The sequence below is a fragment of the Schistocerca piceifrons genome, chromosome 1, assembly GCF_021461385.2.
Source record: "Schistocerca piceifrons isolate TAMUIC-IGC-003096 chromosome 1, iqSchPice1.1, whole genome shotgun sequence".
Classification (NCBI taxonomy): Eukaryota; Metazoa; Arthropoda; class Insecta; order Orthoptera; family Acrididae; genus Schistocerca; species Schistocerca piceifrons.
The window spans coordinates 477,634,673-477,923,030 of NC_060138.1; the positions used below are offsets into that span (position 1 = coordinate 477,634,673).

The 288,358-nt window shown below is 43.7% G+C and overlaps 1 protein-coding gene across 1 annotated transcript; it reads left to right on the plus strand.

Annotated features, from left to right (window-relative positions):
* Positions 1-9,433: 9,433 nt before the first annotated feature.
* Positions 9,434-239,184, plus strand: LOC124800691 (transcription factor Sp8-like). Its single transcript, XM_047263015.1, has 6 exons — positions 9,434-9,526; positions 124,636-124,713; positions 214,515-215,021; positions 220,157-220,474; positions 224,091-224,366; positions 238,117-239,184. The coding sequence occupies exons 1-6, from the start codon at positions 9,467-9,469 to the stop codon at positions 238,483-238,485; spliced, it is 1,608 nt and encodes a 535-aa protein (XP_047118971.1). The 5' UTR covers positions 9,434-9,466; the 3' UTR covers positions 238,486-239,184.
* The last annotated feature ends 49,174 nt before the right edge of the window (positions 239,185-288,358 follow it).

Genomic DNA, 288,358 nt, shown 5'->3' on the forward strand with positions numbered 1-288,358 from the left:
ACATTTGTTCATTCATCCTCTCACACAGAAGGGAAGGGGGATGACAGTATCTTATCATATACAGTATGTAAAAGAAGGCGGATGTAGGTTCCGTATGAGACTGTGTGACATGAATTACATAAAAACTGTGTTTTAAAGTGTAGTAGTGTGACAGATCGTTCTTGTTTATGTGTAAACGTAACACGTTTCACTGCTCAGTCTCCTCCCAGATAGTCAGAAATACCACAGTAAATTTAGAAGAGGAATTTATGCCGTAAATGACAACAGATTTAAGAAATTAACATGAAAGGAATCCAACAGAGACCTTTCACGTTAACAGTGTTATAGAAGCTCGCAATTTCATATCTCGAGCACTAGCCTTTTTTTTGTAAGTATAATACTTTATCGAGGGAGAAATTGACAACTCTGCACTAAGTGCTTAAACATACAACAGCATTATATGTAAGTCGGTGTGATTCAGCATTAAATGCGTTTATCATCACTGAAAATAATCAGGAGTACTCGCAAACGTTATGGTAGCGTCAACAATTTGAATAAGAGGTTAAATAGTTCTTTTTTATGTTTTAGCTGGTGCGGTGTCCACTGCCAATATGAATTTTCGGATAGACAACAACCTGCGGCAGTGGCTGTTATTACTTGAATTAAAGGCTACTCTTTTATTCTGTATTTTCATTTTTGTATGGTTCCAGCTACGTAGCCATTTTCAAGTGTATGGCTTAACTAGAGTTGTTAAACTACTGTAGACTATCTATCATAATTATTAAGTGTAGCCTACGGTGGTTTTTCTAGTCAGTTAAGATCGTAACTGCGTTACCTGTACGTTAGTTGTGTTGCATATCTAGCGGGCGTTACCTCATTTGGATTCTTTTGTTTGTGTTTGCAATCAGCTTCTTACTAGATAACCCTAAAAACCGGAAGAAGTAAACTGTCTAGAAATTAAGAGATGGTATATAAGGAGCTGCGCAATCTACGGAGAGTTCTTGTACTACATAGTTATTCTCCTGTCTGTTACTTAAAAATGAACAGTATTTACTACAGTATTGAAATTTTCAATCTTTAATTCACGTTTTATTCGAAAATTGTTGATTTCTAACGTAAAATAGAGATGTGCTGCATAAAAATTAAAAAAAAATCAATACAGATTTATAAAAAAAGGGAACATAATAAAGACGCAAAACAAAAACACGTCAATCATCGCTTCAGTACTTCGTCGAACTTATGTAAAACAAGTTTCTGTTATTCATAAACAACTTTCGCTCTTATCAATAATAACAGGGAACTTTTAACTTTGATCATTATGAACAACGTTCTATTGCGTACAAAATAACAACAATAATTACATAGATATTGTTATGTTTCTGCATGTAAACTGTACTTGCATCAAAAATGGTTTCTTTGGTTACGTAAAAGCAGAAGTTACGCGAACAATTAATTTTTATTAGTTATAAAATGAAATTTATATTTTGTAAGGATAATGTGCGATTCTAATTATATGCAAAACAAACAAATTAACAAAATCAAATAAAAGTCGTCAGCTCCCAGTTTTTCTCTCACACGTTCATTTATGTTTCATTCCTTACATATGCTACCAGTAGTACCGGTAATCCAACCATTTATGTACTGCACCAAAACTACCGAACCGTAGTTTGAGTTAGCGCATAATGTTCATTGTTGGAAAATATTCTTGTTGTATCTTTTTACAACATAGCTATGACCCGTGCAAAGAGGCTGAAGACAAGGTGGGTTCCGCAGTTAGCAGGCACAACCTGGACAGGTATGTCCGCCGGAGAGTGGAACGAGGACCATCGCTTTTGGGGGGCCTTCCCGGTACGGCTAAGAAATGTGGCCACATCCTGTCCACTGCTCGGAAGTCGTTGCGCGCTGAAAGAAACCGCCGCCGCAATATCTGTGAAAGCTTTCTTCTTCGTCCGAGCAAAAACTTCTTGACCGACTCACTCTGATTTTTCCCAAAGCCAGGCGCTTTACTGACGCGCGCGTTCTGAGAAGCGTCAGTGGATTCGTGATCCTCGACACGACTGACGTGGTGTTAACAGCAAGTAGCGATCTCACTTTCGAAATTCCAGCCCAGCGAAATTCCTCTTAACAACTTTCATGTACTGTAATGTCTGACGTGAGATGAGAGGTGCGCAAGTAAGGGTGTCATAAAAGGTATTTGATACCTTTCTGTTCCAATAGAAATGTCTTAAAATTTTGGTGGGCTCGGAGATGCAGGTGCTGGAATTTAATACGTGCGGTTCCGATGGGTGCTCTAGTCTGTAATATATGACTATCGCTTGCGACTTTTGAAGGCTGTATCAAAGGGGAGTGCAGTGTCGTTGTCAGTGGTAACACGGCTTTTAGGAATAACGCCGCGTACACGTGAATATGACGAATATGCCGACATGGCATTAGTTTACGCATTTTTCGACGGAACAGATTTTGCTGCTTGTTCGTAACACCACAGGCATTTTTTGACAAGGTCTCTAGACTGATAGAATTCTCAGTACAAAATATTCTGAATAGCTAGGTGAAATGGCTAAGGCTCTGAATATGCTCTTGGGAGATTTAGAATTCAAGTCACCTCGCTTCAATCCTTACTTTTTGCCTGATTTCCCTAAACCTATTAAGGCAACTGCCGATATAGTTTCTTTGAAAAAGAAACAGACATTTCCTCTGTAGTTCTTGACCCAGCAGCGAGTGAGTTCTGCCTCTGCTGACCTCCTAGTCGACTGCACGTAAAACTGTAATCTTCCCTCTCTTCTAAACAAACAACTGAACGGTATGGGAATGTAGTAGACTTCTTTCTTTTATCGGCTCATTATACTTTACGATAAGCGTTAAAAGAAATTCGGAATGTACCAACGTTCAAAAATAATAAACACTGTGAAATTTATACATTTCAACACAAAACATGTGTAGACTGCATTTGAGTGACAACACTGACCGACACATGGTTCAAATTCCACGTTAACGCTTGCAGTACGATTGGGGAGGGGGGGGGGCTGTACTTTGGAAAATATTGTAATCTAGCCAGTTAGTTTATATTTTAAAATACTCAAAAAATGTTTGTTTAGTTAATCTACGAGATGCCACAGTTTTTTAAATTATTCACTTAAAGCTAACCCAAAAATTTAAGGCCTAGGAGTAGATGTCACTTCACCGACGAATTTCATATTGAGTATTTTCAGGTTCATAACCTAAATTACACATCAATGTTTCCTTAAGTAGTATCTTGTGAGTAAAGGCAAGCAATAGTTAACGAAATCTTCATTTTTTTCGGTGGGCATAAAATAGCACCCCCCCCCCCCCCTCCCTGCCGTTGGTAGTACCCGTTACTGAAAGTATACTGATAGTGTTAAGAGTGTGCTAAAAATATTTTCAGGTTCTGGACGCATCAGTATGCCTTTAAAAAGTATATTGTTGATATAAGTCAACAACAAATAACGAATTATGTTTTTCTTTACTTTTTGTTTAGACCCTGTAAAAGGTACCGCCCCTCCCCCTTTGGCAATGCGAGTTGTAGAAAATGCGCTGGTATTGCTAGCGTTAAACTGAATGTCGCGGATAGGTCTGCTGGGATAGATTCGGGACACGCAAGTCGCCACAGTGGCGTCCAATTGAACGTTTACCAGCAGGCCGCTGAGTCACACTGGCCTGAAACCTCAAGTAATCGACTTAGTGAGCTTACGTGAGTTCGTTTTCCGCATAAAGATTTACCACAATTATTGGAAGAGTTGCTTTTGACGGCAAAACGATTTTCTTTAATGAGGCAGAGCCTCAGCACATTTTTACCAGTAGGTAACATAACATCTAACTTCCCTGGGCGACAGCTCGGCCACTTCGCTCGCGTTCATTATCCATTGGCGTTTTTTCGATTAGATTTTTGTCTACGGGGAAAGGTGAAGACGGAGCAAACAGACAGAAGGTAAACTCTAGAGATGGATTACCTGTATAATAACCATCAGAAACATCAAACCCAGACAGACACACTACCGCGAAGACCGATAGAGGTGTACTGAAGTTCGTGGTAGGGTTTTCGAAAATTTAATCGAAATGATTATAAATGACTCGTGCGCTTCTACTGTAATAAACTGCTTCGGTATGTTATTGTGTGTTTGTGATATCTTTTGTGTGGTTCATTCTACTCATAACTCTAGAGCTGCTTACAGTTGACGTATCTTTATGTGACCTGTTCAATCAGGAATAGCACATACTAACGTCTCCGAGAATATTTACCAAACCCTCAGATACATCTGCTACTTGAATATAGATCTGCTAAAGGAGAATTCAGATGACTTTAAAATAGAAAGTTATATCTGTTCTACCACAAATCAAGGCCATTCATCTGTAAAACTCTGCGTGTACGCACAACCGATGAAAGGTTAGAATACGTCGAAGTGGATCAGTAATGGCAAAGGCTGGATAATGTGATCACTGTGGCATTTTATACTATACTATCGTAATTCCGATACAAATGATATAACAAGTCTTCATGTTGGTCTTTCTCAAACGACCATATTGTATAATTCTGCTGAGTTTTAATCTCTACATTTGGACTTCGATGACGGACTGAGGGACGAATGTAGGCCTACGAACTACGCAACAAGTTCTGTTTTAGAAAATAAGACTCTGTGAGTACAACGTGAGGTAACCTATGTTTTTTCAACCAAATGCTTGGCTTTTTGCCAAGTAATGCATCATTAATGACTCTTGTGAATTTGCTCGTCATAATTGTCTGTCACGCGCTACTGTTTCCTCGACGGCTTGTGCTTTGCTAGTCCTTAACTTCGTTAACCTCCAGATAGCGATTGTACATAAATGCAGGGTTTGACGACTACCCTTTTGGGTGCTACATTAGACATACCTTCCTACATTAAAATTATTTTTATTCGCTTTTATCCGTTCAACCACGCATACCTCTCTTGTAAGATCGTTAGGAATGAAATCGAAAATCGTAGTAGACTATACTGCAGTAGCACGAAATATTGGAAATGTCGTGTACATGTATGTTCTCCGTCGAATGTACGCTATTTGAAACTCATCGTTTGTTCGGAATGAAGATAAATTAGTTACGCTGTAAGTAATCTTGATATGACAGTACAATATACTCAGCACTGTCACGTAAGAGAATCTCTTACTTGTACCGTGGGAGTAGTACCACCGTACCTCCTCCAGTTGTGCTGGGATGAATGTAACAGTTGTTCTGTAGTGGCGAGAAGGACTGTGTCATAATACTATCTGGTAAGTGACCACCAGCAGAAATGTCTCGACAATCTTCCCATTCCTGTTACGAAGAAAGTTTCCAGTGTGCATTTCTGTATGCCTTTTTAACGTGTTTCTGCTAAAATTTTTGGTGTGTGTGTTTGGTTTGTAGCTGTCAGCATCGGATATAACGCTTAATATTTTTTCGCTTTTCGGCAACATGAAACGATCATTCTACGCATAGACCATATTTGCGATCCACTATGTATCGGCAAGAGTAGGCCTATCTTCTGACGGTATGTTTTGAGCTAAACTTAAGTTGTAAAAAAATGGTTCAAATTGTTCTGAGCACTATGGGTCTTAACATCTGAGGCCATCAGTCCCCTAGAACTTAGACGTACTTAAACCCAACTAACCTAAGGACATCAAACACATCCATGCCCGAGGCAGGATTCGAACCTGCGGCCGTAGCGGTCGCGCGGTTCCAGACTGAAGCGCCTAGAATCACTCGGCCACAACGGCCGGCACTTCAGTTGTAGCTCTACCCTTAAAAACAGGTAAACCTGGTGTAAAGCAATCTTTATTAATTTACTTATCATACATCAGATAGCGCGAAAAATACCAATACCAAGTCACTTTAACAGAATATTAATTTTACTTTATTGCGTCACAAGTACTTAAGACTTACGATACAATTTCAATTCATTGCCATTTGTAGCTTTGTTTCGTCCATTACTGTTTTACCATGTCAAGACATCTCTGCTTCCTGTCATACTTCAATTTTGTAGTGTCCTTACCAAAATCGGTAGAAACGGAATCCTTATAGGGCCGATTTGTTGTCCTTCCGTCCGTCTGTCTATATGTTCGACTGTTAAGATTCCTTTGTCTCAGAAACGAGTAGACGTCGCATATTAAGGCCTTGATGTTGTAAAAATTTTAAGCTTCTAAGTCAGTTCAATCAAAAGATACGTAATGGGTACTTCCATTTGACCTAGAATCACGGTATTTGGCAAGAAGCAAGGTTTCACACTAAAAATAAAGGGAAAATTACTAAATTATTAATTTGTAATTACAAAAAACTAAAAAAATATCTTTTGTCATTTGTCATTTGTTATTTGATTTCAAACTTGAAATTAAAACATTCCCGAAAATCTTTGAACCCCTGAGACCGATATTTTGGCTGTATGAACGGAAAAATCGTTAATAATTTCGATTCCCGGAATGTGTTTTTTCATCTCTTCACCTTCTCGGATCGTCATTGTATTCGAGTCTATAAAATTAAAAAAAAAAGTATTTGATTTACTTTTTTGTCATTTTTCAGTGTTCTAACAAATGTCAGAGTTGCTTTTTAATATGTACATTATCGAGATCAATATTTTAACTTCTCTAAGTTGTTTTTCAATGGTTGGTTCAAATGGTTCAAATGGCTCTGAGCACTATGGGACTTAACATCTGAGGTCATCAGTCCCCTAGAACTTAGAACTACTTAAACCTAACTAACCTAAGGACATCACACACATCCATGCCCGAGGCAGGATTCGAACCTGCGACCGTAGCGGTCACGCGGTTCCAGACTGAAGCGCCTAGAACCGCACGGCCACACCGGCCGGCCTTTCAATGGTTGGATCGAAGTATTATATAGCCTCTTGTTTCTGCTAATGTAGTACACATGTGATAATCACTTCCAACATTAAAGCCAACTGCATAAGGAGAACATCATGACACTGTTATACAGTGAACCTGCTCACTACGCGGGACCGCGGAAGGCTACAGGAAGATACACATGTTAGACATACTGACTTAGAGAAGTACGATGAGAGCCTGAAAATATTTAATTAATAATAAAAATGAAAAAGATAATTTCAGAATATTTTGAAGGGTGTATTGTAAAAATTTTTCTGGCAGCTTTCCAGGATATATTCGTTTCTCGTTGAGAAAGCTGTGTTTTCCGTAATTTTGGAGGAAACGTACGTAAAAAAAGTTATACTTGATTTTTAAGTACTACACAGCATGGAAATGAAGATCGAGCGAAAAGCTTCTGCCAGTAACCAATAAGTGACGACAAGTTGAAATATAGTAGGTGATATGCAAGTGTTGAAATGATGAAAAAAAAGAACTTCTGTTGTCAAAATGGTTTTCCTTTTGTATCTTATTGCTGCTTGTTGTTATGTATGTTGACCCATCATTTAGTTTCGTATAGTGGGGTGCAGTATGCCATATTTGCATCCAACACTAACTTGCAATGAATTGTTAGTAAAGAAGACAATGTTTTGAATGAAACACGTTCCTTAAAAGAATTAATGAACTAATTACAGCTAGAGTAACAACAGCTCGACATTTCGTGGCTACCGTTCTGTTAAGTAAAAGCAACTGCTACTTAATAATTCAAACGGAAAAACACATTAAAACACGTAAATCATATAACAAAAAAATAGGAAAGAAAATAGAGAATGGTCTCACACAGTACATAGTGTCCTAATTATAGAAATTATCGAAACAAGAAAAATATTCTAAATTAAAAGAAAGGTGGACACATTTGTGCAAACAGAGAGGTCGATTAATGGCCAAGTAAGAAGAATGAATTGACGCAACTCATTTTCAGCAGCTTTGGCTCAAAATCGAAAACAATAATGCCGTTGTACGTGAACGTTAAGACAGACTCAGATCGGCGTTGTCCTCCCCGTGAGCTGCATGCCACTCAAGGCAAGTATCAGTGTTGCCAATGAAGTGAGCATCTATCACAAAATCGGCAAAATAACCGTAAATTATAATAATAATAAGAAGAAGAAGAATAGTAACAATGTATTTCATAAAATTTGGTTGATGTAAAGTAATGAAAGTAATGAAATCTTATATATAAAATGTAAAATTAATTCCATCTTACTTTTTTAGGATAAATGATCACAAATTAATAAATGCAAAATTGCTTAAATGTGTTAACTATATACCTCCGATCGTACCGTTTCTTTCTGCTGATATTGTTGGTGTTAAGTGTATTATGAGTTATCCAAAAATACTCGTCTTCTTGCAGTGTGGACCATGTAACCTAAAAGGCTGGACCTCTCTAAACTAGAGGATATGGATGTTTTCACCCGCTTGATGCGCAAAATATTCAAATGCGTGTAAATTCCTAAGGAACCGAAGTGCTGAGATCATCGGTCCCTAGTCTTACACAGTACTGAAACTAACTTATGCTAAGAACAACACACACATCAATGGTCAAGGAGGACTCGAACCTCCAGCGGCAGCAGCCGCGCAATCCGTGACATGGCGCCTTAAACCGCGCGGCCACTCGGCGCAAAACCGTGACTCGTTCAGAACAGCTGTACAGACGTTTGGGACTTACCGAGGTGAACAACAGATGCAAAAAGGTCAGCTCAACACCGAGTGTATTGATAAAAGAAACTTGTACCTTAAAGGAAAATGAGTAAACTGAGAAAAATGGCCATTGCATGGCCGAGTAACGAAGTAAATAAAGAAATAAAAAAACTAAACATCTAAGAGCAATTATTCTGAAGTTTTTATTCTGGGTTATTGTAGTTCCACTAATAGTTGCGAGTGGCATCTGTTTGCTTGAACTGAGACCGTGGGTCGAGAATTTAGCAGCAAAGGAGCGATAACAGACCCTCTGCTCTTTCCGCTTGCAAGAGACCTGCAGTAATAAAATGTAGGTTACCGAGGCGCAGAGAAAACCAACGTGTTCCGTTTCAGTATCCGCGTATTCCAAACGCCCGACTTCTGCCCCCTCCTAACGTTTCCCAGTCCTGCCGCAAGATGCCTCTTCCACCCGCTGACTTTTGATTACACCTCCGTGGAGGAGGAGGTGGAGAAGAAGGAACAAGGAAAAAACGACGACGAAGAAGACGAAGAAGGCGCACAAAAAAGTGCCGGCTCGGCCCCCCCACCAGCGCGGACAGATGATGCCACCGCGACTGGGGGGCGTGGCCGACGATTAGCCAGGGCCACGCCGATTGGCGGCAGCCCGCCCCTACTACCGCTCGCGCGACCGGCTCTCCTCGCCGCCGGTTAGGGTAGGCGGGTGGGGGCCGGGCCCGTGGGTGGGGAGGGGCGGGGAGGGGCGGTGTCGCCCACAACGGCGGACAGTGTAGTTTGTGCCGGCTAGCGAGAGGGACGTGTTTCGCCCGTCTGGTCGCGCGCTCACTTTGCGACCTGCGCCGTCCTCGACTGTGGAGACCCAGCCGGCCGCGCTTGCTACCCACCGGCACCAGGAGCGAGGGGCGCGCCGCGACGGAGCCGCGCCGCAATGCTCACAGACGTGACGCCGTCCGTGGGCCGGCCGCCCGGCCAGCTATACGCACAGACCGTAAGTACCGGCAACTCTTAGGCCACTTTAGTTGCTCTCGTGAAGTTGGCAGGAATGTCGTCATTTCCGTAACGCGTGTTCCTTATCACTACTTCCGAAGACGGTATTTCGCACTAGTGTAGCTTAAACAAGTGTCTACTCCTCATTCTGCCCAATTCCAACATGAATCATCACTTGTTCCAGACATTTACAAATCCTGCTGATACCTTCAAATTTGCTGATACGATTCTTCTCGGTTTACCACATCGGCTTAGCAATTTCGACTAATTACTTGCAGGACCCTTGACATCTGCAAGTGAAGATCATTATTTGTTCTTACAACCAGTTCTAGAAGTCTAACGTTTTCCTTGAATAACAGCAATTTTTTTCTTCCATGTATACATACGTGAGCACTGTAAAGCCGACGGAACCACAAATATTCTGTGTAAGCATAGGCTTCCGCGGCCATTGAAACATTCAACAAAATTCTTCAGAATCTGTGACCGCAATGTGAATGTGAAAAACACCCGACGTTTCGGCCACTACTGCAAGTGGCTTCCTCAGGCTTCTTTCTTTTTCCTCCTAAAACCAGTTTTATGGAACACATATTCTTGGGAAGGCCGTAGTGCAGTACAGTAAAAGTCTCTGAAAGTTCGTAGAAACGTCGTCATTTCCCTACGCCTCTTTCTTCCCACAACTTTCAAAGAAGGTATTTGGCGCCAGGGCATTTTACGTATACTTGTCACTCTGCGCGATCCAAACATAACGGGATCAGTCGTCGGCAATTCAAGGCCATCTAGCTGTGTATACATATGATGCGAATAGTTTCAAATTTCTTGATATAGGCCTATTCTTTTTGGGTTAGCAGCTGAATAACAACCACCACTTGAACTGGCATTTCCACAAGATGACGATTTTCATTTGAACTTAACAATTAGCGGTAGAAATCTAACTTGCTCCTACAGTCAATTTGTTCGCCTCTGTTTTCACACGCGGTCGCTAAAATCGACGGAACAACAATCATTCAGGTCTATCCCTAGACTGTGAGTACGGCCAAATTGTAAAGCGCCTACTCCAATTAAGTAACGTCGCTTACCAAGTTCATGGATCCGTGGTCAGTACCCCACCCCTGTTTCTTTCCATTACTTTCGCAGTGTTTGGCAGTAGGATATTTTACGTAAATGCCTACTCATTATGTTCAGTTCCGATACGATGGAACGAATCGTCGCCAGTTCAAACCCATCAAGCTACATAGGCTATACAAATGTTGTGGATAGCTTTTACTTTTCCCAGGTTAATAGAGGAATAAAAATGTCGGATCTGAACTGACACCTAGGTACGTTTTTTATTCGTCATCTTCGGGCAAACACGTTTATTTCTCCTTTCAACAAACAGTGTTCCAGAGGTAAAAACTAATTTTTCCGCCCGTTTATTGACACGTGGGGACTGTAAGAATGAAGGAAAGATCGAATATTCAGGTCTTAAACAGGAAATCATACACCTGGATGAGAACAACCATGGAACTTTTAATATGAGTGGAAAAATACATGTGGGTTCTGTAGGGACGCTTTCGTCCCGATTTATGCCGCTTACTTTCGCGGACGAGTGCACTTCACAAATGACGAGCACACCAGCGGTGACGGCTCAATCTAAACTTAATGTTCCCAAATGAGGATGGTCTGGGAACTATTGGTTTTCGCAGATGAGGTCCAGTCAGTTTTGGTAACAATTTGTTGGCGATATCTGGGGCCAGAATATTCACACACGTATCGTTAATAACGACGCAAGCGCCTTATGTGAAAACCGCGTCCTCGGAAACAATGTACCATTCACGACATTTGCGACTTGCACCGTAATTATAAAAAAGAACAGTTCGTATTTTCGTCAATAATATATCACCGTGTGCACGAAAACATGACGCAGTTGTCGAGTCTTCCGATCTGAAACTGGAAGTCTTGTAAGTGGTCGGCAGAGTGTCTGTTTTGCCTCTGACATCTGTTTAACTTGTCCCAAATACCTAAGTAAATATATACATGTGTTGACTGCACTTAAAACAATAAAAGCAGTGTTAACCAGCCACCGTGTTGAGAGGTTTAGGGTCGCAGTGACAAAGTTTATTTTCATACTTTTTCGAAAGCATTCGATGTTATCTGTCTGCCATTTGAGGAAAAGTTTCTATGTCACCCAAATTGACACCTTCTTCTTTTGCGTTGCAGTTTTTGTTTTCAAGTCGTTTCTTCATGATTGGCTTAAGGTTTACTAATCACGTGTTGAGAGGTTTAGGGTCGCAGTGAGAAAGTTTATTTTCATACTTTTTCGAAAACATTCGATGTTATCTGTCTACCATTTGAGGAGAAGTTTCTATGTCACCCAAATTGACACCTTCTTCTTTTGCGTTGCAGTTTTTGTTTTCAAGTCGTTTCTTCATGATTGGCTTAAGGTTTACTAACTACGTGTCTCCGACATGGTTGCGCTGTCACACTAAAGTCGCTACTATTTCGTATCTGCTTTTCACTGCCCAATACTGGTTTTTAACTGTTGGTCCGTGGACGTGTTCATTTGTTGCGTAGTCCTTTTTTCTTTCTGAACAAAGTGATGCAATTTGGTTATTTTTACATCTTTATCCTCGTATGAATTCACAGTGCATGTGCAGCGGTCCGGTTTCGATGCTGGAGATCGATTTCCAGTTTATTACTCTCATTCACCTACTCATAGCCTCTATATTACACGCAGTATTAAATCATAACTAAGAAGTAGAGCCTTTGACAGAATATAGTGCGCAGTTTTGATTTATATGCACCTGTAAGTCAGGTCTCCTTCATTTTAATTCACAGCATGTAAAGTGAAGAATATAATGTGGATAAGATGTTGAGGAACAGTCGTTGACAACTGTTTGATTTTGCCCCGACTTACCCACAGAAAAGCAACACCTTTGAAATTGGATTTCCGAGTACGTACTTATTTCTGTTTGTCCACGTTTTCTGTTATCATCACTTGCTCAACAGTCGACAATGAAATGCGGTTACGCCTAATGTTTTTCGATGTTTGTGAAACGAAGTTATCATCATGAGCTGTGTGAAATTGCATTAGACTTCCAAAACTCTTTTCTATTACAAAGGCTACATAAACAATTGCATATATTAGTAGAGTTTCGGGATTTGTACTTACAATTTTTCGGCAACGTGTTGTTGCTCCATTATCACACCTTGTCACAGTTCGCCTGCAACAATGATTTACTGTATAACCACTCAGATATACTGTTTACATCTAATGCGCCACAAAATTTTCAAGAACTTTTGTTCTGCTCTACATAGTTCCCCTAATCAACTAAAAAAAAAAAAATATATCGCGAAAAGAAACTCGTTTCAGAAGTTGGTACTGGATGTTATAGAGTAATGTCATAGCAAATACACATGAGCGAGTATTAGCACTTTTACAGCTAAGTATTTAGAGAAACCTTTTAATTCAGCTTCGTCAAAATCTGTGTCGATAGTATGTGTGTGCTCGTTCCGTTGTATCAACGATACCGCTTGATGGTCCTGTGTTACTGCAGGAGCAATATCTTATTGTGCCCAGTACCTTCACCGACAGATCGGTGCAATGTGGCTCTCCTGTACGTATCTAGTCTGCGAATCAGTATAAGGTGTGTGGTAGAGGGTGCTTGTTAGTGAAGTGTATTTTAAGTAGCCTTTGTAGTCTGGTAGTGTCTGCAAACAATGATTGCTGCTGTACCTCTGTGCACTGACTGCTATTTTTAGTCTTGTGTTGTCTTCACGATCTCTGAGGGTCTGAATGTAAAAGATTGTCACAGGAATTTTTAAGCTAATTTTCGCTAGATGTAGTGCGTCTTTCGAGGAAGGTTTTTCGGTTAAGATTGACCCCGTCCATGTCATCTTTTCAGGTCGCTCTACATGGTATAAAAATTACAGATGACAGATTACTGCAACCTTATTCAGCATAATATGTCATTCGTATTTTGTTCGCGCGTAACAGTTGTGACGTTCATTTTAACAGATAGGCTGTAATGATAACTGCTATATGCCCGAGAGGCGTCAATAAATATTTTATATTCGGTGAATTCCGGTTATTTAGCGATGTAAGGCAGAATGTGTCCAGTCAATGCCGACCTTGTATCGCAAGGGAACGTTAAGATGTATCATTATTTTTGTTAGGTATGTTTTTTCGCAGATAAAAAAGCCTATGACTATTGACTGCTCCGCTTTTTATATACGCTCATTGTTTTTCGTCGACACACTGGGAACCGACACACCTGAGCAGAGTACTGAGAGAATGGGCCACTGACGTGTTTTGTTAGCCATGTCATACTTTGACGTTCTGCAGCTTGCCCATGTCCTACTAATAATTCGAGGTCTGTCAAAGCCTGCCACATACTTTACCCAGAGGTGAGTTTCGTGATCATTCCATTTAATACATTTACACGTTGATGCTGCAATGTATGTGTATATTGGTTTGACGTGACTTACTGTATTCTCGGCAACGTCTCTTACAAAATCTTTCTGGGTGTACTGACGCGTCATCTTCTAACAGCAAAAATGAAACCCCACTATAAGGCCCAGAGGATCGCGCTAAGCAGACCGGCCGCAGTGCTTTTCTCTGCCATGTGGTGTCATTCGTATGCGGTCTGGACGGGTATGGGGTTAGCACACCGCTTTCGCAATCATTATCGGCTTTCCAGGCCTTGAGCCTATATTTCTCGTTCAAATAGCTCTTCTACTGGATCACCAATCTGGGGTGGAGTCCACTCTAGTAATAGTCTTCGCACCAAGGAGACACCTCTGGCTGTACTGGTGATTGAACGCTGGACTTCAATGTGGCAGTGAGACGCACTGACAACTCAGCTGTGGAGGTGGACAAACACTTTAAACAGAAAAGAACAAAAAAAAAAAAAAAAAAACACGTTTCGGCCATTTTGCAGGGCGTAGATTAATATTTCATTATTCTATACGAGGGTTTCCCAAATTGTGTTTCACGGAACACTGGTGATCCAAGGGGAAGTTTGCAACTGCTCAGGAAAAACCGTTCGTAACACGGTTTTTGTCTGGACGTTTCTTATTTGTTTAAAAAGTTGTTATTTTTTCTGCGCTCTTAGTTACAGTGTAAAACTGAAGTAATCACTCAATAAAAAAGGTTTCTTGTCGGTTTTATAAATTTTATGTATTCTATTGACTCTCAAAATAAAGATTGTGATCCATGGAAATGCAGAATTTTCAGTGTGTTCCATCAGAGGGAAATTTTGAGAACCCCTGGCCTGTACCTTAGGCAGCCGTTGCTGTGAGGACTATGGGACTTACCTTATAAGGTCATCAGTCGCCTAGAACTTAGAAGTACTTAACCCTAACTAACCTAAGGACACCACACACATCCATGCCCGAGGCAGGATTCGAACCTGCGACCGTAGCAGCAGCGTGGTTCCAGACTGTAGTGCCTAGAACCGCTCGGCCACCGCGGTCGGTTATTTCAACATATCAGATGTTTCACAAGATGACGCGGAAGTTTAATGAGAAGAATTTTAACGTTACAATTTTTATTCGGATGCCGTCGCGACTGTGTAAGACTTACCGCTACTGGCTGATCCCCTCGGACGCAGCGACGCATTAATTGGCGGCCGACTGACCAAACACCCGCCCTACATACTTCTTTTTTTTTTTTTTTTTTTTGCGGCCCAGCCGCGTTGCGTGCAAACCGCTGGCTGGCTGCCGGGGGCCCACATCCTGGCGCGGCATATGGCGGCTATTGAGAAATTAAGTCCCTTCCCCATTGTGCGCCCCGTAAGTGTATATCGCACGTCAGGTGCCACAGTCGCTAATGGACCCGACGGGCCCTTCCGAAGACTGCCTCCTCTATTTGTTTAGTCTCGGCGCTCTTCTATCGGTCTTTTATTTTCGCTCCGCGCGGCTGGCGCCAGCTTTTAGTTTGCTGGAGAGCCGCGAGTGGCGGCGGCGGCGAGGGCCCTTTTGTCGGGCGTCCCGCTGCGCACCCGTGTCCGGCGGGCGAAAACGCCGCACCAGTCGGACAGACATCCCTCTGCCCTATGCTCTTTTCTGCGCACCGCAATCCTATTTTTTCCCCTCTTCAGCCGTGTGTTCCTTTTTTTTTTTAAGTGTCTGTCTGCGCGGAGCCGCTTAACCTCTTAGGACTGCCCGAGGCGCGGAGCACAAAAGCTACTTACACGGGCGCGGCTAATCCGGCGGAAAGTTTGCAGAGGTGCCTGAATGGCCCGCGGGCGCCCGCTGCGTCGCTTTGTGGAAGACTGGCGGGGGTCGCACGGCCGCACACGTCTGCCCCGAGCCCAGCTCGTGCCACATCGAGCGCCCCCATGAAAACACTCCTTGCAAATATTATGTACAACAGGGTGTCGGGGAAAAAGAAACCTGAAAATAAGGCCAGAACATTGTAGATAGCATATAGAGACAGCAGGAAAATGCTGTACCGTATATTGAACCAACAAGTTTGCTGTTACCAGTAGCTGTTTATTCACATCCACGCCGCGTTTCGAAGGTTTAAACCTACATCATCAGGTGGATTTACTGGTGTTAGTATGACATACGTGTGTCAGACCATCTTCATTTAAAAAATATGACAGTTTACATGTGATGTGTTATGACACAGAAAGGAGCCTGTGACCACTGGAGACAGTGCCACACGTTACCCCAAAATCGTAACACAACACACACACACACACACACACACATACACATGTCGTACTAACACATGTAAATCCACCTGATGATGGAGGTTTAAACCTTCGAAACGCGTCATGGATGTAAATGAACGGTCACTGGTGACCATAAACTTGTTGTTTCAGTCGACTATGAATAACAGAAGCATTACACGCCTTAATACTTTACAAATGAGTTAATTTCTTAAGTATTTGACGTTATGCATGTGCATTATTATTATTATTGTTATTATTATAACTCTGAACGAAAAAACACATGACGCAAGTGTAACATTTTACAGTATGCATTATTTTGGAAATCGGTTTTTGGCTGTTACACCATCATCAATTACAAATATGAGTAACTGCGAAATTTTTGTGGGATCAAAGATTTCAAATAAAGCGCATTTGCAGTGTATGTCAGTTGGTTTTATAAACAATGTCAGCAAGCCGCGTCTTGCAACTCCCAAATATTGAAGAAAAGAAATTTCTAAGACGTTTACGCGGAAGCTGCTAAATACTTATTGGCCGACTGTTTACGGCTTTGCCTTTTATCACAAGCCACGTATTTGGGATACCTTTGATGTAAACAGTATACCATCACACTTACAAGTATCGCCGATCTTCATTATCCAGAATATAGTGATCCAGTCTGTGGAAGTCCATCTTCATAAAGGGCGTTTGCGGCACATCCGCTTTTCAATATAAAATGTCAAATCAAAAATCCCTCCAGCCTTTTATGATTCCAGTTGCATTTTATTTTTGGTACCAGTTTCGGCGTTACATTATGCCATTTTCAGGCCCCCTGACCGACGTGTAGGAAGAAACCCACCTCTCGTGAAATCGAAATAGTGGGCAGCATAGAATCAATGGTATTCATAGACTTCTTTTTAACAACGCGATCCCTTCGTTCATTAATTTCAGACCAATGACTGTATGCTGGACACTATTTCGATTGTGCAAGAGGTGCGATTCTTCCTACACATCGGTTAGGGAGCCTGAAAACGACAGAGTGTAAAGCGGAAACTGGTAGGAAAAATAAAATCAAATTGGAAATATAGACGGATTAAGGTGTTCCTGATTCGACATTTTGTTGTGATCTATGTAACAACCATATTTTATATACAATGATTAATTTGTTCTTATTGGATTACATTGTTTATCAAGCTGACTTATTTATCATAGATGTTATAGTTATTTTGAAAGATGTCCATATAAAGTTAACATAATTTTGACAGGTTTTGTTGCGAAGTTGTCTAATTCTGACAGATACTGATGCAAAGCTACGATAAATTTGTCAGCGTCACACACAGTGTAATCCACTGAGCATAAATTCCCCATTGCATATAAAATATCGTTGCCAAGTGAATCAGATAATGCTGAATAATGAAGATCTGAGATACATTTCATTGTAATAACATAAATAGAACTGTCCACGCCAAACATATCCTAAATACAGTACACGTGGCTTGTGAAATTGGGCAAAGACAGAAACTAGTCAGACGATAAATAATTAGCAGCTTTGGTGTAAACTTGTAAAAAAATGCCCTTTCTTCAGCCATTTGGCATTGAAAGATGACAGCTGTTAATGTATGATTTAGGACTAAAGCGAGAGGGAATTATTTCAGTTGAATACGAAGTAAAACGACTTACCTGAAATAAAATATGTGACAGATTAAATAAGGAACTACATGACAAATCACAACAACTGTTTTGGGAAAAAAATAATCTGAACATTATATCTACAGTAGATTTTGGTGGTATGTTCAGTAGGAGGCGGCGGGGGGGGGGGGGGGGCGGGCAGCGAAGAGTGACAGAATAACACAGTCTTGTCTTTAACAAGTCGAGTATTAGAAGCTGGAAAATATTACAGCTGAGACTAAATAGGCAAGTGAAAGAACTATAATTGCACGAAATAATTTTTCTTAATAGTGCAAGCGAAACTACAGCAGCTGAAACAACTAAAATGGGGCGTATTAGTGGGAGGCGTAACTTCCAAAATTGTTTGGGTGAGATTATTAGCAACATCTGTAGTTAGAAGTGGTGAGTAAGGTAACTGTGTTTGATCATTCAGTGCAAGTGACTTTTCTTTTTACAATCGTATTAACCAACTAGGATCACATTAAAAACTTCAGCTCTTCTTCTTCCTTTGTTGTTATTCCCTATTTTTCCAGTATTCCATCCTTTTCTCTCCATGAAGTCTCTTCCTTTCTTCTGTCCATGTTGTTCCCGATTTTTTATTTCTTCTGCTTTGAAAACCTTCCAAATTTAGTATTTTATTTTTAAAACGGTTTCTTTCCGCTATTTCTTATTCTTTGATGTTATTTCTTTCTAGTGACATTTATTAATTTCCATTATTTCAAGGTAGTTCATCTTCCTCCCTTCCTGAATGTTATGTAAGAGCTCGTGCTGCACCATGTAACTGCGGCCTTGTTGAAGCAGGTGATCTGCAAAAGCAGAGTCTCCTTCTCTAAGTCTCCGTCTTAGTTTTATTAGTTGCGGATTATTCTCTTGATGAGTACAATCTGGATAATTTGCGCTCCGTTTCAGGAAAAGCTTTTTTTTCGCGTATCACAATGTTTATTACGTCATATCTCCTGAACTATGTGTCATGTAATGACATAATCTTGCAGGTACATTCATTCGTATCTGTTAATACTGTCTGCAAAATGTGTTGCGAGTAGAGCTGATAGTACAGAAGTAATAAAATAGAATGTCATGACTGATAGCGAAGTTTTACAGCATGAAGATCAAAAACGCAGTAAGTAATAAACATTTTTACTTTAACTATTTTATGCGGGAAAAATTTGCGAAAGAGTTTGAAGTATGCGTAAAGCTTGTTGGAAACTGCTAAGTTCTCTTATTTTCGAATAATCGATGACTGGAGTCTGGGTAATTTGCGCGCCGTAGGTTATGCTGCCTGGATACGTACTCACAGTTCTAACTGGAATACTTGGCTTATTGTGTTAAATCTTTAAGATAAGATTATATCTGTTAGTGAGTAGACTAGGACAGCATTTTAAATTTTTGAATCCGGTCGATAAGTGTACGAAATATTGAAAGTCAAATTTTTGTTGCCCCTGGAAGCATTCAGATAGGCAACCTGCTATTGACAATGTGCATCGTTTGAGCCTTAGAGTAACATAGATGCAGCAGCGCTCAACTAAAGGTGACATATGAGGTAGATAAAGTAAAGGAAGTCGCCTATTCTGATACACAAAAGTGACGCGCGTGAACTGACACGGAATAAATGACTGGCGTTAATTAGTTTTCCGATAATAACTGTAAATCAACTCGCTTTTTGCAAGGATAATATAAGATAAAAACTAAGGTTTCATGTCTATTACTCTACCGCAAGAATACTAATTGGAACACTAAATAAAGAATACAAATTATGTCAGGGATTTCTAGATAACAGTGTAATGCGTTAGAACAGTTTCGTAAACGAGAAAAAGCCTGGAGTATAATTTCGTAAAAGAAGTGATGGGGTAGGAGATTTTTTTCCTGCTGTGCTTATGATTGGAGCGCCTTTTGGAAAATTCCGATTCTGTTAGTCAAATTGACCTCGAGCCAATCACACATTTGCAGTGGTACTCCGTATGTATCTTGGTTAATACGATTTGGTACAATGACGAGTTGATTTAGTTGAAGACATGTATTGAAGTCGCATCTCTGCCATTGACACATTGTCGTATGCTTCTCACAAAATACCACAGATGATAATGAGTTAGCATCAGTTAGTAGCTTGTCATCTGAGTAGTAAGTTAATAAGTTTACATATACTTAGCATGACAGTATTCTGGTTTTGTATTAAGAAATTCTTGAATAAGCAGAGATGGTTATAACTCGAATGCCTGTTTGTAAGCCACGGTACTTTTCGCCGAAAGTGTCAGTTGGGGGCGGCATTCTGTTGCATCTCTCAGACCTTTGAGAGAGGTCACCAGCCAGAAACATGCACATCGACAAACTATGGTGCAACAGAAACTGTGGTACCATTTCTCACTTATGTGATTCTGTTACGTAAATAAAAATGTCCTCCCTGGAAATGATCTTCCCGAAAAATCTACGACTTATGATCCAAACTAACACTATTTCGAACAGCAGAACCACCCTTTGGCACCTTCACTACTTTTACGAAACTATGCAGGAGCCTTTAACCCGTTTACCGACACTTTTCTAACCTATTACAAAGGTGCCTAGTCTTCTTTGGCGTAATTTACATGCTTTATTTCGTGCCTCAGTATTTCAGCGAAGTGCTATAAGTATGGAAGTTCTGTTTTTATACTTTTTTGCTAGAAGTATGTTGTTACACACTGTTGTCGGAAAACAAGTTAACGCCATTCGTATACTATTTTGTTACTCATTTACGGTCGTCAGATTCGTGCAGAATGGGCGATGTCATGTACTTTAGCTACCTCATATATTCTTGTCAATACTTCACCACTACAGTAGCATTTTACTCAATATCAGTGTTACTAAACCCGTACTGTTAACAAACTCAACACACAATTGCATTACCACTTTGGAGAATTTATTATTCAGCAGTTCTATAGCAGCTGCTTATAATAACAGAAATATCAGAATATTTCAAGTTGTTTAACATAAATATCCGGATTTTTTAATTTGACGAATGAGCTACTTCTTTATGTGCACTTGGCAACCATTGACAATGGTGGACACTGGCGGAATGTCGATCGAATACATATGCGTCGGCCTAAATGACTGAAAAATTGGTTTCTTGGCTAAGAGTCTGCTTGAGAGTAACAGAATACTAAATAATTGGATAATTTTAAATCTGTTAAGCTATAAGTATAGTTTATTGCTAACGTATGGAATTCCATTCTCCAGTATCAGTATCGAAATAGTGCATCTACAATCATTTGGTTGTTGTTGTTGTTTGTTATTGTTGCCTTCAGTCCTGAGATTGGTTTGATGCAGCTCTCCATGCTACTCTATCCTGTGCAAGCTTCTTCGTCTCCCAGTACCTACTGCTGCCTACATCCGTCTGAATCTGCTTAGTGTATTCATCTCTTGGTCTCCCTCTTCAATTTTTACCCTCCACGCTGCCCTCGAATACTAAATTGGGGATCCCTCGATGTCTCAGAACATGTCCTACCAACCGATCCCTTCTTATAGTCAAGTTGTGCCACAAGCTACTCTTCTCCCCAATTCTATTCAATACCCCCTCATTAGTTATGTGATCTACCCAACGAATCTTCAGCATTCTTCTGTAACACCACATTTCGAAAGCTTCTATTCTCTTCTTGTCTAAACTATTTATCGTCCATGTTTCACTTCCATACATGGCTACACTCCATACAAATACATACATTCAGAAACGACTTCCTCACATTTAAATCTATACTCGACGTTAACAATTTTTTCTTCTTCAGAAACGCTTTCGTTGCCATTGCCAGTCTACATTTTATATCCTCTCTACTTCGACCATGATCAGTTAGTTTGCTCCCCAAATAGCAAAACTCCTTTACTACTTTAAGTGTCTCATTTCCTAATCTAATTCCCTCAGCATCACCCGACTTAATTCGACCACATTCCATTATCTTCGTTTTGCCTTTGTTGATGTTCATCTTATATCCTCCTTTCAAGACACTGTCCATCCCTTTCAACTGCTCTTCCAAGTCCTTTGCTGTCTCTGACAGAATTACAATGTCATCGGCGAACCCCAAAGTTTTTATTTCTTCTCCATGGATTTTAATACCTACTGCGAATTTTTCTTTTGTTTCCTTTACTGCTTGCTCAATATACAGATTGAATAACATCGGGGATAGGCTACAACCCTGTCTCACTCCCTTCCCAACCACTGCTTCCCTTTCATGCCCCTCGACTCTTATAACTGCCATCTGCTTTCTGTACAAATTGTAAATAGCCTGTCGCTCCCTGTATTTTACCCCTGCCACCATCAGAATTTGAAAGAGAGTATTCCAATCAACATTGTCAAAAACTTTTTATAAGTCTACAAACGTTAGAAACGTAGGTTTGCCTTTCCTTAATCTAGCTTCTAAGATAAGTCGTAGGGTCAGTATTGCCTCACGAGTTCCGACATTTCTACGGAATCCAAACTGATCTTCCCCGTGGTCGGCTTCTATTAGTTTTTCTATTCGTCTGCAAAGAATTCGTGTTAATATTTTGCAGCTGTGAGTTATTAAACTGATAGTTCGGTAATTTTCACATCTGTCAACACCTGCTTCCTTTGGGATTGGAATTATTATATTTGGTTATTAATAACTTTAAGATATCAGGTAACCACAGCTGATACAAACCTCTGTTATTATATCGTTATGATATATTCGACCATGATGGTGATACTTTTCATGAAGATAGCGGGAGTGCTGTTCTAAATCTGATGTGGAGTTTAGTTAAGCTGCGGTTGAAGCATTTACCGGTATTCACCAAGAGCGGAGTTCTTCGTCCAGCAATCAGAATTAAAGTCTCCCATTGATTTCCTAAAATTATCCGGAGGTAATTGCACCTAAATCCTCTCTTCCTTTCTACATCTACGTCTATAGTTTGCAAAACTCTCCAAGGATAGAGGCAGAGAGATTTCGTACTGTGTTATAATTTAGTATTTCTTTCCATTCCATTCACGAATGAGCTATGAGAAGAGTGACTATTAGCAATGACTTTCTGCAGCTACTTTTCTTTCTATTGCTATTCTAGGAGCAACCTGGAGAGTTTTACAGGTCACGTGCATGTGGAGATCGGAGTTTTCTAAGTAGGACTTGACAAGGTGTAAGTTCCTTTGTTTTCGTCCACAAGTATAAATTTTGCAGTTGTTTCATCATACCCTACCGCTGAAAGAACGAGCCTGCCATCATTAATCCTGCCCATCTTTGTGATAGGGGGGTTGCGCAGACACTGAATTACATTCCGGGTAAAGGGTTAAGGTGACTGTCGAGATGGTGTACTTGGCAAAAGAACAAGGCCGATTTCCTCCCACCAGATCGAAACACCTTCTCTCATGAACTCGTCGTCGATGGGGCGCTGTTTGTGTGACACAGTTTTCCCCGGTTTATGAGCCCCCAATCCTGCAGCCGAAGAATACCTCGTTTTAACGTTATTTAGCAATAACTCTTCTTCTACATGAAGAGATAGTTGTCAGTTTCCCTTGTCTACTTGTTACATTGTAAACGTGTACTGTTTTGTGTATTTACCATGGCAGCTATACTGATAAACGCACCGATGGCGGTGACGCAGTGGTTAAAACATTGGACTCTCATTGAGGAGGAAGGGGCTCAGGTCCTGATCTATGTTCGCACAAGTGATATGCCGCGAAGTTCGCTGTGAAAATTTTCACTGCTGTGAATGTGATTTTGCAGGAAGAGAGGTAATTCGAATATTGAGAAAAACAAATAATAATTATATGTTTACACTGTAACGAGCTACCGGAGACAACGGGTCTCTTATACCAAAATCGAACATTTCTTGCAGGTTACCTTCAACAGCAGTAATGTAATTTTTGATACACATGACACGGAACTATATTAATAATCTTTTATTGCACAAGCATTCGGTAATATACCATACTAGCTTCTCGGTATACGTATGCAAGAAAACAAATCAAAAACAAACTGCAGAAAAATACGAAAATACATCATTAGCGTGTAGGCAGTGTATGAAATGATACTTACACACTATCACCTCCTTTACAGACATGGAAAACCATATAATACATACGAATATACGCAGTTAACGCACATGCAGGAACGCAACAAGTTAGTTAAACGGGAGAGGTGTGACCCATTAGAACCGCAGCTGTCAACTGCAGTAAACGCATGTTACAGAGTGACAACAGAAGAAATCAATGAAGTGTAGATGTAACTCCTGTTACTTCATTCGTGCAATTTCACAATATTATTTGACATGTTGCATTGTTATGAAACTGCATGTATGAATTAACATGAGTTATATCTCTGCTTCGTTGATTTCTTGTAGCAACCATCTTAGGTTCTCACCCCATGGCGTGTACATACTATATGACGATCAGATGTTATCTGCTGTTCTAACGGGCCAAATCTTCTTCCGCATTAAGACACTTGTTTCCTTGCTGAATATGCCTGACTGCGAAAATTTTATATTTATAATATGGTTTCCCATGTCTGTAAGTGACGCGACATATGAGTAATACTGATCATGTAGTAAGCATCATTTCACGTACCAGTTATAAGCAAATGCTGTATTTTCGTATTTTCCTGAAGTTGTTTATTCTTTGTTTGGACTGACGTAGATACGAGAAGATAGTGTATTGCCGAAACCGGCTGTAGTAAAAGTATATATATATATATATATATATATATATATATATATATATATATATATATATATGTGTGTGTGTGTGTGTGTGTGTGTGTGTGTGTGTGTATACCGGGTGATCAAACAGTCAGTATAAATTTGAAAACTTAATAAACAGACTGAGGTCTGGGGACCTGGGAGGCCAAGCATGACGAAAGTGGCGACTGAGCACACGATCATCACCAAACGACGCGCGCAAGAGATCTTTCACGCGCCATCTTTCGGACATTTTGTGAACTTTGTTTGTTTTGGTTCTAATAAAACCCCATGTCATTCCAAGCACGTGTGTCAATTTTTACCTCTGTATCTACATTATTCCGTGGTTTATTAAGTTTTCAAATTTATACTAACTTTTTAATCACCCTGTATACAGGGTGTTACAAAAAGGTACGGCCAAACTTTCAGGAAACACTCCTGCCACACAAAGAAAGAAAATATGTTATGTGGACATGTGTCCGGAAACGCTTACTTTCCTTGTTAGAGCTCATTTTATTACTTCTCTTCAAATCACATTAATCATGGAATGGAAACACACAGCAACAGAACGTACCAGCGTCACTTCAAACACTTTGTTACAGGAAATGTTCAAAATGTCCTCCGTTAGCGAGGATACATGCATCCACCCTCCGTCGCATGGAATCCCTGATGCGCTGATGCAGCCCTGGAGAATGGCGTATTGTATCACAGCCGTCCACAATACGAGCACGAAGAGTCTCTACATTTGGTACCGGGGTTGCGTAGACAAGAGCTTTCAAATGCCCCCATAAATGAAAGTCAAGAGGGTTGGGATCAGGAGAGCGTGGAGGCCATGGAATTGGCCCGCCTCTACCAATCCATCGGTCACCGAATCTGTTGTTGAGAAGCGTACGAACACTTCGACTGAAAAGTGCAGGAGCTCCATCGTGCATGAACCACATGTTGTGTCGTACTTGTAAAGGCACATGTTGTAGCAGCACAGGTAGAGTATCCCTATGAAATCATGGCGGTGAATCGAGGAAGTATAGTACATACTGACGAAACTAAAATGAGCTCTAACATGGAAATTAAGCGTTTCCGGACACATGTCCACATGACATCTTTTCTTTATTTGTGTGTGAGGAATGTTTCCTGAAAGTTTGGCCGTGCCTTTTTGTAACACCCTGTACATCGAACAATACAGCGACAAATGCATGAAATGTTGCATAATTGGATATATGTGCACTGTTTCTGTTCTCGTTATCAGCTGCATCCAAGAAATTACCAGGCCCGCTGACTGTTTATGTGGCACTTATTTGCTTGACGAGACCCCGCGAGGTTCCTCAGCCGTCTTTGCTAGGGATCGAGTCTGGCAGCGATTGCTGACAAGGGTGCGGTAGGGGTGCGAGCAGACGTCACCACCGGTAACGGCGAAGTCAACCGCCGGCAGCCAGCGCGGATGATGGATCTGCAGGGCCGGCGGCTGTTGAAAGCTGCACAGCCGACCCACCCCGTGTATCTGTCAGCCGATGCCGCCGGCTCTTTTATCCAAGTCGGCTACGTCGCCCGACTCGTCCCAGCGACAACTGAGTGGATACGCGAAACAGCAGCGATGTCCTTCTCCCCGATGCCTTTCGCGTTGGAAGTAGATTTGTCGTCACCCGGAGAGCTGACTCGGATGTCAGAATGTTTAGCGAGAGAGAGAGTCCTGTTGGGGCTTCCTGCGAACTGCCCTTTGCATCCGTTAGTTTGCAGTAAGGAAGGGGCCACCGTCATATCTGTTCCAGATGTTAACAGCTCAAAAAGCGACACTTGTCGTAGTGAGTGCATGCCGCAACATAAAAATTACAGCGAGCTCCTGATTATCCGTGCTTAGTTCGGCGATATTTAAAAAAAAATTAAGGGGGTAGGACGTCAAACGGGCCGACTTGGAACAGGAGAGGCACCACAGGACATTTTAATTTCCACTGTCTATACTTTTACAAATAAATTCATAAAACTTTGAAAGCATGATCAGGAAAGATTCAGGATTCATACGCATAGTAGTGGAAGCTCATATACGTAACAAAATACATTTGTTTACATGTGAAATTTCTTCAATGTTTCACTTACTACTGGCTGCATTTGTTGCTGTAGGTACACTTTTCTTCCTAAGTAAGAGAGATTCTTCGATGAATTTTGCACAGCATGCAAACTATAGTTACATGTGTATGAAACTCTAGACTTTATTTAATGTATGAAAAAAATGAATGAACTGTTACATTTTAAACTTCTTGTTTAGAAAAAACTCAAATTTTATAGTTAATTATCTCAATTTTTACCACAGTTTTCAATAGTTTTGGTAAATTCTAGAGTTTCATACACCTGTAAGTACTGCTTGTATGCTGTGCAAAACTCATCATAGAATCTCTCTTACTTAGGAAGAAAAGTGCACCTACATAAACAAATGCAGCCAGTAGTAAGTGAAAAAATGATGAAATTTCACATGTAAAAAAAGGGTATTTTTGAACTTCCACTGCTATGAGTGTGAGTCCTCAATCCTTCCTGGTCATGACGACAAAGTTTAATGAATTTATTTGTAAAAGTATAGACAGTAGAAATTAAAATGTCCTGTGGTGCCTCTCCTGCTCCAAGTCTGCCCGTTTGACGTCCTACCCCCCTTAAGAAAGAAGCCTGAAGTATTCTAATTAAACTACAAAAGGCGATCAAAAAGTTCGTGTTCGAAGGCCGTACAGTCCAGAATCGCTATGCCAATCAGGTAAAGTCGCCGCGAGTATTGATTCGATCATCTCACCGATGCACCAGTTTGAATATACCCATGTGATAAATCACTGTCTACATCTGTGAGAAGACGTCCGTAACTCCCTGCTGCACATCCAAGTTCGACAGGGATCTTCGGCCCTTCAAGTTCTTTTCTAAAAGGACTGAAGGCGTGATAATCGCATGGAGAGAGATCAGAACTGTAGGGCGGGTGCTCGGGTGTTTCGCACTTGAGTTGGCGTAACTTCTGCTTTACGACGTTCGCGATATGGAGACGTGCACTATCATGAACCTGGCGCATCATTCAAAAACGGTGGTTTTTGACAGGCATGCGGCCCTGTATGCATTCTTCATTCTCCGATGGATGTCTACTGGTGCTTGTCCTTCGGCAACCAAGAAAAGAATAACAGCACCTTGGTCCTGTTAGGACGCATTTGGTAATTACGTCACCATAGTTCACGTTTCTACATGTACGGCACTCAGGTCGGAAAGACACTAATGGCACACTAATCCCTCGCCTACATGTCGCTGCTTATCTACCCACACTGGAGTCGTGCTGCGTTGTATATACGCTCGAGCAACAACCTTCCACGGGAACTTCTAGAACGCTCTTTATAGAACGAATATCTTCGTCGTTGTTCTGGTCTTCCTCCCGCAGCCTGGTTTGATGCCGCTCTCCGTGTTAGTCTTTCCTATGCAAACCTCTTCATTTCTGTATAACTGCTGTAAGCCACATAAATTTGAACCTGCTTACCATATTTAAGTCTTGGCCTCCCTCTACAGTTTTTACCCCTCACACTTCGGTCCAGTCCCAAACTGACCATCCCATAACGTCTCATAATGTAGTCTGTCAACAGATCCCTTCTTTTAATCAAGTTGTGCCATAAGTTTCCTTTCTCTCCTACTCGATTCAGTACTTCCTCGTTAGTTACTGCTTATCGTCCGAGTTTCACTGCCGTACAAGACTACGCTTCAAACACCTTCAGAAAAAACTTCCTAACACTTAAATTGTAGTCAGACTTGAACAAACTCCTCTCCTGCAGAAATGCTTTTATTGCTCTTGTTAGTCTGCATTTTCTAACCTCTCTGCTTCGGCCAATTATTTTACTGCCCAAAAAGCAAAACACATCTACTACTTTTAGTTTCTGTTTCCCAACCTCAAAAAAACCCTCAGCTCGCATGATTTAATTCGATTGCTCTCATTAACCCATGGTTTACCTTTGTTGATATTCATCTTATAATCTCTTTCTAGGACGCTGTCGATTGAGTTCAAGTGTTTTTACAAATCCTTTGCAGTCTGTCACACCATTACAATGTCACTGAGAAACCACGAAGTTTGTATTTCTTCTCCCTGAAATTTCCTTTCCTAGTTTCTCCTTAGTTCACTGTACCGTTGCCCAGTGTACAAACTGGATAACACTGTGCATAGGCTACAAACCTGTCTCACGACCTCCACAACTGCGGCTTCTCTTTCACGTCCTTCCACTCTTGTATTTGCTGCTTGGTTTCCGTACATATTTCAAAGTGGGTTCAAGATGAGACCAAGGGAATCCCTTGTCACAGAAACCAAGGTCTCCAAAAACAAATTAAATGAAACAGAAAAAATCACAATTGTTTCCTGAAGAGGAACTAAAAGCAAGTGATATAAAATCATGTGTTTTTTAAATGCAATTTCCTAAAGAGTTGTCAGTTTCCGTTGAGCAACGCGTAAGTAAGATAGCAGGCTGTCAAATGGGATATGTAGCATGTTTTCTAGATACAGTAAATAGCAATTTCCGCTAAAAACACGTGTATTTTCGATTATTCGTGTCTTTCGTGATCCTTTGATTCAAGTCGGCTTTACCGCGGTTAACCGTGAGTTGCTCAGTTTTCATCCGTAGCGAGCGAAACCAGCCATCGTCAGCTACATCACTGATAAACTATTGTTGAAGTAAAAATCTGTTAGAAATTATCATCGCATAAGAATTTTTTAGTGTTATCAACCCACGTAATGAACATGTGTGATACTGAACAAAAGTGCAAGATGTGAAGCCACTTCTGTCATACTGATACATCAGCCTTGGTAAAGATGAGTATGAACTCTAAAGGCCAGTAAATAAAAATAATAAGAAATCTGCAAAAAAGTGACCAAAATTTGCTGCAACCTAGATTGCTTGAGGCTCATGATTCATCTTATCACCAGAGACACATTTTGTAGATGTGGAAAAGTCAGCAGGACGACTGATGGTGTCAGATAACGAAGAATATTGTTTCATTAATGTCTAAAAGAGAAAGCACTTCCTCACATATGTTTATACGAAAGTTTTCTTCATAGTTTTGCCATGAAGACAATACCCCAGCATTTTTCCAAGTGGTAACGAAGCTCTTCAGTTCTCACAGAAGACGCTGTCCGCAGTTCGTGGTCTAGGGGCTAGCGTTGCCTCTGGATCGCGGAGTCCCGGGTTCGATTCTCGGCCGGGTTGGGGATTTTCTCTGCCCGGGGACTGAGTGTTTGTGTTGTCCTCATCATTTCACCATCATCATTTGTGAGAGTGATTAGACTGGATTGTGAAAAGAAAATGGACTGTGTAAAAATTGGGACTTTGTATGGGCGCTGATGACCGCGCAGTTGAGCACCCCACAAACCAAACAGAAGACGCTGTTACAAAGTAGCAATGTCAGAAAAATTTCGGGATATTTAGGAATTGGAGAATATCAGGTCTTGGAAATACTGTTAGCTAACTTCCGGTGGAAACGAATACAGTGTAATCCGGGGAACAGGTGTAAAACTGCTGTGCAGTATGTGTACCTAATATGCGATGTGCTTTGCGTTCAGCCACAATGGTAAAATATTTATACGTTAGTCATAGTTTGAGAGGAATCTGTCATTAAAGCTGGAACCAGATGAAGATTCAAAGGAAGAATTTCAAGAAATGTAACTCATCTACGAAGGAGACTGCTGCTGACGAAATTCACTTGGAACCCAGTCATAGCAAATAATAAAGTCGTCGTATCTGATGAAATGCATTGATCTCAGTATTCCAGTGATCCCTTCTCCGAGAACCGTTACGGAACTTACCTCAGTCACGCCCATATATATCTCTTGAGGACTACGTGGGTAAAATGGGAGAAATCGTACAGAAGCGTCCAAGCTAACTAACCTCACGTGCTTTATTCGCAAGTGGAACAGCCACACACTGTATGGGGGTTTACGGACTACAAATGAACATGTTAACTGCGGCTGTAGTTGCGTTCGTTTTGACATTTATTTCCTCTACTGTTTACGTGGGTCTTTAACCTTTGTGGGGCAGCTCTTGCTTGGAGTGAAACTTCGAAACCCGTCGGTATGGGACGGAAAAATGCAGAATCAACTAAAAATCGAATTAGCGACAGGGTGAAACAGTTAATCCACACGAAGAAAGTGGATCTGAGCTGCAATTTAGCTAACAGTTTTTTATCTAAATGAAAAATTTCTGTCAACTGCACTGCCTGTCTGCCTTCTTTCCTGAGAGTACTGTGCGTTGTTTTGATTGTAACATTTTCAATTTTCTTATTACCAGATATATTCTTAAAATAACTGTAAAGTGTAAGGGTTATCTCTTTGTAGTGTAGCCAGCACCATGTGTCCAACTGGCTAGCCATGTTCACTCAGCAGGACAGAGCAGCAGTAGCAAGGCTATTTCGACACCACGTGATTATTTTGTGGCAGCTGCATCCTCCAGACGTAAAACGACATTGATTGCAAACAAGAGAACAGATGGCCGTAACGGAATTCGACTGTCTGCGGTGGCAATATTCTTCGTTAATCAGTTAGATGAGAAATACATCTTTTTTTTACTTTAAACCCAGATGAGATTAAATATGAGTGTTGTTTCATAACAGTAAGAGTAGTTGGCTAAAAAGTATGAAGAAACAAGAAGGTAATTTTTGCTATGTGAAAAATAAAGTAACTACTTTCTGGCTTTGCAGAATGCAGTCAGGACGTAGAGAATCGTTTGAAATAAATTTGTAAACGTAGACGTATCTCAAAATATTCTACCACCCACCCAAGATTTTGTACTCACTTATTTCTGATATTTCTTTTTTTCACCGAAATGGTTTGATACCCTAAGTAATTAACTCACTTATGCCATTTTTCAGAGTAAAGTACAGATTTTTTTCTGTTTATCGTACCGTAACTGGTTGCGTATTGTGTTACTAAAGTGAATGTGGGGCCTAAGATTTATGAAGATGAATATGGAGAGCCGCATAAATTCACTCTCTGTCTGGTTGCTGCACCGGAATACGTTTCGATAACGTGGTGCGTGTATTCGATCACAGTGGGATTCAGTTCAGTGCATAGCAAACTAACACGCTGTGAACAGGTCAGATCGTGTTTCTGAACAAAATTTAAAATGAAGTAAGAACCATGTGAAATATTTTGCGTTTTGCCAAGCGGCACTAACAGATAGTCGGTTTTTCTGATAAGAAATACATTCGACAGCATTTTTTTTTTTTTTTTTTTTTTTTTTGAGACAGACATTCTTGTGCAGTGTAAGGCAAGTTCATTTATAAGCACTGGTGCAGAACATTGTAATTGCAAGGAATAGTAGCAGTATAATTAGCTTATCAGACAAGCGAATAGAGCTAATCTGTCACGGTATTTGCTACGACTGTGCGCCCCTAACTGGAAAATTGTTTGTGGCTGTTTACTTTGTTTTAAATTCTTAGTCAAGAGTCAGTCGTGCATTTCAGTGATTATAGCTGCGGGTAACCGAGGAAAGGAAACGGCTTCAGCAGTTTCGCGAGCTGCTGCGCCGACGGCCTGCAACTTATCGCCCCATCCTATTCACGGATGACCTATCAGACCGTCACAGATCCGTTTCCGCAACGCTGAACAACCTCCTCATTAGGTGAGAATCGTCTGCACAGAACATTCATTTTGTGTTTTCTGACACCCATCCAAAAAGTACTGGAAGTTTTTATGGATATATTTGTTCACGTCTGTACGCAACACAAGTTTTTTATTGGTGAAACTAATAAAGAAACCAAGAAGTTCAGTAGCATTTAGATGAAATTGGCCTTCCATGCAAAGATCAAAAATATAAAAACTAAATACCTGTGTGTTATATGGAAAGCTACGCTACTGTTTTCGAATCTCGCCCACAATATACACACCCATACAATCACCTCAATATATTTCTAGTGTTCTCACGACTGTTTCTACCTTACTAACGTTTTTCGAGTTTTTACCGCACCTCGATCATTAATATCCTTGTTACTGTCGTTTTGCAGCTTCGACACCTGCCTCAATCGGTGAGAAAATCCACCATCAATCGTTTCTGCTGGAACAGTTTTCTTACCAAATCAGTCTCTTTATTTCAGGCGATGTGCGGTGTCAAAATGATCTACCATCACGTCAACCATAAAATCGGCTTCCAGCTATTCACCTCTTGTGAAAACATGTTTTGAATCATTCTTGAACCGAGAACGCCATGAGACTGGTCTGAAATAATGTAGGTGGGAAATGAAGACTTCACAACCATCGTTAGCCGGCTTGCAAAGAAATGCAGCATTTGGAGCATTATTATCAACACGCCGAAGAAATATTATCCGTAATGGTTAAGATCAGTAAAACCAATTGGAGGTTACTATACATAAAAATTAAAAGCAAAACAGAGCAGATGTCATAGTAATTTGCGTTATTAGAATGCATTATAAACATGACAGAATCCGAGATTCGTGAAATGACACGTGATGTGAGCATAAACATGTAGAGGCAGTGACATATACACAGCTACCCACCAGCGCGAGCCGGCCGCTGTGGACGAGGGGTTCTAGGCGCTTCAGTCCGGAACCGCGCAGCTGCTACGGTCGCAGGTTCGAATCCTGCGCCGGCCGGTGTGGCCGTGAGGTTCTAGGCGCTTCACTCTGGAACAGCGTGACAGCTACGGTCGCAGGTTCGAATCCTGCCTCGGGCATGGATGTGTGTGATGTCCTTAGGTTAGTTAGGTTTAATTAGTTCTAAGTTCTAGGCGACTGATGACCTCAGAAGTTAAGTCGCATAGTGCTCAGAGCCATTTGAACCATTTCGAATCCTGCCTCGGGCATGGATGTATGTGATGTCATTAGGTTAGTTAGGTTTAAGTAGTTCTAAGTCTGGGGGACTGATGAACTCAGATATTAAGTCCCATAGTGCCTAGAGCCGTTTGAACCATTTGAGCCACCAGCGCAATCGATTCTTCCCTATAAGGACGCTACCTGCTTGTCGTTCACACTAGACGCGTCATACGTAGAGAAGATGATAGTAAGCGGAGAACAGACATATCCTTCTTTAATTATTCCTGTCGCCGTAAGGTGGCGGTCCTGCTTAGCCTAGGTGGAAAGCAAGAAACAGGAACGGACGAATGTCTGGGATCACAACGTCGAGATGAACATAGCAACCACTCACAGATCTGAGGACTGAACGATTTGGTTGCTTAGCGCTGTTGCTTCAAAACGTAGTGATATAACTTACTTTATCAGTGATATAGTTGGGTCGATATGTCTGTGAAGTTTTGCACTAATCATCCAGGATGTAAAGTCGGCGTGTTTGCTGCCAGACCTCTCTTCACCAAGGACTGTTCCAAGACCTTATAGACACCTCAACTTCGGCACTACCTAAAGACATCGACTAGGTCATAAGGTACTGCACTTATAATCAGGAGGAGCGGGGTTGATATCTACCTACTTCACCCAGATTTAGGGATTTCGTGGCCTCCCTAATTCGCTTACGCCGAATGTTGGTACAGTTTCTTTGAAATGAACACAGTCTACCTTTTCTTCCCCACGCTTACGCAACTGACAAGTCATTGAAACCCAGTCTTCTATCTTTACTTAAGTTACCTCGCGTCATTCAACTACTTGCAGTAGCATTGTGTTCCACATACTGTTTGTTTGTTTGACTTTTTGCAGCTGTTGTTCCGTACAAATAAACAAAAAAGTTATATGGTTTGTTCGGATGTAATTAGTTTTCGGTCTAAGCCCAGCTTCATTCGGTGAAATACATTTCCTGAACGTATTACGTAGTGTTTCCCGTACATCATCATCATTAGCCAGTTTACTCATCGCTGCATGCCGTAACCCCATTCTTTATCCACTTCTTATGTAAATGAATCTTCGACTAGACGTGTCTATCCACAGCGATCTCCTTCAGATCTTCTTAATACATGGTGTAACGGGTATAAGTGCAGATATCGCTGTTGGTTACTGAGCACGGTGTACTGAACAACATTACATCAATATTTATGTCATTCGTAAACTAATAACTATAGCTATTAAAAAGTCATATGTTTTTGTTTTCTACCTCGAAGTATGTGTGGTAAGAGCAAGCCATTAATGTTTGTTTTCCCTTGCCCAACATGTCAGGTGATGAAGTGCGGACGTGTGAATGCAAAACGGTTAGTCTATACTGACAGGCGCCGTCCATTTAGTGGTGCAGTTACGATCGTACGCAAAGCATCAGGTCATAACATGGTAACGTGTTTGTGAGAAAACTATTCGACGCAGAGAAGAAACAAATAACGCACTGATGTGCTTAGATATGAAGGTATCTGATTAAAAGTATCTTCAGTTATGCTCGTTACACCCTGTATAATGTGAAGAGGTAGCTCAGTAATGTTCGCTTGATCGAACGATCCACTTGCTGCTCTTCCTCTTGGACTTCTGCCTCTGATGTTTATAAGTTACCCCATTCTCTTCTCTCATGTGCTATAGGGATGAGTATCTTCTAAATAATGAATAAACAACTGTCTTTACTGTGCAATTACGTTTGTAAAAGTTAATAATCACCATTATTTGTTCATAAAACAGGAATAATGTCACTTTGTTTATGGAAGAAACGTGGGCTACAGTCTGGATGTTGACTTAGGTCCAAAAATCAGCCATGGCTGTATTAACGTGTCTGTATCAGTGTCCTTCTCAATGCTGTGGTTCTAAACCTGCTAGCAAATTTCTGGCTCGACTGAGATTACAATATATCCAACAAATAATCGAGGACGTTGGATGTACGTGCACAGGAGAGGAAATCTTGGTGGCCCGCATCAAATGGGTCACAAGACATGAAAATACGGGTCACGCCTTTCCTTTTGCAACTATTCTATAGTTGTAACTTCCTGGCAGCACCGAGACTCAAACTCGGTAAAACTATGAGGACGGGTCGTGCGTCATGCTTGGCCAGCTCAGTCGGTAAAGCACCTACCAGTGAAAGGCAAAAGCCCCGAGTTCGAGTCTCAGTCCGCCACAGAGTATTAATTTGCCAAGAAGTTACATATCTGCGCACACTCCCTTGCACAGCGAAAATCAGTGAAAATTTCATTCTGTTCTATGGTTTCTGTGAACAGGTACTCTCATATTATGCAGAATGTCAAAAACTTCTCAGGAACAATTTCCACGCTGCCAGCAGTATCGCCATGCGCGCTCGAGAGCTGCTAACGAGAAAACCAAAGACATCTAACTTACATGCACATGTATGCAAATTTAGATCAGGATATCCCAGCGGTTGGAAACACATTCTGCTGTATCGTCAACCACCATGTGCTGGCTGCGTGCAGCGCCACACTTGGTGCCGCAGCGTCTGCAGCAGACGGTGTGTGCGCATGCGCGGAGCGCGGTGTGGGGCGTGTAGCGCGCCGTGCGTGGTGGCTGGCGGAGGGTAATTAAGCAGACGCGAGATAAGAGAGCGCCGCTCCCGACTGACCCCGGATCTGCCGCAGCTGTCAGAGCGCGGCGCGCCTCTTCCACTTCCCGCCACTCTGCTCTGCTCTTTCTCTTTCCTTTTATTCTAATTCGAGTGGCCGAGACACTCGTTGTTGGCAGCAGCTTCGGTCTGGATGCTCAATAGCGCGCCCACACTACGCTGAGAATCTGTTTCAGCGCAAAAATGAGGTCTGTTGACGAATGTGCGAAAATGATCTTTCTGAATACTATCTCGATGTCTTGACAAAAGGACGGAATGTTATACTTGAATGTTCGTCCTCAATATAATTAAAGATGGAGAGCGATCGGAAATGACATACACGATTTGATCAAATTTATCCGTACAGCCCTAAGCAAATGTTACGGAAGGCGAACCCGCCTGTATAAAAAAGAGGCGTGGAGTATCACGTTGTCAGAAGAGAAACAGTAGCAGCATAATGCGTCAGTCGCGCGAGGTCAATGACTTCGAACGTTGACTAGTTATTGGATATTGTCTGAGAAACAACTCCGTCAACGACATTGCAGTCATTCTAAATCTGAGCAAGTCAACTATTGGTGAAGTGGAAACACGAGTAAAAACCACAGATAAGCCGAAACTAAGAAGATCTCATTTACAGACGGATAGCGACCGTCGAGTATTGTGGAGGTTGGTTGGAAAAATTCACATGAAATCAGCGGAAGGAATGACAGTCCAGATAGAGCAATGACTGTGAGTAGGAAGTTGAAAAGCATGTGATCAGATTCTCATAAGCCTCATATTTCTGTAATAAATACGAAGCGGCGTTTGAGATGTTTTAAAGAGCGACGCCACTGGATACTGAATGAATGGAAACCAAATATTTGTTGCAATTAATTACGCTACCATAAGTGATTCCGATAGAAGGGTTTCAATTTGGCGACCCCAACAATGAATTACTGATAAAGTGTTATTACGGTATGGGTGTATTTTTGGCGGTTGAGGTGTAGTCCCCTAACTGAGCATGAGAAAACTCCAAATGCTGAGTGATATGTGTACATTTTAAAGTATTGTGTACTGCATACAGTAGAGGAACAGTTCGGAGACGACGACTGTTTATATCAGCATGATAATGCACCATCTTATAAAGCGGCGTCCATGCGGCAGCCGTTTGTAGACAATAACATTCCTGTAATGGAGTGGTCTGTGCAGAGTTCTGATTTCAACCAAATGTGACACCTTTGGGATGAGTCAGAAAGCCGACTTCGCTTCAGACCCCAGCCAGAGTCCAGCATCACTGCCTCACTGGTTTCGGCTCTTCACGAACACTGGGCTGCCATCCCTCCGCAGACATTCAGACAGCTCACTAAACGTTTCTCCAGAAGAGTTCAAGCCGTCATGCAGGCAAAATACCCTATGTTAATGTCCACTAACAGATGTCCGGTTACTTTTCATCATATGGTGTGAGGGTTACGGCATTTTGCGAAGGTAATTTTCATCAGATTTAAACGATGTAGGTTAACTTCGAAAGGTTTGGATCACGATATTCCGACGGGAATTTGACTCCTATCCTCTGGAATGATGTCTACAAATGGCATTTAGTTTTTGCAAAACCACGTTCTCAACACAGGTTATGTCACTCTCTTCCACTGTCTTCCAAAAGTAGTACTGTTCTCGAGGAGTATTGTGTGAGTTCTATGTTGCGAGCCAGTTGTGTAATATAACTATGTTGTTATGTCAGGAAATCGTGAAAATGAAGCTTAAATGAAGCTTGTAAGTAAAACCTCTGACATGTAGAGATAGTGTAAAATAGTTCGTGAAACGCACTAACTGATGTCAGAATATTATCATGCGTCCAACATTTCCACAGTCACGAAGTGGCAGCTCAAAATAACAAAAACAACATTGGATGTCACATTCTCCCCCAATTCTCCCTCTCCATCTCCCCCACCCCACCACGATGGAGAAAGTCGGTAGTGGAGCGGCGTCCAAGAGAAAGAGGGAGATAGACCACGATGAACTTCTCCAGACCGATGGGACAAAGACCTCCGGAAACTCACTGGAGTCTCCATTTGGCTGAATATCGCCCAAGAAGAAGTTGCACATATACCTGACCTCAGTAGTTGGAGACGCCATATCTTTTAATACTAGAAATGGCTGATGATAATTATGGTATATAACACAGTGCAAAAAAACTACTTATAAATGACTTAAGTGTCTACAGGACACACTTTTGTATGACAGAAATGTCAAAAGTGGACCTTTTCACCGCTAGGGGCTATGACGGTTTGACGTTGTTCGTGTTTAGGGACAGTGCTCAAACTGCCGTGTGATGAATACTGTTTTAGAGATGTTGTTGAAAATGTCCGTTTACATTAGTGCATAACTGGCATCTGCGAACCAATGATCGTCTTACACGCTCAGTGCAACCAGTTGCTTCACCAATAATGGTTGCAAGTTCAGTCAAACTGGCAACCAGCCTTTCTGCAAAGTCTAACGGTGTCTCGGACACAAAATGTTTCATCTCCCGCCAAAAAAAGAAATCCATAGGAGATCAGAACATCACTAAAAGAATATTGATCAACATGCAGTCTGAACACCGTCTCGTAACGTCAGTAGCGTCAAAATCTTTTTGGATTCGGAGTTGCAAAACTTCGCAAGAAAAATGTTTTTCGTCTCCTCTGAGTTCTAAATACTAACATATAGAGCACGCACTATGGGCATTTACGAGGGTGTACAATAAGTAATGCAACACATTTTCTTCTCGGCCAGTTTTTGTTGTGAAAAATACTGAATTTGCTGTGGGACATCGCGGAGTATTCCTGCTTCAGGCCCTATTGTTTCATGCAGCTCCGATAGGTGGTGGCGCTACATGGCGCATGAAAGGGAAGTGCGTTCCAAGCAGGGAGTTGCCATTTACTTTCCTCTGGCGGAAAACCGTAGCATCTCAGATATTCATAGGCGCTTGCAGAATGTCTATGGAGACCTGGCAGTGAACAAAAGCACGGTGAGCCGTCTGTCAACATCACAACAAACCTGTGCGATCTCCAGCGTGTCGGCCGTCCGCCCGCAGCTGTGACTGCTGCAATGTTGAAACACTTTCATTCGAGGTGATCGAAGAATCACAATCAAACATCTTACCGCACAACTGGACTCCTCTGCTGGTAACACTGACACACGCGTCCATCAGTAGGGATACACAAACGTTTGAGCCCAGATCTCGCACCTTCCGGCTTCCATCTGTTTGGCCCAATGAACGAAGCACTCCACGGGAAGCAGTACGAGGATGGTGGGGTGATTATTGATGCAGCAATGACGTTGGCTCCGATGTCGACCTGTAGAATGGTGCCGCGCGGTCATACAGGCGTACCCAGTAAGATGGCGTTAGTCCGTCGCATTCAACGGAAATTATATTGGAAAATAGTATTTTGTAGTCAAAAGAGTGGGAATAGTATGGTTCATTGAATCCTAAATAAAACCTACCTGTTTTCAGAGAAAAAATGTATTGCGTTACTTATTGATAGCCCCTCGCTTCATACAGGACAACATTCCTGCGTCTACGTACTTTCAGTTGTCGCAGCCTTGTTTCGATGCTGCGAACCATTTATGAAACGGTACGTTGATTAACGTATGCAAACCCCCTATGAGGACTATAGGCGTTATGTTCGCTATACGTGCTCGTAGCCACGCTGCTGTGGCTTCGGATTAGAGTGGTATGCAAGTAATTACGAGAGCAATGATTCCCCAGGTGAGTGACGCAGCCCAGACTAGAGCGCAGATGAGTAGCACATAACGTCTCTTCGTATAGTCAGGGATACGCCGGGCGACTCCCACTCGACAGATGCAGAAGATACGGACAATTAAAGAAATATAGCGTCGGCGTTTTGAAACGCCAGGCCCGAAGCCGCGCAGCAAAAACTGCTCGTCGCTGTGCGCGTAACGCGACGCGGACGCCGAAATCACAGTTATTAGCGCCGGCAACCGCGCTCCGGCTGACACTAATCATACCGTGCGACAATTAAATTAATGCGCTCGGTAATTAAGGCGCATTTACATACATCGATAAGTCTGTCTGCTCTATCGGAGATCCGGACGCCGCATTTTGTGATTGACGGGCTGTGGAATTAACGGCTACCCGTATCAGGCGTCCCTATCGTAATTGATTACTTTGCTCTGATGTGACATTAATGTCTGATAATTTACGGTGGATTCGGACGGACAATGTAGGTGAAGTATTTACTGTGCGTCCTGCCCTGTTTCGACTGTCACCCGCCACTCTTGCCCTTAAGTGTGACTACATAGGACTGGAAATGGAAATGTCGTGTGGCTGGGGCCCCCCGTCGGGTAGACCTGTCGCCTGTTACACATACACCGCCCTATCTAAAGGCTGATTAACCGATCCAAGGAACCAACTGCTCGATTGAGATGGTCCTACAGATTTTCGATTGGGTTTAAATCCCGGAAGTTTGGTGGCCAGGGGAATACGATAAACTGATTTTGGTGCTCTCCGAACCACGCACGTACACTGCGAGCTGCGTGGGACGTTGCAACGTCCTGCTAATAGATTTCGTACCGAGGAAAAACCAGTCTGCATGTAGGAGTGGGCTGGCCGGAGTGGCCGAGCGGTTCTAGGCGCTACAGTCTGGAACCGCGCGACCGCTACGGTCTCAGGTTAGAATCCTGCCTCGGGCATGGATATGTGTAATGTCCTTAGGTTTAAGTAGTTCTAAGTTCTAGGGGACTGATGACCTCAGATGGTTCAAATGGTTCAAATGGCTCTGAGCACTATGGGACTCAACATCTTAGGTCATAAGTCTCCTAGAACTTAGAACTACTTAAACCTAACTAACCTAAGGACATGACACACACCCATGCCCGAGGCAGGATTCGAACCTGCGACCGTAGCAGTCCCGCGGTTCCGGACTGCAGCGCCAGAACCGCTAGACCACCGCGGCCGGCCGCCCTCAGATGTTAAGTCCCATAGTGCTCGGAGCCATTTGATTTTTACTGTTTTCATCCCTTGGCCTCGCTTTACGACTTTAACGCCCTCCTTTTCCCTCTTCCTTCCACTCCTTTATGCCTCAGGATGTAGCCCATCAACCGAGCGCTTCTTTTAGTCAAGTTGAACTTTGAATATCGTCTTCTTCCAATTAGACTTATTACCTCCATTAGTTATTCGATCTACCCATTTAATTCTCAACATCCTTCTGTAGCACCACATTTAAAAAGCTTCTGTTCTCTTCTTGCCAGATCTGCTTATCTATCGCCCACGTTTCACTTCCGTGCACGGCTCCACTCCATACAGTGACCTTCACAAAACCCTTCCGAACACTGTATCCAATGTTGACAAAAGGATACTTTTCAGAAAAGCCAGCCTGCATTTTATATCGTCTCTACTTTTGCTATTGTCAGCTATTTTGCTTCCCAAATAGTGGAACTCAACTTCTAATGTCTCATTTCGTAATCTAATTCTAGCAAAGCCACCTGATTAATTCGGCTGCTTTCCATTACTCAGGTTTTAGCACTATTGATATTCACCTTACAGTCTCCTTTCGAAACGCTACCCACTCCGATCAATTGCTCTTTCAGATTCCTTGCTGGCACTGTATAGGCTACTAAGAAACCGAAATACAGAATGTCGATGAAATTTTATTAATGAAAAATATGTACGTATTATTGTGACTGCTAGCCAAATACAGCCAGAATAGATTCGCAAAAATTATCGAACAATATTTTGTATTTCTACCAAGGATTACCTTGTGATTACTCTAAAAATCCACGTTACAGCTCGGTACAGACTGGACTGGCCTCTTTTAGTCCTAGCAGTGCGTCTCTGATTCCGTTTGATGTCTTTTGTCATTCCTACATGCAAAGGACTTCAGACAACACTGGCGCGGATCAGTCGAATTGGTCGCTCTAGCATAATGTATGAGGCTTCTGTAAAGATACACAACAGTATTGCAGAGACTCTCCAAGAAATCTAAGCTGTCCATTCACCTTCCCTACTAGTGATATAAAGTGCTAGTCCTATATCATACCAATTCAGAGTAGAATTGCGACTTCTCTCATAACAGCATCAGGCGTGAAAGGCTAATGGATCTTCCAACGTTATCCATCAGATCATTCATATAAGTTACATAGTGAAAAAGTGATTGTCCTATAACACTCCCTTGGGATGCGTATGAAGTTACTCTTACATCTTAAAATTTCTCTTCGTTAAAATTGACATGCTGTGTTCCCTTCGTTAGAAACTCTTCAGTCCAGTTACCTAGCTGGTCTGATATTCCGTACGCTCGTGTTTTATTTACAAGGCGGTAGTGTGGGGCTGTATCCAAAGCCCTCTCGAATCCAAGGAACACGACATCAATCTGGGAGCCGCCCAGTGGACCAACTCGTTCCAAAACCCGGAGACAACAGAAAAACTGAAATAAAAACCTGCAAAAGTCTGTTCTTTTTAGATTCTTTGGGTCGCTGATTATAGGAATTCGATGGCGGAATCGCAAAATTCAAAATGGCAACCCAGCGAGGTGGCGTAGTGGTTAGCATTCGGGAGGACGACGGTTCAAACCCGCGTCCCGGCCATCCTCATTTAAGTTTTCCGTGATTTCCCTAAATCGCTTCAGGCAGATGCTGGAATGATTCCTTTGAAAGGGCACGGCCGACTTCCTCCCCTAATCCGATGGGACCGATGACCACGCTGTTTGGTCCCCTCCCCCATATCAACCAACCAAAATGGCGGATACAATTTGGTGCATCAGATATCATAAACATGATGGAATGAAATAAAACTTCGGATATAAAGTATTGTGAGGTCACTGATAAGAAATCAGAAGTTGAAATGGGCGTACTGAAATGTTTTACACGATATTTTGCATTTTTCAATCGAAATCATAGTCGCATTCGCAGGTTGTGTCATTATTGCTTTCAGAAGGCTCGTTGTCGGATGATGATTCGAAAAGCACATCTTTTACCTCAGGTGGCATCTGTTTATTTACATTATTTTTCATTTTCTGGTCTATCGAGAGCGATGGATACGAAGATGACAGAAGGTGATGGAATAGGACATGCATCGTTATCTCTAGGTTATACTTAAGTGCAAAATCATTTTGGTAACGTCGGACGTCCTTATTCCGAGTTTCCTGCGCATCATTAAATGGCCGACCACTCGGCAACGGAGCAACTTCAATTGTGGAATACCCGTGCATCAGTCGTATGGGATTGATGTCGGCATCGGGCATTATAGCAGAATATTGTGAGTCTGGTGAAGTTGGCATTCGACTTTCGAGAAATGTACATTTTTGATAGATGTTTTTTCTCTAGAGTTCTCTGTACAAAATTTGAATAGTTCTGTAGCATTTCGCAGAAAAAGAAAAAAAAATTATTATTCGGGGAAATTACAATTTTGTAAAAAAAGTTATATGCCATTTTGCGAAAAAAATTATGATCTCAATTCCTAATAGTTGCTCAAGACATCTGCAGAAAACCCTAATTACTTTTTTTGTGCAGACAATAGTTTATGAGATAACTGCATTAAAGCGGGACCAATTTTTTGCGCGTGGCACTGAAAGCCGGTAGAAAAATGACCGTCCACTAAAAACGTGCGAATTTGTACAAAAAAATACATTTGATGTCGGTGACTACATTATTAAGGTAGTAGCAGAGCCATTTAGAAAAGTGGGACCAGGCAGCGGAAATTTTGTAGCCAACGATTTCGGATAATATCGGTAGTAGTTTTTGTTTGAAACCGATATACGTCATTACACGCGTTCAAGGTATTATAAATATACCTTCTGGACTGCTAGCACCTTATTTTTCCAAACAACAAGGCAGGACTGCTATCATGTATTAAACAAGCCACACAAACAGTATCTAAAAACTCGTCATTGTCTGATTCACCCTACTGTCAACTGTCACGGCACTTACCATGTCGACTTGAGACTGGAATGACACCACAGTACTGGGCAAGTAGGCACCAATGGATTCTACTCAAGATTTCGCGGGATTTAAGTCGGAATGTGCACCTTTTTTTTCTATTTTGTCCAGGTTTTGAAACGACGTGCCCTGCTGTGCATCGAAACCTATCGCTATCGTCAGACTGTTACGGCGTTCGGCGTCTGAGACGGCCCAGACGGCCCGTGCGACAACGACATACGTAGGTTATGGCCCACGTCATAACCAGTCGCGCCGACCATATGGCGACGCGCCTGATCGTCACCCTCGCGATACCCGCACGCACTCACGCACACGCATGTAAGGGGGGAGGGGCGGGATCCTGGGAGGGGAGGAGTAGGGAGAAGGAAGGGTAGGAGGCACAATGAGGGCGCATGAAATACGACTTGTTCCGGGCACGCCCCCGCAGCTGCGCTCTGCCCTCACAAATGTTTTCATACCGGCCGGGCTGCCATTGTGTCCGACACAGCACAGCGCAAGACACTGCCCCCTCCTTTCTTCTCGCCTCCTTTTTTTAAAAATTTTTATCATTTTACTTTCAGAGTCGCACGCCGGCGCGATAGTTGGTTGTATTCTGCAATGGAAGGGTGCGGAGCGGTTTGCCAGCGTCTGCTCACGCCATCCCCTTCGTATAGCCTGCACAGTACTGGTTTCTTGTGCGCGCGCGCGTAAGTGTGTTGGATGTTGGTGTGTGTGTGGGGGGGGGGGGCGACGCGTATATGTATGTGTGTGTGGGGGGGGGGGCGACGCGTATATGTATGTGTGTGTGTGTGTGTGTGTGTGTGTGTGTGTGTGTTTGTGTGTTTGTGTGTGTCTGTGAGAGCGAGAGAGAGAGAGAGAATTTTAAAAAACGATCCGACATTAGATAGTCGTGCATCACAACTATTTTTTGCTTTCCTGTACCCATATGACTGCTACGAAACCAACTTACCTGCTTCAGTAACGAAACGGACGTTAAAAATTAGATTCGTACGCTGCTTGTAACGAGAGAAAAATATCGATACTGTTTGGTGTTGAGAACTGTTATCTAGGGAATAGGTTTCCACATACGTGTGTGGCTGCTAAACTTCTTACGTAATAGAACCCACTGTGTTTCCCTCGACGGTGAGTGTGGTTCAGATGCTTCAAATGGCTCTAAGCACTATGGGACTTAGCATCTGAGGTCATCAGTCAGTCCCCTAGACTTAGAACTGCTTAAACCTAACTAACCTAAGGACATCACACACATCCATTTCCGAGGCAGGATTCGAACCTGCGACCGTAGTAGCAGCGCGGTTCCGGTCTGAAGCGCCTAGAACTGCTCGACCACGGTGGCCGGCCACGGTGAGTTTGCATCAGAGACAAGAGTATCGTCAGGACTGCCCCAGGGAAGTGTAATAGGATCGCTCTTGTTCTCTGTATAGGCAAGTTATCTGGCGGACAGTGTGGGCAGCAGTCTGTGGTTGTTTACTGACGATGCTGTGGGGTATGGCAAGGTGTCGAAGTAGAATGACTATAGAAGGATACGAGATGACTTAGACAAAAGTTCTAGTTGGTATTATGAATGGCAGATAGCTCTAAATGTAGAAAAATATAAGTTGATGTGGCTGAGTAGGAAAAACAAGTCCGTAATGTTCGAATACAACATTAGTAATCTCCTGCACGACACAGTCACGTCGTTTAAATATCTGGATGTAAAGTTGCAAAGCGACACGAGATGGGACGATCATGTGAGGATACTGGTAGAGAAGGCGAATGGAAAACTTCGGTTTATTGGGAGAATTTTGGGAAAGTGTGGTTCATCTTTAAAGGAGGCCGCATATAGGACGCTAGTGGGACCTATTCTTGGGTCGTGCTCGAGTGTTTTAGATGCGTAACAGGTCGGATTAAAGAAAGATATCGAAGCAATTCAGAGGCGGACTCCTTGATTCGTTACCGTTAGGTTCGAATGATGCGCAGGTGCTACGGAATTGCTTCGGGAACACAAATGGGAATCCCTGCATGGAATGGGACGATCTTTTCCAGTAACACTATTGAGGAAATTTATAGAACCAGCATTTTTAGCATGACGATTCTACTGTCGCCAACATACATTTCGCCTAAGGACAACGAAGATAAGATACGAGAAATTATGGCTCATAGACAGGCATATAGACAGTCTTTCTTTCCTCACTCTGTTTGCGTCCGGAACAGGAAAGTGGGATACCTCCGCTACACGCCGTATGGTGACTTGTGGAGTATCGATGTAGAGGTAGACGCGGATACGCTTTACGCGATACTTTCCCATCGATAAGTTTGCTCATATCAGCATTTTACAGCAGGTATCATATCCAGTCACCCTGATTTATTGCGCTTCTTTTATTTACCTGCATTTCGGGCCACTTGGGTCATCCATCACTTCCAACAGTCGAACGAGCGAACACCAACAGCGGCCAACCAGACAGAGATTGTCCTCTTGAAACTGTGTATGACTTTTGGAGTCATCGTAAGACATTAGCACACAGCAAACAGAAGAAAATAGACGGAGCAGTCGCATATTTCAAACCTGATCTGGCTGATGAAAAAGGTGAAATGGCCTTTCTTTACAAGACTTGAGTCCCCATGGTGGGTTAATCATCTAGAGCAATGATAAGGCACGATAACTTTTTTTGTGAAATCTTATGGGACTTAACTGCTAAGGTCATCAGTCCCTAAGCTTACACACTAGTTAACCTAAATTATAGTAAGGACAAACACACACACCGATGCCCGAGGGAGGACCCGAACCTCCGCCGGGACCAGCCGCACAGTCCACGACTGCAGCGTCTAAGACCGCTCGGCTAATCCCGCGCGGCAGGCACGATAACTGTATTCTCTCAGTTCTAAAATCTAGCCAACGAGTGCCTTCCGACTGTTTATTTCCAAACGAAGGCAGCGCTTTGTGAACGTCATGCAATAGATTAACAGTGGAACAAGTGGATAAAATATTGGTTTTGAGAGACTGTATGGAGGAAGAATAGGAAGTTTAGGTAAAATTAATCTAATTACTCTCGGATACTGTTCAGCTATTTTTCTCTCTACAATTCTGTATAACAAGTCCCAACATATCTTTTAAAAATATTGTAATCGGTAATGAAAATAAAAACATCAGTTGTTTAAAGCTTGTATGATCCTATTTAAACCGGCCTGAGTGGCCGAGCGGTTCTAGGCGCTACAGTCTGGAACCGCGCGACCGCTGCGGTCGCAGGTTCCAATCCTGCCTCGGGAATGGGTGTTTGTGATGTCCTTAGGTTAGTTAGGCTTAAGTAGTTCTAAGTTCTAGGGGGACTGATGACCACAGCAGTTAAGTCCCATAGTGCTCAGAGCCATTTGAATATTTGATTCTATTTAAACCTCTGGAAATCGTCTCTATCTCTCTATCATAGAGTGATTTTAAAAACCGCATGGTTTTATTGGCGCCGGTGGAGCGCGTCTATATTACCAAACGGCTAACTCGGGTCGTGGAACCAGGTGCAAGTTGTCTATCTAATGGTTCCCACAGGCAGAAAAAAATTTGATTTTCAATATTTCATACAGTTATCAGCCGTTATTTAAAAATTTGAAATTCTTTCATAATCTGCTTATTAAGGGCTATAATGTTATGTTAAGTGTTTAAAAACAGTTAAGAAAATATTGCATTTTTAAATTGTGTATTTGTCTTGAAGAAGCGTAACTCACGGCGCGCAAATCATCCGGGCTACATTCGTGCCGTATTTGAGGATGAGAGCACTTAGCGACTTCAACAAACTTTACACATAATTTCAAACCTTTAAGAAAATTCTTATCGCTGATACCTCCCACAGAATAGCTTACTACATTTCCCCTTTTCGTACAGTAAAACTGCGGCATCAGGCATAATGTTTTAAATTAGTACTTCCTTACTACTAACTCTGTTCACTATTCATTTTGCAAACTGTGTCCATACATACCACTAAATCCACGTGCAAAATTCATTGTACGGCATATAGTTCCGGAGATACGACGATTTATACATGGCTGTTCTCTTCTTTAGAGAACTGGGGGTGTGGGTTTACTGATCTACTCTAATATTTTTATCAATGTGTCGGTAGATTAGGTACCGATACTTCTATGAATACTATATTTTTCTCTCGATACTAAGCAAGAATAAAATGTCTATACTTTTCGTTAGCTGTACAAGTTGGAGCAGAAATCCGGGTTCTCTAAACCATCAGAATTATGTTACACGAATTACGTTTCATGCATACGGCGCAGGAAAGACTCTGGAATGTGGAAAGTGGTCAGATGTTTATTATACGTAATACAGTACAAGAGAAGGACTAATTTTTAAACAATACCACACTTAAAGCTTAAAGTTAGTGTGTATTACCAATTTTGTGCTACAGTAATGAAACGTGGACGTTTAAAGCGCAAACTGCGAGCGTTGGAGAGACGCATGATGTGAATTCAAGGGGGAGACACGAAAAGAAATGTATCATGAAACAGGCTGGAGTGGATGGCGTAATTATGACTGTTGTGAAAATAAACAAGCGAAGGACGTTCTTTGCACAAACCATGAGCTAAGAAAAGACCGAGACGGACGACCTAATCCGTCAGCAAAGCGGGTAGTAGAGGGGTGGGGGGAGGGGTTAGAGATCGATTCACTAGTAAATATGCAGGAGCAACATGATTGTGTCTGGTTGTAAATCGTAATCCGTGGAAAAATAGTAGAGCGGTCGTTTATGAAGCAGCGGTTGTGAAATGACTGTTTGTGGTAGTATTACGTAGGTAGTATTATACGTAGTAATAATTTTGTGCTATATCGTAATACGTTAATTTTAAGCATGCTTATGAAGGTATTCGCCAGTGGATTATTGCCGAACTAGGACGTTCTTTAATTTACTATTGAATTCTTCTGCATTAGGTTTTCCGTGATTTCTCTAAATCGCTTCAGGCAAATGCCGGGATGGTTCCTTTGAAAGTCTGAAACAGCACGGCCGACTTCCTTCCCCATCCTTCCCTAACCCTATGGGACCGTCACCTCGTTGTTTGCTCCCCTCTCCCAAACTAACCAACCAACCAACCTCTGCATTACCCACAACACATTTAACGTGCCCTGAGATGCTGTTGGATACATGTTTCTTTATTTTATTTTGAGAGAGAGAGCTCGCCAGAACCAAACATAATTCTTAGAGGAACATTTGTATTCGAAAAATGGTATACCTGTAAGTCGAATAACTCTTACTCGAAATTACGATTCAGATCGAAAAAAGGTATTAACTCCAAACATTGCTATTAATTAACTGATCTTGTAATATCTCGATACCCCGGTAAAGGAACATCCATTTTGTAACGGAAACCATTTGCTGTACATCGAATATATATCTACACAGGACAATACCTTTCATAAGGAGGGGAAAAAAGGGATTGACATCTATAAAATAGCACCTAATTTCTCTTTTCGCTGCCATACACGTAATGATGACATCACAAAAACATCAGATTGTATAAATTCTGCAATAATCCTTATCATGTCTTTATAAGTATTATGAAAGGCCTGTACAGAACTGCCCGCAGGGCGCCTGAAAAACTGCAATAATGGCAGTCAGTGGCAATGAGGAGTTGACGCTGGTTTCAAAATAACTTTCAGTTTATAATATTTTTATCAGGATGTAATGTCTTGCAAGTGTTTCTGAGGCAGGATATCTCCACTAAAAGATAAGCCTGTCTTCTTTTTCTGTGCGCATGTTGTCGCAATTCTTTGGAGCGTTTGAAATGATATGCGGCTCCTAAATGATTTGTCACTGCATTATTCAGAAACAGAACATCTTCATGAATGTCTCGGGCCATTTAGTTCTTTTATTCTTCCTGAATGATACCAGTTACATTTCAAATGCCTATTGTATTCGGAACGAGGGCATGTCTGGGTGGAGCTCGAAACCCGAGCCCGCATGTGACGCTGACTAATGATTTTGTCACGGGCTTCACACGCTTTGACACGCATTGCCCAATCGTGTCCCTGGCAGCCTCGGCGAACAAGTTTGTCGTGCGGGCGTTGGCATATTTCAAACATTTTACTGTCTTACTGGGAAAAGTTCAGCGAGATAAAATGCCCCTTTAATTGTAATTAGTTAGTATACCAACTGTTGTACGAAGCTATACTTTTTGTGTTCTTTTCGTATGCTGTTTCCAAAAGTACTACAGGGGTCAAAAATGTTGCATATTGCTTTGTTGTCAATACTAGACATAATAGGACACAAAATTGATTTTGTTCTGTCAGTTACAGTCATAATAAACAAAAATATAGGAGATAAACGCATTCCACTTGATAAACACAAAAAACTTATAAATGATTCCACTGGAATCATTACACTTTTCTCTCACTGTCATTTTGCATAACACAGTGTTTATGAACCAACTGACCCTCCTCGTAATCGCAGACGTTTTGAAATGTGCTCCAGCGATATGTTTTCCAAATTGTCCGCCTAAGCCTGTGTGAATTTGTCCCAGCTCTCCAAAGCAGCTTCTGTGATGCCCTGAAAGGCCTGTGGTGGGACAGGGCGTTTTAAAAGTGGATCACGTATTCTTAATTCAGTTGAGACCTGGCGATTGTGCGGGAAATTCAATCCGACCGGTTCTGTAGTCCATTAGCAAGCTTTCGCAAGACTGTGACGGTGAGGGTGTGCATTGTCGGCTGTCAGCATGCATTTCACTACTGTAAGTTCACCAAATGGAGCCATGAGGTGCGCAAGGATTTCGTACCGATACTTCATACCATTCATCCTCTCTTGTATTGGCACAATGGGATGACCTGCGGCCGTACGTGATTCCACCCCAAAATATGACTGAACCGCTTTGATAAGGATGGCGGTCTACGACACAGTTAGGGTGCAAGCGTTGTCTTCGTTGTCTCCACGCACGAATATCAGTATTGCCACGGTGTAGATTGACAAGGGTCTCTTCAGAAAATAGCGTTGTGTCCCACTGCTGTCTAGCCCAGAATGAGTGGTTGCGTGTCCATGCGATACGATGCCTTCCCCGAACCTGATTTAGAGGACGAGCTTCGAGAGATCTTCTTGCACATAATCCCTGCTTATGGAGTCTATTTCGTACTGTTCATGTTGCCACTTCCATTCCTGTAGCTGTTGGGAACTCCTGCCATAGACGTGTAGCATTGCGTTGAGGGTTTCTGCTTGCTATTATAAGCAGATACCGGCCCTGCACACCTGTTGTCTTTCTTCCGCGGCTACTTCTGTGACGATCCTCAACTGATCCATTCGCTAGAAACTTGTTCCAGGTTCTAGAGACACACTTGACTGACAGAGACGTTCGCTTCGTCATTCTCTTGCCACATTCCTCGCTCTATTAGAAACACTACGCGGAGCCTCTGGTCGTACCTCATCGTTGTCCGAACCATCCTGAAACAACTCATCTCTCCTAGTAACACACATCACAAAGTACTGCAATGCTTACAGGTGACGTGTTTGCAATAGACTGCACAAACTGTCCCCTCACAGTAGAAACTTGGACTGTTTCAATTAGAATTACGCCACAAACAAACCGATATACTGATATCATAGCGTATTTCTGGATCAAAACGTTCAATATTAAAGTTACGGTAATGTGCAACATTTATTTTGACCACTGTAGTTTAAAACGTCTCTGAGGTACCTCATCGACAATGAGCAAACACAAATTCAGTGACTTTGCCAACTTGCGCTCGTAAAAAACATAGTAGCCATGCACTAATTTATTTTGCTATAAACGTTTGTTTAGGAGGTACTACCATGAGGCGTAAGGCTATTGTTTAATATTATCATATCACACTTGCTGTTTCCTGACGGAGAGAGCATTTTTTGATAATTTAGTTTTGTCCAGTATGGCCAACAGTTTTTCCTCGCCAAACACTCTACCCAGCGAAATCCAAATTGAGATGGGGAATCCATTCCTTACTGTGTCGTAATGCTTGATGAATTTTTTCTTGAGAGATAACTTTTCTTTGCTGTATTAGTTTCGTATAAGATAGATTCCATCAGGTGCTGCAGTCAATGTTACCTTAGTGAATGAATTCTCTTTCTGCAAGAGGGGTTCAGTGGTAAACAATAATCATAATCTACTTTACGTTCAGAGTTTGTCCCGTAGGGACTACTAATAATAGCAAATTCCCCACCCAATTACTTTACATCTCAACTTTTCGATCGTCGGCTTCAGTCCGTTTTTATAAGAGAGGGAGAGGGGGGGGGGGCGACCCATGTGCCATGTGTACCATCTGTCCGTGACTTGCCACTTGCCTACTTTTATTTTTTGTGTACTCTACAAATTTTTTAATTGTCTCCATGTAGTGTTTCATAGGCAAAGATAGGGAACTATCACAACAGTTTATAAAAATGTGGGACGTCGCACTTATGCTGGTCTGTGTAACAAGGGATGAATCGTATTCCATAAGGATCTGACTCACTGCCTGTCTGACAAACTAGGGCATTGCACTTTACGCTTTGCAAACTGGGCAATAGTAATAGTAATAATAACGTAAGACAGGGTAGCAAGAAGGGCTGCAATAAGATGGTACAGGATTAGAGACGGTATTTAAACATATAAGGTTTTGGACAGATAACTGATTCACGACTGTCGAAATCGCATTAGTGTTCCAATCTTTTAGCCTTGAGTAAATCAAAATATTCAGACTTGTTGTGTTGCACTGTACCCAGTCAGGCTACTTATTTCTCTATAATTTTTATTTCTGTATTATGGTGGTGTTTTCCATAGTGAACGACGTGTTTAGAACGCCTCAGCCATTAGAAATTGAATTTTTTTTATTTTTTTATTTTATTTTTTGTTTTTTTTTGTTTTTGGAGAAACGGGGAGAAACAGGACTGAAGCTATTTTATGGACAGATGGCGTGATGGTGGTGTCCCGGCTGTAACTTAAGTCTACTTGTGAAATCGCTACCAACCAGTGAACTGATTAATTATTTAAGTAATTTTATTGTTCCTTACCGATACCGCAATCGAAGAAAACATTCGCCATGGGGTAGTGTAGTACGTTAATGAGAAGACTCACTCGTCTTCAGTTGTTGCAACTTTTTGAGCGCCACGATAGTCTGCAGTAGAAACATTACGAACGGAATTGTAGATAAACTCAAGGCAAAAACAATAGGACAAGTGTACGGGCCGTGCACTTACTGTCCGCAAAATATCGTTTTGATTTAGTTTTCACTGTATGATCTGCTTTCAGCGACATAGTCACGAAATACTTTAACATAAGTTATGGATCGGGAACTATTTGCACTCGCATTTGAACGCCACTACCTCGTAGTATCACAGTGTGTTTGAACGTGAAACTACAGCACAAAGAAACGTTACGGAGCAAAGATTTACAGTGATTGTGTGAGGCTTTAGGAAGAGAGTACAAGAGATAACAATATATATCGTCGATAATGGTGAAAATAATGCAACTAAGCAACAAAAGCTGATATAAATTTATTAAGAGAAGTTATCTAAACTAGTAGTACAATCTGATCTGAATTATTAAGAGTAAATTTTCACACACTCTCTTAGAAGGGGATGGCACTGGACAGGTGAAATTGCAATTAACAGTGGTACATCTTGCTTAAGCTAGAGGAAGATTAATTCTGGAAACAACCGCCTACGCTGTGCTTCAGCCTTTTCTATGCGATGTCCTTTCTTCCAGGAATACTAGTCCAACACGGTATGCGAAGGAGCTTTTACGCAATTTGGAAAGCAGAAGTGTACTGACGAGACTGAAACTATAATAGCGGATCGTGCGCTGAGGCTCGGTAGCTCAGGCGGTAACGGTAGTGGCCACGAATGACAGGATTATGGGTTTCGTGTCGTGTCCGGCACACTGTTTAAGTTCCTGAGGAAGTTTCAATGTTTCAATTCGCCATTCAGATCTAATTATTGTATTAGATTTTGTAAGTACTACATTTGACGTAATATTTTATATAAAACAGAACGTGTGTCACACGTATTTGTCCTGGTTGGTGGTCGTATGTGTTACAGCATAGCACGAGCGAGATCTTTGTGGGATTTTTTTTTCTTTTTTTTTTTGATGCCTTACGTGCCAGTTCTGTTTGTTCGTTGACCGCGTTACACTTATCCATTACTGATGTCGTAGAATAGAAGACGATCCTGAAAAGTCTATAAAACTAGTTTATGGGAATAGAAAAATAATTCATACGTGACTGGTCGCAGTCTTATGAGTATTCAACGATGAGGAAGAGCTGTGTAGATCCTCTTTTATTTTGATTAATGTACAGCCGCTAGCTAATGATGGACGTTATGTTCGAGCCAGTAATCGCAAAGAACAATGAGACGTTCAACTTGTGGTTGAAGCTTATGTTTTCTCGCTGTTCGCTTTCAAATATAGTATTATGGAAATACGGCTCTGCTTTGAGAAAAGGCCGTCCATGGTGGCCGAGCGGTTCTAGGCGCTTCAGTCCGGAATCGCGCGACAGCTACGGTCGCAGGTTCGAATCCTGCCCTGGGCATGGTTGAGTGTGATGTCCTTAGGTGTATTTCTAAGTTCTAGGGGACTGATGACCTCAGATGTTAAGTCCCATAGTGCTCAGAGCCATTTGAACCATTTGAGCCTTGAGATAACACAATTTTTTTTGAACACCCATCCATGTTTCGGTGAAGTTTCACCGTCGTATCTTACTACAGATTCTGATGTTTATGTAGCTCTCTAGCTTGCTGTATAGCTGTTATTTTGTTTCAGTTTGTCATTTGTTTTCTTTTACAGTTCTTCAACATCCTATACAAACTGTGCTTTCTAACACGCACAGTATCACTGTTTACATGTTGCACGGAACAACTGAATATCTCGTAAGACGTTAACAGTGACACTATCCAGTATGCATGGATGCATGAAAAAGTGGGAAAGAACGTCGAAATTAAGAAAAATTATCAGCTGCAATGCAAAAGCGAGGAGCCACATAAACATCAACATGTGATATTAAGACAGTATATAAACCCACTGATCATAACTAAACAACAAAATTATTTAAATGTGTAACAAATTCAGTGTTTTGTAGCTGATACACAACTTATCTGACCTAATTTGAACTCATTACCCCACGGGAGAAGAGCACCCTTTCTTCGGCACTCCGTTTGGTAGATACGTGAACAATAAGCAGACGTGTATGTCGAAAACAAAGGAGTGAGATACGGCTGCGAGCGTGACTTCATTACGACTCTCAGTCAGTGAGACAAGCCTGCAACTACTTCGGACAAATTGCAGCTATACGCACAAGCGGCGTTAACAGAGAAAAACTTGCGGTGGCGCCGGCCGGCGGCGTGAGAAAGCTGCCCGGCATGCATAAGGCGATGGCGAGTGGCGCGCCAGTAATATTTGTTAGCGCCGGCCAGGAGCAGGTAGGAAGGGCCGGCGGCGTCTGATTTACGCGCCGGGCGCTCGCTTAATTATCCCATTGGCCGCCTGGCGCCACCGTCGCTACTCTTCATTTACTGCCCTGCTTAGCTGATGGAGACCGCTGCCTTCTCAGAACCACATCCGAAAGCGAGCTCGTAACATTAATACGACCAAGGTGCAGCAACGCCGGTAGCGCTTTCCGACGATACAGAGCTGGGCTATCGCAAGGGTTAAGGCACTAGGATCACACTCATGGCGAGCTGTGCTTGTAACGCAGCGTGGAAAGTTGCTACTCTTAAAGAGCTAAAGCTGTCACAAGGGTGAGATTAGAATAAGCAGAGTCCGCCTGCTTCGCTGGGTGGTAACGAGCTTGCCTCCCGTGCACTGGGCATGCAGTGCATTCGCTGACGACATACAGGGCCTACCTCAGACTTCATGGTGTTGGAAGCCATCAGTTACAACTCCCGTCCACATTTGATGTTTCTAAAGAGGAAAGTAACCAGTGCCTGCTGCATTGCACCGGCTGTTATCCCCTTGCTACTGCCATTTCTCTGACAGGAAGGCAATGTGCTTTTTCAGCAGGACAATGCACGTTCACATACGGCCGCTGTGACGCAACGTGCTGTTTGTGGTGTAGAGCTGCCCTAGCGAGCAAGATCACCACATATCCCAACAGCTGAACAAGTATGAGACATGATGAACGGGGGATTCACTCGCTCCATTAACAAACATTGTCGCTGTCCGCTTCAGTAGCTGCGCGGTCAGAGTAGCCGATTGGTAACTGAAGGGGTTCCGCTTAGATTCCCGGCCGGGTCAGAGATTTCTCCACTCAGGGACTGAGTGTTGTGTTGTCCTTACGTTCGTGTCGTCATATTTCACAATACACTATTGATATTCTATATGTTCACTACTGAAAGTCAATAAAGAAACAAGAAGAAATTGCCGAATTGCTACAAACGGCCCGAGCTGCCTCGAAAAATCTTTCGCAGGATGCCGTTCGGCGCCTTTATGATCGTTTACATGCGAGAATACACCCCTGCATTGCCGCTAGAGGACTGTGTATTGATGCGAGTGTTTGGGCACCCTTTACCGTGAAGTGTGCGTTTCACTTGGTCTGAATTTATGATGTACTCTCCAACAATAATTAACTACCTGTCACCTCACTTGTCAATAAAATGACCTTGTCTTCAGAGTGATGCATTTTTTCCGCCACGGTAGATACCGACCTCTAGCGGGAGATTCGAAGTGTCAACACCATAGTGCTTCCCTGGGCATAGTTCTACTGGACGTGGATACGCACTTGCCTTACTCCGATCTCTCAACTGAGTTACAAAGCCATTTATAGGAGACACAGGTTCCAGTTTTTGTCAAACTTTCTGGTTTTAACTGTTCGACGATCCCCTAAGGAACTTGGAATTTGCCTGATCATCCATTCAAATTTTGTTAAATTACGCGCAACTCTACATTGATGTGTCAGTTGTTTATTTCAGTGTCTCATCGTTATAAATCTAAGTAATTTTCTGTATATTTAGTATTAGCAGTTAATTTCTTTAATAGTCACAAATTATTTGCTGTTTACATTTCTTCCATTGTCAACAACAAAATCCTTGTCAGTAATGCTAGAGAGGGGGTTAATAACCCAAAACACAAAAATAAACAACTGCTAAACTAAGCGGAAAACAAGTGTTTTTTCCGTTGAGTAGATGTAGTAGAAGTGAATAAATCTGTTCTTGTATAATCGAGAGGTACCGAGAATTTTGACACCTTAAACGTGAAGCATTGTTGACAGATTAATTATGTTGAAAGAAGTAGTCGGACATCCATCGACTGCTGCCATTTGAGTGTAGCAAAATATTTGTCGACTTATTTCTTAGACGTCAAAGAACCAAGCTTTTCAAACGCAACTGAATGTGTTGTAAGGTTTGTGAAAACTCATCATGTGAAAGTGGCAAAACTCCCGCTATTCACCGAGCTGAAACCGTTCGCGCCTTTGCTGTTAATGTATGCGTGGCTTCTGGATCTCGTGCTGTGCTGAGACACACATCCAGCCAACCTTAACGAGTAGAATTAGCGCCTTCTACTTTGACTAAGAAGTTATCAGCTGCAAAGTTATCAGACTTCCGCGAGCCAGTCCTCGTAAGCTGAATTTGCGAGCGTCGCTCGTCGCCACTGCCAGGGAAACCAGACAGCCTCTAATGGCGCAGGTCCCACGAACACATGCCGCCAGCGGACCGTGCCATCTTGATCGCTCAATTCCCCCGGACCTGTGACGTCACGAATGCGCCGCCAACTGGCGCCCGGGTGCGTATATACGGCCACCCACCGACCGTCGACGCCTCGGCGCACGGTGTTCTCGCGTGGCACTCAACTGCGCATGCGCGGCTGCACGCCATCTGTTTTTCTGCACATTTCCTGTGCACAGCTCGGCGGAGGGGCGTTTCCTTCCTAGCAGCACGCGTGTCGGACGGATCTGGAGATAATGTAAACGAGAATATCGCTCCCGATCGTCACAGCTGCTGCCGCGATAGGTTTCCGTGCCGCGCGATACGAGCTACGTAAATAAAATCTGGACGGTAATTACAGGTAGTAAACCACTTCAGTCAAACATGTTGGCTCTTGGAGCGTTTGTTTGCCTTCTGTTTCATACCGGCACTAAAACAGTAAGTTTTGTTTCTTGTCTGCAATAATCGAAATTCTCGCAATATTTTGTGGCTTTTTTGTCATTACTTTCAAAGGTAAAAGTTTTGTTGTCCGAGTGACAGATATGACTGTACTCAGGGTGAAACCGAACTTCAGCGTGACTGGGTGTTGTGTGATGTCTTTAGGTTAGTTAGGTTTAAGTAGTTCTAAGTTCTAGGGGACTGATGACCATAGCTGTTAAGTTCCACAGTGCTCAGAGCCATTTGAACCATTTTTTTTAACTTCAGCGACATAATCTCGAAGTTTCTTCTGCGATATTTTCTGAATACTGGTGCTTTGTGCCCGTGGTCTCTAGTGACTCGTTTCAGGGTAATTATTATCCGATTTAGTACAACAACTGGATTTGTTTATGTTTGAATGCCGTCACATCAGTGAGCCTGTAATATGCAACCGCCAAAATGTACGGGGTAAAACAAAGAGCAATGCAACAACCCTCAGATACAAAAGTACGATGCGATTGTAATCGCTGCGGAAAGTGCTCGGCAAAAGAATTGCTGTGCGGCTCTGCTGTTGCATTTCAGTGAGCCCATTCGGGACATGGATATCGACAAACACCTCACCAGTAAAACTATCCATACTGCGTGTGTCAGTGTAAACGTACAATGAACGCTGACGGAAATGCAAAAGCGACACGGAACCGACAAGTAGTGGATGCAATTTTGAGGACGAAATTACAGTTTTTGGTAGTAAGTGCTGTGAATGACTGGAACAAATTTGATTTCAAGCAAGACACACGTCGCATACCATCGACTTTTCGACTATTGTGTTGAGATTTTCCGTCCAATGCAGGTACAAAAAGAAAGGGGAAAAAAAAAAAACGAAATGCAATTACTGTGTATTTGGTCGCAGGCGACCGTAGGTCCCTTATATAAAAATACTCAGAAAATATCAATAAACAACTTTTGAATGTTTGTCGGTGGAATTCTGATTCTCTCTGTACAGAAAAATATTAGGCACGTAACAGATTGGTTCTGTCTACAACAATACGACGCTTCTTAGATTTTACAACATAAGGTTTCGGAACTATTGTCACGAAATGTAGGTAGTTAGTTCGTAACATGAAATGGAAAACTTTCCCTGTAGCACTTTTTACACCTAAACTTCGTACGCATCGCGTAAGAGGGACGATGTTTTATTGATGACGAAATTTAACTCCTCCTCTGCGATAATTAAGGTGGCTCAATTTCTAAGTGTACTCTCCGTCTACATTACAAAATCAATATGTTACTGCTCATTTGTTATGTTTTTTACGTCATGCTATCGTTTACTGTAAACAGCGCAACGAAGTCCAATAACGGACCAGCTCGTATAGCGTAACGCTCCGCGCGCTAGTTACCAAGCAGGAAGATTACTCTGACCCGAATTGAAACCGCGCGTTGGGTTAATAAACGTGAGCTGGTAGACCGGCCAGATTAAAATGGTTCGAATGGCTCTCAGCATTATGGGATTTAACATCTGAGATCATCAGTCCCCTAGAACTTAGAACTACTTAAACATAACTAACCTAAGGACATCACACACATCCATGCCCGAGGCAGGATTCGAACCTGCGACCGTAGCGGTCGCGCGTTCCAAACTGAATCGCCTAGAACCGCTCGGCCCGGACAGATTAAATGTGGTTTTTAGGTGATTTCCCGCTCTCGTCTGGCAAATATTGGGCTGGTTCCCAACTTCCACCTCGGAGAAAATGATACGCAACCAGATAAGGTTTATGAGTTTGACTAACAGTGGGTGCACAACACTTAGGTTATGTGGAGGACTGTGGCGTCGTAAAGGGCATCCTGGGACAAAGTTTAATAAAAAATAGTGAAAAACCGGACCCTTTAGTAGACTGAACAAAAGTTAGCGAAAGGAAGGGAGAAGAAGAAGCGCAATGTCAATAAGGAATTTCCTACTTAAAGGTACCCACGGGGTGATGGTATTAAATTTCAAAAAATGGTTCAAATGGCTCTGAGCACTATGGGACTCAACTGCTGAGGTCATTAGTCCCCTAGAACTTAGAACCAGTTAAACCTAACCAACCTAAGGCCATCACAAACATCCATGCCCGAGGCAGGATTCGAACCTGCGACCGTAGCGGTCTTGCGGTTCCAGACTGCAGCGCCTTTAACCGCACGGCCACTTCGGCGGGCTATTAAATTTATTTTGTGCTCTAGACAGGAAGGACATTTTAACTAGGAGAATGTTGCGGACAATTTAATCACCCTTCCCCTCCCCCCCCACCACTCCCACCCTTCACCCTCCCTTCTAACCCCCGCCATATCCCCATAGACACACACAGTCAAACTTTTGCCCCGTCGATACCTGTCTGAACAATAGAACAAAATCGGAACTACTGAACTCTGCGTAATTAGTGTTCCATACCTCAGTCAGTAAAAACGGAACCCTCATAAGATTACTTCTTGTCTGAATTTTATCCAAGTGGATACTCTTGAGTTCCGTGACTGTTCCTTTAAAGGGTGTAGAAAAATTTCTGCTACCAGTCACAATAAAAGCTTATTTATTCGTCACATGACCGGTTTCGGGCTTGTGCCCATCCTCAGGTGTTTAAACAATCGTGTACATGATTATATTGCTGGACATCACTGTTTAAATATGCAGCTAAATTAAAAAAAAAAAACTGAAACATGGACGTGAAAGTGATAGCAGATGCGCGACGGAGTGGAAAAACGGTCGATACAGCATAATTATAATAAGGATGCTACATCTTTATGAAAGTACAGATATATTTTCGACAAATGCTGCCTTGCCACTTACAATTGTTTCGACTTGTATCTGTTTAGTCACCAGAAAATAATTTTCTTTGTATTTAAACAGTGATCTCCAGCAATATAAACATGTACATAAATGTATAAACCCCTGAGGATGGGGAGAAGCCCGAAACCGGTCGTGTGACGAATAAATAATCTTTTATTGAGACTTCGTTGTCTGTGTGCGTGTATCTCCGACTATCAACCTTTTTCTCAGGGATAGCTAGACGTACCAAGTTGAAATTTGTGTCTCATACTAATGATTATGGTCCCTTGGCGATGTAAACAATCGAAACTTCTAAGTCAATGCAATCAAAAGATATGGCCAGTATGTCACATATTTTGATACTCGAAAACTCACTCATCAAAACTTACAGAGCCATCCACATTTTATCTAGAGTCGTGAAATATCGCAAGAAGAAAGGCTTCACAGTACAACGAAAGGAAAAAGGGTCCGAAAATTGTTAATTTATAATCACATCACACGATTAGTTTGGTCATTTGTTATCAGACTGTCTGTCTGAGATGCTTTTTTCTCAGTAAAAGTTACGTGTATCAAGTTGAAATTTATGTCACATGCTGAGGTCTACGGTTCGTTGGTGGTGTAAAACATTTAAGCTTCTAAGTCAATGCAATCAAAAGATTGGGCCTTCCATGTCACATATTTTGACACTAACTCACTCACTAAAATCTATAGGATAATTCCCGATGACGTAGGATCATGAAATTTGGCATGAAGGATAGTATCGCAGTACACAAGGATAGTTTCACAGTACGAAAGGATAGTTTCACAGTACAAGTAAAGAAAAAATTCTCAAAACTGTTGTAATTATATCAAAACCAAAATTTTTCTCCTTTGTCATTTGTTATCCGAAGTCGAAAATACCATTTTTGTCAACGTTACGATGATCTGAAAATGGGTCTGCCCCGAAACTAGTCATCGACTGAATAAAAAAAGTTAATTTTGCGGCTTTGGCGTGTTTTCGTTGTACTGATTAACAGAAGTTGCTGACCCACTGCAATTCCAGCATGATAGAAGTTCGCAGTTCTCGGGAAAATCTTGAAATTTCTGGGACCGATATCTTGCCAGTATCAATGTCGACTACAGGCAAAAATTGTCGACATTCTCTATTCCCGGCATGGATACACGGTCTACACCCATAAATAAGTTTGTACGAAACCCTCAGTGTGCAAGTCCTTCTTGCAACTGGCTTTTTTTTTTTTAATTATTATCAAGCAGAAAACATTACGCACGTTGTACGCTGATAGTGGCACTGCATTTACTGGTAGTGACTGAAGACTATTTTTAAAATGTAGTGCTCACTCACTCCTGTTTCTGGCGGCCGATAACGTACTGGCAGCGTTATGCAAATCGTGTTTACCGAGTGCGCGTAAGTTTTATCGCTAGGCGGGTGCTGGTTCTTCCGGTGCTTGCAGCGGTGACGTCACGAAACACTTTGCGTGCGCCTCCGTTCGGCTCGAAAAGTCTCCCGCAAAATGCTCAAATGAGGTAATATCGCCCTCTGTGCTATACGCGCCGTAGTATCGGAACAACTGCTTTACTCCTGCTCACGCGTTCGTAAGTGTGGGCGAGTCCGCGTGCGCTGACACTCACGTGACTCCTTGTGCGTGATCGGTAATCCCGCGGTCTGTTCATATCTTCTCTGTGTGGGGGCTGTCAGGTCGTATATCACCCCAGGTACGTAAAGCAATTTAAGTCGCAATACGCTGTGAGAAAATGCTGCCTCTTAACCGGCCAACATTCCAACAGTAATGTGCGGTGTTCCTGACGCCTCACGTTTCGCAGTTTTATTGCCGAAGGTCCTACAACCAAATCATGTCATACAGCTTGCCGTTAGAAAGTCGCTTAGGCGTGCGGGAAGGCCCGGAATCAGATCGGACCTCCCTTTTCTCCGTTCACTCGGTGTGTGTGTGTGTGTGTGTGTGTGTGTGTGTGTGTGTGTGTGTGTGTCGAAAGCGCGACCGGAGGGCGAAAGGAGGAAAGGAGGGGAGGCATCGAAGACTTCGGCGAAACGCCTAATAACAACGTGTTTACGAGAGTCGGCTCTCCGCTCTGTCTGAAGTTATCGCTCCGCTCCTGACACGTCGCCGTTTGCGGTTTGGAACGGCGCTAACGCCGCCTTTCGCTGAAGTGTCGTTTTGGAGACTAAGTGGTCGCCGACACAAACGATGAAACATTGTACAGAGCAGTCATTTGAAACGGAAAATGTATCTGTGTAATAAAGAGCAATGACTCTACAGTGTCTGATTATAAGTTTAGCGATGCACATTGTTGTGACTTGGCAACACAGCCAAGCCACTATGAGGTAGCCGAAAGGCACGCGTTTAAGCTCACGCAGGCTGGCGTGAGGTCTGGAACACTTAAAGGAGTTGAGTCTAGTAAAAAAAGTACGTAGCTTCTGGAATACTTAACTTTAATCCATAATTGGTGAACATCGGTCTGACGGTACATGCATCACAAGATAAACAGCAAATGATAATGGCGCCTTGCTAGGTCGTAGCAAATGACGTAGCTGAAGGCTATGCTAACTATCGTCTCGGCAAATGAGAGCGTAATTTGTCAGTAAACCATCGCTAGCAAAGTCGGCTGTACAACTGGGGCGAGTGCTAGGAAGTCTCTCTAGACCTGCCGTGTGGCGGCGCTCGGTCTGCAATCACTGATAGTGGCGACACGCGGGTCCGACGTATACTAACAGACCGCGGCCGATTTAAAGGCTACCACCTAGCAAGTGTGGTGTCTGGCGGTGACACCACACACATCTTGAGCACGTCAAAATCATATACGTATCTGGGGATAATACTAAGATATATTTAGAGAAGACGGACATATAAGCTAAAAAATTTTGGACTATAACGAAGTAATGGAAGGAAAAAAAAAGCTATAACTATGTTGCAGCTTAAACACGTGATGTAGAAAATCAAGACGAAAATAAAGGTCCGATCATGAGCGGTTTATTTCCCTCATATGTGAGTGGGCAGTGAAGGAAACAAAAGAAAAATTTGGAGTAGGTATTATAATGCATGGAGAAGAAATAAAAACTTTGCGGTTCGACGATGACATTGTAATTCTGTCAGAGACAGCAAAGGACTTGTAAGAGCAGTTAAACAGAATGGATAGTGTCTTGAAAGGAGGATATAAGATGAACGTCAACAAAAGCAAAACGAGGATAATGGAATGTAGTCTAAGTCGGATGATGCTCAGGGAATTACATTAGGAAATGAGACACTTAAAGTAGTAAAGGAGTTTTGCTATTTGGGGAGCAAAATAACTGATGATGGTCGAAGTAGAGAGGATATAAAATGTAGACTGGCAATGGCAAGGAAGGCGTTTCTGAAGAAGAGAAATTTGTTAACATCGAGTATAGATTTAAGTGTCAGGAAGTCGTTTCTGAAAGTATTTGTATGGAGTGTAGCCATGTATGGAAGTGAAACATGGACAATAAATAGTTTAGACCAGAATAGAAGCATTCGAAATGTGGTGCTACAGAAGAATGCTGAAGGTTAGATGGGTAGATCACATAACTAATGAGGAGGTATTGAACAGAATTGGGGAGAAGAGGAGTTTGTGGCACAACTTGACTAGAAGAACGGATCGGTTGGTAGGACATGTTCTGAGGCATCAAGGGATCACCAATTTAGTATTGGAGGGCAGCGTGGAGGGTGAAAATCGTAGAGGGAGACCAAGAGACGAATACACTAAGCAGATTCAGAAGGATGTAGGTTGCAGTAGTTACTTGGAGATGAAGAAGCTTGCACAGGATAGAGCAGCATCGAGAGCTGTATCAAACCAGTCTCAGGACTGAAAACCACAACAACAACATGTGAGTGGCTCGAATACTTCTTAAGTAATACAAGCCAGTACGTTGTTCTCGACGGCGATTAGCCGGCCGTTGTGGCCGAGCGGTACTAGGAACTTCAGTCCGGAACTGCGAGACTGCTACGGTCGTAGGTTCGAATCCTGCCTCGAGCATGGATATGTGTGATGTCCTTAGGTTAGATATGTTTCGGTAGTTCTGAGTTTTAGGGGACTGATACCCTCAGATATTAAGTCCGATAGAGCTCAGAGCCATTTGAAACATTTCGACGACGATTGTTCATCAGAGGCAGGGAAGTGTGGTAGCACGGCCCTCATTTGGTACATACCTAAATAATCAGACGGACAGGGTGAGCAGCAACCTGCGGCTGTTTGCTGATGACGCTGTAGTGTACGCTAAGGTGTTCAAATGGTTCAAATGGCTCTGAGCACTGTGGGACTTAACATCTGAGGTCATCCGTCCCATAGAACTTAGAACTACTTAAACCTAACTAGCCTAAGGACGTCACACACATCCATGCTCGAGGCAAGATTCGAACCTGCGACCGTAGTATTCGCGCGATTCCGGACTGAAGCGCCTAGAATCTCTCGACCACACCGGCTGGCCGCTAAGGTGTCGTCGTTGAGTGACTGTAGAATGCGAGATGACTTAAATATAATTTCTAGTTGGAATGATGAACAGCAGCTTGCTATGAATCTATAAGTAGCAGCCAAATGGAAACGAGACACTTGGGAAAAAATCAAGTAAACTGTTTATTATTTCGAATTTGCGGTTCCGTAGGCAACTGCAAACATTTTTCCATCAGGGTACTAACAGTATTGTCTCACAGAGGGATAAGGGCATGAACAGTTACGGCGATTACTTATGAAATATTTTTTTTACATCTGTCTCATTTTCATTTGACTCCCTGTCATACGAGGTGTTTCCGTAAGAGCGTGCAAAAATGTTACAGAACATAGAGAATGCTCTACTGAACAATTTGAGGAAGGGAACCTGAGGTTGGAGAGGCCAGCTTCAGCAGATATGGAAGTAAACTTGTATACCGCTTTCTGTAGCATTAATGTTTTCCAGCTTATTTACAACTAAAATGTGTACAAGTTTACACGTAATGTCCTGTTTATTTACATGTACATTCTTTATTTCCTGCAAGAAAACAAGAAGGGCAAGCCTGATTACTAGGAAGTCATGGTGCAGGCTTTGTTTACTTTACTTGTCCACGGTCTCTTGTATCGTCTATATTTCACTTCCATACACGGCTACACTCCATACAAATACCTTCATAAGAGACTTTCAGACACTTGAATCTATATTCAACGTTAACAATTTCCACTTCTTCAGAAATGCTTTTCCTGCCTTGGCCAGTCTACATTTCATAGCCTCTGTACTTCGGCCCTCATCAGTTATTTTGCTGCCCATATAGCAAAACTCATCTACTGCTTTAAGGGTCTCCTTTCCTGATCTAATTCCCTTAGCATCACCTGATTTAATTCGACTATATTCTATTGCATTTGTTTTGCTTTTGTTGATGTTCATCTTTTATCCTCCTTTCAAGAACACTTCCATTCTGTTCAGCTGCTCTTCCAAGTCCTTGGCTGTCTCTGACAGAATTACACTGTCGTCGGGAAATCTCAAAGTTTTTATTTCTTCTCCCTGAATTTTACTTCGTTCTCGAAATTTTTCTCTTGTTTCCTTTACTGCTTCCTCAATACACGGATTGAATATCGTCGAGGATAGACTACAACCCTGTCTCACTCCATTCTCAGCCACTGCTTCCCTTTCTTGCCCCTCGACTCTTATAGCTGCCATCTGATTTTGTGTACAAATTGTAAATAGCCTTTCGCTCCCTGTATTTTACGTCTGCCACCTTTGGAATTTAAAAGAGACTGTTCCGGTCAGCATTATCAAAAGATTTTTCTATGTCTATAAATGCTATAAGTGTAGGTTTACCTCCATCTAAGAAGAGTCGCATGGACAGTATTGCCTCGCGTGTTCTCCGGAATCCAAACTGATCTTTCCCGAGGTCGACTTTATCAGTTTTTCCATTCTTCTGCAAAGAATTAATATTTTGCAACCATAACTTATTGAACAGATAATTCGGTAATTTTTAACTTTCTATATATAAACAAAAAATAAAATTTCGTTATTTCTTATCTTCCTGGTGTTACATTGTTAATGGCCAACTCTGTACAAGTGGAAAATTCAACGGATACGTGGATGGTGACGCTTTCCCTGTTATTCGATGTAAAAATATCACCGCCTCCTTTCTTCACTAGACTCTGGGAGTGCTAGCGAGACAGGACTCATAACGCTGATTAGTCGTCGTGACGCTGCAAATGGAGCGCTACCTGCTACAACTTCAAAGGTCCGCGCGAAGGGCGTGGCCCCGCCGCCGGAACTTGACGTAACCGTGCTTCTGATCCTCCTGACGGCCATTTACAGCTTTCACACCGAGGCGCAACAGTGCGTGCCCCGAGTACCGCTGCTGCGGTGCTGTCCACTAAGTGGTGGCGCGCCGAGTGTATTAGGCGCTACGTTTCACCGTAGGACCGGCGTGGGCGGTGATCCCCGACGTATATTACGGTATGAAGCTGCTCTAAAATGTTGTTGCTTATTACGTCATAACGTCATACTACTGCATGGCTGTGAGTCAAATAGTCATACCGTAGGGGCACAGCTCACCCTAGTCAATACACAGACTTATAATCAGGCAACATGAGGGAGTGAAATGATCGTTATATTTAGAGAATAATAAGAGAATAATCGTTCAGTTTCAATGAGAAAACACGCTTATTGGGTCGCCTAACCGTGGAAAAGCTGTAAGACAGTTTAAAAGGATCGTGTACCTCCTCCTATTATTGGATACAACGGTCAAGTACTTAACAGACAGCAACGTTTTCTACAAATCTAGGATGAATTGACATAAAATGACGTCAAAAATGCGAGGAGGTACCAAATTTTATGGAAGACTGTATGAAACAAACCCAACGGGTTAGCCATATCTGGCCAGGTAATGAATTCAACATTAATGAGACAAAATCACAATTTACAATCAAATCGGCAACTCGAGTTGCATATCAGAACAAGTAAGTAACGAGTGTCTCAGAGTAGAGATCGCGCTACTGCAGATTGCGAAACTTATATCTCCCAAACATCGGCAAATCCTGCACACACTAGCACCAGACAGTGGCCAGGAGACCTTTCGCATAGCGGCCAGAACCTGAGTGCTACTGAAACTTGGTTCACCATTCTCAGCTCTCCACTTTCAAAAAACTACTGAGAGAGGAAGATGGACGACAGTTTGACTTATCTCATGAAGAAACAGGCGAACACAATAGAAACTTCCCACTCTCGGTGTTCTAACTGCAATATTAAAAGAAACCTGAGGTTGGCACTTGCCTAGAGCAGCGTTTCCTTTATTTGTCGGCCTCTTGCGCCAAACACTGTGGCAGGGCGACCCAATTTGATTGGATACTCAAAGTTTGGAGCGAAAGCAACTGTGTTTCTCAAGCTGGCTGGGCGCTCCCACGGCAGCTCAACCTTTGTTGTTAAAACAGAAAAGCAAAGACTGACGCACCATTATTCTCTGGGTATGGCGATGGTGGCAAGGCATTCCCTGTCCTCAGCTAGGCCAGGCACCGGCTATGCCCAGAAACGTACAAAGCAGGCCACAGCCTCACATTTGCGAAAAGCGCCCGTCTCCCTGCGGAGGCACTCCTAAGAGATTCACTCACTGCCTGCTGCCAATAACGTGACCATGCGACCACACCAGGAGTGAACCTACCCAATGTGAAAAATACAAAGCTTTCCTTCCAAGCCCACATATCCAGTACTCTCAATAAACCAACCAGCAAATACTGGAAGAAAATGAAACAATATCTCTTAGCGACGCATAGCGGTAATACCACAAACATAACATTCAACAAACACGGGATATTGCATGAAACACGCTTCAGCATTCACACAAACATATCGGTTGAAGGCATACAGCAGCATCAACTTTCTAACATGCGCTTTGATGTCGTAACTGATAAAAGTTCATCATCCATAATATTTGTCACGTCCTTAAAAGAGTTTACTGGTCAATCTGAAACGCTGCAAATGAAGTAGAAGTGGTACCAGGTGGTTATTTAACCCTCCTCTGCCGATATCATTCACGACAGTGGATTTGTATATATCTGCAGAACGGTTATGTGAAAACAGCCCTGTAAGATAGATCGACTTGTAGAACTCACCGAATGGGAAAGGCGGCTATCACCTTTGGACGTGCTCTCGATCACACCGTGAATAAAGCTGGCAAATTTATCGGTGTATAAGTGCAGATGGTCCAATGTATCTACAATGAGTGGTGTATCACTCGCAACTATGCAACATACCGTAACAACAGTGGTCGCACAACGACCCTAACCGACACGGAGCGGAGAAGAGTGTCGATGATAATCGGTTACAAGTCCAACAGGAACTGCCGCTGTCCGTGAATGTAAGTCGTTCTCAACCAGTTTCCGAGCAAACTTTGCGAAGACTCGAGATTTTGACTCTTTTCAAACGATGCAAGGCGTCGTGTGTACCGGTGGAACCAAAATCCAGAAGAAATTTTTCACTGAGGTGTTCGTCAAACCAAGAACGTCTCCTTGCAGCCCCGTGAACGCGGCTGTGTTCATGATGAAGATCTGGAAGAAAGGGCGGCACTTTGTCTCCCACAATACTGAAATAAACATTCTGGTTCATGAAACTTGCTGGCAGATTAAAACTGGGTAGCCGGACCGAGACTCGAACTGGGGATCTTTGCCGCGTGAAAGGCAAAGATCCTGAGTTCGAGTCTCGGTCAAGCATACAGTTTTAATCCGCCAGAAAGTTTCGTATTAGCGTACACTCCGCCGCACGTTGAAAAATTCTTTCTGGAAACGTTGCCCAGATTGTGGCTAAGCCACGTCTCCGCAGTATCCTTTTTTCCAGGAATGCTTGTCCTGCAAGTTTCGTAGGAGTACTTTTGTGAATTACGGAAGGTAGAGGATGAGGTACTGGCGAAAATAAAGCTGTGAAAACGAGTCGTGAGTCGTGCTTGTGTAGCTCAGTCGGTGGATGCGTGATGATATGAAACTTTTGGCAGATTGAAACTGTATGCCGGACCGAGTCTCGAACTCGTATTCTTTGTCTTTCGCGGGAAAGTGCTCCACCGACTGAGCTACACAAGCACGACTCACGACTCGTTTTCACAGCTTTATTTTCGCCAGTACCTCATCCTCTACCTTCCGTAATTCACAAAAGTACTCCTACGAAACTTGCAGGACAAGCATTCCTGGAAGAAAGGATACTGCGGAGACGTGGCTTAGCCACAATCTGGGCAACGTTTCCAGAAAGAATTTTTCAACGTGCGGCGGAGTGTACGCTAATACGAAACTTTCTGGCGGATTAAAACTGTATGCTTGACCGAGACTCGAACTCAGGATCTTTGCCTTTCACGCGGCAAAGATCCCCAGTTCGAGTCTCGGTCCGGCACACAGTTTTAATCTGCCAGCAAGTTTCATGAACCAGAATGTTTATTTCAGTATTGTGGGAGACAAAGTGCTGCCCTTTCTTCCAGATCTTCATCATGAAAGGCTGTGGACACTCCTCTCTTCCATGATGAACACAGCCGCGTTCACGGGGCTGCAAGGAGACGTTCTTGGTTTGACGAACACCTCAGCATCCCACCCCACTTCCAATGGCCCACTACATTCCCAGATTTTGAGCCCTTAGAATGTGTCTGGAATTATTTGGGAACGACAGACGAAACATAGCAATCAGCATCCATGTAGTTTGGTAGCTTTACGGGATCTACAATAATCACAGGTACTGCTGAATGTTGCATTTCAGTAGCGCGATATCTCCAGGGTGCCACTAGTTTTATGTCCGATGTGCTTGTATCTCCTTGAGAACAGAACATTGGGTTTCGATAGCTAACCGCCTCTGTTGAATGTTGCAACCAAAAATATATTACTGCTTCTTTACTAAAGGTTTCTTGACACTGTGCAGTAAGTGACATCCTTACGGTGTCAGTGTGAGAATCTGTGCAGGTAAACAAGGCAGTTTAATACGCACCTAAAATTTTTCGTCACAAGGGTGGCTTGGTCGCTTTAAGTGTGATTATGTTGGGTGTGTGACCGCGTCGTAATATGTTCTATAGTTTTCGCCTGTGTCTGACGGAACGCTCAGCGTTTAACGTCCCGTCGACAACGAGGTCACTGGAGACGGAGCTCAAGCTCAGATTAGGGAAGGGTGGGGGAGAAAATCGACCGTGCCATGCAAGAATCATCCTGGCATTTGCCTTACGCGATTTAGTGAAATCACGGAAGCCAGAACGGCCGGATGCGGATTTGAATCATCGTCCTCACGAATGTGAGTCAGTGAGCTAAAAAACGTATCTGACTTGGTGTTGCGCGATGATTCTGCTTCAGCAGTTGACGTATAAAGTGCACATAATCTTAGAGTTACAAATTTCTATAGAGACATCTTCTTTCTTTTGATCGGAATTTCGTATTTTTTTTGTTCCTATACTTAGTTTCTGGAAATTTGTTACATCACAGTGGAATATGGCAATATGGAGAGCACAGGTGTAGCTCTGAGGAACTGACCTGGCCTGCCGTTCTCCTTTGTCATACCGCCGTAGCTAACTTACTCTGAGGACATTAATGGCGTCTCAGTATGCACCAAGGATGCGCAAAGCTAATGAACACCATAGCGTTTTGTACACGGGGTAAGGTTGGTCTTCTTTTTACTCTCGGCTGCCCTAATTTTCTCCGTCCAATGACAAAACGTAACGGATAACCCGTTCCCCTGGGTCAGGATAATTATCCACACGCAAGTAGGGCGGAGAAAAAAAATAAAAATAAAACCAGACTGTCCAGTCTAAGCAACGAACAGAGAATTAAACGCAGCGGCGGCTCGGCTGCGCCGATGTAAATTGTGACCTAGAGCGACAAAAAATTCCTAAGACGGGTCAGACGAAGAGTTCCTCTGCCCTATGCATCCTGGCATTTTCGAGGGTTATGGATGTGAGAATCGGCTTATAAACCATCATTTAACGTTGTTTACGCTCTCACTTTACAACTGCCGACACGCTAAACACCACGTAAATAATGGATTGTAACTGATGCTTCATGTCTGGGGGTTTCTTTTCCTTTTTTCCCCAGATTAAGATGTTTTTGATGAACATTTCTAGTGTGCTGCAAGTGGGATATTAGCAGTTTCTGGTTAAAATAGGAGTACCTTCTCGTGACTTAAATGAATCTCTTTTTCTAGAGCCTATGCTGTATAGCTTTTCAAAACTATGTAAAATGGTAGGTGTTCGTCCTATGGTACATTTCCCACTTTCTGACATTGTAAGCTTGCTGTCTCTCTATATTATTCGATGAGAAAAACCACTTTGATCTTGAAAACGAAGTTTTTGTTAACATATACTAACTTTCTAAGCTTATTACTTTTGACTGACAGAGTTTTGTAGACACTAATATCATATCTACTCATATATTTCAGTACAATGATTGAATGGTAGGATACGGACCAGATTTTTTAATAATAGCAATAGTAATATTAATTGTTATTATTGTTATGTAATACAACTCGTCTCTGATGTGTGCTTATAGCTTTATATGCTCTGACTTGATTTGCTTATAAAACTGACGAACTGGTTTATATGACGTATAATGCTGAAAAGAAGTAAATTCCAGGTTAAGAAATCTGTTATTAGAACGGCTCACGTGCTCTTCTGTATAAGGCATATGAAGTTGTGACACGAACGTCGAGAAATATTTCCCCCTCATTTTTTATTGGACATGTATTTTGTGGACAGTAATACTAGCTCTTTACTCACACAAAGTGTTTAGTGATATTGACATGGGATTTCAAATTTATTCCGTATTTCTAGATTTCTAGAAGCCTTTTGACACTGTACCTCACAAGCGGCTTGTAGTAAAATTACGTGCTTATGGAATATCGTGTCAGTTACGTGATTAGATTCGTGATTTCCTCTCAGAGAGGTCACAGTTCGCTGTAATTGACGGAAAGTCATCGAGTAAAATGGAAGTGATTTCTAGCGTTCCCCAATGTTCTGCAGTTCCTTATCTATATAAACGATTTAGGAAACAATATGAGCAACCGTCTTAGGTTATGAGCAGATGATGTCGTCGTTTATCACCTAACAAAATCATCAGAACATCAAAACAAATTTCAAAACTATCTAAAAAAGATATCTGTAAGGTGCAAAATTGGCAACTATAAATAACGCAAAATGTGAGGTCCTTCAGATGAGTGCTTAAAATAATCCATTAAACTTCGTTTACCCAATAAATCAGTCAAATCTAAAGGCCTTACATTCAAATAAGTACATTTACGAACAACTTATATTGGAAATAACACAGAAAATGTTGTAGGGAAGGCGAACCAAACACTGTGTTTATTGGCAGAACTTTTAGAAGATGCAACAGATCTACTAAAGAGACTGCCTACGCCACACTTGTCCTTCCTCTTTTTGGAGTACTGCTGCGCGGTGTGGGATCCTTACAGGACAGCATCAGCCGCACGGTCTTGGGCGTCTTGTCACGGTCCGCGCGTCTCTCCCCCGTCGAAGGTTCGAGTCCTTCCTTGGGCGTGGGTGTGTGTGTCGTCCTTAGCGTAAGTTTAAGTCAGATTAAATAGTGTGTAAGCTGACCTCAAAAAAGGCTCTCAGCACTCTGGGACTTAACATCTTAGGTCATCAGTCCCCTAGAACTTAGAACCACTTAAACATAACTAACTTAAGGACATCACACACATCCATGCCCGAGGCAGGATTCGAACCTGCGACCGTAGCGCCGATGATCTCAGCAGTTTGGTCCCATAAGACTTACCACAAATTTCCAATTTTTTTCCGGACAGGATCAACGTAATACATGGAGAAAGTTCAAAAACGAGCAACACGTTTTATATTATAGAGAAATAAGGGAGAAAATATCACTGGCGTGTTACAGGATTTGGGATGGACGTAATTAAAACAAAGGTGTTTCTCGTTCGGCGGGATTTTCTCACGAAATTTCGATCACCAACTTTCTCCTCCGAATGTTGACGCCTACCTAGATAGGGAGAAACTATCACCATTATAAAATAAGGGAAATCAGAGCTCGTACGGAAAGATGTAGGTGTTCGTTTTTCCCGTGCGCTGTTCGATATTGGAATAATAGAGAATTATTTGAAGGTGGTTCTCTGAATGCTCTGCGAGGCACTTAAGTACGATTTGCAGAGTATTCAGGTAGATGTAACGCAGATTTAACGGCAAGCAATAGAGCTAACCACTCCAACAATAGGGGTTGTTCGGACTGCTAAGTTTATTGACAACTTAGGAATGTACAAAACAAATTTATTACGCTTCCAGTTGGTAAACAGACTCTGTGCTTCTTGTTTCAGCTTACTGACAATCTCATGGTGGCTTAGTACACGTATGTTTGTCAGGAAAGTATGATCCTCTTTACTGTACTCGTGGACTGCATATACCTACAAGTCCCCGAATTCTTGTGAGCACCTGAAGATATAGGAGGCGATCAAAAGGTTCCGATCGAAGACCGTACAGTGCAGAATCGTTATACCAATCGGGAAAAATCGCTGTGAGCATTGAGGCAATCATCTGAACGACTCACCCGGGTGAAGATATCAGTTTGGTAAAACACTGTGTCCTGCTGCGTGAAGAAGTAGTTAACTGCCTGCTACACGTCCTCGTCCGACAGGAGTGGCCGATCCTTCAGTATCATTCTTAAGGAACCGAAGGAATGATAATCACGTGGTCAGAGATCAGCACTATAGGGCTCGAATTTCTTCCAAGTCGGTTGGCGTAACTTCTACGGTACAACGTATGCGATATGGGGATATGCAGTATCATGAAGTAACAGCATCCCACGTCAGTTGGCGTAACTTGTGCGATACGACGTTTGCGATATGGGATGTGCAGTATCCTTTGTAACAGCATCCTTAGTCGCAGTTTTCCCGGACGTTGCTTCCTACTTGCACGCCATAATTTCTCCAGCATTGAGCATTACCGTTCCCCACTGATGGAGACACGACGTTCCTGTTCCTTGAAATGAGGCTAGCCTGCCAGATCGACCGCTGTCTTGTGTCGAATCGCGACCAGCACGGAACTTGGCACACCATTCCGTAACTGTGATTTTCGAGAGAGATGCCGCCCCATTCATTCTCTAATGGATGTCTGCCAGCCTTTAGACAGCCAAGGAAAGAATAACAGCACGTTGGTCCTGTTTGGACGCATTTGGTAATTAGACGCTACAGTTCCAGCATTTACCACACGCACGTCGGCAAGACACGAATGGCACAGTAATCCCGTACCCACATTTCGGTGCTTGTATACCCGCATCGGAGTGGCACTACGTTGTGGCAACGACCTCAAACGGAAACGTTTTGACCATGTCTCATAATTATGTAGTATTTGAAACCTGTCCTGTCACTAGACGACCTATGCAGCTGCAGCTGCTACTACTGTCGGTTACACTGCTACAGTTGCAGAACGACATTAATTTACTTGTCAATGACTGACTGAAAAAAGGTCAATAAAAATTACGCAGCCTGAGTCAACGCCGACGGTATGCTTTTCTAAATAACACTTATTGCCCAAAGATATCTTTGAGCCGTAATAAACAGTCAAAGTCTTAGTAATAACACGAAAAAGTAGCAACAGATGTGTCTACCACTAAAGTTCTTTCTCATCTCAAAAAAGACGATAACTTTCAAATAAATCAGAAAAAGCCAAGCTTTGAATGAAAGTGAACCATTGTCACTTGAACATAGTCGATTAAATACGTTATTGAGAGATCTGGCACCCTTTTACTGCTGGTTCGGAATCCACTGAAGTTGCAGTAAATGATCACCACAATAACACGTATCGCTAGAATGTCATCGCAGTCCTTTGGAGTTACAGACTGTCTGCTTCTGTTATTTGACTCTGGCCATCTATTCACACACGCTGTCTTGTTTCAACAGTTAATATGAGCGCGGTAAGTCACCGAAAAAAGCCGTTCTGGAAAGCGGTCACCAGCAGAAGGTAAGTCGCCCTGTTAGGCGCCAGCTGTAGGAGGCGTTTAACTTAATTGCATACCACATGTGCTGCATCTTATCTCCCACAGGCTAGCAGCAGACGGGAAAAAAACCGGATATCTCCTCGCCTGGAACATTTTGGTAATTTCAGCCACGCGCAGATGAGGTGATAAGCACACTTAGTTTACCGCGCAGAGGCAGCGCGAAGTGCAACCACGCACGTTTTCTGTTCCCTCTCTCTGTACCACCCCCTTCTCCCTTGTGTCTCTAACACACACACACACACACACACACACACACACACACACGCATACACACAGTATCTAACAGATAATGTCAAAAACGTCAATTCACTGATACCAGTATTCCACGAAGTTTCAAAAACAGCCGTATGCCCTCTAACATTTTACACAATAAATGAATAAAAACAACACATAGTGACCTAAAATGTATATAGATCCAGACTGTGAGACCTGTAGCCGGGAAAGGGAAAGAAGATTAGGAGTTAACATCGCATCGATGATGAGGTCATTAGATACGGAGCAAAAGCTCGGACTGAGCAAGAGCTGCCAAGGGTGTCTGCCCTTTCAAAGGAATTAACCCGAAAGGCGAAGAACAGGAAACCTTAGTTTTGGTGATTTGAGAACCATTCCTCAATGATACAATAGTGTGTTAAACACAGCACTGCCTAACTCTTTTCTTGTTCTGACGAGGACTACCGCGCAGTTTAGTATTATTTGAGATGCCGTGTATTAGATTTCTTAGACTGTATTGTTTTCTACTACTTCTCTGTGGAGGACACTGTTAAAGACGATGGTAGCGTACACTTCGTTTCCCATTGTTTCTTTTGATTGGGAGCCCGATTACGTAGTCACATAATTACGACTGCTGTCACCTGAAGTGAAGGACGCAAGTTTCATTTCCGCAAAGTTCCTCAGACTTGTCTGAGGTGGAAATACATGCATATGGATCAGCATACAAAAAAGGAACCGAGGTGGCGTTAAATCTATTACCTTGTGCTAGGACGGGATTCACAGAAGTAAATGTTATTATTTCCCTTGATAACACTCATCCGAATACACACTCCACGAAAAAAAGTGCAGTGTCCCCAATGACTGAGTTCAACGTCACCATATTATAATGCGTGCAAACTGAGGGGTTGCAGTATTAGCGGGCCATTTATCACACAGTCACGGGCAATCAGGTGGCGCTCATGAGGCCTGTCTGTGCGGCCTCTATTTTGACACATCAGGCAGTAACTATGGTGAGTTCAGAGGTGAAGAGTGCATTCATGCTAGGGGAACAACCGTGCCTTACCTACGGAGTACGTACTTGTGCGGAACCGTTTCAGCCGTTTGAACCAGATCGCATTGTGCACCTGCGGGAAGCTGGGTAGACGTATCTACGGACTGCTGCACACATTGGGCACAGTGCTGGACACATGTTGTACCTGTTGTGTCATCAGTAAACATTTCGAACTGTGTTCTTGCAGTAAGTCTAAGAATAGGCATGCTTTCAGTCAGGCTACAACTGAAACCACGTCACCACCAAGCTAAATGCAGTCGTTGTCGTAATGTAAAAACGGAGCGATTTATCTGATGTCCAAATGGTCATGATCATTGGTTTTCGGGCCAAGGGTGGAAGCATTTCGGCGACTTCTAAGTCTGTAAACTGTATACCGTGTGTGTTACAATGGCGCTGTCCAAAACAGACGCCTAGGCAACCGTGATGCTCCACGGGCCATAGATGACAGGGGTGAGCGATGGCTGCGCAGATGTGTACGGGCGAAAACACGTGCAACTCTTGAGCAAAGCAACTGACTGCCCGGATGAACTAAGGTGCCACCAACAGTGTCTCCACAAGGACTGCTCCGGGAACGTTGCTGCACATGGGCCTTCCCAGCAGGCTTCTGGTTCATGCACCCAAGCTGACTGCTGTTTATAGGCGGCGAAGACTGGAATTTGATCTCCAATACCGCAACTACACGTCTACTTAGTGGCGACAGGTGGCCTTTTCAGATGACTCACTTTTTATGCTCCATCAGGCAGGTGGCCATTGGGTTGTACAGCGTGAAACGTCTGAAAACAAACATCCTGTAACAGTCGTCGGAGTGTTATGGTCTGGGTTATGTTTTTGTGCCATTCCCTGGGTGATCCCGACATACTGGAAGGCACAGTGGGTGAAAACAAATACTCATCTATTCTTGGAGACCATGTCCATCTCTACATGTTGTTTGTTCTTCCTCGGTACGATGGCATCTACCAGCAGGACAATGCAACGTGTCACACAGCTCGCAGTGTACGTGCGTTGTTCGAAGAGCGCCAGAGTGAGTTTACTGTATTCCTCTGGCCTCCAAAATTCCCGGATTTAAACCCAACCGACAATCTGTGGGCCAACTCGATTGGGCAGTTTGTGCCAAGGATCCTCAACCGAGGTCACGGCACTCGAGTCGGCATGGCTTCCCACACCGCACTGGAGTCGGCGTGGCTCCACATCGCTGTAAGTAGCTTCCAGAACCTCTTCCTGCATCACTCACAGCGCTCCGCCCTGCAAAACCTAACTATTCAGGCTTTTGACAGTTCTTCATTTTTAACGTGACCGGGCAGTGTGTAACGCTACCACTTAGACAATAGAAAGTTACTAAGTTCATTTTAATAATTACTGGTCCTTTGCCACTTGTTACTTACGCACGGAGATAGTGTGTCTTTCACAGAAACGCCCGTCGGTTATCACAGTCGCTAGTAACGTTAACACTCGGGATACGCCTGATACAACATGTCTGATTGTTAAAAGAACTATACAGTTTCAAAGAAAGTTACATTTCAACAACCAATAGTTTGTGACAATTAATTCTTATTCAAACTTCAACTTGTCTTCAGTTATCTTGTACACCCAGTGAGGAACACATCAGACGTTCAGCATTTAACTGTAAAGGCAACGGTACATGGTGCACATGTTCGTGACAACGTTTATAATACTATCTCACATACTCACTTATTTATATCAGCTAACATGGTAATATTAAAGCTGTGGCGTCCAATCAGAAAAAAGGAAAAATTTAAGGGATACAAAGTTACTGCAAAACAGAAACATTGTACTTCCAAAACTTAAGGTGTCGATTACTTCACATAGAGTAGAATGCATAGATGTAATTTGTCTCTAAGTCACTTCATTACCGTGTCACTGACGTAATTGTAATATACATAGTAGGCTGTTGCATGTGGCTTACAGATCGTAAGTTTTTATGAATGATTTTTACAAATGCACAATGCTCACATACCACTAGACTGTATCTATCTGTGAAGAAAATGGTAAGATATAGTTCCTAGAATCTTTCCATAAATATCGATGAATGGAGACTCTGCATTCTATTATATATATATATATATATATATATATATATATATATATATATATATATATATATATATGTAAAGAAAGAAACTAAACTCCTCCTCCCGTACAGGCCATGAAGGCTTAAAGGGCTCCGACCGGCCGCCGTGTCATCCTCAGCCCACAGGCGTCACTGGATGCGTAGATGGAGGGGCATGTGGTCGGCACACCGCTCTCCCGGCCATATGTCAGTTTACGAGACCGGAGCCGCTACTTCTCAATCAAGTAGTTCCTCTGTTTGCCTCATAAGGGCTGACTGCACTCTGCTTGCCAACAGCGCCCGGCAGACCGTATGATCATCCACCAAGTGCTAGCACAGCCCGACAGCGCTTAACTGACGGGAACCGGTGTTACCACTGCGGCAACGCCGTTGGCCTCAGCTTTGCATATACTTGTGAACAAAAATCCGCTGTGTATTCGGCAGCGTGTAGAGTGCCTCCGCAGTAAAAGTTTGATCCCGAACTGTTATGTGTAGACGAAGATTAACAGAGATAGCGCGTTTTATACGTGACTGTAACTTATAGTGTGTATTGCTATTGACGGTAGGTAACACTGTACAGATCCTTACTATTTAAGTTTTTCATTGTATGTTTGGACACTGTCTATCCCATTACTGATGCACCTCTATACTCCTAATTTCAGTGATGTTGGATGGTTTTTTCTCGCACCACACTTTGAATATTGCCTTGTAATCTGATGAAAACAGATTTAAGTGAGTATGTAACATTGTATTATGAGAGATTTCTTGAGAATGTGCAAATACACAACTGCATTGACAGTTAAATTTTAAATCTGTCTCATGTATTCTTTCACTTACTACGTGTTTAGAATAACGCGTCGCATAGCCTTGAATTTCGGTTATGTCGTCAGTGCGTTGACCTTTCATGCGAATTTCTGCAATTCGTCGTTTTGTGGAAATTTCGAAATGATAACACGAAGTCTCGTCACCCGTGATGAGATTTTACAGAACAGAGTTGTGTGCATTTAGGATTTCAGTCGAGTCGTGGCAGGTATCCACGCCAAGCGTTGTTGTTTTTGGCTCGTGAGTCAAGGGGTACGCGGCACAACTTGCAAACACTTTGCTCTTCTTCTGAACATTCTGCGGGATTTCGTGAACACTTGGTATAGAGATAATGTTCGAATGCGATTTGAGACAAAACAAATTGGACACACTACGGCCTACTATCTAACAAGTAGCCGGCCGGTGTGGCCGAGCGGTTCTAGGCGCTTCAGTCTGGAACCTCGTGACCGCTACGGTCGCAGGTTCGAATCCTGCCTCGGGCATGGATGTGTGTGATGTCCTTAGGTTAGTTAGGTTTAAGTAGTTCTAAGTTCTAGGGGACTGATGACCTCAGATGTTAAGTCCCATAGTGCTCAGAGCCATTTGTACCATCTAATAAGTGCGTATTGCCAACTGACTGGTCGAGTGCACATCTGTTGTTTATAGTTGTTAGTTCAAGCTACCTCCGTCATTTCTTTGACGGATGGTACGTCTAATTTACTTAACCGCTCCATCCAATACTTTTGCTGCCCTTATGTTTCAATAGGTGCAGTCTTGCTGTAAATAAAAAGGAATTCAAGACTAAGCCTTCTGCAGCTGATCAGTAGTGTTATGGGAATTGATAGTCATTGTGCGTGCAGATAACAATTCTCAGTTTGTCAAACAGTTGAAACCTCGTGGAAACAAACGTTTGCTCTGCCGTTGATCATCGTGGTCGTAATATCACTGGAAACAGGTCTTACATATGTATTAGGTACTTTTTGTTATTCCAGCGTGAATGAAACTCTGACATTTGCTAATGCATCGGAAGTCTTTAAGTATCACTTCTAATCGTTTAACTCATATATTTCTTGTGTCAAATTTCACTGAACAGCCTTTTTTTTTATCTGGTCCTGCCACTTGTGCCCATATGGATGTGTCGTTCGTACGCGCGTATCCGAGCGTAGAAAAAGTTGCAGGATGGCAGAGGAGGAGGAAGTGGTGGGAGGGGAGCAGATTTGGCAGCTCTGCCGGAGGTCCGGGATGACATCCGTACGCTTCTGCGCAGAGTAAGATGCGTGCGAATGTAAAAACTGATACGCGCTTATTTCGATCGCTGGTTGGCAACGGCAGTTTCTGGCCATTGGCGTGAAGTGGGCAGAGTGCGCTGAAACGGCGCAGAACAAGTGGAGTGGCAGGTGCGGGCAGCTACCTGCTGGGATTGCCAGGATGACGAGCGAGGGAGGAGGACCTCTGAGCCCTCGGCTTTTGTCAGCCTGCCAACGCGCTGTTCCGCGACTGATACCTGACCCAGCTGGGCGTACTTCAGGCTGCCGTCAAACCTCTGTTACAGGTCGCTTTCTTTCACGTTGAATGGGGTTCGGTAAAGTGATCGGTGTTGCCCTCGGCTAAAGGGAATGCATTTGCGAGTCTCGTTTGGGTGTGCTCACTGCAGGCAGCAACGTGCAGGCCGATCACCAGACGAGCCACCCAGAGATAACAGTTTACATGCAGTGTGACTGAGGACGTCACACAACCGTGACACCACAGCTATTACGTTATTTGTGAAGAATGGTGCATATAAAACTAGAAAATACATAACAAACAGCTGAAACACAACTCTGACGGCTATTTCGAAGCAAACTGGAACGTAAGCTTCAGCGAAACCGGCATTTCCTGTTACGTCGGTGTAAATACGTTTCGCACAAGGACTTGTTTGTGATATGCCAGCCTTTATCTCACATTCAGACCATAAAACTAGATTTGCATAAATTTTTATGACAGAGTACTCCTTCGGTTCTAATCTCATTGTTAGGAGAGGCGCAGCTAAGTAGTTTCGGTCGTTAACGTGCAGTGTTAGATGTCATGTGTACGCTGAGTCTGAAATGTGACTGTTTCTTTGACTCAGCTCACGCATCACTCAAACTGGCGTACAGCAGATAGTGAGTGGGACTTACTGTTCTTCTTGAGGCTGATGGCAAAACCCACCGGCTATAACGCCACTCAGGTGATGCTTCTATGATGTCCGCCAGCACCACAATATACGACGAGACCGGAGAACTTTCCTGCAAAAGCACAGTAAAACGCGAAGACGTTTTTCACATATTGGAGACTATTATTGGCTGGCTCTTTAAATAACAATAATTCAGAAAATGTATGTATATGATATGTAAGCTGCGTACGATTAGGTGCCGAAGGCATTTTCACTAAAGTTTAACAGTAACGAAACCAATACTAGAAATGTTAAAGGACCACTAATGCTTGCAGTATATACAGCCAGTCTGTCAGCGTCAGTGGCACTTTGATTTTGATAGCTGACAGGACTCCGAAACACTATTCAAGTTGACAATTTTCAGGTACACGTATCGTCGTCGGAGGCGACATGATTGATAGAGGAGAGTTAATATGATAGAAATGACAAAGGCTCGGACTCGTAACGGACGTAAATGTCCACACTGAACTACTGAGCTCCACTTTACAAAGAGAAACCAGCGATGTCTCTATTATCGCGAAATCCAACTCATGTGCTTAATTGGGCGCACGTGAAATATGAAATAAAATGTAGAAATGGTGACATCGTGGGCGGATACGCGTCATTGCTCACAAACATAACTTAATATATGCTCCACTGAGAGATGACAGTTCATCATACTCTGTGTATCTGCATATTCAAAACAAAATATTTGCCTTGCCAGATTTTACAGAAACAACGCGGACAGGCAAACTGTATTTTTTTTAAAAAAGCTTTTTTTATTATCCAGCCTGTCTTGAAAAAGATTTGTATTGTAGTAACTGACGTTAACTGAATATTAAGCACTAAAATGTCTTCATTACGCAGAAAAATGTTACGGCCTTTGACAGCACTATAACAAGTCACAAACACGGATATAAGTTCGAGTGCTTAGTAGTAAAGCGACCTTGAGAAGGGATATGGAGCATGACCTAGGTTCCATCGTGTTTTCTGCAAGTGCCAACCTCTGGCTAATTGGAAGATTGTAGTTCATAAAGAACAAGTTAACGAATGTACTTCGTATGACTTAATTTGAGATAGGGAAAGAAAGACCGTGTAAGGCCATTTATTGAGACATTCCGAGTGGTTGTTAGGTCATATAATCAACACCAATTTCTTCCTTTCACACGTTGGTATCTTTCCCTCTTAAAAAATCAATGTCTTGTATGGTATGTATCTGTTCAGACTACAGAGCAATCAGATTCTAGTGTGCGTGTTTTACTGGGAAAGAGAAATGGTGGAACTTGGTTTCATCATATAAACTGCTCTCTTCAGATACGACAGGACGTGAGAGGAAATCGGCCTAGTCTTTTACAAAAGAACTGTCCCAGCATCGCCTTCAACGATGTACTGAAACCACTGGAAACCTTAGTCTAGCTAAGTAGACTACATCTCCATGCTTGATTATCGGGCCTCCGATTTTAACACTCCCATCGGAGAAACGAATCTCCAGCCACAGTGTCACATACCAAAACTCTATATGACACTGCACAGAGATTTGGAAATTAATCCCAGGAAACAAACAGAATCCGGTCTTGCTGGGCAAATTCCAGTTGAACAAAGTTACCACACCACACTGACTCGAAATGACCGTACTTGCTACCGATGTAGTTGCCAGCTTCGTGCCATGTAAGACCATGACGGAACATCGCACATATACAGAACCAAGGTTTGATGATATTACGCGAGAGAGTTAGGGCCACTTTGAATAACTTAAATTGACGAGTTCGTGACGAAATACTTCAGGACTTTAGCAATGTGAAGTCATTTTGCTGTAAGGGATTTAGGAATGTCTTACAATCACACAGGTACTCGGAACCATGCTACAGCCGTGGAGCCCACATTTTGCACTAAACAGCAAATTTGACATAATGATGATCTCCCTCTCTCTCTCTCTCTCTCTCTCTCTGTCTATCTATCTATCTTTGACACAGAATGTTTGAGGTATCTCTCCCACATCAACCGCTCTCCTCTCTCTCCCACACACACAACAATGACCTAGACCATGAAACTGCTTTATCCTGCCCCCCCCCCCCTCCCCCACACAAAACACTAACTACAGTAATGTAGTCCTCTCCTCCACTCTTTCGCCCTCTCCTTCTCTTACCCACACTTACACACATACTCTCACTCACTTACACTTATCTATGTTAGTCCTTTCCCCAACTGCCCCCATTCACTCACCCCGAAATTACTGACTACACCCCTCTGCATCACAAGTACACATGCACTCTACAGAGACCTAAGTGCCCACACACAATGACCTAACTGCTGCAGACACACACACACACACACACACACACACACACACACACACACACATTACATAATGTAGGTATGTAAAAAAGCTTATTAAAGTATAAAGTAATGCATGTAAAAGTTCCACATAAGATTGCTTCATTGAAAGATGTCCTCTTTGTTATATGAATAGTGACCCTATATTTCGATATATGAAATAATTTACTGCCGTGTAATGCGCAATTTTCTCATCACCGAAACTAACATTTGATTCAATGAACGTTTTCTAGATTACGTCAACTAAGCAAAACATGTACTCGACTATAACTCCAACATCTCGCTTTAAGAACTGATAAAAACAGCATTTCCATAGAACATTATGTGAATACATGGCATAACAACTGCTGTTCTGAAGTTCTCGGCAAACTTTCCTGAAAACAATCTATTTGAATAACCCCAATGGTTTTGTTTTTTAGAAACTGTTCATAAAACGTAAAGAAATGGCTCTCAACGAAGCAACTATCGTGGTGAAGGCGCAAGGCTATGATCCTTTATCATCGCTGTACGAGGCATCAGTTCATGTGTATTAATTTAATTTGATGAGGGAATGAACAAAAAAATTTAGATTTGATATTAATCTCTGCTAGTTAAAGTCCAGAGAATACAGTTGCTTTACGTAGAACATCAGAATTAGTAATACATTAATCACGCGGTGGTTACGCCACAGTCAAAGATCTAGCTCACAAACTCTTCTTGAAGTCAGAAAAATCAGGGAAATGACGAGTGAACGAGAACTTGTCTATTCATTTCAGTTACGAAACAATACACCGTATAGCAAACAAGAGACTGGCTCACGTGACTCGAAAAAATGCAGTTCACATACTGTGAGCTGACATGGTTCGATTCTAACAAGAACAGTATATTTCAAATTTGGCTCGCCAAAGTTCTGTAATATGATCTGTCTGGTTTACGCTGCTCGTCTGTAGAGAAAATGCAGTTCGCAATTCTCTTATTATTATTACGGATACAAACCCTGGCTCCAGTTATACATCTCTCCGTTTACTTCTCAATATGTTACATGGCAGCCTCCTTCCTTAACGCTCCACAGAACAGAACCATCAAGAACGAACGAGGAAAGCATTGTGTGTTTCAAACTTGCAGGCTATGCGCTCGCTGTATCCACCTTGGAGTTTCATTCGCTGAACCCCACTTGCCTCAAACACCTTAGTGAATGTAAACCAATGAAAGCACAACCTCACAGATAATCAGCTGGTGGACGCAGATATTACAGCAGAAAGACTGTTCACGAGTAACAGACAAGTGAAACGTAATTCATGGAATTTTTCAATGTAACAGACACACACAAAAAACACAAACTGATCCGACTGCTGCAGTTATTTGAGGCTACACACATCACTCCGATACTGACCTGGACGTTGAAGCTGTTCCATACTCACATCCCATTTGGCCCTTCCCGTCTCTTTTTAAACAGAGACGTGACCTAGGCACCGCAGGTGTTTGGGACCAGAGGACACTGAAGCGGGGAGCGACATTTGAATTGAATGCGTCACAGGTGGGACAAGCCGGAGGATAGCACACTGATGCAGCACGAATTTGAAATTCTAGCGCGCCGCGTTTACATAAACTGCTTACCATGAGACAGACAGTACGTCCTGCAGGAGCAACAACAACAACAGCAGCAGCAGCAGAGGCCGCGGTGTTCGCCGCGCTTGAATCCCTTTGTATGAAAAGTACGTAATTGGCCGCATTGTGTGTTGTACACGCGGCGGACCCATTCGTATTCTCTTTTGTGCGCCCTCGGGCACGTAGTATGAATAATCCGGAGGCGGCCGCCACAACACCATTTTTTCGTGCTTCGTGCCGCTGCGATTGCAAATCTCGTTTTTCCTCCACGCCGCCCAGCTCCGGCATGCCCACGTTGTCAGATACGTTCGCTGATTCCGCATTTACCGCGGTGTACCTAACAATTTCCATATCGGATTAGCCGCCCTCGCTTTGTTACTTTTCTCAGTTTAGCCGTTTATTTTAACATTTCAGAACTCTGCCAGGACGGAAGCCACGTTTTTGTTTGCTTGTGCCTCGGATCAGACATTATTCAGCAATCATTTGCTTGACAAGATCTGTTCCCAGCGTTTTATTTAAATGTCAGAACCGGACGAGCGGCTCATATATTCAGTAAATCTTTTCGGGACAATGCGAATTTGTTTGTGTTCCGAAACATTTTTTTTCTTGTTTCGGCGTTCGTTCTGAGACCGGAATGACTGGCAACAGAAGTGTCTCTCCAGCAAAGGAGAATACTTTGCCTTGACAATTATAACAAACTCTAAACATATAGATACAGAACTTTTTTTCCTGTTGTTGTTGTGGTCTTCAGTCCTGAGACTGGTTTGATGCAGCTCTCCATGCTACTCTACCCTGTGCAAGCTTCTTCATCTCCCAGTACCTACCAACCTACATCCTTCTCAATCTGCTTACTGTATTTATCTCTTGGTCTCCCTCTACAATTTTTACCCTCTACGCTGCCCTCCAATATTAAATTGGTGATCCCTTGATGCCTCAGAACATTTCCTACCAACCGATCCCTTCTTCTAGTCAAGTTGTGCCACAAACTCCTCTTCTCCCAAATTCTGTTCAATACCTCCACATTAGTTATGTGTGCCACAAACTCCTCTTCTCCCAAATTCTATTCAGTACCTCCTCATTAGTTATGTGATCTACCCATCTAAACTTCAGCATTCTTCTATAGCACCACATTTCGAAAACTTCTATTCTCTTCTTGTCCAAACTATTTATCGTCTATGTTTCACTTCCATACATGGCTACACTCCATACAAATACTTTCAGAAACGACTTCCTGACATTTAAATCTATACTCGATGTTAACAAATTTTTCTTTTTCAGAAACGCTCTCCTTGCCATTGCCAGTCTACATTTTATATCCTCTCTACTTCGACCATCGTCAGTTATTTTGCTCCCCAAATAGTAAAACTTCTTTACTACTTTAAGTGTCTCATTTCGTAATGTAATTCCCTCAGCACCACCCGACTTAATTCGACTACATTCCATTATCCTCGCTTTGCTTTTGTTGATGTTCATCTTATACCTTCCTTTCAAGACACTGTCCATTCCGTTCAACTGCTCTTCCAAGTCCTTTGCTGACAGAATTACAATGTCATCGGCGAACCTCAAAGTTTTTATTTCTTCTCCATGGATTTTAATTCCTACAACGAACTTTTCTTTTGTTTCTTTTACTGCTTGCTCAATATACAGATTGAATAACATCGGGGAGAGGCTACAACCCCGTCCAACACCCTTCCCAACTACTGCTTCCCTTTCATGTCCCTCGACTACAAATTGTAAATAGCCTTTCGCTCCCTCTATTTTGTTTCTTTTACTGCTTGCTCAATATACAGATTGAATAACATCGGGGAGAGGCTACAACCCCGTCCAACACCCTTCCCAACTACTGCTTCCCTTTCATGTCCCTCGACTACAAATTGTAAATAGCCTTTCGCTCCCTCTATTTTACCCCTGCCACCTTTAGAATTTGAATGAGAGTGTTCCAGTCAATATTGTCAAAAACTTTCTCTAAGTCTACAAATGCTAGAAACGTAGGTTTGCCTTTCCTTAATATTTCTTCTAAGATAAGTCATAGGGTCAGTATTGCCTCACGTTTTCCAATATTTCCTACTAAATCATATTCTTCGTCGTAGCGATTCTTGATGTCTACGTAGAGCCGTTTTCCCACATTGTGGCCTCTTGATTGTTTCTTCCATATTTTTCCCCTTTATTACCAAATTGTTAGGCTTAGCTTGGTAGGCTTTGTAGTGATACTGGGTTTTTATGTACCGTCTGTTTCAAACACTACTACAGAAGTCACTTCTGTTTAATATCTGGTAGTGGACATACGGAGCGGGTTGAACGGCTACATAAAACAAATCAGAAAGGAATCAGATGTCAGACTGAGATTCGCTACAAGCGTCTTCAGGAGCTACAGTTCACTATGCTAAGGACGTAGCCTATAAAACGCTTATTTGAGAGATACTTTTGTATTGCTCCTCAGTAATGACCCTTACCAGGTTGTGTTAATAGAGTAAGTAAGGCTAAAAGTCGTCAGGAGTTAGCTTAGATCGGTAAAAAGATAGAGATTACCGGATAAGATAGAGAACAATGTAATCAGATAAGGCTGTAAAGCTTTTAGTATCACTGACCAAATGAAATATGGAAGGAAAAACTGTAAAGAGAATTTAAATAGTATGGGAAATACCAGAATGTCCCAAACAGTTTACAACTACAGGCCAGTAGAACGAAGAAGTATTGGAAGACCTTGAAAAAAAAATGAGAATGATGCGAGCTGGAACTGGTCGTGTCATTTAAAATACCTTGAAAAGTGAGAAAAAGAAGTATAAATTCTTACCATTATAAATTCTTTGTTTTAGGCAGTTAGTGAGGAGCCTGTTAGTCATTTTAACCAGGTAAAAATCGACTTTTCAGTGATACTATAATGGTGGTCCCCAACCTTCTGTGACCTCTGAGTGAAATCAGATATTAGCCAGTATCTCCTGTTCAAGCCATCATAAGGGTGATGGGTGTCCACAAATAGGCGTTCGGATACTTTTATCATAAAGTGTATGAAAGTATTGAATGGACTATGTGAAGAAGATTTTATTCATACGATGATTTCATAAGCTGAGTGTAACATCCACTAGGTTATGTCACACGTTAATGCTAGTATTTTTTAAAAAAGTAATTTTTAGTAACTTTTACAGAATTCCCAGAATGGCGGGACAAACGTCTAGGAGATTTAGAGGGTGTCTTGAGGAACAAAACGAGGTCAGTAACCAGTGCCAGGAAACATTATCCAATGACGCTACAGGGCACCGCATTCATAGGAGACAAGGCTTGTCTATGCATCAGCTAGCTCCGTTTCTCCACTGACGATCGTGGCAACGAGTCACTATCACTGAGTAACGACAACACTGCGAGACGTTCCGCCTACGTTCCGTCAGCATTCAGAGTCACGTTTGCTGCTTGAGGGTTGGCCTAGTGGCAGGCGCCGGCGCCTACAATTTCGACCTCCACAGAGTCGTTGGATGACGTTTCCGGGCAACGGTTCCTATCATCTATTTGTTCCTCCTCTACAACTGGGACATTTCTGGGACACTCTGTATAACCAGTTTCAGAGTCTTACGAAATGGCCGGCCGGTGTGGCCGTGCGGTTCTAGGCGTTTCAGTTTGGAACCGCGTGACCGCTACGGTCGCAGGTTCGAATCCTGCCTCGGGCATGGATGTGTGTGATGTCCTTAGGTTACTTAGGTTTAAGTAGTTCTAAGTTCTAGGGGACTGATGACCACAGATGTTAAGTCCCATAGTGCTCAGAGCCATTTCTTACGAAATGGTAATAACAGTAACGATCTTCTAAAATAATTAGTTTTGTGACCAAAATCGTAATGGAACCCTTTTGTTTTCATCCCTAGGAAAATTATACTTTACCTCCAACTGGGAACGCCTGTACTAGAGAGTGCTGTAAACGTGACCCTCATTTTGTTACCTTTCTCTTGATGATGAACAACGCGAGACTTCTGAAAACAGATCACAGATAAAAACAACGAGAAAGTATGGCATTAGAAGACCGGCTGATGCCATAGGTATAACATAGGAGGAATATGATACAATTTAAAGTAAAATTGGAGAGATTCTGTGATACGTTTGTTCCTGAACCAAAGTAGACGAGAAATCAGCTTCTCGGCAACTCCGGCAACCACCCGGCTGAATATGTGTGTCGATTTGTTACTGTGGATCTGAACCCTCCTCCATATCCGTGGTCGCCGACACATGCCTGTGCGATGGCGCTCGACCCGGAGGTAAGCCAGTTCGAATCCTGGTGATGGATGAAACTTTCACTGCTAGTATTCGGTCAGCAAGAGAAGAAGAGGTGGTGTTGCTAAGTTACTGATTAGCAGTCTTTGTGTTAATGTCCTGGATTACATTCACAATCTCTCTGCTGTGTGTCTTGAAATGAAGGCATGTGGCTCTGTTGATACTGATCCAGTCGTCGGATGGAGACATTAAGCTCGGCGGCCCCGCTGGTGCTATTGGAGAGGCCCAGACTATGTGCCGGCACCGGGTTTTACCGTCTCTCTTTGCTCACATTATCAGCATCATCATCACTACTACCACCACCACCATAATCACGTAACGTCAACATAAGACTACACTACACACACATACATTTCACTCACTCCCTCTCCAAAAACACATATACGACACAACTCTCACATATACGCAAGGGAAGGGACCTGTGTATGCGGAGGAAGAACACCCTTCCGCTAGGCGGCTGAACACACATCGTGGGATGCTCCACCCAATAATGCCATACGAAATTTACATGTTTTTACTGTGGTGTGAAGCGGACCCAACACTTGGCAACAGAATCGAAACAGTAGTCAGAGTGTCAGATGAAAGTATCTGGTTATTCACCGGAAAAGACGAAGTTGAAGCTGTCTGCCGGCAGCGGCTAGTCTCTGTCAGGAAATATTAACTGACAAACACCACTCTAGCGTTTGGACAAAGTAAATGAAAAAATATTTGATTAGAGGCTCGTATTTCAGTCTTTCATCGGTACACCTACAGAGTTGCATTGGTAGTGGGAAACTGACGTACCTTAAGCACTAGTTTTCGGAACATCCACAGTACTCACCAGTCTTGGTATTGTCATAGTTTCATATATGGCCGTATCTAAGGAAATTTATGGCAGGAAAGCTTTTCGTGTCCAATTATGAATCTAAGGCAGCCGTAGAAGTATACTTTTTTTCCCTGTCTAGAATCGCACTGCCGTGCGGGATTAGCCGAGCGATCTAAGGCGCTGCTGTCATGGACTGTGCGGCTGGTCCCGGCGGAGGTTCGAGTCCTCCCTCGGGCATGGGTGTGTGTGTCTCCTTAGGATAATTTAGGTTAAGTAGTTTGTAAGCTTAGGGGCTGATGACCTTAGCAGTTAAGTCCCATAAGATTTCACACACATTTGAACATTTCTTTTTAGAATCGCATTGCAGGGATACAACTTGTTCACTTAAAAAGCTTTACCGAGCGAGGTGGCGCAGTGGTTAGCACACTGGACTCGCATTCGGGAGGATAACGGTTCAATCCCGTCTCCAGCCATCCTGATTTAGGTTTTCCGTGATTTCCCTAAATCGTTTCAGGCAAATGCCGGGATGGTTCCTTTGAAAGGGCACGGCCGATTTCCTTCCCAATCCTTCCCTAACCCGAGCTTGCGCTCCGTCTCTAATGACCTCGTTGTCGACGGGACGTTAAACACTAACCACCACCACCACCACCACTTAAAAAGCTTTTGTCAAAATCAAATTCCCTAAAGGGTGCTACGTCAGCAAATAAGTGCACTCCGAAGTAACCGTCAATCATTGTAGAAATATTCTTCCCGCCCTCATACGCAAAAACCACAGCGAACTCCAACTACCCGGTCGTTTTGCGTTTTGTCCGCCTTGGTCGCCTTGCCAGGCTGCCGCCATTCCAGCGCAGGCAGAGCGTGTGCGGGTGAAGCCCACGCCCACCGCACGTGGCCAGCATCGATCCCTCCAGGAAGCTGAGCCTGCAGCCGGAGCGCCCGGTCCACGGCGCTCGTCTTTTCGCAGTCGGGCCACTGCTTGCTTCGCATCGCCTGGCACTTCGTACCTCTTCCTCAAAGACGGATATGTCATAACAGGTCGCGAATACGCTACAACTGCAGTGATCGTTTCCTTGTGAGAGTAACCTGGCAGCTTGGTCGACGTTTAGTGGCTTTCCATCCACTTGCTGAAGGTGTACAGACAAAAAAGACAATAAGTGGCGTTCTTACTTCCTGATCCAAACGTTTTTTTCCAGGCGCAGTAAAGCTGGATTATATAATTTGGAACTTTTCCACATCGTTGAATTGATAACATCTCACTATTGAAATGTTTTTTATTGCTTCCAGACATAATCACAGTTATTTTTACAGATGACCATTTTCAAACGTTTTAGATGACTTCCTTCAAATTTAAATGTTGTTTTGTTTTTATTTATAGCTCGGAAGATGCCCGTTTGAGATGGACGAAACCGATAGTCAATAAAGATAACTGTGATTGTATATAAAAATGATAGTAAAAACATTTTAATTGCTTTAACAATCACAGTCCTCTCAATTCTGCACACAGTAAGGAATTTTACAGGTTCCTACGATTATACTACTACTCATGTGAATTGAAGAGTTCATGAAGTCTCGGACAAGAACAGCCGCTCTGGTGGGTTGTACTTACGCACAGGTTTGACAACGGCTTCAGAGCTGAATCTGTACAGTAATGGAAAGAAAATAAAGGGGCGTTTTACTTCAGCGAATGACACCCTCTGTGGTGTAAGGTTTTGTTCAGAAAATTTGTGGTGGCTGTGGAAACCTATTTTACAGCCAATATTTGTGGTTTTTCTGGATTACTCGAGTTTTATTGTCAAAAGCTTATCTAGTTCGGAAGGAATCGTCGAATGAATCTTCTTTAAACCCTCGGCATAACGCGTTCTCGTTGACAGGAGCGAGTAACTGAGTAAGATGGGTGCTCAGGTAGTAAGCAGGTATACATTATGCTTACTACCTGAGCCCCCATCTTACTCCGTTACTCGCTCCTGTGAACGGGAACGCGTTGTGCACATCTTGGTGCCTCTCGCGTCTATCTAGAAAAGGAAATGATTTTACTATTTTATATTTCTAGTTTTTACTGAGTTTAACGAAGGCGATTTAGGTCTGATTATTCTACGATGCCCTTTCACTTTACTGACAAAAGGCTTCTTCTAAGAAATACCAAATTAAGGTATTTGGTCTTTCAATATTTGATCTGTTTATACATGCTTATAGGTTATCCAAGTCTGCACAACGCGATTGCGATCCTTAAATATGTATCTGTTCTCTATTTTCTATGTAGATAACCTGAAGATGCCTAAATAAGGCGAAACGCGTCGTTGAAAAATAAAAAACTAAAATTGCAACCAAGACTGTTTTTAACCAATACTGTTAAGCACTGGTTTGCTGTATGCCACATATGGATTGGAAGAATTTCTAAACTTACCGCTTCATTAGCAGTAAGGGTAGTACTGTGGGCCCATTCTAGTAATTTGGACCCTCTCAGTAACTGATTAACAAAATAGCGCATTCTTGTGGGGAATATATCTATTATGAGTGGTAGGTGTCACGCCTATAGAGCGCCCTGGCGCTGAAGCTGATTTTACCACGGAGTAGAATAGTTATCTTGTTTTCACTGTCGACAGAAACCTTTAGATATAGCGGTTTGTGCTAAAATTACTGCAGCTTAACCCCTATAAATTCTCGTATTTTCTTATTATTACATACGTATCAAGGATTACACTGCAGTTTCAACATCCTTTTTCATACTTAACGTTAGACGATCATAAATTTTTGTTTATGGTTTAAATGGCCCTCAGCACTAGGGGACTTAACTTCTGAGGTCATCAGTCCCCTAGAACTTAGAACTACTAACTAACCTAAGGACATCGCACACATCCATGCCCGAGGCAGGATTCGAACCTGCGACCGTAGCTGTCGCGTGGTTCGAGACTGCAGCGCCTAGAACCGCACGGACACTAGGGCTGGCTTTTGTTTAAGAAGATGGTAGTGTTGGTATGCCGAGCCCCTTTGGTGCTGGCAATATGAACAATCAATATAAAAGGGCACAAATTACAATCACTGCAGAACTTCTGTTCAATTTCGTGATGCAGAAGCCTCATAAAGAGTTAACACCTACGCGAAAACAAAATAAAAAGACTTGTGATAAACAAGTTCAAAAATCGCTCAGAGCACTATGGGACTTAACATCTATGGTCATCAGTCCCCTAGAACTACGTAAACCTAACTAACCTAAGGACGTCACACATATCCATGCCCGAGGCAGGATTCGAACCTGCGACCGTAGCTGTCACGTGGTTCGAGATTGTAGCGCCTAGAACCGCTCGGCCACAAGGGCTGGCTTTTGTTTAAGAAGATGGTAGTGTTGGTATGCCGAGCTCCTTTGGTGCTGGCAATATGAACAATCAATATAAAAGGGCACAAATTACAATCACTGCAGAACTTCTGTTCAATTTTGTGATGCAGAAGCCTCATAAAGAGTTAACACCTAGGAGAAAACAAAATAAAAAGACTTGTGATAAACAAGTTCAAAAATCGCTCAGAGCACTATGGGACTTAACATCTATGGTCATCAGTCCCCTAGAACTACGTAAACCTAACTAACCTAAGGACATCACACATATCCATGCCCGAGGCAGGATTCGAACCTGCGACCGTAGCTGTCGCGTGGTTCGAGACTGAAGCGCCTAGAACCGCTCGGCCACTAGGGGTGGCTTTTGTTTAAGAAGATGGTAGTGTTGGTATGCCGAACCCCTTTGGTGCTGGCAATATGAACAATCAATATCAAAGGGCACAAATTACAATCACTGCAGAACTTCTGTTCAATATCGTGATGCAGAAGCCTCATAAAGAGTTAACACCTAGGAGAAAACAAAATAAAAAGACTTGTGATAAACAAGTTCAAAAATCGCTCAGAGCACTATGGGACTTAACATCTATGGTCATCAATCCCCTAGAACTACGTAAACCTAACTAACCTAAGGACGTCACACATATCCATGCCCGAGGCAGGATTCGAACCTGCGACCGTAGCTGTCACGTGGTTCGAGACTGTAGCGCCTAGAACCGCACGGACACTAGGGCTGGCTTTTGTTTAAGAAGATGGTAGTGTTGGTATGCCGAGCTCCTTTGGTGCTGGCAATATGAACAATCAATATAAAAGGGCACAAATTACAATCACTGCAGAACTTCTGTTCAATTTTGTGATGCAAAAGCCTCATAAAGAGTTAACACCTAGGAGAAAACAAAATAGAAAGACTTGTGATAAACAAGTTCAGAAATGGCTCAGAGCACTATGGGACTTAACATCATGGTCATCAGTCCCCTAGAACTTAGAACTACGTAAACCTAACTAACCTAAGGACATCACACACATCCATGTCCGAGGCAGGATTCGAACCTGCGACCGTAGCGGTCACACGGTTCCAGACTGAAGCGCCCAGGAACCGCACGGCCGATAAACAAATCGTGAGAAGTCCTTTAATGGCAGTATCGAGCAAAGCATAGGCTAAAAGAAGGCAGAAAAACATGGGGCGGCCTTCAAGATAATTTCTAAATTGTACAGCCTTATAACAGTATATGATTCAATGAAACTGTCTTCCTCGTAATTTTTTGTCTAATTCCTTTTTTTTCGTTTTTTCCTCATGGCGCTCATAATTCAACAATAATTTGTTCGCAGAATGTGTGAGGTCCCATTAAACAAATTACTTTTTGTGTCATGCATAAAACGCCCAAAGTTATGAGACAAATAAGTGAAAGACATGTCATTCAGAAAGTCTGAAGTAGATAGGAAAGAAATTGTGACAGTATAGACAAAAAAAAAAAAAAAGCAGGAGGGCCCATATATCACTCGTGGGACAGGCCCCGCATGGCCACTTGGTGGCTGCGCGGAGGACAGAGTACCTGGCGGTGCCTGGCTGCCTGTCGTCGCTTCCGGCGCCGCTAATGCACGACAACAGCCCCAGGCGATAGGCCCGCGCCGCTGACGCTCGTACGCCGCTTCTCGGAAAGTGCATTGCGCCATTTCCGGCCCTGGCGGCGCTACCAACACACAGGTGACGCACGCGGATTTACGAAGTTGTCGTTGATCTCTTCTTCCACACCACTTCGATGGTTTTTAGCACTGCAACCTGTTCCCAGTTTGATCTCACGTGGCTGATTGGACATTGTTCTAGAATCTAGGGCAGTTGACACCATGAAACTCAGTGAACCGACAGCAGCACATTTGTGTTATCAATTTCAGTGCTTTCCTGTCCTTTCCCTTTTCCTTCTTCTCCTCTGACACCCCCCCACCCCCCAACCACCCACTCCCTGGTTTTCTCTCTCTCTCTCTCCTCATTTCCATTTCTACTTTTTCGCTTTCTCCCCTGCCACAAATCTGCGTCTCCATGGAAACACGCCAACTGCAATATACTAGTTACGTCTATGGTCCTGTAAAGGCCCCCGCACACGATCAAACAGTTTGTAAAACTATACTATCTTTGCTAAATACGAAGGTCACTCCAAAAGAATTGCACACTATTTTTGTTAAATCCATCTTTTATTCTACGTGCCTGAAAGTTTTACAGTGTGTAGATACATCCTTTACGAACAATATTTTCATTTCTCCACATGATTTCCATCCCTCTCAACTGCCTTCGCCATCTTGGAACCAGTGCCTGTATACCCGCACGGTCAAATTCTGGACCAACCTGTTGGAGCCACTGTTTGGCAGCGTGCACAAGGGGGTCACCATCTTCAAGCCTTGTTCCACCAACAGAGTCTTTCAGTTTCCCAAGGAGATGATAGTCACATGTAGCCAGATCAGGACTGTAAGGCGGGTGTTTCAGTGTTGTCCATCCGAGTTTTGTGATCGCTTCCATGGTGGTTTGACTGACATGTGGTCGTGCATTGTCCTGCAACAGCAAAACGTCCTGCTTTTGCCGATGTCGTCGAACACGACTCAGTCGAGCTTGAAGTTTCTTCAGTGTCGTCACATATGCGTCAGAATTTATGGTGGTTCTACTTGGCATGATGTCCACAAGCAAGAGTCCTTCGGAATCGAAAAACACCGTAGCCATACTTTTCCAGCGGAAGGTGTGGTTTTGAATTTTTTGTCTTGGGTGAATTTGCAAGATGCCACTCCATCGATTGCCTCTTTCTCTCTGGTGAAAAATGATGGATACATTTTTCATCACCTGTCACAATTCTTCCAAGAAATTCGTCTCCACTATTCTCGTACTGTTCCAAAAGTTCGCTGCATACCGTTTTTTTGTTTCTTTGGAAGCCGCTGTCAACATCCAGGGAACCCACCTAGCACAAACCTTTTTTAAAGCCAACACTTTCAGTATTCTGCAATCACTTCCTTCCCATATCCCAACGTAGTTTCACAATTCGTTCACTGTGATGCGTCTGTCAGCAGTCACCAATTCGTTAACTCTCTGGACATTGTCTGCAGTGTGTGCAGTACGAGGCCTGCCGCTGCGAGGACAATCCTAAATATTCCCCTTCCCGCTTTCATCACGTAACCTGCTTGCCCACCGACTAACTGTACTGCGATCGACAGCAGCATCTCCATACACCTTTTTCAACCTCTTGTGGATATTTCCCACTGTCTCGTCTCCACAGCACAGGAATTATATGACAGCACGTTGCTAGTGACGAACGTCAAGTGTGGAAGCCATCTTGAAGACATGCTGTGACGGCGCCACTCACGGGAACAGGTTGAACTAAGTTTGAAAACAAGTGGGAAGGATGTATCTACACACTGTAAATCTTTCACACATGCAGAATGAAAACTGTATTTTTTTAAAAAATAGTATGTATTTCTTTTGGAGTGACCCTCGTATTTGATCCTTTTACAATTCTGTTTCACTCGCTTGTCAAACAGAGTGTTTTGACTTGCTTGAGAGAAATTTCGACTCACAAAAAATTTGGCAAGAAGGCGGACTTTGTTGTGTTGATGTTTCGCCACATACACTCGTATTAAAGAGTTTTATTACAGTTTATTTGACTGTATAGTGAGTTTTACAACTATGGAAACAACGATCAGGGCTGAAAATTACCGAAATGTTAGGATGTTGCTTCTTTCGCAGGCACATACACTAAAGCTCCAAGAAAACTGGTATACGTCCGCAGCTCGTGGTCGTGCGGTAGCGTTCTCGCTTCCCACGCCCGGGTTCCCGGGTTCGATTTCCAGCGGGGTCAGGGATTTTCTCTGCCTCGTGATGACTGGGTGTTGTGTGATATCCTTAGGTTAGTTAGGTTTAAGTAGTTCTAAGTTCTAGGGGACTGATGACGATAGATGTTAAGTCCCATAGTGCTCAGAGCCATTTGAACCATTTGAAAACTGGTATACGTATGCGCATTCAAATACAGAGGTATGCAAACAGGCAGAATACGGCAAGTGTCTGGCGCATTTGTTAGATCGGTTACTGCTGCAAAAATGTAAGGTTATTAAGATTTAAGTGAGTTTCAACGTGGTGTTGTTGTCGGCCCACGAGCGATGGGCACAGAATCTACGAGGTAGCGATGAAGTGGGGATTTTCCCGTACGACCATTTCACGAATGTACCGTGAATATCAGGAATCCGGTAAAACATCAAATCTCCGACATCGCTGCGGCCGGAAAAAGCTCCTCCAAGAATGAACCAACGACGCCTGAAGGGAATCGTTCGACGTGACAGAAGTGCAACCCTTCTGCAAATTGCTGCAGATTTCAGTGCTGGGCCGTTAACAAATGTCAGCGTGCGCACCATTCAACGAACAGCATCGATATGGGCTTTCGGGGCCGAAGGCCCACTCGGGTACCCTTGATGACTGCGCGACTCAAAGCTTTATGACTCTCTTGGTCCCGCCGATACCGACATTGGACTGTTTATGACTCGAAAGATGTTGCCTTGTCGGACGAGTCTTGTTTCAAATTGTATCAAGCGGATGGACTTGTACGGGTACGGAGGGAACCTCATGAGTCCATGGACCTGCATGTCAGCAGGGGACTGTTGAAGCTGGTGGAGGCTCTGTAATGATGTGGGGCTTGTACATTTGGAGTGGTATGGGACCCTTGATAACTCTAGATGCGACTCTGACGTGTGACACGTACGTAACCATCCTGTCTGATCGCCTACATCCATTCATGACCATTGTGCATTCCGACGGACTTGAGCAAGTCCAGCAGGACAATGCGACATCCCACACGTCCAGAATTGCTACAGAGTGACTCCAGGAACACTCTTCGTAGTTTAAACACTTCCACTGGCTACCAAACTCCCCAGACATGAACATTATTGAGCATATATGGGATGCCTTGCAACATGCTGTTCAGAAGAGATGTCTGCCCCCTCATACTCTTGCGGATTTATGGAGAGCCCTGCAGGATTTATGGTGTCAATTTCCTCTAGCACTACTTCAGAGTGGCCGTGCGGTTAAAGGCGCTGCAGTCTGGAACCGCAAGACCGCTACGGTCGCAGGTTCGAATCCTGCCTCGGGCATGGATGTTTGTGATAACCTTAGGTTAGTTAGGTTTAACTAGTTCTAAGTTCTAGGGGACTAATGACCTCAGAAGTTGAGTCCCATAGTGCTCAGAGCCATTTGAACCATTTGAACTACTTCAGAGATTAGTCGAGTCCATGCCACGTAGTGTTGCCGCACTTCTGCGTGCTCGCGGGGCCCTACCAGAATTAGGCAGGTGTACCAGTTTCTTTGGCTCTTCAGTGTATTACGCAGGAAAGGGTTAAGAAGGAAATCATATTCTGTGTTCAACCAACATGTAGTAGAGAGTGCAATAAAGAAAATATCGAGGTTCTTCAGTTCTTCAACGGACATGTGGGCTATGTGTTCTCAGGCTGTGATGTCTTAAATAATAGTAATCAAAGGATCAAGTATAAGAGAATAAATTTTTGCATACTTCTGTGTTCTTTTTCATTGCGAGAGCTAAGTAACTGTAAAAAGATTATTAAAAACTTCACTGTCCATTCGGAGAAAGATGATCTAGTAAGAAAAAAATGGTTCAAAGGCTCTAAGCACTATGGGATTTAACATCTGAGGCCATAAATCCCCTAGACTTAGAACAACTTAAACCTAACTAACCTAAGGATATCACAGACATCCATGCCCGAGGCAGGATTCGAACCTGCAACCGTAGTGGTCACGCGGTTCCAGACTGAAGCGCCTAGAACCACTCGGCTACTCGGCCACAGCGACCGGCTTGATCTAATCATGAGGTTCCTGTTGTAACATTTCTTCTAACAGGTTTCAATGCGTTTATTTCTATCGTTTTAAAACATTCCCTGGACTAACGTCTTATCTCCTCCTTCTTCGACCTCTTCTTTAAACACTCTGCCGAAATTAAAGTTTGAAATGATTTATCTGCATCCCTAGCCATTCCCTCTAGTGTCAAAATACAGCATGAACGAATAGCGTCTGTTTCAAAAGAGAGGTAAAATTGACAAAGTCGTGAATAGATAAGAGCGACTTTGACAAATGAGCTAGATCGTGCATGTGGGCCTTAACAGTGGCGTTGGTGAAGTGCAACCAGCCGCACTGCGTTGAGGCAGGTAGCACACCCAGCGGTGTTTGCAAGTAGGCCACGCGGCACGCAGCAGAGGGTGCGCGCTATCTCGTTCTTTTCTGTCCTGTGCTGTTCTGTTCTGGGAAGGCGCCTTATCTCAGTGGCCTACAAGCAGCCGCCGGCTCGCCTCAACCTGTTTCCTGGAACGCCGATTGTCTGCATTTGTTTCCACTAGCCTCTTTCCCTCCCCCCGAGTGTAAATGTCTCGCTGTGAATTATGTAGCTGAATATGATAATATTTTATGTCAAGCGGAGGTATTTACGAGTATGGATGGAACAACTCTGCTAGTTTTAGAACGAACTGTGGCGTCATGCTGCGGAAACGTACAAAAATAAGACATATATTTGCCTAATTGTAATGTAAATGTAGGTTCCGCTTGTAAGTGAAAGTCGTTGCTGGCCTATTCTACTACTGTATGTTTCTCCCCCTCTGATGTACAGGATGTATCACACGCGGCTCAAGGGCTGTCTGCAACGTGTCACGCAGGCATGGGACCGATGCCCGGAGGGTGTGTAAATGACCTATCGTTTTGAGCCGAGAGTTAACTAGACGAGTTACGAGCAGTGTTGGAAAGAAGTCCGAGAAAATCTTTGCTATAATTAGCGCTTCAGATTGGTGCCAGAAGCATCTGCTCACACGGCATTGCACAAATTCAAACTGAAACCTTACAAAGTAACGTTAGTGCACTGACTGATTAATTCAGATAGTGTTCTTCAGCGTGAGTACTGCGACTGCCTGTTGCAGTATGAACGTTATGGAGAGTTTGATCGTGTAACGCTCTCTTTTTACTGATGAGATGTAGCAGCATTTATGGTGACAGGCATGGTGGGTGGGGAAGGGGGTGGGAGAGATTGAAGGCAGCGGGGAGCGGGTCGCCGGGGGGAGGGGGAGGGGGAGATGATACGTCAATTCGAAGAACAATCGACGACTTTGGGTTTCTGAAAATCCCCATCAGTTACCTGGAGGGACTTATCATGATGTGAAAACAAGATTGTGGTGGTGTAGCGTGGAATACGAATGACTGGATCGATCTTTTTCCATTAAAACCGAATTTACGAAACGTCTACTGTCAGCAGTTCAGTCAAGAAGAGATTCAAATGGTTCAAATGGCTCTGAGCACTATAGGACGACATGTGAGGTCATCAGACCCCTAGAACTCAAAAATGGCTCTGAGCACTATGGGACTTAACATCTATGGTCATCAGTCCCCTAGAACTCAGAACTACTTAAACCTAGCTAACCTAAGGACAGCACATACATCCATGCCTGAGGCAGGATTCGAACCTGCGACCGTAGCAGCAGCGCGGTTCTGGACTGAAGCCTCTAGAACCGCTCGGCTACAGCGGCCGGCCAAGAAGAGAAGTGAAGGTTCTGAAATATGGTGCTACAGAAGAATGATGAAGATTAGATGGGAAATTCGCGTAACTAATGAGGAGATCCTGAATAGAATTGAAAGAAAATAAATCTGTAGTATAACTTGAGTAAAAGAAGGGATCGGTTGATAGGACACATTCTGGAAAACCAAGGAGTCGTAAATTTAGTACTGGAGGAAAATGCAGGTGGTAAAAATTGCAGAGGAAGACCAAGAGACGAGTACTGTAAACAGGTTGAAATGGATTCAAGTTGCAGCAGTTATTCGGAGGTGAAGGGGGCTTGCACAGGATGGAGAAACACGGGGAGCTACAACAAACCAGTGTTCGGAGTGAGGACCAAAATAACGACAATGACATTTGAATAACATACTGCAACGTTTCTGTCAGAGACCTAACACCTATCACCGTTTTACGAAGTGTTTTTGACGATAGAGTCGTTCCTACGAGTTTCATGGGCTTGCGATAGTGTCCTGTCGGATCTCGATAAAGCAGCTGCTTGTTGGAAGTATCAACAACAACCTCAAAGTAAAGAAATGTAATCTTGCGAAAGTATAGAAGTATAAAACGGTTACAAAATTTGGCGACTCAGTAAGTTACAATTGTAGTTAGTGTTGTCATATACCTTTGGGTATGTATGAGTGGAGATATTAAGTAGAACAGACTCGCAACCTCAGCTATAGGAAAGTAAAACGCAAATTTTGAGTGACTGTTGAGATGCTGGGAAACTGTTGCTTGACTACGATAGGGATTGCTTATCTGACGCTCTTACAGAAATCACATACAGTCGAAGAGAGAAGCTATGTATCTCGCGGAAATCTGATTATGAAATTCCAAGAATCATTCTGAAGGACGGAATCTACAATTACTTTTCATGCCATCTACCACTCCCTCATAGATCGTGAATATAAAACGTTGGTCTAATTTTATATTCACGATCTATGAGGGAGTGGTAGATGGGGAAAAGTAATTGTAGATTCCATCCTTGAGAATGATTCTTGGAATTTCATAATCAGATTTCCGCGAGATACATAGCTTCTTTCTTCGACTGTATGCGACTTCTGTAAGAGGGTCAGATAAGTGACCTCTGTCGCAGTCAATATACTTAAATACTTTAAATAAGTTTTTGTCCAAAAGTAAAATGAAAACTGTATAAAGCATCTGTTGTTTAGCTACCAGAGTAGCGGACGTTACTAATATGGCTGCCTTCCACGTAACTTTGTTCGTTACGAGGATATGAACAGCCGTACTCTTTTGTAAGCAGAGGCCTGTGTTTTTTATTGAGTAATCCACTTCCTATCCTCACGCCTCGTCGAAAAACGTATGGCATTTTACCATTCACGTAAACATTAAGTTGTGAAAAACGTAACATAAAATCTACTTTGACTCTTCTGTACAAGCACAAAGTGTATGCATATATGGTAATTGTTGCTGGAGTTTGCACTAAACAAATGGAAACGCAAGAGAAATGCACATTTGTCACGCAGTGAACTGTCTTCACTTGAATGCAGTGTACACCAACGAAGAAAAGTAGAAATGCTACTCGTTAATGGAAAATGCAAATTATGACCAGTTGGATCTGTCCTTTCCTTTCCATTTGTTTACTGTCAACTCCAAAAATTGATTTACTGAATGAAAAAAGTAGGGTGACATTTTAAGAAAAGATGAACTGCTGTTCATGTCTTCGTAATGAACGAAGATACAAGAATGCCAATCATTCAGTTTAGTAACCGTCTGCTGGCTAAACAATATTTTTTTGGACTGAAAGATATTTGTGTGACCAGGATAAATAGGACACACTCAATAACATATGGTGCTTCCAGGCTACACTTTGCAGTTGTGCACACTTGTAGGTAGCTAGCTGACATCGTTGTGTGATCTGCATCTCAGTCATTTGTTGCAGAACGATTTGGGTTCTGGTTTCAGTTTCACGCTGCTTTAAAGAGCCACTACATCTACATCTACATTTATACTCCGCAAGCCACCCAGCGGTGTGTGGCGGAGGGCACTTTACGTGCCACTGTCATTACCTCCCTTTCCTGTTCCAGTCGCGTATGGTTCGCGGGAAGAACGACTGCCGGAAAGCCTCCGTGCACGCTCTAATCTCTCAAATTTTACACTCGTGATCTCCTCTGGAGGTGTAAGTAGGGGGAAGCAATATATTCGATACCTCATCCAGAAACGCACCCTCTCGAAACCTGGACAGCAAGCTACACCACGATGCAGAGCGCCTCTCTTGCAGAGTCTGCCAATTGAGTTTGCTAAACATCTCCGTAACGCTATCACGCGTACCAAATAACGCTGTGACGAAACGCGCCTCTCTTCTTTGAATCTTCTCTATCTCCTCTGTCAACCCGAACTGGTACGGATCCCACACTGATGAGCAATACTCAAGTATAGGTCGAACGAGTGTTTTGTAAGCCACCACCTTTGTTGATGGACTACGTTTTCTAAGGACTCTCCCAATGAATCTCAACCTGGCACTCGCCTTACCAACAATTAATTTTATATGATCATTCCACTTCAAATCGTTCCGTACGCATACTCGCAGATATCTTACAGAAGTAGCTGCTACCACTGTTTGTTCCGCTATCATATAATCATACGATAAAGGATCCTTCTTTCTATGTATTCGCAATACTTTACGTTTGTCTATGTTAAGGGTCAGTTGCCACTCCCTGCAGCAAGAGCCTATCCGCTGCAGATCTTCCTGCATTTAGCTGCAATTTTCTAATGCTGCAACTTCTCTGTATACTACAGCATCATCCGCGAAAAGCAGCATGGAACTTCCGACACTATCTATTAGGTCATTTATATATATTGTGAAAAGCAATGGTCCCATAACACTCCCCTGTGGCACGCCAGAGGTTACTTTAACGTCTGTAGACGTCTCTCCATTGAGAACAACATGCCGTGTTCTGTTTGCTAAAAACTCTTCAATCCATCCACACAGCTGGTCTGATATTCCGTAGGCTCTTACTTTCTTTATCCGGCGACGGTATCGAACGCCTTCCGGAAGTCAAGGAAAATGGCATCTACCTGGGAGCCTGTATCTAATATTTTCTGGGTCTCACTGTGTGCAGATCTGTTATTTCTCTGAAGGTAAGCGGAGCTCTAGGAGTACGCTGTTTCGAAGTTCTCACAGTACTGAAAGTTGAGTCACCGACAGCGACTCAAAGTTATTTTCCGTGACGCACACTAAGTGTTGGCACGCAGACCTCGAAATGGCAGACACACCCGCACCACCGTTGAAGGAGGCGTTATTTCTCCATCGGGAAGCCGAATACTGAACGGCGAACCTCATCACCGACGCGCCATTAAAATTCATACGTATGTACAATTAGTTTTTAATTGGGCGGAGAGCGTGCACGTTACTAGAAAAAATAAATTACAGCCGTCATTATCCGGATGATGAAATTGTTACCAAAAAACGTTTATCGGCCCGTTAGGTGGGTCGGGGCGTCTCTTAAACGGTTCCGGGAAATGCGGCGTGCGTGGAGAAGACGTGGGCCGCGGCGTGCGGGAGGGAAACCCGGCGACTCGCGGGGCAGCTGCTCGCTCGCATATGCGCGCCACGATCGCCTCGCCCGGCTCGGCCACGCCGACGTAATTGCGCCCGTCGTAAACGCATTTTTTTGTGCCTCCCGTGTTAACCTCGAGTAATTTTTTTTACAGTCATTATTCTCATCTACCTGTCATCCTAAGCTCAAACAGTGGACCATCCGCAGTCTGAACGCGATAATATAGGAAAAGACTGGTCTTAACCAGTAACCAGTTCGTAATTGAATTCCACGGCATTCCTATGGTACGAACGTCATAAGTTAACATCTCACTTATTTCTGTGCTGCTTACTACTTCTTCGTCTAGAGAGCCTGAATAGAACAATGTGTTTCACAAGTTGTATAAAGGTTAATACTGTCTCTTACGACTGTCAGTGTTATGAAGTCCGAAAGCATTTCGCATTATTTTCAATCATCCTCAATGGCCAGTTTCTTTTTTTTACGTCATTCTTAACAATCTTTTACATATACGTGTTAGATTTTTTCACACAGCACGTTCACTGACTCGATAAAATATTTACGATTTTACGTTTTTTACGCTCACAGCCATGTACAGGCAGTTGCAAGAGGGAGAGGTGGCCATCTTGCCATTTCGTGAACATGACAGTGGAATTATAAAACGTAAATCGTAAATATATTTCGTTTCATTGACGGTGCAGTGTGAAAAAAAGTCTAAGATATATGTGTAGGAGAACGTGAAGAATGACGTAAAGAGTAAAGGAAACCTGACCGCAGAAGATGCTTCAAAAGAAAACAAATCGCGTTTGGTCTTAATAATACTTTTATTATAGTAAAAAAAGACGGTATTAAGCTGTATATAACTTGAATAACCGCAAGCTACGGAAAATGAGGGTATAAAACAAATAAGACAATATTAATTAATTTAAATAATTTTGAAGCGTACGAGTACAGAGCACCGCTTCTCCATTGACCTAACATTTCTTCAGTATTAGCATATGCGTGAACTCTGTCCACAGGGCCCTTTGGTACCGACTGACCGCCGTGTCATCCTCTGCCAATGGCGTCATTGGATGCAGTACGGAGTGGCGTTATCAGCGCACATGTCTTCCGGCCGTTGTCAGTTTTCGTGGTCTGAAGCCGCTACCAGTCGGTCAAACAGCTGTCCAGTTGGCATCACGAGACTGAGTGCATCCTATTACAGTCCCCTCGGCAACTAAAAATCCCTGGCAGTACCGGGAGTCGAACCAAGGTCCTCTGCATGGCAATCAGCTGCGCTGACCATTTTTTTTTTTTGCAAAAACAAAAAAAAAATCATTGTAAAACAAATCACAAATGTAAAGGAACAGGGATACGGGATGTTATTTTTGTGTCTTTATTTATTTATTTTTCATAAAGATCACTCTGTTAAAAGGAACATGTAGATCATTTCATGGTATAGTTTGTGCATTATATATGGAGCGGTGAGAGAAACGTGAGGTTCATTATCAGCTGTCAAATGTGCACACCGACTGCACCCGGCACATCCCAACTGCGTGGGGGGTCGAGGAAGACTGCCTGAAGATAATTGGCAAAGGTTTTCCGATAGTGAGACCAGCTATGAACCTCATTGTGGGCTTGTTGCAAGAAATACCAAAAGTCGAGTCGCGACTTGGCAACATCCCCATAGAGGTACGCGATCGTCCAACCTTTGACCCAGATGATCGAGTGTGATTTAGTCGCCGGAAAGTAGTCACTCTCCGGATGTAAGAAGGAAGCAGGTGTAATATGTTGCGGGGTCACACGGAGGTAGCAAGCCACCATCTGTCTTCCTAGGAGCCATACCTCCTCCACCGCGATACAAGTTAAGCGGTGATGGTCGTCATCCACTTGGCGACATTTCAGGCATAGTGGAGTGTCCACTAGTCCAATTGCATGGAGTCGTTGGTTGGTGTTGAACTTGCCACAGGTGACAGAGAACCACAGTGCCCGAACGAAGGTAGGAAGGAATTTTTGGTGCACATGTCTCCAAATCTTCGACCAATGCAACTTGGGGTGTTTGAGTTCAATGACATTACGACTTATCCGTCGTAGCAGCCAAACATAAAAATCCTTCGCGCATGGTGGTCTCGTGCGCGGAAGCTCGTCTCTGATATAACTAAGTTCCACGATAAATGTTGATACATGCGCAAAATGTGACGTAATGTTGCCCACCGCCACCGGAGGTGTGAGGGACGCTGGAACTAGGAGATCCAGTAGGCGGGATGTAAGGGAATAACGCCCGCTACGCCATTGCTTGTACATCGTGGCTAGAAGGAGCGCCGTCGCTCGGCAGTGAACATTTGTAAGTCCGAGTCCCCCCTTGTCCGTAGGGAGCGTGAGCGTTGCGTATCGCACCTTGAGGGGCGATCCAATCATCACAAAATAGCCTAGTGCTGATTGAAGTCGACGTCCGAGCGTGAGTGGTAGGGGCAGGATTGCGAAATATGCACCATTCGAGAAACCACATAAGTGTTCAGATATTCGACTCGCTGCAAAGGATCAAGGCGCCGTAGGAGATGTTGACGGACCATGGTACGTGTTGTCTGTAAAATACGTCGGTAGTTAACTGCCGCAGTATGTTTTACAGATGAGGTAAAGTCGATGCCGAGATAGCGGAATCGTTGCACATAAGGAAACGGACTGATTTCTTCCGGCGTAAGGCCCCTTCCAACCGGCATAGCTGCCGATTTGTTCATGTTCACTGCACTACCCGCCGTCACACTGTGGTCCAACAACAGTTCAAGGACCGTCTTCACCTCTTCCTCAGAACGAACGAGCAGCAGGAGGTCGTCCGCATAGGCACGACATTTGAAGGTGTAGCCCCGCAGTTCCATCCCAGAAAGAGAATTTGTTAGCCTCCCAATTAATGGTTCCAACGCTATCGCGAACAGCAGCATCGAAAGAGGGCAGCCCTGGCGAATGGATCGTCGAATTTGAATGGGCCCTGCTATACGCCCATTAACCTGTACCAAGAATTGTGCGCCCCCATAAATCCTTCTAATGAGACCAGTAAAACGGTCTGGAAATCCCATTTGTTCCAGTACAGCGTACAGATAGTTGTGGCGCACCTTATCAAAAGCACTGTCAAAATCAACCGCCACCATCGCCGCTTTAAGCCGGCACTCCTCCGCTAGCGCTATCACATCACGGCATTCGGCAGTAGCTGTTTGCACATTCACCGATCCACCCGGTGTCGTCTGTTCTGGAGAGAGAACGCTACGAATTAACATACGACATCGGGACGCTAGCAACCGTGCAAAGATCTTATAATCGGCATTAAGCAGGGTGATGGGGCGATAATGTGTGACCGTAATTCCTGGCTTCGGTTTATGTACTGGCACCAAGAGGCCGTCCATAAAAGCCGGTGGAATAGGCGCATCGGAATTTAACATCTCGTTGTACATTTCCGTCCATCGCGGTGCCATTTCTTTGCGAAATTCTCGATAAAATTCAGCAGGAAGTCCATCAATGCCTGGGGACCGATTCAACGCACCGTTTGCGATCGCATCATGTACTTCCTCACAGCTAATGGCTTCCAGTAAGGTTCCCGCGGCTTCCACCGTCAGTGTACGGGAGACGTACGTGGCTATACGTTCGAGGTCATCGACAGGAGCTGCTTCTTCCCGATAGATGTGTTGGTAATGGTCGACGAATGCAGAGACAATGTCCGCTTGACGCGTCACTCTTCGGTCTTCGCGGGTAATTAATTCCCGTACCAAAACGCGTCGTCGGTGTTTTCGTTCATTCACGACGTGGTGCATGGAAGGAATCTCGTGCATTATCGTATCGTGACATCTGGCGCGCACCATAGTTCCCTGAAGATGTTTCAGAGCTAAAGCCACTAGTTTAGCTTTTATCCTTTTGCGTTCGATCCAGACGTCCTGTCCCGGCGGACCATCGTCCAGGTCGCGCAGTGCTGCAAAATAAAAGTCGGTCGTACGGCGGCACCATTCTGCCATCTCCCTGCTATATGAGATGAACGTACGGCGAAGAGCCGGTTTAGCACAAGTCAGCCACCAATCAAGCATCGTCGCATACCTTCCAACCCTTCGCTCGCACATCGTCCATGTCTCAAGGATCCGGTGACGGCATTCAGGATCATGTAGATGTTGAATGTTTAATTTCCACGGGGCCTTACTGTTCCACACCTCTCTACGGGGAAGAAGCACCGTACAGATGTAAGCGCTGTGATCTGAAAATGCCAATGGCCAGCGTTTCGCGTCCTGGACATCATTTGCATGAGCCCGCGAGATATATATGCGACCTAACCTGCTCGCCGAATGACTTGTCACATAGGTGTATCCCGGAGCATCTCCATGTCGTAATTCCCACGTGTCACTAAGTACAAGGTCGTTGACAACGATTCGCAACTCCTGGCTGATGTTTGCTTGCGGCCATTGGTCTTTCTGGCTGAGAACACAGTTGAAATCTCCACCAATTATTACACATTCATAACGTCCATGGAAAAGTGGGGCAATGTCTTCCGCATAAAATCGTGCCCTTTCCCGCCGCCGATTGTTTCCCGATGGTGCATAAAGATTGATGATGCGTGTCCCAAACGTCGTGAAAGCCATTCCCCTGGCCGACGGAAGGTAACACACGTTTTCCACTGGGAAGCCATCTCGCACGTAAACTGCCACCCCACTCCCATTGTGATCTTCATGTGACGAGTAGGAGTGGTAGCCTGCGATGTATGGGAGTGCAGCTATGTGGACTTCCTGCAGCAAAGCAATATCCACATCAGATGCCCAAATCATTTCCTTCAGTAGGTGTATTTTGGCCGGTGAACGCACGTCATTTATATTTAATGTCGCAATACGGTTCGCATGGCGTTGAATCCCACTCTGTCGACGCGCAACAACATCTCCCTGCATCGGCGCTGGGGGCTGAGTTAGAAGACGTTCTCTCGCCCCTCCCTTCACCTTCAGCAATTATTAGACTGTCTTCGTGAGTGCCGGCTGCCTCTGTATGACGTCCGGCGCCTCCTCAATATCGTCATACCACATCTTTTCAGGTTGTGATATATTCGTGTCCATAGCCACATCATCTGCGTCTGGAGCGCCAACTGGTTGTGCTTCCTCTTCAGCATCACCACGTCCCGGTATCGTCAATGTGACAGACCGCTGCGGGTCTGATCGAACAGTTTCCATTGCCTCATTCTGTTTCGTAGAGGCTGTTGTGTCGTCTTGGTCCACAGGCACATCGTCGTCGGGGCAAGGGGAGTCATCCCTAGGAGATGTCGTGCGACGACGCCGTTTCCTCCTTTTCGGGGAACGTTGTTTGCGTGATCTTCCTTCCGTGTCCTCAGATTGTAAAGAATCACGGCTGCCCGACAGAAAAGCATCCGTAGGAACAGGAAGTGTTTCGAGTCCCATCGTTCTACTCGGCTAGAGTTCGGTCGAAACTGGTGTTGTCGTCACAGAGTGCGTTCCAGACGGAACAGCATCCGTAGTGGCTGGAACTGCTTCGTTTACTATCAGTGTGCTTGGTGGGAGTTCGGTCTCATCTGATGTTGTCGCCGTAGATTGTATGCTCGATGGAGCAGCATCCTCTGTCATCCCGACGTCTGCTACAAGGTTTCGGAGAGTGCCATCTTGATCTTCCACCGGGGCAGTGTCCTTCCGGTCATCAGCGGACGCAGTGAGGGCCTTGGCATAGGTGATCGGTAGTACTGTCATCGCTGGCGACGGCTCCCGCACATCTGAAGGCAGTTGCGTAATCCGCCGTTGCATACAGTTCGACCTGAGGTGTCCCTCCTGGTCACAGCCAGAACATGTACGTGGTTGACCATCGTAAATCACCACCGCCCGACAACCACCAATTGTCAGATAGGACGGTACATGCTTCTGAAGATCAATAGTGATCTGTCGTACTCCGTTAAGAACGGGGTACGAGGCGAATTGTGTCCAGCGTTCTGCTGTGTGACCATGTACCGTGCCGTATGGCTTAAAAGCCTCGATAACTTCGTCAGCCGGGAGCTCAAATGGCAGCTCAAACACACGTATTGTCCGTACACCCAGACCAGCATGTTCTACAGTTACCGTGCCGACATTCCCGTCACTATGGCAAAATCGGAGACCTGCTTTTGTCGCCTTTAGAATTCTCTCACACGCCGCGTCATTTACCATCTTAACATACACCGTGGGACTAACGATGGACAGGTGAATTCCGACAATATCGTTTGGCGGTATCTTGACGTCCTCTCGAATGAATCGTTCCACTGCTAAAGCCTTTGGTCGTTCGTAGTCTTTGCAGAAACTGAATCGTAATGTAGTTTTCCTGTACTTGTTCGCCATGATCGTTGTTACTAGCCCGCGCGCAGACTAAGTCCACAAGTAAACAAACACTCGCACGCGCCGCACAGGCGGAAGTATCGGACCTCCGCTTCGCACGGCCGCTAGCGCCGAACTGACACCATTCAGATACGGAGGCGGACACCATCACTACATACACGGCGAAATCGGTTCGCGAGTGAACGAATTTGATTGATAGAGATTTCATCGTTTTTCATGTATTCAGAATGAAATAATGAAAATTTTAAATATCATTTTATCCATGCTGGATCTCGTTGGACTTCATCACAGCAAATTCAGTTCAGGATTTTTGACGTAGAACAAAACAAACCTTAGGTACTCTTCTTTTGTTGTCATTGCGGGGTTTGGACTACCATGCCCACCTTCAGATGACTACACTTCCTGTATTACAGTATTATGTTTGTCAGCACCGTGCAGTCCGCTCCTGCAATGCAAAAGAATGCTTGAGTGGCGACAAGTGGGCTTTTCAGATGAATCGCATTTTATGGTCCATCGGACAGATGGCCACTGGCGTGTACGGCGTGAAACGTCTGCACGCAAACAGCCTGCAACAATGGGCGGAACGGTCCGGGTCGGCGGATATTCCCTAGGTGGCCTCGTCATTTTGGAAGGCGCAGGTTACCAACGCAACTACGCTTCAATGCTTGGGGACCATGTTAGTCCCTACACGTAGACTGTTTTTTCTCGGCAGGAGGGCGTCCACCAGCCGCATAGAGCAACGTGTCACACAGCTCGCAGTGTTACGTGCGTGGTTCGAAGAGCACCAGGATGAATTTACCGCACTCCCCTGGCCACCAAACTTCCCGGATTTAAACCCAATCGAGAATCTATGGGACCACCTCGATCCAGCTGTTCGCGCCATGGATGCTCTACTATGACACCCAGGCCTTGTGTCCACGGCACTGTATTCGACGTGGCCCACATCCCTGTCGGTGGCTTCCATGTTGGGACTTGCTCACTCGTCGCTTATAGGGTGCCTAAGAGATTCTGCGTTCTAGGAATGCTATACAACAATTCAAACAAATAAGGTCAATAGTTATACTTCTATAAGGCAGAATTGACAATACTTAACTTTCATTACAGCAAATGTAGCTAGCGAGAGGCGACGTGCAAACAGTAAATGATCTTCGCTATAGACAAAGTCCATGTAAGATTAACACACAGTTGTGTATAACTGATCTGCGAGTGCTGTTCACTAACGTGTGTATACGGAGCCGATCTGAGCGGCCGTAGCTCGCAGCAGCGGCACTTATATTCGCTCCTGGCGCGGCGCGGTCAAATTCCGCGCACCATTGGCCGACATTTCAAAGATAGATGGTTCGAATGGCTCTGAGCACTATGGGACTTAACATCTGGCGTCAGCAGTCCCCTAGAACTTAGAACTACTTAAAACTAACTAACCTAAGGAAATCACACAAATCCATGCCCGAGAACTACTTAAAACTAACTAACCTAAGCAAATCACACAAATCCATGCCCGAGGCAGGATTCGAACCTGCGACCGTAGCAGCATCGCGATTCCCGACTGAAGCGCCGATGTTTCCTCGCCGCCTCCTCTGGTCTTGCGTTCCGCATCTTCGTTCCAGCGCTTGTGGTTACGCCAGAATACTCCAGGACTTCGTTGACACGCTCCCTACACATCTCTCAGCGGCCCGCGCTGCAAAAGGTGACTATTGAGGCCTTTGACAGGTGGTGACATTAATGTGACTATACAGTGTATTTGCAACTGGTTGCGTTCTACACCAACAGTCCTTAGAAAAACATTGAAGTTTGCTGATGACATTTTAATTCGGCCAGAGATGGCAAAGATCTTGAAAGATCCGCTGAACGGAAAGGACTCTCTCTGGAAAGAGGTTATAAAAAGAACGCCAATAGGCATAGAACGAGAAAGATGGAGTGTACGTTAATTAAATCGGACGTTACCTGGGGGAGGTTGTTAGGAAATGAGACACCAAAAGTAGTAAAAGAGTCTTTGGAAAAAATAACTAACTAACTGAAGGACCCCACACACATCCATGCACCGAGGCACGACTCGAACTTGCGACCGCAGCGGTCGCGCGGCTCCAGACTGAAGCGTCCAGAACCACTCGGCCACACCAGCCGGCGTGGCCGAAGTATAAAGGACACAAATTCAGACTGGCGATAGCGTGAATAGCGTTTCTCAAAAAGAGAAACACTTGAAGTATAAATTTATGAGTTAAGAAGTCTTCTCTGAAAGTATTTGTCTGACATGTAGCCTTCTACGTCAGTGAAATGGCGACGATAACCCGTTCAGACGCGAGGACAGAGAAGATTTTGAAATGTGGCGCTACAGTAGAATGTTAAAAATTAGATAGGTAACTGTTGAAGAGGTACTAATTAAACCGGGAAGAAAAGAAATTAATGGCACAAACTGATTAAAAGAAGGGTTCGGTTGACAGGATCAATGGTTGTTAAATTTGGTAATAGAGAGAAGTGTGTTGGGGCGGGGCTGGGGAAAGGGTCATAAAAATTGCAGTGGGGGGCCAACGCTAGACTGCTATCAGACTCACGTGGAGAGCCGTGTTGTCCAGTCTTTGAACTGAAGGCCATGGGAACACTAAGTTATTTAATATTAATAAACTGGTCTCAGTCATAACATACTTGTCGTTTTGACTACGCTCGAAAGAAAGGAGTATTAGAATTTACGATCCCGTCGACGGCGGGATCATTAACGAGTAATTCCAAACTCAGATTGGACGAGAATGAAGAGCGAAACCAAAACAGGGCCTTTTCAAAGGAATTATCCCGTCATTCGCTGATATCGATTTGTGGAAAACAGTAAAGTCTAAGTCTAAACGTCTCGACCGTGATTATATCTCCGTTCTTCCCGAATGCGAATCCATTGCTTTAAACATTGTGCGATTTCCATCGGTGAATGTCCTCGAAGCGTTCACATCTGCACGAATGTTAAATGAAACGAGGTACCCTCATTGCATGACTGAAAAATTGCCTACTGAATGAGGAAAATGGTGATAAAATTACAGAGATTTCAACCTACAATGAGGCTTCCCGGCATTCGTTTCTCTCGCGGACCATTCGCGCTTGGAAACAGAAGGACAGGAAGTGACAGTGATCCACAAACGCCCTCCGCCACACACCGAAAGGGGGCTCGCGGACTATAAATGTTGATGTAGAAAAAAAAAAAAGCTTTTCCGTAGTGGCCGTCACAATCAACGAAAGTTGAAATTTATGTGGAGGCAACGTCAATTCTCGTTGAGTTGAAGTCCGGAAGCGAAGGCTCTCGACGAATGCTCATGGTATCTTAACCAATACCGATTCCATTTTATTGAACACTTTCCCTTGCAAAATACTCTGGCATTATCAAGTCTTCTCTTATTACTACAATTCATGATAAATAGTCGTCCTAAACGATCCCTTTCAAATTTGGCATTCCTAGTTTTTCATCCAGAGTACCGTCTCATCGCTTCTTTTCAGTTCGTTTTATTTATGTTTCAACATAAATAATTTCATAATAAGTAACGACAAAGTTTTTACGACATGTGAGTTTTCGTACCGGGGATAATGAGGATAACAGCATTTTCTTGAGGCAGTTTGGGCTAGTTAGTTCCGAATATCATCTGCAGTTGCTGAAACTGCGCTGCAAGTAAAATGAAAGATGTTTTTAAAAAAATAAAGAACAAATTAGGCCGCCGACGAGACGAAATTCACTCGTTCCTCGTTGTGTCTGAGAGCACGACAGTACGGAACACATCCACTATCGTTTGCGTTACGTTTCGGTCGCCGACGTAACCAGCCTAGCCAGTTTGCAGGAAAATTTCCCGTCCTCCTCGTTCCGGCGCGCCGCTATGAGATATTACGTGTTATAATTTCTGCGCGCGACTGTACGCTCCGTCGATAAAGCTTGTCTAATTACTCCGTGTAAGATTACGTCAAATTATGGGAAACGACTACCAGTAATGACGGCGATTTATCGTGGATAATTTACTTGCCTCAAAATTAGTGCCTTTTCTTTGCTAAATTTCAGGCTTGTTAAAATTAAAACTTTACTCTATAAGGTTATTTAGACGTTGTTTGCCTTATCTATAATTGTTCTTTATGTTCGTCGGCACGTCATACACTACACCCACTTTACTGTTATGTTTGGCGGGATAGGTGCTTCATGTCAGTCTAGAACTTCTAATTTTAACACTTTACGTAGACACAGCAAAGACAGTGACGAGCTTAAAGCAACCACATTTCGCCTCGTTCGATGCTGTCCTTCGTCTGTTTTTATCTCGAGATAATCTCTTCTCCTTTGCGGTGTTTTTTACTCTCAGAATTATTTGTTTACTGTTTCTTAATAATTGTCTGTCTTATCAATTTTCTCCTTCTTCTGCAGCTTGCAGGGCCATGTTTGTTACTGTGGATATCTTACCAGATTTTCCGCCGACCTCTCCCAGTTTCCACAAGCATCTCAGTAGATATCTGTACTCGCCTATCTACTTTCCAGTTCTTCATGATTTTTCGTTTTTACCTTTCCAATTAATTAATAACGTCCTTATTTGACTATTATTTGACTAGTATTGTAGAGTTCCAAAGACCATGGGTGTTGTCCTCCGTCTGCCGTATTTTATTTTCTCTAGCATTTATTAATCCTTTCAACTCTATCATTTATATAAGAGAAAAATACCAGCTTTCGCCGTATTTCACGCTAAAATAACGTTGGGAAACTCGCTTCGAAGGTCAGAGGAAGTTGAGGGTTATACCTCCTCCAGCAAGACCATGCCCAGCAAAGCAATGCGGTATTCACAACAGCTCTCCGGTTGATGATATCTTCACATTCTGCAGCACTCAACTGTAATTGTTTCTGGTTTGTTATTCTACAACTTTGCATCCAGTGTATATCCAGTCCATCCAGCACAATTTGCCTCGAGTTCACTATCTGATAAAATGTGAAGTTCACTACTAGGTTCTAGGCGCTATAGTCTGGAACCACGCGACCGCTACGGTCGCATGTTCGAATCCTGCCTCGGGCATGGATGTGTGTGATGTCCTTAGGTTAGTTAGGTTTAAGTAGTTCTAAGTTCTAGGGGACTGATGACCACAGCAGTTAAGTCCCATAGCGCTCAGAGCCATTTGAGCCATTTTCACTACTAGACGCCACTAGAGATGGACCAACCAGCATGAAAGGCGGCGGGGAGTTTTGTGTTGTCAGTGGGGAAACAGTAACGGCAGAATGGGTCAGTCAAGGCAGCTCAGTGAGAGCAGACGTAGAACTATGCATTGGATGTCACATGAGTAACAAATCGATCAGGTAAATTTCAACCTGGCAGGCTTTATGTTCAAAGGACGGGAACCATCGAGCACTGTGGGATTTGGTTGTGAAAGGCTGCATGAAATCAGTGGAAGGAATCACTCGCGAGTTTCAAAGTGCTGCCACTAGCCAAGTTAGCACAGCGACTGTGCGTAGAGAGTTAAAAGGAATGGGATAGACTAGTCGAGCTGCTCCTTATAAACCACTTGTCTATATAGCCAGTGGTAAGCGATGCTTGAGGTAGTGTAAAGACTCTGTACAGTGGATGACTGGAAATGAATGATTTGGAGCGATTAGTGACGCTATACTCTGAGGCAATCCGTTGGAACCGTTTGGGTTTGGAGGAACACTTCGGAGACGATGATTGTATCAGAATGACAATGCACTATGTCACAAGGCAGCATCTGTGTTGACGATGATGATGATGATGTCTGGTTTGTGGGGCGCTCAACTGCGCAGTCATCAGCACCCGTACAAAGTCCCAATTTTTACACAGTCCAATCTAGCCCGTCCGCAGCTCGTGGTCGTGCGGTAGCGTTCTCGCTTCCCGCGCCCGGGTTCCCGGGTTCGATTCCCGGCGGGGTCAGGGATTTTCTCTGCCTCGTGATGACTGGGTGTTGTGTGATGTCCTTAGGTTAGTTAGGTTTAAGTAGTTCTAAGTTCTAGGGGACTGATGACCATAGATGTTAAGTCCCATAGTGCTCAGAGCCATTTGAACCATTTTTGCCAATCTAGCCACTGTCACGAGCGATGATGATGAAATGATTAGGGCAACAAAAACACCCAGCCACCGAGGAGGGAAAATCCCAACCCGGCAGGGAATCGAACCCGGGACGCCGTGATACAGGGACGAAGCATCTGTGAGGCAGACAATTACGTCACTGAAAATGGTCTAGTCTGATTAGACACCCAACCCGAACCCAATTGAACTTCTTTGGGATGATGCAGAATGTTGACTTTGCTCTAGACCCCAGCGTCGAACATCACTACCTTCTCGGGATTTGGATCGTTAGAAAAAACGGGCTGCTATTCTTCCACAGACATTAAGTCACGTTATTAAAAGTGTCATATTGATGTCCACCAACTGATGTCCAACTACTAATGATCAGATAGTGTAGTAACAACAATCTGTTCTTGAGACGTCCATTTTCACTTCCAAATAACTCTACGTTTCAGACCCTTTCAGGAATTTTTTACTCAGTCCAAATCCATTTCTGATAACATCATCATTGTTTTGGCTTTCTGTCCGAGTCATTAGTTTCTGCTTAATGCATCTATTGTGTATTTGTCAAATGTGATATTTACAAACTTGCAATGCTCCTTATTACTACTATTCAGCATATTTGTTATTGCTCTGTTTATCCTTAACCGAAATTCAGTGGCTCAAGAATATGGCCACTGAATTCGCCAACTCTTCTAAGTCTTGTATGCTTCTGTTTGCAGATCTTATCATTGGACTATGCTCGCTCTGCACTTTTGTTCTTCTTCTGAAATGTTCCTCCTCTTCTTTCGTTGATTTTTCGACTTACAAGCTATGCTATAACAAAGCATTACATCCTTTTAAATACCAGCACTGATCTCATTTTCCATCTTTACTACTTTCATTAAGTCTTCGTAGAATATTGATCTGTTTCCATATAACTCTATTCTCGTTTTCTTTTCTCAGGAATTCGAACATCTTATTCCAATTTACATTAAATTACAAGGAAAAGGAAGAAAAACAGTTTGAGCTGTCAACAGTTTCAGCGGTGATGTCGTGAAGGAATGAAGTAAGTGTATTCACATTTCAGGGTGTTGAGAAGTCAATTATTCTGTCATCTACAAGTGCTAGAGACTATAAAACAATCTATGATTTCCATCCTCTATACTCGCTTAGAGGCGGCGCTTCCACCTCAAAAGCCGTAATTATAAGGTGCGCTGAGACGACGGAAGTTATGTCTGCATGCATAATAAATAAATCACTCCAGAACTGTGGAGGCCGTGCTGTGCCTCCGTACTTACGTGTAACCCAGGCCAAGAGGACAGGGACGTTTAAAACTGTCGCTGTTACAGAATAACAGTATAAACGCCTCCTGTTTTGTTTTACCGAGTCACGTACAAAATGTTTATGAAACTGAATGTAATCTGTATTTACCTCTGCGTTTAGCAAACGCTCAGTTTTAAAGAGGCCGATTTTTTCCGTCTTGCTCCCAGTTTTCGCTGTTACTCTGTGATCGATCACTGATGTGCGTCTCAAAATGTTGCTATGGAAACGCTGGCAAACAGAAAGAGAAAAGAAAAGAAAAAGCTGCTTTGTTGTCCTGAGCTGTAATTCAAAATCCAGACTGCGTATCTAAGGTGATTGTGTAAACAAACGCCTTACATCAAATCTTAACAGCTGAAGTACTCTCACAGATACAAAGCTAATCTTAAATTTTTTTTGCAGGGACTCGTGTGAAGTAAGATATATTATCGATGGCGCTATTAACGAAGCCAATAAGTAGAATTTATTCTCAGATTTGAGTATACGAGTGGTAAGAGTGAAATAAAACCGTGATGATGAAATTATCACAGTATTCAATGACCAGGTTTTAACCTTAGGGAAATTCTTCATCAGTTGTGCTTAACATCGTAAATTTTAATGCCATTAACTCAATGTGTTTGGGTGCCATATAGATATGCTAATTTGTTCTCGATGTTTCCTCCTACTTTAATTACTTTTTATGTCTACATTGCTCCTCATTATTAATATCTCAAACTTTATACTGCTCATACTGCACAATCCTAGTAGCAGAGTCCCGGCAACGCGGCGATGTCTACGTTCTCAAGAACTCTGAGGACGACAGATTTCATTCTGACCCTCTTTTATATTCTTTGCACATCCATAGTAAGGTAGGAGACACTGGACTAAAATACGCTGGAAAGAATCATCTACATTTTGCTTTATATTCTACAATCCGCTGACACTGTATGGCGAAGGGTACGTCGTAGCAGCATTAGCCACAAATACGCTCTCGAAATTTTAGCAATTATCCTGAATGAACGCCGGTATGATTATTTGGAAAGTCATGACCAATTTCCATTTTCATCCCCCCCCCCCCCCCCCCTTCAATCCGAGCTCGTACTCTGTAATGACAGGGTCTTCGACGGGACGTAGAATTACAAACTTCCTCCTTTCTATTCTACTCGAAAGCAAAACCACAAAACCCAGTCAGTAAGTGGCAAAATTACTATTTAACGCGAAATTCAAAACGCGGCGCTATTTGGCGTTTTTCACGTACGTGCGGCGTTGACTGAGTTGTAATACGTATCAACTTCCAGAAAAAAAAATCATAGCCTTCACTCCCCTTAAATAGACCCAATAACGTTTCATTACCATGACAAATAACTAACTTGCATCAGCCGAAGACAAAATCATTTTATTGTTGGTGAAGTATAAGCTATATTAATCATAAATAGTACACGCAGGTGGATCCTTGCCTTTCGAGGGCAGGTTCCCACATTGGGCATAGTCACACACCACGTAGACTGACTGAGAGGTTCATCGCGACACTGGATTGTCTCCATCGCTTCACATATGCTCTTGTGTCAACATTCAGCATCAGTGTTGATTACGCGAAGACTGTAACCAAGGCAAATTCTGAATGTTGTATCTGATATGAAACCTTGTGGTAAGTTGACACTCAAGTCGATATCCGCATTACCCGGAGGCTCAATGGTTTTGTTACGTGTCTGTATCCTTCTTAATCACGATTCGACTGTGGTTTCGATAAAATTAAAAGAAGAATATCTGGTTTCTGAGTAGAACTCATACAGCTATCTTCATAGTGTAAGGTTAATACATTGTAGAGAAACGTACACATAGAACTTAATTTTAATAGAACCGTATTATTTGTAAACGTTGACCTGCTCTCCCAACAAAAAAGGCATGTAAAGACGATGTATTCTCAAGTCCTTTAAGCATGGCAATACACTTACACACGTCGGCAAACAGCGATTGCCATGCTTGTAGTAGGTGACTGTAGCCTTCTGTCTGACCGGACCGCCAAAAAGACGTTGACACCCTCTTCCTTACTCCAGTCGCAAAATGGCACTGCGACCGGACCAATACGACGTAGATATATCCTGTTATAGCCGTGGTTGAAGGTGAAGCGCCTTAATAGTGTTTTTAGGTCTCCTGGAAAAGGCTTGTAATTGGTATTTCAAGTGCTCTCTCTTTGTCACAGACGGCAGCATTGGCTAATTTTTCTCGTGTTCCATTATCAGGAATGCCACAGTATGCTTTTACTCAGCAAATGATAACATCCTGATTCCTAGTTATGACCTTTAATACAAGATTAATGATGTCATATCCTGTTGGAAAGCGGATAGTCCACTATGGTGATGTCTAGTAGTTCTAGAGCTGATCTAGAATCAGGACGGTCTTTAGTACCTTACGCATCTTGAATTTCATTCCAGTAATATTTGCATATTTATTTATTTATTGCTTGTTTAGCCTCACCAGGTAACGGATTTAAAGCTGTCTCTTACATCTGACTAGGATCAACACAGACCCAAGATATTACAAAACATTTCCAATAACAGTGATAATAATAATTGTCATTAATAATAATAAAATGCATTTAGAATGATACAGATTGGCTTAGCACTCTTGAAGCCATGTTTATTATTATCAGAAGCGGAGTGGATAAAGGCAGAGGAGATGATTGACAAGACAGTGGCAGCGGCTGTTGGGAAAGAACAGGATAGAAACATAGAACTCTGACGACAAGGGGAAGGGAAGAGTTGTGGGGGTGGGAGACTGATGTGAGCGAGCGGCATGGAATGGGAGGGAGATGGTTATTGTGATAAAAGGTGGACCATTTGCTGTCTTTTGTAGTTTGAAAGCTATTTAATTTCTGTAATATTTTGATAGACATTTTTCCAAAATCTCGTTCCTGGTTCAAAACATGATTTAGAAAACACAGCAGTGTTATGCGATGATACAGAGAGAATTTTACTTTGTTGACAACGATATTTCTGCTGTGCTGTCCAGATTGTAGTGTAAGAGTTGAAGACAAGGAAAAGGTACTGCATTGATGGAGAAGACGATAGAGCAAACATAGAGTATCATAGTCTCTACACTTATCGGCACGTAGCCATGGAATTCTTCGTAAACTGGTGCGATATGATTGAAAAAGCGTACGTCACATATGTATCGTAGCCAAGCATTCATCGCCAGTTCGAGCCTGCGTGAGCTTTATTACGAAAGTGCATGGAGAATGGCATCACCATAGCCAAGTATGAGGAGTATTAGCATCGATACGAGCTTCCTTTTGACTCCGAAAGCAAATATTTTTTATATTTCTTTACTGAGCGAATTAACGCTTACGCCTTCTCACAGACTGCAGATGTGTGTCAGTAGTCTAAGTGATGGTTGGCAATAATCCCCAAGCTCTTTGAAGAAGAAGAAAACGTTATTTCTGTACCGTTTTGGATTAATGGTGGAAGAGATACACTGAACTCAGTGGTAATTAATCTTTTTTTAGCGACTAAGTTTGCTTGCGCTTTCGATGGGTTAAGTTTCAGATCCATGTCCTGCACCCTCTCTAATAGGGCAACTAAATAGACATTTACGTAATGGATGGCTGTGCACAGGTTTTTTGGATTTAATTTAAATATAACTCAAGGTCTTAAGCGTATATGTGATATTTGCAGTGGAAGAGAATTGTTGACACATCAGTAACATATAATGAGAGGAGTAATGGACCAAGTACTGATCTTTGTGGGAGCTCTGCTACTACACGCTTCTATTGTCATCGCTTTGTTCCACTCATTATACACTGTTGTCGAGATGTGGAACTACTGTAGAGCACTCGACGAGAAATTTTGACTTGTGCGTTTAACAAGTTGAATATCGAAGTTGACAGTGCCGGAAGCCTTGCTGAAATCCGAAAAGCACAAAGTAGTCGTTATTTGTTTGTCCATAGCTTGTTTCATTTCATCAATTACGTTTTGTAAGAAAAGTCCTCGTGCTGCAATTTTGCTGAAAATCAGACTGGAATTCATCTAAAAGGTTATCTGATGTTAAATAATCAATAATCTTATCGTGAGCTATCTATTCTAAAGCCTCGGATAATGCTGGTAAAATGGAAATGCGTTCTTCAGTCGGTATGTTGCTCCGCAGTATCAATCTTGGTAATATTTTTATGAGTTCTCGCTTTCAGGCTGTTGGAAAGATGCTATAGGCCAGAGAGTAATTAAAACTGCCCTTATCTTGGACAGTAGTGGATCGACGACAAAACTGATCATTTGGATTGTTGGATTATCGTGCCCTGCAGCTGCCAAAGGAATTCGCGCAGTTGACTTCCTGACCGTGTTAGGGCTTACCGGCTGCAGAGAAAATTTCCCATTTGTACCAGTTAAGGAAATCGCTGGTTTGCGCCTTTGTGAGTAGGTCAAGTAAAGATATCGGCATGGCAAAACACTCATTTAGATCCTCGACAGGAACTAGAGGTTCAGCTACGGATTTGTATTTGCCTATTCCTAGACTTCGTAGATTTTTCCATCGGACGGTAGGTCTGAGAAAAGCCTCAGTTAACGAGCGGGCGTACCTGAACTTTGCATTTCTCTCAGACTGACTAACTCGGTTGCGCAGTTGCTTGTAGGTAAGATGATTATCAGAGGTCGGGTGAGGTTTGTACGTCCTCAGTGCTGCATCTCTGATACTCATAAGGCGTTTGAGATGGCCCGGAAGTCGTGGTACAGGTTTTTTCCATACTCTTTAAGATAGCCCAGAAGTCGTCGTACAGGTTTTTTCCATATTCTTACTGTCATGACAGCTGCTGTCCCAAGAAGCACAATCACATTCTCCATTCTTCGAAGCGACGGTGTAGATGATACTTGCATTTCTATGTTTGGAGAGGTACTCATTTAAGAATCGATCACCTGAAAAACCACAGTCAAAGCTCAGGTTTAAAACAATTTATGGTTCCAGTACACTGGTACCTTAATCTACTTCAAAGTGAAGCGATCTTTGTGCAGGCAGGCTTGTTTTGATAAATGCACTTGCATCTATGTATGCAGCAACAAGAGGGGGGAAATATTGCTTCGAAAAACATTTCCTTTTTCGAATGGTAACTACTGGAAGTAAACAAAGTACTCGCATCAACTTCGTTTCTACAGGGTGATTGAACCGCGTCTACTTATGAAACTTTTAGTGAAGACCACAACACCTTCAAGGATCACACGAGATTTTTAAATTCTCTCGTCCAGTAAACGCAACCTATTAGTCCCACAGAAAACATGAACAGGACCTTTTTGTAGAAGGTTTAATGTAGTTAAATCTTGTACTGGGATGCGTTTTCGCTGGATGGCAGGATTTTCGAGTTAAAGAAAAAGACGGTTTGAAGGTCACTTTTGTCCGTTTCTCTTGAATAATTCGGAAACTATGGCCTCCAGGAAAACGTATCCCGGTACAAAAGTAAACTACATTAAATTTCCGACGAAACGGTCCTGTTAATTTTTTCTGTAGGACTAATAGTTTGCTTGTAGCGAGCGCGAGAATATAAAAATTGTGTATGTGGTTTCTGAAGGCGTTGCGCATTGCATAATACATATGCGCAGGGGCAGTTGAACCTCCGTGTATAACAGAGTTTTTGAATGTGAATTATCCACCAGATGGCTACAATCTTTTTCCGTTGATTGTGACTGTGTTGCAAAGGAGGCACTAACAAGTAGAGTGGGAAGCTTGCTGTGTTGTTAACTAACCCCCTTGGCTAGCGCCCTGCGACGTGGCCGCACTAACGCGAGCTCTTGTTGTGCATATAGGTCCGAGATGGCTCGGTGGAGGTTGTCGGTCTGGCTAAGGGCAAAGTGTGGCCCAGTGTCAGTGTCGAGGAGATCCTGGTAAGTGCACCCACCACTTTCTCTGCCACTCGCTCTCTCTCTGCCTCTGTCTCTTCTCTACCTCCTGCTGCTCGCTTCTTGTGCCTCGCAGCCTCACAGGTTGCTCAGAGAGTTGTACTCTGCGTCTGCTCTCCTCTTCTCTGCTTCTTAACATTTTAGATTCACTTAACGCTTACTCAAAGCTGAATGGATGTTTCCTATGTAGAGTGAGTCATGTTCTATCAGCAGGATTGAAACTGTGTTGTCGCCAGAGTAGTACACACTGCAACTCGGCAAAGTCACTCATTAGCCAGTTATTCTGAAGAAGAAAGTTCCGAAAGAATGCAACTTTTTGTTGCTCGTTTTGCTCCACTGTCAACAGCCAAAAGTCCGAAAATTTTAAATGATTGTTTAAATTTGGTGTAGTTCTCAAATAACTTTTAATATTAAGCTAGACACGTTATGGATCAGTTATATCTCGTACATGCGAAGCAATGCAACTGTAAATGCGCAAGGAAATGCAAAAAGTTTTAATTTTAATCACTGATTTGACACCACTAGAAAAGTTCTAAATATCTACTTCTATTCCTCACTAATGTTCCTCATACATTCATATTCTGTACAGGGGTTCCCACACTTTCTTTCACTGTGTAACACTTTACATATTTAGAAAGTTAGGTGTACCACAATGGTTGTTCACTTTTTAACGAACCCTTGGTTGGGGAGGGGTCGGGTGGGGTGGGGGTGTGGAAGCTTGAAAGGCGACTGCCGCAGAAGTGAGGAACGATACGGGGGGAATAATTAATTTGGCCACCTTGCTCAGCGCTGGCAACACACATACGGGTTTAGCGTCGTGCTGATCAACTTTCATGTATGGCAGAAATGCGACGCTGACAAGTAACGAGATTTCGTGGCAGCGCTTTTAAAGAGTCGTTCAAGTTCGCGTGCGGCACATTTTTGCAGTAAACAATATGAAATTAAATTTAGCCGGTTCTGATACAAATATTAAATGAGTAAGAGAGGTATGACGTTTAAAATATTTATTTAATTTTAACAGCACAAATAATATAGATCAATTGCGCAAAAGAATAGTAAGGTGAATATGGAGTATAGTGAATTAGAGTCCAAATAGCAAAAAAAAAAAAAAAAAAAGGTCAGATTCAAATCAAACGTTGACGGTAATTCAGACTGCAAAATCAATTCCAGACGCCAGCTACCTTCGTGTAACGATGCCATTTAACGTAACGCCCAATAAAGCGTCAATAACAACAATAAACCGTTCACTGCATAATGCCTAATCCAACGCCACACGTTGGTGCAGCGCGCAAGTTGGCAGCAGTTGCATAGCGGTACGAAAACTTTCGAGTAACCACCGAGAAGGCCTTATCAAAATACCGCCAACGTCGAAACAAGATGAATAATTCCCAGCCAAGACAGCGACGGCATGGGTGGGGAGAGTACAGTCCGCTTTTGATGTCTCCTGCGTACACTCCGAAACAAGCATCCTGTGGAAACTCCATTTTCTTTAAACTTCTAAGAATCATGCTCTTATCAGTCAGTTTTCCCACTGTCATTTTACTTCAAGAACAAAGTACCGTAAGAGAATGATTATATCAGTACACGTTTTGTTTACTGGCACGCGTACCGCCAAAAATGTCCTCCTGTACCACAAGTGGCAGGCGTACCACCGTCTGGGAAACCCTGGTCTATGCGACCTTAGTTTCATCAAAGCCTACTATGCTTCTAATTCAGATAACGGAGTCCGATACCACATTGTCCATTAATTGATAAATAATCGATTGGTCTGAAGTAGCCGGCCGATGTGGCCGAGCAGTTCTAGGCGCTTCAGTCTGGTGCTCGCAGGTTCGAATCCTGCCTCGGGCATGGATTGTGTGATGTTCTTAGGTTAATTAGGTTTAAGTAGTTCTAAGTTCTAGGGGACTAATGACCTCAGATGTTAAGTCCCATAGTGTTCAGAGCCATTTGAACCATTTTTGATCTGAAGTAAAAGGGAAGATGTTAAACCTCAAGTCAAGGTAAAAAAAGAGATGAAAATTCAATAAATATTATGTTCTTAACTAAAGTTGTACGGTACTTGAGTAGTAGACTGCGAGCTGGTTCAGGCTGCCTAATCGCGAAAGTTTTCATAATCTGTAAGGTACGGATCGGACCATTCATACGTTCTTAAAGAGTGAGTCCAATGAATGTCATGGGATGTGTATACTGCAGTCTTGCGTTTGATTTATCGATGATGGAGGGTGAAATCGAGTCACGACTCACAGCACACTGCCGCCGAATAGTGGTGGTGTTGATGATGGTGTTGATGCTGCTGCTGATGATGATTATGTGCCTAATGGGACTAAAGTACAGGGTCGTTAGTCACTCCCACCGAACAATGCAGAGAGGTCAATCGAAATTAAATTCCTTATTGGGACATTGCACACACAAGTGCCTTATGCCTACCTTGTATACGATAATACAGATATGTTGGAAATTAAACTCCTCCCATTTCCGTTATTATTCATATTCCGATCATGAAATTTCATCCACAGGCGGGAGTGAAACTGCAGACCGTTACTTATCACGCACTATCTTTGAATTATGTTGCATTAGCCCAGCAGTCCTCATGTGACGGAAGTAAAATATGGATCAGGTCACTCATCGCTTCAACACATACGATCCTAGAGTTATTAAACCGAATGTATATGAAGACATTGAAACCACGTGGGCAGCAGTGTTACGGAAAAAAGACAACAACAGGAGTAAAATAAAAAAAAGCCTTTGTTTAATGTCAAATAGCGAACTATTGTAATCTGACAGTAGCGATTAACAGCACTCGCCTATGAGACTTTCCATAGCAGACGATCAGGCTAAAATTTAACCATACGGTTTTCTAGTCAAATGCTCGCTGAGGCACATTACATTCCCAATACAATAGACAAGTGTTTGTTGGCACATTATGCGTATTTATTCGATAGACATTGCAAATATAGGAGGTTATTCGGAAAGTAAGATCTGATCGGTCGCGAAATGGAAACCACAGCGAAATTCCGATGAAGCTTGGCACAGATGCGTCGGACAGTTTCTCTAGTATGCCCGTCGATCGCGCCAGGTCGTTCTTTTCAGTTCTGAACGCACAGTGAGCACGTGTAGATAGCTAGAAAATAGTGGCTCCCGCCAAGTATGATTGCCTGTGACAGATTTCGCCTGATTTTATGCAGCCCACAATACGTAACTATTTTGTATCTCATTCTTCATGACAATTCTAGGCCACGCACTGTAGGGGTAATGAGGACGCTCCTGCAGCGTTTTCAGTGGGAAGTGTTTGACCACTCGCCATACAGCCCTCTGATATTCATCTCTGATCACACGAACCTCTGTCTACGAAGACAACAAGCTGCAGGTGGGAGTAGAGAATTGGAAGAAAGCGTATTGTAAAGTTGGTACAATGTCTGTCGGAGCGGCGATTATGTAGAGACATAGTGAGAAGATGTAGCCAACTGTTGCAAATAAAACACCTTTGATTTTCACTATGGTTTCCATTTCACGACCGATCTGACATTACTTTCCGAACAGCCCTCGTAGATTACATCACAAATAGATCCATTCGTGCCAGCTAGCCTCTTAAACACATTTCAGTAGCGAATCAATTACCTTCTCTCCATAACGGCAGAAATCATGCTCTGCAAACCACTAACAACGTGATTTATTATTTGTAAACTACTGCTAATACCTTATTTGCCTGTTCTCTTATAGGAATTGACTTTGTGCCATTGTCTTCTCTTTTTCAGTATGTCACTTACTGTAACTGAGAATTATGCCATCAACACGACATCGACATCCGACTAAGGACGCCAATTCGAACTGCCATTGCTCTGTGGCAGAGCTTTGCTGACTTTGCAGTCACTGCGACGCTGACAGGCAGAAGCAATAAGCTCAAGCGAATCCAACTGACTAGTGGTCTGTTGGACGCAATAAGTATACATCCCGTAAAGTAGTTCCTGGTCGCAGGAACAATTCTGTTACGTCTAAGACCGTATCCCACTCTCGGAACCGGTTCCTCTGTCATTTGTTCTCCCGAGGCAGGATTTTTTGTTCAGTAAACGCCTGAGCATTTATTGCCGTGTAATTTCCCGACCCATAGGCCGAAGAATAAATAAGCACAAAGAACGCCCTCAGTTAATAGAAGTAATATAACAAGCGGATCTATTAAGCCGCTAGAAAAGACCTCACAGATTTGTTAGAGGTGTCTGGATGTAAAATATGTGTAAACGACTGCGACCACGAGGGTCCGAAAAAAAATTACACTATATGCATTTCCCTCGGAATTATTGGTATTCAGACAGGGTAGATTCGCTGTTTTTACTTTTGCACACAATTTGAATTTGGACTTTAGCTTGCATAATTTCTACCTATCACAAGTTAGGAGATTCTGCAAATAGAGTGAAGTTCAAACGGTTCAAATGGCTCTGAGCACTATGTGACTTAACTTCTGAGGTCATCAGTCGCCTAGAACTTAGAACTAATTAAACCTAACTAACCTAAGGACATCACACACATCCATGCCCGAGGCAGGATTCGAACCTGCGACCGTAGCGGTCGCTCGGTTAGAGTGAAGTATTTAGTCTTCATTTTAAGATAGAATTGTGAGCTGAGGGTACATGAACACTGTTACACAGTTATACAAGGTAAATCGGTATATCTGCAGAGATTTCTATTGATGACCGAGGACAGTGTACTGAACATTACATTCGTATTTAGTTCATCTGCAGACTAGTAATTGTAGCTATTACAAGTTTTATGTTTTTTTGGTTCGTTAGGACCTCCAAGTACATGGGGCAAGAGCAAGACATTACCGTTTATTTTCCTCCGGGCTGCAGGTCAAGTGTTGAAACGTGACTATGTAGACGCAAAATGGTTAGGCTATATTGACAGGCGTAATCCAATTTTTTGGTACAGTTACGACCATACTGAAAACATCAGGTCGTAAAGTTTGTGTTGTGTGTGTGTGGGAAGACTGTTCGATGCAGGGAAAAACAACCAACACACTGGTGTGTTTACATTTTAAGGTATCATATGATATAAAATTATCTGCACTTATACCCATTAAACGCTATGTATACTATAGATACAAGATACTCGCCAGTAATACCTACTGTCACACACCATTAGAACTCTTCAATAACTAAAGAAAAAATTTAATAAAATAGAACAGTTGCTTAAGAACACGAATCTCAAATTTGTTATCAGTTTGAAACTATTACAGAAATACAACAATAGTTGTACATAACAACTGTTGGCTAACCAGCTGTTGAGAGGACCCCGTCTGTTGCATTAACTCAACGTATATGTTTCCCTTTCGATTTTTACAGCTTCCTTTGTTATAAAACCGGAAACTGAAAGTTTGAAGTTTTCATGTTTTTTCCCAACCATTTCAAGATGACTGCGTGTGATGTTCTACTAATTAGCCTTTAGTTGTTTATTTAAGATTTGTAAAGTGGAGTTCATTCTAATATGGAGAATTCATAAATATTGTTTTCAGTGTTCATTTCATTCTGAAATTTCCTATTTAATTGATTTGCTCTCTCTTAATAAGTTATGTGAAAGTTCTAACATATTTTGACATTGTGTCATTGAGACTGATATCCTGTTCAATAAAAGTTAAGAAATAAGTAAATAATTTTGCGCCACAGGCCATCTCGGCTGTCTCACTTCACAAGGACTGTAAATCTGTATACAAGGACCCAAATTTAAGAGCTCATTTGAATATACAGTGTGTAAACGATAACTGTGTAGCAGATACCACAGTGGTGCAGGGAAGTTCGGACCAACAACAGGACACTTGCGGTCTATTAAACTGGGAAATAGCCTCAAATCGGTATACAGACGGCACTTATGAGAGATATTCAATATCCTCTCGATCTCTTATGCCAATGGCTCGGTCTGTTATGTCTATAACATTATAATTTTAAACTTCCAACTGAGGGGGATGAAAGTCAAAAAACTTTCGTAAATCTCATGTAAAAATGTGTATATGCATACTGAAGCTACAAATGAAAATTTGTACGAAAGCTGGGATTCGAACCTGGGTCTCCCGTTCACTAGGCAGAGGCGCGAACCGCCAAGCCATCCTGGCGCAGTGGCTGTGTATAGTGGCACAGTACATGGGGCGTGCTCGGGTAGTCTGTCCAGTTGTGCAAAACCACTCTGTTAGGGTGGGGAAATGGTTAGCTCGTCTGCCTAGCGAGCAGGAGACCCGGGTTTGAATCCCAGCCTCCGTACAAATTTTCATTTGCAGCTTCACATATGTCTGAGAGTTGAATAGGTCACTGGAACCATATAGTTTCATTCGATTATGTAAAAAATAATTACGTTTAGAGATCGATCTCTTCATATCACTTACAAGCAAAGTAGTTTCATAGTAAGAAGATCAGACAAACAAAACTGTTTAATTATTAATTCTAAGCTGTGAAAATTCTCAGTATTTTGAGACAAAATTTAGAGAAATGTCAGCTCTACACTTTGTGAATGCAAGAAGAAAGCCATTATCAAATCCAAAACGTGTTTGACGAAATCTCGCACAGCGTGCATGCGCTTTAGCGTAGGTGGTTTGAGTAGGGCAATTTGGGGCCGTTGCCCGGACTCATAGACCGTATGTCTCCTGCATCAATTTGTTCGTCTCGACTTCACCTACACAACTGCCGTACGTTATAAACATATTCACTAACAGGTGACTCTAATTTCTCCCATTCTTGTATTTACAAGTCGTGTCTGTCTTGATATGAAGAAACTGGCGACAATGGACAGTATGCGGTAGGATTGCGGTTCAAATCCCTAACCGGCCAGCCACATTCAGCATTTCCATGATTTTTCTGTATTACGTAAGACAAAGGCCGGAATGGTCCAGAACCGCTGCAAATACGATCTAAACATAGGCTATACGGTTGTTTCACTATTTTATAATAACGCAGCCTAACGCCCAAAATAGTTTTATTCAAATTCACACTGGCCGTGGAAGCATAGGAAACTTACACTGCATGTTTGCATTCTGTCGCTTGTTAAGTTTTATGACATTTTCCGTAACACTTTTCTTTGATACTGACAAGGGCTCTAAGGGGAGTTTCAGGTCTGTACACTTCCGCATTATTTCAGTAGTTGGTCTGTCATTTCACGGCACTTACTGCCTATCCCGCTTGACACAGACAGGATAGGGACGTCGTCACCCCACTGTCCGGCGTGCTGACGTCTCACGGCTGGCGTCCGTCCCTCGTGTGGCGAAACGGAAGTGAGTCGGCGTGCGTCCTTTTACGCGACGTCGTAGCTCGTAAAAGTTGTTTACCGACCAGTTTAAAGCTTTAATAGTGATAAGTTGGAGCTGTGTCCACATACGATTTGCATAATGGCGCACGGGCGGGCATTCGGACAAATTTACAGCCCGTGGCCCCTGGGCTGGCCGCTGCCGCTGCCGCCGCTGCCAGTCGGACGGCCGGTCGCCGGGACCTGCCTGCCCGGTGAGTGACGCCCGCCCACCTGTGGCCGCGCCGCGGAAAAACCTGCGGTGACGTACTGGCTGGCAGACGCACGTGTCACTCACCTACTGGCTCCAGGATCTGTCACTCGAAATTGCTGATTCCGGGAGGACGCAAGGAGTACTCCCAAATGCTGCCCAGATGATAACACAAAATCAAATGAAACTGTATGATTTTACAGATATTTTCAAGTCTCAAACATCTATTATGTATATACACTATTGGCCATTAACATTGCTACACCGAGAAGAAATGCAGATGATAAACGGGTATTCATTGGAAAAATGTATTATACTAGAAGTGGCATGTGATTACATTTTCACGCAATTTGGGTGCATACATCCTGAGAAATCAGTACCCAGAACAACCACCTATGGCCGTAATAACGGCCTTGATACGCCTGGGCATTGAGTCAAACAGAGCTTGGATGGCGTGTACAGGTACAGCTGCCCATGCAGCTTCAACATGATACCACAGTTCACCAAGAGTTGTGACTGGCGTATTGTGACGAGCCAGTTGCTCGGCCACTATTGACCAGACGTTTTCAATTGGTGAGATATCTGAAGAATATGCTCCCCAGGGCAGCAGTCGAACATTTCCTGTATCCAGAAAGGCCCGTACAGAACCTGCAACATGCGGTCGTGCATTATCTTGCTGAAATGTAGGGTTTTGCAGGGATCGAATGAAGGGTAGAGCCACGGGTCGAAACACATCTGAAATGTTACGTCCACTGTTCAAAGTGCCGTCAATGCGAACAAGAGGATACCGAGACGTGTAACCAAGGCACCCCATACCGTCACGCCGGGTGATACGCCAGTATGGCGATGACGAATACACGCTTCCAATGTGCGTTCACCGCAATATCGCCAAACATGGATGCGACCATCATGATGCTGTAAACAGAACCTGGATTCATCCGAAATAATGGCGTTTTGCCATTCGTGCTCCCAGGTTCGTCGTTGAGTACACCATCGCAGGCGCTCCTCTCTGTGATGCACCGTCAAGGGTAACCGCAGCCATGGTCTCCGAGCTGATAGTCCGTGCTGCTGCAAACGTCGTCGAACTGTTCGTGCAGATGGTTGTTGTCTTCCAAACGTCGCCATCTGTTGACTCAGGGATCGAGACGCGGCTGAACGATCCGTTACAGCCATTTCGACTGCTAGTGATACGAGGCCGTTGGGATCCAGCACGGCGTTCCGTATTACCCTCCTGAACCCACCGATTCCACATTCTGCTAACAGTCATTGGATGTCGACCAACGCGAGCAGCAATGTCGATACGACAAACCGCAATCGCGATAGGCTACAATCCGACCTTTATGAAAGTCGGAAACGTGATGATACGTATTTCTCCTCCTTACACGAGGCATTACAACAACGTTTCACCAGGCAACGCCGGTCAACTGCTGTTTGTGTATGAGAAATCGGTTGGAAACTTTCCTCGTGTCAGCACGTTGTAGGTGTCGCCACCGGCGCTAACCTTGTGTGAATGCTCTGAAAAGCTAATCATTTGCATATCACAGCATCTGCTTCCTGTCGGTTAAAATTCGCGTCTGTAGCACGTCATCTACGTGGTGTAGCAATTTTAATGGCCAGTAGTGTAGAATCCATGTTTCGATAAATGTTACGACTTCAATATGTGTTCGAGAAAGGACTAATGGATGGGATTTAGGTATTGGGAGGCGGGTGTGATTTCAGCTGGCCAGCATATTCTCCAGATCTCTCACCAATTGAAAACGTCTGGTCAATGGTGGCCGAGCAACTGGCTCGTCACAATACGCCAGTCACTACTCTTGATGAACTGTGGTATCGTGTTGAAGGTGCATGGACAGCTGTACCTATACACGCCATTCAAGCTCTGTTTGACTCAATGCCCAGCCGTATCAAGGCCGTTATTAGGGCCAGAGGTGTTTGTTCTGGACACTAAATTCTCAGGATGTATGCACCCAAATTGCATGAAAATGTACTCACATGTCAGTTCTAGTATAATATATTTGTCCAATGAATACCCGTTTATCATCTGCATTTCTTCTTGGTGTAGCAATTTTAATGGCTTATTGGCTCTGAGCACTATGGGACTTAACATCTATGGTCATCAGTCCCCTAGAACTTAGAACTACTTAAACGTAACTAACCTAAGGACATCACACACATCCATGCCCGAGGCAGGATGCGAACCTGCGACCGTAGCAGTCGCGCGGCTCCGGACTGAGCGCCTAGAACCGCTAGACCACCGCGGCCGGCTAGCGATTTTAATGGCCAGTAGTGTATAAACAACAGTACATCGGAGTCATATACAGGCAAACGTCTTATTAAAGAAGGGGATTGCCGCGCAAGCCCACCCTCTTGTCATATCATGAACTAATTAGTATTTCATTCCACTATAAAGTATCTACATGTACATAAATTCTCCACAAGACACAGTACGTTGCGTGGCGAAGGGTTTCCTGTACCACTACTAGTCACTTCCTTTCCTGTTCCATTCCCAAATACAGCAAGGAAAAATGACTATCCTATAGATAGGGGGGAGGGTTGATTTGGGAGTGGGGACCAAACAACGAGGTCATCAGTCCCATCTAATTGTGGAAGGATGGGGAAGGAAGTCGGCCGTGCGCTTCCAAACGAATCATCCCGGCATTTGCCTCAAGCGATTTAGCGAAATCACGAAAAACCTAAATCAGGATGGCCGGACGCGGGTTTGATCCGTCGTCCTCCCGAATGCGAGTCCAGTGTGCCAATTACTGCACCACTTCGCTCGGTACTGTCTATAGGCCTCCACATGAGCTTAAATTCCCTTATCTTATTTTCTCGACCCTTTCGCGAAATATATGTTGGCGGCGTAAAATCGTTCTACAGGAAGCTTCATATGCTGGTTCTCTCAACTTTCTCAGTCGTGTTCCTCGTAAGAACGTCGCCTTCTCACCAAAGATTGTCATTTGAGTTCCCGAAACATCTCTGTAATACTTGTGTGTTGTTCGAACCTACCGGTAACAAATCTAACAGCCCATCTCTGAACTGCTTTGAAGTCATCCTTTAATTCGACCAAGTGCGGATCCCAAACACTCGTATGAGTCCCATTAGTGTACTACATGTGGTCTCCTTTACAAATAAACCACACTTTCCTAAAATTCTCCCAGTAAACCGAAGATCACCATTCGCCTTCCCTACTACAATTCTTACATGATCTTTTCAATTCATATCCTTTGCAACGTCACAGCAGATATTTAATGTACGTGATAGTGTCAGGCAGCACACTACTATTGCTGTATTCTAACATTACAGGTTACTATTTGTTTCTCATCTGCATTAGCTCATGTTTATCTACATTTAAAGCTAGCGACCTTTTATCACACCAACTACAAAATTTGTCTAAGTCATCTTGTATCCTCCTACAGCTATTCAACAATGACACCTTCCCGTCCACCACCGCATCATCAGCAGACAGTCGCATACTCCTGTTCATCCCGTCCGCCAGATCATTTGTGTTGGTATGGGTTGTTTTGGGGGAAGAGACAAAACAGCGAGGTCATCGATCTCATCGGATTACGGAAGGACGGGGAAGGAAGTCGGCCGTGCCCTTTCGCCGGAACCATCCCGGCATTGGGCTGGAGTGATTAAGGGAAATCACGGAAAACGTAAATCAGGATGGCCGGACGCGGGATTGAACCGTAGTCCTCCCGAATGCGAGTCCAGTGTGCTAACCACTGCGCCACCTCGCTCTGTAGATCATGTATGTGTACAGATAATAACAGCGGTGCTGTCACACTTCCCTGCTTATATTACTTTCTCTTTTTATAAGCAAAGGCTGAAGGACGGCAACTCGGCCACTGTCAGCCCGATCTCTAACAAAGGGGAATGTAAATTACGGATACTTTTTTTTGCAAACTGACTATTTAACTCATGGGCTATAAGAGTCTGTGCTGTTTTGGTTAAAGGTTGTGTTCCGATCCAGGAGAGAGTAGTTCCGAAGTAGCGAATATTCAGAACTGTTTGCCTCTGTGCACAGTAAGTAGACTGAGGCACCCTTGCAAGTAACCTTCCCGGAAAATGTGGGCCACCGCATGTTACTGATACCCGGCGACGACGGACGTCCTTAAGTCATAGCTCGCTGTCGAAATACGCTCGGGGCATAAAGATTCTCATTTACCACAGCAGATCGTATGGTGCCACAAAGCTGTCATGTACTCAGTATTGTCAAAATATGTTAACTGAATTCGCTCAATATTGTCTAAACTGGACAACTGAACTACTTGCATAACTTGACGGGCAGGGTGCTAGCTTGTGGAGAAGGTAGGTGGTCCAGACCTGGATCGAATCCGCGGTGCAGACTTATGACCTGTGGTCTGGTAAGTTATCCAATCTTACTACGGATTTTAAGTCGTATTCCGCACTCGCTTGGACAAATTTAAATCTTGAGATAGCTGATCACATTTGATACGCACCGCAGATTATGACCACCTCATTAGTCTGTTAACTCTCCACTGAGTGACCATTTGATGTTTGTAACGAATCATCACATAGCTCCATGGTGATGACTCTGTTAATTTGGTCGCTCGTAAACAGCAGAATAGGATGGATAAGCAAAAGGATTTATCGGTATTTGATAAAGGGAAGACAGTGGGGGCGTAAAGGACTGTTGTATCAAATGCTGACGCGCCTGCATTGGTTTAGAATTGCCGTTGCGTATCAGCATCTGGTAACGAGAAACAGTTGACACAGCTGAGACGACTAACGATGCATTATTCGCATTCGATTTGAATACCAAACGTGTAACTATATTTCTTGTCTCACACATGGCTGTAGAATATTTCAAGACGCCAACGCAGCTGGTCATTGATCACGCCCATTAGAGGAATAGTGAATATAGCTAGAAAGCTTAAATACGGGAACTTTAAAACCTCATTTTATGTGCACTAAGCTGTTGGACAGTTTTTGCCCAATGGTAAAGACAGCACTTCAGCTTTGGAAGAGTGTGGAATATACACTCCTGGAAATGGAAAAAAGAACACATTGACTCCGGTGTGTCAGACCCACCATACTTGCTCCGGACACTGCGAGAGGGCTGTACAAGCAATGATCACACGCACGGCACAGCGGACACACCAGGAACCGCGGTGTTGGCCTTCGAATGGCGCTAGCTGCGAAGCATTTGTGCACCGCCGCCGTCAGTGTCAGCCAGTTTGCCGTGGCATACGGAGCTCCATCGCAGTCTTTAACACTGGTAGCATGCCGCGACAGCGTGGACGTGAACCGTATGTGCAGTTGACGGACTTTGAGCGAGGGCGTATAGTGGGCATGCGGGAGGCCGGGTGGACGTACCGCCGAATTGCTCAACACGTGGGGCGTGAGGTCTCCACAGTACATCGATGTTGTCGCCAGTGGTCGGCGGAAGGTGCACGTGCCCGTCGACCTGGGACCGGACCGCAGCGACGCACGGATGCACGCCAAGACCGTAGGATCCTACGCAGTGCCGTAGGGGACCGCACCGCCACTTCCCAGCAAATTAGGGACACTGTTGCTCCTGGGGTATCGGCGAGGACCATTCGCAACCGTCTCCATGAAGCTGGGCTACGGTCCCGCACACCGTTAGGCCGTCTTCCGCTCACGCCCCAACATCGTGCAGCCCGCCTCCAGTGGTGTCGCGACAGGCGTGAATGGAGGGACGAATGGAGACGTGTCGTCTTCAGCGATGAGAGTCGCTTCTGCCTTGGTGCCAATGATGGTCGTATGCGTGTTTGGCGCCGTGCAGGTGAGCGCCACAATCAGGACTGCATACGACCGAGGCACACAGGGCCAACACCCGGCATCATGGTGTGGGGAGCGATCTCCTACACTGGCCGTACACCACTGGTGATTGTCGAGGGGACACTGAATAGTGCACGGTACATCCAAACCGTCATCGAACCCATCGTTCTACCATTCCTAGACCGGCAAGGGAACTTGCTGTTCCAACAGGACAATGCACGTCCGCATGTATCCCGTGCCACCCAACGTGCTCTAGAAGGTGTAAGTCAACTACCCTGGCCAGCAAGATCTCCGGATCTGTCCCCCATTGAGCATGTTTGGGACTGGATGAAGCGTCGTCTCACGCGGTCTGCACGTCCAGCACGAACGCTGGTCCAACTGAGGCGCCAGGTGGAAATGGCATGGCAAGCCGTTCCACAGGACTACATCCAGCATCTCTACGATCGTCTCCATGGGAGAATAGCAGCCTGCATTGCTGCGAAAGGTGGATATACACTGTACTAGTGCCGACATTGTGCATGCTCTGTTGCCTGTGTGTATGTGCCTGTGGTTCTGTCAGTGTGATCATGTGATGTATCTGACCCCAGGAATGTGTCAATAAAGTTTCCCCTTCCTGGGACAATGAATTCACGGTGTTCTTATTTCAGTTTCCAGGAGTGTACAATATCACTTGCAATTGTGGGATTTTCTATATAGGTCAGTCTGGCAGGGTAGTCTGCCCCCACTTAAAAGGACACCATAGAAGTTCGTAACTTGAAAAGGAGACTGTATTTTTGCAGAACACCAGCTTAAAGAAGGACATAGTTACGAGGTGCAACATGAAGTATCACATCACATCCATAAAGGAAGGAAGATGAACTGCCTTGAAATAATGGAAAATTGTAAACTTACTTCCATCTTCCCAAGCTTATTACTGAATGACCAGACACAGTTCACCCACTCACCACGTCTGCTGCAGATACTGCTCATAATTTCATCCAGGCCACATTGTAAATTAGCCCTCTTACTCACATGCACGATTTTTCCCTTAATTTCAGTTACTATACCGTCGCTTGTCCTGTTAAAAAATTTGCTTTGTCTAATCGTAGCTTATTCACGCTTAATCTCACTAGCATACCTTAGCTGTTTGTAACTTAGAACATGTTAAAGACAAGATTATTTTGTTCGGCCTCCACCTTGGAATATGTCACCAAAGTTTGTTCTTCAATTTATTTTCTTCTAATAACAACTGTTGTAATTTTTTATAGAGTTCGTTAGTTAATTATCACATATCTTAGTTAAATAATCTTACATCGTCTTTTCATTGAAATAATTCTTCTCATTTTATTACTAAATCTAACATCAATAATTTTCATCTTTGGAAACGGAGATACTCTATAGACGCACTAGTGTATAATCTTTGATCCTACAAAAGTTTCATTACAGCACATATTTATCTTCGTACCTGATGATGGCGTAACAGCCGAAAACCGAATTGTGAAATAAATAACAAATATTGTAGAATATTACACCAGTGTCATGTGTGCTTTCATTTATAAAGTGGATAAATTACAGCATGGACTTCGATCATCTTAGAATTGCTCTAAACTTAACAGCTCTCCATTATACTGTTCACGTATGGGACCTTATGTAACACTTTGTCAATATTGGACACCTCTAAGTCGACTTATATGTCCATGTGCATGAAAGAAAGTTGGGCATTTTACAAGGCCATGCTTACAACATTCAGTCGGGAAAGATGGTCTGAGTATAGCCTATACGATATTTAGAAGGCATATTTAATACACTGGTTGCTTCGTCATATCTTAAATAGATCACATTTTGAAAAAATGTGAAATTCAAAATATTCAGCTGTATCGAAACTCTGTTAACTTTTCTTCTCCCAAAACTTCAATGGCGATTGGGAGGCGAATAACCTGTGATGCAGTCACAGGTTTTCTCGGGCGAAACTCCATTGATGGAAGAGAGAAAGTCAATTTCTTTGCAATAAATTCCTGCGTCAGTCTGCGTCATCTGTTTAGCGTGGTGGTCTAGTACAGCCCTTATGTATCCGTATGCGATGTTCATAAATACCGATTTACTTTCTCCACATTACAGCTCTCTGGATAACTAGATAAAACTCACGAATGCCGATACGAGGGGAGCAACACACCACAGCATTTGCATAATTGACAGCCGATCTTAAATCATTTCATAACATCTGGAAATGTGCCCTCGCAACGGTACAAACCGGACCTCGTAACGCTTGTATCGGAATTTATACTCAATGAATTGGAGCGCGTTGATACCTCTTTAATCCGCCGTAATTTCAGAAATCGTCTAACTGTGCTTGTGAATTAGCTGAACAGAATATGCCGAATCAGATATTATTTATTGATAACCTGCACAGTTATATATCGTTCCTGCTTCAGACTGACGTTTCAAATGCCGGATACATTACAGGTTCTCCGTGGCTTCATTCCAGGCTTCCTGTTAATAATATTAATGAGATGTATACTTTTACATTTAGCGCTCGCCTTGGAATAATAGGGAACTCTAGCTCAGAAGGGAGATATAATAACGTGCATAAAGATGTGTGTGAACGTAACACTGGCCATAGAACAGTAACTCCCTATCTGATCGTGTCACCCCGAATTAATTCCTTAAACTAGGTGGAGAGCGTTGGTGTCTACAGCAGAGAAATCTTCAATAAGTTAAAACGGCACCAAATCTCACTTAACATAATATCGTCTTTCTGTAATGGTCTAAGAACGCACTACTCGAACCCTTCGAAAAGCAAAACGCGCTCATTTCGATTCCAGGGCACCAGGATAAATTTTCAGCTTCAAAAGTCTTTTCTGCGTGTAGAAAGTTATTGACTTCGCGAATTACTACAGTCTGCACAATCGCCCAAGATTACTGCATCACATTCAGATCCATTAAATATGCAGCGAAAGACGTCAATGATGAATCGTGCACTTCTTCCTGTAGTCACACTTTCTAACAGTAACTTAAATTGCATGTAGTAATCGCTGAATGTTTCTTCGTAGTGACAGTGGACGAGAAAAGCGCCGTTGTCAAAACTTTCTTGGTGACTAACGTGCGCTGCACACACACTATGCACCAGTTTGGTCTTCTGCACAGCACTGGTGGTGGAGTGTCTCACACGTCTGCCTACGTATTCTTTCCGTGAAGGTCCTGGCCTCTTTACCCTGAATGTAGACGAAAATCATGTGATATGTATAAGCACATTCGGTTAGTATGACGTAATACCACTCCCATCGGCATTCTGCAGGCGTTTCTCATTTGTAGAGGTTCTGACTTCTCGCTTTTCATTAACACAGATGTAGCAAAGAGGTCTCTTCCTTGGGAAGGTGTAACAACACGGTCGAAACACGACGAGGACTGAGCGTAGGATTAAGACATATAGTAAAAAGTGATAAAATAATTTCCTAGAAAACTATGATGAGTAATGATACACTTACTTACGGATATCTGTAACGATCTTTTATTTTCCCGTTTTGGTATTATGAGCATGTTTCTCAAGGTCGTATTTGTCTCTGTAATCTCTGATGCTGTGTTGAGAAACAATGAGCTAAGTGCTGCGTGTATCTGTCTAAACCATTGAAAAGCCGGACAACGAGTTGCATTTCCCGGTTTATAAGCAAATGAGCAAACATTCAAAGTGGTGCCCGCCTAAATTCGAAAGTGTATAACAATGGACAGTAAGCCTTATGTACGGCGTGTTAGGGGTATAAGTGTAGATACCGTGATAATTGGTACTTTAATATGTACCGACTTCAATGCGAGACTTGTTTTTTCTCAGCATTTACCAGTCTTCTAGCAAACACATGACATATATTGCTACCTGATTTTTTCTGCACTGTTGTAAATAAACTGTGAAGGGAACTACCTGGTAGCACAGACTATCGTTTTGTGCTCTCACATCCACACTTCAGTATCTGATCTCCTGCCCAGGGGATATTATGCATTAACGGCTTGCTTGTGGCAAGCCGGCTTGGAGATACTAACCAACCTAAAAGCATATGACCCATAACAGCTATAATTGGTGTATTAGTCAGCAAATGAAAAAAATACTGATGTAATGTTTTGAGTACGCTGTCCTCAGTCATAAGTAGAAATATCTACACTTATATCCCTAACACCTACTAAGGTATGTGAAGTGGTGAGAGGGTGGAAAATAGATGCTCTTATAGGTCTATTTATTTATTTCGTTATTAACCTATTCAGATTATGGCCTTCTGCCCTTTCTCATACCATACAAGGAATTTCACAACAAAAAATTCTTACAATACACTGTCAATTTTTATGCTCATTCGTGATCCAGTTATGTCATCCGCGACATTATTTTAATAAAATAGGGTAATTATAATGATCAATACTAACAATAGTAATAGAGAATAATAGTAATCATAATAGTGCGAATTCGTTTACCATATTTGGAGTGGCCCTTAGTATCATCAGAAACAGAATGGAAATGACAGAGGAGAAGATTGTAGAGAACTCTGTAGAGTAAAGCTATCTTCATACAGAACATGTTAGCTAACGTTGACGTGGAGCTGTAAGAGCTGTGTGACGTCACTTCCTGGTACTTCACATTGAGGAGCCATTTCGTCACGTGAAACACAAAATAAGTTCAGCGATGTTTCGGCAATGTGCCACATAAAGTAGAGCCAATAGTAAGGAAGAATACTCTGTGCTTCACAAGCAGCACTTGCGAGACGCCCTATTTCATTTGTCATTTTCACCTGAAGTCCATGTTTTGGTTGGTTTTCTATTATAACATAAACGCTATGAATATATATGCTGTTTCTAATCAACAGCACATTCAAGATCTCTCTAAAACGCCTCGTTATTGGCACGATTTGTTACAGTAAAACGACGGATAACTCACGTGTTACAAAAGTAAGCCATTTTAAGGCAACGGGGCATTGAAGAGTCATAAAAAATTCGTCGTTCTCGGAAGAATTTGTGATAATTAAAGATCATTTAATAAGACGTCGGTGAGCAAAGCCTTCAGAAGATGGTAAGATAAAATACAGTGTCATTCGTCGCACGACATCTGCGTAGCGTAGATGATAGAGGCGCCAAGTTACGGACCAGTGTCTAGAAGGTTCTTATCTCGCTGCATATACATTTTTTTCGTCTTTTCCGTATAAGCTGATGTTTCGTAAATATAGTGCTCTCTCTCTCTCTCTCTCTCTCTCTCTCTCTCTCTCTCTCTCTCTCTCTCTCTCTCTCACACACACACACACACACACACACACACACACACACAGGAGAGAGTTTGTCCAATTTTGTGAAGTTTTATAAGCTGATTCCCTTATTGACGGACACTGAACTCCGATTTTGTGAAATTTTATAAGCTGATTTTCTTATTGACGTGCACTGAACACCGACTTTTGAAGCTTTACAAGCCGATGTAATTTTTATTTATGCACACTACAGACAGAACGGCATGAGTAGCATATGGACAAGGAAGGAACTGTTTGTTTTAACGGAGCTAACTTAGGAATTTTACAGGCGTCCATTTTCGTTAGCAAACAGTGTGCCTTACGAACCAGATACAGCCGCTGCAGGGCGCCACCGTCGCGAATCACGTTAATTCGCACGTCCCATGTGACGTGGGTGCTGTGTCTCGAGAGTTTTTTCGGATTCGGCCACGTCAACGTTAGCTGCATTGTCCGGTGTGAGGACGGCTTGAGAGAAAGCTGAGATAGGTTGCTAGCATAAGTTACAGATAAGTATGTGGAATACAGAACTGTTGTGTTAGAAGGTCTGGACAGAAAATGACACATAAAAGTCTCTATCGTGTCTCTTGCTACAGGGAGCAAAAATGAGAGAAATTTTGATTAATTTTGGTTACAGACCTTTCTGCTATGACCAGTTCTAATTGTATGTTAGTTCTGGTGAGAAGAGCATTTGAGATTAATAGGTCCCACTTTTATTCGTTCCGTTAACTGCGTCCCTCCGGATGAGCCGTATGAGAGATAACTGAACGGCCACGTCGTGTTTGTTGGTTTCTGCGAGTGCTACGGATCGGTAGGTCTGGCTGCCCGCAGTGGAGCAGCACAGCCTTGAGCCTTGAGCCGCTCAATAGAGCCGGCCAGTCCCCGTAATGCCCTCGGAAATGCGACACCCGCCCGCGCAGGCACACAAACTGTCCTTTGTCGCAAGGAACTGTGGCGACAAACACGCTCATGGCGAAACCTCGAGGTGCGCTGCAGATAAGGTCCTGGGAGCGTCTTGTTACAGCGACCGGCGCTGTATGGGACCACTCTGCGGAAGTCCCATTTCAACGACGTTTCCACAGTGGTCGCGGGCACTGTAACACGAGGCCTTTTGTGCGATAACCGCAGCATTCTGCCGGCGACTTCCGCTCGATCGGCGTGGGAAAAGCGGAAAGCAGCGCTCTTGTGCTACGGTCATAAAGTACAGCAAGAAAGCTGATTTCCTTCCAGACTATGCTATGTGGCTCTGATCATTCCCAAGTTAACATAAATGTAACGCTTCGTTATTCTACTAAAAACAAAAAGAAAGACTGAATACAAGTCTACTGCGATACAATTGGTTGTAAACGTAGACGAGGTACACTAGCTTTCTCCGTAAAACCTCAGAGTTCATAGCACTTTGTGACTGTGGATACAGGCCAATGGGAAACCACCGCAGTTCAAACACGAACAGTAAACTGTCACGTTTTCCTCCGACTGCGAAACACTCAACGCATTGAGGAACGTAGTTTGTCAGTGCGCCAGCGATCTCTCTGCCAAAGGTTTAGAGAGTTAGAAATTTATCGAACTCCAAATTGTGCGTTATAAAAAAAATGTGAGTGATGACGATAGGAAGCAAGATGACACAGCCTCCTTTTAGGATTTCTGGATTGCACTGAGAATACCCTCATAAGAGCGCAAACATGTGTAATCTCCCGTTTGTTTCGCGTCTGTTCGCAGCCTCCCCTACGCCCTCAGGCAGCTGTTGTGTGCTGTTGAGTCCTCTCTTGTGTTTTGGAAATGACACCTTCAGCGGAACACAATTTCATCGTCAGTAACTTTGACTCACGTAAGTTCCCTACGGAGCGAGATGGCGCAGTGGTTAGACACTGGACTCGCATTCGGGAGGACGACGGTTCAATCCCGCGTCCGCCCATCCTCATTTATGTTTTCCGTGATTTCCCAAAATCGCTCCAGGCAAATGCAGGGATGGTTCCTTTGAAAGGGCACGGCCGACTTCCTTCCCCATCCTTCCATAATCCGATGAGCCCGATAACCTCGCTCTCTGGTCTCCCTCCCCAAAAAACGACCCAACCCAACAACCATAAGTTCCCGACTTGTTGCATCGTCATCAAAGGGTTTACTTAATTTAATTTACGCAGCTCTGCTTCGGGTTGTCCGCGTCGCTGCTTACGGTGGATATAGCACGCCTTTTCTCTCTGTGTTTTGTCATTTTACAGTTTTCCCCCGAACTCCAGTTAAAATATTATCTAGCCGTTTGCAGACGAGCACTCTTCTCGAAAATTTCGTGACTTTTGTTTTGTTATTGCTCGTGTTTAGTGTGACGGGGAAACATCTGTTTCACTATGTAAAGACATGCACTGTTTTACTGCTTACTAGGCGATCATCCGTGACCCACAATTATGCATATCCCATATGCCATATAAACAACCAAATGTAGCTAAGCAAATGAAACAAATTCACTGTTGATGTCGCACCAGCGTCAAAGCATAACTTAGTAAAGACGAAAGACTGTAGAACTGTGCTCTGCGCAAGGTTATTCCTCATAAGATATAATCAAACATGTTTTCTATTTCAGGTAACAACTGAAAGACGAAATAATACTACCTGAATGGACAGTGTGCAGGAGCGATGAATAAGCATTGTATAACTTTCTAAACGTACTGCGACTGCAGCAGAACAGAGAGAAAGAGTCCTAGAATATCGCGAGGCACTGTTGAACACGTGAGTCCTTCATCGTGGACTGTCGGCTTCCTGGTAGACTGTCGGCTGTTGCCGGTGAAGAGCTCTCCCTCAGGCCCTTATTTCCACTGGCTCACTGGCTCCTCGAGCAGAGCACAAGGGCCCAAGTGAGTGGGACGCGGAAATCGATGCGGCCGGCCAAAGGCGCCCCGAATGCTGAAATGGGTGGCCCGGGCCTAGCGCTCTTCTCCAGGGCGGCGCCACTGGCGAGACCCCCCTGTGTACTGCCGCGTCAAGGGGCAGAGGCAACGAAACAATCCCGAATTGGTGTAGTGGTCAAATTACTGTGAAATAGGACTGTCGGGCAGCTCTCTATACTATCGCCAAGTTCGGTTCTAGAATACATCGTAGCTGAAACGCTTTCAACAATGATATTTTCAGATGATGCGGTAATCAGCACCCTGTTAACATAAATACGGCAGTGGGTTCCTAAATATGGTGCCACCGCAGTAGTATGTCCTCGATAGCTTGAATTTAATAAATGAATTTCCCAGACAGTTATAGAGGGAACTTCAGTTTAAGGTGATTCCGAACCACGACACAACTTGTCAGTTTTCACTCACACAAATCAGGCCGCGGTGGCCGAGAGGTTCTAGACTCTTCAGTCCGGAACCGCGCGACTGCTACGGTCGCAGGTTCGAATCCTGCCTCGGGCATGGATGTGTGTGATGTCCTTAGGTTAGTTAGGTTTAAGTAGCTCTAAGTTCTAGGGGACTGATGACCTCAGATGTTAAGTCCCATAGTACTCAGAGCCATTTTTGAACTCACATAAACCACTGTCAGAGATGAGTTTACTATCAGTCCCCTAAGTCCTTGTCCCCTACCCCACCACTCTCACTCCCTAAGGAATCTTACCAACGATAGGCATTCAACAGCAATTGTTTTGGGACTTGTAATGCAATACTCGTAGTTACTCATCCAGCCACCAACTACGATTCGTATTGAGCATTACAGAAACGACCAACTTAGAGGGAAGACTATTCAAGAGGGCCTTGTGCTCCATAGAAACGTTACTCGAATGTCTAATTTATTCTCGGTCTCTATCGCAACAGAAACTTTTGTAATACCAGTTTCGCTAGACATTTTTCCATTCGTGACACATGTTATGTGTGCAGTAGCGTATACGGTAACTAAAAACAAGTAAGATAGATTATAATGTACTTAACAGAACCGTTGACTGCCGGGTCATTGCGTGGCGATAGGACAGAAAATGGGTTGCAGTAATTTCGAAGAAAGCTGGTACTTTTGATTCAAATCGTAACAACCTTGGAGCAAGGCAGGAGATGTTACCAACTGGAAATATTTGGGAGAAGATGTGTGAAAGAAGGAAGGAACATCATACTTTAACGTCTCGTCGACCACGAAGTCATTAGCGACAGAAAGCTCGTTTCAGGGAAGAAAACCATCCTGACGTTTCATGCATATTCCCAACTGCTACATGTCTTAGAGTAGAGATATTTGGGTGGACGTAGGAACATATCCATTAGAAGTTAGAAGCATGGAGTAATGTCGCCTGAACGGATCACGTACACGTTAATATATACCGATGTCAGAGCATGTGGACGCCCAAAATCACATGAAATGACGCAACCTGCTTGGTAACAGCATATCGTTCAGGAAGGTGATGAGGACTTTCTCATGTACAGAACGATTGTATGAGACCAAATGGGAACTCTGATACGTCTACCAACACCTCTCAGCCGCGGACGATGTCGTAGTCTGCTGTGCGACCATCTGAATTGGTTTGTACGGTTGCAATATGCGGCGCGCGAGGTCTTTCTTTGTCAAGCAATTGCCCCAGTTCATAGCTCCCGAAATATGCCAGAATGGTTCCACGAATGGTCCACAGACATGGAGCGCTTCTCTCTGTGACCCCCCCCCCCCACTACCCCAGTTGTCCGTAGAGTTAGTTGTAAGCACCTGAGGCTGCTAACACTGGCACTAACATCGGTGCATTTCGACGACCGACATCGGCCGAAGACTGCTGATCTTTTCAAATCAGTACTCCAGACTTGCACGGCCGCAATGCAGCCGATCTCATCGCCCGAACATACAGACTTCTGACGACAATCGGTGAAATTCCAATCACTTTGTTTTCTTCGGTCGAATCGGCCGACTTCCTTGCACACGAAGTATGGACTGTGAGTAAATGGTTAAGTTTAATCCGAGAAAGGAATCTGTGGCGTCCTGGGGTTGAAAATTATCATAAAAGTTACGTTTACGTCTAAAGGCCTCTCTGCTGAGAATTACTCGCTGTGTTCCGTTTGTGAGATAATCTTCAATCGAATCACGCAGTTGTTCTGATATTCCGTGCGCTCGTATTTTGTCCATTAGGCGGCAGTGCGGATCTATATGGAAGTCAAGGAACACGCCGTCTACTTGGGTGCCGGCACCTACCGCTGTGTGGGCCTCGTCGTCGCACTACCATTTTGTTTGCGAGTTCCTCTACAGATGAACTGCATAACCATTGCAACACATCTAAGTCTTCGATTTGTCTTCACTAATATCGAATTTATGTGGCTGCCGCTATCCGTCCTGGTGGTCTAGTGGTAAAGCGCGTTGCTGGAAACCGAGAGACCGCGAGATTGGATCACGATCGGACGATGGATTTCTCAATCAGCGTTGTAAACTAGCATCCACCTGTCAACGATGTGAGGATTCGCCATAAACGACACGTTGTTCGGATTCCACGTTAAACCGTAGTCCCCTGCCCCCGGTTGGAAAACCGAAATTGTGTCCAGTTGAAAGACTTGCACCAGGCAATTGAGCTACAAAAAATTTTCATATCGCTTCTTATTATTAGTCCCATCGGAAGTGCTTAAGGTGTTAACCACTAATCTTGTAGCCGTGCAGTCAAAAAAATGGCTCTGAGCATATGGGATTTAACTTCTGAGGTCATCAGTCCCCTAGAACTTAGAACTACTTAAACGTAGCTAACCTAAGGACATCATACACATCCATGCCCTAGACAGGATTCGAACCAGCGATCGTAGCGGTCGCGCGGTTCCAGACTGTAGCGCCTACAACCGGCCGGCCCAGAAAGTCAGATAGGAGCAGGTTCTTTCTCTGCGTTACAGGTGTGGTCTTACACTTATCCACATCTGAACAGAATTTTCTTCTCTTCGAGTAGAAATCTGGGCCAACTCTTTCTGAAATTCTTTACCACCGCCTAAAGGCGGTACGTTTCTGTAAGTAACAGTATCCTCAGCGAACAGTCTCAGTAGAGCTGCTTATCCCATCTGATAAATCTTCTGCTAGAGGTTTAGAAGGCCAACGGCCTTGCCGTAAGGGTAACACCGGTTCCCGTCAGATCGCTGAAGTTAAACGCTGTTGGGTTTGGCTGGCACTCGTATGGATGACCTTCCAGGTCTGCCGAGCGCTGTTGACACGCGGGCTGCAGGAAGCCGGCCCATTGAGAAGTAGCGGCTCCGGTCACGACAACTGACGACCTGAAAATGACACGGTGGTCAGTGCCATAGGGCCTTCAGAGGGCTGTTCGGACGGATTTTTTAAAATTTAATAAAGGTCCTATTATGCTTCATTGGGCCACAATGGACGCTACTGTCATTTCTATGAAATATTCGTAGCGTCAAATATTTCTCTTGACATTCACGCGTTTCCGAAGACACTCCATGTGATCCTAGCTTGGGCAGCAGTTCAGGACACGGCGAGGTCGAACATCTTTCGGAAACACAGGAAGAGAGAAACTTCCTGGCAGCTTAAAACTGCCGGCCAGAGTGGCCGAGCGGTTGTAGGCGCTACAGTCTGGAACCGCGCGACCGCTACGGTCGCAGGTTCGAATCCTGCCTCGGGCATGGGTGTGTGTGACGTTCTTAGGTTAGTAATTTTTAAATAGTTCTACGTTCTAGGGGACTGATGACCTCAGAAGTTAAGTCCCATAGTGCTCAGAGCTATTTGAACCATTTGCAGATTAAAAGTGAGTGCCGGACCGAGACTCGAACTCGGGACCTTTGCCTTTCGCGGGCAAGTGCTCTACCAAATGAGCTACCCAAGCACGACTCACGCCCTGTCCTCACAGCTTTACTTCTGCCAGTACCTCGTCTCCTTCAGGAGTGCTAGTCCTGCAAGGTTCGCAGGAGAGCTTCTGTAAAGTTTGGAAGGTAGGAGACAAGGTACTGGCAGAAGTAAAGCTGTGAGGACAGGGCGTGTCGTGCTTGTGTAGTTCAGTTGGTAGAGCACCTGCCCGCGAAAGCAAAGGTCCCGAGTTCGAGTCTCGGTCCGGCCCACAGTTTTAATCTGCCAGTACGTTTCATATCAGCGCACACTCCGCTGCAGAGTGAAAATCTCATTACAGGAAGGGAGAATTAATGCTCCGTGTTTCTAGGCTGATGTGTCTGATTAAATTGCTCGTAAATGTAGAAGGTAATCGAGGAGGTGAGAAGGCATAGAGAACAATGAACAGTAAAACTCCACAGCAGTATGGACGATCTGTCAGCTCGGGAGCCCGGGCAATTCAGCAGCTGTGAGAACGCAGCGTCGGGGGAACGTGGAACAGCGTAGCCGTCGGTTGGCGAGAACGTGCTGGAGGACGGCTCGGCGGCGGCTGGGCAGTTTTATGGAGGCGGTGGCCGGCCGGACACCCAAATTGCTCGCCGGCCGCTGATGGATCGGCGCACCTCTCATTTCGCAACCGCAGCAGCGGCGGCCAGGAAACGCCGACCGCGACCGCCGCCGCTCTGCTCCGGTCGAGTCGCTTCGTTGTCGATCTATAAATCGGACTGTGAAAAAGGGGCGGCCGGCGGGGCGCGATTATCGTGTGATTAAGGTCGCCCACCGGGCCGGCCCGGTGGTCCGCCGCCCGGCTAACCAGCCCAGCTGCCGGCGGCGCCGCCGAGTACTAAACTGTCGAGTGATGTGCGGCGCCGGCTCTGGAGCGGCCATTCACAGCCGCGTGGCCATTCTCGATGGTTACCTCTTACTGCCAATACAATGGAAGTTAAAGAGTGAGACCGACGTCTGGTCTTGCTCCCAGGACAGAGAGGTCAACAGGCATCTGTCCTCGCTGCTTTACTTCCGCCTGTATTCTAGGCAGAGGCCCCACGTTCGAATCCTCGTCGGGCTCTTAGAGATAAACACAAGTTCACCAGCAGAACTGTACAGTTTTGTACTCAGGATGCCTTAGATGGCGTCCATACTGGCAAATTTAACAGTATTTACATGTCCACACAGTGCCAAACGCTGGTGCAACCTATTAACAGAATGTCATCTTTAATAAATCGTACTTTTTGATGTATAGAATGTATTTATTTTTAACTGTAGACATGCGAGCCTACGCTGCAGCTAAAATATAGCACACTACTGCCAAGAGCGCTAACTACTATTACAACTATTTGGAACCAACTGTGAAGTACTCATGTCGTGCGGATGGACATACCGAATACAGTGCTACTTTCGTAGGCGATAAAAGTCATACACGATCTCAGTTATGAAAATGTATGGTACACATTCATGTATCCCCCCAAAAACTAGCAGACATTGTTTAATTCTTTAATTCATTCTGTTTTCACAAGAGCTCAAATGAACTTCCGCAAGTCGTTTGCAGTCGCTGCTTCTGTTAATTATTTTCCGCGCGTGATTAGCCGAGCGGTCTAGGGCGCTGCAGTCATGGACTGTGCGGCTGGTGCCGGCGGAGGTTCGAGTCCTCCCTCGGGCATGGGTGTGTGTGTTTGTCTTTAGGATAATTTAGGTTAAGTAGTGTGTAAGCTTAAGGGACTGATGACCTTAGCAGTTAAGTCCCATAAGATTTCACACACATTTGAACATTGTTCGTTTGTTAGTTATTTGAAATGGAGGCATCCCTAACGGGTCGACCTCCTCAAGTTCCGTTTACTTGCAGGGGCAGCTTCCCTAAGGTAGCGGAAACAGTTTCTTGCATCTCGCTGCGAATACTTGCAGACCTTACCAGCCGCTGGAAGTTTTTCTCAAACTTTCAGAAGTTTTTATGTGTTCAATGCCGGTACGACAGTATCAGCGTGGAAAAGGAGAATGGCACAAAAACAGATGCAGCGAAACAAGTGTATCAAGTGAACCCACAAACATACGTACTTGGCCAGAGTCAACAAAGTAAGTTCGAAATCGCCTTGCTTTGACCAGAAGGGAAGGTCGATAGAGACGCCTTTAAATTTTAGCTGATTTTCTGATCTTAAACGTAAAATGGATTACGTTTGAAATAAATAATGTTCGCAAAAATCTAAGAGTAATTAAAAGGTGATCTAGCTTGCAACATTTTTGTATCCTCTTCTGGACTGTGTTCTATTTGTAATAAAAGTGATAAATACTGAATGAGGCATTGGCGGAATTGAAGCTGTGAGGACGGGTCGTGAGTCGTGCTTGTGTAGTTCAGATGGTAGAGCACTTGCCCGCGAAAGTCAAAGGTGCCGAGTTCGAGTCTCGGTCCGGCACACAGTTTTAATCTGCCAGGAAGTTTCGTGATAAATACTGTTCACAAAAATTGAGCAATAATTAAAATGTTACCATTTGGTGATACAGTTCAGAGCATTTTTACATCCTGGTTTCAAATATTTCATGGTACCATAGACAAGAGAATTTGAGAATTGCATACGACAGCCTTATATCTGTTTCTTCATCCGAATATTTCTTTCTTTTCTTAACATTTTGCTCTTCTTCAGAATGTTTCTTCAGTAACAATAATGCTACAACAATGGCGGCTGCCCTGGTTTCTAGCCCAACACTGTGAACATTCAGTCACTGATCTCAGTTTCCCAAGCTACCTGCGGAAGTAAACATGCACAAGTTCTCGTTGTAATGTAAACAATCAGTAGGTACTCGCGGAATTACTTGATAGTGGACAAGTACCTTTTGACATTGCCTCGAATCATAAAATCTGTGAGGATTGTGCACTAACAGAACTAATGAGGAAACTGTTCATTGTTAACTGTTTTATTTAAATGACGAGACCGGAGATAAAAGAAAATACAACGTGGAATAAAGATAGTATCCAAGGTGACGCTAGACTTGTTTGAGCGCCGATGAATCCCGTTAACAACTAACGTACTTACAGAACTCTACTTCTCCTCTGTTGCGAAATACTGCCGCATTTGTAGAGCAGTTTCGCACCACCTTAACGATGCTACTACAGTGGTACATGTACCAGGCGCAGTGGACAGACACACCGGGCAATAACACTCCCCAGAGAGGGAAAGCCTCGTGCGTACGTGGCGGCCATTAGCGCGTGACCTGGCCGGGCGTGCAGCTGCGGAGGCACGCCGGCGCGGTCCATCCATCAGGCGCGAGGCTCGTTAATTGCTCTTCGACGCTCTGTTAACGAGCCGGTTCACATAATGTTTTGCTGTTCGCCCCGACCATTGCCGCCGATCGGCCGGAACAACTGCAGCGGCAATGACGACAGCGTCCGCTGCCGTAGCCAGCGATATTGTCCGTTCCGTGCGCTGGAATTGGACGAGCGCCCTCCAGTGAAGCTGGAGGGGGCGAGGGGTGGGGGTGGAAGAAGGGGGGGGGGGGTCTGTCCGGACACGAATAAAAAGCGAATAAATGAAACCGGCCTACGAAAAGCGCTCGTTGCCAACCACTACAGACTGTGCCGAGAGCTAACCCACAGTCAGTTTTACGAGACAATCGCTTGTTGTTTTTAGTCGCAGTTGTGCTACCTACTTCTACGTTAACTTTCCGTAAGCTTCGGTTCAGTGCATGGTGAAGGTTACTTCTTCTACTGTTCCACACGCTGTTGAAGCGCAGAGGAGTTAATTGTCCCTATACCTCAACACACATCACAAGCTATTTTATATTATGAGAAAAAAGGGACTTTTTTGCCCCCGTTTCACTAAGTATTTATTTTTCCGATCTAGATTTCAGATTATGAGCTCATTGGGTAGTATAACTGATAAAGATGTTTTTGCGCATCTTTGTCACTTAAGCTAGACAGTGGACTGACCACCGAAAACCTAGGTCGCAAAAATAAATGATTACCGAAGGTACAAAAAAACCTTTTGTTTAACAATATAATCATGTTTCATCACGTACACGCAGTGAAACCAATATAAAGCCGTTTGTGTTGTCACTTCTTTGTCCTCAAGGCGAAAAAATGTAAATATTTATCTATTTAACCTGATCATATTTAGACCCTCTCGTCCTCTCTTACACGAGATCAGAGATTTACACATACAGTACTTCTTACGTCACAGTTACGTGAAAAATAACTGTACTTTCCATGTGTTACATAGTAACACAATGTAATTTTATCCATTGTGGACGTGGAACAAAGTGACAGTGGTGAGTAAAAGTTTTCAGAAATAACAGTCGCCTTTTGTGAGGGTTCAATTTTTGTATACCTTTTTTTTTCTTTTTGGTCATCAGTCTACTGACTGGTTTGATGCGGCCCGCGACGAATTTCTTTCCTGTGCTAACCTCTTCATCTCAGAGTAGCACTTGCAACCTACGTCCTCAATTATTTGCTTGACGTATTCCAATCTCTGTCTTCCTCTGCACTTTTTGCCCTCTACAGCTCCCTCTAATACCATGGAAGTCATTCCCTCATGTCTTAGCAGATGTCCTATCATCCTGTCCCTTCTCCTTATCAGTGTTTTCCACATATTCCTTTCCTCTCCGATTCTGCGTAGAACCTCCTCATTCCTTACCTTATCAGTCCACCTAATTTTCAACATTCGTCTATAGCACCACATCTCAAATGCTTCGATTGTCTTCTGTTCCGATTTTCCTACAGTCCATGTTTCACTACCATACATTGGTTTTTTACTGCCTAGGTAGCAGAATTCCTTAACTTCATTGACTTCGTGACCATCAATCCTGATGTTAAGTTTATCGCTGTTCTCATTTCTACTACTTCTCATTACCTTCGTCTTTCTCCGATTTACTCTCAAACCATACTGTGTACTCATTAGACTGTTCATTCCGTTCAGCAGATCATTTAATTCTTCTACACTTTCACTCAGGATAGCAATGTCATCAGCGAATCGTATCATTGATATCCTTTCACCTTGTATTTTAATTCCACTCCTGAACCTTTCTTTTATTTCCATCATTGCTTCCTCGATGTACAGATTGAAGAGTGGGGGCGAAAGGCTACAGCCTTGTCTTACACCCTTCTTAATACGAGCACTTCGTTCTTAATCGTCCACTCTTATTATTCCCTCTTGGTTGTTGTACATATTGTATATAACCCGTCTCTCCCTATAGCTTACCCCTACTTTTTTCAGAATCTCGAACAGCTTGCACCATTTTATATTGTCGAACGCTTTTTCCAAGTCGACAAATTCTATGAAAGTGTCTTGACTTTTCTTTAGTCTTGCTTCCATTATTAGCCGTAACGTCAGAATTGCCCCTCTCGTCCCTTTACTTTTCCTAAAGCCAAACTGATCGTCACCTAGCGCATTCTCAATTTTCTTTTCCATTCTTCTGTATATTATTCTTGTAAGCAGCTTCGATGCATGAGCTGTTAAGCTGATTGTGCGATAATTCTCGCACTTGTCAGCTCTTGCCGTCTTCTGAATTGTGTGGATGATGCTTTTCCGAAAGTCAGATGGTATATCGCCAGACTCATATATTCTACACACCAACGTGTATAGTCGTTTTGTTGCCACTTCCTCCAATGATTTTAGAAATTCTGATGGAATGTTATCTATCCCTTCTGCCTTATTTGACCGTAAGTCCTCCAAAGCTCTTTTAATTCCGATTCTAATACTGGATCCCCTATCTCTTCTAAATCGACTCCTGTTTCTTCTTCTATAACATCAGACAAATCTTCACCCTCATAGAGGCTTTCAATGTATTCTTTCCACCTATCTGCTCTCTCCTCTGCATATAACAGTGGAATTCCCGTTGCACTCTTAATGTTACCACCGTTGCTTTTAATGTCACCTTCCGACAATCATATCTTTTTCGATTTCTTCACATTTTTCCTGCAGCCATTTCGTCTTAGCTTCCCTGCACTTCCTATTTATTTCATTCCTCAGCGGCTTGTATTTCTGTATTCCTGATTTTCCCGGAACATGTTTGTACTTCCTCCTTTCATCAATCAACTGAAGTATTTCTTCTGTTACCCATGGTTTCTTCACAGCTACCTTCTTTGTACCTATGTTTTCCTTCCCAACTTCTGTGATGGCCCTTTTTAGAGATGTCCATTCCTCTTCAACTGTACTGCCTACTGCGCTATTCCTTATTGCTGTATCTATAGCGTTAGAGAACTTCAAACGTATCTCGTCATTCCTTAGTACTTCCGCATCCCACTTCTTTGCGTATTGATTCTTCCTGACTAATGTCTTGAACTTCAGCCTACTCTTCATCACTATTATATTGTGATCTGAGTCTATATCTGCTCCTGGGTACGCCTTACAATCCAGTATCTGATTTCGGAATCTCTGTCTGACCATGATGTAATGTAATTGAAATCTTCCCGTATCTCCCGGCCTTTCCCAAGTATACCTCCTCCTCTTGTGATTCTTGAACAGGGTATTCGCTATTACTAGCTGAAACTTGTTACAGAACTCAATTAGTCTTTCTCCTCTTTCATTCCTTGTCCCAAGCCCATATTCTCCTGTAACCTTTTCTTCTACTCCTTCCCCTACAACTGCATTCCAGTCGCCCATGACTATTAGATTTTCGTCCCCCTTTACATACTGCATTACCCTTTCAATATCCTCATACACTTTCTCTATCTGTTCATCTTCAGCTTGCGACGTCGGCATGTATACCTGAACTATCGTTGTCGGTGTTGGTCTGCTGTCGATTCTGATTAGAACAACCCGGTCACTGAACTGTTTACAGTAACACACCCTCTGCCCTACCTTCCTATTCATAACGAATCCTACACCTGTTATACCATTTTCTGCTGCTGTTGATATTACCCGATACTCATCTGACCAGAAATCCTTGTCTTCCTTCCACTTCACTTCATTGACCCCTACTATATCTAGATTGAGCCCTTGCATTTCCCTTTTCAGATTTTCTAGTTTCCCTACCACGTTCAAGCTTCTGACATTCCACGCCCCGACTCGTAGAACGTTATCCTTTCGTTGATTATTCAATCTTTTTCTCATGGTAATCTCCCCCTTGGCAGTCCCGTCCCGGAGATCCGAATGGGGGACTATTCCGGAATCTTTTGCCAATGGAGAGATCATCATGACACTTCTTCAATTACAGACCACATGTCCTGTGGATACACGTTAAGTGTATACCATAACAGGTTTCAAATCGCCTAGCGACTCATCTACAGAGGGTAAACACATTTTAATGATTGTTTGTAGCGTTTTGGGGGTCCTATAGAGTTACTGTCACCCATGGATTTAATCCCGGTGCACACATTGCTCTGGGAAACATAGTTGCTGTTTTCCAATTATGTCACTACTCTACATAAACTTGGCCACAAGTAAAGCACGTTGGCGCGGTTCGTTGTGGTAAGATTTGTTTAGTGGGTGTCGCAGTACCTAAACCCCATTTCAGCGATGGCAGCCGCGGTTTTCCGACTCGTATTGGGAAGTACGTTATCGTATTGCAAAAGCACTTTTCTTGGCGGTGTACTGTCGCCACACAGTGCCACCAATCGCCGGTGAATATCCGCAGTGTTTACACCCTCCTTCCACGGAAACCATGTCGTTCAACGCTGTGCTTATTGTTCACACCTCGTCTTGTCTACCCACGTAATGACTGCAGTTGGAAAAATGGGATGTACTGTGCTGGGATTATAATTGCAGTGATTGTCCTGTCACCTACGTTTGTACCAAAGTACTACATCCCTACAACTGTAATTATGAGTGAAATGGCGCATCGTGACTAATGGGAAAGAAATAAAATGTAAATTAAAGTGTAATATTGTTATATCGAAGTGTGATTTTACGACCTAGCGAGTTCTGAGGGAGAGAAATCGAGGTGGACTGCAAAAGTAATTGACTGTGGATAATGAGGAAGGTCTGGTTGTAACGGGGTAAAGAAAGGCGCTAGTACGAAAACACACATTATTATTGACTTAGTAGATAGATTAAGAACTGTCTTTTGAGGTTAGAGGTGTTATCCCGTTCTCTTATATAATAAGCGAGATCATTCCAGAGTCCGGGCCCTCAGACGAAGCGAGCAAGGTAACTGTATGCCGGCAACCATACGAACTGGAAAACTACGGTAGGCGACGTGCCTACGTAAACTATTAGTTTCGATGGGTAAATTGAAAGTCGCCTCAAGTTTTCGTCTTCATTCCCACAGATGAAATAGTCTTGTGAAATTGGATGAAACTTTTAGAAATTCGCTGTATTGTTCCAGATTAAAATTCATGACAAGGGCATATCTAATACAATATTACCACAGCCAAACATCGTGGTTTTTATAGTAACCTTACGGTCGACTGCTGCTTTACTTTCTTCTCTGCAGAATACGGAGATAGATGGGTAGACTATTCTTAAACAAGATAGCACATTCTTTGGCTTGTGCCTTTTTCCCGTAATGACGCAGGGTCGGCATAGTTAATCGGAATTGGCAAGGTTAATTGAAGGGATGGCTGGATGCCCTTCCTGCCACCACCCCGTACCCCCCCCCCCCCCCCCCCCGGTACGAAATTAGTGTACCCCAACTGTCTGTGTCAAGTGTAATCCATGGAATAGTGCGAATGTGGTCAGATGTCTGCGAGCTGTGTAACTGATGCGGGACGTGGGGACCAGCCCGGTATTTACCTAGTGGGATGTGGAAAACCGCCTAATAACCACATCCAGGCTGGCCGGCACACTGGCCTCCGTCGTTAAGCGCGCCTACCCGAGTCCAGGAAGCAGCGCATTAGCATACAAGACAGCACATCAGTGATGTAAATAACAATCAGCTTGACTGTTCATCCCAAGAATTAAATAAAATATTTTTAAGACCGATGTAGTAATTTCCTGCAGTAGGTTAAGGGTAAACGACGGCCATTGGTTAATTCGCTGATGCAGGCCACAGGAAGTAAACTAGGATGTGTGTAAGATTTTTTATTGAGAATAGAATCTACATCGCAAGGCTACAATCGTTGCTACAGCTGCTGGACCCTCCTCAGGGGGACGCATGCGTGTTTCGTTAGGGGACGGCGGGAGCAACAGACTGCAGCGGCGTGTCGTAGGCGCGGTCCGTATTTCGTGATATCGGCGGGTCCTGGCGGCCGCTTTACATATCTCTGGCGTGGACCCCCGGGCACCGCATGAAAGTCAAATGAGGTAATTACCCCCACTGGACACCCCTGGCCTCGCACTCAATAAAACATCTGCTTGTGCCGCCACGCCGCGTCCTCTTGGCGCTGTCTTGCCTGAACACGCACTGCCGCCCTCGTTTCGGCTATCGCTCTCACTGAAAGTCATCCTCCACGCTATCTTCCTCGCGACTTATTCTCAAGGATCATGTTCTAGGGTTGTCATTACCTTATGCAACGTAATTACCAGACCTGCTTTTGCACGTGGGAAATGCTGATTTAGAGGTCTGCAAAATGCTACCCAAACGACACTACAGGGGTGGACAAAAATACTGAAACACCACGAGAAATGCATGCTTGAACGTAAATGCAGATACTAGCCTGCAGGTTGCGCTTTGGTATTTGAACGCGAACGCCACCTGCGCAGTGTCGTCTGTGCGTTCCAAAGTCGAGGCAGAACAGTTTTCTCTGTAGTTGTGAGAGCATTATATCGCAGCTAAGTGAACTCGAAAGTGGGTAAATTGTTGGTTTAAAACATGCGTGGATAAAAATCCTACGTCAAGATCACAAATTTTCTATACTGATTACCGGTTTTAGCTAACTCATGAGCCATCTTTAGATCAGTTTAAAATGTTGTTCAATGTGTGACATCGTAGTATTTATTCTTAGAGATAAGTCCCCTGAAAATGAAAAGCCGGAGCTGGTGTAAACTGACATCGTTAATCAGTAATTAACAATTATCGTTGTGAGTATACATAGCCAACTACGAGTTTTCATTTTAGGGTGACGTAGCTCTAAGAATACGACGATGTTTTGTGATTGTCACACTCTGAATAACATTTCAGATTGATCTGCAGATGGGTCGTCGCTGAGCCGAAACCGGTAAAGAATAAAGAATATTTGCGATCCTGACTAAGGATGTTTATTCACACGATTTAAATCGACAGACCTAGCATCTCCCCATTGACAATATCAAAGAATAACATACGTTGTTGGTTCTCGTATGGTGGGTGCTTCCACAGAAAAGGCAGCCATAGTCTTTGGTGTTTCAAGAGACACCGTATCGAAGATTTGCGTCGCATACAGGGACAGCGCTAAGTAACAACGCAGATAAAAGTGTGTACTAAGTGGTCATGGCAGTCGTTCATTGAAGAGGATTGCGATGAAAATAAAGAGGGCCGCAGCTGCAAATGCCCCTACAGAACTGAATGTCCCTGTCAGCACCAAAACAATGCGAGGGCTTCATAAGCGAGGAATTCCAAAACCACTCATAAATGATGTAAATGCCCGAACAGGAAAAAATGGTGCCTAATCCATAAAACCTGGACTTTGGAGCAATGGACGAATCTCATTTGGTCGGATGAGTCTTGTTTCACATTCTTTCCAACTTATGTTCGAGGCATGGAGGGGATTCGGGCAGTCAATTGTGGTATTCCATGGGCCCAAAGAGTACTCTGCAAGGTCACATTACAGCCAAGAATTAGGTGACCAGTATGGCCGATAAGGTCTGTCCCGGTGGTACAGTGTTTGTTCCCTGAAGGTGATGCTGTGTCCTAAAGCGACAGGGACCCTGTTTACACAGTTTGCATGGGATATAGATCGGATAATACGAGTATTGGAATAGAACACAGTGTACTTTTTCAGATCTTGGCATTCACCCAAATGGAACCCACAAGAAACCTAAATATGGATGGCCAGTCTGGGGATATGAACCTCGCTTTTCCGGAATGTGAGTGCAGTATGTTAACATCTGCGCCATCTGGGTTCCAAATTAATTGATGAGTAAGAGCACAGTTCAAAATATATTAATACATTACATGGTACCACGTGATACCTCACGACTTTTGGAAACAGCAGCAATCGCCAGTGAAAATGACTGGCGTTTGTTGTGAATGTAGGAAACGTCAGAGTGCAACCATACCCGCAACAGCTTTCGCAGGTTCCAAACTACCGAAGACTATCCGAGGGTTTCAAAACTGAGGATTTTGTAAGCTTGTCACAAGTATTAGTAAAGTGGAAATGGGGTGCAACATTTTATTTTGGCTTCTCCAGTAGCGTGCTGCAGCGTTGGGACAACAGTGTATAGCAGGGCTGCATACATGTATCCGCCTAATATATATATATATATATATATATATATATATATATATATATATATATATATATATATAAAGTCTATTTTTTGGAGGTGATAGTTAAAAGTGTATGACTAACCATTGAAGACCATGTCCGGTCAGATATGTCTGTACGTACAATACGGTTTCTAGATAAAACCCTTATGCATCAAAAGCAACAATAACTGGGCTGCGTCAGCAATTTTCAGGAATACTTTCTCTTGAAATTTCCTCACATTTCGTTTCAGTGAAAAGCTGCCGCCATCATCCAAAGCTCTTCGCTGTCGGCTATTATGTTTGCTGTAGAGCTTTTTGTGGCTGTAGGAGTTCAGTGCTGCGTCATTGATGGGAGAAACTGCGCCAACCTTCCACTGCAAGATTCCCACTAACATCTGGCGGTATGATGGACACTTCTCGTGAACAATATCTAAGCGTAAACGCCACGGAGGGATCATGCCTTAGACCTGTTCTGAGTGGCCAACTGCTGCCACAAAACAGCACGAGGAGCCAGCTATGATCGTGAGAATTTTTATCAGTATGTCGCCAATTCCTCCAGCTGTCAAATGGTTCGAATGGCTCTAAGCACTATGGGACTTACCATCTGAGGTCATCAGTCCCCTAGACTTAGAACTACTTAAACCTAACTAACCTAAGGACATCACACACATCCACGCCCGAGGTAGCATTCGAACCTGCGACCGTAGCAGCAGCGCGTTTCCGGACTGAAGCGTCTAGAACCGCTTGGTCACAGCGGCCGGCTCCAGCTGTCATTGTCAGTAGATAATCCTTATGATGCCGCTGCTTCTTTATCCAAGCAGTGTCTCTGGCTGCACAAAAGCTGGGTACAACCCTCCCCAAGCCCTCCTACCCCAGATAACAGGAGAGATGTCGGGAATAAAACCCGGCTCCTGCCATACCAAATGTAGCGATGATAATTATTTGGCTATGGAGGCATCTATATGACGATCAATAATTGCAATAATTGGATAAATTCTGCTCATAGAAATACTTTCTCTTCGTAAATGTCAGTCTTCGACTTCGCCAGTACGTCCAAAATGCAAACAACTCTGCCCAAACATGTCCTTCAGTTGTGGGGCGACCATTAGGGGACGTAGCTCCGTGCTGGTCTAGAGCTCATCAAAGGTCCAGACACATCAGAGATGTAATCTCACCACCCACATATCTTATTAGTGGGACTGATAGGTTTGAGGTATAGCTGTGTCATGACTGTAAGTATACCTGATGATTGAGGGAGAACACGAGCCTTTCACCATTGGAGCCCCTGGACAGATTTGTTTGGACTTGGAGCTATACTGAAAGCTTTAATCCACTGATATGGCAGTGCAATAATTAGATGGAATGAGCATCTCGTCGGAATACTTTCTTTACAAAAATTCCTGCCTTCTACCCATTCAGTAACGTCAAAAAATAAACCACTCTCACTAACCACATCCCTCCGTGGTCCGGCTGACGATAAGGGACCAGACCAGTTTCATGACCGTGGGAATGCTGTGGAGCTCTGTGTTGGTGTAGACAGTGCGTCAGAGGTCCTCTGTTACCATCTTGCTAACGGGACTAATAGGATTGAGGTAGATAAGTGTCGTGACTATAGGTGTCCCTGATGTTTGAGGGAGCGCACGAGCCTTCCCTCGACGGAGCCTCAGGACACACGTGTTTGGACATGCAGCTATATTGAAAGCTTTGAACCAGGGACGTGGCATTCGCCCCTGGCGCACAATAATTGGATAGAATTAGCATCTCACGGGAATACTTTCTCTACAAAAATCCTTGCCTTTCGCTTCGTCAGCAAGGTAAAAAAAAATAGACCACTTTCGCTGTCCGCTTCCCTCGCTTGTGGGGCTGAGAGGTAGGGGGCAGGGCGATTTCGTGGTGGTCGGGAGGGTGTTGGCAGGCGGGCCAGCAAGTCGCCGGCAGTTGCGTGCAGGCGTCGCGTGAGGTGAGGCTGCCGGCGGCTACCGGGGCGACGCACATGCCACCCGCCACCCGCCCGCCCGGCTGCAATTGGGCCCACTTAGCGGCCGCTTCCGACCGCAAACCGACAGCGGTCGGCACAGGCGCGCCCCACTTCCTAGCGACCCGGCGGCCAGCGCCTCGCTGGCTCGGGGCCACCTCGCACCCAGGGGCTGCCACACTCTGAGGAATCCGGGCTCCTCCTCTGACAAAACAGCTCCGTCGCCGGGCAGCTGATTTACGGACAAATCTTTGTGCTCTACTTGCTGCACTACCGGCTACTAAAACTACACCACCATCATCAGATCGTGATTTTGTGACTGCCGTTGCTGACTCTCGATTCCCTGCGAGGTCTGGGATTTTCTTCGCTCGGGAGTGTGTGTATGTGTTTTTGTGTGAGTGAGTTGTCCTCATCATCGACGGGCAAGACAGTCGAACCTCCCAGTTGGTTCTCTGGCCAGTAATGCGACATAAACTACCACACTATATCAAGCTTCTTGTGAAAGTCCTTGCTGTTCCATGACACAGCGCCCCACGGCAGACTTTTATCGAAGTCCCACCGAGCGAGGTGGCACACTGGTCACTAACTGGACTCGCTTTCAGGAAGACGAGGATTCAAATCCCCTTCCTGCCATCCAGATTTAGGTTTTCCTTGATTTCCGCAAACCACTCGAAGCAAACGTCGGGGTGGCTTCTTTCAAAAGGGACGGATGAGTTCCTTTCCAATCCTTGCAACATTTACAGCTTGTGCTCCGTCTCTAATGACCTCGATGTCGACGGGACGTTAAACGTTAAGCTCCCTTCCTATAAAGGAGACCGCGTATAGAACATTAGCGCGACACATTCTTGAGCACTGTTCGAGTGCTTTCACCCCGATCAAGTCAGATTAAAGGAAGACATCTAACCAATTCAGGGGTGGATTGCTAGATTTGTTACTAGTGGGTTTGATCACAGCGAGAGGATTATGGAGATGTTTCGAGAACTGAAACGAGAATCCCTGCAGGGAAGAGAACGTTCTACCCGCAAAAGACCACTGAGAAAAATTCGAAAAGTTTCGTTTGTGGCTGACTGCAGATTGATTTTGCTACCATCAACGTACATTTAGCGTAAGAACCGCGGAAACAAGGCAAGAGAACTCAAGACTCTTACGGAGGCAAGTAGACGGTCGTTTTCTCAACACTCATTTTGCCAATGGAACAGGAAAGGTAATGGCTAGTACTGGTAAGAGGTATCCTCCGTGACGCAGCATACGGTAGCTCGTGAAGTAGTATGTGGTGCAGATATTTAGTGAGCTGAAATAGTTAGTTCTGCTTTGTGTAACCGAAGATGAAAGAAGTAAAAGAGAGATTTTGGTTTAACGCCAGTGATGTGTGTACAGTGTATAATTGGTATTAGGGCAGATGTTTTTCTGTGTGGTATTTTAATATGTACAGACATAAGCCTCTTGGTTGTTTTTTCTATGCGTCAAACTGTCTTCACACAAACATATTACAAAATTTACGACCGGATGTTTTCTGCCTGGCCGTAAATGCACCACTAAGCGGACTACGGATGATAGTACAGATTCACCATTTTGCGTCCAAGTATCCATACCTCAGCACCTGACCTGCTCCCCAGGGGAAAATAGGCATCAATTGCTTTTTCTTTCTATATGTGCTTGAAGATACTAACCAACTCAAAAACGTACTACTCCTAACAGCTATAATTTTTAGCGTGCGAATGACGTGAATATTGCTGTCATGTTGTTCAGCGCACTGTCCTCACTCACCAATAGAAATATGTGCTCTTACACAGATCACACTCTGTATTTAGCGCTGTAATAGTGACCGGAGTTAACGACTGGTGGACGACGAAGCCAGTCACAGTGACTGTAAAGTAAAACTAATCTAATGAAATAAGTGACAACAAACAGTGCTTCAAAATTCGTCGTCAAGATCGCCAGAGATGGAGTGTTGTCTCTGTTGGACTAGGAGAGGGAACAATAGGGCGTGACGTCCTGAAGGAGACACTGAACCGTTCGCCGCAACTGAAGTAGGGTAATCACATAGAAAACAAAGCAAACTTGTCACACGGAAATTTCAACACCTCTTCTTCAAAACGATACTACAGTTCATTTAGCTCTGCGCAACGGCGCCTGGTCTAAGAAAGTGCTATCATTTATTGCAAACTCCAAGCAACCAGTACTTAAAAATGTGTTCCTTCCACTCCTGCTGTCGGGACTTGCCGAGAATCTTTAACGCACTTCTGACACATAGCGCGTTTACGGTACTGCTTTTATCTACCGTGTACCTACCGCTGTTGACAGCCTGGGACGTAACGGGGGGCACGGGAAAAGTGTTGTCTAGGATGAGGAATTATCTGCAGTGAAAGCCGGACACGGCAGGGATGGGTCAGCAGTGCTGAGCAGATAGCGAAACGAACCGGCGGGCTCCCGCTGTGGCCTAATGAAGCCCACCAACTACCAATTATTGATAACTGCCTGTTGCTACGCCGCAGCGAACCACGGCCGTGCCTCGCACCGGTACTATTTTCTTTTTTTAACAAGTAATGTGAGCACTCGAGGTTACGCGCCAATTGGATGAAAGTCCAGCCAGGATTTCCGGCTTCAAAAAAGGCCGGTGAGCCAAGCTAGCTCTCAGACCAAAGAAACTGCCTCTGACCTTTAATGTGCCGAAAACACAAGAGAAAACATCCGCAAGTAGTTTATAAGGCACAATGAGCTGTGCATTCGTGAAAAGAAGCACACGTCTGAGCACATCACTTCTGGTTTCGATGTACGCGCCTATTCGGCTGGGAAGTTGACGTCCGGCATGGTCCCAAACATGTTGTATGGGGGGCAGATTTGGGTATCTCGGTGGCCGGAATAATACCTCAACAGCAGGGAGACAGTTCAGAGAGACACCTGCCATGCGTGGACGAGGACTGTCCTGCTGAAAAATGGCACGGCTATACTGTCACATGAGATGTAACACATGAGGATGCAGAATGTTTGTGACGTGCCGTTGTGCCGTCAATATTCCGCCCATCAGTACAGACATGACCTGAAGTCATACCCGGTGGCTCCCCACACCATGACGTCAGGAATAACACCGCTGTGCCTCTGTAGACCATTGTAAGAATGTGACCTCTGCCAAGGCCGTCGCCGTACTCGCCTCCTGCTGCCCTCCAGGGTAGTGCAGAACCGCTAATCGTCGCTGAACACAACTGGAAACTCTTCATCATCACTCCATGCTTCCCGGTACGGCACCACTGCAGACATAGCCACTTGTGGTGTTAACGACAGCTTACGCATGAGAAGGCAATTCCCGACTCTGGCTGCTCCTGGTCTTCGACCAATGGTATGGGATGACACGGAATGGTTCAGGGAGTTCATTACTTGTTCTCGAATGGTGGGGGTGAATACGAAGGGGCTATGATGTGCTTGGTGCACAAGACGGCGATTCTCCGTAATTATGGTCGAATGTGGCCGACTCCGAACCTGTTCTCACGTTCCCAAGCAGTCCAAAATATAGCCAATGTCACATACGAATGCCCCACAATTCTGAATACTGCTCGATTCGACCAGCTGGCCAATTGGAGACCTAAAATGAGGCCCCTTCTAAATTATACCACGTGCTGCTGATACAGCGGCATCTCCGTATCGATCACAGTGATCACAACGTCTGACGTCGCTCACGCTCATTATACACATTACCAGGCTTGCTAACTGTACTAACTACGAGCAACTCTGGTGGCTGTTCTACCTCTCTCCGAGAATCGCAATTCTAAAACCATTTACACACCACCAGTCTTATGACAGGTACCCTTCTGGAGGATGTCATTTCCATTGGGGAATTGGGAGAGACACGAAGCAAGAAGGAATACAGATCAAGAATGCGCTCTTAAGCCACAGCTGTCATGATACCTTCGACTATTCCAAGAGGTGCTATGGAGGCCAAGGTGAACGTACGCCACAGCACATTAATGGCCCCACCGGTCTGCATTCGTAGCGAGGACACGTTTCAAGCAACCGTTCACCTGGATGGTTTCATACGTCGTCACGACCATCGACCTGGAGTACATAGAAATGTAATTCACACAACCATACTTTATGATTCTGTTGATCCACGGTACAATTTCGTTGGTCTCGTGCGCACTGCAATCGTAATTGACGATGTTGGGCCACCGTAGATAAACGTCTGCTGTGGAGCTGCACGTTCGACAGTGTGCTCTGAACGGCGTACTCCGATGCACTTCTGCCCGCACCGGCACTGTGGTCTGTCTTCAGATCCGACACAGATGGACTCCGATCTGCACGCTGCGATCAGCTGTGGACGTTGAAAATGTTATCGCCTACTTGTGGCGACCGTCCTAAATTGCGCAGATTCTCACGACAGTAGCACGCGAACAGCCAACCGGCTTCTCCGTTTTCTAGATGCTCCTTCCCGTGTACCGCACAGTAATAGTCCGCCCTTTCTCAACATACCGCCAATGCTGTGTGTGTGTACAAAATTACACTCACATCCGACCATATCTTCTGGTGCTTCACTTTTGTTGTCAGGCACTATACAGGGTGTTACAAAAAAGTACGGCCAAACTTTCAGGAAACATTCCTCACACGCAAATAAAGAAAAGGTGTTATGTGGACATGTGTCCGAAAACTCTTAATTTCCATGTTAGAGCTCATTTTAGTTTCGTCAGTATGCACTGTACTTCCTCGATTCACCGCCAGTTGGCCCAATTGAAGGAAGATAATGTTGACTTCGGTGCCTGTGTTGACATGCGACTCATTGTTCTACAGTATTAGCATCAAGCACATCAGTACGTAGCATCAACAGGTTACTGTTCATCACGAACGTGGTTTTGCAGTCAGTGCAATGTTTACAAATGCGGAGTTGGCAGATGCCCATTTGATGTATGGATTAGCAGGGGGCAATAGCCGTGGCGCGGTACGTTTCTATCGAGACAGATTTCCAGAACGAAGGTGTCTCGACAGGAAGACGTTCGAAGCAATTGATCGGCGTCTTAGGGAGCACCGAACATTCCAGCCTATGACTCGCGACTGGGGAAGACCTAGGACGACGAGGACACCTGCAATGGACGAGGCAATTCTTCGTGCAGTTGACGATAACCCTAATGTCAGCGTCAGAGAAGTTGATGCTGTACAAGGTAACGTTGACCACGTTACTGTATGGAGAGTGCTACGGGAGAACCAGTTGGTTCCGTACCATGTACAGCGTGTGCAGGCACTATCAGCAGCTGATTAGCCTCCACGGGTACACTTCTGCGAATGGTTCATCCAACAATGTGTCAATCCTCATTTCAGTGCAAGTGTTCTCTTTACGGATGAGGCTTCATTCCAACGTGATCAAATTGTAAATTTTCACAATGAACATGTGTGGGCTGACGAGAATCCGCACGCAATTATGCAATCACGTCATCAACACAGATTTTCTGTGAACGTTTGGGCAGGCATGGTTGGTGATGTCTTGATTGGGCCCCATGATTTTCATGATTTTCCACCTACGCTCAATAGAGCACGTTATCATGATTTCATACGGGATACTCTATCTGTGCTGCTAGAACATGCGCCTTTACAAGTACGACACAACATGTGGTTCATGCACGATGGAGCTCCTGCACATTGCAGTCGAAGTGTTCGTACGCTTCTCAACAACAGATTCGGTGACCGATGGATTAGTAGAGGCTGACCAATTCCATGGCCTCCACCTCTCCTGACCTCAACCCTCTTGACTTTCATTTATGGGGGCATTTGAAAGCTCTTGTCTACGCAACCGCGGTACCAAATGTAGAGACTCTTCGTGCTCGTATTGTGGACGGCTGTGATAACAATACGCCATTCTCCAGGGCTGCATCAACGCATCAGGGATTCCATGAGACGGAGGATGGAGGCATGTATCCTCGTTAACGGACAACATTTTGAAAATTTCCTGTAACAAAGTGTTTGAAGCCACTTTGTTACGTTCTGTTGCTGTGTGTTTCCATTCCATGATTAATGTGATTTGAAGAGAAGTAATAAAATGAGTTCTAACATGGAAAGTAAGCGTTTCCGGACACATGTCCACATAACATATTTTCTTTCTTTGTGTGTGATGAATGTTTCCTGAAAGTTTGGCCGTACCTTTTTGTAACACCCTGTATATTTACTACATGATTTTAAAAAATTATGTTCTTTTAAGAAAAGTGTAACTCGATATTGTAACGCTCTGAAAAGCAAATGATCTATGTCAATAACCCCGCAGAAAGACTAAGGTTCCTTACATTTACCTATCTAAATAAGTGTTTCTGTTAGTTGTTATTTTGTAATTTACAAGCAAAACAAAATGTCTTCCCTGAAACATTCTCTGTATATGTAAGATATGAGTCTGGTCTAAGGCGTACATTAACGAAGGTAAGGCACATGTACCAACGCGCTGCTGACGGCTCACCGTTTGAGGAAACTCTCAGCGGAGCATTCCGGCCGGGAAAATTTATGTAAATCGCCGTGACCTGGAAAGCAGAAGTTGAAGCGAGCGGAATGCCGCTGACGCGTGCTTCTCGGAACACACGCCGCAGCGCTCTCTCGTGTCGTTGGAGGGGCTGGCCTCTCGCCTTGGGTGCAGTCCCGGCCGGCTGCGCCTGTGTGCTGGACCGACCCGGTACCCCTCCCACCCCCCCCCCCCCCCCCCTCTCTCGCCATCTCCGTGCCTTCCACTCCCCTCCCCTGCTCCCCCGGCCCGCACACTCCACTGATTTATTTGGGCGTGCGAGAGACAATGACCACGGTGACGGTTTGATTCATCGCGCCCACACTGTCCGTTCCTTTCCCAGCGACGGGTCCGCCGCGTCTTTTGTTTCTTTCGTTTTTCCCACTCGATGTTCGATTCTTTCTCCTCTTATTTCTCTTTTTGTACGTCTCTTTGCCGGTCCCGCAGGTTTTCACAAGGAGACCCAATGAAACGAAGCAAGCCGGACTGAGTGGCCATCTTGCGCATCACATTGGAACGCCTCGAACATTGGGTCACACGCTCTGTGGGGCTTTTCTTCTCTTTTTGTATCATTTTCAGCGATTTTTTTTTTCAATCTTTGCGACCTCCTTAGCTAGGGCTAAGGAACCGACTCAGAAACACCGTTTCTTACCCGCTGCACGGGCTTTGTATGTTTTTTAAATGTATTCATTTATTTCCCATTTTTGTTACATACTTCTTAGCTATCAGAATTTAAGTGCTTCTAGCATACAGTAAAGAAACCAATAATAATTTTAATTCATGTAGTTTGAGGTGCACTAACACAGTGCAGTACATTGAAGCTCCTTTAACCCACAATACTAGTTCTACATCTATACTGTGGTCTGGCCCGTCCGGTTAGCCGAGCGGTCTAACGCACGGCTTTCCGGAGTGAGAAGGAGCGCCTGGTCACCGGCACGAATCCGCCTGGTGGACTTGTGTCGAGGTCCTTTGAGCCGGACAGTCTGTGGATGGTTTTTAGGCGGTTTTCCATCTGCCTCGGCAAATGCGGGCTGGTTCCCCTTATTCCGTCTCAGCTACACTATGTCGGCGATTGCTGCGCACACAAGTTCTCCACGTACGCGTACACCACCATTACTCTATCACGCAAACAGAGGGGTTACACTCGTCTGGTTTGAGACGTTCGCGGGGGGGTGGGGGGGGGGGGGGGGGGGGAGGTGAGGTCCACCGGTGGCCGAACTCTGGGTTCGGTGTGGGGCGGAGGAAGGGTGAAGTGGACTGCGGTAGTCGTCGTGGGGTTGGCTGCTGCGGCTGCGGCTGCGGCGGCGCGGACGGAACCTCTCCGTCATTTCTAGGTCCCCGGTTAACATACAATACAATACTGTGGTCTGACATTACGTCTGCTGTCAAGCTGAAACAATTACAGAAGTACGATTCCGCTACTAGCTGCAGAATGACAACGTACCGAGTGGAACTGTAACACTGAAGTTTACTAATTCGATCATTGCCTCAAACTCGAAGTCCATCTTTCCATTTAGATTTTGTGGCTTCCTTTTCTACGTACCGTATCTGGTTATCGTATCATATGCAGTTCTGCATAGATCTGTAACACATATACTAGTGCGATGCGACAGGAAGTGACTAAGACTGAGGAGTTCCATTAAAAAGTTAGCGCTGGTTCTCTTGTTAAAATTTGCATGGAAGAAGTCTGTGATTTGCATCACCGATTGTTAGGTCATCGGACAGGCTGTGAGATATGTCCAACGTGCCGTTTTGTGAAAGGTGTGTGTTGTGTGTGTGTGGGGGGGGGGAATGATAAATTTAAACATAAAACCTAACTGTTGGTGATTTAAATTATAAACAATTGCACCAGTTACGTTTTTTTTTGTGGATACCACGACGCATTTCAAGAATTTGGTAGCATTTTCAAATGCTATTGTTTACATTAGTATTGTACGTGATATCTGTACGTGTGTGTTATTCTGCTTCTCTTATCTTGTAGACATTTTTAACATGGTACCATGTTATGATTTTACGCGAAGAAGTGTGTGTGTGACGTTTTGCTTATGTTAGAATTTCTGCGTAGTAAAGGAGGCGCAATACCTTGAAAGCACAAAAAGACAACGGCAGGCCAAGGATAGCAGAATAACACACATGCTAAGACACACATACAGTATTAATGTAAACAATAGCACTTGAAAATGAGAATAAATTCTGAAACATGTCGTACTTCGAATGAATAAACGTAAACTCGTAAAGTGTTTTATTATTTAGATCATTAATAAGAAAGTTTCAGCCTTCCGAAAAACATCGATTATGATTTATGGAACTAAGTGGGTGGTCTGAATATTTAAGGATAGTCAAGCGTTCGCGAACTAATGATGAAGAGGCATTTTCATGTCCTCTTATATGCAAGTGCTGTGATGGGATGTGTGTAATAGTGCTACATGTTCTTGTGACGATTCGATTTTGGAAAAGATTGTCCCCTTCTTTATCAACACTATTAAATGTACTTTCTTGTTGTCATCCTACCCCTTTAAAGGTAAGTTCGGAGTAGCGCCATCTGTCAACACCATAAAGATTCGTTAAGAGCACAACAGTACTAGTAATATCCCTTGGAAGTAAGTCAAAGGAGACAGTTATGGAGCGATCAGTCAGGTTAACATGAGATCCGCATCAAAGAACGGCCTCAAATTTCTCGCATATGCTAAAGCTAATAGAGTTTTTTAGTTCGGGAGGGCGATACAACCATAAATCCTAGCTGGAAGTATATTGGTCCTCTTCCACATCTTTTATCTTGAGAGACACATTGCGCAAAGCTACGCATGACAGAAATTTTACAAGCTTGCATATTACTTGCACTTGTTTCTGTGTAGAGCTATTTACCTATTTACCTATTTACTAATGTAAATAAAGTATGAACCGCAAGGTTGGTTTTAACAACGCAGCTTTTACTTGGGGGCTCTGCACATATTCCTTTCTCCCGTCTGTCAAGTAGATCAGCTAGGGATTTAAGGAAAACCATATAGTTTAGCATGGGATACCAACGTCCATGCAATCTGCCACGTCTTATATACATGAAGGATTCCTACAAACGAAAGTCAATCAGGCATGAGAAAAAAAATTAAGACCCTCTCGCGATCGAATCCAGAGGCTTTGTAACAATTTTCTCGCCTGGATACCATAGGACGCCTAAGGATTATTACACATGCTCCTCCAGCGCCGATATTCGTAGTTGCAGTTACAGTGCTCCGAGATTTTAGAGGCGGAGGAATAGAGTATCCTTCTCGAGCACCAACTGTCGTATGTTGGCGTATTTTATTGAAAAGTATGCGAGTAAGAGACTGACCAAAGCGCGTTGACCGATATTTCCAGTTTGCATACGCAACTGCTCGCTTTGACGAAATCAGTCACCGTGACATTTACAGCACACCGCCGGGCGGCGGCCGCCGAGCCGATATAATCGGGAGCGTATTACAACTCTACGCAACTGCGTTCACTTTTCCCACTCCACACGAGATCTGTATCACATGCTGATCCTGGCGACCGCAGAATTGCTTTTCCATGCGTTTACATTGACCCAGTTACCGAAGCCGCGATACAGAAAAAGTGGGAGCGCGTGGTTTCATCATTAATGCCGAACAGTTGACTTGCAGCACCAAAAACGACGTGGGCCTAGAAAAGGTTTGTTATGTAGACTTCCTTAACCATGTCTGTAAGTGACACTTTAGAATGTTCAAATGTGTGTGAAATCTTATGGGACTTAACTGCTAATGTCATCAGTCCCTAAGCTTACACACTACTTAACCTAAATTATTCTAAGGACAAACACACACACCCATGCCTAAGGGAGGACTCGAACCTCCTCCGGGACCAGCCACACAGTCCATGACTGCAGCGCCTTAGACCGCTCGGCTAATCCCGCGCGACACTTTAGAATGGAATTCGGTATGTGTGCGTAATGAACGAAAAATACAGGAAAGAGGTGTTACATAGTATGGTGAAAGTAAGCAGTCACATTTGGTCAATCGTTATATTGCTGAAGTACAGTGTATTTCGAGTCTCATTTTGAAGGCGATCACCACTAATTAATAAGCGAAATCCGACACGGATGAAAGTATACCACAATACAAACAAAAACATCCGAGCAAACATCGACCCTTAAAAGTACTGTCTGCGAAAAAAAATGCGAATTCGTGATTACCAGCCGCCACTGACTTTGGTCTTAGTACGAATGTAACTGAAATGCAAGTTTCGCTGAAGTCTCCAGTCATAAAGTGTAGAGCAGCTAGTTACCTCATTCCAAAAAGAAAGAGAGAGACAGAGACAGAGTGGAACAGCTCGCCGTAGCGTATTAGTGAGTCTGTGTTCTTAAGAGGTAACAAGTTTCATCAAGATCGGACGATTGCACGAACAAGATTCTAGCGTTATATTGAAAGACAAAAAGGAAAGGTTACTGTACAGTCTCACAGAAAACTACACAAAGAAATAGCCTGTGCAGTCGTAGGAGCGAATAAAGAAGTGTATGAATTCAGATGAGTCTCATTTTGAAGGCGATCACGACTAATTGAACACATTCCTAGGTAAAAACCTTCCGAACAGGTCTCGGAAGGTCCAGTGCGACTGACCGCTGTGTCATCCTCAGACGATAGTGATCACTGAATCACTCAGATATGACCGAGCGAGGTGGCGCAGTGGTTAGCACACTGGACTCGCATTCGGGAGGACGACGGTTCAATCCCGTCTCCGGCCATCCTGATTTAGGTTTTCCGTGATTTCCCTAAATCGTTTCAGGCAAATGCCGGGATGGTTCCCCGAGCTTGCGCTCCGTCCCTAATGACCTCGTTGTCGACGGGACGTTAAACACTAACCACCACCACCACTCAGATATGAACGGACATATGGTCAGCACGCCGCTCTCCCAGTTGTTGTCAACTTTCGTGACCGGTGCCGATACATCACTGTGAAGTACCTCCTCAATTGACTTCAAAAGTGGAGAGTGCACCCCGCTTGCCAACAGTGGTCGGCAGGCCCGAAAAGTTGCCCTTCCATGTGCTAGCCTAGCCTAAAAGCGCTTAACTTTGGTGATTTGACGGGAACCGGTATTACCAATGCACCAAGGCTGTTGGCACAGTTAGAATCATTTATTCAGGATTAAAAAGAATTACTGCGTCAGTCCTGTTTCTTTTTGTGTTAGTGTTCGTCATTTTACGACGAAGTGTAAGACCATTGCATTAGTAAACAATTATATTCTACATTTGGGTATGTAAATAGCATTTTGGTAACTGCAGAACAAATGACAGAAAATTTGACACTTCTTTTCTTGATTACCTTCGGAAAACTGCAGCGTACTCTGTGCAGGATAATAGTGACCTGCTACAGTGGTTTACATGGGATACAATTGTAGTTCGTTACAAGTACTTACGTTCTGGATAAGTCCCCAGCACAAAGATGACCCTTGCCTTTCTCACTTGTGCAAGAAACGTAGTTGGTGCCAACTATTCAGAAAGCTTCATCTACATTTCCTACTACATCACTGATCAGCTGTATAGTTTGAGAACTGTATTACTTATCCAATTACATCATGAGCCACTGCTTCTTCTCTATCCGAGGCATCGACAAGGAAAGCAAATATGTAGTTTTGTAAAAGCTTCTGCAGTAGTGGAGCGTACAAAATCGATCTACATTAACAAAAATATGCATGTATATATACAAGTATTTATATATGTAATATGGATGTTCCACATCTCCTCCTGAATCGCTGGACCGATTTGAACCAAACTTGATACCAATATCAGTTACTGTCTGGAAAGAGTCATTGGGAGGGGGGGGGTTAGAACTATTAACCTCCTCCCCCTCTGTCCGTCCATCTCATCCTCTCCCCTCTCTCTGTCCATTTCCGCTATCCTATCCTTGTCCATCATTTCCTCCTTCTATTTGTGCCTATCTCACCCTTCCCCCTCGCTATCCGACCATCTCCGCGTCCTCCCTTCTGTCTCCACGGCATCTCGTTCATCCCCAATAGTAGGTTAATGGCCTTACCCCACAATGACTCTTTCCAGACAGTAATTGATATGGGCACCAAGTTTGGTTCAAATCGGTGCAGTGATTTAGGAGGAGATGCGGAATGACCATAGTACATATATACGTACGTACCTGTATACATACATTTTTGTAATGTGTATGGATTACTTTGTTATTGTAGATCGATTTTGTATGCGCCAGTACTGCAGAAGGTTTTACAAAACTACTTATTGCTTTCCTTGTCGATACCTCGGATAGAGAAGACGCACTGGCTCATGATGTAATTGGATAAGTAGTACAGTTCTCGTAGTGGACACATCCAGCACATTGCTTGTGAAGCATACAGCCACCTCCCACCCCGTCCAATTGTTGGTAGGTTATCTTGCATTGGGAAAAGCGTGGTCAATGGTCGTACTACTTCCATTGGTGCTGTGCCTTGTGTCAAACCAGCCTTTACCCTAACCATCGCTTTATTTATGAATTCCAAATTATGTTATGATTAGCTAAGTGACGCTCATCTCCTTACACAAGATGATTTCGTGTCCCCAGGGCCACCCAGAAAATCGATGTAAAGTTTTAGCTAGTAGAACCGCGTAATGTGAAACCTATGACGCGAAACTGGCTGGCTGCCCGGCTAAGGAAAGAGCAGACAGCAAGCAGCTCGTGGCCGTAATGAAGGCTCATTAGCAGCGCCTTGTAGGCTCACCAGGGCCGTATCTGCCGGCCTATCTGCCGCCAGTCGTTCAGTAAGGCAGGGCCAGAGTCTGCTCGCTCCTAATCGCCGTAATTATTTTAATGGCAGCCGGGGCTACGCTCCGACGCTGGGCGACGGAAGCGGACGCTTTGCGCCAGAAAATGACGAAAACATATTTCACTTCCCCACGCTGTCTCCACTGCTCAGCCGAAACACTGAAGTTCAGGCCAGCTTTCTTGCACCAACATTCCTGAGCACAATCGTCTTGCTTTCGAAGGAGCATCGATCCAGTAGGAAATCTTGACCTTTAGTGAACTGTTTTTGTTCCTGTATTCAAGAATAAAGATCCTAAAATTTCACAAAAGCGAGCAATTTATTTCACACGTCTGATGCTAGAGTGCATGCAAACACTCACGGAGCAAGGGGCGCATTGGTGGCTCTGAGCACTATGGGACTTAACATCTATGGTCATCAGTCCCCTAGAACTTAGAACTACTTAAACCTAACTAACCTAAGGACAGCACACAACACCCAGTCATCACGAGGCAGGCGCACTGGTCCTCTCATTAGAAATGGCTGAAGTTCACATCTTCATATGTCTATCGGGACTTACAATTTCCTAAATTACGTAAGCGGAATGCGGGAATGGTTCTTTTGAAAAGAAGAGAGCCAACTTCTTTCCTCGTGCTCCTCTAAATCGCGGGAGTGCAGCGTATCTAATGACTTTATCGTCGACGGAACGTGAAATGCTAGTCTTCCCCTCTTCCTCCGATCAACTCTAGTTAATGAGTAGTTTACTATAGATGTGATCTAGTGTTCCAAAGCAAAATCTCAGAACTCTCAGGCACGTCGTTTGCCACTCATCTGCGCAGAACTTGGACATTTTACCTTCCATTGAAGTGCGAGATCATGTCTCCAATACATTGCTCGTCCACTGCAGGCGACCAGTTCGACTTTGATGAAACTTGTCTCAATGAAAGGTGAGAGTTACAGAAACGATAATATCCACGTAGTAATAAGCCTCGATAAAAGCTTTGTACTGTGACAAGTCTCCTTACGTTTGTCTCAAGTTATTTTCTTATGAATAAAATAATACCGTATATACTCGAGAAAAAAAGCTGCAGTCTCTTATACTTTTAGGTGAATATTTTATTTCGTCATGATTAGTTTCGGACTTGAGCCCATCGTCAGAAAGTAGCGAGAATTTCTTGTACAAATTTCATATTATTTAGGCATTTAGGAAAGTTTATTTTTGTGTATTACAGCATAGCGATCTGCATCAATTAGGTGTGACACGCTGAACATGAGCTTCACTAAAGACAAGACTGGGACACATGTGTTTACACCTGGCATGAGTAACTAACGTGTCGTTAGATGAAAGTTCATATGTCCCCGTCTTGTCTTCAGTGAAGGTCATGGTCAGCACGGTACAGATAATTGATGCAGACCTCTATACTGTAGTGTATGAAGAAAAACCTTCCCTCAAGGCCGAAATAATGTGAAATTTGTACAAGAAATCCTCACTGTTTCCTGACAGTGAGCTCAGGCCCGAAACTAATTACGACGAAGTGAAGCATTTATCAAAAAGTGTGGCAGCTAGTAGTTTCTGTTTCCTTCAGTGATATTTACGAATTCAACTGCGGTGATGTCAAACCATTACTGATAGAATAAAAAATAAATAAACACGAGATTAAAAATAGCCGGCAGTACTTTAGATAACCTAAACAGGCTTTTCAGAACCAAGCTTCCGATGATAAGAAAGCTTTGCTATCACTGTCTGTGAACAGTTCTGCCTTACAACAGTCAGACGCGGTCTGTTAACGCGAAAAATATAATAAAAAGTCTAGACTAGAAATTCGGAAATGCATCGCATATTCGAAATTATTAGGAGAGCCAAGGAAACAAAACTTTCTGGGAGATTAGAACTGTGTGTCGGATCGGGGCATAAAACCAGGGCCTTTGCCTTTCATGGGCAAGGGTTCTACCGACTGAACTACCCAAGACAACACTCGATCCGTCCTCACAGCTATACTTCTGCCAGTACTTTATCTCCTGTCTTCCAAATTTCACTTCCTTCTAGAAGTACTAGTCCTGCAATACGTTTCCTTTAATTTACGTCTATGGTCACAAACTTTTTGTTAACAGATTACCGATTTCGGTCTATAAAGATCATCATCAGATCTGTTTTATAAAAAAAAAAACAAAGTCCTAATGTACTGCAGCCATAGTGGCATCGTCAAATGTTAAAGTCAGAATCAGCACCAGCATCGTCAAATATATATAAATAACATCATATGTACGATTCATGTTGTGAGTAGCACTGCAAGTTTCGCAGGAGTGAAGCTTGGAATTTAGGAGATGAGGTAGTAGCGGAAGTAAAGTTGCAAGGACGGATCGTAAGTCTTGTTTGGGTAGCTTTTCGGTAGAGCAGTTGCCTGCGAAAGGCAAAGGTCTCAATTTCGAGCGCCGATCGGCTCACAGTTTCAATCTGCCCGAAAGTTTCGATGATAATGATGCTGATGGTAACTGGTCTTCCGATAGACACTGCCGTACTGCGAACGAGAACAGCTTGTTCGCTGTTGGCCACAATTTAGTTTAACTCGTAGATCTAAGAGATCATTTTATCAGAAGTGTCACACTTTCCACTTACAAGGCACACTGTACCTTACTTCGCCTTCCTTCTTCGGACGAGGAACTGGTCAGTAGGCGGACAATAACTCACGCCGACTTAGCACCATATTTCGCGCTATATCTTTTTAAGAGCACTGGGGGCCGCTGATAATCTGTACCACTTTGGCGGGGAGCCGCCTTGCAGCTGGCCGGCAGACCTGTGTTCCGGCGCCCGAGGCCTTCGGACGCCGCCAGATGTTGCTCCGTCACGACTACAAGCGGCCCGTAGCGATCGGCCCACGGCGTTCCGGCTACAGCCGGCAGCGACTCCCTCATTGTTCTGCCGCCGTAAAACTAATACGGCCCCGCCAGTGCCGCTGCCGGGCCACCGGCTACCGGCCTTTAAGCGCGCATAATAACAGAGCCGGCCCCGTGACGCCTTTTGTTGCGCTGACGGACGTCTTCCTCGGCCAGAGGTGGTGCGCTCTTAATGACTGAGATTACACGGACAGTTTTTTCTTCCCCCTTGCGCCAGAACTTTCTTCTACAGAGCGGCGACAATTGATTCGAAACTGTTAGGCGCGTGTTCGTATCTGTGAACTTACCACGAGGAGAGTTAAGAGTACGACGTCCCTTCGATGTCGAAGCTGTGTGTCAACGGAGGAATATCGCAAATTTAAAAGTATTTGAATCGAGATATAATGTTGTGTCAGATTTACTCTGCCTCACGTCAATAACCAGAAAGTGAGGTCAAATTAAGAAGAAGCATTATCAAAAACTAATTACAACTTATAAACATTCCGAAATAGAAGCAATTCCCAGCTGAAGCAAGTTTCCATTTTCGTGACGGGCCAAGCTGTTCAGACTTAAAAGAAATTTAGTTCATTCGCAAATATCAAGCGTTTCATGGTACAAGACCTTCTTTCGTTTCAAGTTACAAACTGATGCAGGACAGACGGATTGTGGCTTAATTGCCCACACCTTATGTAACTAATTCTACAAACATATAGAATGTCACCACTAAAACACTTTCAAGCTGATGAATTACCAGTATCTCCCATATAGCTTTCATACGAGGGTTGGAAGTTTAATAGTGATAACTATTTATTTACAGCTCGTACAAAATAGATACGTGTTTCAAAGTTTTACTGACCCAAGCAGTCACCAGCATTGTGTATAACCCTTCGCCAGCGATGTGGAAATCGTAGGATACTTTTAGCAGCGCGAGTTGTGTTGACAGTTAGAGCGGCGCGGTCTACCGCCCGACGAATTTGTAGCGGTTCTGAAGCGAATGCCGTGAAATGTTTCCTTCAGTTTAGAAATCGAGTTGAACTCACGAGGGCTTAAGCCAGGGGAGTGCAGTAGGTGGTATAGCACTTAGCAGCCCCATTAGTCAAACAAATCAGTAACAGCTTGCACTGTACGTGCTTAAGCATTGTCCTGCAAAATGATGGTCAGGTCCTGCAGAAAGTGACACTTCTGTCTCTATGCTGTTCATTTTTGGAACACAACGTACGACCTACGACATACACAATGCTGATAACTGCTTTGAAGGTCAGTAAAACTCTGGAAGACGTATCTATTTTGTACGAGCTGTAAATAAGTAGTTGCCACTATTAAACTTCCAACCCTCATATGTTATACAGCACTTTAGCACGTAGAACTCTTTAACATTTACAAGCGGTGCAGAAAACACAATCTCATAGGTCACAACAGGCAAAACAGTTGAAAGTGCTGGAAACTGTTTACGGGGGGTTCTACTGCGCATTCCTTCACGCGATTTTAAAATCATACCCGACCAGGGAACATCGTGTGTTCTTAGGTACGCTATCCTCCAGGTACACCTCTCTCATAACGTTTAGTTGTTTTGGAGAGTGCCTAATACGGTCGCTCCTGTTTGGAAATGTCGGTATAGTTCCTCTTCGGTAATGAGATTTTTTCGTCGAACTGTCTGGATATGGCGTTTATGGAATTGCTGTGCCTTAGCGCTAACTGTGAAGCTTCCCTTAACACTACTTGCAATGGTGAGCGTTCTAGGGCGGTGGGAGAAAGAAAAACGCACGTGACCCGTGGCAGTTCCGCTGTGGGGGAGTCTTTTTACCTACGAACCACGGTTTGGCCAGTAATGAAAAACTATCCAGAATACAATCTCCTTAATATCCTCCTGGACCTACAGCCACGTGAACTTAAAAAAATGCTTAAATGCTAAAATAATAAAAAGCCGATGTTTCGGAGGAGTCACATTGGTCTTCCTAAGAACGCCCTGAGGAAGACCGCTACAACACCGCTGAAACTTATTATAATTTGAAACTTTTTGCGAGATGTCGCGGTAGTGTACCTAGAACAGTTTTAATGAGACACACACCAGCCGTGGAAATTTACGTATTTATAAACCACAGGAGAATTGTTACACCGCTCGAAGGTGGTCCATAGGTGTTATACACCGGAACAGTTTTTCACATTTAGACACACTTTACTTTTCCGCCGTAAATTTTCTAATTTCAGAAAAAGACAGCTTCACGCATGAAGAGAATGCTATCATTTCAAAACTCAATAAAAAAAGTGTTAAATTTGTAGTGTGAAAAATGTTCTGCAGTACAACACTCTATCCTACATTGTAGTTTAGAATATGATAGAATGCATGCTTTTCCTCCATAACCATATCATCAGAAACTACACGATAAGTGGTTAGATTATCCCCATTTTACTACATTCGGAAGCAAATAGTCTGACCATTTACTGGTGCACTTAATCGATAAGAAAAAAAAAATTTAGTAACCAAACAGTGACATTCTTTTACCACCCTAATGTTTTTAGTAACCGGTTTCGGTGGCGTAGAGAAAGATATTGTAGCCGAGGTGAAAGATCTCACCGGAGGCGCGGGATCCGCAAATGTCGACTCCTTCATTCTGACAGTTTTCCTCGACGGTCTTCAGGCCGTTAGAAACGTAAAATATCATGTCCCGGAAATGACTGTGGACCTCTCCATTAGCTGGCACTTCAGAACCTGCTGTTGCTGGTATAAGTTGTATAAACTCTAGTCTTGGAATGCGCATCTAGCTGGGACCGCTGGTAATGTTGAGGCACTCAGGAGTTGAAACTCCTGGCACACCTGAAGTCCCTGGTTCAAGCCTGGGCTACACATATTTGATAAACTATAATTGTTTGCTCTTCCTCTTATCATTCTGGTCTTCAGTAATGCATTACCGTTGGTCGTAACCGAACTTCTTGTTCTCCTTCTCTCCGAAGATTCATTGTTGCTCATTTCTGAAATTTATTCAGGGCATTGGATGCTTCTTCGTCACTAGTTTCGTAGTACAAACTGTGTGCTCTTAAAAAAAAGGGGGGGGGGGCAGACTCAGCATACCTGAAACGAAATTAACGATATTGTTGGGCAAGGAACGGGGACGAAACCCGCTGCAGCGTCGACGTAGGCAGGGCCGGGGCATGGCCCTGTTGGAGGGCAGCGTGCGTGGCCGACAGCGATCTGCTGCAATTACTGTGTCAAGAGCCAAGGCCGCCTGGCGGCCCGCCAAGCGCTCAGGAATGCCCAGGAACCTCCCCCCCCTCCTCTCTTCCCCCCTCACTCCCTCCCCCTATACTGCTACAGAATACCCTCCCTTCCCGTGCATGGTGTCGATCTCGACCTCCCCAAGTCCCACACAGTGCTGCGCCGTATCTCCTTTCACTTTTAGATCCTGGACTGCCTGACGTATTCAGTTAACGATCCATCAGCTTCCCGTGCTTCATTAGTGATGATCTCCTCGACCAAATTACATCACCTACCTTATCGCTCACTGATCAGCTAGTATGAGACACGGAGGCGATCTGGAGCAATATTGAATCTAAGTACCGGTGATATGTTATACCGAGGTGCTGAGATACGTTCTTACGCAAATTACTACATCTACCTTGGATGGGCAAATTGTCCATTGAACTTTAGACGTCCTTTGATGCGGTTCTCGATTCCTGTCGCTTCGTTTCAGCACAAATCTTTCACCCTACATGATCAACGACCTGACTTATGTATTCAAACTTAGGTCTGCCCCTCCCACTATTTCCATCCACCATGACAATAGGTCCAGCTTTCGCCAACAAGTCATGTCCATATCAGAAACCAATCACATTAAAACTTAAATCACGCAAACACAAAGAATGTTTGTTATTCACTGGATTCGCCGGTAGATGTCGTTCTTGACTTTCGAGCTATTTTAAGCTAAAGGACAGTACTGTGATTGGAACGGCTTACGATCGCAGAAATATAATAATTCCTTAATCCAAACTTAGAGACTGTCCATCACATGCGAAGCCCGGAAACAGATATCCGCAGAACCATAAAGCACTTACAATCAGCTTGTAATTGTGTAGCATCTAAAGGGACATCGACAAGTAAGTTAAGCGTGCCGTCCCACACTAAGAATGGTTCAAATGGCTCTGAGCGCTATGGGACCTAACATCTGAAGTCATCAGTCCCCTAGACTTAGATCTACTTAAACCTAACTAACCTAAGGACATCACACACATCCATGCCCGAGGCAGGATTCGAACCTGCGACCGTAGCAGCAGCGCGGTTCCGGACTGAAGTGCCTAGAACCGCTCGGCCACAACGACCGTCCCACGCTTAGACCATTGCGGAACAAGAGTGGCGCAGTATCAGAGGTGGGTACATATTCTGGGTTTCCTGGAGACATAGGTCTGCCGCAGTTCGGATAACAGATCCGTCACGGCGTGCGAGTGGGTGTGCAAATATGCCGGACAGAAAGGTTATTGTGCAAGAAACGTCTAATTTGCACACACATTCACCACGAAAAGTCTAGCGATGAATGGACCAAATGCAATTTCACGTCCATACGTAGTGAAATGGTTCCAACAATCGAACGAAGACGTGTGAGATGCTTATCGAGACTGAAGTCCATTAACAACGACCACAGCCGATAATGATCACAGAGTCGATGAACTGACTCTCAGCAGTCGCATATTTTCTAAAGATGAAGACGTTCACACAGCGATTATCGAAAGGCTCCGTGACCGAGGTGTGGATTTCTGTTGTTAAGGAGCTGAACGATTGGTAGAGCATTTTGACAGTTATTTACAGAGGCTTGGTGAGCGTGTTGAAAAACAGTGACATCCATCTGTGTCTCTCTGGTGTCGTACAGAATTTAATAAAAGTTACTTGGCCTGTCCTGTTAGCGTGAAACGTATTTTATAAGGACTCTCTTGATTTTTTAATGGATACTGACGGAGAAAGCATAATAAAAGCACGATCCACTACTTATTTACATAGGAAACACTAAAAGTAACCCTACAAAATTCCCAAGATCGCCAATGCTTCAGTTTGAATTATCTTTTGAGATTGGCGTACTGTCCAAATAATTTTTGTATAGCTAAGGCAATATTGTAGAAAATCGATTTACATCGCCTTTAATGTTCTAACACTCTTCAGTAAATGATTATTCGAAGTACTAAAGGAACGAATAGTGGTTAGAACTTAACGCCTCATTAAGACCATTATAGTAGAATGTTATAAGGGAACGAGTCGAACAAAGGCAGATGTTGCGCATGGTTATTTTCAGCGAAACACTACAACGGGAAGTAGATCCCATTTCATCTTAAGACTTTAAGAGTAAACTAGTCAACCGGGAAAAGTGTGGACACAATGGTTCAAATGGCTCTGAGCACTATGGGACGTAACTTCTGAGGTTATCAGTCCCCTAGAACTTGGAACTAGTTAAACCTAACTAACCTAAGGACATCACACATCCACGCCCGAGGCAGGATTCGAATCTGCGATGGTAGCGGTCCCGCGGTTCCAGACTGCAGCGCCTATAACCGCTCGGCCAGTCCTGCCGGCTTGGACACAATGGATCTTTCTTTTGTTTTTACCTGTAAAGAGGGTATCAAACTGTGTGTTTGTGGGAGTTTTAAACTTGATGCAAGAGGCTGTTGGGTTATTGATTGAATGCGGCAGCTTACATAGAGCAGATCTTGAAGTGAGTTACCTCATATGAGCAAAAACTAAAGAGGTCTTTTTGACGGATTATCTAAGCTACTCGCGTGATTGATCTAATAATGTCGTTGGTGACCAGACGTTAAACAATACTTGGAAAACTTATTGATTCTCGAGCTTTCTCATATCTTACACTTTGACTTTCCGTGGTACACATTTACATTCCTTAGGCAGATATAGAGAAGAAAGAACCTATGTAAAATTGTTAGCCGAATAATGTGTGAGAGACGTATTAGCAAACTTTTATCTGTCCGACGCATGCACAACTGAAGAACAGTTTCTCTATGCGCTGCCCGTGGTAAGATTTGTTAGTCACCAAACTTGTGGTCCGGAAATTCCAGGCGAGGAGTTTCTTGAAAGTCGTGCTGCAGTAATCTTCGTGCGGGATCGGGGTAGTGGTCAGTCGTTGCCACCTCCTAGAAGCGTCGCTCTCTCGCTTCTTAATCTCTTCGCAGAAGAGGCCGACTTTCAGCTGTCACATCATCAGGCAGTACGGTTAAAGAATACTCCACTGAACTCATGACGTTAGGAACTGAAAGAAATGTATGGTGTGGGGAAAAAAAATTGCATATTGGCAATTTACGGCTGCGACAGCTACGTTCTAAAGTGAAGTTGCCACTTTCACTGCCTCATTCGACTTTTATCAATGATGTAAAAATACAAGCGTGGGCTTCCGCGGCCGTTGTCACAGTCAATAAAAGTTTCCCTGGGTATGTGACCGCACTGCCACTGTATAAAACACTATATAAAATTCTCCGTCGCTCCTGCCACTAATTCAAATGGCCTTTCTCAGCATGTTTCGCAAAACAAAAACACTTGCCGAAGACAGATCGAAATCTCATATAAGTAGATTTTCTTGTGTAATTTGTCGAACTTGTGAGTGAATACCTTTTAACACATTAATTAAGCACAATATTAGTGTTATTACGGATGGAAAAAGGGAGGCTGTGACTACCACTGTCGACTCTCTGAGGAACAACGGCCTTCCATTTATCTCAAGGTGTGATCACTTTCTACATTTTCCTCTCTTTTCTCTTCAAAAGACAGAGGAAATGAGAATTTAACCTAAGGTACTGGCGCACAATTCGTTTACCCAAGCCACACACGGTTCACCCTGCTGGGCGCTAATCCTGCCGCGAGCTCACACCGACTGTTACAGGGCTCTATTAATGCTTTGTGCAAACCAAATATCTGTCAACGATTCACTATGCTGAATGACCTTCCCATTACAACTCGACTTTAAAGCGTTTCACAGCGACGTCAAACGTGGAGATCGTTACGACTTCAGAGATTTACAGTAGTGGTAAAGCAATTAGAAGATACTAAGCAGAAAACCAAAATTCTGTAGTGCTATCCTGTCGAAACTGACGGGAAAGACATAGCGTTGTGGAGCGAGCACGCTGAGGACTCCAGCGCTAGCAGTCAACAGCATGGCTGAATACTGTCCGTCATTCTGGATGAAAACTATACACATAGGTAAATTGGATATCCAACTGAAGGAGGCAAAGCAGATAATCTTTGGAACCTTCTGGTCCACTCCATATGCCTGGCTCCCCGTTCTAGTAAACGTAGAGCCCCCTGAAATTAAGCCATCATAGTTACCCACAAGAGCTTACAGAGAAATCATAGACAACTCAGAACTCCCTATTCACCAAGACCTGTCTCCTACAAACAAGCCTAAATCTAGGTTATCTATACTGAAAATCGTCGAGTAGCTGCAAGGCTTCGACTCGAAGACGGCTTGGAACAAACTAGGGCTGTATAGACAGACATATGAACCAAACTTTTTTGTACGACTCCCAGAGAAGATTGACGGATTCAAACTCTCGAGGAAATTTTTGGGTTATTTTGGGCCGTTTCGGAACGAGTGCTGGTAGATGTAAGCAATTGATGAACAAATGGGGCCTATCAGTCAATCCTAAATGTGAGTGCGTTGAAATCCAACCAACGGACCATTTACTTCCGTGAGAAGTGCATGGCTGTCAGGATGAACTGAAGGACCTACACTGACCCTCTGATTTAACCATAGGATGACAGAAGAATATTTGTGATGTTGTTTAGTGTAATAAGAAAATAGTTAAGGAATATTGTAATTCAGTAAAGAGCTATAAGAATACTGTAGTTAATACAGTACGTTAGAATCCGTTTTATGAAGGAAGCTGGTTAGATTTTAATCTCCTAGGATGCGATGAATATCACGACGCCTCTGTGCTTGGAGATCAGTGCTGCGCAGGAATCATGAGTAAAGAGAGACTAGGACTCGCACAAGGCATTTAGACAGTCTTTTTTCCTCTCTCAGTTACAGATAGGACTAGGAAAGAAAAAACCAAACTATGAGTAATTGTAGGATGTAGTCTCCGTCATGCAGAGTATTTATGTAGAGACAGATTATGACGCTTCAAGGTTATCGTATTATAACCCGTCTCTCATGACGACAAACGTACGGGCGGAGACATCTACGCGCTTTAGGCTGTATTCACAGTGGCTCCGTCGCCAGAAGTCACCCGTTAACATCGGCCGACAGCTCTGTCACATTGCGTCCGTTCACCTTCATCAGTTTTTGGAGAGTTAAAGGAGTTTAGGCTAGGTCAGAATCTGTTCTATGTACGAAACTGATTAGATTTTAATCTACTAGGGGGGGATGAATAGCACGACATCTCTGTGCTTAGATTCGAGGGCTGCATTGCGGCTTTTGCTGCTAAAAGGCTGCCAGATGCATGTGATGAGCTATATCTGTCTCAGAAAGAACGTGGCGAGTACTGTACACGCTGTCCTCAGTTACTGGAATAACGAGTGCACAGTTATCGGAATAACCAGACTAGTATTAAGAATATATTATATGAAGAAAGAAACGTTTTGTTAAAAAATCGAGATGATTCGTGGTAACCGGGAAAAGCAATGTTACTAACACTTTGTTTTGCTTTATTCGTTTGAAAATGTACAAAGGTACGTCTGTAAACCTTCATGATTGCCATTCAGCACACGTGTGAAAGAGAAACATAAAGTTTAGAATGAGATACACTGAACACCTAAAATACTGAAAAGTGGAGACCCACATTTTCAGACCCCTTTATTTAACATAATCACAACCTTATTGGCCTAAAAATGCTGGTAAGCAGTAATAATATTGTGTAGATAGCTAATACCCACCTACCGCAACCCAAAAAAGATTCACTACAGCAACTACACTACTGGTCATTAAAATTGCTACACCACGAAGATGACGTGCTATTGACGTGAAATTAAACCGACAGGAAGAAGATTCTGTGATATGCAAATGATTAGCTTTTCAGAGCATTCACACAAGGTTGGCGCCGCGGGCGACACCTATAACGTGCTGACATGAGCAAAGTTTCCAACCGATTTCTCATACACAAACAGAAGTTAACCGGCGTTGCCTTGTGAAACGTTGTTGTGATGCCTCGTGTAAGGAGGAGAAAAGCGTACCATCACGTTTCCGACTTTGATAAAGGTCGGATTGTAGCCTATCGCGATTGCGGTTTGTCGCATCGCGAATTTGCTGTTCGCGTTAGTCGAGATCCAATGACTGTTAGCAGAATATGGAATCGGTGGGTTCAGGAGGGTAATACGGAACACCGTGAGGATCCCAACGGCCTCGTATCACTAGCAGTCGAAATGACAGGCATCTTATCAGCATGTCTGTAACGGATCGTGCAGCCACGTCTCGATCCCTGAGTCAACAGATGGGGACGTTTGCAAGACAACAACCATCTGCACGAACAGTTCGAAGACGTTTGCAGCAGCATGGACTATCAGGCCGGAGACATTGGCTGCGGTATCCCTTGACGCTGCATCACCGACAGGAGCGCCTGCGATGGTGTACTCAACGACGAACCTGGATGCAGGAATGGCAAAACGTCATTTTTTCGGATGAATCCAGGTTCTGTTTACAGCATCATCATGGTTTCATCCGCGTTTGGCGACATCGCGGTGAACACACATTGGAAGCGTGTATTCGTCACCGCCATACCGGCGTATCACCCGGCGTGATGGTATGGGGTGCCATTAGTTACAAGTCTCGTTCACCTCTTGTTCGCATTGGCGGCTCTACCCTTCATTCGATCCGTGCGAAACCCTACATTTCAGCAGGATAATGCACGACCGCATGTTGCAGGTCCTGTACGGGCTTTTCTGGATACAAAAAATGTTAGACTGCTGCCCTGGCCAGCACATTCTCCAGATCTCTCACCAATTGAAAACGTCTGGTCAATGGTGGCCGAGCAACTGGCTCGTCACAATACGCCAGTCACTACTCTTGATGAACTGTGATATCGTGTTGAAGCTCCATGGGCAGCTGTACCTGTACACGCCATCTAAGATCTGTTTGACTCAATGCCCAGGTGTATCAAGGCCGTTATTATGGCCAGAGGTGGTTGTACTGGCTAATGATTTCTCAGGATCTATGCACCCAAATTGCGTGAATATGTAATCACATGTCAGTTCTAGTATAATATACTTGTCCAATGAATACCCGTCTATCATCTGCATGTCTTCTTGGTGTAGCAATTGTAATGGCCAGTAGTGTAATTTTCTGAAAGAAAAATTTTCTGCACCAACCCGTCCCGTGTGGCGACGGCGCTGTCTCGTGATTGCTGGATATCCTATCTGCGTGCACGTAGGTGTTAGCTGCGGACGGCTTTACTCGTAGAGCTGGAGACGGAACCTGCGACCACTGCGCTTCATATACCACGGAGGGATGGCGGCCGTCGGATCGAGGCAGACAGCAGAGCAGAGCTGGGCACGGATTGCCATAAATAAGGAGCCGGGCGTGAAAGGCGGCTGGGGCGCTATCGCGATGGCCCTTTACTGCGGCTGCACGAACGCCCTGGGCGCCAGCCACCGCTGCCGTGCTGTGCTGTGCTGCACTGCGCTCCGACAGTTAAACTTTACGGACACTGTGCTCGTAAAGGGCCACCGTGCCGCTTTATGGACGACTGTCGTTCGCCGGCGGACTGCCCTCTCGGGGAAGCCCGTGGCAGCCCGCCCAGGGAGTCTCCAACAGTCGGGTAATTTCAGGTCTTTTTTACGCGCAGCTGTCATTATGCAGGGAGGTCGGAAGGACTTCTGTCGCATACTGCCTCAGTGGTGCGCAAGTGCTCGTTACGGCAGCAATCCAGTTCACCGTTTAGGATATACCCTACTGAAGAGGCACCTCCCAACGACAGGGAATGGCGGGAGGGGGGGGGGGGGGGGGAGATCAGTGATGTGGCAAGCAATGGGCGACACTCCAGAGAGTGTGACTTGATTATGTGCAACGATGACTTTCACTCAACGTTCGACCCTTGGGCGATTGCCGCGCTGTGTTGCGACACTTGGTGCGGAAAGGTCCGCACGAGCGAACTCGGCTCTGTTCGTGGAAGTCATCGCTCCACGAGCGGGAGCACTACGCAAGACACTTCTTGACGAAATGAAGCAAGCATTTCCGACCCTTCTAGTGGATATGGACTTTTGACTGGCGCTGGTTAAGTTAGAAGAAAGTATTTCAGTTTACTGTTAAATTAGAGCATAGTTTTTACTCTTGAATTGTGCGTGCGTGAAATCTTATGGGACTTAACTGCTAAGGTCATCAGTCCTTAAGCTTACACACTACTTAACCTAAATTATCCTAAGGACGAACACACACATCCATGCCCGAGGGAGGACTCGAACCTCCGCCGGGACCAGCCGCACAGTCCATGACTGTAGCGCCTTAGACCGCTCGGCTACTCTTGAATTGATTTCGCGTGAAATAGGCAAGAGTCCGTCTCCGTAGCTGTGTGGCCAGCGCGGTTGACTGCCATTCGGAGGTCCTGCGTTCCATTCCCGGTACAGCCAGGGTGTTTTTCCCTGGCGAGAGGACTGGAACGGGGCGCACTCAGCCTCGCGAGGCCACCTGAGTAGCTACTCGACCGAGCAGTAGTGGCTCTAAGTCATGAAAACTGACAGTGGCCGGGAGAGCGGCGTGCTAATCCCACGCTCCTCCATATCGCAACTAACGATGCCACTGGAGATGGTTGGCACGGCGGTCGGTCGGTATCGATGGGTCCGTCAGAATCTGTGGACGGGATTTACGTTTACGGCAAAATAGGCAAGTATATGTTACTACAGCTCCGTTCTGAAAAGAAGCAGCCATTTGTGTGTTTTATTACGATGACCACTTCTTCCTTCGTTGGTGGGAGTCGACAAAGTATTTTCATGTTAGAAGGAGGAATTTGGTGACTGAAAATTCGTTAAAAGATCTTGCCGCAACAAAAAAAAACGCCTTTGTTGTAATGACTGCTATCCCAATTAACGTATCGTAAATGATGTTTCCGTAAAAAAGTGCAAAAATGTATCAGGACATAGAGAATGCTCCACTGAACAATTTGAAGTGGAGAACCTGGGATCGGAGAAGCCTTAAGGAGATATGGAAGTAAAGTTCCTACCACTTTGTCTAGCGTTACTGTTTCCTACCTTATTTACAACTAACATGCGTAAAAGTTTACACGCACAGTGCTCTTTATTTACATGTGCGTTCTTTATTTTCTGCAAGGTAACAAGAAGGATGAGCCTGATTACCAGGAAGTCATGATGCAGGTTTTGTTTACCTTACTTGTACGTAAGATGGATCTGTTCTATCGTATTTACGTTGTCCCATGATAGAACGTGCTATGGATAGACGACAGACCCATTCATTACTCAGTGCTATTCAGGGAAGTACAGTACAATACGATGGAGCAGTACCGGTACAGTATTTCCTGATCGCTGGATTGGAAGGGAAGGTCCTATTCCATGGCCTGCGAAATCACCTGACCTGAATCCCCTTGATTATTTCCTATGGTGATATCTAAAGTAACTTCTGTATGAGACCCTAGCGCATACAGAGGAGGAATTAGTTGCCGGAATTGTAGCTACCTGTTGTGTGACATACCAGGGATATTTGTCAGGGTGTGACAGAGTCTTGTTCGCCAATGTCATGCTTGCGTTGAAGTTGACGGATTGTTTAGTGGAGCATCCTCTGTGCCCCGTTAAATTTTTGCACAGTTTTACGGGAACACCCTGTATAGGTGACAATCTCTCCCGTTTTCCCCATCATACAAAACCAGCTATCCTTCTTTGAGTATCTTCGATGTCCTCCGTCAGTCCTATCTGGTAAGGATCCCATACTTCAGAAGAGGACGGACAAGCGCAATGTAAACAGTCTCTTTAGTAGATTTGTTGCACCTACAAAGTGTTCTGTCAACACTACGCAGCCTTTGGTTCGCCTTCCCACAACATTATCGATGTGATGGTTCCGATTTTAAGTTCCTCGTAATTTTAATCCCTAGGGATTTAGTTGAAATGGCAGCCTTTAATTTTGTGTGGCTTACTGTGTAACCGAAATTTAACGGATTCCTTTTAGCACTCATGTCGATGACCTCACGCTTTTTATTTTTTAGAATAAACTGCTACTTTTCGCACCTTACAGATATGTTGTCTAAATCATTCTTGCAACCGGTTTTGATTTACTAGACGGTAACAAGTAAGGGGTGAGGATATACAGAGATAGCACAGTGGGCTCGCACTCTGAGAACAGTAGTTCAAATCTCCGACTGGCCATCCGGATGCTAATTATCTTTGGTTTTGTAAATCGCCCCTGGACACATCTGGGACGATTCCTTTGAATAGGGTACCGTTATTTGCGTCCCTCAATCTGAATTTGTATTCTGTTCCTAAAGATTTCACCATTGTCAGGATGGTAAACTGTTATCTTCCTTCTTCTGTTCTAGGAATTCTGAAAGAATGTTTTAGCTCTGACGTTACTGGAGCTAAACCAATTTACGCGTAATCAAGGATGAAGAAAACATTCCCGGCAGGCACTCGGGTGTTTAGTCTTTTCCCTTCACGATTACAGCGTTGATATGCAAGATATTCGTGTTCATCTCCCAACACAAAATTTTATGTTTTTTCGTACAGCATGTACCACGAAGCTAACCCACCTCTGATGACCTTGGTACCGAGGTGACGTTAAATTCTGATCTTCCTTATTTCTTCTTGATGTTAATCTACACACTACATAGAACAAAGATGTGGTATCGTGATTTGAATCACGGTCTTCTTAGTAACAAAAATATTTCTCGGTATGCTGTTCGTACCTGCGAGCCGTGATATAGCCTAATTTACCCGTACTGATTGAGTCGATGAGATAGACGTGAATTTATATATTCTAGCCGTTTATTCTCGTAAAATTTATTCCATTACGTGTATCAAATACGTGAATAATTAAATGCTTTTAATAATCCGTGTAATTCGACACTGCCGCAAAAGTGCGGCACCGTGGAACATTTATAATGCAAGCTCTTTTTTACACACATTATGTTCATTATTAGAAGATGCTCATTAATTTTTCGAGTTTTCTTGGTACTAGGAGAGCGACCGTCAAGAACGGCTGCTGCTGTTAAGTCGCCAGGACAAAAAGGAGGCTCGGTTGAGAAGCAAAGAAGGCTAGGTCATTAAGCGAGCTCTACGGGTTTTCTTTCAGCCGATGCAACCTTAATGAAGGCGACTCTCCTTAATTGATCAAAGGGGTTGAGGGTGCGCTGATGACAGGGCCAGGAGCCCCTTTAACGACGGCATAGTGCAGGCGGGCGTCCCTGCACGGTGAACTTTGACCCCTGGCTGTACCGCGACCTGTCTTAAGGGAAAATTCCATCCCTTAGTAGTACGTGTAAACCCTACGACAAACACTTTTTTGAAAATGCAGTTGCAAATATGTTTCATTTCTCGTTCCTCTTCGTCTGTCGCACAGCTCACAACGAACGTATGTTCTTATATGTAATGTGTACAGTCACGATCTTTTTGTTCTTCCTAGCCTTTTTTCCTGTGTTACAACGGGGACAGCGTGTCGCTTCGTAGGTGGCAATATTACTGGTACTAGGAGGCGAGATGCTCTTACTGACGCCATCACTTCCCCCTAAAGATGAATCTGTGTGCCCCATCAGGCAGCGTCTACTGTTATCTCGTATTCAGGTGTGCGAACTTTTTTCTAAATTTTGCGTAGCGCGTATCTGAGCCGGGACATAGGTACCAGCCCGGAATTCACCTAGTCACATGTAGGAAACCACCTACAAATCACATCCAGGCTGACCGGTACATCCGGCCGTCTTCGTTAATTCACCGGGCTGGCTAGATAAAGGGCTGGTGTCCCTCCGCCTATCCCGGAAGAGGGCGCTGTAACGCACACGGCTGTCCGGACTGGTATGTACAGTTACGGTAAAACTGTGAATGTTGATGATTCGAGAGACTTACAATGTGAGGTTACTTGTTCCTCTAGTTATATCCAGAATCATAGGAATATGTCGGCGTACTATATTAATGATTTTTAAGTTAGAACCATCTGCAAGCCCCTGAATAAAGGCAATATTTATCTTGCCAAACGCTTTTCGTTTGAATTTATTATGGTACCAAAAAAAAATCAAAGTTGTATGGCATGACTGGCTGGGAGACATAGAGCGGCAGGTTCAGCCGAGTTTTGGAAAGCTTTTTCCTATCCCTTGAACACACTGACACCATTCCTTCGCGAAGTGTGAGATTTGTGTGTAAAAGTGCATTCGATATGTATAGATAACTGTAATGGGTGTGGGTGTAGTGTGACGTCACGTCTGTCTTTTGTGATGATGAGAGAAGAAAGAGGGTGAAACCGATGGCACCACATAGTCTACTCCTCTCGAATAGCACCAGCGGAGCCGCCGAACTTCGTGACTCTATCCTATGGACGGATCACCATCATCTGCGTCCGCCTCGATAGCTGAATAGTCAGAGGGACGGACTGCCGTCCTAAGTTGCCCGGGTTCGATTCCCGGTGGGGTCGGGGATTTTCTCCGCTAAGGGACTGGGTGTTGTGTTGTCTTCATCATCATTTCATCCCCATCCGGCGCGCAGGTCGCCCAATGTGGCGTCGAATGTAATAAGACCTGCACCAAGGCGGCCGGACCTGCTCCATAAAGGGCCTCCTGGCCAATGACGTCAAATGCTCATTTCAATTACCATTATCTGCGTCGGATGCCCTCACTCCATGAGACACTGGAGAACTTAATTCAGAACACAGACGCAAATTTTAGTGATCAATCATTGTACACCACAGCGCATCCTCTCTTTTGCCCGAGAGGCAAAGGGAAAGCTGCCAACAAAGCGTTACGAACCAGTACGGTTACCCATCCAAATACCTGCCACGCCCGGCGTTGCTTGAGGCATTGTAAGGGGTCTGAAAGACATATACATTTTCATTTGTATGCACCCTTTTAACTTACACATTCTTCAAGTGTACGTGTTAGTTACAAACTGTTCTGACCTAAACATCTTTTGTTGTCTATATCTCTTGGATATATGTGTTTTAAGTGGCTGATAATGCTTAAATAAACTGAGGCGAAACGCGTCCGGCAAAACAAACATTACCTCTTTTCGATTCCGTACAGACGGCCCTAGCCCGAAAACCATTAATGTGGTATCAATAGCAGCTGAGGTTTGACAGAGCTAAAACATTAAGGATATCGCTTTATGTTGACTGCACTCTTCGGTGAAAGCTAAACTGCAAAGAAAGCTTTGCCCAACAGTGATTACAGTTCCTCTTTACCGAGTAAGGTGGCGCAGTGGTTGAGACGTTGCATCTGTACTGGGAGGCAGCTTCAAATCTTTGTCCAGTTACCTTAATTTAGATTTCCTCTCCTTACCACTGCCGCACTGAGACGATGCGTGCTCTCTAATAACCTCTATCGGTACAATGCTACGTCATAACTCGCTGATGGCAAGTAGCACAGCTCCAAAAGTCAAGATCTGAGTTTGATGTGCGAACGAGCACAAAATTTTTCCATTTTACATGTGTTCAACAGTAGACATTATTCATAGAAAGAGTTAGATATTACACGCTTACAAGGTTAACTGTTTTCGTCACTTGCATGTTTGATTTTGTAAAATGCTAATCAATACGAGTACACAGCTTGGTTGGTAACTTGAAGCTTGCAGTGTTTGACTGGGTGTGTCTCAGGTAGGAGATGGACAGCTGAACGAAACCAGTCGAGAAGTTAAGTAATTATCCTAAAATAGTCGCCTGGCGCGGTTTTCAGAAAGAGATTTCCGTTATTAGTGTCTTGGAGTACAATTTATGGAAAATTCTACGTGGAATCTACATTTGATACATTCGAAACATTAAATGCGTTTCCTTCAAAATCCCTAAATGTGAGTCTTCAAAGATTCCTTATTCATAATTTTAGTCGAACAGCTTTTTGCCGCCCCAGTGTAGCGTTCTGTTGCCGCGCGTATAAGAGTTTAGGTAAGACACTGAATAATATTTTAAGTAAGACTTTCAGAGGCCTGGGTTTCAGAAAATGCAGTATAGCATTATACAGTGAAGATAAGCTGAAGACACAGTCCCGCTGTGAGGTTAATAGAACACTGGCGCCCTATCTCTTGCTGAACAGAGCTCAGAAAATGGTTTCTTTGCTGTATGCAATAAATTTCAGCAGCTAGAGACACCATTTAGAGCGCGCTGTGCATCTTACTACACAACAGAACGCAATAGCATTTAGTTCAGATGTCGATGCAACAATACTGGGCTGTGCGATAAGACATTTACGATCGTTTGCTTCTGCTACGGGCTCCACCTGAAAAATGAGTTCGTCTTGCAAAACCCTTGTATAGATCGAACACGTACGGCTGAACGCATTTGCGCTGCATGAAAGATTTTCACTTCGCTTTCTCCTTGGATAAAAACTTTCGAGTGAATTCGCTAGCATCTGCTTTCTCCTTATAAACTTTTCTCCAAAAGTGTGTTACTTATTATCCCAGCGCGAGCTGGCAGCCTTCGTGTGCACTGATGAGCCAGAAAATTATGACCACCTGCTTAATAGCTTGTTTGTAAGTCTTTGGAATGAAATATATCTCGGACTCCACGTATCAGGAATCCGAGAGTTTGCTGGTAGATTTGTGGAGGAGGTATGTGGCATCAGAGGTCATGTAATTCGCATAAATAACGGGCCACTGATTTGCGTACGAGGTGATTGTACCCGATAGGGACCCAGATGGGTCTCGTACGATTTACATCAGGCGAATTTAGTCGTCAAGACATCAGCATGAGTTAGTTCACTATAATGCTTCTCAGAACACTGTAGCACGGTTCTGGTTCCGAGACACGGACATAAAACTTCTCTTCTTGTCTGGTCTGTTTATCGTCCACGTTTTCACATCCGTACAAGTCTGCGCTAAGAAGGAATATCTTCGGAAAAGACTTCCCAACATTTTAATTTATGTTATATATTACCAAATGCCTCTTTTTAAAGAAGCCTTTCTTGCTATTACCAATCGATATTTGATGTCCTCTCTACTTACCCATCCTCAGTTATTTTGCTGGCGAAATATCAGAATTAATTCCTATTTTTAGTGTCTCATTTCGTAAGAAATAAGGGACAGTCAAACGAAAACAAGACAGAAAAAGCGAGTCAACTGTTTGTTATTTCAAAAGTAATCGTAATACCTGCTAAAATATTTACTCGATTGTGAGAGATGACTGTCAGTGCCTACTTGAAAATATGTTTGCGGTTGGCTACGGTACCACAGGCATGCATACCCTTCGTTCGAAGCAAATCGGGGGCCACGAATGAATATTCAGAGCTCTAAAAATGTGAAAATCGCATGGTGAGAAATCGGGAGTGTTTGTTTCTACTAATTTCGTATGGATGCTGATAGTCGTTGAGCACCCATAACCCACGAGCACAGACTGCTCGTCCCGTGTGGAAGATGCGTAAGGGCGTTCCAGAGAAACTTCTGCAGTGTAGTCGAGTCAGCCTTAGCAACATTTTGAACAACATCTTGCCAAGGTTGTATCGGCTATACTGGAGAAACTTGAAACTTCCAGGCAGATTCAAACTGTGTGCCGGACCAAGACTCGAACTCGGGGCCTTTGCCTACTCGAGAAGTTTCGCTGGGACGCTCTTACGCATCCTCCGTGATTTCCACTTTTTTGAAGCCGGGATGAAAGGCATTTGTGGCTGTCTTTTTGCTTGGAACGAGGAGGCGCACGCCTGGGTGTAATCACGATTCCATAGGCAACCGCAAACATTTTTGCATGAAGGCACGGACGGTCTTGCCACATAGTGGGATAAATGTATTAACAGTTATGGTGATTGCTTTAGAAGCAATAAACAGTTTACTTAGTTTTTTCCGTCTGCGCCGATTTCATTTGACTGCCGCTTACAGTTCCGTCAATATTGTCTTATTCAATTCGCCTTCATTCTATTGCCCTTGTTTTACCATTCATATTATGACACTGAATAGCAAGATACGCTACAACCCTGTTTCTACCCCTTCTCAACTACTTATCTCCTTTCATGTCCTTCGATTCTTATAACTGGAACCTTGTTGCAGTATAAGTTTAAGACAAGCTTTCTCTCCCAATATTTCATCCCTACTACCTCAGAAATTCAATTAGTCATAGAAGAAGACGAGTATTTTGACGGCCTTCTTCACACGAGTGCGTGCTCATGTAACGTCAAAGAGAATAAGGCTTTAAAGGCGGAGCAACTCACAAATCAGGGAGCGGCCTCTAGGTGAGGCGGGGTGCAGCTTCGCCTCGGGCAGTGAGGAGTTATTATATCGGCGGCTCCCTGTGTTTCTTCTCGCGGAGGGTGTCGGCTGCGGCTGGCACGGAAACGAATTACAGTGGCGGTGGCGGTTGGGGCGGCCAGCCGTGGAGAGTAGAGGCGGGGATAGGAAAGGACAGGACAGGCGTCGCCATTGCCTGCTGCAATTAACAGCCGTCTTGTCAACAACAGCTACCGTACAGGGCCCGCCGCGTGCCGCCATGCTGCCTCACTATAGACTCCTAGCTGGTTGAACGAAAAAGTTGGGACTATTTCATTTTGTAGTCTGTGCAGTCTGTCAGTCATCAAGCCATTTGAGACCTTCTGCTGACAGAGTATCCCCTCCAGATTTCTCCCCTTCATCTTTACCATTCTTGTTTTCTCACCTCATTAGTCCGCTTTCCATTATGTCTCAATACTGTTCTTGTCTAACCTCATATAATTCAGCAAAGAACTTTACTTGCCCGTGTACGATTAGTTCTGCTGTACACTGTGGTCGGCCGTGGTGGCCGATCGGTTCTAGGCGCTACTGTCTAGAACCGCGCGACTGCTACGGTCGCAGGTTCGCATCCTGCCTCGGGCATGGATGTGTGTGACGTCCTTAGGTTAGTTAAGTTTAAGTAGTTCTAAGTTCTAGGGGACTGATGACCTCAGAAGTTAAGTCCCATAGTGCTCAGAGCCATTTTTTAGGAAAGTCTGGAAGACGGTTCGACGAAATCTCAGTACAGTTTTGCGTGCGCAAGTGGGAATTACGAAATCGATGTGTCGATACATTATCAAAACCGGCCTGCATCTGTACCATTGCAAATCTATTGTTTTGCGTGAGTTAAAGCGTGTGTTAAACCGCCTTCTTGAGTTCTGCCGGTAGCTAATGAATGAAGTCAAATCGGGACTGTGTGGAGCCTCAGTTTTTCAATTCCTCAGACGAGACGTGGTTCAGTTTGTTAGGGTATGTGAACTCACATAACTTACTCGCAAACTAGCGCAAAACAGACTCTGCAGCGAGTAAAAATCGTAGCCAAAAAATCTTAACACTGTTTGTCAGTGCAAGCGGAAGTTATAAGATCGTGTTGTGTAAACATTATCAGAAGGGATCTGCAGCTGCATTCTTACAAATTTACTGTTGTGCACTAGCTAAGGTAGGCAGACAAACATTCGAGCCTGATAGACTTACATTTTTCCACAGAGATATGAGTCTCAACTTTAACTTCGATAAGGATAGAAGCTGAAACAATGAATTAAAATTCGTGCCACAGCCAGGACTTGAACCTGGGTCTCTTGCTTACCAGGCAAATGGGAGAGCCATTTCAGCACCAAAGCGTTGTTGCTGCCACGCCTGCACAAGTCCAATGACCTAACACAAACTCCTTCAGCCCATATTCACCTCTGCCTAGAAAGCAGGAGAGCCAGGTTCAAGTCCCAGCCATGGCAGAAATTTTAAGTCATTGCTTAAGCTTCTATCTTTTACGAAGACATTTCGGGTTTTGAGATCTGCCGGCGGCTTCTGAGTGAAGTGTCATCAGGACTGTTGGATCCTCAGGGTTTCATTTCTTCCGATGAGGCGTGGTTCAGCCTATTAGGGTATGTGAAATGACAGGGCATGCTCCATTACGCACCAGAGAATCCCCATCATCACTTTCAAGAGCTGCTGCATTATCTCAAAATTGGTGTTTGATGCGCAATGTCTGGTGTTCGCATCGCAACGCGATTCTTTCGCCAAGGTGTTCATGCTAACCGGTACGTCCGGAAACTGAGTAGTCCATATGTGGATAAACTCATAAAATCTTCAGTAAGATGGAGCAACAAAAAAAATGTTCAAATATGTGTGAAATCTTATGGGACCTAACTGCTAGGGTCATCAGTCCCTAAGCTTACACACTACTTAACCTAAATTATCCTAAGGACAAACACACACACCCATGCTCGAGGAAGGACTCGAACCTCCGTCGGGACCAGCCGCACAGTCCACGACTGCAGCGCCACAGACCCTCGGCTAATCCCGCGCGGCGATGGAGCAACATCACACACCACTCTGACAATACTGTCACTTGCGAGTGAGGTATTCTGTGAAGAGAGGACTATCCGGAGACGCAGTGGAATCTTCTGACTACCTCGATCGCCCGATTTTTTCTCTTCGTAAGTTTCACCTGGTCTACCAGTTCGATAAATCGATTACAACACTGCATCGACGGCAACGGTGGCCTTTTCCAGCATCCTCTGTGACGTTCATCAACAGGGGTCAGTTCAGTCTTTTTGCACAAATTAACCGGGCCAGTTTTATTTTTTCCCATCCTGTGTACAAAAGTCCGGTGGCGCTTCGGTAGAGGGTACAGGATACTACGAGGTTTGTCAGTTGTCGTGTACATCCGTAGGCGAGTTGGTGGTAGGGTTCCAGTTCGGCACCATTGTGGTTCGAGGAACCTGCAAACGGACGTCAGAAGGGGAGATCGGCAGCATCGGGCCTTGCAATGCGGCTCGCCGCCTAGCGTGCAGAAGCAGCGACAAGCGCCACCTACTGATGGCTTCCACGGACCTCTGACCAGTACGCATATCCATTTCAGCATCGTTGTTTATATCAGACCGGGACACAAGACGTTAACCTGGCTAGATATTCTGCCTACTTCCATTTGTTCCTCAATCCTCTCGTACGTATGTTACTCTAGTCTGTGCCTGGTCCATTTCCATCATTTCCTGTACCTCCCAATAAGTCAAAATACGCATTTTTATGTTGTTCGTACAGCGATCCGCGGTTTACAAAAACACCTGAACTTATTCAGCAATGTTTTTGTTAAACCATACCATTTGCTTTTAGGTATTTTAGTCTTATTATACTTAATTTCCAGTCCTGATTTCAGAATTGTTGCATTGTGTAGATTAACTCGTTTCGAAAATTAATGTGCATTCGAGGAAGCACTTCAAGTTGCTTCAGGTTTGTTGCTGTAAGACGTATACCGCCTCCTTTTCGCCCGTTCAGGAACCTGAACACTGCCTCGTAGGTGACAGGGAAAGTCTGAGCAAGGCTTCTCTCTTGAATTTCACCTACGCACTCTGTTGGTGACTCTGATCGAAGCTGTAGCACTGTTGCGCATATCGACGTAAGTTACGCCAGTGTCTTGTTTATCAAGGGCTTTGAGTGCAGACTTTGTTGTAATTTGCTCAGAAGATGTCTTACGGATCTCATAATCATTGCTATGGAGTACAGCTTCGATCGCAACTTGACAACAGTCCTGCGTATATGTAATATCCACTTTCCATCCATTTCTGGCGCCAGAAAGAAGCAGTATTCAGAAATAAACGATGACATCTGGTTTTAAATGAGCGATGACTCAAAATCTTAGAACTTTTCCGCTTTTCGGAGCCATACAGATTTACACGCAAATTTTCTGGGCAACAATGCTGTTCCGTTAATCAAAATCATCTTCTTCCATAAACTTAGACATCGGAGGAAATGCGCTATTCTCTGAGCAACGTTGTTTTCTAACTGCACTCTGAAGGTAACGCAACCCAGTGAAGAAAGTTTTAACATATACGCTTCCTAAACGTAGCAGATAATATCACACTGAAGACTGGCAGGGCACTGTTACCCAAAAGATTTAGGCGTCAGAATGATGACTGAAAGAAGGAATGTTAAGTTCAGTATTTCGTTGACATTTAGTTCATCAGTCACTCTAAATTTACACAGTGTAGTAATACTGAGGGAACAAACCAACAGTGGCGTTACTTTAGAAATCAGCCTAACATTCACCTGAAATATTTTAGGAAAACGACTGATCTGGATGTAAGCTGAAACTCGCACTTCCTGAATATAAATCCAGTCCTCCTTGAACCTAGCACAGTCTTTTCTCCTCATGAGGATAATACCACTTTCGTGACTAGTTTCCTTCTGTTATAGTCTTCCAAAAATACAAAATGGTCCCGCACCTTATCAAAAAAATGGCTATGAGCACCATGGGATTCAGCATCTGAGGTCATCAGTCCCCTACACTTAGAACTGCTTAATCCTAACTAACCTAAGGACATCACACACATCCATGCCCGAGGCAGGATTCGAACCTGCGACCGTAGCAGCAGCGCGGTTCCGGATTGAAGCGCCGAGAACCGCTCGACCACAGCGGCCGGCGTACCTTATCTTTCCTTCGTTTATGTATCTCGTAAGTAGCTACGCACAAGTGCTACATTTCTCTGCCGGCGTATTCAAAAACGCTTAGAGCTTTCGTAACGTCATCTTATCTCGTTTTTTCTATAAGGGCGGCTGTCTCAGCTTTCTTATTATTCCCATTTCACTATCGTAAAGCAACAGCGACCCTTGATATCAAGCATCATTATGTTGTGTCCTGTTTCTTCTTTCTTTTTATGTTGTTTCCGTAGACAGCACAAAATTCCAACTCCACTTCGTTTCTTTAAAATTTATGTGATTCATAAGGAAAAAGCGGGACACTGTATACTTAGATGCACTGTGTTTTGATATTCTGGTTTTCGCGTACGAACACATGGTGCTAAGCAGTGGGAGTGCAGAGCTTCCTGCGAGCGGACACCCTCGGGTGGTACAGTGTTTACGCGCAGCTGCAGCAGGTAGCTGTGTTTTCGGCGAGTGGACACGCCGCCGCCAAGCACCGCCATTGTTCGCGGCGATCGATACACTCAGCGCGACAACGCGGCCCAGGAGCGGTCCACCATAAGCAGCCTGACAATGGTGCGTTAAAAGCGGGGAAACCCGGAAGCCTCGGTAGACCTCTGTCGTTTTCATATCTATTACGACTAAATTCTTTGGACTTTTTCCAGGGTGTTTCTTTTTCGACACTTTTTAGGTCATCATTCGCGTTTGTTAGGACTGTGTATTTGGTATGGACCTAGACGAGGTGAGGTGACATGCGTGCCTCAACGATACAGATGACGGTACCGTAGGTGTAGCCACACTGAAGGGTGTCTATGGAGAGGCCAGACTGATCTGTGGTTCTGAAGAGGGACAGCAGCCTTTCCAGTAGTTGCAGGGGAACCCGTCTGGACAGTTGAATGATCCGGCCTCGTAACATACGCCAACATGGTCTTGCTGTACTAGTACTATGAAGGGCGGAAAGCAACGGGAAACTGCAGCGGTAATTCTTTCTGACGGCATTGGTCTTTACCGTGTGGCTAATGTGCAGAGCTGCATCAAACCAGTCTTGGGACTGAAGCCCACAATAACACAAGTTTGGTGGAAATGCTTAATGAATTCTGTTTTATAAGTGACATTCTCGTGATCGTGTAACTAAATGTGCCTCTGTTTAGGTGACTCTCGTATTCCAAGATTTTCTGCGTATGAAACCAACGGTACTCAGAATAAGTAAACGTTCAATGCCGTCTCGTTGGAAACGTTTCAAGAGATGCCTTCCGCACATTTTAAGAGAGATACTGAAATCATAATTATGGCTCAAATGGCTCTGAGTACTATGGAACTTAACATCTGAGGTCATCAGTCCCCTAGAACTTAGAACTACTTAAACCTAACTAACCTAAGGATATTACACACATACATGCCCAAGGCAGGATTCGAAGCTGCGACTGTAACAGTCGCTCGGTTCCGGACTGAAGCGCCTAGAACCGCTCGGTCACCGCGGCCGGCGAAATCATGATTATTATACAGAGTGTCACAAGGCTTTCAGGACACGTTTTTCATACTCAGGAGACGGGAATATGATGTACAACGAGGGCCCAGAAATGCATTACTTGTATTTTCTACATCTTCATAGTAAAATAATGACGGGGAATAGACAGGGACAGAATACACGAGGACGCGACATTAAACCTTTATGTACATGAAATATTGGAAAGTTCACCGTTATCAACGATACACGTATCAACTTGCCGTCGCGTTTAATACCGGAGGCTCCCATGTACACACTACACTGTGAAAAGAAGTATTCATTCTAGGAAGAACCCTAGGCTGCATCAAAGTCGTTTCTCCGAGATACCCTTATTTTCAAGAAGAGGATTTAGAAGGAATCGACTGATAGAATGTATCGTGAAAGGTTAAGAAAACGTATATTTGTTAATGGAGGGAAATGTGAGATGTGAAAATTTGCAGCGGGAGACATAGGTTTTATTGCGGTAAACTGGCTCAAATTGAAGTAGTTTGAAGAAATGAAGAGCCATGCATACGGTAGGCGAGTTTGGAGTGATCCACTAAACCAGTCTTTCGTTTGGGAAAGCAGGACAGAGGACTGGTAGAACGCTAATCTATAAGATCCATCATGAATTACGGAACCAGACACCATGTGAACTCAGCTCGCTGTGTTCATCCATTCAATCAAGACTGCCGTACTCGAAGGCCTCGAGGCTGATGCCGTGTTCCCGGACTTCTGAATGGCATTCGATACAACTCGGCACTGTTCTTTAGTGAACAAAATACGAAATTACCTAGCACCGTTCCAGTTGGGTGACTGCATTCAGCAGTTTCTAGGATATGAAAGTCGGTAGGATATTCTAAACGGGACGAAATCGACAGGTGTAAGGATAATTTCCAGAGTTCCCCAAGGGACTGTTCAGGATAAGGCCACTATAGTGTAAAATTTACAGGTCGGTTCAAATGGTTCAAATGCTTCTGAGCACTATGGGACTTAACATATGAGGTCATCAGTGCCCTAGAACTAAGAACTAATTAAACCTAACTAACCTAAGAACATCACATACCTACATCCATGCCCGAGGCAGGATTCGAATCTGCGACCGTAGCGGTCGCGCGGTTCCAGACTGAAGCGCCTAGAACCGCTCGGCCACAACGGCCGGCTTTACAGTTTATAGCGCGTATAAGTGAAGATATTTTTATATTTGGTGCCTAAATATTTACACACATCACTGTGTTCATTGTTTCTCCTCTCTGTCGAATAGTCTTCCAACAAACACTGCACAAACTTTACGCCCTTATGTTTTCTGCACGGTCGTACTCCACCACTAAATACTGACTAACAGATTTGTGTCTACGTGTCCACACTTCAACGCCTGGCTTGCTCTTGTCAAATGGATTAGAAGGTACTAACTAAGCTAAAAACATATGACTTGTAGTGGCTATGATTATTGGTCTGCAAATGATGTAAATCCTGATGTAATGTTGATCAGTGCACCGTCGTGTCACCAATACAAATATCTGCACTTACACCCTTTACACTTTTTACACTCCTGGAAATTGAAATAAGAACACTGTGAATTCATTGTCTCAGGAAGGGAAACTTTATTGACACATTCCTGGGGTCAGATACATCACATGATCACACTGACAGAAACACAGGCACATAGACACAGGCAACAGAGCATGCACAATGTCGGCACTAGTACAGTGTATATCCACCTTTCGCAGCAATGCAGGCTGCTATTCTCCCATGGAGACGATCGTAGAGATGCTGGATGTAGTCCTGTGGAACGGCTTGCCATGCCATTTCCACCTGGTGCCTCAGTTGGAACAGCGTTCGTGCTGGACGTGCAGACCGCGTGAGACGACGCTTCATCCAGTCCCAAACACGCTCAATGGGGGACAGATCCGGAGATCTTGCTGGCCAGGGTAGTTGACTTACACCTTCTAGAGCACGTTGGGTGGCACGGGATACATGCGGACGTGCATTGTCCTGTTGGAACAGCAAGTTCCCTTGCCGGTCTAGGAATGGTAGAACGATGGGTTCGATGACGGTTTGGATGTACCGTGCACTATTCAGTGTCCCCTCGACAATCACCAGTGGTGTACGGCCAGTGTAGGAGATCGCTCCCCACACCATGATGCCGGGTGTTGGCCCTGTGTGCCTCGGTCGTATGCAGTCCTGATTGTGGCGCTCACCTGCACGGCGCCAAACACGCATACTACCATCATTGGCACCAAGGCAGAAGCGACTCTCATCGCTGAAGACGACACGTCTCCATTCGTCCCTCCATTCACGCCTGTCGCGACACCACTGGAGGCGGGCTGGACGATGTTGGGGCGTGAGCGGAAGACGGCCTAACGGTGTGCGGGACCGTAGGCCAGCTTCATGGAGACGGTTGCGAATGGTCCTCGCCGATACCCCAGGAGCAACAGTGTCCCTAATTTGCTGGGAAGTGGCGGTGCGGTCCCCTACGGCACTGCGTAGGATCCTACGGTCTTGGCGTGCATCCGTGCGTCGCTGCGGTCCGGTCCCAGGTCGACGGGCACGTGCACCTTCCGCCGACCACTGGCGACAACATCGATGTACTGTGGAGACCTCACGCCCCACGTGTTGAGCAATTCGGCGGTACGTCCACCCGGCCTCCCGCATGCCCACTATACGCCCTCGCTCAAAGTCCGTCAACTGCACATACGGTTCACGTCCACGCTGTCGCGGCATGCTACCAGTGTTAAAGACTGCGATGGAGCTCCGTATGCCACGGCAAACTGGCTGACACTGACGGCGGCGGTGCACAAATGCTGCGCAGCTAGCGCCATTCGACGGCCAACACCGCGGTTCCTGGTGTGTCCGCTGTGCCGTGCGTGTGATCATTGCTTGTACAGCCCTCTCGCAGTGTCCGGAGCAAGTATGGTGGGTCTAACACACCGGTGTCAATGTGTTCTTTTTTCCATTTCCAGGAGTGTATATAAATGGTCTAGTAGATAACTTCAGAAGCTCCACAAGCCATTTTGTAGACGATGCTGTTGTGTATAGGAAAGCTGCAACGCCAGAAAACTGTAGCGTCATGCAGATGATCGACGATTGAGGCAGGGACTGGAAGTTACCATTGAACGTAAACAAAAGTAGAATATTGCGCGTAAGTAGACGAAGAGTACCATCACTGTTCGACTACTCTATTTTACAAGAATAATTAGAAACAGCGGCAGCCGTACAATACCGAGGAGTAACCGCCTCAAGCGACCGCATAAAAGTAATTGTAAGAAAAGCAGATACAGGGCTGAAATTCATTTCAGAAGTCTTGAGGAAATGTAGTTCATCCACGACAGAATGGACTGCATGACACTTGACCGATTCTTGAGTATTGCTTATGCGTCTCTGATCCTGACCAAACAGGATTAACAGAAGAGATAGAGATGATCCAATTAAGAGTGGAACGTTTCGCCATGGGACCGTTTAACTAGACAGAGAACGTTATGGAGATGCTCAACAAATTCTAGTGGCAGTCGCTAGGAGACAGGCGTCATATACGGTGTAGAGACATTACATTCGAAGACGATTCGGGAATCTTAGTACTACCCCCCACATATTTTTCTTGAGATGGCTAAAATGAGAAAATCATAGAAATTAGAGCTCATTCAGAAGCTTATGGACAGTCGTTCTTATGAAGCAACATTCGCAGATGGAACAGAGAAGGAAACAACGAGAGTGCTATCAGGGATACCAACATCCACGCACTGTAAGGTGGTTTTTGGAGTAGCTACAGAACTGAAGTTGCGAAGGAAGGTCGTGAGTCAACTTGATGAACCCACGAAAGCCTACGTTGTTGGTTCGAGTCCTGTTACTTCACACAGCTATAGCCTGCCAAAAAGTTCTCTCGAATTCTGGTTCCAAACTTCTATAGCTGTCAGGAGAGAGCCGGGTGGAATGTGGTGGTTAGGATCTATTCACGCTCGAGAGCACTAAGAAAAGAAACATTGACAATAACACATTTAGTAGGCAGTAATACAGGATTATCTCCACAGCCCGGTCGGTGGAGCAGAGCCGCGTCAGGAGTAGAAGGCTGGCATGTGCTCGACATGCAGTACCGTCAGCACAGCGAAGCGTCGTGTGGCAGCTGTTACGTGACGGGGCGGCCGTCGACTCGTGGACTGTGGCGGCCTGCAGCTACACATATCGATCACCAAAATGCACTGACTGAAGTCAAAGATTTTCACTCAGGTGCCAGGCCACGTGTCCACCTAAAGTACTCGCTGGCTCACAGACGTCGGCTTTCAGCCGCCATTTAAGAAGCAGGAGCCGGCAGCATCGGTGTCTGCCAAAGGTACAGGGTGAGCAGCAGCATGCCCCCTCCCCCCCTCCCCATCCCTCTTCTCCAGAGCAGATGACTTCCAGTATTCAGATCACGCAGGTATAGCCCCCCAGCAGACCTGCAAGGTGATGGCGGCCTCCGCGCCGCACCAACGTTGTCTCGAAGTTGGCAGTGCACCCGGTAGCGGCAGCGTCCTTCCACTCGGACACGTGATCCGTAGACGAATGGAGACAGCAGGGCTGACCTCCATAGCCTTCCCTCACACAGGATAACTACAACTGCCACAAGGGCTGAGACTGTAAACTAAACAGAAGGCAACCAGCACTCCGCAATCAGACATTTGTTAAGACGTTTGGGATATTTATGTAGAAACTTCCTCTGCGCTCTGCAGCGATGGAGCTGGCTACAATATTATGTGTCCTGGTTCTTTCTCGCAGGTTTTCGCTCTTCTAGTGACTTCAGACTTTCACTTCATTTTTCAGTTGTAAGTAGGCTGTTTAGGTTTTTATATTGGTAACGCCACGTAGCGCTCTGTATGAAAATCACTGGCTGTGCTGTGTGCAGTCTGTGGCTGGGTGGCATTGTTGGAATAGTTGCTATTGTAGCGTTGGGCAGTTGGATGTGAACAGCACGTAGCGTTGCGCAGTTGGAGGTGAGCCGCCAGCAGTGGTGGATGCGGGGGGAGAGATGGCGGAGTTTTGAGAGCGGATGATCTGGACGTGTGTCCATCAGAGACAGTAAATTTGTAAGACTAGATGTCATGAACTGATATATATATTAGGACTAAGGTAAATACATTGTTTGTTCTTTATCCAAATCTTTCATTTGCTAACTATGCCTATCAGTAGCTAGTGACTTCAGTAGTCAGAATCTTTTATTTAGCTGGCAGTATTGGCGCTCGCTGTATTGCAGTAGTTCGAGTAATGAAGATTTTTGTGAGGCAAGTGATTCATGAAAGGTATAGGTTATTGTCAGTCAGGGCCATTCTTTTGTAGGGATTATTGAAAGTCAGATTGCGTTGCGCTAAAAATATTGTGTGTCAGTTTAGTGATGATCAGAATAAATAAAGAGAGAAATGTTTGAGTACGTTCAGTTTTACTCAGCTGTTTGAAAATCAAATAACGTAAGGGGTATATCATCACAGTAATTCATTGCTTTTTCTAAGGGGACGTTTCACAGTGGCTCTTTTATGCTGCCTCGGCATCTCAATACTTGTTGCGTTGTACCTAGCCTTCCTTGCGACACTCTGCTTTGTCACTAGTATGATGTTATCTCTCGGCTTCCATGATGTCATTATGCTTCTCTTGCAGACTTAGGCGCTCGATCGTTCTCCTGAGCTGCGATAGCTTCCGTGTTTGCCGCAACTCGCTCAGCATTTCCCCCTGAAAGGCAATCTACTGGTCATCGACACAGACGGTTCGGCTTCCGCGAGCTGCCAAGGCAGAGCACAGACGGAATTTTACTGTCCGCAGGGGATACTATCACTGGGCGTAACTCTTCCAGCGCATCACACACTACTCTAAAGAGTGAAAGATCCATTATTGGTTGGTTGGTTTGTGAGGGGTTGAAGGGACCAGACTACAAAGGCCATCGGTCCCGATCCATTGTTCAAATGATTCTTAATACCCTCCTTTCCTCAGATTCCTTCGAGCGGTCCTGTCTCTATGGTTCCAGCGTCCATGAAATTAGCGGAGGACCGCAAACGGAACCGCGGGGACGCTCGAGCTCCGGCGGGCGACCGCTGATAGCCGGAATCACGGCGGCTAAGTGGCGGACGCATTAGGCGGCCGGCGGGAGCGCGGCTGCCCGCTGCGGCCACGCGGCCGGCTTCCGGGCCCCTGGACGGCGGGCGGTCCCCTGATGGATGCGGTGATCCCGCAATTTGCCGGCTCCCCGGGCCGCTTGTATGAATACATTACGGCCATATGCCGCGGGGACCGCGATAGTAAATCACGCTCCAGTGGGCGCCGCCAGAGGTCGCGCGCCGGGGTTGGTTTAGCTAACGGCTCGGGGGGTTGCAGTAAGTAGGGGGCGTGGCCCGCAGCTCCAGCCTACTAATGGCTTCCCGGCGTCCCCCGCGCGCCGTCTCGCCTCCGAGACGACGACGCTCTCCTAGGCTTTACTGCTCTGCGAAATAGTCCCTTGTGTAACGCGACGCCCACCCCCGGGGTTTCCCCGGCTCTATCTCTACAAGAGAACTTCGCTCACAGTCATATTTACGAGGTGTGTGAGAAAAGTAATGAGACAGATTTTTTTATCTCATAAAGATTTTTTTTTTCAACAACAATATCGTCTCCTTCAAAGTAGTTGCTTTCAGCGTACGCCCCAGTCTTGGTAACAACTGGTAGGGCCTTTAATATGTCAGTCACATTCTTTTGAATTTTCTCCGTAGTCGTTCAAGGAATTTTTCAATTCCGGGAAAAGGAAATGGCACGAAGACTGAGATCAGGTGAATAGGGGAGCTGTGGAGCAACAGGAATACCTTTTGAGGTCAAAAGTTCCGTGATGGAAGTTGCTGTTTGACATGGGGCATTATCATGACGCAGCATCCACTTGTTTTCAATATCCCCTCTCACGCAGTTCACCATTTTAGTCAGCCTTTCAAGGACTTCTTTGTAAAACACTTTGTTTACACTTTGTCCCGGAGTAACAAATATCCTAAATGTACCATACCCCTTCTGCCAAAAAAGCAATTCAGCACTGTTTTGATCTTAGGTTTGCTCATTCGAATTTTCTTTGGTCGAGGAGATGTCTCAGTGTGCCGCTCATCACTTTGCCATTTTGTCTCAGGATAGTACTCAAAAATCCAGGATTTACCACCTGCGATCAGGTGATACGCTCCTGTGCGGTTCACCCCTTATAAGCGTAATCTGTTGCATTACAACTGGTAGTCGCAGAAAACACTCAACATCACATTCTGCAATGATTAATGGGTCTTTGCCTCTTTCGGTGCTGCTGAATCCACATGTTGGCACTACTTGCTTTGCTCATTTGTCTCAGAACTATGGTGATAAACCCTGCACTCAAGGATAGTGAAGAAGCAACTAAAGATGCCGTCTGGATTGCCCTAAGACAGCTGCAGCAGTTCCACTGTTGCTTCGTTTCGTCTGATTTCTTTAATTGGTGTGAGCAATCGCAGAACCCAGCAAGCGGCGACCATTGTAATGTTCAGAATGTTGTGTAAGATGCTGAAAACGTATCCGTAACTCATTTTCACTTCTTCCACTGTTGCCTCGATCGTGATGCGCCGGTATTCGAACACCAGGGTCTATATTTCTCTTCTGATTCCCGATTCTTTGTAGAGAGATGGTTGCACTTGGTTCTTCGTCATTTAGACTTATTGACCATACTTGATGCGCCTCCATCGCCGATCCTGTGTGTCATTTACGGTGCATTGTTTCACTAACTCAGCTTGAACTGTTGCAGTGTTCTCCCCTTTGAAATACAATTTTCCACTCAGTTGCGGTTGTTGTTTAGTTTCTTTCCATAGCATTTTACAAAAAATGGTTCAAATGATTTTGAGCACTATGCGACTTAAATTCTGAGGTCATCAGTCGCCTAGAACTTAGAACTAATTAAACCTAACTAACCTAAGGACATCACACACATCCATGCCCGAGACAGGATTCGAACCTGTGACCGTAGCGGTCACGCGGCTCCAGACTGAAGCGCCTAGAACCGCACGGCCACATCGGCCGGCATAGCAGTTTACAGCTTCATCCTGCGGCACGTAGGCACAGTTATCGAGAATGAAATGCACCGCAAATAAAGTAAACAACAAACACAGTTGAGTGAAAAATAAGTATGAAAGTAGCCGCTGTGCTCCCAAACATAGCAGTTTTAGACCCATAGCGCTGTGATAAATCTGTTATAGAAGTATGGAACATGTTCTCTGTTCACGTGCTACCAAAATTTGAACAACGAAAATCAGCTCTGTAAAAGTCAACTAGATTATGTGAACAGAGACTTCCCGAAACTCAACTCACTCTGTTTGGCCATGAGAACCACAGCGGCGTGGACATCGGTGCCGAGGTTGATGCCGTATGTTTAGTCTTTAGGAAGGTATTTCATTTCGTCTTTTAGTGAACAACTTACGAGCCTTACCAAGTATGGGACTGGATTTGTGACTGAATTTAGAACTTCCTTGAGACAGAACTCAGCACGTCACTTTTGAAGGAATAAAATGGACAGATGGAAATATTTTTTAGAACTACCAAACCAAGTGTGAACGCAGTAGTAAAAAATGTTATGTAAGCCATTTCTTCCGCTATTAAAATTTTCTTAAAATTCTTTCAGTGGATTTCGGTTTGCCATCTGTTTCTACTGCAGTTTGTTTTATACCGTCATTTCTCTTTAGGTCGCTTCTGATGGTTAGTGTTTACAGTGTGTTTTAGAGAATTAGTGGATAACGTCGGTAACTCTACGAGGCTGTTCGCAGATGATGCACTGTCTATAACCAGGCAGTAACGGCAGAAAAGTGTAGAGGAAGGCGTGCAGAGGATCGATGATTCGTGCTGGGACAGGCTGTTGACTCTGCAAGTAAACAAATATAACATACTGCGTACAAATAGGCGACTAAATCCACTACTGTACGATTAGACTATTGGCGTCAAACGGCTGGAGTCAATAAATACCGTAACCATCCGGAGCGACCTAATCTGAAGTGACCACGTCGAACAAACTGTAGGATCAACGGATGTCAGACTGAGATTCACTGGAAGATTTTAAGGAAATGTGATTCATTGAAGAAAGAGGTGGCTTACAGAACGCTTGCTACACCGCTTCTATGGTGTTGCTCATAAATCAGAAGCTCTTACTAGGTTGAATTAATGAAAGAAATAAAGACTCAACAAAGAGCGGCGTGTTTAGGTGGCACGAGAACATTACGGAGGTGCTCACCAAATACTAGTGACAGTGTGAAAGTATCAGGTGAAATAATTAATTCTTTGAGAAACTATTACAAGCAGAAGATCAAGAAATTAGAGCTAATATCTTAGCACACCCACGATCACTCTTCCCACGCGCCATTTGCGAATGGGAAAGGGGGGAATGATAGTGGAACCAGAATTACCCTTCTCCACACACCGTAAGGTGGCTCGAGAAGTTGAGATGTAGATGTTACAGCTCACGTCTAGATTATTCAACCTAATGGGAGTAGCCAAAAACGTTTACTCGATGAATGCACTGGACCTCGATACATCACCGAAGTTAAGCAACGTCGGCCGTGGACGGTACATGGGTAGGTGAGCGCCTGAGTACTACATGCGCTATTGGCTGCTTTTAGTTTGCATTACGGCAAAGGAGAAGAGGGAGTCCTTGATGACCAGCATTTGCGCCAGTGTCGTGGATTAAATTCCATATCTCTACGCAGTTTCTTAAGAAGTGAGGGTATGTGACACTGTTGGTGGTGACCCGTCCGTCGGATGAACACTTTGTGATCGTCGATCCTCGTCAAGAAGAGTAGGCTATGTGCCGTCACAGTGTTTCAACCTCTCCCTTGTCTCATCATCATCATCATCATCATCTCCTGAATCAGATTTTTACTGTGCAGCGGAGTGTGAGCTGATATGAATCTTCCTGGCAGATTAAGACTCTGTGCTGGACCGAGACTCGAACTCGGGACCTTTGCCTTTCGCGGCCAAGTGCTCTACCATCTGAGCTACCCAAGCACGACTCACGCCCCGAGTTCGGTCCATCACACAGTTTTAATCTTCCAGGAAGTTTCATCATCATCATACAATACAAGGGTGACCCCACACTGCACTCATTACAGCCCCCTACAATTATCAGATCTTAAACACACAACACTCTTTGCGAAGGAAAGGTGCCACAGTACGCGAAGGATACAAAAGCCTTTCATGTTAGGTGTATCAGCCAGTCCTTCGGGGTATTCCACCCGACAGTCCCATACGACGTTACTTATTTTACGGAAATAACAAACTGATGATAATGTTTTTAGCCCTTGAAAGTGAAATTACAGCGGGGTGCAGAAACTCTTGATGGGTGTACGTCCGGTAACTTATTGCCGCGCAATTTGTTGACAGGATCACCCGAGCTTGCGCGGCACGCCGCTAGCGATGCTGGCGGCGCAGTGCAACAAGCTGTCCAGCAAGTCGCCGCCCCCGCTGGCCGACGCCGCCGTCGGCAAAGGCTTCCACCCCTGGAAGAAGTCGCCGCAGCAGGGCGGCGCCGCCACCACCGGCGCCAGTGGCGCGCCGGGCGGCGGCAGCGGCAACAACAACAACAATAACAACAACAACGGCGCCGGCGTGGGCGGCGCGGGCGGCGTGGCGCGCTCCATGGCCGTCAGCTCGAGCGCCAGCTACGCGGGTCGACCCGTCATGACGACGGCTGGCTGCGCCGTCGGCGTCTCGTCGGCTGGCGGATACGGCGCGCCCGTCTCCTCTGGCGGAGACCTCTACTTCCCCGGGCAGCCCATGACCACGTCGCCAGAAGCTGGCGGCGGAGCCGGGGGCGGAGGCACGCCTGGAGGCGGCGGCGGGGGCGGAGGCGCCGCTGTCGCTGCGCATCAGGCAGCTCTTCTGGGGAAGGTTCGTAAGCATCGTTGGTTCTCACCATGGGGATAGTTACCCCCTCAAACACAAAATGATTTTTTTTTTTTTGTGAGTGGGAAATTAAATAAAATGGTTGCATTATGTTTCAGTCACGAAACTAAATTCTTGTTAAAAGATCATTATTATTATCAGCATTTCCTAAGAATATAGCACTGATTAAATGAGTTACAAATATTTTTTTTTCCATTTACTAGCTTTAAAGCGTGACACAATATTGTGGAAGTTATAGATCTTGAAAAGAAAGTATGGAGAGCTTCCTTACACTATCCACCCTGTACACACATACTTTGTACTTAGTAACACGCATATTGACACTAAAATCAAGATATACATATATCTCATATGCTTAAATGTCTCATTAAAATGTCTTCCTCGAGTTTTAGGCAATTTCTGCAACAGAGCAGGGTGTGAGTGAAGCAAGTGTTCGCTAGGTAGAGGAGTGGTGCAGATGATGCATTTTTTTGACAACTGTCCAACCTCAATGTGGACATCTTTTTTTGGAGGTCGGGTCGTAGGTGGCACTACGCCCTCTCCTCCTCCCCCCCCCCTTTCCCTCACCAACACTCTCACTCCGGCTACAAAAAGAAAGACATAAAAGGACACGAAGTTAAATGGAATGCAAGAGCGGAAAAGAATCAGAAATTACGACATGCATCGATGAACGTCACAAATGTCCAAACCATATTCGTGGCCAACAGATGTGCGCCTTTGAATGCCCGCTAAATGTGTTTCGGTCAGGCAACCAATACCTCACAGGCTGTGACACGACATAAGGCGATGCTTGTACTTCCGGCAGCGCGCAATCTCTATAGAAACCAAACACTGAGTTTCGCGGGAAATAATGGGCCTTGAAGAGAAACTAATTATCTTACTCAGAGAAATAGCAAAATGAAAGTATTTTGCTTGTTTCCTGAAAAAGACGCTGCAGGGTCTCAGAGGGCATATGTCAGTTAGGGACAAGAGACAGAATGGTCTTCCAATATCTAGAAAAAAAGCTATCTGTTTCAGTATTTAATTAAAGTTTACATTGGGCCGTGTGCAGCATTTATCATGTGTAACGACCTAGGGAGGAAAACTGTTGCCGGCCGCGGTGGTCTAGCGGTTCTAGGCGCGCAGTCCGGAACCGCGCGACTGCTACGGTCGCAGGTCCGAATCCTGCCTCGGGCATGGATGTGTGTGATGTCCTTAGGTTAGTTAGTTTTAAGTAGTTCTAAGTTCTAGGGGACTGATGACCACAGATGTTAAGTCCCATAGTGCTCAGAGCCATTTGAACCATTTTTTTTTTTAGGAAAACTGTTTCAAGTACTGATATACCAGAAAAATAATTTCAGTACTATGTTTCGCTCCCTTTCCTGTTATCAACTTACATCACAAGAAAAACTGCAGGATGTTACGAGCCATATAGTAGCGTGCGACATGTCATGGCACTCCTGATAAAGGTTTCGGATAACCATCGTTTTACAGGCACTACTACCCCAGTTGATAAATCAAAATAAAGAACAGGGAAAGTGCTTCTGTTAACGCGCGTTTTGCCACCAACCCAGCATGCATAACACATTGAAATGTACAAGCGTAACTATTAAAGTGAAATCGCATATTTAATTTTTTTCCGCACACCGATGTGTGAAATATAACATCATGCAAGCATAACAGTGTTTATTATGTTGCAGCTCGATAATGCCCAAGCAGGCGAAATTAGCTAATTTATGATTTATGAAATAAAGTGTCTACTTCAAAATAAAAGGGAAGATAATGCAGCAAAATGGCTGTCGTTAAGAAAAAGCCATCCTATGCTCAGGCAAGGTCCACCTTCATAGCAAAATCATTGTTTCTGTGGCAGCATGCATAATACATTGAAATGTACAAGCGTAACTATTAAAGTGAAATCGCATATTTAATTTTTTTCCGCACACCGATGTGTGAAATATAACATCATGCAAGCATAACAGTGTTTATTATGTTGCAGCTCGATAATGCCCAAGCAGGCGAAATTAGCTAATTTATGATTTATGAAATAAAGTGTCTACTTCAAAATAAAAGGAAAGATAATGCAGCAAAATGGCTGTCGTTAAGAAAAAGCCATCCTATGCTCAGGCAAAGTCCACCTTCATAGCAAAATCATTGTTTCTGTGGCAGGAAGTATTTAATTTTTATAAAGATTTAAGAGTTCATCAATATCAAGAAACAATACTTTAAGTCAGGGCGACAGAAACTCACAAACAGAATGAAGACAATTCTTTACTTTAGAAAGAAGATGCACTTTCATTTGAAACACATTTTTCCTTTGATAAACAAGGGTTTATTTTTGGAATACTCAATGGTGGAGTTACTAATCCTAGAGAACTGGAATTTAGGGCGAGAAAGGAAATTTAATGTATGTTTCATGTAACCAAGGAGATTTTTTTTATGAAACAAGCCACTGAAGGCCAACTGACTTCATGAACTTGCTTTTTTCCTTCATTCACGCAAATTTCAATTAAATAAAAAGCATGCTTTCTAAGGACGCAGTAATATGATTTTTGTAAACGTGGAATATTGTAACGTTACCCGCAAAACTTTTAGTTACGAATGAGAAAGCACTTATGTTACAGAATTCACTACATTAGAAAGAAGAACGGTCTTACGTTACAATTCCTTTCAACTTTGAAAAACGAAGTTTTCTTTTAAGAATATCAATGGCAGAGAAAACCAGTCCAAGAAGAGAACAAGTTGAGTGAAAACAAGGAATGAAGGGGAGAAAGGAATCCTCTTTTGAAAGTAAGTAGTGGTCATGGCGTCTGACTGCCACGAGGGGACCAGGGTTCTCAAAAAATAACGGCTCGGAATTGCCGACAGCTGATCCCTCCCGTCTCCTTCGTCCCCTCCCCCCTCCCCCATCACCACCACTCTGTAATGCATCCGAATGACGTCATTAACAGAACGTGACACGGCGGCTGATCGGTAATATATGGTCCATCAGAGCCAGGAAGCTGATGTGGTGTAATTATTAGTGCCTACCAATCCACAGTTGGACGTGTGTGCCCCTGACTTGTTAATTCGATAGAAACCAGTAAACGTCGCCCCCCCTCTCCCCGGTCACTAGTTGTCTAAAGAATCGAACTCTCAGGTATAAAACATCTGTTTTACATATCTTAATGCGTTCAATGTGTACGAATTAATTTCGTCTGAACCATGTGTCGTACAATAACATAAATACGCTGGTACATTCAGTCGTATATGCAAAATGTACTGCGAATACATTTAGTGGGAAATATGTAACAAATTAAGTCGTTATGCCAAACGCTGAAGTTTTATTGCACGAATAGCCAAAACGTAGTAAGCGATTAACTTTTTCCCTTTCATTATTTTGTCGAGGTGTCAGCGAGAAAAAGTTTCGAAAATGTTTTACATTACGTGTAAAGATAGCAGAAATTCGCTATGTTTATCAAAACTAGACTTTATTGTGTTAATGGGATTTCTGTGATCGTTCTTTAAATAAAAATTTGGCATTTCAGTCTTTGATCGCTATTTTTTATATGTTATGACAATGAACCGATAGTTCTGTACTGACAAGTTACTCTGTAACTGCAATATATGATCTGAAGATGGGCAGCTAGCCTGAAACAGGTCGTTGAAAATAAAAAACAGCGATCGAAGGCTGAAATGCCATATTTGTTTTTAATTCGCTGGGTGTTAGCTTTCTCAAATAGTAGACGAATGTAGTGTGGGTAATTTGTGCAGCATGAATTACGATTCCGCAAGAGATATACGCAGTCTCTAATTGTAATATTTGACTTATTGTGTTAAAACTTCACCGTAAGATTATACATCATAATGAGTAGATTATGAAGGATCTTAAATTTTTAAATTTGGTCAATAATCGTATACTATGTTGAAAATCAAGTTTTTATTGCCCCTGGAAGTCATTAGATACGGAACTTCCAACTGGCCTTACTGATCGTTCCAGCCGTTTAGTAATCCAGTATGTCCCAGACATGTTGTGGCATACTTCGAGAAATAATAGAAATGGCTCATGGTAATGAAGATACACGGGGTGCCCCAGAGATGTTATGGCGAACTTTGAGGGGTCGTGGAGGGTGTCTTGAGGAGCTGATCGAGGATAGTGGCCCGTTCCAGAGGCGTCATCCAACAGTGCTACAGAGTGTCGAAGTTAGCAGCGTCTGTCAAAAAGCCACCCCTTCGTCAGAAAGCATTGCTTTGTACGCCGATGGAGCGTGGACGGAGTGTCTCGCAACGTCGTTTGTTATTCAGTGATCGCGAGTGATTGCCACGATCGCTTGCGAGGAGGACGGGGATAGCTGCTGCGTATGCGGGCCTTGAGTCGTACGAATGCGATGCCCTGATGCCTTGGTCCATGGCGTTTACAGACACAGGATCCCAACTGCAGCTTATATTGCTCCTGCATACCAGAAGGTATCGGTTGGTACAACATATTGTGAGGCATCAAGGTGTCACCAATTTAGTATTGGAGGGCAGTGTGTACGGTAAAAATCGTAGAGGAGGACTGAAAGAAGAATACCCTCAACAGATTAAGAGGGATGTGGGTTGCAGGAGATCCTGGGAGATGAAGAAGCTTGCACAAGACTAGAGTAGCACCGAGAACTTCATCAAAGCTGTCTTAGGACTGAAAACAACAGCAAACGGAAATAACTGGAGATTTTAGAGGGTTCCAAGTGAAAAATTAACTGCGAGTGCGAACACGTGTCCAAAACCGTCATCGAACGAGGCAACAGAGCATCGTTTACATATGAGACAATACAGACGCTTCAGCTAGCTCGTCCCTCACCACTGGCTTTCGTGGAAATCAGTCGAGATCACTGAATAGCAAACAACACTGCGAGACGCTCCGCCTATGGCCAGTCAACGTACACGGTCACGTTCGCTGCCCAAGGGGTTGCCTAGCGGCAGGCGCCGGCGCCTATAACTTCGACACTCTGTAGGGTCGTCGGATGACGTTTCTGGAACGGGATACTATCCTCGATTTGTTCCTCAAGACACCCTCTATAAGATTGTCGTAACATTTCTGGGACACCCTGTGTAGTTAGATACAGAGGGGGCTGTTGACGCTGTACGACGTGCGCGGTTTCCAGAGTGTGTCTTTGCCGGTGCAGGTGGACGTGTACCCGCGGCACCCCTACGAGTCGTGGCCGTTCAACGCGATGCCGGGCGCGGCGGCGGCGCACCCGGGGGCGCTGAAGGCGGCGGGCGACGCGTGGTGGGACGTGCACTCCGCGGCGGCAGCGGGCGGCTGCGGCTGGCTCGACATGAGCGGCGCCACGGCGCACGCGCAGATGGCCGCCGCCAACTACGCCGCCGCCGCCGCCACGTCGGCCGCCGCCGCCTCCGTCGCCGACTACTCCACGCTCAGCCACACGCTCGCCGCCAGCAACCACCTGCTCTCCGCCGCCGGCGGACACAACCTGCTGCAGGTACGATCGTCTCGTCTAACGGCAACTCGAGCCAGCTTTCGATCTTACCGGAGCTCGTTCAGGATTGTCAAAGAAACATCGATTTATATATGAAGATGACATGTCCGAAAGAACAGATATCATCTTCATATATATAAGCACTACGTCTTCAGGCCACGAGTGGCCTACCGGGACCATCCGACCGCCGTGTCATCCTCGGTGGAGGATGCGGATAGGAGGGGCGTAGAGTCAGCACACCGCTCTCCCTGTCATAAGATGGTATCCTTGACCGAAGCCGCTACTATTCGGTCGAGTAGCTCCTTAATTGGCATCACGAGGCTGAGTGCACCACGAAAAATGGCAAAAGTGCATGGCGGCCTGGATGGTCACCCATCCAAGTGCCGACCACGCCCGGCAGCGCTTGACTTCGGCGATCTCACGGGAACTGGTGTAACCACTGCGGCAAGGCCGGCCATTTGACCATCTCCTTCTGTTCGGATGCACACACAGTGCCCTAAATCTTACGGGAATCGTCAAAAAGCCGCGAGTAATGGGTATAATGGGCAGGAGCACTATGAATATAGTGCCGGGCAATGAGTTGGGGCCGGCCGGAGTGGCCGAGCGGTTCTAGGCGCTTCAGTCTGAAACCGCGAGACCACTACGGTCGCAGGTTCGAATCCTGCCTCGGGCATGGCTGTGTGTGATGTCCTTAGGTTAGTTGGGTTTAAGTAGTTCTAAGTTTTAGGTGACTGATGCCCTCAGCTGTTAAGTCCCATAGGGCTCATAGCCATTTGAACCATTTTTTGGGACATACAAGGTGAGAATGTGGGTCTCACGGGAGGCATGCCGGAGATAAGTCCCTGCAGTCGCACTGTCCTCTGTGTCCTTGGTGGCTCAGATGGATAGAGCGTCTGCCATGTAAGCAGGAGATCCCGGGTTCGAGTCCCGCTCGCGGTACACACTTTCGATTGTCCCCGTTGACGTATATCAAGTCCTGTATGCATCTAAGCGTAGTGATTTTATTGTAATTTCAAACGTCGATTTATCGTGAATACCAATATTTCGTAGAAAATTAAACTGTCGACGTATTGACAATATCGATGCCTGCACCCGTTATAATGAGTGTTTTGGTCTTCCGTCAATGGTCTTCCGGGCTTTTTAGTTCTTCTTTCGACTTTAATGCTTTTCAAACTTTGTTCTGTGTTTCGAGATATGGCCGTTTCTAACAAGAGGGTTTCTGGGGTGTAGGCCCTTCTGGGCCTTTCCGAGTTTCTATAATCCACGTAGTCATGGTCTTCTTGTTGCGGAAGTAGACAAATATATTTCTGAAAATGTAAGTAATTGGACAGATAAAAAAATTTACGCACTAAGCGATACCAGGACAATACACAAATAAAAGGTGTTACAGTGAGCAAGCTTTCGCAGCCAGTGGCTCCTTCCCCTGCCAGAAGAGCTGAAGGGGAAAGAGACAGGAGGAAGGAAAAAAACTGCTGAGATTTAGAAAAAGGGGTAGAGTTCGGAAATGTCGCCCATAACCCCAGGTCAGAGGAGATTCAGTGGACGGAATGAGAAGGAAAGACTGTTGGGGACTGAACCGGACGCTATTTGAAAACCTGAGAGCTTAAAGAGGGAGGATGCGTAATATGCAAGACAAATTCTCGATTATTAACTCGTACACGCTGTTTTAGCTCTGATTTCTGTCTTGCATGTTACCCTATCTACCTTTAAGCTCTCAGGTTTTCAAATCTCGTCCGATGCAGTCCTCAACAATCAGTCTTTCTTTCGCATCCCGTACGCACAGGTGATGCTGAGGGAATTAGATTAGGAAATGAGACACTTAAGCTAGTAGATGAGTTTTGCTATTTGGGTAGCAAAATAACTGGTGATGGTTGAAGTAGAGAGAATATAAAACGTAGACTGACAATGGCAAGGAAAGCATTTCTGAAGAGGAGAAACTTGTTAACATTAAGTATAAATTTAAGCGCCAGGAAGTCTTTTCTGGAGGTATTTGTATGGAGTGTAGCCACGTATGGAAGTGAAACATGGATGATACACAGTTTAGACAAGAAGAGAATAGAAGCTTTCGAAATGTGGTGATACAGAAGAATGCTGAATATTTGATGGGTAGATCACGTAACTAATGAGGAAGTAGTCAACAGAATTGGGGAGAAGAGGAATTTCTGGCAGAACTTGACTAGAATAAGGGATCGGTTGATAGGACGCGTTCTGAGGCATCAAGGGATTAGTATTAAAGGGCAGTGTGGATGGTAAAAATCGTAGGGGGAGACCAAGATATGAATGCACTAAACGATTCAGAAGGATGTAGGTTACAGTAGTTACTTGGAGATGAAGAAGCTTGCACAGGATAGAGTAGCATGTAGAGATGCATCAAACCAGTCTCTGGACTGAAGACCGCAATAACAACAACAACAACAAGTTTTCTTTTATGAATCTGCTATGACGAATTAGGTGGCCAGTTAATTTAGTTTTTCTTGTCAAGGTCTGTGTAATTGCTCTCAGTTCAGGATGTTTTTGTGGTTTTCCTCGGTATTCACTTTTCTATTGCTTGTAATTATTTTATTTTATAGTTTGCCTAGAGTCCACTCTGCGCAACTAAAACTCAAAATGCTGCAAATAAAAGTCTCGATGAATTTATATCTTGTTTCTGTATTATGGTGGTTAGTTGTTAATAAATTACTCTTATTTCTGAAGGCCTGTTTATTTATTTCAGCCGGCCGGTGTGGCCAAGCGGTTAAAGGCGCTACAGTCTGGAACCGCGTGACCGCTACGGTCGCAGGTTCGGATCCTGCCTCGGGCATGGATGTGTGTGATGTCCTTAGGTTAGTTAGGTTTAAGTAGTTCTAAGTTCTAGGGGACTGATGACCTTAGAAGTTAAGTCCCATAGTGCTCAGAGCCATTTGAACCATTAGTTATTTCATTGCTTCTTTTAAGATACATTTGTTGTCATCTGTTGTTGTACATCCCAAGTATCAGAATTCATTAACTTGCATCAGTATTCATTTATTTGCATCAGTACTTTATTTCCTATCTTAATAAAAGTGTGAGTGAAGTCGCATTGGAGGCTATTGACTATTCCAGCAAACATGCGTAGAGCTTTAGTTAAGCTGGCTAGGTCGCATAAAAAATCGTACAGCAGGTGAAGACTGGCTTTATTGATCACAGAGTATGCGTGAAGAGTTTCGGAGTTATTTTCGTCCTCACAATTCCAAGTGCAAAGGTAACACAAGGACAGGAGCGATACCAGCTGTACTACCTTCGCACTTGGATTACTGACGATGGAAGTAAATCCGAAACACCTCATAGATACTTTGTGATCAATAAAGTCATACTTCACCTGCTATATAACTTCTTACGCGGCATTGCCAGCTTAACTACACGTCTATGCATATTTCCTATCTTAATGCTTACACTTACTTGTCTACCCGGTTTATTTATAACCACTATTTTGGCCTTGTTTGTTGTCTTTTTGATATACGAATCTAAAATATCCGTATTTTACTTGAGACATATCGTTAGCTTCGGCTCCTTATGACGTCGATATAAATATCGATACTCGCCTCGAGGCACGACGTCAGAGTGCGGTGTTGACAGTGTGTGGTTTTGCTCGTGCCGGCAGGACACGTACAAGTCGATGCTGCCGGGCGCGGCGCAGGGCGCCTTCGGGCTGCACGCGCACCACGCGCACGCGCACGCGCACGCGCCGTCGCCGTCGCCGGTGTCTGCCGCGGCGTCGCTGCCGCCGCAGGTGCCGTCGCCGCGCTCGCAGCGCCGCTACACGGGCCGCGCCACCTGCGACTGCCCCAACTGCCAGGAGGCGGAGCGCCTCGGGCCCGCAGGCGTGCACCTGCGCAAGAAGAACATCCACAGCTGCCACATCCCCGGCTGCGGGAAGGTGCGTACCGACCGGCGGCTAGCGCCCAACTGCCCTCTCCCCCATTTCCCCGGACCTACAACCCTTGTGCGAAATCAGCTCCTTTCTTTCTTGTATCTGGTCTGGGAGGGAAGTAGTAACAGAACGTCGCTTCCAGGGCCCTCTGTAGTTCATTCTGTAAGATACGCGGTCCAGAACATGGCTGCAGCCTGTCAGGAGTCGAAATCAGCTCTCTGCTGAGCACGATCCAGGAGACACAGCAGTAGAATGCAGCTTTGAGCTAGCAAAAGAGGGGTGCTCATATTGCTCTATCTTAAAGATTCGGAACAGAGCTTTAGCCTGTAACTAGTACGGAATCAGCTTATCAGCTTGTTTCACCGTCCGCCCCCGGTAGCTGAGTGGCGCTTGCACGGTAGCTCAGCGTGTTCGGTCAGAGAGCTGCTTGGCCTCTGTAATAAAAAAGTGAGTTAAAGGATCAGCAACGAACTTGAACGGATGTCACGAGACGTCCGCAACGACCAAACACAAAAATCAGCAACGAACAAAATGAAAAAAAAGTGCTCAGCGCGACAGAATGTCGATCCTAAGGGCCCGGGTTCGAATCCCGGCTGCGTCAGAGATTTTCTCCGCTAAGGGACTGGGTGTTGTGTTGTCCAAATTACCATCATTTCGTCCCAATCGACGCGCAAGTCGCCGAAGTAGCGTCAAATCGAAAGACTTGCATCCGGCGAACGGTGTACCCGACGAGAGGCCCTAGTCACACGTCATTTATATTTATTTACTTTATCTCGTTTCACTATCGAATTTGGTTCGAGAGAGATTTACTGAAAGAGTGAAGCATCCATTGGGCATGCGGGCTACCCGTACAGTACATTCTGTGAAATTCGCAACCCAGGAAAGTTAACTACTCCATCGTTGTACCTTTTAATCTCCTCTTGGTCCCATCCAAAAGACGTTTGATATCTCCGCAGAAATATGTTTTTCATTGTTTTCTTCATCTTGGTGAAGAGATCTTGTTAGATCTGTAGCAGACAATGATGAACAGAAAAAAGACATTTCCGTTAATTCCACTTGTTAAAGACATTTATCCAGTCATTTCAACCACATATGCAAATTTGATACATGAAAAACATGAACTTAAAACGCCACAAAATAAAAATAAATATTCAATAATGTATTGCACGTAACGTAAAAAACTTGGATGTTTACGTACCATAAATATTAGTTACAAAAGTGAATCAACTGCCGCACAGCCGGCCGAAGTGGCCGTGCGGTTAAAGGCGCTGCAGTCTGGAACCGCAAGACCGCTACGGTCGCAGGTTCGAATCCTGCCTCGGGCATGGATGTTTGTGATGTCCTTAGGTTAGATAGGTTTAACTAGTTCTAAGTTCTAGGGGACTAATGACCTCAGCAGTTGAGTCCCATAGTGCTCAGAGCCATTTGAACCATTTTTGAACTGCCGCACAATAGCACGAGGGGCGTTAAATAAATAATGCAAATCATTTCTTTTCTGAAAGCAGTTTGGTTTTGTTCAGAATCCCAATACACCATATTATTCCCCACTCTTTTGGCTACTTTTCGTTACAAGCTCTGTTCAACGCGACGGTCTTAAGCCACTTTACTGTGAGGGCCGGTATGCCAGCATGGTACCACTGTACGGGTCGACGTCGGAGCCAATGTCCTGTTGCATCAGTAACCTCTCCATCATCCACTTGCTGCTCCCTACGGAATGTATCCATCATTGGGCCAAACAGATGCGAGTCGGAAGGTACGAGATTCGGGGTATAGGGCCGATCTGGAAGGACAGCCCCTTGAAGTTTTGTGAGCCCATCTCGAGTGGACAGAGTTATGTGAGGCTTTGTTTTGTCACGGAGAACGAAAAGTTCGCTTGCATTTTTGTGGTACTTTTCAATATTGTAGGCCTCACAAGTGTGTGCGGTCGGCCGGCACCCTGGAGATCGGACGGGTTTGAGCGACGTCGTTGCGATGGTGATACGCACCTCGCCCAACGACTCATCGTGCTTTTGTTCACTTCCAGGTCTCCGAAGACATTCTGCAAGCGCCTATGAACATCCGCAATGCTCTGGTTTTCCAATCACAGCTCTCCCCTTGGGAAACACCTTCGTTAGCGCAGCCACATACCGGAACTTTATGAAACTGCAAGGGCTGGAGCGGGAATATTACACGATCTCCCACAACAAAGCCACATATTTTCTATCGAAACTGGCCGAGAAAATATGTGTTACATTACTTAATGAACATATTAATAACAAGCTGCGTTATGTAGAATTGAGAATAAAGAACGAGACTAAACAGCAATAAATCAAAGGCCCAGAACCAAATAGAATGAAATGACAGTATATAATAGTTTTCGCAAATAGAAACCAAGACTGTTCATATCTGTTCAGATATATCAGTAACCATTTACAGCAAGATAATAGTTGCAACGGTTTCTTCTGTAGGTAATCGACCGAGTTACTAAGTTATTGGACTTAGGTGTGGGAGAATTGCGGTTCATCCAGATCTAGGCGCATGTCAAGGAAGTTCCCTCAAAATGATAATCCCATATGTCCTGTCCCAGCCTTGTCCATTGAGAGACTAAACTTAGTCTCTAACGACCATGTATTCGATGGAGCGTTAAACCCTCTATACCACTCCTTTCCTGAAATTATAAAATGTACTGTCCTATGTACAGAGCTTGTAAGGCCGCAAGATTAGTGTTTCTTTGTTACTGTAAAATGTGTTTAGATTTTTAAAAACAAATTAATGATACATTGAAAAAATTTCTGCTTATACTATGCTTTGCGCTTGGATTTTATTACTGTTAAATTAACGAGATGCTGATCTCAGCACACTGACACTTGTGTGGTTGTGCATATGGTGAAATTATGAGAAAGTTAATTGAAAAACAAAAGCAGCCTGCATTCTGATCGGCATGTTTGGAGATACTGTAGTGATGACAACCTCGTAAGGAAAAGTCATTCGTAATGAGCATGAAGGTAGTGATAACTGTAGTGTATTGTGCATGTAATAATAATTACGGTAGTTTGCAACCATAGAAGGAGATACCAGAGTGTTAGCCTGAAATAAAGGATACCTTATTACTATGCTGTAGTAACGGATCAGTAACGTTCATAAGTAAAGTCTGTGTACTGCATATGATTTGATGTGATGTAGACTTGCAAGCTGGTTGGTAATAATTAGGAATATTTCTAAATTCTTTACGTATGTGTTATTTCTTGACTATGTTTCTGTATCCTGTTCCTTCTTGTCGTATTGCCGATTTCTTGTCGCATTACTGATTTCTTGTAAATGTTTGAAAGGCATATTGCCATTTCTTATTTTCCATTGTGTTCATTTCTGGCAATGTAATTTATAGTGCGAGGTGTCTAACATTTTCACCTCAAATAACTTTTGACTCGTCGAAGTTACCTGCAGTCCCTTTTCAGCTAGATGGATAGTGAGCAAGATCTCATGAAAAAGACTATCCCGTTTTCTGAGCTTCATTAATTACCGAGATGTAACGCTATTTTTTTTCTACCAGAATAGCAGATCTATATGAGACAAATTCACTGATACTGACCTTTTATGTGTGTTACGAGAAATTGCAAAAACAAAAAATATCGAACATGAGAATTTTGTACTATTGTTGCGGCCGCTTGTCAGGGCGTTAGAAGTTCATGCCCCTCTCCATGGAAACGCGCTGCCTGGTTGAGACGTAAATTCATGACTGAGTGCTAGACTTTACACAGGCTTAAACATATTTTTTGTTATTTTTTCTTTTTTTATTTAGTCGAAAGTCATTCAGCCCGATTTACGGCCAGATAAAGTATCTCTTATCTCGACGACGCAGTTAACAGGTGGAGCTACTTTCCGTGGCGAATGGAGCTACCTGATTGCGTTCCACTCGAACGCCCCAACGACAGCACAAAAGTCCTCATATTCAATGTATTTTCTAGTCAAACTTACCAATGAAATATGATATTGAATTTGTCTCATGCAGATCTACTGTTGCACGGCAAAAAATTCGTGTGTCTCGTTTTAAGACAGAAAATTGATGGCTCTACCTTGGTGATTAAAGAACTTGCGAAGTCGCTTCAGTTTCATGAGTCCCTAATCCCTGTTCGTTTCAGCGAAGAGAGATTGTAAATTCCTTGAACGAGCCAAAGGTTATTTGAGGTGAAATAGTTGAGCTCATCATCCTGGATATACAGGGTGTACCATAATTAACAGCGAAAGATGACACTGGTGAAAGCACACGATAATTGAAACAAAATCGTTCCAGTACATATGGGCTTGCAAAAGAGCCGTTTTCGAGAAAAAAACAATGTGTGGTTACGAGCCTACAACGACTGCAGCGAGAAATATTATCTTTACTAGTAATTCCGCAATCAGGTCCCGTCACCACGTCATCCTCTTCCATGTGACGTCATTCCGATGCGGAATGAAGCGGCACTGGGTCAGTACACAGTTCTCGCGACAGTCGTCGGATAGCCAGACCTTAGAGCCGATACTTCTCACCATTCAAGTAGCTCCCTCTTCCGGTTCTTCTACCAAGGAAAAAAATCCTTCGCAATACCGCGAAACAAACTCGGGTCTTGCGCGTGACGTCAGGTGCGCCGACCATTCAGCTACGGAGACGGAGGAAATATTGTCAAATGCAAATGTATTTGAAATGTGAACGTTTCGATTAATACTTCACTTATCTGGTCTCCACACTTTCAAGCATTATTGAACTAGAATACTACTTCAGCGCGATAGCTGCTACAATGTACTGTACCCTAGTATCGCCCCCCCTCTCCCCGCCCCCGCACCCCACGTATTATCTCGTGAAGCTTGATAAGGCTATACAATTCGCTTTCGCTGCTCCATTTCTTAAACCGAATCAGTTGGAGTGCTGTACATTTTTGAGATGAACCCAGACAGAAAAATGCAGAGGGCCGAGGTTAGATGGCCTCACAGGCCACATTACAGACCCTGCCTGACCTGTCTGTCTTGGACCATATCGGCGCATTAGATGTCGTCTGTGGGTGTCCCAGCATGCATCAACCACATTCCCCAACCATGGTCCGTAGGTGAAATTTGACCCCAATAAAAATCGAAAAGCTTACGTGCCCTATTCATTTTTACTGCTACTATAATACTTTACAGTGAAGGCAGCGGTGGCTCGTAACGATAAATCCGCAATTATCTCGCAACCGGCTCTGTGGCGGGCCCATAGTTACTGGAACATTTCCGCTTGTATTATCGTACACTTCAAATCGTGCCAGTCTTCGCTACTTATTGTGATACTCCCTGCATATGTCTGACACGCTGTCATTCAAGTTGGACGAATGAGCAAAGTGATTTGTCTTGTGTGAGATTTGTCACTGCCTAAGCGTACCACTAGAGACACTCCTGGCAAAGACAAGCCGGCAAGCGGCAGCGGCTGCAGGCGCCGTCTGCCGGTTTGTTTTGCCGGAGGTGTTGCCAGCAGTGTAGCCCTCCTGCCCCCGCTCCCCGGCTCGGAGACTAATACCCGCCTCTCTTTTCATTCCAGTGCCAACCCCCTGGCACGAACCTCCACAGCTGCCACATCCCGGGATGCGACAAGGTAAGCACCCAGTCCAGACCAATGCACCTCCCAGGAGGCTCACGCTGTCTGTCGACACCTCCACACGCACACGCGCACATACACGAACGCACACACACACACACACACACACACACACACAACCACACACACACACATGCTCCTCCCCGCTTTGTCTCACTCGTAGTGCTGCAATAACAGCTCCCTGCAAATCACCGGTTACTCATTCACGAATATCCTCCCTTACTCCTTCGCTTTTGTAGTATATTTGGAACACTTACTCTTGCAGTGCTCACACCTCTGCTGTTTGCTTCCTTTCCTGCACTTAGTAGTTCTCTATAATCCCTAACTAGTGGCGGTTTCCTTGCTTAGTGGTAGAATCTCTGCATGCTGCTGCCTTGTAAGAACTTAGCTTAACATGGAACGTTGCTTACATTATCTAGTACACTGCTGTAAAATAGGTATAGACCTAACATATTGTGTGCTACAACAGAGGTCCCGAGATGATGTGGAACGACAGAATTCAACGAGTAAATGACCGCAGAGCCAAGCAAGTATTTGTTCCCGTGAAGTTTACAGAAACAGCAGAAATGAAGCTATATAATGTAGAAAACGAACTTGCTGCAGACTGCAATGCAATAAGCTGTATTACAGGTAGACAATGAAATTTAAAAGTCCAAACAGACTCTGCTTACGTAATATCGGAGTCGTTTCTTAGAAACTTTTCGATACAAATACTTGGGATCTCTGTGTTACACGATGTCTAACCAATGAACGCTTTGCAAAATAAAATAGAGAAACTCTGAATTATATAGAGGGCAGTCAACAGGAAACGAGACAGATGGAAAAATTAATCGCCATAACTCTTGGTACGTACATTTATGCCACTGTGAGACAAAAAGACGATCAACCCCTTCATGGAAAAGTGTTTACGGTTTCATGATCGTATCCAGGCGTGCCGCCACAAATCGACGGACGCGAATGCCTTTCTTCATGGCTCCAAAAACGCAGAAATCACAAGGAGAGAGATCGGGATTCTATGGAGGATGAGTATGAGCTCCCCAGCAAAACTTCTGCAGCGTCGTCGAAACAACCTTGGCAACATGAGGGCAGGTGTTTTGTCCGCAGGCTGTTTAGAATATGCTGTAGAAGTTTCTCTGGGAAGCCCTTACAAATGGGTCAAATGGCTCTGAGCACTATGGGAGTTAACTGCTGAGGTCATCAGCCCGCTAGAACTTAGAACTACATAAACCTAACTAACCTAAGGACATCACACACATCCATGCCCGAGGCAGGATTCGAACCTGCGACCGTTGCGGTTGCGCGGTTCCAGACTGTAGCGCCTAGAACCGCTCGGCCACCTCGGCCGGCGGAAACCCTTACACATCCTCCATTCAGTCCTGATCTCGCCCCATGCGATTTCCGTATTTTTGGAGCCTTCAAGAAAGCATTCGTGGCCGTCGATTTACTTCAGACGAAGGGGTGCACACCTGCGTACAATCATGGCTTCGTAGACAACAGTAAACATTTTTGCACGAAGACGTTGACCATAGTGTCTCAAAGTCGATAAATGTACGTATTAACAGTTACTACGATTATGTTTGAAACATTAAACAATTTATTACCCTTTTCCCATCTGTCTCGTTTTCATTTGGTTGCCACTTATATTATAATAATAGGTAACATGGACTGAAAGTGGTTATTGCGATTACATTTGAAACAATAAACTATTTATTAAATTTTTTCCATTTGTCTCGTTTTCAATTGGTTGCCCCTTATGCTATAATAATAGGTGATATGGTCCGAAAGTGTCACTGGGGTTGAATCCGACAGAACAAGAGCTAACAGCATGCAGAGATTTCATATAGCAATTAGAAAATGTACTTTCTACAATAACATATTCATTTCCTGAAGTAGACACACTGCTATGACAACGTTTTTACAGTGTTTAAGCGAGTCTTCATTGGTTGGTTGGACAACATATGACACATTTTCTTAACGAAACAAGCAGACGACGCAAGAATTTTACTTCCGATATATATCCAACAGCTGTGTGGGTCATTAAGGTGCAGAATCTGGCAAGAACAACGATGCGTAGAAGCTTACAGGATTTTGTATTGTATGTCTAAGAGCTCTTCAGTTATAGAGAGACAGCTAGAACGTCGAAGACAGAATTACAGCTCATCAACTTTTTTCAGTAGAGAATGTGTTAATAAATTGCCTTGAATTATTTTCACTAAGGGTACAGTAACAGAATTCTCGAGCAGTTCTGGACGAAGAAGAGGAGAGAATATAAAATGAAAATTAATAGGCTCGTAATTGGGTAAACGAATGGAAATAACCATTGATCTGAAACTTTAGTTTTTCCCGGCATGTAAGATGTTCAAATAGCTTATGGGAACCCGGCCTAGTGACGACTTCAGCAGCCGCCGATATTTCCACATGGCATACTTTCATTTTCAAGGCACAAGTATAGCAAGTAAGTTGTGTGGGAGGGAAAGCTTCCTTGTTCCATTTGTACCTTGAAAATCACGGAGTGTGCACATGTCGAAGACGTCACGCGGCTGTATTCCCTTTAGTTATTTGAGTGACTATAAAATAAAATTAATAATTATTGGTGAAGGAACTGATCGTCGTAGGGACGCAGTCGGTAATTTTTCTAGTGCCCCATGTGGTAGTACTTTTATTTATCTGTCGATCACTTTTACAGGGATAGCGATTGGAACATGTCCAAAATACTCTTCGCTGCGTAGTCTACAGCTGCTTGTTGCGTGTTTGTGTAGATGTTGATGTCAATTACATAATCAACTGTCACTAACGTCGTAGTAGAAATGCATGAAGTTGTGCCCAATTTATAGTATTACTTTGTAACTATAGCGTCTCCACTATATTTATAATGTCTTTTAAAACTTCGATTTTTAATATAATGATACAAAATACAATATACAGTGGCTTTTAGCGTATTTGTGTAAATGTAGATGTCACTTACAGAATGTACCATCGTCAATAGGGTATCAGTCCTAAAGGGCATGTGACCGTTATTTTTGTGCTTGTTTGCCATTGCAGTGTCGTCCTACATTTATAAAGTTTTTGTAAAATCTCGATATTTAATATAATGGCGCGAAGTAGCCTCCACTGTGCATTCTACCGTGCCTTGTGGCGTATTTGTATAATGTAGATGTCAAATACATAATCCACCGTCACTAGTACCATACCAGTCATACATGCCCATGACTTTGTGAGCGATATTTTAGTGTTTGTTTGGCACTAGAGCGCCTTCACTGCATTTCTGAAGCCCTTGTAACGCCACGATATTGAGAGGATGGCGCGTGTGTTGCAGGTGTACGGCAAGACGTCGCACCTCAAGGCGCACTTGCGTTGGCACACAGGAGAGCGGCGGTTAGTCTGAAACTCACTACACTCGCTAATCACATACTTGACTTCGTGATCGATATTTCAGGTGAAGGTAAATTCTTCTGGGAGATTTGGCAGCGGCGCATTCCTCTCCAGTCTACTTCTCCAAAACACGACGTTTCGTCGCCTCTGCTGGGATCTTCGTCAGGAGTCTTCTGGTGTTCGCCTGGGTGACTTAACACTGTCGGAAACCTGTGTCGCGTTCCCTTCTAAAAGCACATTTTGCTGTGCTCTTTACGAAGAAGTGGAGAACTGGGTAAAACTTCTTACATGATCACTGATGGACCATCGTCATTGGTATAGGCCTACTACTTCAGTATTTATACAATGTAAAGACGGTGGCCTCGTACTCGAGAGGACGCGGGAACCAATCCCGGTTATCCAACACAGATTTGCTTTTTCCTTAATTTCCGTAAATCGTGTACGTCGAATGATTGCTTTGAAACGGAACAGCCGATTTCCTTGCCCCAATCGGTGTTTGAGTTCCTTCTCTAATGACGCCGTCATCGACGGGGCGTGAAATCCTAATTTTCCTTACTTCTGTTAGTTACTTCCTTGATGGCGAAAAGCCATGTAGCTACCACCTGTGTAGAAATTACGGTCATTCTTAGAGATATCTTCATGCTATCAAGAAAGTAAATGCATAGTCAAGGTGCGCGAAGTATATAAACTATCAAGATGGCGGCAAAATAACTATGATATTTCGGCAGTATTCTCCCTCTCTTTCGCCTCCAGCGATTAGTGCCTGCCCAATGACGATGGCCCACCAACAGCAGTGGAATGGAAACAATTACCAAGGAACCACCTTGTCGGCACGACAACAGTAATCCAGGGTGGACTACTGGAACAGTTTTCAGGCGAGCAGTAGTATATTGATTTGTTGCAAACAACTTTTATTTGTGCAGTGTTGCAGTGCGGACAGACCGGAAGGGAAAGAAGTATGCGCCGTCTCCCTTCCACCAATGACAGCGGTGTGCTAGCCAATCGAAAAACGTCAATTGCCCTTAAGCGCCCGTATGTTGGCAACATTCTCCCTCTCTTGCTACCAGCTATTATGACCTAACCAGACGAATTTTATTTAAAATATTTTCTGTAAACAGTACAACACAGCTGTTATGTGTTTAAATAATGGCATAATGTAACCAATCACACTTGGAGGATGGGCGTGAAGTCTTTCCTCAATTACAAAAATTATTAGATGTTGTTATGTGGTTTGTTGCAAATGGTAGCTTAACCCTGGATACAATTCCACATGCTCTCCGTTTGTTGCTCTCAGAACGTATGCGGTATTCAACTTTCCTCTATGTGTTTATCAACATCTGTCCCGTTCCCGCCTCTGCAGCATCTTGTATTCGCGCCGTAGGAGTTAGAACGTTAGTAAGTGGTGAAATGTCTGGTGAACGTGGCGAACACGATGGCCCGTCTCTACCGATCTGCCTGGAAAGGTTTCAAAAAAATGTGTGTGAAATCGTATGGGACTTGACTGCTAAGGTCATCAGTCCTTGAGCTTTCACACTACTTAACCTAAATTATCCTAAGGACAAACACACACACCCATGCCCGAGGGAGGACTCGAACCAGCCGCACAGACCGTGGCTGCAGCGTCTTAAACCGCTCGGCTAATCCCGCGTGGCGGAAAGGTTTCATCCTAGAACTGGCGAACAAATAAACTGCCTGTGTGGCAGTGCGCCGCAGTTGAAACTGCCGTAACTGAGGTGTCAGGACACATGTAGAAGACGGTGTGACCCCGCCAATACCCATGGACAACATTGATCCAGTTTATCAGTTGTTGTATATCTTAACAAGACACGGCTGCAAGGGAAGTAGCCACGACATTTTATTTTTATTGCTCTTGTTTACGCTGGTCGTTTTTAGAGATCCTTGAACAGTAATTCTGACGATGAGGGCTTGACCTTCAAAACGCGTAATTCTAGTGTTTCTTACCCTGCATGTAAGTGATTGATTCAACATACTGACTTTTACAACCACGACCCCATACCCTTTGTGGAGAGAATCAAAGCACGTGTACAAGCGGATCTACAAAATTTCCATTCACAAAAAGCTGCATAGCTGTACGAAACGTAGCTTCTTAGAAATAAATTTTTGTAATCAGGGAAAGACTGTATATTTATTTATTCGTAGACAACGAAACTCGGTGACACGACCAACTTGAAGTAACGGCTTACCTTTACATCTGGTTGAAGGAAAGTTTCTTCGCGGCAAATACATAAATGTTTTCCGTTGTATGCGTATGTGTTTGTCACATCTGCTGCAACCGAAAACAGCACTGTATTTGTGCCGAGGAACTTCCCTTGACCTTGATTTACCTTAATATGTGAAGTGAAAATGGTCGCTGGATCGAAACTGTTTATCTGAGGTGACGTAAGTGATGAGATACCTGCTAATAAAATGTCGGACCTCCTCTTGCCAGGAGTAGTGCAGCAGGTGGACGTGGGATGGACCCAACAACTCAGTGGAAGTCCTCTGCAGAAATACTGAGCCACGCTACCCCTATAGCAGTTCATAATTGTGAAAGTGCTGCCAGTGAAGAATTCAGTGCACGCACTAAACTCTCGATTATCTCCCGTAAATGTTCGACAGGGTTTTTGTCGGTCGATCTGGCCGCAAAAACTTTCGTTCTAACTGTCCACAATATTCTTCAAACCACTCACGAACAATTGTGGGCCGTTGGCAAGGCACATAGTCATCCACAAAAATTTCATCGTTTTTTGGGTACATAAAGTCCACGAATAGCTGGAAATGGTCTCCAAGTAGCCGAACATAACCACTTCCTGTCAATGATCAGTTCAGTAGGTCCGGAGCAGCCAGTCTATTCCGTGAAAACACAGCCCATAACATTATGGAGCCAAGAACAGCTTGCACGGTGCCTTCTTGACAACTTCCCCCACTCGAAACCTAACGTCAGCTCTTACCCACTGACATCAGGACTCTGTAACAAGGCCACAGTCTTCCAGTCCCCATTTGGTCACGAGTGCAGGAAAAGCGCTACAGGCGATGTCGTGCTGTTAGGGAAGTTCAAAAAATGTCCGACAGATGGCGCTCCATCTGATCAGAATAGCAATAATTAGCATAACAAAGTAAGACAAAGTAAAGATGGTGTTCTTTACAGAAAATGCTCAATGTGTCCACCATCATTCCTCAACACTTGCGACTTCAGGTAACCCCAAAGCCAATAATCGCACGGACTGAGGTCTGGGGACCTGGGAGGCCAAGCATGACGAAACTGGCGGCTGAGTACACGATCATCAGCAAACGACGCACGCAAGAGATCTTTTACGCGTCTAGCTATATGGGGTGGAGCGCCATCGTGCACAAACATCGTACGTTCCAGCAGGTGTTTATCAGCCAGGCTGGGGATGACGCGATTCTGTAACATATCGGCGTACCTCTCACCCGTCACGGTAGCAGTTACAAAACCAGAATCACGCATTTCCTCGAAGAAAAAAGGCCCGATAACGGTAGATGTGGTAAATCCAACCCAGACCGTGACTTTCTCGTCGTGCAGTGGAGTTTCCACGACAGTTCTAGGATTTTCGGTAGCCCAAATTCTGCAGTTGTGGGCATTCACAGACCCTCGGGGCGTGGAATGCGCTTCGTCGGTCCACAACACGTTACTCAACCAATCGTCCTCTTCCGCCATCTTTTGGAACGCCCACACTGCAAATGCCCTCCGCTTCACTAAATCGCCAGGTAACAGTTCATGATGCCGATGGATTTTATACATGTAGCATCGGAGGTTACACCTAAGTGCCAACCAAACAGTAGTGTACGGAATGCCGGTGCGACGTGCGACTGCACGAGCGCTGACTTCCCCGTGCGTAGACGAACCCGCTACAGTGTCCATTTCTTCCTGAACTGTCTCAGCAGCATTACGCCTTGTGCTCGGTCGGCCACTACGGGGTCTATCGTCTAAACAACCCGTGACTTCGAACTTCGAAATCATTCTCGCCACAGCTGCATTTGTCAACGGACCTTTACCCGTTCGAATCCCCTTCCTATGCCGATAGAATCGTAACGCTGAACTAGCAGATTCCCCATTCTGATAATACAGCTTCACTAAAAGCGCCTTTTCAGGTAACGTCAACATGCTGCGACTGGTGGCGCATCTGATTCTCTCTCTCATTGCAGCTCCTTTTATACACGATTGTCATGTGCAGTCACTGATGTTTTGCCGTCCAGCGCCATCTGTCGGACATTTTGTGAACTTTTTTTTGTTCTAATAAAACCCCATGTCATTCCAAGCACGTGTGTCAATTTTTACCTCTCTATCTACATTATTCCGTGGTTTATTAAGTTTTCAAATTTATACTGACTTTTTGATCACCCGGTACATTTCGCTACCCTTTTACATTTGTCACCTCAGTGTAAGATCTTTGATTGGTTCCATGATGCCATTCTATGTAGAATTTCGTCCATCAATTACATTTCTTCGGAAAAAGTGCAGAAATACACAGTTTTATGAGTGATCACTGCTTTAGCTTCCAATTTCGTCCGATCACCCAGAAGCGCCAGAAAACTCCTGACGAGGATCGAAGCGGAGGGGACCGAAACTTCGAATTTCGGAGAAGAAGTTTCAAGGGGGACGTAAAGCATCCTGATCTCTTAGCAGATTTTACTTTCAATGACAACGGCCACGAAAGCTTCTGCAGACTTAGATATTGCAGGTCTTTGTCTGGTGCTACAGCGCCTTCACAATATAATTTATTTCTTATTAAAGTCGCCTTCAAGCTGCCGTGTGTAAAAGAGGCGCGCTCGCTGTTGCAGGTGTACGGCAAGACCTCGCACCTGAAGGCGCACTTGCGCTGGCACACGGGGGAGCGGCCGTTCGTGTGCAACTGGCTCTTCTGCGGCAAGCGCTTCACGCGCTCCGACGAGCTGCAGCGCCACCTGCGCACGCACACGGGCGAGAAGCGCTTCGCGTGCCCCGTGTGCAACAAGCGCTTCATGCGCTCCGACCACCTGGCCAAGCACGTGAAGACGCACAACGGCGGCGGCTCCGGCTCCGGCTCCAAGAAGGGCAGCTCCGAGTCGTGCTCCGACTCGGAGGACGGCGCGTCGCAGCCGGCGGCGTCTCCCGCGTCCGTGGCGCACACGCCCCCGCTCGATGACGTCAAGCCCCCGGGGCTGGTCTGAGCCCGGTGGGGTCCCGCGCTGCTGTACCCGCCCTACCACCACTAGCAGCCGCCGGACCCCGCCCCGGACACGACGCCCGGCCACCCAGCACCGCTGCCCGCCGACGCCCACTGCCGGGGAAGACGCCCGCACGAGACACCGCCGCCTCCGGCGTCAGTGTCCGATCCGACGTTTGCCGCTGTGCTCCGGCGCCAGCCGATTACCGAGTACACAAATCCACATCAGACATGTCTGGTATTCCCCCTTTGCGGACCTTCGATCGTCTTTGAGATAATCGAATAATGGAACAGAATCGCGGTTGTCTACATTACATCAACACACAAGTTACGTCCGAAACGCCAAACTGTACAACATTTCCCTCGTACCACGTCTGCAGCTATAATCAGAACTGATCTAATGGTAACTTTACATCTATTGTCAACCGTCATTTACACGGGACAATTTTTCACTTACTATTTATACTGAATCGGTGAAGAATGAGACTTTTGCGAAGAGTCCGATTGATTTCGTAACAGTAGTGCAGGAGTTGGAGTGACATCTCAGACAGCTCAGTAATACCATTGCCTGCAAAACATTATAATCCAGAATGAGATTTTCACTCTGCAGCGGAGTGTGCGCTGATATGAAACTTCCTGGCAGATTAAAACTACCGTGACTCGAACTCGGGATCTTTGCAAGTGCTCTACCAATGAGCTACCCAAGCACGACTCACGCCCCCTCCTCACAGCTTTGCTTCTGCCAGCTGCTCATCTCCTACCTTCCAAACTTCACAGAAGCTCTCCTGCTGACCTAGAGAGCACTTGCCCGCGAAAGGCAAAGATCTCGAGTTCGCGTCTCGGTCCGGCACACAGTTTTAATCTGCCAGGAAGTTTCAAAACATGATAATGTAGGTTCCAGTCCCTGGCCAGCACACGCCCTGAATGTAACAGTGCTACAGAATGTATTGCAATTACCTCAGTACAAATGGGGCATCGCTACCTACTGAATAGAAGAATTCATTTATGGTCACAGTATAATGTGTAGAACCGCCTGTCTTTGATCACTTTGTTGTTCACCAAGTAATCGTGTTTCCCGTCTACAGTACTTCGTACTTTCTCAAGGTGTAAGTAAGAAAAAGCACTGATGGACCTAACATGTCATAGTTAGAACTGCACCTTTTAAAGGTAAGAATAGAGGGGTATTGAACGAGAGCGACACTCTACACATCGTGAAATGATGTAAATTACACGAACTATTGCCAATGTAAATATTCTTAACACTAATCGCAGTTAATTGTGTCTAAGGACATAACTTTATTGCGATATCTGTTAAGCGTTAACATTGCCAATGACTCATTAATTTACATCCTCTCATAATGTGCGGTATTTTACATTCGTTCAGTTCTTCTTACGCTGAAAACTCTCAGTTCTGACGATGACATGCCACCTCAAAGAATACCCCTGTCCTTTTTAGTCACCCTTGAAATCCTTCCCCCCGCTATCCTCTCCACAAATTACTATCTTCACTTATGGAAACCTCCAAAATCCAGGCTCCTACTGATACTTCCACCTATCGTCCCACGTGCCTCACCTCACTCTTTAGCAAGATCTTCGAATAAGTTATCTCCCGACGCAACCATTACACCTGAACCAACATCGCCTCCTACTGTTAACCAGTGTTGCTTCCGTCCCAATCTCTCCTCTGACGACCAGCTCTGCACCACTCCCATCTCCTGTCTAGCCAGCTCAACTCTCGTTAATGCGCTATTTTTGCCTCCCTCGACCTAGACAAAGCCTATGACCATGTATGGCACTTTGGTCTCCTTTTCAAACTCCAGAAGCATGCACTTCCGGGTAACCATGTCCGCCTTACTGAATCTGTTTTATCTAATCGACCTCCCTTTGTCACTGTTAACAATATCAGTTCCTGTACTTTCCAACTCACTGCAGGAGTGCAAGGCTCTGCCCTCTTTCCTCTACACTGCGATAACACTGCTTTTCTTGTCCTCTACCCTAAACTAAAGAAATCGCAAAGATCGCTCCAAATTCGCCTCAATCAGTTTGACTCCTGGTGTAAACAAGGGCTTCGTAAGGTAAACCCTGTGAAACTCAGCCAGTAGTTAACTAACACACTGATTCTCGACCGGTAACTGACAAGGAAACCTCACCTACTAGCCATCCAACTGAAAGCCCACAACATACTAAAACTACGAAAACTTCTAACAGGCCAAACTTGCGGATTACAACAATTCTCCACACTTATAAAAACTCGATCCGACCTATCCTCTGCTATGCAAATGTTACATGGATCTGCATCCCGCCAAAGTTCAAATCCTCGAACACCATGCTCTCTGTCTTGCCTTCCACCTCTGTTTAACTTCCTCCACATGGACCCTCTGCTATCGCATCAAATTTCCACCACTCCGCATCCACATTGAACACCTCTGCATTCCTATTCTGTTCGCAAGCTATAACCGACATTGTGTAACTTCTGATCAGCAACCCTGGTATGCTGCCGCGCCTTTATCAACACATCCCACCGTCCAATAGACTACATATCTTCTCCCAACGCAACATCAACCAACCCCCTCTCCCGGAAAATGAGATCCGCTGGGAAATTAATTCCTGATATAATCTTTACCTCTTTCCCAACTATCCAGCTCTACATCATGGCTCCTTTCTCCCTTTCCCTCTCTATTCATCCCCGCCCTTTTCCTCTTGTTACCAATACCTTGTCCACACACCAAACACCTCCCCACTATATGTATTTTCCACCTCCTGTTTTCCCTCTACCCACCCACCTCCATATCTATAATTTTCCGGCCTGACAGACCCCTATCGTTTCTGCCCACACGTCTCAATCTTGAGGAACATATTCTCTCCTTCAGAGATAACTCACAGTGCAGGTCCTTCAACTTTTTCAGTGCAGTGCTTCAGTGCTTTTTCTCCGAAGAATTTCATCATTTTGCCATGTGGTTTTAAAATGGATACATTTTCGTTTCCTAGACGTCAGTCTTTGATTCTAAATTAAAAAACAGCCCTAATGTGTTTTTTCTTCATGTCTTTCATATATTTCTTAAAAAACTCTCATGGCTGATGAGCGGAATATAGTACCACTGACAGCCCACCCCTCGCCCCATATGGGCGGAAGGGTGGGCTGTCAGTGGATGAAATAACAATAAACGGAGAAAAACGATCACGTTTATACATATCGGATGGGGTTTTAAAGTCTGACAGGTGTTGAAGCAACATCTTTTGCAGTACGCTTGATAATGGTCTTAAGGTACGATTGATAATGGTCTCAAGGCCGAAATTGTAATTGTGAAATAAATAGTCTCCACATTTAACAGAGAATATAATGTCCTTCAAAAAATTTTACATGATTGTTAATGCAAACCACGAGAAGTTAATCATTGATGGAGACGTTTTTGTTAATGTACAGCTTTATACGTTACTTTACGTCACATTCAGGAAGGACAGCTATTGATACCAAACATTCTTATGCGCTATGAAATTCTTCTACCGCTACAAGTTTCAGGACTAAATTAGAGAGAGTAAATCTCTTGGTCAGACGTGAACAGGACTGTTAGGAAACGATATGTGTGCTGCGTTGGTTTCATAACCGTCTTCGAAAAGTAGGAGGGAGATGTTGGCAGATCCAAGATCTGAGTCCTGCTTTGAAGCGTAAATAGGCAGCTAAGGAAACCATGGTGGTGTAAGCACGAAACAAAAATATTGAGTTGTTGCGTAGAACGCAATGCTTAGATTCCACACTACCCTATTAGGCATTAAAATGAGATTCCTGTATCGAAAGTGAAGCTTAAACAATGTGATGTGACGCAACATTTCCGTGTTTACTGTGTTGTCGCCGAAAGAGCTATACCTGTCGATAATTACAGAAGCAAAGGACGTAACTTAGTGGAGCTGATGTGATAAAAAGTACACCGCTGGTAGTAGATTTGACCACTGTTCATTTCCACCATTACTTCTCAGCTAACAATTTAAGAAGTTACACTTTTTTGTCGTTCGACGTAAAGAACGCAGACGAAATTTAAATTTCTTGTGACTGACTTGAATAATAATGTCCTTATGTGACTCAAGTTGTTATGAAATAGTCTCTTCAGATCCTCAGCCAGTCGAGCACATTTCTCCCAAAATTAAATTATTACATCAGTGAAACATCCTGGGTTAATACCTGACCGAACAGTAGTGTACAGCTAAAGTAACTTTTCAACTAAGACATTATCATTGGTTTAGTATTTCACATAAAAGACGTTCGCTAGGCGAATAGTGCCCTTTTCACGAAATCGCAGTGTCGTGTGCAAGAAAGAATGAAAGGCTTGTGTAGTTTAGCAGCTGACCTCGTGAATGCTGTTGAGGTGGAAGTGAGGAGAGAGAGGTTTTGCTGTCGGAAGTGATTCTGGAAGTTTCACCTGGCAGTCTAGGCAACTGGGCGAGCAAGGGTGCGTGATGGGCTAACATATCTCTGCCAAAGAGATACGCTTTGCATGGAAGATTAACACTGCAGCTTTCACAGACTACTGAATTATTTGAAAAAGAGTTTCTGTCATGTACATACTATACATATTATAATTAACTTGTATTATACGTATGCTATATATTATATAATAATAGTAATTACGAATTTAATGAGAAGACCAATATGGGCTTGAGTCATAAGCTGAACTGTGAATATTTTTGAAAGGTGCACGTCGATTCAGCCCCCTCCTACTACTACTACTAAATGTGTGTATGTGACATTATGTATCTGTATATATATGTATCTGATTTCCTGCAAATATCTCACAGTATTTGGTCTTATGTACCCGACAGACACAAACCAGTTTCACATATCAGAAAAAAAAAGCGGCAGCAGAAGCCTGCAGCTTTTTGCTGCACTTGTAGAGGGACAACTCCCGCTTGAAAAAAAAAAATTATTTAATTTTAAAAAAGAAAGAATGACAAAATTTTTGTATTGCTTCTTGCAAATGAATTAATGTAACTGAAAGTGAGCTGATGTTTTCACAAATAAAATAACTTGAGGGAAGAATACAAAATTTGTTGTACGCATTGTCTTATTGACTCCTAAACGATACGAAGTAGTTCCTTCCATTTTGCCCTGATACAGATTTTTTTCCAAACGCTTTACCGTTTAGTCAAGATGTTCAAGAAAAACAGCGTTGTTGTTTTTTAAATTTTGTTTATGATGCTTACATAATTTGAAAAAGACTTGGTCTGCATTCTACCACTAACTATTTATTTCTACGATAGTTGACACACCCGGCATAGCCTGGCGTCAATTTTACCAGTTTCCTATCACAAACGTACACAATGAGGAGCTGTGTTCGTAGGGAAACACAGAAAAAAATTAATATCCATGTATTCGTGATAACACCTTCGAAGTCATGAAACACTCGCAGAAAAAAAATATGCGTAATGTTCAAGTATATAAGTACAGTATTCTGTTCAAGAAACATGATTCTGGACAGTTTCTATACGCTGGGGCAGCTGCTTCGCGTGTCTACAACGCGATTGTGCAAATATCTCTATGGCAACGCCTCTTCACAACTCGGCTACGGTTTTCGCCTAAAGCCGTTTGCGCTCCACAGTTGAAAGCTAACAAAAGCGCCACCGGGATCAGGAATTTGCTTAAGCTGACTCGACTGTAAGAGTGTCGCAATGGTAAAGAATAAATGTAAAAGAAACTTCATGTAAGATGCGCATTTTTTTTTTTTTACGTACCTCAGTGTTTATGACGTTATAAGAGGTCTGTTCGAAAAATTTCGGAACTTCGTCCACAAAATTTTCCTACTTTTACCTTTTTTGCATGGTCCCCTTCTAAATACTCTCCTCCACAATTGATAACACCTCTCCAAACACGTTTCTACTTCCAGAAGCAGCCTTGGTACGCCTCTTGCTGGATCGCGCCAAGATGCTGCGAATTTTCTTTTGGTGGTGGTAAGTTACTATGGGACCAATCAGCTGAAGTCATCAGTGGAGGAGAGTACTTAGAAGGAGACCACGCACAACGAGTAAAAGATAAACGTAGGAAAATTTTGTGTACAAAGTTGCGGAATTTTTTTAACAGACCTCTTATAATGTCACAAACACTGAGATACGTAAAAAAATACCGCATCTCATATGAATTTTTAGCACATTTATTCTTTACTATTGCGACTCACTACGTAATCTTAAACTAACTTACGTTAAGGACAACACACATACCCATGGTCGAGGGAGGTCTCGAACCTCTGACGGGTGTGAACCACGCGTACCGTGACAACGCGCCGAATTTTCTTTTATCTCGTCTTTCGTTGCAAATCCTCGTCCTTTCAACCGGGTTTTGAATTTTGGAAATAAAAAAGAGTCTACAGGGGACAGTTCTGGAGAGTACGGAGGATGAGGCAACACAGTGATTTGGTTTTTTGTTTAATAGTCACGCAACAACAGGGATGAATGAGCGCGTGTGGTATCGAGATGCAAGAGTCATGAATTGTCTCGCCACATATCAGGCTTCACACGTTTTCTCGCAGACGTCATATCCCCATAGTACCATCGGTTAACATTTTGTCCCTGTCACACGAATTTTTGATGAACTGATCCTTCAAAGTCAAAGAAAACCATCAGCATGGTTTTGGCATTTGACCTGACCGAACGACCTTTTTTGATCTTGGAAAGCTTTTTCCGACACGTTGTGAAGATTGAACCCTGTTCTCGAGATCATAACTGTAGACCCACGTCTTATCACGAGTTATGATTCTCTTAAGGAACATCACGTCCTTATTTGCGCGATCGAAAAGCTCTTCACAGACTGTGAGGCGAAGGTCTTTCTGGTCTTGTCTCATGAGCCTTGGGACGAACTTGACGGCAACACGATGTATTCCAAGATGCTGTATCAGGATTACAAGACATGATCCAACTGAAATGTTATATTATTCTGAAGTCTCTCGGACAGTCAGTCTGCGGTTGGGTTGCACAATTTCGTTGACTTTCCTGAGATGAGCGTCGTGGGTAGACGTCGAAGGGCGTCCTGAGCGACGATCACCTGTAACTTCCGTCCTATCATTTTTAAACCGTGTGAACCATTCGTAACACCGAGTAGAACGTAAGAACCCATCATCGTAGGCAACTAGCATCATTTGGTATGTCTTTGTAAGGTTTACTTCAGTTTAACGCTAAATTTAATGACGACACGTTGATCCTCTTGCTCTTCCATCTCGAAATTCGCAAAGAATGCGAAAAAACGTTCTGCTCAATACGCCACTGAACAATAACTGCCGCGCGGAGTGGACGCGTGGTTTGAGGCGCCATGTCACGCATTGCGCATCCCCTCCCGCCGGAGGTTAGAGTCCTCCCTCGGGCATGGGTGTGTGCGTTGTTCTTAGCATAAGTTAGTTTAAGTAGTGTGTAAGTCTAGGGACCGATGACCTCAGCCGTTTGGTCCCTTAGGGATCCACACACATTTGATTTAGAACAATAACTAACAGGCATACAACTATGAAACTTCCGGCAATCACACATTAAACACAGGCGTGCGCAGGGAAACCAACCGCATTTCACTCCAAGGCACCATTGACGCGAAATTACGAATGTTCTGGAATTTTTTGAGCAGATCTCATATCTCTTCAACTATGTGTCGCACAATAATGTGGATACAGTCAGCGGATACTGCCAGTTAAATACGTTACGAGTGTACTTAGTAACAAAGAAGTAATAAATTTAAATGTCACGCATAAAGCGGCAGATTTGAACGAATCTAAGCGTTTATGACGTCATATTTCCTGAACTATGATAGATGGTTCTTACTGCCACAGTGACTGTTGCCTGACAGTGAAGGATACGTGTAACAAATTTGGTTGAAATTGGTCCAGTGGTTTGGAAGGGGATGAGTAACACACACTGCCGCGGGGAGTGGCCGCGTGGTTAGAGGCACCGTGTCACGGATTGCACGGCCGCTCCCGCCGGAGGTTCGAATCCTCCCTCGGGTATGCGCGTGTGGTGTGTGTCGTTCTTAGCATAAGATAGTTTAAGTAGTGTATAAGTCTAGGGACCGGTGACCTCAGCAGTTTGGTCCCTTAGAAATTCACACACATTTGAACATTTTGGCGCACACACACACACACACACACACACACACACACTTTCATATATACATACATTTTTATAATATGTATGAATATGGAGCCTGATTTCACACGGTGGGGACAAAGTGCGAGAGACTATCCAGGAGATGGAAAGGAATAAACACGATACAATGTGCATAGGTCCAGAAACACGTGGTTTTCCATAGTAGAGGCCTTCTGTGTACGGCGCATATCAGAGGAGGATGATACTGTTCCCATAGTGACAGCTGTTCTTTTCATTGCACCGCATTTGTTCCTTGTCCTCCAAGGAATCACCGCTCATCAATGACGCCGTACAGGTGACACGCATCTTCACTTCGTGACGGAAAAAATGCCTATGGGATTACGAAATGTCAGTTAACACTGCCCACCTCCAGTGTTTGACAGGGAATGAGATCGAGTCGTCTGCTGTGAAGCGATTAAGCATGGTACGAATAAAATGGCCTCAAAGATGAAAATCGTAATTTCCAGGATATGGATTTCTCAGATCTCTTTGTTTTTCCTTCTCAAAGGGGTAGTCTGTCGCAGATCCTCCCCATTTCTTTCAAAAGCCTTATATACAGCGTGTAGCGTGTATAAGTACAGCTACTTCTTTTGGTGATTGAGGCCGGTGTACTGAACAACGTTGCACAAGTATTTACGTCATTAGCAGACTAATAATTATAGCTATTACAAGTCGTATGTTTTTAGGTTGGTTAGTAGCTTCAAGTACACGCGGCAAGAGCAAGACATTAAAGCTTATATTCCCTTGGGCAGTAGGTCAGGTGTTGAAGCATGCACATGTGGACGCAGAACTGTTGGACTATACTGATTTGAGTAGTCTTAATGGTACGGTTAGGACCGTGCAAAAAAGGTAAGGTAGTAAATTATGTGACATATTTGTAGGAAGACAGTTCGACGCAAAGCAAAATCAACCGACACACTGATGTGTGCACATATTAAGGTACTACATATAAAAATATATGCACTTATACCCATTACACCCAATATATGTTAATACAAAGCGACTATCCTTTGTTACTTGATTAACCTATTCCGTACACCCAAAATACTAACGTTTTGACTCAAAGGGAACATATATATCTCATCCAAGGGCTGTTGTTATTTTCGATTCTCAAACTAAATAGGCAGCATTTTATGTGAAAACTTAATGACTGCGGTAAACATCACGCTAATAACGTGTAAACAAATGTTCTGTCCTTAATAACGACCTCAAGTCGGGGAGGAATGAGAGAATCCATGTTTGTTTACATAGATCATACCCAGATGAAGCCGCTCATCGATTATTCCATCTAGTAGAGCTACTAAAGTGCCATGATATTGACTGCAGCTTTAAGTGCCATGATATTGATTGCAGCTTTGCCACCGCTATTACAAATATTCCGCACATGTTTTATTGCATTTGGATTGGGTGACTTAGGGTGGCAGTCTAGGTGCGTTATGGTGCCTGACTTCGTCACATCAGAGCTGTTTGGGTAGGTCTTTGAACCTGCTGGCTTTTAAGTCCACTGTGACTTAAGTCTGCGGTGGTGTGTAGTACGACCACCTGTCAGATTACCCGATATTTCCACATCTCATTGAAAGAGCACTGCGGACACTGAAATAGCTTTCTCGTGCATGCTCACGGCAGTCTGAATGAGTAGGAAAAACGCACCGAGAAAATCATAAACCCACTGGTCGCCTGAAATATACTCTCCAAACGCGGCGGGTTAAAGGTCTCGTTTGCCTTTACGTGCACTCGACGCTTTTCACCATTTGAAAAAGGTAAAGTCGCAACTCGGTGGACCACCTAGGGGCCCCAAGTCAGCAACTGTTGAATTTCTGTCTTGTTTGTCTCACTAAAGACGTGTAGCATTTTGTGCCGCTAAGACTAACGGCTTTTTCCGAGTCCAACCGAATTCCTCTCGCCGGTTTTTTTTTTTTTTTCGTAAACTGGTTGAGATGAGCCTACACTCACTGACACCAGCAGTTCCTGTCGAGATTGAAACTGCGTGTCATTGACAAGTCTTGACGGTGGTTCCCGATCCCTGTCAGTTAGGTTCTTTTTAAGCCAAAGTTATTATACGTGTTACCTTCCTTATAGACGGACTGACAGTCTGTGTTTACAATGTTTTTAATGGTAATTAGAGGTTTTGTGTGAGTCAGAGTAGATGTTATGTTAATGATGCAGTAAAGAGTGCATTCCGCAATTTGTTATCTCTGACACTGCAATTGTTGGTTGCTCCCATGGAGATACAATAAGGCGAGATGACGCTACAGGCTTACTCTTTACGTTGCTTTGAAGCCGGCGCCGTCATATCAGATGCCCCAAGACATTGTCAGACTACTGTGTACAGTTATTTCTTGTTCTTAATTTTTGTCGTGTGCATGCAGCTGTTCTTCGAAATATTAACTCAAATGACCGAAATACAACTACTACAGCAAACAGCGAAACTAAAATTACTTGTATAAAAGAAAGCGATTTATTTACACTTAAAACTATAACCAGGACGATTAGTACACCGATAAATGACGCAAGTTGGCATTTTTGGGAAACCACTCCCACCATAAGCTAATGTTTGAGGAAATTGACACGGCAGTGACGGTTTCACGTTTGCGTCGTTGTTATATATATCTCCGAGGTTCCCATTACGAAAAAGAGAGAGATTTAATGGACATCGACTTTAGCTTTGTACGAGGGCGGACGTAATTTTGCGTACAACAATCAGACGTTTTGCTCTAGCTAAGATCCGCACGATTCTTGTTACGTGCTAATGTTGATTACGCATGAGAAGACAGAGAGCCGCGCGGAGTGGCCGCGTGGTTTGAGGCGCCATGTCACGTGCTGCACGGTCCTCCCTGGGGTATGGGTGTGTGTGCTGTTCTTAGCATAAGTAGTTTAAGTTAGTTTGAGCACTGTGTAAGTTTAGGGACCGATGACCTCAGCAGTTTGGTCCCTTAGGAATTCACACACATCTGAACAAGACTGAGAGAATGAAACAGGGCTCTGGTGAGACAGTTCTATAATAATTACTGAATTTCATTTAATTAATTTAAATACCTACTTTTCTCAGTTGATAGTAATGTACGTAGTGTGGATGATACAGAAGGACAAATGTATCAGATTGAGATAAGGGTCCATCTACCCGAAACAAACGAGTCGAAAGCTATGAGCTGAAATCGTTCTGATACCTCTAAAAGTGGAATACATGCATCGGTTGTGTTGTTTCTAAGACTGTAGGGTAGTCGACTTACAGAGATGGCAGTATCGACTAAAACAAGGAAAAAAGTCCACTAAATATGGTCACTAAAATGCATACCTGAGGAACTATGAGCGCATGTTCATCTTCGCTGCTGTGAAACTCGTGTCCATAGCTCTTAATGTATGCATTTTAGAACACATATTTACTGGACATTTTTCCTTGTTTTTGTCGATACTACCATCACTGTAAGTTGCTTCACCTACTGTCTTAGAAACAACAGTACCAGTATATGTTTTATACTCACAGAGGTACCAGAACTGTTTTGGCTCAAAATTTCGACTAATTGGTTACCGATCCAGGGAATTCTTGTATAAAATTGATATATTTATCCTTCTCTATCACCCTAAAAAGTCTGTGACATCATCATAGAATTATGCTGTCTATAAACACATTTACAGGCGTCGGCGCCTATAACTTTGACTCTCTGTGACGTCGTTGGATGATGCCGTCGCACATGGGTTCCTATTTGAACTGTTAAGTCCACTACACAACCTCTGGAAGTGTGTAATTTGAATTGTGAAACAACCCGTATAATGTTTTCTGAGTAGAAGCCGTAAAGAAAGACATTTGTTGATACATCAGCAAATCGAGCAACTTCATTCACGGTGTTGTCATGAGCACGTCCAAACACGATAGGTCGTTTCTGTCACTCGCTCATGCCTCCACATCGACCCATGTTACTGCACTGACGCCGTACAACCCACTGCCACACACACGCCACTTCTCTGCTGTGGCTTAAGTATGCGGTGGTGGACAGTATGACCGCCTTGTTTCAGTTTCACCTGACAGCGCTCCAAACCAACCAGTCTGCTGTTTTAAGGAGGTGAATATTATTTTGATCGGTGAACTTATTTTCGCGTAAATAAATATGTATGGTAACATAACAAACTGGCAGATTACTGATATTTCCCTGTACATTGCTGACCTCAAATTTATAATACACAGGGAAGGTAATAAAATCTGTTTGTAGTGTAACAACAGCACTTTTGAAAATTTGTAAGAGGATTTATTGGTATGTAAAAAAATCAAAAATTTATACAAAGATACGTTAACCCTGTTGATGTGAAAAGTCATTCTGAATTACACTAGTCATCATGGTAACCCGAAAACTTTGTATTCCATTTTTGCATTTTCTGCCAGAAGCGAGCCTAACGGCGCAGAAAATTTGGGATTCCAGACTAACATCGACTTTTCCAATATATTCCGATATATTAATATTCCACAGATACCTCTGACACCCAACCCTCACCTCTAAGTTTCTACAAGAACGTCGTATGTGCAGTATCTTTTCTTCCAATTATTACGTCTTTTGTGTAAGAGATTTTTGTAAAACGTTTCCCTAGAATTCATCATACTCCTCGGTATGTGATCTGGTACTACGAGAGTGGAATATATTTTTCTCTTTTTACAAAATAATCGTATTAATGCTGCCCTGACGGAGTGTTTCTGAGTGTAAAAGTAGTCACCAGGAATTAAGGGCAGTTATTTGGAGTCACAGTTTTTATACCAACAATAGAGAAGTACATGGCTCTAATCTTAAAAGATCAGAAATATTAAATTGTTAGGCCGGCCGGGGTGGCCGAGCGGTTCTAGGCGCTACAGTCTGGAACCGCGTGACCGTACGGTCGCATTTCGAATCATGCCTCGGGCATGGATGTGTGTGACGTCCTTAGGTTAGTTAGGTTTAAGTAGTTCTAAGTTCTAGGGGACTGATGACGACAGCAGTTAAGTCCCATAGTGCTCAGAGCCATTTGAACCATTTTTTATTACATTGTTAAAACGACTAAAGCACTCTATAGCCAGGTGTAACACGTCTGGTAACACCAGACGCTTTTTTCGGAACGATTTGTATTGACCTTATTAACAGAGTGGATTATATGTGACTGCCCTAAGCCATCATGGGTAGAGCAACAGAGCGTAAGGTTAGACAGTCCCACGATTATTTTCTTTGGTGGCCCTTCCATTCAGTCTGCGGAGAGATTGAAGGGTGAGCGCAGCTAGGCCCCGTGATAGCAGTAGTTCGTTACGTTGGTATAGAAAGGGGTGGAATCTAAAATTGGGAGCTAAGAGCGCTTCTGCTTTTATCTGGATATTAATTAAAAGGAAAATATCTACAAATAGGAAGTTCCGTGGATGGCTGAACTACGATTTATGAACTGATATTATGGTCTGCAGTTAGAAGATTGATTTAAAGCAGTTCTCTACGTTTATTTGTCCCATGCAAGCCTCTTTATCGCTGGATAACTACTTCAACCTACATCTGTTTGAACGTCCTTACTACGAGTATATTCATGCTTAGATCTCTCTAGAGTTCTTATTTCCTCCCTCGCCTCCTGAACCCCCCCCCCCCTCCCCCTCTCTCTATGACACATACACACAAACACACACAAACACACACACACACACACACACACACACTCACTTCCCTCCAAGACCAAACTGACTGTTTCACAATGCATCATGATGTGTCCTATCAAACGATTCCTTCTTTCAGTCAAAAAATGCATAACTTCATTTTCTCCGCACTTCTATTCAGTACCTTGGCCTACGCGTCTAATCTCCTGCAACAGCACATTTCGAAAGCTTCTATCCTCTTCTTGCCTGTAATGCTTTCGTCAACGTTTCATTTCCGCACAAAGCAGCTCCCCAGACAAATACCTCCATAAAAAACTCCCTAAGATTTAAATTTACATTAGATGTCAGCAAATTATTTTTTTTTTTTTTTTTAATTGCTTCCTCAGCTTACAGACTGAATAACGCTGGGGACCCGCTACAGTCCTGTCTCATTTCCTCCTCAACCACTGCTTCCATTGCTTCCTTTAGATGTTTGTTGACTCTTTCAGCTGCAGGCTGGTTTCTGTAAAACTTGGAAATAACATTTTGCTTCCTATATTTCATCCCTTATACCTTCAGTATGTCAAACAGTCAACGTTGTCAACAGATTTCTGTAAATCTACAAATACTATGAACGTAGATTTGCCCTATTTCAGCTCGTCTTCTAAAATCAGTGGCAGGGTGAGAAATGTCCCCTGTGTTCCTACATTTCTGTGGGGGTTTTAGGGACTTATTACGTGTCCAAAGATAGGTTTATCCACTGGAGGGTGTCATCTGCTGCTTCGGCACAGGCTGGGAGACACCCCCCTGCCAGGGAATAGTATGAAACTTTATCTAGAGTCTCTGCAGTTAATGAAAGGTACATTTAAAGCCGCAGTTTGCGTGCAAACTGTACGTGAATACTACTAGGTCTACAACTTCACTTCCGCCGTTTTTTTCTCGAAGTTCAGGGCTTTATTGTGAAAAACTTACAAATAAATTAATCATAGTAATGCCGATCACTGGCCACTACATTCTTCCATCTTTCGGACAGCATAAGAATCCCATGACGGAAGAACTGGGCGTCTTTTGTGGGGCTCCATGAATCGATTCAATTTTCCACTTGTTCGTATGACCGGTAGAGCTGGTCATCCAGACTGTGTGCCACTGACCGAAAAAAGTGGTAGTCAGAGAGAGCAACGTATGGACAATACGGCGAGAGGGATAGGACGTCTCATTTCAACGTTTCCATGTATATTTTGACGGATTTTGCGACGTGGGGTCGAGCACTGACCTGCTGAAAAATTACCTTTGCCTGTCTATCGCTGTATTGTGGCCGTTTGTATTTCAGTGCTGGGCTCGAACGCATCAGTTGCTTTCGATAATGATGTCCTGTGACTGTCTTCGTCTGTTTCAGTAGCTACGAAACGTTCCGTCTTCCCCCGCCATGCCGGTCTTCGACATCAAAATCACCATTCTTAAGGGGTTTAAAACATTCTATGCACGTTCTTTCACTAATAGCTCTCTCACATTGGTCTTATCCAGCATTTTAAGAGCCACAGCCGCAGATTTCTTCATGTTAAAGCAGAAAATTAAAACTTCCCGCAAATGGTGAGAAATGGATACGTAAGTTAACGTACTTAATCGGGAATAGCCATATGATGCAATCAGAAATCGACTAATATTTTTATGGCGTTATGTTTATAGATGCCTAAGCTTATTGTGTTATACCTATGACCAACCACCTGAACCCGACTGTCCGCTACTGCCGTCTATTGCAAAACTGCGGAAGCAAAGTTGTAGACGTAATACATACGAAAGGTACCCATTTTTGTGTTCGTAGAGTGTCATCCATTAACTAGTGTAGCCACATTTAGGGACACAGAAAAAATATTTTCACCTCGATGCCGATACTGCTTTAGTTGATAGTGTTCAATTGATACTTTTATTGATATCAGAACCTTATATCAGATATCGTATCTAATGATTCTAGTAGTGATTTATTACATTTTTATTATTTACCCAAAATTGATGATTGAGTTCCAACCCTTTCAATAACTGAACTCGGAAACACCAACAGGCCAAAACTGAACGAACGGAGGGCGTGCGAGAGACGGACTGAGTGTACGAAACGACGCTTCGCCAACCTTGACAACAAATCGTTAGCTGGTCGTTCATTAGGAGTCCCCTTGTTTTCACGATTCGAGTTGCTCGTTTGTTTTTCTATTGTTGTTTTATTACGTTCAACAATTACTGAATCAGCAGACAGAATGTCACCTAACGTAAGTGAAAATTTGCAGCGTTTTGATACAATGGATAATGATGTAGTGAAAGGCAAAAGCTGTTTCAAAAATTCTAAGTCCTCAGGAATGCTTCATAAGTGAAAAAAATTAAGAAAACGCCCCAAAACTATTGATATAAAAGGATAATAAAGTGAATAGGGCGTTACACATTTGTTAGGACCAATACATGATGGAATTGTTCCAAAAAGGGTGCAAATTAAAAAAGTTGTGCTAAGATAATCGAGTTTCAAAAATTACGATATTAAAAAGCTGTCCTAAGAAATCTTATCTTAGCATTGGGATCTGCCATGATAAGCTTGATTAGCCGGAAGGATCTAGTCTACATTTTTACGAAAGATAAGTATCGATATCTAAAGGTATCGATACTTTCATGAATACTATACTTTTCATAGCATATTACCCACGAAAAAATTTTCGATATCTTTCGATAGGTACACGGTGTCCCTACCCACATAACTAGAAAGACACATACGCTTCCCTCGCTCTGCACCCGGTTAACGTCTAATGACGTAAGTGCAGTGCTCCGACAGGTGAAGCCATTTATCGAAATATCTTGCAAACATATAAAAAGCGTTTCGATGCATTAGCCCTATCGTCAGGTTCCAGCGCCTAAGAATGTCGCTGAAATTTACTGATAAAATGTGCCATACGACATTGCACATAACTTTCCGGTACTTACAAGGGAACCTCCCCATCGCACCCCCCTCAGATTTAGTTATAAGTTGGCACAGAAGATAGACCTTGAAAAATTGAACACAGATCAATCAAGAAAACAGGAAGAAGTTGTGTGGAATTATGAAAAAAATAAGCAAAATATACAAACCGAGTAGTCTATGTGCAATATAGGCAACATCAAGGACAGTGTAAGGGCAGGAGCGCCGTGGTCCCGTGGTTAGCGTGAGCAGCTGCGGAACGGGAGGTCCTTGGTTCAAATCTTCCCTCGAGTAAAAACTTAATTTTAGCAAAGTTATGATCTGTCCGTTCGTTCACTGTAATAAGTTTAGTGTCTGTGTTTTGCGACCGCACCGCAAAACCGTGCGATTAATAGGCGAAAGGACGTGCTTCTTCAATGGGAACCGAAAACATTTGATCGCGAGGTCATAGGTCATAGGTCAACCGATTCTTCCACAGGAAAACACGTCTGACGCATTCTACACGACACTGGTCACGGCATGTGCGTCACATGACAGGAACATGTTGTCGACCCACCTAACTTGTACACTTGGCGAATGGGTTAAAAGATTCTTCTACCATGCCCAATTTAGGTTATCTTGTGGATGTGATAATCGCTCCCAAAACAGAGATGAAAACATCACATAAACTGCAACAAATGAATGCAACAGTTTCACAGTCGCACAGTTTTGCCTGTGCTCTGTCAAAATATATGTTTTTAACGTTGTCAAATTTTTCCGTTTAGGTGTAGCGTCCCCATACTACGGTGCAGTTACCTCGCATCAGACGGACAGATAATAATGTCTGAAAATAAAAAAAATTAAACTTTTCACTCGAGGGAAGACTTGAACCAACGACCTCTCGTTTCGCAGCTGCTCACGCTAACCACGTGACCACGGCGCTCCTGAGATCACACTGTCCTTGATGTTGACTATGTTGCGCATGGACTACCCAGTTTGTATATTTTGCTTATTTTTTTCATAGTTCCACACAACTTCTTCCTGTTTTCTTGTTTGATCTGTGTTCAGTTTTTCAAGGCCTATCCACTGTGCCAACTTATAACTAAATCTGAGGGGGGTGCGATGGGAAGGTTCCCTTGTTAGTGGATATACATTACGATTCAGTATACGTGAATAATGGATCCCTGCTATCGGACTATTGACTATACAGCGTTTCTATAATACCTGAAAACTGGTACTTCCAGGCGTTATAGAAACGCTGTGTAATTAGTAGTGCGAGACGCACCAGTTTTTACAAAAAAATGTTTCTCGAAAGGGATGTCAATCTATTTGCGAGGAAGAAGTTATATCTGTAAGCAAAAATTCCGATTCCTATTTCTGATCATCATTTATGCGAGAACTAAACCTCTTATTTATTGCAAGGAGCTTGTTAAGTGTGTGTAACAAAAATTTTCCGTATCTAGAACTCTCATAATGAAAATTGTCACCTAAATGAAGGTTTCAAGGGGTGCTCTATAATGATAATCTGATTTGACATCTGAAATAAAATAACGGACTTTTTTTGCGTATGACAAAACCGTCTTTAAGATAGTAGCTTCCATATTCTGTATAAGAGTGATAAGAAATTGGTGAGTTCAGTTCTAATATTAATATCCGTGGTTTATTTGTTTGTAGCGGTACTCCACCATATGACTTTGCCTCAACAGGAACGGAAATGGGTTCATCTAATTAAAGAACCTAACCGTTAACAGGACACAGTTCTTCTCAAACGCATCGTTTATTCTTCGTCTTATAAAAGGAATTGCCGGTACGACGTAATCTATTCACACCACAATCTGAAAGTCATATTTATCATGGTTGGTGCAGTAGTATGGTGCGACGACTACCGGCAATGCTTACTTACACACAAGGAAACTATCAAAATGCCATCGTGTATCAATGCAGGTAGTTAATTTAGTTCCAGTTCGGTTTATCCAAGCAGTCTAAAAGAATCGCCATATCAGTACAGAACACTGTCCGGAAGATACTGACACATGAAGGCATTATCAACTGATGACAGGTAAACGAAATTGCATTACTGCAGAAAGAAACATACATCTGAGTACATCTTGGCTCCACTCATTTTCTCTCAGTTTTCAAAGAAATGCCATGTACAGGACATTACACCGAGAAACGATGTCACCGAAGAAAAAGCCAGATACGAAAAAAACGTGCAAACTGTACAAAATCCACGTTTTAGAGGTGTTATTGAAATATAGCATTTTGGAAATCACTGATATTGCACATCAAACTACGCGCACCACATTATGATAATAAGGCCTTTGTGATGACGTCAGAGATGTCATGCACTCGAGCGTTATTTTCAGAATGTGAACAAGCCTGCGACATTAACAAAAGTATTTCGTTTCACTCTCACAGAATTTTATTGCCTTATCTGGAGCCCCTGGATGTCGACAAAAAGTATCATTTCTGGTAACGAGAGTGTTCAAATCGAATAATAAGGGCAGAAATGATGTTTATGTTGATCTCTATTCCAATTTTCTTCACAGTTTCCAGAACTCTCGGAAAGACTTAAGCAAAAAAAGGAATAGTTGTAAGTGTATAAAGGAATAGTTGTAAGTGTATTTCATTTAATCACTTATCGACGAATCAACGACAAGGAGAAGATCGACAGCTTCAAGTGGAGTTCATCGCTATCATGAAGGTAAGACGGAACAAATTTTACACATGTGTAGCGGAACACTTCTTCGAAGTACAAAAATATATCAGAACATCCTTTCACGATACAGAGTCTAGTACATGTAGCCCATGTCGTCATACTGTGCTTCACTGAATATTGGGTTATTCTTGTCGTCTGTGTTGAACCTTCTCGGTACCAAATTCCACTATTATTGTATAGCAGTTTAATATTTCCCTCGAAACTTTCTGCCAGATTAAAACTGTATGCCAGACCAAGACTCGAACTCGGGACCTTTGCCTTTCGCGGGAAAGTGCTCTACCATCTGAGCTACCCAAGTAGGACTCACGCCCCGTCTTCACAGCTTCACTTCTGCCAGTATCTCGTCTCCTACCTTCCAAACTTCACAGAAACTCTTCTACGAAACTTGCAGAACTAGCACTCCTAGAAGAAAGGATATTGCGGAGACATGGCTTAGCACTTGCCCGCGAAAGGCAAAGGTCCCAGTTTCGAATCTCGGTCTCTTACACAGTTTTAAACTGCGAGGAAGTTTCATATCAGTGCACACTCCGCTGCAGAGTGAAAATCTCATTCTGGAAACATCCCCCAGGCTGTGGCTAAGCCATGTCTCCGCAATATCCTTTCTTTCAGGAGTGCTAGTTCTGCAAGGTTCGCAGGAGAGCTTCTGTAAAGTTTGGAAGGTAGGAGACGAGGTACTGGCAGAAGTAAATCCGTGAGGACGGGGCGTGAGTCGTGCTTGGGTAGCTCAGTTCGTAGAGCACTTTCCCGCGAAAGGCAAAGGTCCCGAGTCCGAGTCTCGGTCCAGCACACAGTGTTAATCTGCCAGGGAGTTTCATATCAGCGCACACTCCGCTACAGAGTGAAAATCTCATTCTAGTTGCACGTGTGTTTGCCAGTACCCATCTCCGCAGACGTCATCCACCACAGCCATCTACTGTCTGTGGTGCACCACTGTTGCCTCGGCGTCGGTTTTGGACAGCGGAGTTTTGCCATGCACGGTAAACTTTAAACACGCATTAATTTCAGGAGAAGAGTATTCGAGTCCTTTTTGTAATGATTTACTTACCACTTACGCCAGTCCCCTGAAAATTTGTTTTGACAGCAGGTCCCATCTTCCTTCACCGAAGAGGTAACTTTGCTATCATAGCTGACTGGTAGCTGGGATTTTCTTCTACAATCTCATCGATCTCCGAAAGAAAATGTTCCTTCCTCACGAAGGAACGGAATTATTTTCCTCTCCTTTATTATCACTGTAATTTCTTTACTAATCGTTACTCTTTCAAGTGAATTTACATAATCCGTCGAAGTTCTGAGAGCTCAGAAAGGGAATGAAATCGAAATTCTTCCTATACCATTCAATTTACTAACTCGCATTGTGCTCAGGTATACATTAATACTGATTGTAAGTACTTGGGCTGTATTGATCAAATAATTTGTTGCCATCCTGGACGGTATAATGATAAAAAAAGTAAAATTCATTGTTAGAATTGTTGTGGTGTAGGTACATTAAGATACACTTACATTACCATTAAATATCTGAAGTGTTCTAAAAGAATTTATACGCACTTTTACATTCTATAATCTCTGTAACTGAAGCAGACAGAAACGAAACGTTTTTGGTATCATGTTCCAAATGGTTCAAATGGTTCTGGGCACTATGGTACTTAACATCTGAGGTGATCAGTCCCTTAGACTTAGAACTACTTAAACCTAACTAACCTAAGGACATCACACCCATCCATGCCCGAGGCTGGATTCGAACCTGCGACCGTAACGGTCGCGCTGTTCCAGACTGAAGCGCCTAGAATCGCTCGGCCACAGCGGCCGGCCTGGTATCGTGTACATTAAGGTGTAATTTAAGGTGGTATACGCTCAAAACAACCCCCCATCCACCGAAATGAATCGTCGACAACGACTTAGAACAGAACGACATACCAGTTGTGTTATTTCTAATGGAATATCTATGCAGGCTACTCAATTTGCTCTCTTATGTGATCCAGTGTTTGCGGTTCTTCAGCGTACCGTCTTTTCTTGACAATATCCCAAAGACAGAAGACTGAAGGGTATAATCTGATAATCGTGGTGGATACCCCACAGCACTTCCTCCTCATCATAGACTATTCATCTCAAAGACAATGTGTGGTTGAGAAACATCCTCACAAGTCGAAAGAGAGGCTGCATCACATCCTGTTGAAAGTAATAAGTTTCATTGCCAAAAATGTCTTAAGACAAGAAGTTGTAATGTGTAAACTTTCTACGTAAGACTTACCTGTTACAGTATCTTCTAAGAAGAAGGCTCGATTATCCCGATAGATGACAGACCACGGCAGACTGATATTCGTGGTTAAGTAACATGCAGTTCTTTAGTTACGAATGGCTTTTTACTAGCCCAGTACACACATGGCGGTTAATTGTTCCGTTAAGTTTAGAGGTCGCTCCATCTAATTAAATAATTAGACCTCGGTAACGTTCTTCTTCTTCTTCACACATGTTGATGAACCACTCATAAAATTCAGTTTGCCCGTTAGTATCATCTTCGTCCAAGGCATGGATAAGTGTCGAAATGTAATGCTCCATCTCTCTGACTCCACTAAATTCTTTGAACACAGGTTTTGTTGATCCTGGTCTCGCCAGGGCATTGCCTCACAGTGTTTTTCGGTGAGTGTACGCCGAAGGGACTGCACCAACGCTTTAGTTATCTGTTGAATGTCTCTCTCTAAATCGCTACGTCTCTTCTTCCCATCGTGAATCGTACCATCGACTGACTTGTCTCGGATTCTTTTAATTATTAACCAAAAGGTAGTGCCGTTATAAATTCAATCTTCCAACGTCGTCAAACCTCGCTCACATTCTCCGTTGTCTGGTAATACTTTAGCACTCACTTCCGTTGTTTAAATACATATATCAAAAAAAGTTTTGCAGCAGTCGACATTATATGGGCCTCCTCATGTCTTTATTTACTGAAAAACTCCATCTACCCTCCAGATGTAAGGAGCTCTACGGCTACCCTCTCGTCAATTTTGCTTAAGTCTTTCCGAGAGTTCTGGAAACTGTGAAGAAAATTGGAATAGAGATCAACATAAACATCATTTCTGCCCTTTTTATTGCTCATGAAAACCACACATTGCATGTTGTACCACCAGACAACGAGATCTTGAGAGGTGATGGTCCAGATTGCTGTACACATCGGTACCTCTAATACCCAGTAGCACGTTCTCTTGCATTGATGCAGACTTGTATTCGTCGTGGCATACTATACACAAGTTCATCAAGGCACTGTTGGTCCAGATTGTCCCATTCCTTAAAGGCGATTCGGCGTAGATCCCTCAGAGTGGTGGGTGGGTCACGTTGTCCATAAACAGCTCTTTTCAATCTATCTCAGGCATGTTCGACAGGTTTCACATCTGGAGAACATGCTGGCCACTCTAGTCGAGCGATGTCGTTATACTGAAGGAAGTCATTCACAAGATGTGCACGATGGGGGGCGCGAATTGTCATCCACGAAGACGAATGCCTCGCCAATATGCTGCTGGTATGGTTGCACTATTGGTCGGAGGATGGCATTCACATATCGTACAGCCGTTACGGCTCCTTCCATGACCACAAGCGGCGTACATTGGCCCCCCATAATGGCACCCCAAAACAGCATTGAACCTCCACCTTACCGCACGCTGCACTCGCTGGACAGTGTGTCTAAGGCGTTCAGCATGACCAGGTTGCCTCCAAACACGTCTGGTTGAAGGCATGTGCGACACTCATCGGTGAAGAGAACGTGATGCCAATCCTGAGCGGTCCATTCGGCATGTTTTTGAGCCCATCTGTACTGCACTGCATGATGTCGTGGTTGCAAATACGAACCTCGCCATGGACGTCGGGAGTGAAGTTGTGCATCATGCAGCGTATTGCGCACAGTTTGAGTCGTAACACGACGTCCTGTGGCTGCACGAAAAGCATTATTCAACATGGTGACGTTGCTGTAAGGGTTCCTCCGAACCATAATCCGTAGGTAGCGGTGATCCACTGCAGTAGTAGCCCTTGGGCGGCCTGAGCGAGGTGTGTCGTCGAAAGTTCCTGTCTCTCTGTATCTCCTCCATGTCCGAACAACATCGCTTTGGTTCACTCCGAGACGCCTGACCATTTCCTTGGTGAGAGCCCTTCCTGGCACAAAGTGACAATGCGGAAGCCATCGAACTGCGGTATTGACCGTGTGGTGTCACCGCCAGACACCACACTTGCTAGGTGGTAGCCTTTAAATCGGCCGCTGTCCCTTAGTATACGTCGGACCCGCGTGTCGCCACTGTCAATGATTGCAGACCGAGCGCCGCCACATGGCAGGTCTAGAGACACGTCCTAGCACTCGCCCCAGTTGTACAGCCGATTTTGCTAGGAAAGGTTCGCTGACAAACACGCTCTCATTTGCCGAGACGATAGTTAGCATAGCCTTCAGCTACGTCGTTTGCTACGACCTAGCAAGGCGCTATTACCAGTTTATATTGAGATTGTTCTTAATGTACCGTCAAGAGCGATGTACACCAATTATGAATTAAAGTTAAGTATTCCAAGATCTTCGTACTTTATTTGCAATTCTCATGACATTGTCCTGTTCCAGACCTCACGCCAGTCTGCGTGAGCTTAAACGCGTGTATTTCGGCCTCCTCTAGCAACACGGTGTTGGCTCTTCTGCCAACACTACAGACCGTCTAGGCATGGTTGAACTACAGACAACACTAGCCGCGTACCTCCTTCAACTACAGACAACACAAGCCGTGTACCTCCTTCCTGGTGGAATGACTGGAACTGATCGGCTGTCGGACGCCCTACATCTACATCTACATCTACATGGTTACTCTGCAATTCACACTTAAGTGCCTGGCAGAGGGTTCATCGAACCATTTTCATACTACTACTCTACCATTCCCCTCTCGAATGGCGCATGGGAAAAAGAAACACGTAAATCTTTCCGTTCGAGATCAGATTTCTGTTATTTTATTGTGGTGATCATTTCTCCCTACGTAGGTGGGCGTCAACATAATATTTTCGCATTCAGAAGAGAAAGTTGGTCACTGAAATCTCGTAAATAGATCTCGACGCAAAGAAGACCTTTTTTGTTTCAGTTCAAAAAATGGTTCAAATGGCTCTGAGCACTATGGGACTTAACTACTGAGGTCATCAGTCCCCTAGAACTTAGAACTACTTAAACCTAACTAACATAAGGACATCACACACACCCATGCCCGAGGCAGGATTCGAACCTGCGACCGTAGCGGTCACGCGGTTCCAAACTGACGCGCATAGAACCGCACGGCCACACCGGCCGGCTTTGTTTCAGTGACTGACACCCAACTCGCGTATCATATCAGTGACATTCTCACCCTTACTGGGCGATAACGTGAAACGAGCTGCCCTTATTTGCACTTTTTCGATGTCCTCCGTCAATCCTACCTTGTAAGGATCTCACACGGCACAGCAATATTCCAGCAGAGAACGTACAAGTGTAATGTAGGCTGTTTCTTTAGTGGGTTTGTCGCATCTTCTAAGTGTTCTGCCAGCAAAGCGTACTCTTTTATTTCGCCTTCGCCACAATATTATCTGTGTGGTCTTTCCAATTTAAGTTGCTCGTAATTGTAAATCCTAGGTATTTAGTCGAATTGAGAGCACTTAGATTTGTGCGATTTTTCGTATACCCAAAATTTTTCGGATTTCTTTTAGTACCCATGTGGATGACCTCGCACTTTTCTTTGTTTAGTGCCAATTGCCACTTTTCGCACCATACAGAAATTCTCTCTAGATCATTTTGTAATTGGAATTGATCGCCTGATGATTTTACTAGACGGTAAATTACAGCGTCATCTGCAAACAATCTAAGGCTGGCTATGGCTCTGAGCACTATGGGACTTAACATCTATGGTCATCAGTCCCCTAGAACTTAGAACTACTTAAACTTAACTAACCTAAGGACATCACACAACACCCAGTCATCACGAGGCAGAGAAAATCCCTGACCCCGCCGGCAATCGAACCCGGGAACGCAAACAATCTAAGGGACTGCTCAGATTATCACATAGGTCATCTATGCAAATTCGACACGCAAGTCGCCAGAGTCGCGTCAACTCGAAAGACTTGCACCAGGGGAACGATCTACCCGGCGGAAGACCCAAGCCACAAGGCATTTATTTATTTATGTAAATCAGGAACAGCAGAGGGCCTATGACACTACCTTTCGGAACGCCTGATATCACTTTTGTTCTACTCGATGATTTACCAACTATCACTACGAACTGTGACCTCTCTGAGAGGAAATTACGAATCCAGTCACACAACTGAGACGATACTCCATATGCACGCAATTTGATTAATAGTCGCTTGTGAGGAACGGTATCAAAAGCCTTCTGGAAATCTAGGAATATGGAATCGATCTGAGATCCCTTGTCGACAGCACTCATTACTTCATGGGAATAAAGAGCTAACTGTGTTGCACAAGAACGATATTTTCTGAATTAGTGTTGGTTATGCATCAATAAGTCATTTTCTTCAAGGTGATTCATAATGTTCGAGTACAGAATATGCTCCAAAATCCTACTGAAAATTGATGTCAGTGATTTGCGTCTGTAATTCAATGGGTTACTCCTATTTCCTTTCTTTTTGAATATTGGTGTGACCTGTGCTACTTTCCAGTCTTTAGGAACATACCTTTCGGTGGTATATGATTGCTAAGAAAGGCGCGATTGTATCTGCATACTCTGAAAGGAAACTGATTGGTATACCATCTGGACCGGAAGATTTGCGTTTCTTAAGTGATTTGAGTTGGCTCGCAACACCTAAGATATCTACTTTTGTGTCACTCATGCTAACAGCTATTCTGGTTTCGAATTCTGGGATATTTGCATTGTCTTCTTTCATGAAGGAATTATGTAAAACTATAATTAGTAACCCCGCTGTAGTTTCACCATCATCGGTAACATTTCCATCGCTATCGCGCAGTGACGGTATTGACTGTTTTTTGCCACTAGTGCACTTTACATATGACCAGAATCTCTTTGGGTCTTCTACCATATTCTGAGACAATGTTTCATAGTGGAAACTATTAAAAGCATCTCGCATTGACGTCCACACTAAATTTCGAGTTTTCGTGAAACTTAGCCAGTCTTGGGGATTTTGCGTTCTTCTGAATTTAGCATGCTTTTTTTCGTTGCTTCTGCAACAGTGTTCTGAAGTGTTTTGTGTACCATGGTGGATCAGTCCCATCTCTTATTAACTTATGCGGTTTGAATCTATCTATTACTATCGATACTGTATCTTTGAATTTGAGCCATATCTGGTCTACACTTACATAATTAGCTTGGAAGGAATGGAGACTCTCTCTTAGGAAGGCATCAAGCGAATTTTTATCTGCTGTTTTAAATAGATATATTTTGCGTTTATTTTTAGTTGTTTTGGTTGATATGGTTTTGAGCTTCACTACAATGGCCTTGTGTTCACTAATCCCTGCATCCTTCATGACGCTCTCTATTAGATATGGATTATTTGTGGCTAATAGGTCAAGTGTGTTATCGCAACTATTTACAATTCGTCTGGTCTCATGAACTAACTGTTCAAACTAATTCTCAGAGAAAGCATTTAGTACAATTTCGGAAGATGTTTTCTCTCTACCATCGGCTTTGAACATGTATTTTCGCCAACAAATCGAGGGTAGATTGAAGTCTCCACCAATTATAACTGTATGAGTGGGGTTCTTATTTGTAATGAGATTCAAGTTTTCTTTGAACCGTTCAGCTATTATATCATCTGAGTCTGGGGGAGGGGGGGGGGGTCGGTGGAAGGAGCCAATTATTATTTTGGTACGTCTACTAGGCGCTGCTCATGCATGGTTGTTTACATCTTTGGGCGGGTTTAGTGACATCTCTGCACAGCCAAAGGGACTGTGTCTGTGATACAATAGCCACAGTCAACGTCTATCTTCAGGAGTTCTGGGAACTGAAGTATGCGAAACTTTTTTTACTGTGTGTAATAACACCATGCTTATTTCCTATCTCGCAACAAATAATTATTTCTGTCTGATTCAGTTACTGAGAGGTTTAGTTTCAAAGCGAGTATACATTATTTTGGAACACCTTGTGTAGTAAATGACATGTAATAGACTCTTTTGTGAGTCTAGTTCTGTAGTTATGCCTGCATATCTCTGGCACGATCAGACGGTTCTATTAACGAGCATCGCTTTTCTTTTCATCACGTGCTTTACTCATTACAACTTTTAACAGTCGTCATATATTCTGCGTTGTGTGCATAGTAGAAATCCCCCCTGCTTTCAGCTTTAACAATCAAGCAAACAAATGTGTGCTATCGGCAGCTGATTTCTTTATCTCCACAGGTAGGAAGTCCGACAACCCGGCGTTCAATACTCCGAATCGACTCACTCAAATATTGACTGCTCGCGGTTGCCAAGCAGACGACGTTTTTACTGACGCAGATAGTAAATTACGCAGCAAGAACAGGAGAGTCATATATAATCTTATTGAATTTACGATCAGTATCACTAATAAAGGCAAAAAACTGTGAAGCATATCAGTAAACATTGCCAGTGAACTATAGAGCGTTCATGTTTAGTACAATTCCGTTCGAACTTACGCCGTGTAAAACGGCTGTGTTTTAGCCGTTACTAAGTAATCAATAGAAAACGGCGTATTACCTTCACCAGTTACACTAAATACGTGGTCTATGAGAAAGCAGAGACTCTTACTATTTCATGTACAGCTCAAAACATCAAAATAAACGTCTTTACAAGGGACTGAAAGGATGGAGGTGAGTGTTTTTTGTCCCTGGTTAGTACGGAGGTCTACAATGGACTGGAGTGCCAATGGCATTTTTTTATGGGAGGATGTGCATCTTTTAATGTAATTCCAAAGCCTTGAAAGGTTATTCACTCTAGTGCTATGATACTATTTACATTTTGAGAGAAAAGTTTCCTACAAAAAAGAGTGACGCTTGCGTGATAAATATTTAGGCTAGGACGCTTCAGATAGCACCGTTTCAACGTTCTATCTAATTTTTACGTGGAAATAGAGATGAATCTAAGCTCTACCATCAAATTTGCCACACTTGCGTATCATTTTTCCGAGATGCAACATCGTGGTTTTTCTGGTATGTTTTCTTGTTTTAGCGCTAGTTTATTTCTAGCAAGTGTATTGATGTCAGCGTACTTGAAACACTGTAGGAAACACGTAAAATTAGGCAACTATTCAGTTTAGGGCTTGAGAGTGTACTGTTCATGTCAATTATTGAAACGGCGCCTGCAACTTCCACAGCATCGACTGCGGAATGTGCAACGTATGTCCAACCAATTCCGCAGCAGGAGCGGCTAAAGCTTATTGTTACTAAGAATGAATATAAAAAGGTGTTTGTTTGGGTTGTGTTAGCTACTAAATAACTTGTGAGAAGGGATTTCATAGATTAAGTCTATTTAAAACTTCAGAATCATCATGACCAATAATAGACAATGACAATGAAAATGACGTAGATATCACTAATGGCGGAGTGCCAGATCAACAAATTATATCAATTTCAAAGTTACATTAACGTTTAACCATCACAGCCTCGCGGGGTAGTCGAGAAGCCTTGGGCGTCTTGTCACGGTTCGCGCGGCTCCCTCCGTCGCAGATTCGAGTCCTCCCTTGGGTATGGGTGCGTGTGTTATCCTTAGCGTAAAGTTAGTTTAAGTTAGATTAAGTAGTGTGCAAGCTTAGGGACCAATGACCTCAGCAGTTGGGTCCCATAAGACCTTACCACAAATTTCCAAATTTCCTAATAACCACAGCATATTATTTAGATGTGAAGAATAATTATTATTATTTGGAGAGTAAGGATGTTTCTTTAATAGACAAGCAAAACATGGGATTATTGCAAACTCGGACTAACAATCACGAGCCTAACCCTGCAATTGCTTTTCGCTATGCTTGCAAATTTTACCTTGAATTCTGTCTTCAAGCGTAGTTAAGCGATCTAAATCTCCCCTGGCTATATAAATGAAATCAGGCCTTGAGTGTGGTAAGATCTGCCATCACCGACGTGAGAGCAGCGTGACACGTCTTCTGTCTCCGAGCTCTCGACCAACATTACCACTACCACCCTCTAAGACGACAGACCTCGTCTCACAACAGTGCTTAGGATCGTGCTCCCATGTTTCGCCCTCAGATTGTTACTATCGATATCTGAGTGCTTACACAATGCAAAGAATAGCTTTAAGTTGACTATTGTTTTCAATGTAATGGAGAGTTCTGACACACTCCTTACAAATGATAAGTGCGTAAATAAATTTATTATAGCTAAAATTCTCGCAAAACGTATACCAGAGTCCTCTGTTTCTCATACATCCAGTAATGTGGGGTGGCTCTATCGACCGTCCACATAAATTTACAATTTCGGCAACTTCTTGCTTTTATTGAGCAGCCAAACGACGTTTCCCGTTGACATTGCACGTCGCATGAAACATCACATTATTTGTTTGGACTAACTCCACTAACACATAAGAAAAACCACATTAAAACTATTTTTAGAAATACCAGAGAATGTGACCTGTTGTCTCCTATTCAAAGATCCTTCTGTTTCTGTTTGATTCCTAAACGTAGAATTTTCAAAATGTCAGGACTAACACTGCTCATGAACTAAAAAATTGTGCTTGATTTTTGGTTTCGACACCCAGCTTGTATCTGAAAAAAATAATACTTGCTGGGGACGGAGATGACTTCCTTTCTCGCTCTTGAAATGTTTAAAGAAAACTGAAGAAACAATGTGTGCAAGAAATTCAATAAACAACTCGATACAAGCTACTAAATATACTAAAATTATTGTTTTTGTTATTGTTGTTTCTTTACAAGAGCTATAACCTGAATTCGACATTAAGTAACGACGTTGAAACACGCATTATCGTCATTTCAAACAGTTCGATCTTGGGTCAGATGTTGCAAATAGAACACATGCATAGCAATCCTTACTTCTGCATTTACACTTGTGTAGAGGGAAAATTGTTTCAGTATCGAAGAAAGTGCTGATCTTTTACTGCTGGTTATAGACGGACTGCTAACAGAGTCAACTGATGCTGTGTAATATTCCACTACAGAGTACATGGTGTGCACTGATCATTAGAAATAGCTGCCAGCCATACGTAGTGTAAGTCCTGAGCACCTGTCGTTTGAAGTGACAAATATGACTTGCTCGATGGAAGAAAACACCAAATAAAATGAGATGCCTTTTTTTTTTCCTTTCACCTTTGCCCGCATCTACTCGATGTCGGCGCGGTCATTTTAATGGGTTTGGCATGGTTGATTTGAAAGATGACCGGACGTCCTTCCTGTCACCAGGATCCAATGAGATGCAAAACAATGAAAATTAATTAAGCGTAATTGGATTATTCCAAAGCATACAAGTGGGCGTGTTGAATTCACGCTCTAAATGAACAATTTTGCAGGGACCGCATTATCTCAGAAAAAAAGAAACTGTTACGCTTTTTTTATAATTCTGACGAACCCACACCTTTTACGACAGCTGGTGAGACCAAATCGAATCGTTAAGTCATGGGCTACTGAAATAAATGACTTAGTGGGTCATGGACATGCTAACAAGAGACAACATTTGGATAAACAGTGTATTCAGCAGCAGCAACTATATCACAATTTCGACACCAACAATCACAGTTTCCAGCCGCAATTCTTGCCGCAGCAGCCCGGAAGTATCCCACAACAATACGGTCGACAAGCCCAATCGAAAGTCAAAGAGCCACCACCCAGCTTTGACAGTACAGTCCAGTCAAGTAATTTTACGCAACTACAAGGGAATAACTTCTCCATCAAAAACCAATGATCACAGTCACACCGAAACGATCAATAGAAAATAAATTTTCGCCACAAGCGTGGAGGGAATAATCAACAATCCAAGCGTAATTTCGGCAACAGCAACTTTCATCACAATCAGCCCCAGCAGTCACAGTTCATTCTTAATTAACCTAATGTTCGTTTCCATCCACCGCTGTATTCTGCAGACCAAAACAATCGTACAGCGAATATCATTGAACCATCACAGCAATCTTCTGCCACCAATCAGCCCACTAGTAATGCATGACTGGAAACTGACGGAATGCAGGACTGTTTAATCGGAAAAGTGCAATTCAATTCCTCTACTCATAATACCCTTCAGCAAAACGTCATAACTTTCGACGACATTAGCGACACATTATTACAAGAGAGACAACAAACTCAAAAGAATATTTCTCATCCTGTAGTTGAAATTAAAATTGGTATGTATTTATTTTCTGCAGTGATCGACTCTGATTCACCAAGTGACAAATGAAACAGTATTCCAAAAATGTAACGCTGACAATACCAGTCCTACCACTCCACTTGGGAAGACGAAAGTTCGAGGTAAAATCTCTAACAAGGGAGTAGATGTGAAACTGCAAACCCACTTATCTTTTACATTTGCTGACCACACATTTCATGCTAATTTCTGGATCGTTCCTCTCTTAACAACCACGTCATCTTGGTACGGATTTCCTTGTCGAACATGACGCTGTTATCAACTTTAAGAAGTCATTGCTTATACTGAAATCCGATACGCAACAACTATCTGCCACTTTTTAGAATACTTTGTCAGCTGAGGAGCAAGACATTAACAGAGTAGAGGTCATTTCAGCATCGAAGAATACTAACTGACGTACAACATTCTTTACAGACACTTGTTTCCATAGTAACAATATCTCTGAGGAAGTAGATTATGACATTGTGCAGAAGATCAATAGTAAGGTGAATGAATGTAAGGCTTCGACCGACGAAGAGCGTCAATAGTTGCAGGATATTCCTTTACAGCACTATGAAGCATTTAACAATGTACCAGGAACCATGTCCAGTCTTGTTTACGAATTTCAATTAAAAGCGCATGATACATTCAAGGCAAAACATTATTCCATACCGTTCATCTATAGAGATCAAGTCCAGCGAGAACTTCAGGCTATGGGAGACCAAGGTATCATTGAACCAGCCGTTAGTCAATATATTAACCCTCTTCACGTTGCTAACAAGAAAGATGGCTCACTTCGTCTTATGTTGGATTCACGTCAGATCAATCATCATTACTGAAACCGATCGTCCGCAAAAGCTGGAAGAGCTCTTACAAAAATTTCACGGAACGTCAGTCTATTCTACTCTGGGCCTAAAATCTGGATTCTGGCAAATTCAACTGCATCCTAATTGCAGAATACACACTGCTTTCCTTTGTTCAGGTAACTGCTATCAATTTGGAAACTGCCTTTTGGTTAAACATTTAGCTCCACTTCTTTCATCCGTACTATGAATACTATTCTTCCAAATGAATTAAAAGACAGAATCACCACTTACATTGACGGCATTCTACTTGCAGAACCTTCTTGGTCGGAACATAATTCTGTTCTTCGCATGCTATTGCAAACTTTTCTTGCAGAAGGTGTTACCGTAAACCTCAATAAATCCCATTTTGGCAAGACTTCCATTAAATTTCTAGGTCACGTAATTTCGGCTTACGGCATTTCGCCCGATCTCGACAAACTTCCATCCATCCGTGACATTACAATTCCGTCTACCAAAAAACAACTTCGCAGCTTCCTCGGTCTTATCAATTTTTTTCGCCGCTTCATACACCACTCTGCACTAGATACCCCTAGACTGTGTCATCTTACTGGTAAAAATACTATCTGGTCGTGGAACGACCAAGCACAATCCAAACTTCTCAATTTAAAAAATGCTTTACTTAACACTCCACTTCTATCACATCCTCGATTGCTACAGACAGTTCCAAGACTGCTCTTGGTGTCCATGTATTTCATGAAATAGAGGAAAATGGTACAACTTTTAAGAGGAACATCGCGTTTGCTAGTCGCATCCTCACATCGGCTGAAAGAAATTATTCTATCACCGAACTCGAAACATTATGTGTTGTTTGGGTTTTCACCAAATTTCTCCACTTTTTATATGGCAGACACACAACAGAATACACAGATCACAGAGCTATTCAGTTTCTTTTATCAGTTAAATTTACACATGACAGACTCAGTCGTTGGAAACTTTATTTACAGGAAGTTGATTTTACGATTGTCCACATCACAGGAACCCAGAAAACTGTAGCAGATGCGCTTTCTCGCTTACTGTGCAGTAACCGGCAAAAAATCGCCGCTAAATTTTGTATAACTAATTTCAGCCTTCTCTATATTAAACAAGCAGCTTTTGAAAATAAATTTCATTTCAGCATCGTTAAAACACATCGCCAGAGAGCAGAGCAAGGACACCGTCTGGAAAGAGATAAAACTTCTCTGGGTGACACGAGCCAGACAACAGTCAGAAATTACTACACCGTGCACAATAATACTCTGTTTCGCCGCGCTCGCCCAGGCAGCGATAATTGGACACTCTGCATACCTGAAGAAGAACTTCTGAATAAATTAATCTGGTATACAGACTTGAGTTACACCCATTATGGTGCTCGCAAATTCTTTTTGATACTACGACAGAACTGTCATTTCACGAACAGCCCTAACGCAGGCTACGAGCGCTTTTCGCTTGCTGTGTTACTATATAAGTAATTCAGCTCGTAATTAATCGTTTTTCTGTATATTCTATAGTATTTACGTGCATTAGTGTCAGATAGACGTGATAAACTGAATGTTTCAGTTTTTATTTGCGTCTGAATAAGATAAGCGAAGTTTTTGTTTAGGAAAGTTTCGCATGTACGCAAACGTTTGTTTACATTTTTAACTGACGTTAAATACGCGGGATTATCAATTAAGTCAGTGCACAATACTCAGTATTTAGTTTATTAGTGTCATTTGAACTCGATACATTGAAGGTAGCAGTTTTTATACGTTTTATTAGGAAATGCAATACCTACAGTGAATTCTAACCTCACTTGTATACGTTTGATTAGCGCAACCTGCGACCGTTAACAGTTAGGCAAATGTAAAATACGTGGTAAATTAGTGTTACACTACAATATATGAGTAAATCAGTGTTACAATACAATTTATGAGCCCTTCTTACGTACGGGTTAGTTAGCAGAAAGCTAAAACTCACCTCGCCGTCTGCTTAAATTCCTTAGCTTGTTTTGGGCTTTAGTGACCGTGTACTGTAAGCCCATCAGTTCCTATAAAGTAGAGTTCGTATTTGTGCTTTGCATTCTGAACTCTTATTGTTAACTAAAGGCTTTGTTTTGTACCTGCATCTGTTAGTGTACATTACTCAGTATTTATGTTTATTCGTGTCATTCAGACGTGGTTCATTTAAGGTAGCAGTCTTTATTGTTTTATTAGGTCATTTTCGCGTGTACGTAAATGCTTATTTACATTGTAATCTGTAGGAGTAGCTTACCGTAGGTTACTGCTTAATTCGTTAATAATACTAACTTGATAGCCCCTAGCAGAAAAATAACCACCAGATCTAGTTGCTACCATATATTGTTTATTGTTTTTCATTGTTGAGTGTCCTTCCTGCCAACTGGAGTGTAGCTGTTAACATTGTGTGGCAGTGAATTTTCCTTAAGTTTCTTATAGTAAATCAGTTATTAGCTAGATGGATAGGGACTGTGGCTGTTGTGTGCGGATGCAGGAGGAGTTGGCCACAGTCCAAACGCAGTTGGAAGTTTCGTTGGGCACAGTCAACAGGCTCCAGAGTGCCATCTTGAGGTGCGGTGGGGATGGGGTGCCTGGAACACCCTCTGCTGTACTAGATGTGCAGCGGGGGGGGGGGGGGGGGGGAGTCACAGCTCTCTGAAACTGAGCCAACCTCAGGTGCGAAAGCGCCGGCCGGCCCACTCTCACCTTAGTGTGGATGGCGCCTCAGGGCGAAGGCTGCATGGGAACGCAGGCTCCTGCCAAATCCCATGCACTTTGCTAATAGATGCAGTGTGCTATCTGATGCTGGGGGTAGGGTGACCCGAATCAGAATGTACCTTCAGCAAGGTCCGGAGAGGCGCATGGGGGTAGGGGTTTGTTAGTTATTGGGATCTCCAATGTTAGGCAGATCATGGAGCCCCTCAGGAACATAGCGGCTAGGACAGGGAAGAACTCCAACGTTCACTCGGTGTGTCTGCCAGGGGGCCTTGTCCGGTACATGGAAGAGGCTCTTCCGGCGGCTATCGAGCGTACAGGGTGCAGCCAGCTACAGATTGTTGCACATGTCGGCACCAACGATTCCTGTCGTCGGGGTTCCGAGGAAATCCTTGGTTTCCTTCGATGGCTGGCTAAATTGGCGAAGGTGGCCTCCATCTCTCGAGGAGTGGAAGCCAAGCTGACAATCTGCAGCATCGTACCCAGGCTACGTCGACTCTGTGACAAAATGGTTGTAGATTCCTCGACTTACGCTATGGGGTGGAAGGTTGTAGGACGCCCCTCGATAGATCAGGGGTGCACTACACACAGGAAACAGCTACATGTCTAGCACAGTACTTGTGGTGTGCACATGGTTTTTTTTAGATTAGGTTCCTCCCCACGGGAAACAAACCGTTGGTCTGAAAAATTACTAGTTCTTGACACTGATGTGGTTGTGCCAACTGTAAAAATTGTTAGTTCACCTAAACAGGTCATTCTAAAGATTTAAATATGCTACATCTCATGTTAGTAAATTGTCGAAGTGTATGTAGCAAGATCCCCAAAAGCTGTTTGAAACCAGACATAAATAGCAGTGAAATTTTGAACTCTGATTGGACAATTTTCAGGATGGATGGGACTGATGGTATGAGAGGTGGTGTGTTCATTGCAGTTAAAAGCTGTTTAAACGCAACTGAGATCGATACTGGGTCGGCCTGTGAAATAGTCTGGATAAAGCTGTCAATCACACAACGTCGCAGAACGTTTCAGGGAATGTCTTGAGTATATAGAAAATGAATATCCAAATTATTCATTAGTTATAGGTGGAGACTTTAATCTGGCATCCACTGACGGAAAATTACACGTTTATCACAGGGGGCAGAGGCAAAGACTCGTATGAAGCTATTCTAGGAGCGCTCTCAACATACAACCTTGAGCAATTGGTTAGAAAACCTACTCTCGATGGGAACATTTTAGATATCTTGGCGACAAACAGATGTGATCTTTTTGAGGAAGTTAATCTAGAAGAAGGTATTAGCGACTATAATGTCGTAGTGGCTTCTATGTCAGTGAAAATTGCAAAAACATTAAAAAAATAAAAAAATAAAAAATAAAAATAAAAAAATAAAAATTAAAAAAAACTTTTTTGGAAAGCAAATAAAAGTGTCATTAATGAATATCTTTATAGTTAGTTCGAAGCATTCACCGCGGAACACAAAGATATTGAGCATTTTTGGTTGGAATTTAAAGGTATTGTCCACCACGTGCTAGAGAAGTATGTGCCTAGCAAGATATAGGGAAGGGATAGGGTCCACCTTGGTGCAACAAACATACTAGGAAGTTGCTGAAAAAGCAGAGAATTTTACACAGTCGTTTTAAACACCCCGCTGACAAACAGAAATTATGTGAAATGGAAGCAGCTGTCAAAAGGTCAATGAGAGATTCTTGTAACGAATTTGAGAGCAAAATTCTATTTGCAGATTCTAAAAATAACCCCAAAAATTTTGGTGGTACGTAAACTCTATGAACGCTACAAATAATTCAGTACCTTCTCTTGCTGACAGTACGGGTAATGTAACGGATCATGACAAACAGAAGGCCGAAATTCTAAACCTAGCTTTCAAAAACTCGTTTACGGTAGAGGACTGCAGCACCATTCCTCCTTTCAATTATCGAACAAACGCAAGGATGGGTGACATAGTGTTTATTGTATCTGGGATTGAAAAACAGTTAAGATCCTTAGACGCCAGGAAGGCATCTGGCCCAGACGGTATCCCCGTAAAATTATATGTTGACTATGCTAAAAATGTAGCACCATTCTTATCCATCATCTATCAGAGATCAATGGAACAGTGGAAAGTTCTATGGGACTGGAAGAAGGTCCAGGTCATAGCAATCTATAAAAAGTGTAGAAAATCGGATGCACATAATTACCGGCCAATTTCACTGACATCGATTTGTTGTAGAAACATGCAACATATTTTGTGTTCAGACATAATGACATTTCAAGACTCTGAGAAGCTCATCCGCAGAAACCAGCACGGTTTAAGGAAACAGCGGACATGCGAGACAGAGCTGGCCCTTTTTGTGCATGATATACAACAGGCTCTAGATACCGGCTCCCAGGCTGATGCCATATTTCTCGACTTTCGAAAGGCGTTCGACTCAATTCCGCACTGTCGCCTGCTCCAAAAAGTGCGCGCTTAGGCCTATCCGATGACATATGCGGTTGGATAGAACATTTTCTAACAGGCAGAGAGCAGTATGTCGTCCTGAATGGGGTGACTTCAATAGAAAAAAAGCGTAACTTCAGGTGTGCCCCTGGGCAGCGTAACAGGTCCGCTGCTTTTTACGAATACGTAAACCAGATCGGTTGATGGTAGTGACAGCGATATTCGATTATTTGCCGATGTTGCTGTAGTCTACAGGAAAGTAGTATCACACGAAAGTTGTGAACAAATCAATGAGGATTTGCAGGAAATAAATGCATGGTGTAATGACTAGCAGTTATCTCTCAATACTAGTAAGTGTAACCTACTGCGTATAACAAGGCGAAAATCCCCATTAATGCACGAGCACAATATAAATGCCCAGTCTTTGGAAGCGTTAACATCCTTCAAGTATCTGGGTGTGACTATTCGAAATGATCTCAAACGGCCGGCCGTAGTGGCCGTGTGGTTCTAGGCGCTACAGTCTGGAACCGCGCGACCACTACGGTCGCAGGTTCGAATCCTGCGTCGGGCATGGATGTGTGTGATGTCCTTAGGTTAGTTAGGTTTAAGTAGTTCTAAGTTCTAGGGGACTGATGGCCACTGCAGTTAAGTGCCATAGTGCTCAGAGCCATTTGAACCATTTTTTGATCTCAAATGGAATGATCAAATTACACAAGTAACGGGCAAGGCGAACTCTAGATTGCGGTTTCTTGGTAGAATCCTGAAGCGATGCAGTCCTTCAACAAAGGAAATTGATTACAGTACGTTAGTTTGTCCAGTCTTAGAGGACTGGTCGTCTGTATGGGACCCTTACCAGTTGGGTCTCATTAAAGAGATTGAGAAGGTCCAAACAAGAGTGACAAGATTCGTGACTGGTACATCTAGCCATCGCGAGAGCGTTAGAAATCTCATAGAAGGTCTGAAGTGGGTACGTTTGCAGATAGACGACGCGTTGAACGGAAGGGACTGCTCACTAAATTCCGAAATCCGATCTTCGCCGAGGATGTAGAGCATATATTATTACCACCAACTTTCAACTCGCGCAATGATCACCATTCAAAGATAAGGGTAATTAGAGCTCGTACTGAGGCTTTCAGACAGTTGTTTTCCCTCGTGCGATCCGCGAGAGGAACAGAGGAAGGGGGGGGGGGCGGGGAGGAGGCGGGGGGATATGACTTACGCGTGAATTGTTACCTCCGCCACACACCGCTTGGTTGCTGTAGAACTAACTTCGAAATTTGTATCTTTCACTCCATTACGAAAAGCCATTGCTACAACAGTTTATAACACATTTACTAAACATATTTTGCCTCATGTTGGACATGTTCAGAAGGTAATCTCCGACAATGAACAGCAATTTCGATCAGTTGTTTGGAAACACACACTGCAAGCTAGAAATATTACACCCATTATTATTTCCAGATACCATGCTTCTTCCAATTCATCAGAGCGCATTATGAAAGAGACTGGAAAACTTTGTCGCATGTAATGTCACAAAAAATTACTGATTGAGACAAACACATTTCAGATTTTCAGGATGTAATCAGTTCCACACCTTTCAGGATGTAATCAGTTCCACACCAAACGACTCCACCATGCTTTCGCCGCGTCTTGTGTTGAAAAATATAGATCCACCTAACAAAATTCGTGAACTTTTTTCTTTTCATTCTACAAGAAGGTTACATCACCATGAAATTATAGACATCCCACTCAACAATATAAAGCGTGCAGCACAGCGCCGCAAACGTCCACAAAAACAGGTGAGTAACCTCCAGGAATTTTGCATATAACAAAAAGTATTGGTACGCACTCACTACCTATCCAACAGAGGAAAGCGTCGTTGCAGTAAATTTAAACTTATGTATTCTGGACTGTTTGGGATACGTATTCTTCCGCATCCCAATGTGGTTCATGTTGAAACTTTACGGACGAGAAAATCGCGAGGCAATAATCACACCAGCAACGTCAAGCACTTTATAGAATTACTTTTGCTTTGGTTTATTTCACATAGCTAGATAGAATTTTGATGATCACATACCACAACTATTTAGTTCTTCGCCTGCTTATACAAATTCTATTTAAACCTTGTTTCCACGATTCCTTCATTACTCAGAATTTTATTGGGTGGCGACGTGCCCGGTAAGGAGAATCTTGCAGGTCGGTTCTCTTACCGTAGTTTAAGCTTTACACATTTTCTCTTTTCATGCGGGTGTTCTATAGCTCAAACATTTTTCATGATAAGAAATTGTGCCCTCTTGTATATCGCCTCTATATATCTGATGATCGTTTATTTCCGATGCTATTTTGTCTTTACTGATACCATGTAATGTGCTATTTTTTATGATACTACGCTGAAATTTATGCTATTATCTAATGAATTATTAATACATTTTTTGTTAGGTTAGTCACTATTTGTACTTTATATTGTTACCATGTTTCATTTATGCACAGACTACTGCTTATTTGCTATGTATCTTGTACTTGATGATGTCACTAGTTTACTTGCTTTCACCCATGTAGATATAAGAAATCAATGTACCCTGTCACTCATGTCCATTACATGTTCTCATCCATTTCCTATATTTTTGCAGAACTAACGTACCAAAGTCTCACTGTATTGAAACGAAATATTATGCTCATAAACAGAAGCACATGAAAGTGCAGGAAATGCAGTACATAGAAAGCACGACATAAGCAACTTATATGGAATTCTAAACACCGTTGAAACGCCGTTGACACTTCTCATACTGTTTCCTGGCACGCCTTTTATAAACATTTTCCACTTAGTGTACTAAGTAAATTAGGCAGATTGCCTATAAAGATTTAGGATTAAGGATCTTATTTTCTCTGTACTTTGTGTGGGATATAAGAAGAGTATTGAAATATTAGATGAGTGTTCATACCCTGAGCTGCACCAATTTTTTTGAGTAGTAGTGGAATGTTGATGCTTAATGAGTGTGCACGACGTAAGCTGCATTCCAGTAATGAGGATTATATTGACAGTGATGATTTTTTATGATGGTATTCTATGACGTTATTATGTATTTTTTGTATGTTGTGTCCTTTCCAGGGAAATCTGTCTTACCTTGTGACACATGATTGGAGATGTTTGTGGAAGACTGTCACAGAAGCTTTACACCTAAAAACATTTTTTTCACCATTTGTTATGAAACTGCACGTGATACTGCCTTCTTACGTTATCATGCGTGATTTCTTTCTTTTTCCAGGTTACTAATCACATTTACAAGTTCCACTACTACTGCAATTCACCATCATCCTTGCATTTTTATCTCTTTATTTACCGTAGTGCGTTACATTTATCTAGTCACTAAGCTATATTGTTCTTAGTACTCCTGTCTTTATGCTTGCATATACTATAATCTCAATTTTTCTTTGCTTTGGCCATAGCAGTTCTTGAGTCAAGGCGAATGACGATTGGCTGTTCATCGTTTTCCTTACAGATAAATTGCACTGCCTTTATCAATCATTCCCATATCCTTCCCTGCAGATATGCGCATTGTTAGAGATATAGGTCATTTAATAGTTTTATGACTCCCTGAGAGTGCTACACAACCTACAAGTATTGTGTCTTTACTCACATGGTACAATACTTCGATTCTATGATTTTATTTGTCTAATAGGTATTCATACAAGCCGTAGAGCTGTACTTTTATACTGCTATTTATGCACTTTGCTCTTGTAAAAGCCATTTCGAGTTATGTATTCTTATTATGATTTATGCATAGGCCTCTGAGCGCCATATAAAGCTATAAGTAAATGATATTTTAGAATACTTTCTCAGCTTTGATGTTCGTGCTGTGTAAAACTAGGCCACCTCGAGCCAGAAAGATGTTTTCTGTTGCATTAGTTTATTTCATGTAAGAACAGGGTTACTGTGAGCCCTAAAGAAGTTTTTTGTCACATTTTAGTTATTAAGGTCAGTAATTATTTCTTTGTAAAACTTGGCCACTTTGAGAAATAAATGTGATGTCTGTAACATTTTATAGCTACTAAGATCAACATTTATGTAAGTAGGAAAAGCCACTTGGAGCCTCTGACTGTAATTTTCTGTTCAGTTGTTTCAGATATTAAGATCTGCATGTATTTAATTTACTAGGTCACTTAGAGCCCTAAACATTTTATAGCCAATAAGATCGGCATTTATGTAAATAGGAAAGCCACTTGGGGACTATGATTTTTCTCTACAGTTGTTTTAATTATTAAGATTAACATGTATTCTAAGTACAAGGCCACCTGGAGCCATTCAATTCTTCATTTTCCTGTTTGGTTTTCTTACATAATTATATCACAATATCGCATATACAAGGCCACTGAGAGCCACAGTAGAATGTTTTGAACCAGGAATGTTCTGTGTAATGTTAGGTTATTCTATGTCTTATTGGCAGCCTGATGCCACACTTACTGATTTTATCTTATTCTGAGTTCACTTTTAGTTTTGACTATTCACTCTGATGTAAAGCATTGTTGCCTCATCCAGTCTGTAATTTCATTAGGATACTGAACTTTTTCTGATCAGATAAATTAATCGATGTTGACCTAGGTAGAAATGGTCATGTTCCCCTAGCTTACCGTTGCTACTTATTTGTACCTTTCATTATCCAGTCATGGTAATGGAACAATTTACTGCTGGTACTCAAACTTCAACATAAGTAAATATATATTGTCTGGATCAGAATAATCTCTACTACGAAGAGCAGTGATGATGATGGTCATCACGTTGCTGATATTATGGTAGTTGTCGGTTATCTGTTGCTGAGTACCTGTTGTGTCTCTGCACATGACTGAAGAAGACAGTACGGAGTTCAGATGTCTTGGTACACAGTATGCAATATATGGGTCACTATTAGTTGTTGAACCTGCACAAAGCAAAAAGGTATGGACTTTATGATACAGTCACTTCAACATGCTCATAGGCTTCAGCCATGACTCTTCCTTTCCCTTGCCAAATCCTATACTATTATCTTGACGTTTAGGATTGTATACTGATTCTGCTTTACATGATTTATTTTCCAGCAACCTTGTTTACGAGATAATTTATTCAGATTATAACCAGATTTGATTTATACTAGTGCATCTGAGCACTATCAATTCTTTCAAGTTCAATGATGTTATACATTAGATAAATTTACCACACATTTGTTGTACAAGGTACTTCCAAATAAGTGTCAAATTTCTTAAACCCCACTGGAGGGTTTGAAAGGAGTATACTGGGGAACACTTGTATGTGGCATCAGAATAAGATAAGAATATTAACTAATTAAAATTAAACTAGTACAGGGTGTCCTACTCAAGGACTCAGGAGAGAAAAACCACAGTAGATACGACAACGAAAAATGCACCTCATTGTAGAGCATCTCAAAGAATTTATATCCCCGTGTCAGAAGTGCCAATCGTCGCCAGAGTGCAGCATGGTCGCATGAAATGAAAATGACGACTCCACAGCCGTGCGCACAAGCAGTAGTGTGGTTTGCAGAAACAAAATCGCCGGTTACTGTGCAAAGAAATTATCGTCATGTGTATGGATGTGATCCACCTGATGTGAAAACAATTAAGGAATGGTGTAGGAAGTTTCTGGCAACAGGAAGTGTTCTGAAACATGCTGGCCGTGCACGTTACGGAGTTTCAGAAGAGACAGTGGAGTACTTCAGACAAACATATCTCAGAAGCCCACGTAAGTCAATTCGCCAAGCATCTAGGCAACTTAATGTACCTCGATCAACATTGAATTGTGTAGTTCACCAGCGTCTTCGTTTGTGTGCTTACAAAGTCCTAATTCTGCAGCATCTGACGCCGAACGACAAACCACGCCGACAAAAATTTGCTGCAGATATTCTGCAGCGTATTGATATGAATGCCAGCTTCCTGGAAAGACGTTTATTCTCAGATGGGGCAACCTTTCGTCTATCAGGAAGGATTAATAGGCATAATGTTCGGATTTGGGGTTCGCAAAATCCGCACATTGTCATTGAACATGTTCGTGATAGCCCTAAACTAAACGTCTGGCTCGGGCTAACGCACGACAGAACTGCTGGACTGTTTTTCTTTGCGGAACAAACAGTGAATGGGTCAGTGTATCTGGACTTGTTGGATCAGTATGTGTACCCTCAGATACAAGACTTGCAACCCAACATCATTTTTCAACAATATGGAGCTCGGCGGCATTGGTCAACGGCTGTTCGCAAGTTCCTAGATAGAAAGTTTCCCAGTCGTTGGATCGGACGCAGAGGACCCATTGCCTGGCCACCACGTTCACCCGACATTACGCCGCTTGATTTCTTCATGTGGGGATTAGAGAAAGACCGCGTTTATGCGACCAAAGTGAACGATATTCCTACGTTTCGACATCGTATCACTAGTGTGATTGGAACAATAACAGAGGAAATCTTACAGGTAACTGGGCAAGAAAGTGAATATAGACTCGATATTCTTCGAGCTACAAATGGTTCACATGTAGAGGTGTACTGATGATAAATAAATAAATTCTTTGAGATGCTCTACAATGTGGTGAATATTTCACTGTCGTATCTACTGTATTTTTTTCCTGGGTCTTTGAAATCGGAGAAATTTGAGTGGGACACCCTGTATAATATAAACGACGAATGTCTCTGATAGGGTCGATAATGCGGATCGCTGACTGTGTGCGACGGCAGAGCCAAGGTTACTGTACTACTTTGTTGGAGTAAAAGAGCGCTTGGCGCTCAGTTGTAGGTAGCTGTCTGTGAGGGAAAGGCGATGGAGTAAGCTGTTTTTGGGATGTGCTGTGTCAAGCCACCAAGAGTTAGATTAATGTAGGTATGTCAACATTGTTGAACATGGAAGCAGAAGTCTTCATGCAACCAAGGTAAACATGTTAAATAACTATGATTTCTGTTTTTGCCAACTCATTAGTATAGATGCCTTGGCTGATAATTTGTAATTCTTGAGTAATCGCAGAATGTATGTAAACGGTTTTCACAAAAAGGCTAGTTAGATATTTCATTCTTTGTAATGCTTTTAAGATTTGTTAATAGAACTATTTGTAATTTGATGATTTGCATTTATGTTGGATTAATGAAGTTAGATAATACTTGCTGTTTAAATCTCATTGTTTCTGAATCAATTGTGAGTAATGTAACTTAAATTATCAGATGCTTTTCAAAAGCCAAACTTAACTTTCTATATAATTTTGCTAAAGAAACTGAGTGTTAGTAATTCACCATAATTAGTACCGCCTCCCAGTACAGGTAATATAATTTTTTTTTTTTTAAAAAGAGAAGTTGAATTTTTTTAAAGGTTCTCTTTTATCAGCCAAAAGAATTTCAAGTGCATTTCAAGTATTATGACCAGCATTGTGCACTGCTGAATGTATTTTGCAGTGACTGTATTTCTTTATTGGTATTGGGAGTTGCATTGCCCAATCGATTAGTAGAGTTTTGCTAAGACAGGGTAAGCGCACTACTTGCACTTACGACACGCAACACAGCAGTTCGAGTTCTGTATCCATTCCACAGATCAGACTTTATTCAACGATTCGTAAAGTTTATTACATCATTATTAAAAAACGTTACAAAGTTGCATGTACTGTGAGCTGCTTCACTTTAGTTCCGCATAAGATGTCAGTGGTCCCTACAAGGAATTTCTGCTTTTCTATCTAACGGTAGCCCGTAAAATATGGCAGTCAAAGGCGTTATTGTACAAATTTCCATTCTCCTTCGATTTTGATCTGGGAATATTGTCGCTGTAATGCTTATCAACCTCCCATGGAAGTTTTTCAAACTCAGTGAGAAGGCAAACTGCAGGATTACCCCCAACATAAGATTTGTATCAGTTAAAACTCGAATCATAGGACCATATCATTTAGCGTGCTGCCTCATATAGTACATGTTTACTGTGAAACTAATGTGCGATGCTGTAGGTTCACCTTCACAGTATGTCACAGGAGCGAGAAGGTGTTTGCAGTTGGCATACACCACAAGCGGGCATCGCTTCTGATGGCGAACATTCTTAAACTAAATGAATTTCTTTCCCTCAGTTAGCCGGCCGCGGTGGCCGTGCGGTTCTGGCGCTGCAGTCCGGAACCGCGAGGCTGCTACGGTCGCAGTTTCGAATCCTGCCTCGGGCATGGGTGTGTGTGATGTCCTTAGGTTAGTTAGGTTTAAGTAGTTCTAAGTTCTAGGGGACTTATGACCTAAGATGTTGAGTCCCATAGTGCTCAGAGCCATTTGAACCATCTCTCCCTCAGTTGGCCTTATAGTATGTATTGGGTTCTTGGAAGCACCATCTACTAGATGCTTTGTTATAACTTGTTTGAGTAAAAGTCATTTAGACACCTTAAGCAAATAGGCACTTCACCTTTTTTTTTTTTTTTTTTTTTTTTTTTTTTTTTTTTTTTTTTTTTACACAGTGGGGATGAAAGGAATAGGGACGTGTCCCCTGATTCAATTATAACGATGTCTGTCTACATCAGAGAATATCAGTCTCTTCTCATGCATGTTACGCTCGCTGGCAGATTTTGACACGTGGAGGTGACTGACGACTATACGTTTATCCTGCTTGTTTTGATCATCTGACGTGCTTTCCACCAGCCAATAAACACGAACTGATATTCAAATTTATGTATGTCCTACATCTTATAACACTTATGACTGTTATGGTACCTAACAGAATTGTGCTGTGGATTTTTTGTGTAATTTTTCTCGCTAGCCTGGACTGACCATGCAAAACGAGCCTGGTTGGTTTTATTTTCGACATTAATACATGCCTTCTTAACAGCTATATCCTGAGAAACCTGATATAGCTTGACCCTCCATTTACTGGATCGTGGGCATGTGTATACATGTCAGGGTGTAGTATTCGACTGTGTGTTTTAGCTCACCCTCTAATTTCCATTTCGGAAAACCAGTCCCACACAGCACTGAAAGTGGACTCACAAATCCACTCATTGACAGATATGCTCCGTGATATCACGTCACGCCGCCGCCCCCCCCCCCCCCCCAAAAAAAAAGACAGTGAAGTCCTTTCTCAACAATACCGGAGGACATTTTGAGGGGGTTGCAGCAGTTCAATGCACAGCACACCACAGCATTTAATGACAGGAGACGGTGAATCATTAACAACCTTGAGGAGCACCGTTCGAACAACACTGCAGTCATAGACTGTGCGGCTGGTCCCGGCAGAGGTTCGAGTCCTCCCTCGGGCATGGGTGTGTGTGTTTGTCCTTAGGATAATTTAGGTTACATAGTGTGTAAGCTTAGGGACTGATGACCTTAGCAGTTAAGTCCCATAAGATTTCACACAAATTTGAACATTTTTGTTTCAACAACAGGGAGGCACACTTTCAGAAACCTTACAGGGTCACAGTAGCCTCCTGCTTGGCTCCCAGTCCTACTGAACGAGACTCGCTCTTCAGATGCATATATAACCCCAAGTATCCTAATTGCGGGGTCGTTATACAAATATGAAGTCCTTCACTAAAGGGATTTGGGACGAAACTGCCACTGGTCAAAGAATTTCTAGTATTACTAAAACTAGTTGAGGATGCTGCTGCTGGGTGCGACGATAATAACGATTGCATGGAGGAGCATGGAGGTGCATGCACCCTACAGTTCAGGCGAGAATGTGGGGGAGGAGATGGTGCATTGCCTCAGTTTTAGCAGTGTGGCTGTGGTTGCATACGTGGAGGTGGCTGTCACCACAACCCTGATCCAGTTGCTGTAGGGAGCACCAGAGCAGAGCTGGTGCAGGGGCAGTGGTGGTGGAGGCGGCTGCACCTGCAGCTGCTGTGGTGTCCCATACAGCGACGAGTGACGTCTTATATGGTGGAGTGTGACACACAGGACTGCGTCTTGCAGGTGGTTTCTTTGCCTCCCCTTAAACGAGTACCCATGCCACAGTGTATGGTGGTGAGACACCAGAAGAAGAACAGTATAGAAAAATATCAGTTACAACGTTCTACACATTGCTTGCTGCTACTACTGTTGCAAGACAAAAACACTTACTACAAGCAAGCAGTATGAATGGGGATAAAATTACCTGTATATCTGTGTTTCTGTGACGTACCTCCTAGTCATTGAGAATGACCTCCACATCTCCTCATATCAACCAGATTCCTCTCCATCTCATCCAGTCATTCTGGCATGTCATCATTCTCACTCAAACCACCATGCAGCCATCGATCCGGCTCACCAAAATCACCTACAAAAGAAACATATTTACTCAGGAAAAAAAGCGTTTACACATGCAAGACTTTTGCTTAGAATATACACTTACACAATAGTTGTGTAGTCTACCCTCACTGCCCCTCTTCCCCAAAATCATATACAGTAACAAAGAACATGTCTCAGACAAGAACATTTTACATACACACTAAGATGAAATTTTTTGAAAGAAATTTTTTTAATGAGAAGAATGTCTCAGCAACATATTAAGTATACACACATCACTATGAAGAAGAAAATGTGTCTTATGGTGCTGATGCTGCTGTTGTTCACAGAATGAGATTTTCACTCTGCAGCGGAGTGTGCGCTGATATGAAACTTCCTGGCAGATTAAAACTGTGTGCCAGGCCGAGACTCGAACTCGGGAAAGGCAAATGTCCCGAGTTCGGGTCTCGGCCTGGCACACTGTTTTAATCTGCTAGGAGGTTTCGTATCAGCGCACACTCCGCTTCAGAGTGAGAATCACATTCTGGAAACATCCCCCAGGCTGTGGCTAAGCCATGTCTCCGCAGTATCCTTTCTTTCAGGAGCGCTAGTTCTGCAAGATTCGCAGGAGAGCTTCTGTTAAGTTGGGAAGGTAGGGCACGAGGTACTGGCAGAAGTAAAGCTGTGAGGACGGGGCGAGAGTCGTGCTTGGGTAGCTCAGTTGGTAGAGCACTTACCCGCGAAAGGCAAAGGTTCCGAGTTCGAGTCTCGACCTGGCATACAGTTTTAATCTGCCAGGAAGTTTCATATCTGCTGTTGTTGTTGCTACCTCTCAGCTTCCAACTGATCGAGTATTTCATGGATATATAAAGAAACAGTAAAAAGAAGACATATATTCAATACAATGAAATTCCTAGTGAAAGAATTGTGAGAAAAAGAAGGTACAGTTACCGACTGGAATGTTTGCGCTCCTGATAACTTTCCTTACGTAGGGTGTTTCCCACTGGCACCACTGCTGTTGCTGGTTGTATGCTTCAGCTTGCAATAGGTGACTAATAAGCACAGACAAATAGCACAGAAGCAAACATACAAATTGTAGAGTGAAGGCTTCACGACCGGATGACATGGCTATTGATATACTTTCCGGGATGTGAGGTCGTGGTCCAAGAACTTTTCTGCTCCTTACGTTTCGTCCAGGACTGCGCTGGACTTCCTCAGAGGCGCTGCTCCGCTGAGTCTTGCCGACTGACTGGTCGGGTGTCTGAGAGCGACTTATATATTGTGGGAAAGGGGGGCGTGGTTCAGGTGACACGTGATGAGCAGTGATAATCCATAGCAAAGATAAGGTTGACTATCGATTACCACCTTGTCAAAGATAAAAATTGTTAGCAATTTTGTAGAGCCACTGACCATATATCGCTATGTTTAATAGCCTCCTCTTTCCTATTAAAATTATCGTGATGTTTATAAATTTCAATAGCTTCTCTATATAGCCGTGGATAGTAATTTAATGTTGTAGATAAAACTTCGGTATCCGAAAACTTCACTTGGTGGTTGCCTGGTTGAAGAGCATGTTCCGCCACAGCTGATTTTTCTATTTTTCCAAGTCGACAAAGACTTTTATGCTCTTTCAGTTGCGTGTTTACGCTTCTTTTGGTAGTAGCAATATAAACTTTACCACAGGTACATGGAATTTTATACACACCACACGTCGACAGGGGAGGGCGTTTATCTTTCATAGATCGTAGTACTTGACTTATTTTCTTTGTTGGTTTAAAGACAGGTTTTATGTCATGTTTTCGCAAAATCTTACCAATCCGATCTGTTACTTTTTTAATAAAAGGGAGAACTACTGTATTTTTCTGTCGTTGTGGTTCATTCTTATCTTTTGGTCTTCTATTCCTTGGACGCAAAATTCTATTTATCTCTTTTCTTGAGTAGCCGTTTTTTTCAAAAGCCTGCTTCAGATGTTTCACTTTAGCATCCAAATGTTCAGGTGTACATATCCGTTCCGCTCGATCGACAAGACTTTTTATGACACCCCTTTTTTGTTGTGGATGATGATTAGAATTTTTATGTAAATATCTGTCCGTATGTGTTGCCTTCCGAAAAACTTTATATTCCAAGTTTCTA

What these genes read in the sequence shown, in the direction of transcription:
- LOC124800691 (XM_047263015.1), top strand. Translation starts at nt 9,467, where the DNA reads ATGCTCACAGACGTGACGCCGTCCGTGGGCCGGCCGCCCGGCCAGCTA. An exon ending in AGGCAGCTCTTCTGGGGAAG is followed by an intron (nt 215,022 to 220,156) that starts GTTCGTAAGCAT and finishes TTGCCGGTGCAG; the next exon opens with GTGGACGTGTACCCGCGGCA. An exon ending in ACATCCCCGGCTGCGGGAAG is followed by an intron (nt 224,367 to 238,116) that starts GTGCGTACCGAC and finishes TCGCTGTTGCAG; the next exon opens with GTGTACGGCAAGACCTCGCA.